This window comes from Hemicordylus capensis, chromosome 2, assembly GCF_027244095.1.
Source record: "Hemicordylus capensis ecotype Gifberg chromosome 2, rHemCap1.1.pri, whole genome shotgun sequence".
NCBI lineage: Eukaryota > Metazoa > Chordata > Lepidosauria > Squamata > Cordylidae > Hemicordylus > Hemicordylus capensis.
The window spans coordinates 295,991,157-296,279,514 of NC_069658.1; the positions used below are offsets into that span (position 1 = coordinate 295,991,157).

A 288,358-nucleotide genomic window follows, 5' to 3' on the forward strand; every position below is an offset into this window, starting at 1 on the left:
TCTACATTCTGTTTCTTTTTAGATTGTGAGCCTTTTATGGACAGGGAACCAAAGTGGTATGTAACTTTTATTAAAGTAGTATATAAATATTTGTAGTGGTAAAGTTTTAATAAAACCCTTTTGAAATTATAATTGCTCTTGTCTTTGAATATGATCCAGTGTGAAAAGGACCCTGCAGAGCACATTAATAAATGTTCCATCAGCATATGAAGTTATTGTATAAAAGCTAAAGCTTATTGCATTCTAACATTTTCGTTAGATCTGGTACACTACATTTAAAAAAATAAGTGTGTGTGTATATATATGAACAAGTTTATTTTCACTCCCTATGGCATGGATGGAGCATAGTACAGGTGTTTGTACACATGCCTCCCTTACTCTGCCCACCACTGTTCCCCCCTCCTCCTTTTTTTGTTTAAAATAAAATAGATGTGCCACATGAAAACTCTTCGCATGAAATAAGAAATATTCTGAATTGTCACAGCCCAGGTATTTCTAGTGCTGAAATCAGATAGGTTTATGTCCAGTGTCTATGATAAACTGTTTTAAAATGTGTAGGTCCTCTGCTACATGCTATCTCTGCATATTTGTGTAAGCTCATGCCCTAAGGGAGGGAAACTGGGTACCCCTGCAAGATTTGTCTCTTCCCCATCATGAGAAAAAGCAAGTAAGCACCTTTAGGAGTAGACAAAGACTGTTCTAAGACACAAAATTCCACTTAAATTTACCAATAATTCTACTGTTGCATGTAGTTTTGAGGCAGCAGTAGGAATCCAACTGTTGTGAGATGTCCAAGAAAAAACAGTCATAATGCATAGAATATGAAAGAACAGCCCATTTCCTTTACTCTTGATGTATTCTGAGGTTTCTTTCTTTTTTTACAGTTAGACCAAGATGATGTCTGCTGCTCTTTTGTAATACCCACTCTTAGTATGATACTTGTCTGTCACAGGCTTTCTGTGGTAGCCCTGTCCATGCTTACAGACAGCACTCTAATCTAAATTGGCCAGCCTGCAGCAATGACAAGTCACCAAATAGAGACATAAACCCAGGTGCCAACTCTGATCCTGTAATCACTCATGCCTCACTATTGCAGGCCTAATAACATCTGCTACATCATCAGAAGTCACCTTAAGTGGCACAGTGGGGAAATGCTTGACTAAGAAGCAGAAGGTTGACAGTTCAAATCCCCGCTGGAACTATATGAGGCAGCAGCGATATAGGAAGATGCCGAAAGGCAACATCTCATACTGCACGGGAGGAGGCAATGGTAGACCCCTCCTGTATTCTACCAAAGACAATCACAGGGCTCTGTGGGTGCCAGGAGTTGACATCAACTCGACAGCACACTTTACCTTTACACCAGGCCTGCTCAACTTAGGCCCCCCAGCTGTTTTTAAACTACAGCTCCAATAATCCCCAGGCACAGTGGCCAATAGCCAAGGATTATGGAAGTTGTAGGGCAACATTTGCAGGAGGGCCGAAGTTGAACAGCCCTGCTTTACACCATCAGAAGCTTATCTTTCTTACTACTTTTTGCTGGCCTTTTCCCAAGGAGCTCAGCAGCAAGCACAGTTCTCATCCCCACCCACCCCTGCCTTTTATCTTTACAACAATCCTGTGACCTTAGGCAAAAAGTAAGTGGCTAACCTAAGATTACCCAGTGTTTTTATGGCAGAGTGGGAATTTGAAATAGGAGCAATCTTCCTGCTCCTAGTCCAGCAGCCTAATCACTACATTATGTTGGCATTTCCAACATAAGTGCCAACACCTGCTAAGAGTGCCCTCTCTTGTTTGCATAGGACACACAGGTCAGTCTCTATAAAGAATAATGCATGTGATGGATACATTCATAATTTCTTTTCTATCCATGTGTGTATGTCATATTATATATATGTGAGTGTGTGTGTACACACACACATTTGACAACTGAAAATGCTGTTAAGTCTGATGAAGGCTGTTCTAGGCTTCATTTACTGCAACAAAACTTTTATCTTTAAGATATCACTAGTTTCTTTTTTGTGTTTTAAATGGTCTAAGACTTTACTGAGAAATAAGTTTCAGGCAAGGCTGTTGACCTCTGTTCATACATGCTCAGTATTTTAGGAACATAGGAAACTGCCATCTACTGAGTCAGACCATTGGTCCATCTAGCTCATTATTGTTTACACAGACTGGCAGAGGCTTCTCCAAAGTTGCAGGCAGGAATCTCTCTCAACCCTATCCTGGAGAAGCCAGGGAGGGAACTTGGAACCTTCTGCTCTTCCCAGAGTGGCTCCATCCCCTAAGGGGAATATCTTACAGTGCTCACACATCAAGTCTCCCATTCAGATGCAACCAGGGCAGACCCTGCTTAGCTATGGAGGCAAGTCATGCTTGCTACCACAAGACCAGCTCTCCTCTCCTGAAAACATGACAGTGTGAGAAATGCTTAAAATCCTATCCATGTTTGGCTTAGCCTGGCCATCAAAAGTTACCACAAATGAAAAGATCTGTAGGCTCGTTCTTTTGCTGCCAGGGGCACACATGTGTGCTGTATTTGATAGGAACATGGGGACCTGCCATATACCGAGCCAGACCATTGGTCCATCTAGTTCAGTATTGACTACACAGACTGGCAGCGGCTTCTCCAAGGTTGCAGGCAGGAGCCTCTCTCAGCCCTATCTTGGAGATGCTGCCAGGGAGGGACCTTGGAACCTTCCACATGCAAGCATGCAGATGCTCTTCCCAGTGCAGCCCCATCCCTTAAGGGGAATATTTTCCAGTGCTCACACATGTAGTCTTCCATGCAAATGCACACCAGGGTGGCACCTGCTTAGCAAAGGGGACAATTAATCCTTGCTACCCCAAGACCAGCTCTCTTCAGAGGAGAGCTGTCATAATAATACTGTAATCAGAGTGGAGTGTCGTGATAATAGAAATAGGCTGCATTTCCACATACAATGATCCGTGTTCTCATCAGGCTGCCTCCACATGATAATCAGGGACGTGACTCTGTCCTTTATGTATGATAGCCTTTGGATTGATAGGGTGGTATAGAAATGTAAATGTAATAAGCACATAAAATTATTGCTGCCAGCAGGCACTTTTAGGCCACTTCCAAAGGATGCTTAAGTTTTTGTGGCAGCTGAATCCACACTCTTGGACAACTACTGAAAATACATCTTGGCATTCACTTCAGAGAGGCGTCTTGCTCCTTCCTAAACTTTTCAAGACTCAGCATGAGCCAAAAATACATTCCCGAGTTCTTCCCCAGACTCCAGAGAAAGGGAGAAGTTGACTTGTGCTAAGCCGTCAAGAAGCTTGAAAAGCTTCTCTCCGCTCCATGCTGCCGCGTCAAAGGCCAGCTCTTCCCGCCAAGGCACCATTTCAGAGCAATCAGTACCAAGAACAGTGGAAAGTCAACTTCTGTTGCCTTAACTTGCACTTCAGCATAACAATGAAGTAACAAAAGTATTAAATTCAAGAAAACAAACACCAGGATACCTGTAATGTGGAAAGGAAGCGCAAGCCAAATCAGTAGCAGTCCATAGCTACGAAGACTGGGGCTGCGATGATGCATTGTGACATGAGAGCTTGCCACAGATCAAGTCTGCAACAACCCCAGATGGCAACCTAGAAAATACGGAACTGCAACAATGTCTGGATACACTGTAGAAGCTGAGCAAATGATTGGCCGGTCCAGAGAAAACATCTGATATGAGAGCAACCTTGCGGTTTGAGGCTGCAGGCTTATGCCCGCTTTCTTGGGAGCAAGCCTCGTTGAACGCAGTGGTACTTCTGAGAAAAATGTTTTAAATGCTAGTATTTAATGCATGGCAAGACTTTCAGCATCATAGAGGTCATCTGTAAGGGGATGTGGTGTTTAAGTACTATTTAATTACAGCCACGTAGAGTACAAGCCACACAAATAGCTGTTGATGGTGCCCCCCCCGCCCCACCTGCAGGTTAGAAGCATAGGATGCTGCCTTATACGGAGTCAGGCAACTGGTCCATCTAGCTCAATATTGGCTGCACGGACTGGCAGCAGCTCTCCAAGGTTGTAGGCAGGAGTTTTTTCCAGCCCTTATGCAGCTGCCAAGGACTGAACCTGGGATGATCTTCTGTATGCAGAGCAGATGCTAGAACGCCTTATTGCATAGATGAGGAAACTGCGGTGATATGGTTAAGCACATGCCCTGAAACCTCCGGTTGACCATTAGATATTGTGCATGAATTGTCCCCTTTGCTAAGCAGGGTACAGCCTGGTTGCATTTGAATGGGAGGAGACAGACATGTGAGCACTATGACTTAGAAAGGTGCCGCTCTGGGAAGAGCACCTGAGATTCCAAGTTCCCTCCTTGGCTTCTCCAAAATAGGGCTGAGAGAGACTCCTGCCTGCAACTTTGGAGAAGCCGCTGCCAGTCTGTGTAGACAATACTGAGCGAGATGGACCAATGGTCTGACTCAATATACGGCAGCTTCCAATGTTCCCAGACTATAAAGGGATGAATAGCAGGCATTCCTTGTGCATTTGCTAGAAAGGATAGCAGCTCCCTCACAAGGTGGGTATATGGAAGAGCACCCTTGGCTGCCGTTGCAACCCTCAATTGCCAATGCAGAGAGAACTTTGTTTATGTACCTACTAATTAGCAAGGCATTGTTCTATCCTCGGGGCTTCATAAGCTTTTGCTACACAAATCTGTTATTCTTACATAAGGGCTGGGCTGAGCTGTATAGCTAGGGTTGGAACAAATAGACAATTTCTGCCACTGCATTAAGAGACTAGTGGACTGGCCTGATTTGTGATGAGGTGTGGAGGTTTCCTGCCTGGTTAGCCTGAGCTTTCTATGCACAATGGAGGGACTGGGGGGAGGGTGACCACCTCCGGAAGGGGATGTTGTGGGGGAAAGAAACACGCACGCACACGCACACACACTTTGCTTAGGAGTTTGGAATTGCAGAGTAACTGTCAGTTAATATGAATAGCATTAATTCATGAAATATTTGGTATAGAAACCAAGAAGAAAAAGTAACAAACTCCTATGGAGCTGGTATTTTCTCTCTCTTTTTATTTTTTCCATGTTTCTTAAAACAAGAATTTAATAATTACTGTGCTTTTTACAACAAAATCTGAGAAGTTTCTTTTTTCGGTAGACTTCATACAATAGCTAAATGCCAGCACCCAAATGTCACAATAGTGTTACTCTGCAGCAGGGCTGTCCTTTGAGAGCCCTGGAGAGGTGCAGGGCCCAGGGCAAATCAGCCAGTGCGGGGCCCCCTTCCAGTTAATTCTAATGGGGGTTAAAAGAGCGGGGCCCGGGGCAGTTGCCCTGCTTGCCATGCCCTAAGCTGCAGTGCATGTTTGATTTAAAAACCTTGCGAAGTTACTTATATTTTTGTATCTGTTTCTGTCAGGGCAGTTGGGGGGGGTTGCTCCTTCCTTTCTGCTCCCCCATAGTATAGTGTAATTTTAGCAAAACCAAACTCATAATCTGAAATGTGAGAACATACTGAAAATTAATTTTTATTATACGAAAATGTGGAAGTGTTTTAATGCTTCATCTTTCCATATTTCATGTGCTTCATGGAATGGAAAACCTGATACTGAACTAAGGAAACACTTCAACCATGCTTTGCTTTTGTTCTGAACTGTATATCTGGAATTCTTTTTGACAGGAAATAACTGAATTTTTCATTTGAATATATGTAAACCTTTATACCAACAGAGGCAACAAAAGTTTAATTAGGAGTTCAGGTCATGGCACACAATCTAAATATTAATATTTTGTTTTCACAAAAAGTGTCTGCCCTGCTATGTAATGGTACGTCAGCCTAATAACGTTGCATGCATGCAAGTGGTGCAAACGTTAGGCCCATTATTTCCAATGGGCTTACCCTCATGTAATGTCATTTGCACAAATGTTGAATGGGCACAACTTGCATACATGCTGATGACGTACTATCACACAGTATATCAGCCAACTGTACATCTGCAAATTTCAAAGATAACTAAAAATAAATGAGAACAATGGTACTGATATTATGTGTTGTAATTGAGGACTGACAAAAGGAAGTACTTTTTCACACAGCGCATAGGTAATCTATGGAATTCTCTGCCACAAGATGCCAGCCTGGATGGCTTTAAAAGGGGCATAGACAAATTCATGGAGGACAGGTCTTTCCATGGCTACTGGTCTGGTGGCTGTGGGCCACCTCTGGCTTCAGAGGCACGATGCCTCTGAATACCAGTTGCAGGGGAGCAACAGCAAGAGAGAAGGCATGCTCTTTCCCATGCACCTCTTGGAGGCATCTGGTGGGCCACTGTGTGAAACAGGATGCTGGACTAGATAGGCGTTGGGCCTGATCCAGCTGGGCTGTTCTTATGTGTCACTGGCCCTGCTGCTAGGCTCCTGGGTTGGTCTTGTTAACATCAACTGCTAATTCATTCTGATGTAAAGAGAGAGAGCGCAGAAGACCAGATATGTAAATGAGCATGAAAGGGATAGTACCCTATCCCAGGCCCAGCTGTTGCTGTTTGTGAACTCCTCTCCCAGAAGAGTACACATACTCACGGGGAACAGGGGGCACGATGGCTGCTGCCAATTTTGAGGCATGCCGTCTGCTAGAAGTCGAGGAAACAACTGTAGTGACAGCCTCAGTGCTCTTGAGTTTCCCTAGCAGGAAGAATGTGGGGGAATTCCACCCATTATTCTTGATCCGGGAGTGGCACAAGTGGAGAGTGAAGTCATGTACATTTGCTCTATGGCTGCTTGGATGAAGCTGTGTCAGCTGCCCCAAAAGGGTGGCCCATTGCGTGGCTGCTGAAGATAAGAGAGCTTCACATACTTCGCATGCAGAAGGTGTGAAATCCTGGACAGCAGCTGCTAATGAGTGTAGACACCAACACTGGGCTCGATAGATCAATGGTCTGAACCTCTAGAAGAGAGCTTTTCATGTTCTCAGAACTAGCTTGCATAGTCTATAGACAGTACAGTTTCGTTTTTCTGCCCTGAAGTTGTGTGCTAGCAAGCTTTTGATAAAGAGTGATATTACAGTAATAAGATTTATAAATTCCGATTCCACTGGCTATTAAAATGCTATAATGACATTAAATCAGTTGCTAGCAAACTATATAAGGATCTACATGAAATTAAATGTGCTTAGGAGTGGAGACATATGTAATGTTCACAAAAATTGGGTTGGCTGTGCATTAACCTCACTTGAAGAAAATTCTTAGCACCATTGTATAAATTAGCGTTGAACTATCATCTTAGCTCCTTGCCGCTGAGATACAGGTTCTTTGTGTCTATGTGCACATTTCCTATGGCAGCAGTTCAAATAAGCGTGGCACAATTTCATCCTGATACTTCTGAACAAACTAGTGGTAGGTCAGTCCAGACAGAGCTCTTCAGACAAGAAGAAAGCAAGCTGTATTTTAAAAAAACTTAGGGCATTGTATTTCATTTCATGGCTGGCACAAAAACAAATTGAAATTTAAAAAGTAAGTAGAATTGAACCAGTTGCTATGAGTAAGCATATCTTTCAGAAATAATGTGTACATTTATTCTACATCTTGAAAAAATTATGCAGCTGTATTAAATGGGAGTGAAGTACAGTGAAGGATGAACTTGCACATATAGAAAAGGGGCCATAAATATTCCTTAGTTTAAAATTTCCATCTGCGAGGAGGTACATTTAAAGAAGGAAGGAAAAACCAAGTTCTGTCCAGTACGTTTAACCAGGTTGGGATATTTCTTCCAGTAGAAGGGTTCTTTTGCAAATATAAATGTGTTCATTCAAAGTCCACTGAGATTATAACTGCTATAATACAGATGCTTCCTCCATGGCTTCAATCCATCTAAAAGAAAAATATAATCGTATAAGTGTTATAGGTCTCCAAGCCTATGTTCAATATAAAGTGCAGATGCTAGGGCATTGCCACTTCAATCCTACTTTAAAATAAATAAATAAATAATCCTACTGATTTTGAGGATCATGGGAGCAGCAGTCAGTTTTTACCATGAGCTCTCCATCAACTGTGCTATAGAGAAAGGAAGCCAGTTATATTCTTCACTTTGTCAACAGGAGAAAAAACCAGGAAAAACTCTGGATGTAGTACAATGTGTACAATGGACAAGTGTGTGGACTACTCTAGATATAAATAAGTATGAACCGTGGTTCGAGCACTGGTTCAGCACTGTGACAGCTTTAAGAAAGAGGACAACAGGTCCATACCTGCTCTCCGCCACGCCTTCCAGCTTCCTGCTGGGGCAACACTCAGCCCCAATACCCCTGCACAGTGCCAGCACACACAGGGCATCTGTAGGTGCTATTTGCATGGTTTGCATGGTCTTGCTGAGCATGCAAATGGTGCATGCGCATTCACAGTGCATTCACAGAGGCCATGTGTGTGTTGGCGCCACGCAGGGTTATTTGGGCTGAGTGCCGCCCCAGCAGGATGCTGCATGGGGTGGCGGAGAACGGGCTCTTCTCTTTCTTAAAGCTCCTGCTCCCCACAGCGCCAAACTGCACACCCCTACTTTCCTCTGCACATTCCAAGGCTTCGATTAGTTTATGTTAAGGAACTTAATATGCCACACAAGCACAATCTGGAAAACACTCAACTAGGAAACAGGAAGGTGGCTCCCATGGTGCATTTTCCACCTCAGGATCACTTGTTCATATGATCCTAGAGCCTTTACCTCTGTAAACATGAGTGAGCATTTATACATACCCACAGCTTGCCTACCAGGCAATGCTGAGCTCCTATGCACACTTAAGTGTGAGTGATCATTACTGAACTCCAATGGGACTCATTTCACACACAAAACTGGGCTGTATGGACTGCATGTCTCAGTGTCCAAGGGTTCATGGACTCCTAGGGAAGCAACCCAAACACTTAACATCTGTATCTTATATTCCCAGCAATTACAGGAGTGGTTCTAATGCAGGGGTGCGCAACTCAAATGCCCCAGTGGGCCGGAACCAACCATGACTCGCTACATGGGGCCAAGGTCAATTTCATGCTCGTTAATTACTAGATGAAAATTTTAAAATATTAATACAAGTGAGAGGGCAGAGGGTTGGTGTCAGTAGGCTTTATTCGGGGGGGTGGGGGACGTCTGGTCTCAAGCGGCCAGCTGCATTGAGCTGCCGCCGCTCAGTTGGAAAGGCCAAGGCCTCCTCCATGGCTCCTGCTCTTGCTGCAGGATGTTCCTTTCTGGGGGCCAGCAAAAAAGTCCCCGTGGGCCGGATCTGGCCCCCAGGCCTTATGTTGTGCAGGCCTGTTCCAATGTAACGTGCATTGACCCTAGGTAACATGGTGAGCTTATCCTGAGCAATGCCCAATCACGACAGCAGAAATTTACAAAGCTTCACGGTCTGCATCCGAACAACCCGTCCACCCAAACAACCCAACCACCCCAAGCGCTCTTCCCGTGGCCAAGCAAGTCTAGCGCTGTGTGTTAACGCCTGTTGGGTTGCTCAGGTTAAAACTGACACGAATTAGGATCTCTGCGAAAGCAGTTATGTCTCCGTTGAGCAGCATTCAAAGAGCTTCCGAAGGAAGTGAGAACGTGTTAGAGGCGTGAGAAGCACTGCAGAGCAGACACCTTGTTCACAGGTTAGTATGTTATCACGGGCAGGTCAGCACCCAGTACCTCTGTGCTGAGTTGTTCTCTTCTGCTCGGAAGCTATAAAACAGAGTTTGCTTGTGGTAAAGGTGGAAAACTGCATCCATATTTCTGTCTTCCTTTTCTGGGACAATTGTGAAACCCAGCAAAGGCAAACTCTCTGTGGCGACTTTATCCTGAAATGAGTGCAGAAGGGGAAATGGGCTTTAGAGAGAGTGCTCACACAAGGATGTAAGCTCTTGGGGGCAGAGACTTGGTTTTCTATTATACGAAATGTATGGTAGAGAGGCCAGTGCCTGATCAGGATTCCTCTGACTGCTAGCAGAATATTAAAAAAATTGTGTTTCAGATGACAGCCTTGGGAAATTTCCCTTCAGAGGAACCTAGAGAACTCAATGCTAGGTTTAAATATTTGTAAAGTGTCTTACAGGTTTAAGAGTCCTAAATATTGATGCAAACTAGTGACGGACCGTACCTCACTTGCTGTGTAGGTGTAAAGCACTTTGCCTTTGATAACAAACCATAGTTTCTTCCAGTGCCTTTTCCCCCTCCTGCATCTGCTGAGATAGCCACTGATAGAAGAGCCTTCTCCCGAAGCTGCCACCTGTAGATGGATGAGAACCAAGCACCTCAGGACAATGAATGCCTTGGAATGGAATCTTTTTAAATCCCCCAGAAATTACCTGTGCCATTAAAATCATACCATTTCCTAAACAAGCATCCATGCTAACTAGTTGCATTAATAATTAAATGATATTGGTAGGCAACTAAATAGAGTCTTTATACAGTATAGAAGTATAACCAAAAGCCTTGCTCATGCAGCCCATACTTTGCAGTATTATATTTACTTAGAGAAGAGGGAGATTTCTTTTTCTGTCGACATGCAAGGATACTAAGCAAGATCACTTAAGGCTCTCACTGAGTGGCTTTGCACAATTGCTGCCAAGTCAGTAAGCCGGCAGCTGGAGGTTCCTAGCAAGCACATGCTCCAGGCTGCCATGTCATGTGAACCAGCCAACCACCTGTCCCTGCACCAGATTACTAAGATCCTACCGAGACTCTCTGCCCAACTTCAAATCCAGGTAACAAATCTCAGGCTGAAATCGGCCCTACAGCATGGGAACCAGCGGCTGGCAGGTTCACATGCCATGCCTGCTGGGAGGGAGCATAAGTTCACAGGGAACCTCTGGTTCCTGGCTTACTGACTTGGTGGTGATCGTGTGAATCCGCCCACTCTATGTGCAGGCTTCACTGGAGAAAGGGGGTCTTCTGAAGAAAGACACACAGGATTGGGCTGTAAGTGTCTAGAATAAATTGTGGCTGAGGATGATGGGAGCTGTAGTTATACCACAGCTGGAGAGCGAAGGTTGCCGACCCCTGTGCTAGAACTTGCCATAAGCCCAGTTGGGCAGTCACTTGGCAGAACAGCATTTCTTAAGGAACTAGCAAGTAATGTTCATCCTTGATTGGTTGTCACAAATGAGCATATTACAGAGCTCAGGCAGCCACAGCAGGGCATGAAATAAGAGTACAAGTTCATCCTTATGGGCTCCAAGGATGATCCTGGGGGTATTCAGGACGATGTATCTTAGATCCTAGTGACTGTGATAACGTACTATGCTCTAGATCCAATAAGAAGCACACAATAATAAATACAATACATGACTTATTGTGTCCTATATATTTAAGCTCAGATATTTTCCCCACGGCTCTTTATAGCTAGGTCTGGATCTAGATTTAGGATAGCTATATAAAAGAAAAGAAGCCTTTAATTCAGTCTATTTGATAAATGATCATTATTTCATTTTAGGAAATTAAAGGTGTAGGCTTGTATTAAATTCAAATTTCATTTTAGACCAGGTTACATTTTACAAAGAGCCTTGTAACTGACAATGCAAGAAATAAAAATCAGTTTTTTTATTTTTTAAAACAAAATATAGATCTATATTTATCTATCTTTCAATTTCTTAAAGCAATACATATATACTGACTGATTAAGCAATTTTTAAAAGGTTGGGACAGCTGAATTTTGAGGGAAATACAGATGCAAACATATATCTGTATAGAACTATGAGTTTAAAATGGTCCTAGTTTGCTTTAATTGCCCCTAAATAAGGTAAATAGATAATTATGAAAGCTACTAAGTCAGACTAGTGTATGCCAGCATATATTCTTTTGACTGTGATATAGTAAAAGGTGCACATTTAAGTGGGAAAGCATGGTGCATCATTTGGATTGGGGAGACTGGAGTCCTCCTGTTTCGGCTCCTAGGATTGTTGAGAAGAAAATGCTATTAACATGCAACACCATTTGACTGGGATGTTTAACACAAGCTTTGCTTTAAAAATGACATGGTAAGTAAGACAAGAACACTATTTACCAAAATATATTGTATCAGGAACACAACATGAGCAAGGTATCTCCTGGCTTCTGGCTGAAATAAATGAGTGTCCGCTAAATGGCAAGAAGTAACCTTAGTTTGATAGGTATATGCTGCCCCCTTGTGGTAGCAAAGGAGCCATTGGGTGCTTCATTTTTATCATCCTTTAGTTTATGTACAAAAGAACATAAGAACAGCCCTGCTGGAACAAGCCCAAGGCCTATCTGGTATCCTGTTTCACACAGTGGCCCACCAGATGCCTCTAGGGAGTCCACAGGCAAGAGATGGGCATGCCCATTCTCCTGCTGTTGCTCCCCTGCCACTGGTGTTCAGAGGCACAATGCCTCTGAGGCTGGGAGTGGCCCACAGCCAGCCACTAGTATGTTGTCACAACACCTAATCGGCTTATGAAACTCTCTGCCACAAAATAGAGGGCTTCAAAAGGCGATTCAGCCAATTAATGGATGGTATCTGTCAAGGGCTATTAGCCATGATGGCTAAATGGAAGCTCCAGGTTCAAGGGCCCCATGCTTCTGAATACCAGTTGCTGGGGGAGGGAAGAGAGCTATTGCCTTGGTGACTTGCTTGTGGACTTCCCAGAGTATCTGGCTGGCCACCGTTGACAACAGGATGCTGGGCTAGATGGACTTTTGGTCGGGTCCAACAGGACCCTTCTTATATTCAAGTCTTGCTCTCTAGGTCTGTCTTGGGTTTCTGCCTCACCATAGCTAAATCCGCAAGATTAATCTTTTGATGGTAAAATAACTTTCATTGATTCAAGTCATAATTATATTTGATTTTATTGGTCCAGCATGATGCAAAGATGATGGAGTTGTATCTACAACCATGATGATGATTTAGGAAATCTGACTCTGACTCTGAATAGGATTTAAAATCAGATAGTGGAACCAGCAATGGGAGTAAGGAAAGTGAAACATAAATGAGCGAAAGGCCTGCTGCAATGTTTAAAGGGAAATATAGATTTCCCCCTCTCATTGACATTTTCAAATGGAAATGTGAGAATTTACATGATAATTCTTCTTCTTCTTTTTTTACACTTCCGTACCAATGTTGGGAAGAATCTTAATACCAAGGTGACCCTCTGATGCAAGAATATACCTTGACAAAAGCTTGTGATGCAAGTGCACACTGCAGGCTAGTTCTGTAATACAGAAAATTATGACTGCTGGGGGAGTCCTATAATATCAACATGCAGTCCTTTAGTTTCCTTGCCTTTTTGCAGGCATCCTTGATCCTACCTCCAAAAGAGCTGAAGGGATTTTCTTTTGTCTTTTGAAAGATGAGTAGTGGATATTGTGGAAGACAGAAGAGAAGGCACTGCCTGAAAACCTGGATGAACTGGTAGGGAAGCTCACACTGATGGGCCGCTCTGCAACAGCAGAAATGGGAAAGGAAAGAGGTGGTTTAGTATATAGGTTACTCAAAGTACATCATCATCATCATCATCATCATCAATCACATTGGTATCCCGCCACCCCACACCCCACACCATTTCCCAAAAAGATTAGGCCAGCAAACATGAGTTTTGTCATTTTACCTCCACAGTGACCCTGTAAGGTAGGCTAAGCTGAGAGATGGTGACTGGCACAAGGTCATCCCAATAGCTTCTTAACTGACTGGGGATTTGAACTCAGATCTCTTTAGTTCAAGCCCCACACTCATCCCATGTCACCATACTGACTCTAAACCCTACACATAAAACCCAACCATTCTGAACAGATTTTAGCACTGATTCTTTGAAACTCAAGCTGCAGAAAAGAAGTCCCTCAGTACTTCTTTTCACATTCAGCCTGCTTGAATAGAGGACTCCTCCGGGGCCAGTTCTGACCTAACCTCACTTCAAAACAGCACACATTTTGCCCTTAAGGAGTGGCAGAACGTGGCCAATGGTTCCAAAAAGATCTGGAGCAGCCACCACCTCTTGCCTGCTACCTTGATCAATATCTTGGTTGGTTGGGTGAATGACTGATGAATATATACGTTAGCTCCAGAATGATCTTCTGTTGGAAAACAAATTAGTCATCAAGGCCTGCTGTTCTGAGAAGCCTATTGTCTCTTGTGTGCTCCTCGTGTGCCATCCACACTGGCTCAATCATGGAGGAGGAGGAGGAGACGTACCTCTCCTCTTCAGTTCTGTGTAACAGCCATCACAGACTTTTGCTAGGCGGTCTTTGAGGTACTTCAGAGGATACTTGTTTCTTGAGCAATTGCGGCATACAATCTATAAGGACACAAGATGGGATAAAGTATTGAAATGACACATAAAGGTCATTCACATGACTGCTTGGGCTAGGGTTAGGGAGGGCTGCGGGAAGGCAGGATCCTACCTAACTTTCCCCCACATGATCCTTTCAGCTCCGGGCTCATTTCCCCGTACGACTGGCGCTGCAGTGAGCAGTGTGCTGATTCAGAGGCTGGAGGATCGGCCCAGACTCCAGGATGCCCAGACTCCAGATATCCCATAATGAACCACATGAGCAGCACAGTACATTGTGGAAATTCCTGAGGCTAGGTCACTCTTCCCCCCAGCCTCTATGATTTTAATGGCTGCCAGCAGCCTAAAAGGAGCTTTGCGCAGTCCGTGCGCCCACACAACTGGGCAGTGGGGTAGGAGGGTGCATGCTCACCCTCCTACCTCACTTTGAGCCCAGGTCCAAATCCCAGGCTACCCAGTGGAGGGGTGCTGGGATTTGAACTGATCCCAGTGATGCTCACAACCAGCCCTACCCTGGTAGGGCAGTGTTAGCCCAGATAGGGCTGGTTGTGAGAATAGCCTTATAAAGTAAGTGCAAAAAAGAATCAAACTTTCAGTATCTGCAATTGAGAGACTCCTTTAATTCTTTATTGGAATACTAGTTATAATAACATGGACCTATAAAGGAAGTGCTTTTTGTAATGTTTCTCATTTAACTGAGAAACATTACAAGGTATAACTGAGACCTGGTTGGGGGAGGCGAGTGGTCCAGTGTGGGCTCAGCTTCTCCCTCCAGGTTACTCTATCGTGGAGCAGGCTAGGGGAAGTGGACAGGGGGCAGGGGAGTGGCTGTGGTCCATAAGAATACCATCTCTCTTACCAGGGCTCCTGTGAGACAGTTGACTTATATTGAGTGCATATTTTTGATGCTAGGAACTAGGGATAGATTGGGGATTCTATTGGTGTACCATCCACCCCGCTGCCCAATTGACTCCCTAACTGAATTGACGGAGCTGGTTGCGGAGTTGGTGTTGGAGTCTCCCAGACTTTTGGTGCTGGGGGACTTCAACATTCACTTTGGGGCTGGCCTGTTTGGTGCGGCTTAGGAGTTCATAGCGGCCATGACAACTATGGGCCTATTCCATTAGTTTCTGAACCAACTCATGTTTCTGGCCACGCACTTGATTTGGTCTTTTGTTCCGATCGGGAGCAGGGGGTGTTCCGTGGGTGCAGGATCCAGTGGTTTCCCCATTGTCATGAACAGACCACTACCTGGTTAAGGTTGGTTTCACAGCTGCAATCCACCCCTGCAGGGGTGATGGACCTATTAGGATGGTCCATCCAAAAAGGCTGCTGGACCCAGCAGGATTTCAAAAGGCCTTGGAGGATTTTGATGTTGGTGTGGCCAGTGATTCTATCGATGCCCTGGTGGGAACCTGGAATAGGGAACTCATCAGGGCAATAGACATGATTGCTCCTAAGCGTCCCTTCCAACCTGCTTAAAAAATGGCCCCTTGGTATACTGAGGAGTTGCAGGGGCTGAAGCAGTTGGGTAGGTTCGAATCTGACAGGATGCGGCATGTGCCCCATTTGAAGACTTATGCGATAGTGGTGCATGCAGCAAAAAAGATATTTTGGTCTGTGCGCATTGAGATTGCAGGTTCGCGCTAAGCAGAGCTATCCCAGGTTGTGAGGAGTTTAGTCTCTGCTCCTTCTGCTTCAAATCAGTCCCCGGGGTCGTTCTGCTGTGACGCTTTTAATGGGTTCTTTGTGGACAAGATCTCCTGTATTCAGGCTGACTTGGACTCCACTATTTCTGCAAGGTCTATGGAGGAGGTGTCCAGCAATCTTTCTTGCAGAATTAGGTTGGATCATTTTCAATCTGTGACTCCTGAGGATGTGGACAAGCTGCTTGGGGCGGTGCAGCCTACCACCTGTACTCTGGATCCTTGCCCGACTTGGCTGCTTCTATCTAGCAGGGAGATTGTTGGAGGTGGCCTAGTTAATATCATAAATGCATCGCTGAGGGAGGGTAGGGTGCCTCCTTGCCTGAAGGAAGCAATGGTTAGACCACTCCTTGAGAAGCCTTCCTTGGACCCCTTAGCGATGGATAGTTACAGGCCAATCTCCAATCTCCCTTGGTTGGGCAAGGTGATTGAAAGGGTGGTGGCCAACCAGCTCCAGGAAGTTTTAGAGGAAACTGATTATCTAGACCCATTTCAAACTGGCTTTAGAGCTGGCTATGGGGTTGAGACAGCCTTGGTTGGCCTGATGGATGACCTTTACTGGGGAACCGACAGAGGGAGTGTGTGACTCTGCTGGTTCTTCTGGATTTCTCAGCGGCATTCAATACTATCGACCATTGTGTCCTTCTGGATTGCCTTGGGGGAGTTGGGGATAGGGGGCACTGCTGCTTTTACTCTCTCAGGTAGATTTCAGATGGTGGAGTTGAGTGACAGTTTCTCCTCAAAACAAGAGCTGTTCTATGGAGTCCCTCAGGGCCCCATTCTGTCACCAATGCTTTTCAATATCTAAATGAAATCTCTGGGTGAGGTCATCAGGAGGTTTGGTGCTGGGTGTTATCAGTATGCTGATGACACCCAAATTACTTCTCCTTTTCATCTTCAGGAAATGGCACTCATTCTCTAAATGCCTTCCTAGAGGCAGTAATGGGCTGGATGAGGGATAACAAATTGAAGCTGAATCCAAGCAAGATGGAGGTGCTCATTGTGGGAGTTCAGAATCTGAGGGGTGAGTTAGATTTTCCTGTGCTGGATGGGCTTACTCTCTCCCAGAAGGAGCAGGTGCGCAGCTTGGGAGTACTCCTGGACCCAGGCCTCAACCTAGTATCTCAGGTGGAGATCATGGCCAGGAGTGCTTTCTATCAGCTCCGGCTGATTCGACAGCTGTGCCCATTCCTTGAAGAGGATGACCTCAAAACAGTGGTGCATCAGCTTGTAACCTCCCAGCTCAACTACTGCAATGCGCTCTACGTGAGGCTGACTTTGTACGTAGTTTGGAAGCTTCAGTTGGTTCAAAATGCGGAAGCCAGATTGGTCTCTGGGGCAACCCGGAGAGACCATATTATGCCTGTCTTGAAATAGTTACACTGGCTGCTGATATGTTTCTGGGCAAAATACAAAGTGCTGGTTATTACCTTTAAAGCCCTGAATGGCTTAGGTCCGAGTTATCTTAGAGAGCGCCTTCTTCTGCATGATCCCCACTGCATGTTAAGGTCACCTGAGGAGGTCTCTCTCCAGTTACCACCAGTTCGTCTGGAGGCAACTCAAAGGTGGACCTTCTCTGTAGCTGCTCCTGGGCTATGAAAAGCACTCCTGGCAGAAATCCTTAATTTGAGTTCATTACTGTCTTTCAGGAGAGCCCTTAAAACCTATCTGTTTGGCCTGACCTTCCAGGGTTTTTAAACTGCTGTAAACTGTTTTGGTTTACAACATGGTTGCCCTGGTTTTCCAGAGCTTTTAGCTGTTTTAATGTTTAATGGGTTTTATTCTGTTTTTATAGTTTTGATTTTAATTGTTAACTGGTTTTAATTGTTTTTATTCTGTTGTAAACCGCCCTGAGCCATTTTGGAAGGGCGATATAAGAACTGGATAAAATAAGATAGATAGATAGATAGATAGATAGATAGATAGATTTATTCAGATATTAAAATAAAACCATAATGTGAAAAAACACAAGATATAGTGGACACATTCTTCTTTAGTCTGAACTAGTAAGACCTGAATCAGAGTTGGGGGCAGGGGCGGATCTAAAGATATTCCAATCCAGCTATGTGCCACAACAATGGACCATCCAATTCTCAGCACACATTAGCCCTAGTCAGACATTACAATTGTATGTGCATATAGGTGTCTGTATATATGTACATGGATCACTGTACATACTCTCATTTAAAACATGATCTTGCGTACTGTTATATGTGTGTTGAACATAATATGAATAATTATGTGTGTACAGATCTGTACATGTGTACACTGTACACATATTGTATGTGTGTTGAACATAACATGTGCATAAGACTGCACACTATGGGTTCAGATGTACAAGATAACCACAAGTTATAGCTGACCAACGTTGTAGCTGCAGTACACCTGAATGTGCGAAACTGCGGTTATGGGCTGAAAACTAACACCATTTTGCCTAACCAAACTGCATTTGGAACCTTTGATTTTCTCTAAGCTTCTCTACTCACAACTGTGGTTTTGCCACCAAAATGGGTTTGTGATGGGTCTGGCTGGACTGCTCTGCCAGGGTCTCCCCTCGCAACATCTTCCCTGGTCATGGTGAGACAAGCCCCCCCAGCATCCTTTGCCCTTCCCCATCTGATTATCCCATTCTAGCGAATGTGGGTTTTCCCTTCCCCTCCCACACTGAAAGCGGGATTCCACCCCCACCCCCCGGGACACTCCTTCCCCCAGGAATTTGAGTCTGCATGGTGCTTTTGGTGTGCATAGCTACTTTGTGGGGGTGTTGGTGCCATGACTGACAGAAGCACTGCTGGCATTGCAGGGCATTTAACGGGCTCAAAAAGCCCTCAAAAAACCTTTTCCCTGCCAAAGGCAGGTGGATGGAGTGCTCTGAAAATGTACAGTCATGCTCAACAAGCCTCTTCAAGATCATAGCCAACTGCAGCTGCCCTGCTGACGCAGTGATGCTTTACCCACAGTCTGGGTGCAGTGCTGGCTGGGGATTGGGCTAGGAGGCCAGGTGGCAGCCAGGGGCTCCCCTCTCCTGCAACTGCAGGTTTGCAGGTTTGCTGAACGTCTGTGGAGCGAACTGGAGTTAGGAATTGTAACCCCAGCCATGATTAACTTCAGTTATTCTGTACGTCTGAACCCAGCCAATGGACACCTCAACCAGAGAGTAGATGCACTGCAAACAAACGTGGTTAGAGAACAGAACAAAGAGCCTGAGATGACTCAAGCAATGAACCAAGTATACTCTCTCTTGAATTGCCATGTGCTGGTTACATGTGACCAGTGTTCTCATTGATGAAGCTACTTCCTGTCCATCATCTTCTAAAATGGATGGCAACACTAGAATTGTAGCAGAAATCACCCCTGCAGGCTGGCTTGCGAGGCCAGTAGATGTGATCACGCTCTATGCTCACTAAAACATCTGGCATCCCTCGCTATGTGGATGAAGCTCATGGCTTTTATGGTTAATGCTCAAAGCTTTTATGAAATACTTTGTCTTGAAAATGGAAACTCCCTTTCTCATCATGAGCTGGTAGAAACATTTATTTGGTGTGACAAAAGGGTTTTGCTCAGAGGACTTTTTGTTGCGAAAGGAACTGAAAACATCCGGTTGTAAAGGGAGAGATTTACCTTCCCACATGCGTGGCAATGATGACGCCTCAACGTGAGCTTAAAGTCACAACCACAGTTCATGCACATCATGACGTGAGACACAGGTACCAAGGTGGGAGGCCTCTCACCCAAAGATATTCCCAGCCTTTGCCTAAGCTGAAGAGAAAATGCAGAAATACACTGTATTGTTCTTAACTATATCACACAATAGAAGCTATGCATCATCGGGAGCACTTTCTGGTGGAACACTAAATCTCACTAGGTGGAATGGGATTCAGTGCTGGCTTGTGACTTTTTGCCATTCAAAATTTATTTTATTTTTTATTTATTTTTACATGAAGGGTCTAACCTACAAACACACCTGTCACCTGGTCAGATGCCTCCTGTTTCCTGCCCTCTGTTTAGGTGACAGTAGAAGTGCCTAAAAGATCATGCGTGTTGCATGTAGACATCCTGGGTTCATCTTCCCAATGCACTGTTCCACTTTTAATAATTGCAAACCTCCCTCACATGATTATGAAAAGTAGAGCAATACACTGGGAAGGGGATGTGCATGCTGAGGTTCCTCATTGCGTGGTGCGTGGGGTCAGTCAGATGCATCATCTAAACTGGATCACCGTTGACATGCACAGCATTGCATGCACAATATCTGGGCAGGAAATAGGCACATGTGAAGCAGGCTTACACTGTCACTAAGTACACTTTTAGGATATTTAGCAGATATTTAAGATTTTAAAAATCTACAGTATATAGAAAACATAAGACTCACTTCACCTGAAACTCCAACCCCTCTAATTGTTGTTGTTTTTAAAATGAATAAGCTGGTTCTTATCTGTACTCATGCAAGCCACCTAATGGCGCAGCGGGCAAATGACATGACTAGCAAACCAGAGGTTGCCGGTTCAAATCCCCACTGGTATGTTTCCCCAGACTATGGGAAACACCTATACAGGTGAAACTCGGAAAATTAGAATATCATGCAAAAGTCCATTAATTTCAGTAATGCAAATTAAAAGGTGAAACTGATATATGAGACAGACGCATTACATGCAAAGCGAGATAAGTCAAGCCTTAATTTGTTATAATTGTGATGATCATGGCGTACAGCTCATGAAAACCCCAAATCCACAATCCCAGAAAATTAGAATATTACATGGAACCAAGAAGACAAGGATTGTAGAATAGAACAATATCGGACCTCTGAAAAGTATAAGCATGCATATGTATTCAGTACTTGGTTTGGGCCCCTTTTGCAGCAATTACTGCCTCAATGCGGCGTGGCATGGATGCTATCAGCCTGTGGCACTGCTGAGGTGTTATGGAAGACCAGGATGCTTCAATAGCGGCCTTCAGCTCTTCTGCATTGTTTGGTCTCATGTCTCTCATCCTTCTCTTGGCAATGCCCCATAGATTCTCTATGGGGTCAGGTCAGGCGGGTTTGCTGGCCAATCAAGCACAGTACACTGTATACTTTTCAGAGGTCTGATATTGTTCTATTCTACAATCCTTGTCTTCTTGGTTCCATGTAATATTCTAATTTTCTGGTATTGTGGATTTGGGGTTTTCATGAGCTGTACGCCATGATCATCACAATTATAACAAATTAAGGCTTGACTTATCTCGCTTTGCATGTAATGCGTCTGTCTCATATATCAGTTTCACCTTTTAATTTGCATTACTGAAATTAATGGACTTTTGCACGATATTCTAATTTTCCGAGTTTCACCTGTATAGGGCAGCTGCAATACAGGAAGGTGCTGAAAGGCATCATCTCATACTGCGCAGGAGGCAGCAATGGCAAACCCCTCCTGTATTCTACCAAAGACAACCACAGGACTCTGTGGGCACCAGGAGTCAACACCAACCCGACGGCACACTTCACTTTATCTTTCCCATAGTCCACATGATTTAAGGGGGTGGGGGTGCGGGAGGGTGGATAACATCATAGTGCACATTCAGGCAGATCACCTGGGGGAAAGGATACTATTTGTGCAACAAGAACTATACAGTTGCTGTGGATGATTTTTTGTTTGACATGCTTGTAAAACACTTTCCAATTAAAATTTTGTTTACAGTCTATAGAGAATTGGGGCCAATCTAGAAGTTTGGGGCAAGAGGGTTGTTGGGTGGGTGATCCTGTTTTGTTGCAGGACTAGGTGGCCTTTGGGTGTTTTGCTAGAACTGCACACTTGTTAAACAGGTGCTTGCCCTGTACAGCTATTCATGAAGGGAAGTCTATTTATTATACCAAAAGGAGTATGCAGGGAGGGGAGGAAAACTCTGCCTTTGCCTTTACTTCACCATGGCCTGCTGCTTGAAAAGCCATTCCCCCCATGTCTGACTCAGTCACTTCCAGGAGCAGAACCAGACTGCAGGGGGAACTACTTTAAAGCGGCAGAGTGAAGCACTGTCAGGCAGAGGAGAGGAGTGGGTTTCACTCCCCTCCCACCTCATTCCCTTTGGAATAAAATGTAGACCCCCCCCACTTTATAGGCTAATGGGACAAACACCTGTTTAACAAATACGCAGTTGCCCCACAGTTCTAGCAAAACACCCAAAGGCCATCGAGTCCTGCAACAAGACAGAATCACCCAACCAACAACCCTACACACAAATCAATCCATGCAATCCAGATGACCATGCGAAGATGTTTGCAAGGCAAGAACAGCAAGGCCAAATCACCCAGAGAGCACGCTGAGCCTCCTCTGCAGCTCCTTGCATGATAACAAAACTGGAGAGCATTTAGCATTCCAGCAGCAATGGCAGCAGGATGAATATTAAACACACACACGCTGGTGACCTTTGTGCTCTAGCCTTGGCAGCGCACGTTCCATGAAGATCATCTAAATGTCTGGCCACAGGGGGACTCCTGTCCTTAAACCTGCTCCAAAGAGCTCTGAGAACCTGCTGGAATCGACTCTTACTTCCACGCTGTTGTGAAAACCTGCTGCACTGTGAGTCCTATAGTCATCTGGGATGCTTCTGCTGATGCAGCTGTACCACTCATCTCTTTCAGAGCAGGAGCTGTGGAGAGAAATGCAGTCACTTGGTCCAAGTTAGGGCTTGCTGAATGAAGGAATGTTCCCCTCGAGATTACACGCCCTGCCCCCCCCCGGCCCGGTATCCTTCTGAAGTATGAGAGATGGCCACAAATGGATCTCTCTCTCTCTCTCTCTCTCTCTCTCTCTCTCTCTCTCTCTCTCTCTCTCTCTCACACACACACACATACACACACACACACACACACACACACACACACACCAATCTGTCAATATGCCCTTTGATAAGGCAGTTCTGAATTCACTTGTTCTGGAAAATGTTAGAGAAATGTAAACCCACACTTCTGTTGACTGGTCATTAGAGGTCACTGCTGCATTGTGGAAAACCAGTAGAGAACACATTTATTGGCCAGTTCTGCTTTTCTACCTGCTTATTAGGACCTTCGTCAGAGTCTGCCCCTGTCCTGCAGCTGCTGTTAATCTTGGTGGTATCCAATAGACACCTGTACTCTGACTTGAAGCTGAGAGGTAGCTATTTGCTTGAAGTGGCAGCCACACCTTGTGGACTGGGCAGTTTTAAATGAATAAGTGGATAAGGGTTAAGGGTGGCAGTTACATCAGGTTGAAGGTGTTATGAAGGAGAGAAATTTTTCCTTACTCATGCCTTGTTGCGTTCCTACTTCTTTCTAGTTTTCCTTCATGAATAAATTCTATGAATTTGTTTCATGCTGTTGGGGTGTTTTGTATTCAAATTGTTGGTAATGTCTTTTGGACTTTATCCCGAGCTATTATCTGATCATTTTGTATGATTTTAATGTTTTACATTATTTCAGATGGTTAAATACGATCAGAATTTATGGGTAAATAAATATATAAAACCAAAGTTGATTTCCCTTTTGCCAAAACACAGCAGTTCCGGGTTAAAACACCCCAAGATTCTGGTTACCTTGGACTTTGTTCCTCAAGGGGGTGTGCAATTTTGAGCTCTCTGGCTCCTTAGCTTTCCTAGAAAATTGCTACTAACATCAGGGCTGCTGTTGCCTTTCTGTTGTGATCCCCGCTTGGCCTGTGCTCCGTATGGCTACCAGACAAAGACATCTGAGACTAGTTTATGTTTTTGTGGGAGAAAAGCAAGGGCTGATCAATGATCCTTGGTCGAGACTGAATCCTCACACTCCCAGGAGTGAGCACTTAACTGTGAAAAACATCAGCTGCTATAAAACTCAATGACCCTGCTGGTGAAAAGAGAGCCCAGAACAGAGGCATAATGAGATACGATACTGTCCCTCACCTTGTGGCCAAGACTTGCAGACTTATTTACTCTCTGCTTTCTTCACCACTCTGCCACCTCTCTGCTTTCTTCACCACTCTGCTTTCTTCACCACTCTGCCACCTCCCTGTTTGCAAGATGGTGGCCATACTGAAGCCCCCCAATTAATATGTGCCTTTTATTTTTCTAGCAAGGCTTCTGAGTCTTTATTACCTGCTTTACAAACAAAAATTAAGCAGGTGAAAGTTCTTGTTTCCCCCTAACACTGCATCTACATGCTTGGAAATCTACATCTACACGATTAGCAACTGAATTACAGCTGGACACACAGCTGATAAGGACACAGGAGTCCTGCCAGAAAAAAGTTGTCAATTTACTTGACATGCCAAATCAGGACTTGCTGGACTTTGTAAATTTTATTGACTGATTGATTGTTGTATTTATATACCGCCTTTCGTTAAAAGACAACCCCAAGGCGGTTTACAAAAGTTAAAAAATACAATAAAAGACAATAAAAATATTAAGCTAAAAATATATATATAAACAGACCAAATTTAAAATCTATAAAATACTAGCATAAAAACAATAAAGCAGGTAAAAACACACAGAAGCAGCAGTAAAAACGATTATGTAAAAGCCTGGATAAAAAGCCAAGTTTTAACAAGCTTTCTAAAAGCCATGATGGAGTCCGAGGAGCGAATGGCCACTGGGAGAGCATTCCAAAGTCTGGGGGCAGCAACAGAGAAGGCCCTGTCCCGGGTACACGACAGCCGGGCCTCCCTCATTGTCGGCACCCGGAGCAGAGCCCCCTCAGATGTCCTCATCAAGCGTGCAGCAACCCTTGGGATCAGGCAGTCCCTCAAATACTCCGGGCACAAACTATTAAGGGCTTTAAAGGTCAAAACCAGCACCTTGAATTGGACCCGGAAACGGACTGGCAGCCAGTGCAACTCTTTCAGAATGGGTGTGATGTGCTCCCATTGGGCAGCTCTGGATAAAACCCTAGCTGCCACGTTTTGCACTAGCTGCAGTTTCCGGATATTCTTCAAGGGCAGCCCCACATAGAGTGCATTACAGTAATCCAGCCGCGACGTGACTAAGGCATGGGTAACCGTAGATCTGCCTTCTCGAGAAAGGGACGCTAGAGCTGGCACACTAGCCGAAGCCGTGCAAAGGCACCCCTGGCCACCGCCTCCACCTGAGCCTCCAAAAGCAGAGCCGGGTCCAGTAGTACCCCCAAGCTGCATACTTGCTCCTTCAAGGGGAGTGCAACCCCATCCAGAACCGGTAAAATCTCCTCATCCCGATTGGCTCTCCTACTGACCAACAGTACCTCCGTCTTATCCGGATTCAATTTCAGTTTATTAGCCCACATCCAACCCATCACGGCCTCTGCCCTCGATTCAGGACATCCACCGCCTCCCTAGGATCAGATGACAAGGAGAGATAGAGCTGAGTGTCATCTGCATATTGCTGACAACTCAGTCCAAGTCCCGGATGACCTCTCCCAGCGGCTTCATGTAGATGTTAAACAGCATGGGGGACAAGACCGATCCCTGCGGGACCCCACAGGCCAACGGCCACGAGGCCGAGCTGTAGTCCCCCAGCACCACCTTCTGGACCCTCCCCCCCCAAAAGGACTGGAATCACTGCAACGCAGTGCCTCTGATTCCCATATTCGAGAGGCGGCCCAGAAGGATACCATGGTTGATGGTATCGAACGCCGCCGAGAGGTCCAGCAGAACCAAAAGGGACGCACTCCCCCTGTCTAGTTCCCGGCATGGGTCATCCACTAGAACGACCAAGGCAGTCTCAGTCCTATACCCGGGGCGGAAGCCAGATTGAAAAGGGTCCAGATAATCTGTATCATTCAAGACCCTCTGCAGCTGGGATGCCACCACACGCTCCATCACCTTGCCCAAAAAGGGAAGGTTAGACACGGGTCTATAGTTATCCAGGCTGGAGGGATCAAGGGAGGGCTTTTTTAATAGTGGTCTTACCACCACCTCCTTCAGGCACGATGGCATCCTGCCCTCCTTTAATGAAACATTAATGATCAGCTCCAACCATCTACCTGTCCCCTCCCTGGTAGCTTTTATAAGCCATGAAGGACAAGGGTCAAGAGTGCACGAAGTCGCCCGCACTCTGCCCAGGATCTTGTCCACATCCTCAGGCCGCACCAACTGAAAAGAATCCAACACAACGGGACCAGATGGTACCAGAGGCACGTCTGCCGGAACTGCCAAAACTCTGGAGTCCAGGTCAGCACGGATGCAAGCGACTTTATCTGCAAAGTGACAGGCAAATTGATCACAAAGAGCTGTAGATGACTCCACCCCCATTGTCTGGGGGGATGTGTGGAGCAAGGTTTTTACCACACGAAACAGCTCTGTTTGTCTGCACTGAGCAGACGCAATGGAGGCAGAGAAAAAGCATTTCTTTGTCGCCCCCACCACCACGGAGTAGTCCCTAAAATGGGCTCTAGCCCATGTTCAGTCGGATTCGTCACGACTCTTCCTCCAGCGTCGTACACAATTTGTACACAAATTTGTACACTAACTTTGATAATAAGCAGAAAATGTGAACACTGCTAACTGTGTCCACTTGAATCAGTGTTGCCATGGTTCTGTGCTATGAAAGGTAGAAAAGGGAAAGGAGAGGGAAAGGGAAAGAAATGCAGGTGAGTGGGACTGGCATTATGGGTTGTCAATGATAAAACACTTGCTGAGGCCCATACCCAAGCAAGGAGCTCACTGCTTGGGATGGAGCAGCGTGGCCCCCACTTGGCTGTGCTGTGTTCCTTGGCTGTGCTGTTGCTTCTCCTCATTGCCGCTCACCTACCCTCTACAAGAATGAGATTAATGGCAAAAGCAGCTGCTTCCTCTGGCCTTGCCCTCTTGCTCTCAGGGAGAGGGCAAGTGAACGGGCACTGGTGAGAGTGGCAAGTGGGGAGGTGTGGGCTCACTAATAGCATGTGGCTCAAGAGCTCCCCTCCAGTCTATAAGCTGGTACTGCAGGTGAAGGCAGAAATCTGGATGGATCCAGCCATCAATCACGACAGATATGGGTGTGGAGTGGCATTAAATGGTCTCTGTGTGTGCAAAAACTGCTCACTACCATTTGCTGAACAGTGAGCAATGACTACCTACCTATAGTATTACCTCTTTCTTCTGATGTATGTGTGAAAGTTCAGAATATGGTGGTAAATACAGCACAAAAGAGTGGCCTCCCCCAAATGTATGTGTAGACAAACCCTTAGTCCTCACAGAATGAACATAAAAGTAAGTGTAAATGTCCACCTGCCACAAAGCTTTCGAAGCATTCCGGATGCAATGGGAGCTGGTAATAATTTTATTAGGGCCATTAAGACAATATATTCGGAACAATATGCTAAAATTATTATTAATGGGGAACTATCAGATAATTGTAAAATACAAAAAGGAACTAGACAAGGTTGTCCACTTTCCCCATTACTTTTTATAGTAGTTCTGGAAGTGCTTTGTAGAAATATTAGAGAAGATGAACAAATACAAGGCCCGAAAGTAGGGAAACAGGAGTATAAACTTAGAGCCTTTGCGGATGATGTGGTGTTTTTTCTAGAAAATCCATTAGAGAAGATCAGAAGGCTCTTGGGAAAAATAGAACAATTTGGCCAATTGGCTGGGTTTTATATAAAAAAGAGTAAAATGAAGGTGTTGACAAAAAAATATGGACCAGAAATCCAATGATAGACTTTATTAAATAAGTGAATTGAAAGTGGAGAAGAAAATTAAATACTTGGGTGTCTGGTTGACAAACAAAAATTCTTTGTTGTTTTCAAATAATTATACCAAAATATGGAATACAGTAAAAATTGATTTGCAAAGATAGACTAGAATGAACTTATCTTTAATGGGAAGAATTTCAGTTGTGAAGATGAATGTTCTACCTAAAATGTTGTTTCTTTTCCAGACTATTCCTATAATTAATATAGGAATTGTAGAAACAATTAACCTGTTTCAAGCAATGGCAAAAGGACATAACCAAATTTGTTTGGCAAGGGAAAAGGCCAAGAATTAAATTTAAAAATTTAACTGATGCTAAAGAAAGAGGTGGTCTTACCCTGCCGGATTTAAGGTTGTATTTTGATGCTGCTTGTTTGACGTGGTTAAAAGAATGGATAACATTAAAAAATCCCAGAATACTTGATCTGGAAGGATTTGATAGAAGGTTTGGATGGCATTCATATCTGTGGTATGATAAAAGTAAAGTGCATAAAGACTTTCTTAATCACTATGTAAGAAGGAGTCTAATGGGAGTGTAGGTAAAATACAAAAAATGGCTGGAATCTAAAACTCCATTATGGGTATCCCCGATTGAAGCTTTGTCACGTAAAGAAATAAATATGCAATCTGAATGGGGTACCTATAGGGACTTGTTATGTTTTCAAGAGAGGGGCTGTAAATTAAAAAACCTAATCAAAGTACATAATTTGGTTAGTAACTGGTTTCAGTATCATCAGCTAAACGAAATTTACAAGAAGGATCTTAGAGTTGGATTTGAGGATCAAATGTCGAGATTCGAGACGGAATTGTGTGAAAATGATGAAAAAATAGTCTCTAAGATGTATAAGTTGTTGCTTTTGGAGGAGACGAGAGATGAAGTGGTTAAAACTACTACGATAAAATGGGCTCGGGAAAAATTATGGAAAACTGATTTAAAGTTCACTGTATGTTATACTTTAAAAGAAAATTATTATAAGATTATGTACAGGTGGTATTTGACACTGAAAAAAATAGCATTAATGTATAAAAATGTTCCAAACAAATGTTGGAAATGTGGACAATGTGAAGGAACCTTTTTTCATATGCGGTGGTCATGTGGGAAGGCAAAGGCCTTTTGGGATATGATATATAACGAGTTGAAGAAAATTTTTAAAATGACATTTCCTACGAGGCCAGAATCCTTCCTGCTGGGAATAACACAAGGAGAGTTCTCCAGAAGAAATTTAACATTTTTATGTATGCAACCACGGCGGCTAGAATAGTATATGCATGGAAATGGAAAGATAATAAAAAGCCCTCAAAAGAAGATTGGTTGATAAAATTTTTGGAATATGCGGAGATGGCAAAACTCACAGCACTCATAAGGGATGAAAACTTGGAATGTTTCAAAGAAGAATGGGAACCATTCTTACTTTACTTAAAGAACTATTTTTGAAATTTAGTAACAACAGCAGGTTGGGCAGGGTAAAATCGAGTTTGCAATGTGGAATATATATGTTTTGAATTATTATAGCAATGATAGATTTGTATAGCTAATATGAACCGTGCAGTAAGCAGGAAGTCAATATTTACCTAATTAAATGTAATTGGATTATTAAGATATTGTAAAACTAATAAAATTTTAAAATGCAAAAAAAGAGAAAAAAGAAGAAGAAAAAAGCTTTCCAAGCATTCCATATACCCTAGATTTGGCTTTGAGCAAAAGGAAAGGACAGGTGAACCAATAGTGTGCTTTAAAGTAAGCTGGGCAAGGCCACTGATCAGAGATGATTTGTCCACAAAAGCCTGATCTTCAACAGACCCTTTCCACCTGCCCTCTATCCCATTGAACAGCTTCTTGAAGAATCACAGATTGTTACGTTGCTTAAGAGTGGAGATAACCCTGGTTGCTGCTTCGTTAATCAGCACTGATCTCCTAGAGGGAAATGGCTCTCTGAGGGGTGAAGGGCCTGAAGCCTAGAAGGCAGATATTTTCAGCCGCTTTAGATACACAGGGCAGAAACTCCAAAAGGGCCACACAAGGAGGCTGTCCTCACATGCAGCGCAGGCAAAACCAGGCCAAGGAAGCCAAGCCCAGTCTTGCCAGTGCATAAGAGCTGCTGGGATTGCACCTGATCCCAGTGGTGTCTTGGCGACAAACCCGCCTAGGCAGCCACCCGCTTAAACAAGGTTGAGGGAGCGAGAGCCCCCTTAGCCCCATTTTGTTAATCATGTGGCAGCGTCAGCTGCTTTCAGCCAATGCTGCGACCCTGATAGGAGGCTGCCTGTCGCAGGGAGAATCCTCATAATGCACTGCACACTTGCGCGGTGCATTATGGGAGTTCCAGGGCAACGTATCCTGGCCCCTGACACTTTGTGCTGCCAGTGACAGCCAGCAATCACCTGGGCGGGCAATCCACTCAGCCAGCAAAGACCAGAGGATCGTCTGTGGGGGAGGTATGCTTCAAAGCTTTCCCCCCTCGCCCCTTCAAGCCCTTCCTCGCCGATCGTGAGAAAGGGCTCAAGATAGAACTCTTACACTGAGCAATGTGGTGTGCTTTTGATCCCTCATTGTGACAGCTTATTTGCATTTACAATGTGTGGAAGCAGAGCCACTGCTATGCTACTATGTGGCAGCAGACACCAGTGCAGAACTGGCCAGGGAGGGAGTGCTGTTTCACTGATCTCCATGCTACAGCAGCCTGATGGTAATCCTACTGATTGGATAACCCCTTGCAAGACTATCTAAAATTCTGTTGGTTGTGACCGTGCCAGATGAATAAAATAAGCACAAAGAATCTCATTCCCCTTTTGCCTAAGAGCCAACTCCACTGCCAGCCAGCTAAGAAACACTGATTAGATGCTGAGAAAACTCAGTACCAGATACACTGCCAGCTCTGCCCACTTGATTGTTTTCCTATGGTCTTGTTCTATGGCATATTCTGGGGCCATCTAATTTCTTAAAGTTTTTCTAATGCACTATCTGGACAATCCATTTCCACTCTCATTTCATTCAGTTAAAGTACTCTTATTAAAAGTGACCCAAGGATTTCCCCTGGCAGCATGAAGGCAATACGTATGTACAACCCTGCAGCAGCAGCAGTTTGGGGGAACAAGTAGAGGGCTGCATAGTACTGGAGGGTAATACTGATCCCCCAGTATCCCCGCCCCGCCCCCGCCCCCCAACACACTATGAACCTCACCAATAGCTGGATTTTACTCCTTCCATCTCTGAATGTTTGGAAAAGAGTTTAAAAACAGGCAGGTGATTCTTTGGAAGAGATTATTCTTCTGATTAGCTGTATTAGCAAGTGCAGTGGCTACTGATTCTGCCAAAATGAACCCTAGACAATCTCTAATGTGCAACTACACACACGCCACAAGACTGTGGGGCATGCAGAACAGTCAAAAGTAGGGGAAGCTCTTTGGATTAACCTGGGATGATAAACTTGAATCACTTTTGCTTCTTGCCTGAATGGTTGCTGCCCCCCAACTGCCCCTGGAGCAGAGGGAGCTAGTGGGGAGGGAATAATGATTATACATGTTGTTGTTTTCCCAGAATCCAAACTTCTCTTCATTGAGCCCAAATTTAGTAACATCAGCAAGACCCCAGTTCTATGTCTTCTTGGAACAGATGTAGAGATTCCTGCTGCCACTGAACCCGCACTCATTCTCAGTGAACTTCTTGGTTGTGATGGCTGCTAATTCATTAGAAAGGTTCCTTGTAAACAGAGACCCCATTACACTGTCAGTAAAGTTTTTAATCTTCACGCTGTCATTTGCTATAAAATGCTTTTAAACTCACCATGCAGAATTGGCTAATTATTACTTTTCATTAGCCCCTCAGTTACCTCAGGGACATGCCTTGACAAGTGAAGTTGTAAGAAATGAAGCAGGCAAAGCGTGACAGCAAAAATGTTAGAAAAGATCAAGAAACAGAGCACGAGTCTATTAGAAATAGATTTTCTAGTTTTCTCTCTGTCTTCCCTCTCTGTCTGAAGTCTGAGTTGAAGCCTCCAGCTCATTATATATGTTGAGACAGGCTCAGAAGATGGAACTCACATTTAAAATGAAAGCCTTCTTTATAGTTGAACACTTGGTCATTATCTGCCACAAAGCTATGGATATTAATGGAGTTTAAAAATAGTGAGACATCAATTAGATCTCAGGGAGCAGATGAATTGGTCTAAAGACTGAGTACAAAAAATAAATAGTGGTATGATTATTGACTACCTTGCTGATAGAGTAAGGCAATTTTCAGCATATTCAATCTTCAGGACATTTTGGGCTTTTTCAGTCAATGGACGGCTAACCTAGAAAAAGAAAAAGGCATTTGTGTGAAAGGAAGAAGTTAGTTAAAACATCTATGACCAGAATGAGAAAAACTCCTCCACCCCCTTTTCATGTGTCTACTAGGGCAACGTGGTGGCCTCTGCACTGCACTTGCCTCCAAACTGCATTCTGGAAGGCCTCAAAATGTCCACCAACACAGTTGGACTTGCTTGTTTGTGTACATAATATACAAGCAATGGAATTCCTAAGGGGGCAAGATGTTGCTTGCGCATTATGTCAACATGCAAGGAAATCCAGCCACATGGGCAGAAGTTTTTATACCAGGAACAACTGCACCGCCATACATACACACAAAGGAGGCCTTCAACACATTTCAGAAGGGTAGTCATAAAAATCTGTGGTACCTTCAAGACCAGCACATCTACTGTGGCACAAGCTTTCACGGATTAGATTTAGTCAAATGTCTGAATAACAATAAATGCCAGGATTATGAAGAAGGGAAAGCAAATGCTCCCAAAATCAGGAACTGTTGTCAATTTAGAAGTTTGAACCTATTCAGTAAAGCTTTGGTAAGCAGCAATCTATGCATTAAATGCTGAGAAAGTGGACTAGATTGAAACTGTAGGTCTTTTCTGCATGGATTTTCTTTACATTGTAAAAAAAATGTAGAATTTTTTACAAACCAGTCATTCAACACTCAGCAACACACTGTCCCAGCTTTACCAATCCCTAAAAGTCCAGTTCAGAAAATACCACTCACCACATGATTAAGAACAAGAGGCACATGTCTCACCCACCTCGCCCCATCATCCGATGTGCTGTTCCACTCCACATAATCACATAAGGGTGGATCATCTGAACTGCCTCTACTCACATGGTTTAATGATTAAAGGTGGTTTTTTGATGTTTTTATTAATTTATTTTTACGTTTATATCCCACTGTTCCTTCGAGGATTCCATGTGAACATGCATGGTTATGTTTATCCTCACAACAACCCTGTGAGGTAGGTTAGGCCAAGAGATAACTGACTGGCCCAGAGTCACTCATTGAGGCCCTACACACGATCAATGTGTGGAGCCGAGGAGGGTGCGGCAGGGAGAGTGGGCTTAGCCCTCTATCCCTGCACACAAGCTGGGAGCCATCCCTGGATGGCCAGATCGGCCACCCACACAACTACGGGCTCCGTCACTGAGCTAGTGGGGATTGGGGGCCACCCAACCCCCTGAAGTCCCAGGGTGCCCCGCATGAGTGAGTGGGGCATTCTGGGGAGACTCGCAAGGCTGGGAGGCTTGTTGTAGCCTCCCAGTCGGGGGTCTATTCATGTGTAACCGTGTTGCGGAGCCGCACTGCAGTGGCACACGATCAGGGTTAGCAGAGCAAGCCTGTTTTAGGGGAGGAGTTCTTAGGCGGGCTAGCCGCCATTGAAACATTGGGTGTGTCCCTGAGCACAGTGGTTCTCACAATGGGGGGAAACTGGGCTGCGCCTCTTAGCCCAGTTAACCCCCATCATGAAAATAGCCTCAATGAGTCTCATGACTGAACAGGGATTTGAACAGGGGTCTCTCCGGTCCTAGTCCAACACTCTAACTACTCTACCACATCCCCAATGTGATTATGTGGAGCAGAATGGTGCACTTGGCATGGCACCTTCATTCTCAGTCATGTTGTGGGCAGAACTGGCAAATGGTATGATCTGAACCAGCCCAACAAGAGAAGTAGGGAGGGCAGGGAATCCAGTGGAAATCCCTAAAAGGGATAATTTTACACAGGTCAAGAAAGTTATTGCAAATTCATTAAAACTGTTCTGAATTGTCTTCTCTGTAGAAGTTTATTCCCCCCCTCCCCCTATATTGCTAAGTCGAATAGGACTGCTTTATTGGCTGGTGGTTGTGAGGCAGGCATGTTTCTAGTGCTGCAAGATCTGTCCCTAAACTACTAAAACAACTCTCAGTATCCACAACAAGGGCCACTGAGAATCTTGATTGGACAGTAAATCTGATTTTTATGTACATTATTCATGAACAGCTTCTTTGCAAACTGCCTCATTAGGACTTCATTAACATGCTTGCTCATTGCTTCTGAACTTGTTCCTGTATGTATGCAATCTTCTTTTTTGCCCATTTTATTTCCAATAACAAAGAAGTCCAATCTGGAGACCAATGCCTCCCTTTGCTCCAAATCGAAGAGAACAGAGAAATAAAGACAATAAAAAGCACTACTAGCTGAACGAAATGCAGTGCTAAACAAAAGAGGGGGTTTGAGATTACCCTCATGCCAGACACAGACAAGGTGCTCCTCAGGCGATACTTGCCATCCTTCTGGGGATATGTGTACAGCAGAACATCATTCATCTGTATGAAGAGAAAGACAAAATCAATTACTTGCACTATGCCTCACAAGCCTCGCTGGTATTCTAGGTCCAGCAATTTGATAAACTACCTGAATTCTTCCTAAAGAAAGATCTGAACTCCAAATTTCAGGTCAGGATTTAAGCTTCCGTAAGGACCGAACTGAAGTGTTAACAATGTAGCCAGAGTTGGGCATGTGGTAGAGTGACCGAATGATTGCTTCATCACCTGCCTAGCTTGCAACCCAGTCCGCATTAAATGCTGTCCTCAGTGGTTTCAGTATTTCCAACTAAGGAGGAATATTATCCAAAATTTATAAAGTGGGAATAGGATTCCTGAATTAACACCTTTTAAAAATGTAATTTGCAACAAGAACAAGTGTCTTTACTGTGTCTGGCTATCTCAATTATATTTGTTACTATTATCATTAGAGGACAGAAAAGATAACAATTTCAAAAATAAATAGGGAACAGCTCTGGAAACTCCAGTTTCTAATTATGCTTGGCAAGTAACACGTATACAGGAACCAGCATCTCACCATGCATTGATAGGAAAGACAATGGGCAGATTCTCATGATCACAGGAATCGTGGTTACCCATGTCAGTATGAGCATGGGAACCCATGCCATACCTCAGCTATGTCCTGGGACGAAGACCAGCATTGGAAATATAGAGAGGGTATTCTCACGATGACTGGAAAGCGGGCCAAGGGAGCTCAGCCTGCTTTCTAGTCATCACGAGAACCAGCAGGCTCACCAGCGAGCCCGCAGCTAGCCCGCCAAAGTAGCCCTCCCCTTAGCCCAGGTTAGCATAGCGAGCGCTCCACTAACCCGAGCTTCCTGATCATGTATTGCTGTGGCATGGCTCCATGGCTCAGCAACACACGAGGAGACCCCAGGCCGGGAGGCTGCAAGCAGTCTCCTGGGCTTGGGGGGTCTCTCCAGGATGCCCCACTTGCTTGTGCAGGGCATCCTGGAACAACCGGGGGCAGCACGGCCCCTGATCCCTGCAGCCCCCGCCAGCTCCGTGACGGAGCTGGCAGTTGTGTGGGCAGCCAATCCGCCCCCAACCCCGGGCTGCTGCCTTGATCGTCTGCGGAGAACCCCCTCCAGGACCCCCTCCAACAAGTCTCACTGATCATGAAACTCGCCTCAGGATCTGAAGAAGGATAGCTGATCTCAGGATGCCCAAACTATGATACACTGATCATGTGAACCCACATCTTTCACGTATCCTTGTTACCTGCACCCAAGATGCCCTCACCTGTACAGCCAGCACAAACATCCCTGCATAGAGCGGATGCCACACACAAGTGCTTTAGCATCCTAATTGTACTCCATGGCTACCAACATCTTCAGTGACACTCTGCCTGGCAACACAAAACGTCACACAAATATTTGTCTCACTGCTCACACTCCCAACCCTTCAAGCTACAGCACAGCATACAATGGCCAGCAGCCCACTAACAGTTGTCTGCAGGGAGACTTGGCCGCCCATGCAACAGCATCCAGGCCCACTGCCTGTGGGACCAGTGGTGAGAGTTGCTGCTAGCCCACTTGGGGGGATGGGGGGATGTGTGTACACTTGTCTAACATGGGAGAAGGGAGCAATGGGGTCGGATGGGAAGGGTTGCACAGGTGGCTTCTGGACACCCCGCCCCCTGGGTGCCCTTGTTCTGAAAGGGTTTCACTTTTCTGTTTCTATTATTCACCACTGAAAGTAATGGGGCCAGAGGCCCCTTCCAAAATTTTTACTCGTCATTGCAGTATTGGGAATGGCACCAATCAGCTGTAGAACAACTAATTTTGCTGGATCAGGGAACATGTGCCAAATTGATGGGAGAGGAAAAACTAATGTGTTAATGTTACTCCTCCCTGCTAACCCAACCAGAGGGCAATGGGTCCCTGAGGGAGGTGCTGTCCCCTCTCCTCCTGCCAGTTGTCAGACTCAGTGGCCAGCCGTGAGAAATAGTCCTTCCCTTCCCTCCAGGGATGCACATCTGTCCATCCTGGGTGCAGGATGTGCCCCCAGTACAGCAATAGGCACTGTAGACAGTGTTATTCAGGATGTTCCGGGGTCCATGGATGTGCCTAATCCAACCCTGGAGTTCCGATGGGACAGTTTGAATGTACAGCCCCTTTCAGTGTGCCTGCCTCCCATATCCCTGTCGGGGTGATCCGGGGATCAGCTGGGTAGCAACTAAGGTAAGCGCCCCATGGCAGGGAAAGGGTGGTTCTGTAGGTGGGCCTTAGCAGTGATGGGGATCACTTGCTTTGCCACAATCTCAATCCCAGCTGGGGCCCTGCAGCCCTTTAAATGACCATGTGAACAGGGCCACTAGCTGACATCCTGAGTAAATTAACACAAGGAAGTCCCACTGAAATTAAAAGAACAAATTAAGCATGCCTGGTCCTTTTAGTTTCAATGGGAGTTCCTTGAGTAAATGTAGTCAGGATGTCAGCCAGTCATTTTAGAAGTGGCACCTTACTATTCATGTAAAATATATGAACATAGAAGCGATGGCTTTTGGAGATGCACCCAAGTAAGAGCCAATTTTATGCATATCCGCTGAGATTGTCATATAATTATTTTGGGAAAAGGTTTTGTATATAGTCACTCTAATAATAATGAATCTTTGGCGATCTTGTTTGCATGTTTAGAAGAGTATATTAAAATGGACAATCAGAGGCTTATATGGAATGTAATGGACACTAAAATCCTTGTCGTTAAGAAAAGGTGTGAGCCTGCTGCTCCCGCATTCAAAGAATGTTAGCAAAGAACTGCAGACTAGCTGAGATGTCAAAAATGACCAAATACTGTACAGCCATCTAAGAGATGGTAGACAGAATATAGAGATCTATGGTTCATTTGGTTCTTTCATTTAATGTATGCAAGCCAGATACAATTAAGATATTAACAGATGTAACTATTTTTCTTTGGCATGATCATATTGTGCAATTAAATATAATGTGTATGTTGATAACCAATTTATCTGTATGTTTTTGTATGTTTATAATTTTAAAAAACCTCTATATATGTGTATGGCTGTGTGCTCCCTTGTGTTCTTAAAAATGCACTCATTTATTTTAATTAAAAACAGGTACAAATTTAATCTTTCATTTAATCCCTGGGCAGTATTGTAAGGGCCACATCTTCCTTAAAACAGATGTTGAGCAATAAGAACAATATATTGCAAGTCTCACTTTTCAAGATCCCTCTGCAGATTTTGAGGCATTTTTAAATTCTCAATTTCAAAATACTGAATGCTTTCAGAGCTTTTGAAAATGACAATCACAGAGATCCAAAACAAGCAGAAAGGTGAACTGTCCCAATATCAGATATATACAGCCCGAGCCTTGCAAGCACTGTGTATGCTCCTGAGGGCCAAACTAAACATTATCTTTAACCCATCATATGGGCAGTTAATGCAGGAAGTGTACCAGAAGCAGTTCTTTTAAGACCCAAAACAGTTATGAGAGCTAATCTGGCACAGGAGCACAGTTAGGAGAAATCAAGCACTTTCTCCATCACCAGTTTTGTGCCAAAAGTTGCCCCCCGCCCACCAAGCAGCTATTTGCCCCAAAGCTGCAACTAGGTAAGTTCGTAGGAGAGTCATGACTGGATCTCTTACATTTTTTTAAAATGACAAACGCAGCCACAAGGAAGGGCTGCTACTAGGATCAGAACTGCAGGGCTGGAGGAGGAGGAGTTCAACCCTTTTCCGCATGAACATTTCCCAGCTGAAATTCTCCACTCTCTATCTGCTACTTCCCCTGTCGGGCAAACGTATTCCACAGATAATTTTACATACTCTCATTTCATGAACCAGATTCATGCTCTTATCCAGGGATTTAGCTAGGGGAGAGGGAGTCTGTGTTCACCCCTCTCCCCGACGGCCCCTCAGAGTGAGTGAGATAATGAAGAAAATAGGGAGGGGTGGAGCTTGGGCCCCCTTCAGAAGCTGGGGGCCCCAGGTTCTTTGAACCCATCCACTCAATTATAGCTACACCCCTGCTCTTACCAAAATACAGAAGAGCCCCTGGTGGCGCAGTGGTAAAACTGCCGCCCTGTAACCAGAAGGTTACAAGTTCAATCCTGACCAGGGCCTCAAGGTTGACTCAGCCTTCCATCCTTCCAGCTATAGAGCGGTATATAAATGTAAGTGCTATTGCTATTGCTATTTCTCTTTCTCCTTTAAAGTGCCCATGCTTGCTCCTCCAACCTCAACAACAATGGATTCACCATATGACAAATAGCTTATCAAGGAGGTTTTTGTATCATCATTTACTTATTGCTTCATAAATTACCACTCTGCCAACATTAATATAATCACCACAGTGACCGCTGCATTTCCACAATCTCATTATAAATCCCAGTTTAACGAAGGTTGAACAAACCCATAAAGGCAAATTCATTAAATCCTCTTGGAAACTAGGGATTGATGAGGTTATGGGAGGAAAAATCTCAGCTGTTTAAAAAAAAAAAAAGATCCACTGAAATGAATTTCACTGGGCTGTATTTTTATTTATTTTTGTAAAGATTAAACATGGGTTTGTAGGAACTGATGCCCCCAGAAGAGTATCAGATTTTGTTACCAAGCTACATAAATACCCTTGGTTCCTATAGGAAATAGTTTAACCAAAATGAGACGCTTTCAGTGCAGAAAATATATAAAAGAACTAGGCTGCAGCATCATTTGAATATTAAAAGTTAACTTAATTACAGGGGAGGTTGTGTCCTTTCTTTGCTTGCTAATGTAGCAACAAAGTTTGAGGTCAGCCCAAGTCTTAGAAAAGACAGCTAAAGAAAGACACCCTACCAGCCAAAATATTAGCTCTTTGGAGGCAATGTCAGGCACTACCCAGCAAGCACTGCTGCACCTCTTTGGCTACAAAATCTGCTTATTTTATTTAGAAGCACTGTTCCACAAAGCCCAAGACATTCTATGGCGAGTGATGATTGAGGAAGCCAGCCTGGCACACACTGTTGCTATGGCACCCACAATTAGTATCCTTCAGTTTTATTAAACATTAATGGTGGTTGTGTCTGTTAATTGCTGTTGTATTCAATCCAGTAATCTTTTATGTTTTGTTGTTTAGAATTTTGTCCCAGTGGGGATCCTGTAGAGAGTGTGGGGGGTGGAGTCAGAAAGGAAAAGGGGAGGGGAAGGCAAGGAGAAGGAGAAAATAGAGTTGTTTCTGGAATAAAGTCTTAGTTAAATGCACACAAGATTGTTTATGTTTACAAGGGAAGCAGCTATAAAGCAATTGCCCATCAGAGTTGTTTCCCATCTGTTTTGTCTTTACGTATAAGGAAATATGACTATAATTTTTTCTAAAGCCTCACTAGCCGTGATTTGCCACTTATGAAATCAAATTAATATTGTGCAGTATATTTGGAAGGGGATTGTAAAGATGCAAGATATGAATGGATACAGAAATTAACTATATCAGCGGGACTGCATTTTGCTATTACAATAGCAAATTTGTAATAGACTCATACCAGCCATCTTGTTTCAGGGAGCATATGTAACCAATATGCCAGTCAGTAACAGACAGGATACTGCTGACTTCCTTTGAAACATGCCCACCAACTTGACCAAGATTTCCATGCTGGTAATCCCATTTTATTTCATGTTTGTACATGTTTTGCTTGGGCTAGATGCTGAAGTACTGATCTTCACCATCCGATCTTCACCACAAAGCTCTTGGCTTCTACTTTACTCAATCAATCAGTTTTAAATCTGCATTTATAGCCTGAATGACATTTAAAATATCAAAGTGACTTGCAAAACAAATAAAATAATATGAAATAACTACTGAAACAAACTATTCAAACATGCAAAACACAAGCTGGCAGGGGTGGTCTTGGAGGTGGCCTTGGGTTCCCCCAAGCTTATTGTTTTGGGGATTTCAATGTCCACACTGAGGCCTCCCTAGTGGGTGCGGGTCAGGATTTCATGGCCTCCATGGCAACCATGGGCCTGTCTCAAATGTTAGCTGTCCAGAGACGTAAGTTTGGGAGGGGTATAAATTTAATAAACAAACAAATAAATAAAATTGGTGTAGGGCCCTACCCACATGGCAGTACATACTCTAGATCTGTTTTTGCCGACTGGGAAATAAATGATCTGGAGGTGGGGGAATTTGAGACCACTCCCTTGTCATGGACAGATCATCATCTGTTGGGGTTTAGTTTGACTGCTCCATCTGCCCTCTGCAGGGGTGGTGGGCCAATTAGGATGGTCCGTCCCTGGAGGCTTATGGATCCTCTTGGATTCCAGACAGCCCTTGGGGAGTTTCCAGTGTCCAGAGCTGGTGACCCTGTCGAGGCCCTGGTCGATCTCTGGAAAGGAGAGATGGCCCGGGCTGTTGACACGGTTGCTCCTAAACGCCCTCTCCGGCTTGGTGGAGCCTGATCTGCTCCTTGGTTTTCCTCGGAGCTTAGGGAGATGAAACAACTCGGGCGACGGCTGGAGCGATGCTGGAGGAAGAGTCGTGATGAATCCAACCGAACACGGGCTAGAGCCCATTTTGGGACTACTCCAGAAGGGGGGGGCGGTGAAGAAACATTTTTTATCCGCCTCCATTGCATCTGCTCAGTGTAGACCAGTGGAGCTGTTTCGTGTAGCAAAGACAATGCTGCACTTATCCCCCTAGACAATGGAGGAGGAATAATCTACAGCCCGCTGTGATCAGTTTGTGTGTTCCTTTGCAGATAAAGTCGCTCGCATCCATGCTGACCTGGACTCCAGAGTTTTGGCAGTTCCGGCAGACGTGCCTCTGGTACCATCTGGTCCCGTTGTGTTGGATTCTTTTCGGTTGGTGCAGCCTGAGGATGGGGACAAGATCCTGGGCAGTGTGCGGGCAACATCGTGTGCTCTTGACCCTTGCCCTTCATGGCTAATAAAAGCTGCCAGGGAGGGGACAGGTAGATGGTTGGAGCTGATTATTAATGCCTCATTAAGGGAGGGCAGGATGCCACCGTGCTTCAATGAGGTGGTGGTAAGACCACTATTAAAAAAGCCCTCCCTTGATCCTTCCAACCTGGACAACTACAGACTGGTCTCTAACCTTCCCTTTTGGGGCAAGGTGAAAGAGCGTGTGGTGGCATCCCAGCTGCAGAGGGTCTTGGATGATACAGATTATCTGGACCCTTTTCAATCTGGTTCCTGCCCCGGGTATGGGACTGAGACTGCCTTGGTCACTCTAGTGGATGACCTATGCCGGGAACTAGACAGGGGGAGTTTGTCCCTGTTGGTTCTGCTGGACCTCTCGGTGGCATTCGGTACCATCAACCATGGTATCCTTCTGGGCCGCCTCTTGAGTATGGGAGTCAGAGGTACTGCGTTGCAGTGGTTCCAGTCCTTTCTTGGGGGCAGGGTCCAGAAGGTGGTGCTGGGGGACTACTGCTCGGCTCCATGGCCTCTGGCCTGTGGGGTCCCGCAGGGTTCGGTCTTGTCCCCCATGCTGTTTAACATCTACATGAAGCCGCTGGGAGAGGTCATCCGGGGACTTGGACTGAGTTGTCAGCAATATGCGGATGACACTCAGCTCTATCTCTCCTTGTCATCTGATCCTAGGGAGGCGGTGGATGTCCTGAATTGGGGGCTGGAGGCCGTGATAGGTTGGATGTGGGCTAATAAACTGAAATTGAATCTGGACAAGACGGAGGTACTGTTGGTCAGTAGGAGAGCCAATCGGGATGAGGAGATTTTACCGGTTCTGCATGGGGTTGCACTCCCCTTGAAGGAGCAAGTACATAGCTTGGGGGTACTACTGGAGGCTTTTGGAGGCTCAGGTGGTGCCTTTGCACGGCTTCGGCTAGTGAGACAGCTCAAACGTCCCTTTCTTGAGAAGGCAGATCTGGCCACAGTTACCCATGCCTTAGTCACGTCACAGCTGGATTACTGTAACACGCTCCACGTGGGGCTGCCATTGAAGAATATCTGAAAACTGCAGCTTGTGCAAAAAGCGGCAGCTAGGGTTTTATCCAGAGCTGCCCAATGGGAGCACATCACACCCATTCTGAAAGAGTTGCGCTGGCTGCCAGTTTGTTTCCGGGTCCAATTCAAGGTGTTGGTTTTGACCTTTAAAGCCCTTTAAAGCCCTTAACGGTTTGGGCCCAGGTTACTTGAGGGACCACCTTCTCCCAAGGGTTGCTGCCCGCTTGACAAGGTCATCTGAGGGGGCTCTGCACCGGGTGCTGACAATGAGAGAGGCCCGGCTTTCGTGCACTCGGGACAGGGCCTTCTCTGTTGCTGCCCCCAGACTCTGGAATGCTCTCCCAGTGGCCATTCACTCCTCAGAATCCATCACAGTTTTTAGAAAGCTTGTTAAATCTTGGCTTTTAATCCAGGCTTTTACATTATTGTTTTCTATTGCTGTTTCTATGTGTTTTTATCCATGTATAGTTTTTATGCTTGTATTTTATAGATTTTAAATTAGATTTGATTTATATTTTAGCTTAATATTTTTACTGTCATTTTATTGTATGTTTTTTAATTTCTGTAAACCGCCTTGAGATTGTTTTTAATGAAAGGTGGTATATAAATTCAATAATGAATAAACAAACAAACAAACAAATAAATATTTAAAACCTCACAGCAGTTGAAGAATGACCTCCTTGCTAAAATATATAACTAATTGCTGAAATCAGGCTCTGTACCAGAGGACTGGAGGGTAGCAAATGTAACACCGATTTTCAAAAAGGGACCCAGGGGCAATCCGGGAAATTACAGGCTGGTTAGCCTAATGTCCATTCCAGGCAAATTGATGGAAAGCATCCTCAAGGATAAAATCCTGAGAGGAGAGCTGGTCTTGTGGTAGCAAGCATGACTTGTCTCCATAGCTAAGCAGGGTCTGCCCTGGTTGCATCTGAATGGGAGACTTGATGTGTGAGCACTGCAAGATATTCCCCACAGGGGATGAAGCCGCTCTGGGAAGAGCAGAAGGTTTCAAGTTCCCTCTCTGGCTTCTCCAAGATAGGGCTGAGAGAGATTCCTGCCTGCAGCCTTGGAGAAGCCGCTGCCAGTCTGTGAAGACAATACTGACCTAGATATACCAATGGTCTGACTCAGTATATGGCAGTTTCCTATGTTTCTATGTTCCTATGTAAAGCACCTAGAAGAACAGGCCCTGCTGAGAGTGAGCCAGCATGGCTTCCGCATAGGTAAATCTTGCCTCACCAACCTTTTGGACTTCTTTGAGAGTGTCAACAAGTGTGTGGATCAAGGTGATCCAGTTGACATAGTCTACCTGGACTTCCAAAAAGCTTTTGACAAAGTTCCTCATCAAAGACTCCTGAGGAAACTTAGAAGTCATGGGATAAGGGGACAAGTACATGTGTGAATTGCTAACTGGTTAAAAGAAAGGAAACAGAGGGTGGGTATAAATGGAGAGTTTTCACAATGGAGGGAAGAAAGAAGTGGGGTCCCCCAGGGATCTGTACTGGGACCGGTGCTTTTTAATTTATTCGTAAATGATCTAGAAGCAGGGGTAAGCAGCGAGGTGGCCAAATTTGCAGATGATACCAAACTCTTCCGGGTAGTGAAATCCCAAACGGATTGTGAGGAGCTCCAAAAGGATCTCTCCAAACTGGATGAGTGGACGACAAAGTGGCAAATGCAGTTCGGTGTTGGCAAGTGTAAAGTGATGCACATTGGGATGAAAAACCCCAACTTCAAGTATACGCTGATGGGATCTGAGCTGTCAGTGACTGAACAGTAGAGGAATATTGGGGTCGTAGTGGACAGCTCGTTGAAAGTGTCGACTCAATGTGCAGCAGCTGTGAAAAAGGCCAATTCCATGCTAGGGATCATTAGGAAGGGGATTGAAAATTAAACGGCTAATATTATAATGCCCTTATACAAAACTATGGTGCGACCACACTTGGAGTACTGCGTACAATTCTGGTCACCACATCTTAAAAAGGACATTGTAGAACTGGAAAAGGTGCAGAAGAGGGCGACCAAGATGATCAGGGGCCTAGAGCACCTTTCTTATGAGGCAAGACTACAACACCTGGGGCTTTTTAGTTTAGAAAAAAGACGACTGCGGGGAGACATGATAGAGGTCTATAAAATCATGCATGGTGTGGAGAAAGTGGAGAGAGAGAAATTCTTTTCCCTCTCACACAACGCTAGAACCATGTAATATTCTAATTTTCTGAGATTGTGGATTTGGGGTTTTCATGAGCTGTACGCCATGATCATCACAATTATAACAAATTAAGGCTTGACTTATCTCGCTTTGCATGTAATGCGTCTGTCTCATATATCAGTTTCACCTTTTAATTTGCATTACTGAAATTAATGGACTTTTGCACGATATTCTAATTTTCCGAGTTTCACCTGTGTTATTTGGAAAGCTTAAAACATGCCTGAGAGTGTGTGCTTCTGCTTCTTTCTTTTGGGAAAGGTATCAAGAGTAGACAACTTTCTGAAATATTGGGACAATCTGTTGTTATTTCCTCTGTGATTTCTTCCCTGCATACATGGAATGTGTTACATAGAAGGCAGGGCTATCATTTGGCAGCCCCATGTCACATTTCCCCCTCATCTTAAGAACATAAGAACAGCCCTGCTGGATCAGGCCCGTGGCCCATCTAGTCCAGCATCCTGTTTCACACAGTGGCCCACCAGATGCCACTGGAAACCTACAGGCAGGAGTTGAGGGCATGCCCTCTCTCCTGCTGTTACTCCCCTGCAACTGGTACTCAGAGGCATCCTGCCTGTCAGGCTGGAGGTGGCCTATAGCCCTCCAACTAGTAGCCGTTGATAGACCTCTCCTCCATGAAGTTATCCAAACCCCTCTTAAAGCCATCCAGGTTTTGGCTGTCACCACATCTTGTGGCAGAGAATTCCACAAGTTGATTATGCATTGTGTGAAAAAGTACTTCCATTTGTTGGTCCTAAATTTTGTGGCAATCAATTTTATGGGAAGACCCCTGGTTCTAGTGTAATGTGAGAGGGAGAAGTTTCTCTCTCTCCACTTTCTCCACACCATGCATGATTTTACAGACCTCTATCATGTCTCTTACTTAATATTGTCTAATTTGATTCATCTTGTGTTTGATATCATTATCACACTGCTAATTTCCCTACCCACATCAGGGTAGTCAACGAGTGAAGATGGAGGAACTCACACAGCAATAACGAAATATCTCTGGAATTGGATGTGATGGTGAGTAGCAGGAAACGCAACACGGGGCTGCCATTTTAGGCTATTTCAGCATGTTTTTTGTTAAGAAATTCTTGAGAACAGGAGTGGTAATGTCTAGCTTGAAGGTCACTTTATACAGAACCATGTGTGAGTACAGAGAGTGAAGTAGATTATATAGTGGGAAGGGGAGTTGCCTGATCCAGCAATTCAGTCTGGCTTCTTTGAAATGAGCCTTAAACAGCCAACAAATAGAAACAGGACTCAGGAAACAGGCACACTGTGAATCACAGGAAACTTCAGATCCAACTACTGGCGTGGCGTGTACAAAGCAGTCAAGGCTGCTATTCGCTCTGTAACATGGTTATACATAAACACACTTATGGTTCCTTCTAATGTTAGATTTCACAGATGCAAGATGACTTTTGCAATTATATGCATTTAATTTCCTTATTTAGATATAAAGTCCACCCTTTCTGAAGACAGATACAGAAAAATGAAATAAGCCCTTTTCCTGTTCTAAAAGGTCACAAACTAAAAAGGACAAATGGGGAAAGGATGACAAGCGGGGGCGGGGAGGGGGGGAGAATAGAAAAAAAATAAAAATGTAAACAAGGCAAGCATAAATATCACTTTCATAGGAAACTCCCTCTCCTCAATCCCAGCTGCCTTGTTTCTTCTTGAGAAAATTCACCATTGATACTTCAGATTGGTTGTGCTGGTATGTTTATACCACTCAAATGTTTCTCCAATGCACAGTTTATTAAAGAGACTGGAGTTCTGTGTTAATTTGTCTACTGTGGCTGGAATGTGTACAATGTTTCTCAAACTTCAAGTTTCTCAAACTTCTGAACTTGAGCTACCTTCTCACACTATCTTCTGCCTCCACCCTGCAATCATCTGTTTCTTTGGGAATGTACCAACATCCTTGCACATGATCATGTGCACACAGCTTGCTGCTGCATGTGTTAATCTATGGATTGGATTGGGTAGTGTTTATACAGGTGAAACTCGGAAAATTAGAATATCGTGCAAAAGTCCATTAATTTCAGTAATGCAAATTAAAAGGTGAAACTGATATATGAGACAGACGCATTACATGCAAAGCGAGATAAGTCAAGCCTTAATTTGTTATAATTGTGATGATCATGGCGTACAGCTCATGAAAACCCCAAATCCACAATCCCAGAAAATTAGAATATTACATGGAACCAAGAAGACAAGGATTGTAGAATAGAACAATATCGGACCTACCAAAAAGTATACAGTGTACTGTGCTTGATTGGCCAGCAAACTCGCCTGACCTGACCCCATAGAGAATCTATGGGGCATTGCCAAGAGAAGGATGAGAGACATGAGACCAAACAATGCAGAAGAGCTGAAGGCCGCTAATGAAGCATCCTGGTCTTCCATAACACCTCATCAGTGCCACAGGCTGATAGCATCCATGCCATGCTGCATTGAGGCAGTAATTGCTGCAAAAGGGGCCCAAACCAAGTACTGAATACATATGCATGCTTATACTTTTCAGAGGTCCGATATTGTTCTATTCTACAATCCTTGTCTTCTTGGTTCCATGTAATATTCTAATTTTCTGGGACTGTGGATTTGGGGTTTTCATGAGCTGTACGCCATGATCATCACAATTATAACAAATTAAGGCTTGACTTATCTCGCTTTGCATGTAATGCGTCTATCTCATATATCAGTTTCACCTTTTAATTTGCATTACTGAAATTAATGGACTTTTGCACGACATTCTAATTTTCCGAGTTTCACCTGTACACTGGCATTAGGAGAAGAATACAGCAAGGTATTTGTGACCTACTCTTAAAGCCACATAGAGGGAAACATAGGAAGAAAGGAACACTCACCCTGCTAAATCCAATGTGAATCTGTGAGTGTCAGCTGCTGGGAGCATTCAGTCTACCCAGGTCTTGGCTGCTGGGGGAGGAAGGCACTATCTACCTCATCATTCTATGTCTCCCTGGATTGGCCTTTTGCTCGAGGTGCCCCCGCCCCACCAATTTGAGTGCCCTTGTATTTGTTAGTAAGGGGGATCATACATGGAAAATCCTGCTTTAGGGCAGGGGGCTAGACATATTTCACAGCCACAGTTATCTGGTGTTGTTGAAACTGATGTATCCTGGCAGGATGTTTGCTCTGTTTCAATAGGTAACTGCCTGTTTCCTGAGTCCAACGACTGTTTACAGTGATGTTGGTTCCTCTTTTCAGAGAACACCAGAATAAACACCTGAAATTGCCATGTTTTCCTAACATAGTGTATTACACAGTGTAATACTACACAGTGTATTACTTATGGAGTATTCTGTGTGCATTGAACTGGAAGTTGGGAGAGGCAACAATTATAAATTGTACGCAACCTCCATATAGATAATCATGTGCAAATTTGAAATTATTTTAAAATGAATGATTAATAACTGCATATTTACTGGTCAGAAATAAAAACAAAATTATCTTTAAAGGCTTTCAGTGTTACTCATAGAGCCCATTCTCACGACTGAGTGAGAGGGCTACTGGGCGAGTAGCAGGGAAGGCTGCTTAAACTTACCTTCCCCGCAGATGACCACTCCTCTCTTGCTGGGCGTACTCAACGCATGCCCAGATGATCCTCCACTGCCTCAGGCAGTGCAGAGAGCCGGGGGGCCAGAACACATTGTCCCAGCCCCTGGAAATCCCATAATACACAGCAGCCGGCACTGCACACAATTTAAAAAACAGGGCTAAGGAGCACTCCCTCCCTTAACCTTGTTTAGGAGTTGAATTTCACAATGGGGTTAGGCAGTGCTGGTCTGCCAGGATCAGGCCCGATCCTGGCGGTTCTCATGCGCAGTCTAATCCGAGCTGGGCATCCCTAGCCCCGTTTAGGCTGTGCATTAGAACAGCCTCATAATCTTTAAAACCATTGCCTTTGTTTAGTTTTTTGCCACCTGGTGATGCAGCAAAATGCCTTTTGGGCTCAACCCCAAGTGAGTAGTCCTTCCTCCCAAGCAATTGTATTTACAGAGACTGTTTCAGTGCCATACTAAGTGATATCACTGGGGAAGTGCATGCACACAGACAGAGTCCGTGCACATTATTTTAATTATCATGTTAACTGGAATTAACAATTCGGATCTTAATATTCCTGCCAGACCTATTTCCAGCTCAACTGGTGGTGCTGAGAAATACCCCGAAGATTTATTTGAATAAGGTTACCTGGAACCCCTACAAAATCCAAATATATAAGACTGTTGGACCCTAATATTTTGCTATTTCTTTGATTTCAGTAGTTATTTTGCCATTGACTCCAGAAGATAACCTTTCACAACACACATGCCTAATCATGTCATTTATTTTTGGAAAGGAAGCAGGAAGAATTGTCACTGAAGTATACCCATGTGAGATTATTCAACCCTGCCAGAGCTAGCTTTTGCAATATCTCCAGCTGCCAAGGGATTATTATTACTTCCCAGCTACAGTAAACATTCAGTATGATTTTCAGCAGCAGACATTTCAGCAGAAGCCCAAACTCATGTCTCATTTGCCATTGCTGCCCCTACCTCTTAGCCTTCAAATAGGAAGGCGGCTCTCATTTCAATGCACATTTTGTTTCAGGTATAACAGTGACTCCATCCCTATAACCTTTATGGCAAGGACGGACTCTGAAAAGCACAACTGAAGCTTAGGCTATGACTGCATCTCCCACTGCTGCTTCACCAATGCAACAGGAAGGAGAAGGAGGGCTTCCAAGAATAGTATTGCATGGGAATTATCTGGTACCTAGAAGAACTCCACATCCTAATTCCACATTAGTAGCAAGCTGGAGCAAATTGCTGATTGGAGAAATGTTCTCTGCACAAGCTTGGAGGCACCCACAGCAATAAACAGGTTCCAGGGCTGAGTCTTGGCTCAAATTACATAGAGTTAGGCATGTGATTCAGCAGGATGTCAGCTTCATTGGCTACTGGTTTGTTCTAGCCTAATTTAAGGTGCTGGTTTCATCTTTAAAGCCCTCATTGACTTGGGGTATCTCAAGAATTGCTTCCTCCTATATGAACCTTCTCAAGAATTCTGCTCTGCTCTTGGAGTACAAGAGATAGGACCTTTTCGATCATGGCACCCTAGTTTTTGGCATGTTTTAAAAACTGTATTTCAGCAGGCATTCTTTAAACAGGGCCTTCTGAAATGATGGTGCTTTTATTGCTGCTCCTGGGTGCTTTGACTGTTAGGATCGTTTACTGTACTTTAGTTTCTTGTTTAAGTTTTAACCTTGTTCATTGCCTTGAGTTTACTTTACTTTTGTAGAAAGTTGGAAATAAATAATGCTGATAAATAAGCCCATCAAGCTATAAAAAGCCCTTCTGTGAGTGCAAATATCATAACGTCTTGAACTGAATCAAGCCTAGCACCAAAGTGATGGCTCCTCTTGACTCATCAATCACAGCCACAGGACAATGAATAGGTCTCATTACCAAGTTCTGCTTCTGTTCATCTGTCTGTAGTTATGGGAGAGATGACAAATCAATGAAGTATCCTTACCAAGAACAAATGTCGAGGGTGCCTGTTTTCCCCAGACACTTTCATTAGCGTTCCTTCTTTAAGAAACACCTGAGGAAGAGAACAGAGGCCTCAGTACATCCTCCCTGTAGAGGCCACTGTTTGTGTTTAGTGGCTCAGTATGTGAACTGGACAATTCTCTTCACACGCCCAGCCCTAACCTCCCCACTCTCATATACTGGTTTAATTGACTTGTAAGTAAAAGGAGGAAAGCTTAATTGTAATAAATTACCATTTATTACAATTAATAATAAATTATGTTTCCCTGTGCAGTGGCAAAGAATCACCCAGCCAGCATGGTAAGCCATTTTAAATGAACAGCATGTTGCACAATGACAACTACCACACAAAGAGATAGAAAATGACCTCTCTGTCTCCATTATAATATGTTAACCAGCTGTGCAATGCATGTTCTCAAGGAAGAAAAGCACGTGGGATCTTGTAGTATGTTGGGGTGACAATCTATCTCAAAGAGTTCTTGAAATGTTTTTTATTGGCATAAAGGGACATAAAGTATAGCACAATTTTCCCCAGATCAGCTTTCTTTCTTTCTTTCATCTATTTATTTATCATATCTATTTATTTATTTATTACATTTATATAACACCCCATCAAAACGGCTCTGGGGCGGTATTGCACAGCAACAAAAAATAAAACCCATGAATCAGTCCTTTAAGAACAATCATTACAAAACAATTTAAATACAATATAAAACCATTAACAATTAAAACAGTTTTAAAACCCTGGAAGGCCAGGCCAAAGAGGCAGGTTTTAAGGGCTCTCCTGAAGGCCAAAAATGAACTCAAGCTACGGATTTCTTTCTTTTTAAAACATATAACATATTTGAGCCCCTGGTGGCGCAGTGGTAAAACTGCCGCCCTGTAACCAGAAGGTTACAAGTTCGATCCTGACCAGGGGCTCAAGGTTGACTCAGCCTTCCATCCTTCCGAGGTCGGTAAAATGAGTACCCAGAATGTTGGGGGCAATATGCTAAATCATTGTAAACCACTTAGAGAGCTCCGGCTATAGAGCAGTATATAAAATGTAAGTGCTATTGCTATTATACATAAGCATGCACATTAGGGTTGTCACTGCCTTTTCCTGGCCAGACTCCTGCACCTTACAGGCATAAGTTCGACAAGCTAAACCTTCCCCCTGCCCCCAGGGACAGATATCCACTGACTGAAGGCAAAAAAGCCTCACTTGGTAAATCTCTTTCCGCCTGTTATGCAGCTGTTAAAGGCATAGAAACCATCCCATTAAAAGTTGGCAACTTTATTATAAGAGTAGCAAAACCTAAATAAAACTCACCCTTCCTGGCTGGAGGAGGTCGCTTTGCCCCTTGACACTATGTTCTATATGTACCAGCTTTTGCAGATTTTCCTGTGTTAGAGAAAGAAGCAGAACATAGCGTTGAGCTTTGATTCTCAAAAGAAATTATTACTGAGAACTATATATTGTTCCGGGCTTGCAAGGACTGAGGCTTCAGGGATTATTCACACACAGAGTGTATAATTTGAAGTGGTTTGGTATCTGACATTCATAGTAATGTTAATGCTTTTCAGCTGCAAAGTTCTCAGAGGGGTTTACAACAGAAAAGAAATCCCTGACTCCAAAAGGCTACAATCTGAAACCAAAACACAAAGGAGACACCAGCAAAAGTGGCCTAATTGCGCAGCGGGGAAATGACTTAACTAGCAAGCCAGATTTCAAATCCCTGCTGGTATGATTCCCAGACTATGGGGGATGCCTATATCAGGCAGCAGCGATATAGGAAGATGCTGAAAGGCATCATCTCATACTGCATGGGAGGAGGCAATGGTAAACTCCTCCTGTATTCTGCCAAAGTAAACCACAGGGCTCTGTGGTTGCCAGGAGTCGACACCAACTTGATGGCACACTTTACCTTTACCTATCCAATGAGCAGGGATATTTTAACTGAATTTTAAGATGATATTTTAAATTGGATTTTAACCTATGGTAACATTTCCTGAGCCTTAGGGCTTGGACGGGCTATTAATTGACATAACCCATTTAAAAGTAAACATCCTTCTTCTTCCGCAGCCAGTTCCTCTCTCCTGCTACTTCATAGTTGCTGATGCTTTGGTGACAAGGGAAAACGTTAATGCTACAGGACCACTGACAGGATTATCGGAGATTTTTACATTCAGCAGTAATAGATTTGTAGCTGTGGCCTTTAAGGTCAAGCAGTAAGTACAGAGTGAAATTGGGCCTCTTTTCTAAACGCTTAGTGGAGAATGAAGAGCTCATTGCTGGAGCCTGACCTTATTAACTGCCTACCTGCCTTGAGGAGTTTGAATAGTATGAATGAGCACTGGCAAACTATGCAATTTCCCACAGTATGGTAAAATTAATCTAATGAGACCTATGTTCACATTAAAGTGACAATGTAGTATGCACCTGGGTAGGAAAAGGATGAGCTTTTAATGAATTACTCTTGTTACCTTCACAGCATTGGTACAAACAGTATTGTCTCCCAATGTCTCTGTGAGGCATGATTTCCCTGCTCTCTTAAAACGTTTGAATTGGACAGACGGCTCCGGCTTCTTGAAGCCGCAAGCTTATGCACTCTTATTTTTGAGAGTAAGTATTTTTGAAAACACAAGGAGAAGTAAACATACATAGCAGGACTGGGTTATGAAAGACATTTGGAAAAGAACAGAAGCGGGAGTTCAGTTTTGCCCAGTGCCAATTGGGGTTGAATGAATAAATAGGTATGATGAACTGGTTGATCACAAAGTAAAGAAATGGACTGAATTTTAATCATATCTTGTCCAGTGAAAAAGTAGTATACACCTCTCTTGATACAAGCAATGTTTTATAAATTTTTTTCCCAAGAATGCATCTTCTTTTGGCTGGTATTGTTGAGAAAAATTACTACCTTAATTAAACAACATTAAAATATTCCTTGAATTGGGGCAATAATTATATATATATATATATATATATATATATATATATATATATATATATATATAAATTTTGCTTTTAGAAGAAACATACCTTGTTCATGTATGTATGTATGTATATATATATGTAGATAGATACATAGATAGATAGACAGATAGATCCCCAAATTCCCTAGAGCTTAAAGAACAGCTTCAGGATTGGGTGGGGTGTTAATGGAAAGAATTATTAATGGAAAACTGCCTTGGTACACTTTGTGCTCTAAGCATTTGGGGAGTTTAAAATGTTGATCAGAGGGCTGGGGGAAGGAGGATTTATAGAGGCAGTTGTTAAAAGGATGGTGCAGAGAGGCTCACAGCGCTTCTGTAGTTATCAAATAGTACGAACGCTGGAAATACTAACTATAAGGGACAGGAAATGTTAGTTCTAGCTCTAATAGGCATGTTTGGTCTGGCACCAGGGAAACTGCTTCAATTTCAAAAGATTCAGTGGTACCATCCCTCTTTCCATACTCAGTCATACCCAGTCAAATGTTCATTTCAAGAGCAAGTGTTTGGTGCTTTCATTTAAAACAACAACAGAAAATAGTTTCACTTAAGTGTGTGTGTGTGTGGGGGGGCAGTTTCTTAAACCTACCCCCCTGCCAAGTCTTGATCCAGACTCTGGGAGGCCTGTGGCACCTATTTGTCAAGGGGGAAAAATTTCCCCTTTCACTGGTGCCAATGGATCCCCCCGCCACCTTGGGATTTAGCTCTGGGCCATCGGAGGGCTAGGAATAAAGCCTCCTCCCACAACAGTCTCATTCTACAGGGGATCTTATCTGATTGCTTATCTGATCTTATCTGATACTGTCTCTGTGTGTGTGTGTCTGTGTCTGTGTGTCTGTGTGTGTGTTTGTGTGTGTCTACCTCCCTCTCTCTCTTCGAGAAATGTATTATCTGTTGGTGTTCTATTCCACAGGGGGAGAGGGAGAGCACAGATAGTGAAACTGCAGATAATGGGTCATGAGGGCAATGAAAATTGGGGGATTAGGTTCCCGAGGCAGTGGGGCAAAAGGGAAAAAATGGTGCAAAGGGGAGGGGGGCAGAAAATGGTGTAAAAAGAGGAACATAGGAAGCTGCCATATACTGAGCCAGACCATTGGTCTATCTAGCTCAGTATTGTCTTCACAGACTGGCAGCGGCTTCTCCAAGGTTGCAGCCAGGAATCTCTCTCAGTCCTATCTTGGAGATGCCAGGGAGGGAACTTGGAACCTTCTGCTCTTCCCAGAGTGGCTCCATCCCCTGAGGGGAATATCTTACAGTGTGCTCACACATGTAGTCTCCCATTCATATGCAACCAGGGCAGACTCAGCTTAGCAAAGGGGACAAGTCATGCTTGCTACCACAAGATCAGCTCTCTTCCCTAAAGGGGCTGCCGAAAATGGGATGAGGTGAAATTGAGGAAAATGGGGAGGGGGGAGTGCTCCACTGTGCTCTGTGTGTCCCCAGCTGTCCAAAAATGGCCCCTATTTTTTTTAAAGGTGAGGTTTTTTTGTGGAAAATCCCAATTCTCTCTCTCTCTCTCTCTCTCTCTCTCTCTCTCTCTCTCTCTCTCTCTCTCTCTCACACACACACACACACACACACACACACACACACACACACACGCCACAAAATGGCTCCTGGCCTCAAAATGGCAGGTGAAAATGATCTAGGAGGTCATTTCCACCTGTTCCCAACCCACAGATATGCAAGTCTTAACCCTTTAAATGCCAAATTTGTTCATGTATACCGAGGCTGGGTGGTAATTACCTGACCGTGGATATGCAAAACAGCAATTAATGAGGGGTGTGTGTGTGTGTGTGTGTGTGTGTGTGTGTATTAAAAGCATGCACTTCCTGTAATGTGTGGCTGGCTTGACCCTGACAAGAAGGGCTACAATAGGACAATGTTAAGTTTGTCAAAGGAACTATATTTCTGGTATGTTGTTTATTGTCAGGAAACACTTACTTGTCCTTAGTTTGAACAATAAAATATTTAAACATTGATTTGGCTTCTGCGGACATAAAAGTAAAGCTCATCATTAGATTATTGAATTGTCATTCATGTACATGACACTTTACAACAAAAGACCCTGCGCAGGTCTCTGCCCTGAGAGGATCACAACCTAAAAATAAACACAAGTGTAGGGAAGTGTAAAGAGGGTAAGGATATCCGATCATTTCATGTACACATGTTTAGATTTAGTTGCAATATAAAATATGAGGACTGGGGTGTATGTGCCAAAGGCTTCACCAAAAAAGGTGGGTTCTGAGGAGCAGGAAAAATTGCCCCTATTTAAACATCACTCTCTTATTACAACAAACTGTGGTTTTCAGTTACGGTTTGTGGGGAGTATACAAGTGAGGGGCTGTTCCTCATGCTTTCCCTCTATTTTCACTCTTGCCAGGTTTTTGCTGGCCTCACTCTTAGGCCTTTTATAGCAACCTGACATGCAGAAACCATGCAATGACGCTTTTCTTGGCACCTTCTCCCTATACTGGGAAACACTTCACCTTCTAAATGTCTCTGTTTGTCAGGTTCCTGTTAAAGTTAGTTGAGCAGTCAGGGCAAAGTGTAGTCAGGGCAAAGTGTAACCTGCTCATAGGTGGAAACATACTGAGCCCTGAGGAATCAGTACTGTCACAGTGAATAAAGTGGGCGTAGTGTCTTCCTTTCTGCAAGTGTCCATAGCTTTTATAGTGGAAGAACCCATCTGTCTTTTGTTTAGAAGGAAAATGTTACTGAAACCTGGGCAGTAAAACAGAGGTTGAAAATGCTTGCTGAGCTTAGTCTTGGCACATGTTCCAGAGTCATGGATTTAAAATCCCACGATCAGAGACTCCCAGCTGTGAAGAAAAGTGGGACATTCTTGGCTCTGTTTTGTTGGAAGTTAAGGACTTTGCACTGTCTCGTCTCAGACAGTGGAGGACAGACTAGTGAGTCAGAGGGCTAGAGGGTCAAGACATTGGTCATCCCTTCTCTACTGCTCTGACACTATCCCTTTGGATATGTAGATTGCTAACCTCAGGGACTAACTTCCTTCCTCTCTCTCTTCCCTACCTGCCCTTCTACCTTGCAACATGGCAAGCCTCTCTCCCTGCACCATGTGTGCAGAGAAGATGCAGAATCGATCTGCATCCAACTAGATAGATAGATTAGAGATCCTAACTCCTCACTTTCCTATCTAGAATGGAGTTCCTTAATAAATGCCTTATATATTGATTTGAAACTATGAATTGGCTCCAAGTTACTTTACTCTCAGCATACATGCATGCCTAACTAAATTCCGCTGTGTTGTGCCTCTGTGCACTCTGCTATAATGAGAAAGGGATTCTCTCACCACAGAGAATTTCCAACATGTTTTAAGCAGCTGTTTAGACTTTCCATCTGGACAGAGCACATGGCTTTCATTTGTAAAGGATTAAAATTTGCTTCCTCTTCACTGAAACAGCAATCCTCAATTAGACTAGAGAAAGGTGAGACGTGTCTGCCCAGACAGAAGTTGCTGAATGCATCTGCCCTGCAAACACTTGGCATGTTGCTCACCTCAGAGACTTTCTTTTTCAAAAGAATAATACAGTTCCTTGCGGAATTCCCCCAACAGCATGTTGAAGCAGGTGAATTAGTGTAACAGTTCCCACCATGTGGTTCCACAGGAGCTTCTGAAATCCATCAATTTTCTATCAAAAAGCCATAGCTGACAAGTGTGCTTATTGCTTTGCTGGTCATCTACAGCAGGGTTTGAAGAACATGGAAGTCGAAGGACCATTTGCATGTGATGTTCAGAGAGTTGCACAGGAAAATGAGCATTGACATGTTTCAACCTGGAGATCAGCATTTCTCTTTAAATTCCCAGATTCAGCAAAAAAAAAAAAACGCAGCAGGGGCAGCTTCTTCTGCATGGCTCCATCATCTGTACCTTGCCTGATGTGCAATATCCAGGGGCTAAGTTGCTGGGAGCCCTGAGGCAAAGCCCTACAGTGGACCCCCATGGCACTCTGCCTCTACCCCACTCCCCTCATGTCACTCTGACAAAGTTAATGCCTTTTTGCAAATTCTCACATATGACTGTTCCTTAAGCTAGGCTTAATTTAATTTCTCTGTCTCAGGCTGACATCATATTTTGTTTTCAAGCTTGCATGCTCAGTTGCTTTAAGGACCCTATGAGATCCATTCATACTTTATTATTTATTTCAGACGTCCAAAGCAAATACCAAAATATATGTTGATTTATTTTGCAAGATTGGTACTAATTACAACAGAGATTTTCAAACTTAGGTCCCCAGATGTTGTTGGGCACTCCCATCATCCCTAGCCATAATGGCCAAAGGCTGGGGTGATGGGAGTTGTAGTCTACCAACATATGGCAACCCAAGGTTAGCACTCACCCCTTGATGCATGCTGTCATTGGCTCGGTCTGCAACTTCAGAGATGATGAGCAAGGCAGCTACAGAGGCAGCAAAACAGAAAGGCATAAGTTAATTCATAGAAGAAAATAGATATATCTAGAAAACTGTCTTTCTCCTCAAACATGCAGGCTCCTTTAGGACAAACATCTTATATTGCCTAGAAGCCGATGCTGTTTGGGGCATTAATGTTGAAACAAAGGCTTGGTCCACACATGTAGTAGAATGAGGTGAGAAGGTGGTGGCAGAGTCTTGAGGAACTGTGACACTTCAAACTGAAAGTGGGGGAAGTTACAATCTGAATACTTCCCAAGCAAAACAACAACAACAACAAAACCCCAAACACCCTACATATACAAGAGTAGCACAGCAGGGTATGGGCTGGACTAGGGGCTCTTCAAGACGGCAATAAAGAGTGCTTTGAAAAAGCTTGTAAATATGTTGAAAGCAACATAGAAGCAAACAGGTTGACTGCAAGAGCTTACTCAGCACAGGTCACACAGCCAGCAGGGACTTTGTGTAACTTTCACAGCGCCATCTGCTGGCCAGCTCTTGCTTTCTGTGATTAACCCACTCTTTTCCATATTTTTCAGAAAGTAGTATGAGAAGTCATGGATCAATTACAGAAAGCAAGAGTTAGCCAGCATGTGGAGCTGTGGAAATGTGCATGAGATTGCGCTGAAAAAGCTAACGCTTCTCTGTGAGAGTATACAGATGCTGAATAAGCTCTCACCTTCAACCCATTCACAAGTTATTTTCAGAGCACTCTTTATTGCCATCTGGAAGAACATTCTTCCTAGGTTTTTACTTGCAAGGAGTTTTTAAAACAAACAAACCAGAGGCCATTGAAAACTAGTATCCTCTTCCCCATGCAGTCATAAGTAGTACAATCCACTCTACTCCCTCCAGATTCTGCCACCTCATTCTATTACATGTGTGGACTAAACTTCAGACTGGTAGCTTTCCTCAGTTCTGCAAAATGGGAACAGCAGCATCCTATCTCATAGGGATGTTGTAGGGAAAGACAGAATGAACTTTCTACATTCATTTTAAGGTGAGTTATTTTTTGCATTGAGAGAGGTATCACTGCTATTGTTATTATTTAAAATATGTTCTGCTTTCAGAACAATTTAAAATTTCATTTGTTCAAACAATCTCACCCTCCCACACACTTATAGTGTCCCGTCCCACCCACCCTTCCTACTAATTCAACATAACAATCTTCCTATTAACTCTATTATTATGTATATTAAGTGCAGACATTTTAAAAATAGACAAGGCATACACTACAGATACAGATCAAAATAAATGGAAAGAAGGGGAACTTGTTAATAGCCTGGACTGATCTAATAACTCCCTTGAGTATTCCATGAACTAGACCCTTAAGCTACACCAGAAGAGACCTGTTTCCCCAAATAATTATAGTGTAGGTGTGTTCCAAGTATAGGCAGCTACAGAGACTGGGTCCATATTTCAAAGCCAAAGGGCTCTGAATTGCATAATTTCAACAGAGAGAGGCAAGCACAACATTCTGTTTTTAGAAATGAAATACAGAGATAAAGTTGTGTTTATTCATAGTCCTTTTACTAGACGAGCCTCTAGCTATTTATCATGCAATATGTTATTACTGGTTTTACCATTATTTATTTATTTATTATTATTATTTTAAATTACCTTGTGTATCTTCATACTCAGCAGAATCAGGGCAAAGGTTATTCAAGTAATCTGTAGATACAATTAGATATAACAAATGTAATAAGTTCCAGATAATCAAAGATTCCTTTTTTGATCCACTCAAAGACTAAATCCATATTTCCATAATGCCTTTATCTTTTCTATGATTATCTACATAGCAGAGTAATCAAGGTCTGGATAGGACTGCCATTCAGACCAAAGACTGGTAAAGCCAGTTCTGTCTCAGGGAAATCTGTGGGACTAAACCACTTTAAATCTAAGAATTCTACTTAACTGGTATATTGATTGTACTTTTAATACCCCTTCAGATCTACATTTTTCTTTTCTTTTCAGATTGGTCTCTGCTTTGGATTTTTCAGTAGTGAAAAATAAAATATGCAGATAAAAGTTCACACCAAGAAAATATTTGCCTACCTCTCAGTTACTCAAAGTTGCTGGGTTTAATGTAAACCAATAATTTTTTCTCAGTAAAAAGACTATGATTATTTCTGAAATGTGTAGCCATGTGTGCAGAAATAAAGAAAACAGTAGTTTCATGAGGAAAAACTAGTATCAATTGATATTTTTCAATAAACTCAAGAATATTATGGATTGAATGGACTGATTTAAGTTTGGGGATCGTATCTTGATTTGGATTATTTAAAAACTCAAATTATCCACAGAGCACAAATATGACACTCAGTGGTTGCTTGTTGTTGAACTGCTCCCATTTTTACATGTGGAAATGTTATTGGCTATAGCTACTGATTTCCTCTAGCTATAAAACAATTATGATATGATAAAGTATATACGAGCATAGCCCTTGTGCATCAAGAATCCAGGAATATGATCATGATTCAAAATGTGAAGTACGGCCTTCACCAACTGAAATCCTGAGAATTCTGGCTCTCATCAAGAAATGGCTTGTTTGCATCCCTCATGGTTGCAACAAAAAAATAAAAACACTGGCTTACGTGATGTGCAGCATTACAGAGATGTAACACCCCATCCTTGGACTGCAGCAGATTCTTAAGGCAGCTGTGGGGTTGTTCAGAAGTACTGTAGCAGTTGCTCAAGCAGCACTACTGCAGTTTTCCCCCCATTGCAGCAAACGGGGGAAATGGTGGTAGCATAGCTTGTGCAGCCACTGCTTCTGAACAGAGTTGGGGTTGCCTTAAGAGCCTGCAGCAGCCACAGGGCACAGCCTCACGGAGCCATAACACTGGGCACACCATGCCAGGGATTTCCTGTTAAGCCCAACTGGATCTGGCAAGGGTCCTCTGAAAGGGAATGACCAACTGGGCCTGCTTCATTCAGTACAAATTCTAGCCCCACTGTAGACCTCCCATCTGTTGCTTCTCCATTCTGCAGGTCCCCGTTCTTTTTTTACCAGTCTGTAACAAAATAATTGGAATGGACTAGAAATGGAACCAAAATAAAACATGACAACTAGTAGCTACTTTGAATAATTTGCTATGCAAGAACAGGGTTTGCAAGTTGTTTCTTTTTTCTTTGCAACACCACTGGACCCTCATATTTCCCCCATTTGGGAGATGTGAATGAGAGAGATGCAAAAGCACTATTTTGCATGTGATATTGTTGTGGAAGAACAGGAACCATGGAATTCGTGTACATCTTGTTTTTGTACGGAAAGTAATATCTGAAGTTAATTCATTCCACAAGATTTTAGCTCTGTGGCAAAAAAATCAAATGTTTAAACATGGGATTTTAAATTTTTTTTAATTTCAGAATTTCAAACTGCCTGATATAACTGAATATTTTTTTCCAACTTACTCCTTTCTTCTGGGTTAATTCTAATTTAGTTAAATTCAGAATAGCAACAACTGTGATGAATTCCAAATAGAAAAACATAAAAATCCTAGCAATGTGTTGCTTAACTAAGAAAAACAATACTTCATGAGGCTTAATGTTGGTTGCAACTACTTTGAATTATGAGTTGTATTATCCATATAAGCATACACCAGACAGTGAAGGAATCTGTTATCCCTAGACCTCTTTGGACTAAGGAGGAAATGTTGCAACAACCAATTTGGACTGTCTGTGAAGGCCATACCAAAAATAAAAATAAAAAAATGTCTCCAGTGATTTGAGGTATTGCTTATCCTTGCCTGTTGAATCATTATGGTCTGCAGTAATTTCTCCCAAAGGTGTATGGAAAGTCAGAAGTGTTGCAGCTGTGGTGCTTTGGCTGGTCATCCCAAATTTATCCCACAATGCATTTTATTACATTTGTTTAGTAATACAGATGAAAGTAACAATGCTGTGAATGATGAGGCCCTGACACGAAATGAAGTTGTCCTAATAGGGGAAAGGAGGGTCAGAACTCTTCTCAGGAAACAGTGGCCTCTGGGAATAAGAAATAAGAACTGAGGAAAGAGGCTGGGACTGCAGTCCACTGTCCAGTTGCATATGCTTGAAGTAAATGAGAGTTTCGGCTTGTGCAGATTAAAACAAGTGAGTGTTCAGTTCATGGTAAAGCTCAAGAAGCTTCTTTGAATTGAACAAGAGCAGTAACATTCTAGACCAGGGGTGGCTAATCTTTATTCACAGGGGTCGCCCTGTTCTCCAGAGAGTGCTTCAGAGGTCAGAAATGTATCTGGAACACAACCTGACCTTCCCATGTATGGTGAGGTTCATATTAAAAGCTGATGTCATCTAGTAATGAAGGGCTTCCCAGTTATGATTAGTACTAAAGACTGCCTCTGTTTCTTGCAACCCAACATTTGTTTTCCCCATTTCCTAAATAAGTCTAACTGTGGGCAAACTAAAATACCATAAAGGAGTCAGCAGGCTTCCAAGTTCTCCAGAACTTTTCTCTAGGCAGTATGTTAAGCAAAACAAAAAGTAGAGCACAGAGACAAACCTAGGCACAACGGAAGAGCCCCAAGGTCTGCAGCTTGTAACAATCTTAAGATGGACGGCAGGAGTTTTTATGTGGACTTAATCTGTTTCAACTTCTGGTAGGCGCAAGAAGAGGGCTGCTGAGAAACAAAGAAAACAAAAAGCAGACCCCTACTGCACACCTAGAGAAGTGATTCAGATTAAGGCTGCATAAAGTCTTGACTGCAACATTTGACATCATATGTTAGTTGGTATTTTAGCATCTGACAGTATGTGACAGCTGACGAAGGTCTGAATCCTGACATTCATAACATTTGGGGGTAAACTGCCCACCTGCTTACAGGCATACTGTTGTATGTAAATATACCAGACTCATTATGCTGTTTCAGTGTACGAAAGAGCTGTGCATGCCTTCAAGACAGTCATATGTCCCATTTAGCATGTCCCCTTACTTAGCAAGAGGAAATCAAATCTTTCACCACAGTCTTGTATTAGCATCTGGTAGTCACTTGTTCTGCTGTTCTTTAAAAATCAGAAGCAGCTGCAAAGAATAAGTTACTTTTGACTTACAATCAATGTTGTTGGGCCAGAATGAAACTACTTTTAACTAGTACTGTGATGTTTACTTCAGTCAGTTCCATGTGCTCTGTTCCATTGATTTGAGTTCTCCCTAATATGTTCTGAAGCTTTCAACCAGCAGCTGAATGTGGGTGATGTTTATTGCTTCCTCTTCAGTGTCCCAGAATTCTTCATCTCACATCCCTTCCCACCAAAAGACAAATGCATCCTCCGTCTTGTGGCTAATGCTCTTGGTTTGGATTCCTGTGGATCCATCTAATCTGCTTGATGTTTTGCTATGATGCAAAGTTTCCTTTCTACCCAAACCACCAGGCTTATCTTCTCTTCTCTCCAGATGGCCCCCAGGCTTTCTAAACAACAACACTGTTGCTGAAGGTGATTTTTGAAAGCCAGGAACATAAGAAGGAGTCAATACATGTAGGGATACAAACACAGGAATTTGCCTTATACTAGGCCTTTTCAGATGACAAATCTAGGGAAAGTGAACATGTAGTGAATGATTTTGTGAGAGCAGGCCCTACCCCAACCTACATGTGCGCATTAGACTGCAGAAACAGACTGTTCACATATCATTATCCCCACAGTCTATTGGATATAGAGATGTGTCCTGCCGCCATGCTCTCCTCCACCATGCATGTTCAATACCTCTAGATGTGTCATCTGAAAAGGTAACTGAGTCAGATTGTTGGTCCATCTAGCATCTATCCCAGTATTGTCTTCTTTTAAATGACAGCAGCAGTCCAAAATCCCAGGTTCAAGTCTTTCTCAGCACTACTGTCTGAGATTTTACGAAATGAAGACAGAGATTAAATGTGGAACTTTACCTTATGTAAGTGAAGTAGCCTTATTCTGAGTCTGACCATTAGTTCATGTAGCTCAGTATTGTCTACAATGACAAGCAATGGCTGTCCATGAGCCATGGGCCCTTTTTCTCAGTAAGATTATACTCACTGAGAAAAATCCATGATAATCTGGGAAATGGGAAATGAAAGGTTAAACTATTTAAGCATCCCACCTGCCAAGTGTGCTATGAATAATCAGACCTACTGCAAATTAGAATTCACTTGAATCCTTCTGCAGTGTGGGGCTCAAATTTGTTCAGCCTTTGTCCTTTCACATTTGTAAGTGTAGCTGTGGAAATACTTTGTAGCCTGATGTAGGAACCCTATCCCTGCGCATATCTGACAAGGGTCACAAGACATGCAACAGGAATTCAGCTGACTCAGCATATGGTAGCTCAGTCAGGGGAATGACTTAATTTCTTTGAAAGGTCAAATATGGTCAGAGCAAAAGAGAGTAATGGTTGTTACCTACACCACGATGCATAAGTAGAACTGAAAACAGAGTTTATTTACTTATTAAAAGATGTAATATCGACCCAATCCACAGACTCAGGGCGGTGTACATGGCAAGAACAGCATCCAATATCTTTATAATTAATTCTCTTAGCCAGCCATGTGTGGGGATGTGGCAAGGCTATGCGTGCTGGCGAAAGAGGCACCTGATTGGCTGAGCTCCGGTTGGCCCAGCCGCTGTGAGGAGGCGGCAGCAGCAGCAGCAGGCCTAGCCTGGTTGCGGTTGCTACCGTCGCGGCTGCGGCCTGGGCTGGGAGAAGGTGGGAGGTAGGAGGCAGCGGGACGGACTGGTCCTGGCCCGGGCAGTGCCAGCAGGAGTGAATGGGGAATGGGGAGTGGGGGTGAAGCCCTTGCCCCTGTTGCAGCCTGGGGCGGGTGGGAAACAAGTGGCAGGGTGCAGCCACAGCACCCATTGGAGGCCAGGGCGGGAGGGAAACGGGCAGCAGGGCTTCCCTGTTCGCCACCCGGGAGGAGGAACGGCAGTGGCAGGGCACTTTTTGGCCGCCCGGTGAGCCTCTGTACAGGTGGTGGTGGGGAGGAATGGAAGGATGGCCTTTGGAGGTTGCTGGCGGGAGGGAAACAGGCAGCGGAGATTCCCTGTCCGCTGCCCGGGAGGAGGAATGGCGGCGGCAGGGCCCTTTTTGGCCACCTGCTGCCCAGTGAGGCTCTGTGCAGGTGATGGGGGGGAGGAACGGAATGGGGGAGGGCAAGAGAGTGTGGGGCTGGAGGGAGGGGAGAGAGAGGAGAGACCGGGGCAGGAGGGAGAGGGAGGGCAGAACAGCCGGCCACAAAGAGCACACAGATGCTCTGTGCAGGGTCGGCTATTTTATTCTATTTTTTTAAAAAAAACACTTAAAGGGCAAATGCCCGGCGGAAAAAGGAATGTCTTCAATAAAGATTTAAAGGCTGAAAGGGAGGAGGCAGACTGAATCTGGGGGGGAAGAGAGTAGGGGGACAGCAACAGAGAAAGCCCTTCCACGGGCCCTAGTACTGAGGACCTCTCTAAGACCAGAGACTGAAAGAAGGGCAACCTGAGAAGATCTCACAGGATGGGACAGGTTTGGCTGGGAGAGGCGATCCTGAAGGGAAACAAAGGCTAAGCCCTGAAGGGTTTTAAAGGTGAGAAGCAGCACTTTGAATTGGACTTGGAAACAAATAGGTAACCAGTGCAGTGACCGCAAGAGAGGTGTCACACTATCATATCTTCTAGCGCCCAAAAGCTGGTGAGCCACCACATTCTGGACTAACTGAAGCTTCTGGGTCATCATCAAAGGCAACCCCGGGTAGAGCGCATTACAGTAATCCAAACGAGAGATGATGAGGGCATGAGTTACCGTTGCCAGGGCCTGCCGGTCAATATAGGGCCGCAGTTGGCAGACCAGCTGAAGCTGGGCAAAGGCACCTCTGGCCACGGCCTCCACCTGCTGCTCAAGCAGGAGACGTAAGTCCAAGTGGACCCCAAAGTCATGGACCACCTCCTTCAGGGGCAGCGTAACCACATCCAGAGAAAGACTCAAATTCGGCAATTGGCCAGGTCGAGAAGTAAGCAAAAGCAACTCGGTCTTGGTGGGATTAAGTCTGAGCTTGTCTTTGCCCATCCAGACCCTAACAGCTTCCAGACACAGGGCAAGCACAGAAACAGCATCCCTGGAGTGACCTGGGGTGGCAATATAACTGGGGTATGATGATACCTGGGTTATCTTCAGCATATTGATGGACTCTCACCCCAAACCAATGGATGACCTGTTACAGCGGTTTCATGTAGATATTAAAAAGAATGGGTGCAAGAACTGAGCCCTGAGGGACCCCATAAAGGAGTGTCCATAGGGCAGAGCACTCGCCACCAATGCACATTGACTGAAAGCATCCTCTAAGGAAAGAATGGAACCACTGCAAAACAGTGCCCCCAATACCCAACCCACTCAGTTGCTCCAGAAGGATGCCCTGGTCAATGGTATCGAAAGCCTCTGAGAGCTCTAAAAAGACCAAGGGGGCACTACCCTTGTCAAGGTCACAATACAAGTCATCAACCAGAGCAACCAGTGTTGTTTCTATGCCGTGCTGTAGCCTGAAGCCCTACTAGCAAGGATCTAGAAAATTGGCTTCATCCAGAACTCTCTCAGAGTTCATTAATATTCGTGGGCACAATGAGGAAAATTACTCAAAGTAGTCATATTGACATTAAAAGGACAAGTTAGACAATAATTTTCATCATGTCAGTCATTGAAAAGTATATTTCAATCACTGAGAAGTAGTCATTTAATTGCCAGAGTCTGTGAAATATTTATTGATTGATTGATTTGATTTTTGATTTGTATAGTCTTTGATTTCAAATAGTCTTGAACTTTATCTGAATGTTCCTAGAATCCCACAGGTATTTAAATAAAGTGTTCCAGTTCTTGTGAATTTTCAGTATTAAAATCTTCAGTTCCACCCACCTTTAGGTGTGGCACATAATACCCAATGATTCTAATATTCTCAGTTTTAAAAATGGTCACAAATGTGTGGCATCCATCTCTTTATCTCCCTCCTTTACATTTTATCACTCCAATCTGCCACCAGGTATTAGCCTCATACTTCTCCCAAAGCGGCAATTAGCATGAAGACCAATAGTCTTGAATTTTTTCAGACCTAGGATCCGGACCTAGAGTTCTGCAGCACAGAACTTGCTTTAATTTCTTGTTCACCATATGCGTCCATCTTTGGACATATATTTGGTGAGGGGCCATAGTTCAGTGGTTGAGAACATGCTTTGCATGTCAAAGGACTTAGGCTCATCTGGCATCACCAAGTAAGGGTGGGACAGACCCTTGCCTGAAACCCTGGAGAGCCACTGCCAGGCAGCAGATGGTCCTGAGCTAGATGGACCAGTGAGTGATCTGCCTTGGTAGGAGGCAGCTTCATGTTTACATATTTTTCTTCCTCTGGCCCTGTTTAGACTATGCTGTACATGTATTGTACACACACATGTGTGTTTGTGTGAATGACTGCACATGCATTCATATTAACTTATCAAATACAGTATACAGGAGTGCACAACTCTATATTTAACATAATGAGTGAATAATTGTACATGCCTACAGATCTTAAGTACATAAAGTGTACACAGATTATACATGTTTTGAACATAATGTGTGAATAGGGTTCTCTCTCCATCTCTTTTTCCTTCTCTCTTTCTCCTTGTTCACCCTTTCCCACCCTGCTCTGTTTCTCTCTCCCTCTTTCACCACCTCTCCTTCTCCTGCTTGAAAAATACTTTGCAAAGAGAAAACAGCCGCAGTGTCATTGATATGACCAATCTGAGGTTAGTGAGGGTCTCCAGTTGCAGTTCCCAAATGCACATATTAAGACGAGTGGTACAGACTTGCACAAAACCCAGCCAATGAGGGCTCCTTGATCTTGAGTGTTTTACATCTTGCTGACCTGTGAGTAGCACGTGGTACTGGAATATGCGCTGAACCACTTTCAAAAGCTGATGTTTCACATTCAAGGGACTGCCACCACGAAACCGCTGTCCTCAAGAGAAGGGGGATGGGGAGATGGAAGAGAGGAAAGGTCAGAGCTGCAGACACCCATAATCAGAAAATTATCAGGAACCTGTCTAGTTTCACTTGCCTGACAGTAGACAGTTTTGGAAGAGCTGCCATAATGGTGGAACACCCAGGTACTGGCCAGGCCCTGGCTATTGGCCCAGTAGTTTCAACATGCAGGAATGGAACTAAATCATGATGCTAAATTTTCATGATGGTTTATGTTTGACTTGCAGACTTTAAGTTCCACGAAACTATGAAGCTCTTTTCATACATTAGCTTAGCTGCTGCTCCTCTGCGTGTTCAAAGAAGGCATTTTGGGGTGGCATCTTGATATCAGTCTCTGCCCCCGTTCCACGTGTATTCCTTGAATGCCTGTGCACACCCTGTTCAGACATTCAATGAATACGTGACTGGGGAGGGGTGGAGCCTGCTTCCTCCTCCACTCACATTCATTGACCATTCATGGAGAAACTGTACTATAGTGTATGAAACATGCTCATGTTTCAAGTTGGAATATTGAACCTTGCAAACTTTCCTGGCATTCTTGAACTACTGCCATGACCGGTGCCAGCTGGAGGGAGCTTGCCATGGCAGGATGATATGCAGAGTGCTAATATGAAAGTCAAGAACTTTCCCTGGAGAATGTGACAGGAGTGCTGTACTCATTCTGCCAGACAAGTATCCCTAAACCCAAAAGCTTTAAGTAAACAGTGGAGGCCTGACACATGCTCAGTAGCTTATCATAGTACTACTGAGGAGAAAACATCAACACATACAGTCAGACATTGATCTCATAGCTGTTCCATCCTATCATGATTTGTTGACACAGAGTATCAGAAAGTGGAAGGATCACTCCTCTTTGGAAATACAGGCAAGGATTACAGAGGAACATGTTGAGCAGGCTGCTTGTTTCCCTTTTAATGCATGTTTTGGCAGCAGTTTAAGACCTATTAGCAAAGACAATTGTTTCACTTCCCCCAAACAACAGTTCTGAATATAACCAGCAGCATGGAAAAATACACACACATTTGGCTAAGAAATAACTAGGCATGCCTAGTTATTTTGGTTCAGGCAATTCAAAACATTTTTTGTCATGGAACTGGGTCAGGGGGTGAGGGAGCTGAGTCAGACTTAATTTACACCAAGCATCAGCTTTAAATGGTACTTATTACTGTATGGGGGAAGAGTGGCAGAGACAGACGCTCAACAGATGAAAGTGCTTTCATCTCTACCGTGGACCTTTGAGCTTCTCTCATCTTAGCTATGTCATATCTGAACCACCTGAGTTAAGCCTTGTGTATGAAGGTAATGCCTTTAGCCAGAATTCTCACCAGCCATTTGAATATAAGGGAAGTTGGCCTCCTCAGAGCAGCTTTGTCAGGGATTTCAGGGCTTGAAACAGGAACCTTATGCTGGGAACTAGCTAGTTAGCTACCTACCTGGCACTGTGTGCACACACACTTCAGAGCTCTTTTCAGGTACAAAAGAAATATAGGGATGTGCATTATCAGCCTCTGAAATCTGCAAGCTGGACTGTCAACCTAACAGTACCTTCCATCAACCCTTTAGGCTCTAGATCACACTGAGGCGGTTCCCACAATCAGTGGGAACCACCTCGGCAGGGTTAGTGGGGAGAAGGGACTTAGCCCGCTCTCCCTGCAGACGACCCAGCAGTCTGTTCCAGGTGGCCGAACCGGCTGCCCACACAACTGCCGGCTTCATTACAGAGCTGGCGGGGGCTGGGGGGATTGGGGGCTGCATGGCCCCTAGAAGCTCCAGCTTGCCCTGTGCGAGGGTGCAGGCCATTCTGGAGAGACCCCCGAACCAGGAGGCTGCTTTTAGGCCTCCTGGTCGGGGGTCTACTCATGAGTTGCCACACCGTGGCAACTCACAAGCATAGAGCCCGGGTTAGCGGCGCACTCGCTCCACTAACCTGGGCTTAGGGGAGGGTTATTTAAGCGGGTGGAACCACTGGGCTCACAGCCGAGCCCAGTGGTTCTCACGATGGGAGAAAATTGGGCTATCCTCTGCTACCCCGATTTTCTCCCATCGTGTGAATAACTGTCTTCCTCTAACCCCAGTTCCAGCTTCTAGTCTGCAGCCCCAGCAACTGACCTTACGGACCAGTTGGAGAACAGGCATTCTGGGCCTGAATTTAGACACAGATGCCCATGGTCCCAGCATCCCGGTTATTACAGAGCAAACAATGTAGAAAACTACTACTACTATTACTACGACTACTACTATTTACATACCGCTCTTCAACCAAAGTTATCAAAGCAGTTTACAAAGAAAACAAAATAATACATAAATAAGATGGATTCCTGTCCCCAAAGGGCTCACAATCTAAAAAGAAACATAAGATAAACACCAGCCACAGCCGCTGGAAGGATGCTGTGCTGGGGCTGGACAGAGCCAGTTGTTCTCTCCCTGCTAAATATAAGAGAATCACCATTTAAAAAGGTGTCTCTTTGCTCAGTTAGCAGGGATAACAACTGCAGGGTACACAATTTGTGGGTGTGATGGAACATACACATACACAATATTATGTGGCTGACCACATGTCATGGGAGGATTTGCTTGCATTTAACCTGTATATCTTTCCTTTTCACATGTGCCTTAAAATCAGGAATATTCCGCTATCTGGAAGGCAATGCCTTTTTATTCAGGATATGATGGAGAATTTTTGGACAATCTCCAGAATAGCAACCACAGACATTATGCATGCAATCTGCAGAAATAATTTGTGGCTATTTACTCCTATTTGGATACTGTTCTGAGTAAGGAGGAGAAGACCAAGGACAGCAGAAAGCAGAGGAAGTTTCTGAGTTCAGATTTATGGCTCAAATAAAAATCCCATTAACTCCAGTTGTACCTGAATTGAGGGGCAACATACAGGGCTGAAACAAAAGCATTAACGCTGCAACTTTTATCCCTTACTTAATATTAGGGGCCATGATGTTCCTGTGAAATACATTCTGACCCTGCTTCCTGGGGCATTGCAAAGGAGATGGAAAAGGGCAGAGGAAGAACCATTGATCTGAAACATACCAAAGGGATCTTCAGAAGAGCTGGGTACTGATTTATGTGTTAGGCAACATGAGTGGGATAAAGGCAAAGGTCTGAATTACTCCCAAGGGAGCTGAGCACATTCGACTGCCAACCATAAACGAAAAGGGAGCTGAGACCTTTCTGGAGCTAGGGTCAGGCATTAACCTCTGGATTGGTAACTGAGAAGCTAGTGAAAGTGTAAGTATATCCACAGTATCAGAACTGGGAAAGGAAGAATCTGAGAGCAAAGGCTATACTACAATTGTGTATCCATTTAATGCCCGTTTAACTGTCATCGCTTCATCCAAAGAATCCTGAGAATTATAGTTTGTTAAAGGGTCTGAAAATTAGGGTAAAGGTAGAATACGTTCTAAAGCAGAGGTAGGCAACCCAGGCTCTCCAGATGTAATTGTGGCTGGGGATAATGGGAGTTGTAGTTCAATAACAGCTGCAGAGCCAAGTTTGCCGACCCCTTTCCTAAGGCCTTGTTCAAGCACTCTTGTAACCATGATCAGTGTGCACTGCACATGAGCACAATGCTAACTGCAGTGCTGCCTCTGCTCCAACATACAATGCAGCAATACCACCCCCAATGTGAAGCATTGATCCACAGAGGCAGGGCTTCAACTGGCATTGTCACAGAACACCTGAACAGGGCTTCTGTGGGATGTGAGTGCTTTGGACGCACACATCTGCCGCCCTGAACATGAATGCCTCAGGATGCAGCAAACGTAGATTCAAATCCATTCCACTACATTGAGCATGCATGTCTACCTTTAAATGTTTTGTAAACCACGTTGAGTCACGCTGAGTGACAATTATGATGAATACGACAAATATGTATATACCACTTTTCAACACAAGTTCCCAAAGCAGTTTACATAGATATAAATAAAATAGACAGAATCACCACTTTTAAAAGGTGCCTCTTTGCACTGTTAGCAGGGCAGTGTTAGCAGGGCACTCTGTTAGCAGTGAGTAGTATAAAAATGTAATGAACAAAATGCATACAAAAATTAATATTTTCTGCTAGGCAGAAAATTCTTAGTCCCATCCACTTTATCCTCTTTCCTTAAGAAGAATGGGCATGGCCATAGCCTTGTGCTGGGGGATGGGCTCTTTGTCCCACCCCCAAGCACAGGCTCAAGGAGAGCCCTGATGGGTTGGGGCTAGGAAGGGGGTGGGGACCACGCGCTCTTCATGCGGTTCCTTTGTGTTCCCTTCCTCTTCAGGCTCTGGCTGGCTTCCCTCCCTTTCCCCACCACAAGTGCCGAATGGGCTTTGGCTGGTCATCCTTTCAGGGGCTGAGTAGGGATTTTTTGGCCTCGTTGGCATATTGGCTTGTGCTGAGGGGTCTTTTTCACCTACTCTGTTCTGCGCCTTCCCTAGATTTGGTGGCAGCCCTAGCTGGGCAAGGCAGGAACAGTGTGGGCTGGGTGGATATACACATGGCATCAGAACGGTGAGCACCCTTGGGCAGTTTGAAAAAAGGTGAAGTGGGCAATCGATCCCATGAGGCTTGGCAGCTCAGGGACCTGGATTTGCCAGAAAGCGTGCTTCAGGGGTTCTCATGCCTCAAAGGCTGCATGGCTTGGGGTGTTGGAAACCTTAGGAGTTTCCCTGACCTGGACGGGTTGGCAAGGATGGGGATGAAGTGGGCTTAGTCCCGCTTCTATCCTGAGCCAGGGTGTGTCGCCCATTGGGGCCTGAGAGAGGACAGCAAGGTCCCAAACTGGCCTGGTTAAGCCCACACTGTTTAAGGGGTGAAGTTGCTGCTCATAGTTCGCTGATTGTACTATAGCAATAAAACCTGGCCCCCTTTACCCAAGCTTATTGTGTCTGAGTGCTCCTTGGGACTGGGGTAGGGGGACAAGTACTAAACCAGCTGCAGGTGAAATCAGTGGTGTAGGTAGGCCCTGAATCTCTCCTCCCTCCCTCCTTCTCTCTCTCACACACACTTCATAACAACATTTTGAATTGTTCCTTTTTCATAGGCCCGCTTTCATTGCCATTGATATAAGGAGTTTTGGTCCAGGTATACAGCACACCTGGACAACAGGATGTATTGTCCACAGGGTGGTATAACTTAAAATAATCCCAAACTCAATTGTAATTTAAAAGTTTGCATTTCCCAGCAAGGTCTTTATAGCAGCATTCCTAGACTTCAGTTCTTTGTGTAGTTCAGACAGTGAAATATCCATCGGCAAAGGTTGATGAATGGCTGTTTTAATGAATTATCATTATTAATATTTCAGATATGCTGCTGTGGGAAACATAATCCATATCTCAAAGAGCTGACAGCCCAAGCAACATTAAAAATACAGTAGCCAATTTATCCTCATAACCTTTTCTGTCAGATAAGTAAATATTACTACTTCTCCTCCCCTACCCTTTACAAATGGAGAAACTGACATACATTAAGGCTGACATTAAGCGTTCATCTGCACCACCAGGAGTCCTGCAGGACCTGATGCAGCAAGAAGCAGAAAGTAGGGCTGACATTTCCTAAAGCAGATGTGGTGTGGCAGGGGATGACTGTGAACTGACACATCTGACACCATTTCTATCTATCTACCTATCTATCTATCTGTAAACTGCTTTAGGAATTTTTGTTGAAAAGTGGTATATTCATTGTATTTGTATTCACAGATACTGATGCAGTAAATGCACTGGACAGCTCATTCATACATGCATTTGGAACTGACTTTACATGAAGGAGCTGTACAAGGTTCCTCTGTGCAAGTAACTAGGAAGGTGCAAGTCACAGGACTTACACTTCTTACTGTTTCTCACAAAATGCAGTGTAACTCAATGTTAGCAGTATAAGAGCTGTAAATAATTAAGGCTCCATAATGTATTCGTTAAACTGAAAATACTGGCTGACATCCTCACTAATGGTGTGTAGGTGCTGCATGCAAAATGCCTCCACAGTGTTTAGTAATCAAGAGTCACGCTGCATGGGGATAGGTGATTTTTGCCAGTCTCTCCTTTCCCTGAAAGTGCTCTTTAATCCCCATAAATATGTCCCTGAGAGCTGCAAAAACCCCAGGAACATATTTTTGGGGATTAAAGAGCACTTCTGGGGGAAGGAGAGACTGGTAAAAATTGCTCCTCTTCCTCCACCCATGCAGCAAGACTCTGGATTACTAAACACTATGAAGGTGCTCTGTACCCTTGGTAAGGATGTTGGCCAGTGTCTACGTGAACTTATCCCTAATGAGGTCTAGTGGCTAGGCCTGCTTTGGGCTTGGAAACTTGGGTTCAGATCCCTGCTCAGATATGAACTGAGTATCAATAGGACTGCTTTTCACTGAAGATGTAGTAGGATGAACAAGGTAAGACTGCAGTATAAAGCCATTTGCGCAACATAGTGTTATAGCCCCACATTGCTATTATCAAAAGCAAAACTCAGCATCAGATTTATAAAAGACTTCATTCAGCAAAGTCAAATTCCTATCAAGCTTCTTCTGTTCAGAAAGGAAAAAAGGGAAGCAGATGAATTTTAAAAAGCACAATGGATGGAAGGGAGCTGGAAATATGAGAAAGAGCAGACATTCTCAAAAGGGGGAAATCTGGCCAAATAAGAAAAACAAGGGACAAAATCCAAGGCACAGAATCATGGGGAATAAAAGGGTCATGGAATGTATAGATATCCACACATTTAGTATCAGAGTTGGAGTACCCAGTAAAAAGGAAATCTTTCACCTAGAATTCTTGCTGCTTTCTTCTCAGAACTACACACTCCATGTGAGAATGGAAGATTACACATTGTTGTTGTTGTTGATGAACATAATGTTGTATACCTTACTAGGACTGGTGCTGCAAATTTTTCTTAAATATATGTGCTTATTTGAACATATAATCCCAATATTTTACTCATCCAGACTTATCTCTCACTCAAAACCATCCCTGAATTGTTTTTTATTAATTCTTTCCTCCATATCCTGTCTGAGCTCTGATGGAATGGAAGACAGGTCTACCTTGGAAAGAGAGAGGGAGAGGGAGAGAGCATGCACTTCAATACATGGAGAAAGAACAGAGAAGGGCCTTACCTCAAATTCCTGAATGACAGTATCCAGCTGGGAAGATTTAAGACGGGCTTCATCCAGCAAAGCCAAATTTCTATCAAACTGTATAATGTAAGCTGTGTGGTGGCTGAACCTTGATTCTCTGGAGAGGAAAACATCAGCCACTTTCTGATGTCCTTCCCTAAAGCCACATAAGAATAGGCAAATAAGGAATAAGAAAACTCCCTCGGCCCTGTTTGCAAGCATTCTGTTCATCAACCCTCTACATTTTAATGAGATTAGGATCACTTTTTCAGGGTTTCACTGGAAAGAAGAGAGCAACACCATACTAGAGGAACTGGCTTGTGAAGAACTACCTCTGCTTCTGAGGCAAGCCTGGCACATTTTGTGATGCATCAGGCTAAACACAGTTCACCAAAATAAGTACAGTCTTGTTGGTTTTGGTACCTACCTGAGACTACAAAAACAAGGGGATTGGCAAACACGGCCAGTGGACTGCATGGTCTTGGTTCTGTGTCATAGCCTACCTTATCCTCCCTGGATTAATGTGGCTTCTGCATTTCCTCCTATATTTCAACAGATGTTGCAGAAGATATTGGGGAAGGACTGTTGCTCAATGGTAGTGTGTATGCTGACTCAGCATACATTCCTCAGCATCTCCAGGCTGGGCTGGGAAAGTTCCCTGCCTGAAAATCTGGAGAGTACTGCTAGATGAATCAAAGGTCTGGCTCAGTATAAGACCAGCTTCATATGCTCATATTTATGACATAATCTTCCCACTAGGTAGCTGTAACTAGAAACATGCAGGAAACATATCTAGAACCTACTGAAAACGAGACCATTGAACTATGTTTCAGCAGCCAGATGCATAATGCTTGAATGCATAATATCTAGAGTGATAACATATGATGCTATCATATTTCTGTGGCAGGTATAATGTGAAACCTCACACTACATGGTGAAGGACAGTTTCTTAATATTGCTGAGATCATCATAGAGGCAGACTACTTGATACATGCAACTTCTGATGCTTCCAGTTCTCTTTGAAGAAATGCTTTACAGAGAATAACAAGAAGAAATATGGGGAAAGTGCAATGGCCTTAGGAGGCCTACAAGCTGCTCACCCAGTCACTTACCAGTTGAGAACTTTATTTTCCAGCTCCTCCAATATTTCTTGGTGCAATTTGTAGATTTCTGGGATCTCACTCAGTCCTTCCTTGAGCTTTGCTTCTTCATGGTCATTGTCATCCTCATCTCCTAACACTTTTAAGACAGCTGCATGGAAATCCTGCAAACACACAATTCATAATACCATCAGTAAACCGTTGCTCAATTCTGTCCACATCTTCCTTTCCATCATCTTTGAAATGTGTCATTTGATTGCCCATGCTTTGGTCTTTTTTCCTCTTGATTAATCGCATATCCACTTGCTATCTTCCCTTCCTGTTGCCTTGCTTTTCTTCAACCAAATTTAGGCTGGTTCAAACAGTTTTCTGATATGGCTCGTTCCTTTTATGTGTCTGTGCATTATTGGATTTCAGGCAGGGGGCAGCGATTGTACAGAGTGCTCCTGTGTCAGCAGCTTGCAAACCAAAAAGGGAATGGACTGAGCCTCTGTAACTGGGGTTGCTTCCACATTAACCATTTTATCCATATGTGATATCATTACAGTTATTACACTCTTTATTACAGAGAATCCAGATGATAAGAACATAAGGAAAGCTCTGCTGGATCAGGACAAGGCCCATCCAGTCCAGCATCTTGCCTCAAGCAGTGGCCAACCAGGTGCATCTGGAAAGCCCAGAAGCGGAGGAAAGAGGGCAACTGCCCCCTTGCACTGGTGTTCCCAAGCACCTAGTGTTCAGGGGCATGCCACTTCTGATCCTGATGGTGTTGCTGCCAAGACACTGCATTCCAATGTTTTCCATGTCATCCTCTTGCCTTTTAAAAAGTCCTAGTTTCTGGAAACTTTTCTGACTACAAACACGATTGCAGTGCCAGTCTGTTCAGTGTGGACTGGCGAAGTGCTATTGAGTTATCCAGTTAGAGGGGTGGATTGTGAGGCAGTTGGTGACATAGATAGGGATGTCCAGCCTTTCTGCATTACTTGCCTTCCATTTCTTGGCCTCACTGCCCTAAGTATGAACTTTTATGCAGTCTTTTGACTTATACCTATTGCCCTTTTCCTTTTAAAATCTCATTTTGTTTTGGGTTAAAGCTTAAGGGTACAATGGAAACTATTGCTTCACATTACACTGATTTTATTTTTTACCAAAGTGCAATTGTGCTATTGATAACAGCACTCCTACACAACTTTCTGGAACTGAATGAGACTGAAGCCCTGTTCACATGTTATGTTCAATACTCATACAATCTGTGTACAGTTTGTGTACAGAGGTACATTTATTCTCATGTTATGTTGAACACAGGTACAGCAATACACTTCCTCATCTGTACCATGCATTTGAAAGGGCTGTACCCAGGTTCACTTTTAAAATGAATGCAAGTACAGTCATTCAGAAAAAAACATGTATGCATGTAGAGACATTTGAATACAGACACAACATAATGTCTGAATAGGGTTTTTAAGTAAACAGATTTATGATCTTGCTCTTGGAGATGAGCATTACTTTTAATTTGGCCTGCAGCTATTGTGGAAGAGCAATGCAAAAGGGCTTTAGTGCGCAAAGGACTTGCAGCTCAGACAAGACCAAGCAAAGAAGAATAGGCCTTCAGAGCTTACTTTTGTTCTAGGTAAGACCAAAACAATCAAACAAATCAATGGTACAGAAAGGGAACAGTGTCACACAGGCTTCTGATGACTTTCAAGGTCCCTAATAGAGGGAATCTCTTGGAAGCAAAAGAGCAAAGAATCGTTTGGTTTTCTGACAGAACCACTAACCAACACAACGGAAAAAGCATAGGCAGAATATATGCAGTTTGAAAGGAGTAGCAGTTTGCTTCTTAGACTTTGAGATCCTAAGGATTTGAATCACCTTCTCACAGAAAGTCACTCGGTTTATAGAATGACCTACAGAAGAGCATTTATTGTGGGGACCAAAACACTCCTACAACATTCCTATGAATTTGAATCCATACAGAACTGTTCATCTTCTAGTATTTTTGTAATTGATGTCTTCCCTTCTTGTTATGCTGTCACATCAGAAAATCTACATATGTCTCAAAAATACAAAAACAAGGTAAGGGGAGGAGAGATGAATTTGTCATAAAGTCAGACCACAATGTAGCCCCTGTCAGCAATAAACCACCCAAAGGTGTAGAATGGAAAATTCCTCTATTGTTTTTTTCTATTGTTTTCTACTGCTGAAGCTGGTGATGAGTCACTTATCTACCAAGGGCAGACAGGGTGGGGGAAGTGGGTATGAACGGACTAACTTCATTAACATAGGCGCCAGATGATAGGGTTACTTTAAACTGTAAACTGTCCTGCTTCTTAGAATGTGAAAGAATCTTCTCTTAATTTGCTTATCTCTTTTCTGTAAAACCGGAATTCAGAGCAAAGTCCAGCCCAGAGGCAAACACATGTGTTAATGAAGTAAACTAATTGGTTCTAGGGCCAAATGTTAACGCCCAGATGTGTAACAATGCCAAGGTTTAAAATCCCAAAAATCGGGGGACTCGGGGCTTCTTTCTGGAAGGCCGTGAGGCACCAGGAAGGGGTCACAGCGCTGTAATCAATAAACGGTGATATTGCTTCCTTCAACCATCCTTGTCCGTCTGGTTTGTGGTAACTGGGTTCCCACAGGTAACAAAGGGGTGAATAAGAGATAAATCTATTTTTTTTTTAAAGAGGGTTGGATCCTAAGGAGCATGAAGTAGGGATGTGCAGAAACCGGTTCGGCATCTTCTGAGGGATGTGCCGAAACGGCTCAGGTGCCCACAGCCGAACTGATTTGGCAGTGTGGGGAGCAGTTCCCTTAAACAGCAGGTAATCAGGCCCTTACCTGCTCCTGTGCCACACCACCACTTTTCCAGGCATGGCACTCACTCTACAAAAGGCCACACGTGGCTGCGGCGCTGCTCCCTATAGTGTGTGTGTGGTGTTGGCATGCACATGGTCACCTCATGCAGGCTGCAGGGAGTAGCGTCACACAGCTGCACGCGGCCTTTTGTAGAGTGAGCACTGCACCCGGAATAGCAGTGGGGCAGTGCCCGAGCAGGTAAGGACCTGCTTACCTGCTTTTTAAGGGAACCACACCCCACCCTGCCTGCAGCTACCCGAGTTCCTTCATGCCATGAAGGAAGTTCACATAAAACCTCCCCTTCCCTGCCCTCACTACAAAAGGCCCCTGTCCTCAATGCCCCCCCACAAACCATTCTTGAGGGCTGGTCTGCAGGAGCGCAGCAAAAGTCAGTCCCCCTTGCGCCAAGAGAAGTGCCTTCCTTTAATAAAAGAGCCACTTAGAGAATCCAACCCAATGTTGCTGGCTGATACTCTAGCACTGGTTATGTTTACCCTAAGGTTGTGGTAGCAATCACCAGAGTGACCTCCCACTGCGTAACATAGTTTAGTCTGAACCAGGCCTTAACCTCAGAAACTGTTTTCAGTGGCAGGGTTTAGCAACACTGAAACAAATAATCAAATAAGAAAGGAGTGATTCTTCGTTTGTGCAGAATGCCCTTTCTTCACCACACTCAGCCCACATTTATCTGGGATTGAGGCCAGAAAGCCTGGCTATCATCATTCTTAGGAAAACAGGAAGCTGCCATATTCTGAGTCAGACCATAGGTCCATCTAACTCAGAGGTGGGTCTCACGATTTGTGAGACCCGCTTTTTTCCAAAGCTGCGGGGAGAGTGGGTGATGATCAGGCAGGGAGCCCTGGGCAGCCGGATCGGCCGCCCACACGATTGCTGGCTCCGTGACAGAGCCGGCGGGGGCTGGGGAGAGCAGGGGCCAATTGGCCCCTGCAAGCTACATCATGCCCTGCGCGAGCACGCAGGGCATGCTGGCAAGACCCCCGGAGCCGGGAGGTGGCTTTTCGCCTCCCTTCCAGGGGTCTCCTCATGAGTAGCCACGGCATGGAGCCACGCTGCGGCTACTCACAATCCAATAGCCCAGGTTTCTGACCACACAAATCCAATAACCTGGGCTAAGGGGCGTGCTACTTGAGCGGGTTTGCCACTCAAGAACCACCGGGCTCGCAGCCGAGCCTGGTGATTCTTACGATCTGCAAAAATCGGGCTAGGCTCTCCTAGCCCGATTTTTGCTAATCGTGTGAATAGGCCCAGTATTGTCTACACAGACTGGCAGTGGCTTATCCAAGGTTGCAGGCAGGAATTTCTCTCAGCCCTATCTTGGAGATGCCAGGGAGGGAATATGGAACCTAGATGCTCTTCCCAGAACAGATCCATCCCCTAAGGGGAATAGCTTACAGTGCTCACACATTTAGTCTCCCATTCATATGCAATCAGGGTGGACCCTGCTTAGCTAAGGGGACGAGTCATGCTTGCTACCACAAGACCAGCTCTCCTCCTCTTTGTTACAGGTTCTCTGCTAAATGACACACAATATGATTTATTTAGTCTTAGAACACAGATGGTGGGGAGATAGATAGATAGATAGATAGATAGATAGATAGATAGATAGATAGATAGATAGATAGATAGATAGATAGATAGACAGATAGACAGATAGACAGATAGATAGATAGATAGATATTTCATTCATTCATTCATTCATTCATTCATGATTCAGTCATTCAACATATTTTATACTGCCCCAAACTTATGTTTCTGGGCGGTTTATGACAAAACATAATTATATGTTACATAGTTATCATAGTAGGTAGCAGCCAGCATGCTGTGCCACGTTACAGACACTTAGCACTGTGCTGCAGGACTGCTGCATACTTCAATTGTGCATGGAGCACTTCTGCCAGTTTCTCTATTGACCTGAATGGGATAACCTGCAGAAATGCTGCTTGTACAACCACTCAATCTGAGCAGACCTGGCGCTGCCTTTGATGTTCACAGCAGCCCTGCAGAATAGCATTAAGTGTCTGTAGTGGCACATCGTGCCATTCACTAGCTGTAGCGGCAAAAGTTGTCATACTTTCTCCCAACAGACACACACATCCCTCCCATTTGCACTTCTTTCTCCTTTTATCCCCAGACAACACATCCAGAAATGTAATACATACTGTAAGTTTAGCAGATCACTTTCCATTTAAAGGACACCTATGATGGTATCAGTAGAATACCACAGGACACTTTGCTGCTACTTCATCATGATGTAAATAAAACCTGAGGCATTGCTATTTTGGCCCAGTTTAGAATCAGAGGGTTTCCAGTTCAAGTTTCAAGGCAAATTGTGGTCTGCAGTAACCACAGTTAGTCCAATTTGGGTGCTGTTACAAACTATAAGTTACCGCAAAACAAGAAATGAAAGTGAGAATAAGCACATGAAAAGACCTTAGGGAGAGAGAAGAGGGAATGTGTGAGCCCAAAACATGGTCCCAGTGGCTTGGCTGAACTGAACCATGGTTCATGTATTGGTCCTCTGGTATCTTCCACAATTCCATAAGGCTTTGCCTTTTTTTTACAGTAACAAAGCATTATAGGACATGTGTTGAGTAGATACTAGCTTAGTATTTCTGCTCTGCCTGGCAAGAATCCTGCAGAACTATTTATGGGTATAAATTCTTTATCCCCCTAGAGCGGATATGATTTAGAGAGGAATCTGAGCCAGGCAGCTGGGTGTTCCTCATTCTGGCCCACGTTAAGGCTCTTGCAGGTGAATTTCTTGTTTTCTGCCAATCTAATCTTTATGGGAAAAATAACTGGATCTTCCATTGTTTCTGAAAATAAGTGCACACTAGGGGAAGAGAAAGCACATTTTAAGCTTCTGCTTGCACTGGAATACCATATGGAATCACTTAAAAATATTCGTACTTTCCCAATTATCCTTTGCATCCCAATAAAACCTGGAAGTGTTTGGAAATTTTATTGCACAAGAAAGAAGAAGAAAGAACTAGAGTAACTGAGGGAGGAAGAGTGGGAGCTGTGAATGGAAAAGCCAGCTCAAAAGAAATGCTCTGCAAAAGAATGAGGTTTGGAAGCTCCTCGTTCCTCACTGAAGACAGCTGAAGCAAAGCTTCCTGGTTTCATAAAAAAAGATTATCTGTCCTGATCCGACCTTCCTTTGCTGTTTGTGTTGGTGGGAGACACATCATTAACTCTTGCTATATTTATTATTATTTCTTGTTTACACAGTCAGACAGGTGTTATTGACTGGTTTTTTAAATCCAGACATCGAGTCCTTCCCAAGGACCTAGGATGGCTGAATTTTATTGTCAGTGTTGTTGCTGTTGTTATAGATATCGTCGCAGAATATAGGCTGTTCCCAGTAAAGCTGCTTTTTGTAATTGGCTGATGGTGATTTCTGTGGCCCCTATGGTGTTGAGGTGCTCTTCAAGGACTTTTGGAACTGCACCCAGGGCGCCAATTACCACTGGAATTATTTTGGTCTTTTTCTGCCACAGCTTTTCAATTTCAATTTGTAGATCTTTGTATTTGGTGATTTTTTCTATTTCTTTTTCTTCTATTCTGATATCCCCTGGTATTGCTATGTCGATTATTTTGACTTGTTTTTCTTTCTTCTTGACCACAGTTATATCTGGTGTATTGTGTGGCAGATGTTTGTCTGTTTGTAGTAGGAAGTCCCATAATATTTTTACATCTTCATTTTCTTCAACTTTTTCAATTTTATGGTCCCACCCATTTTTGGCTACAGGTAGCTTGTATTTTTTGCAGATGTTCCAGTGTATCATCATTATTATTATTTTTATTATTTTACATTTATATCCCGCTCTTCCTCCCAAGGAGCCCAGAGCGGTGTACTACATACTTGAGTTTCTCTTTCACAACAACCCTGTGAAGTAGGTTAGGCTGCGAGAGAAGTGACTGGCCCAGAGTCACCCAGCTAGTTTTATGGCTGAATGGGGATTTGAACTCAGGTCTTCCCGGTCCTAGTCCAGCACTCTAACCACTATACCACGCTGCTATAGACAAAGCTACCTGGAATATCATATGGCCAGAAATATGCCTGCTAAGAGACATCAGCAGACTGGGGAGTATGAATAATTCCAGCTGACTGGAGGAAATCCTGTTTCTTTCACTCCCATTCCCACAACAGCCCTCCCCCTCTTGTTCTCTTGGCACTGCTTTCATGATGATTTTCTCACAGTGTGTGGTCTGTGAGAGAAAGTACGGGTCCTGATACACCCTGATGCAAGAGTGCTATGTAGGGAAAGCACAGGCAGGCAGCTGCACCACTCACTCACACATACCGAGGCTGTTCACATGAGCAGCCCTACCCAGGCTTGAGCAGCCCTACTTGGGTATGAAGCATCGGGACTGAGGCCAGTTCCAGGGCTGCCTCCCTGTGTAGCCCAGGCATTTATCCGGGCTCACATGTTTAGTCTCCCATCCATATGCAGCCAGCAGGGGTGGAGCCACCATTGGGTGAAAGGGTTCAAAGAACCCAGGCTGCCGATGGGAAAAGGCTGCCGAGCCCCACCCCGTGGCTCAGGCTCCATAGCAGCCCAGAGCAAACTCTCCCCTCCCACACCCAGGCGAACTCTTCGCCAATTATTTCAGGCAGCTCCAACTGCCCAATAGAACGCTTTCCCCTTCCTCTCCCTCTCTGGAGGGAGAGAAAGGGGAAAACGTTCTATCAGGCAGCCCTGTTCTTGCTGTCCCTCCCAGAGCAGCTCGATATGAAGAAATTAAGATGACGGAAGTTCCCCCATCATTTTACTTCCAAAGTTCCACCTGCTTAATTCCTATGTACGTGGATGTGGTGAAAGGCACAGCAGCAGGGTTGGGAGAATACAGGCGGTACACTGGTCCTGTGCCTTGAAAAATACTACTTGCTTGCATTGTTGCACATATTTGGGGCCTTCCAACCTTGCTGAATTTTTGGACCTTGCTGAATGCGCCTTTAGACCTTGCTGAACTTTCCCTCTCCATTGAATTCTGAAATGGCTCCTTTGCTAATGCAGCTTGTTGGACTTCTTGACCTTCTCTGACACCCGCACAGGGCTCTCGGGGTTAATTCTCACAAAAGGATTCATATGTTCAAACTCATCCTATTTACTAGGTATAGCTCCTGTTTTCTGGTAATTTTTCTGTAAAACATAGAAAAACACATTTTGCCTTGGGTGAAAGCATTGGAGAATGTCTTTTATAAATGTTACTGTGCACACACATGCATGAAATCTCTATGCCCTTCTCAGGTCTCTAGGAATTGTAATTTCTCATAGGGGGCACATGCCTCTTGATTCTAGTGGGCATGCAAGTGAACAGACACAAAATTTCTGCAGTTTCCCTTCTGTTCCCCCTATGAATACTTACCAGATATTGGTTGAGATATGTATATCCTGCCTTGCCTTACATATGTCTAACCATCCACTGAACCTAAGGAGGTAGGAAACACAGAGCAAATCCTAATGTGTGGGTAGGTTCATATGTCTATAGGTTAAGGTCAAAGCAGGAAGAGAGGAAGGCACCCGGCACAAGAACAAAAGGGGAGGAGACCTCAAGGCACATTAATTGCCCATCATGTTTTAGTATTCTAATTTAAAGGAGAGACCAGAACTGTCTTCACACCGTTTCAATTAATAATAATTAAAACAACAACAACTAGCTAGGCTGGGCACAGAGCATCTGCACCTCTGATGGCCCGTCCGGCCTGCTTCTCCCCAGCCACCTGGCCGCAGTTGCTGGCTGGCTTTCAAGCTGGCCTGTCCCCGCCTCCTGCCCATTGCCTGCTCCTGGCGGCCGGGCTGGTCTGCTGCTGCCTGCTCATTCCAGCGGCCGGGCCGGGCCAGCCACAGCCACCTTCTCATCCCGGCAGGCCACTGCCTCCTCATCCTGGCGGCTGGGCCAGGCCTGCCGCCGCCACCTCCTCATCCCAGCAGCCAAGCCTGACCGGGTCACCACTGCCTCCTCATCCTGGCAGCCAGGCCAGGCTGGGCTCACTGCCTCCTCATCCCAGTGGCTGTTTTCTCCCTGACCCCATCATTAGTCCGGCAGCTGCTCGCAAATTAGTCATTAGTCATTAGTCATGAGCAGCTGCTCATGAGAGCTGCCACGCATGGGATTAGCGATGGGTATGCCTAGGAGAAATAAATATATAGATGATGATGGTGATGATGATAATTGTATTGATGCCCAAGGTGTCAAGATGGTGTTCAAGTTCTTTTGGTACTGCACCAAGGGCACCAACAACTATTGGCACCACTATTACAACACATCAATTATAGAAGGCCATACTACTCAGGACAGCACAAATTCTACGACACTATCTTTAATTTTTCTTTAGCTATCCTAGATTCTTGGAAAGGGTCCGCTAAGTAAGGTACCGAATAACATCTGGTAGACAGTGTAAATAGCATCATCATCATCAAGTAATAATAATAATTATTATTATTACTTGTAGTAGTAGTAGTAGTAGTAGTAGTAGTAACCACCATTGTGGAAAACTAGGGGCAAGAACCATACCCAGAGAGGGCCCTAGAAATATCTGCCTTCCCAGAGACTCCACAGGAGGATAGGCCCAGGAGCCAGAACTGCTGGCATTTGTTTTTCCCAAGGAGGCAGCCCTGCCCCTTTCCCAACTCCAAGAATTCTTTCTCCAAAGAACCTTCCACAACTACCACCCTAAAGCCAAGAGCATCAGGAGGCTTCACAGCCCACCAGAGCAAAAGAGGAATGGGGAAGGGGAAGGGCCCCTTTAAAATCAAACCACTATCCTCAGAGAGGGAGAAGAGCTAGGGACAACATATTGATTTCAGACGTATTAAAGCTCACAGTTGGCTCCAAACCGTTGTTGGACCAGGAGCTAAAATGTTGCCTTGCATCCAGCCTCTGAGACTTGCTCCAACAGGAGCTAACCAGGGTACTGATCTCCTGCACCTAGTCTGCCCTCTTGCCAACTCTTGCAGTACCTTTGTGAAGTCTCTGCTGGGAACAAGGCTTGGTATCCCCTTGAGAAAACTGAAATAGAATGCAGTTCTTAAGTGTGTTGGGCAAGACATGATCTTCCCTTTACTTCAAAGGTCAAAACCAGCACTTTTAACTGGGTTGGGAAACAAACAGGGAACCTGTGAAGCTAGCTTAAGACCAACAATGTAGGTTTCTTGCAACTTGTCCTGACTAGCACTCTGGTGGCCATTCCCAGGTCCTTCCTATCCAGGAAATTGCACAAAAAATAAACTACCCATTATTCTGGCTGACATGGTGTGCAACACTGGTGGTTCTGAACTACCAACCCTGCAGCAGGCATCTAAAACAATGCCTGTTGTGCTGCAGAACAGGGCTCATCCACTACTACTTAAAAGTGCACAACCACACTTCCATGACACAAGGAGGTCATTCACACAACCAAATGGAAGGAAGCCTGGAAGAAGACAGGAGTCTGCCTGCCTTCCCCCCCACGACCAGAGCTCGAATAGAGCCCACTGCCCGTGCACCCAGATGAGTATTGCAGCTGCGAGTGGCACAGTGATTGGGAGTCAGAGGAAAGGAAGCCAGGCCACCAGGACTCCCACAAGGACCTGTGTGAGCAGCACGGTGCACCGGGAAATCTCCCTGCTGCTGGGCTGCTCCTTCCCTCAGCCTCTAGGCTTATAAAGGATGCTGGTAGCCCAGGATCAGCTGTTGGCATCCCAAACAGCCCGTACAACCAGGCAGTGAGGCAAGAGGCACGCACTTGCCCTCCTACTTAACTTTTAGCCTAGGTCCAAAAGTAGGGCTACCTGGGGGAGTAGCGGTTGGATTCTTTCTTTCTTTCTTTCTTTCTTTCTTTCTTTCTTTCTTTCTTTCTTTCTTTCTTTCTTTCTTCCTGTTTTTCTTTGGTTTGCTTTGATTTCTATACCACCCTTCCAGAAATGGCTCAGGTTGGTTTACATTAAAAGAGTGATTTGGAGTGATCCCAGTGCTGCACATGACCAGCCCTACCTGGGGTAGCCCTATTGTACTGCCATAGGGCTGGTTGCATGAATGACCTTTATATATAGAGGAAATAATGTATGCAACACTATGGAAGGGTGATTGCACAATTTTAAGTAGTAGTGGGCAGCATGGGAAGTTTAGAATTGCCTACATTCCTCCCTTGTGCAACATGTCAGCCAGCTTCTTAAAAAAAAATTAAAAATATTTCATAGGACATTTAATTTCACATTAGATCTAGTTGTGAAGAATACCTGGAGGGAGGATGAACTGCATAAGAACATTCTTTGATGTTTCTCCTTGGGAGGAATCCTGACACGGAGGCGATTCACACGACACACGCTGCCTGGGCTACCCCAGGTAGCTCGTGCCTCCTGGAGCACGGGGAGCCCTCCGGTTCTGGCTGCTCCAGACCTTCAGAGCCCGACTTTGCTACCCAGCTCTTTATCAAGGTAGAATGAACTGACAGTTCATTCTACCCCAGTAGGCAACTGTGTGAATGATCATCCTGAGTAGCAGTGATGTGTTTTAGAAAACCAAAGTAACTCCATTTTACTTAGAATACCTCACTCTAACTTAAAGTAACCCCAGCCCAGCTCAGGCCAGCTCAAGGACAAGGCCTCTCATGATCAACGTAATTATCTCTCTCCACTAAAATGTATCTAAAGAAACTTGGTTCTCACCGTTCTTTGCTGACAGTTAAAGAAAACAGGATGTAACCAAATAAGGGGTGATCACCAGATGAACAATGAATCTTTCGCATGCGTACTAGATACTTAGTCCACCATTTTGTTGCCAAGTATACTATGTCTAGGGTGTCAACATCATTCAGATTGTCTGTATAAATGTAAGATGCACCTATAACCAACTTGTATTTCAATGCAGAGCAATAGCCCATTGATTTACCTTGCTGGCTGCAGCAGCAAATAAAATTGCCTCTAATTGATCCCCACTGAGTCTGTTTGATTGGCTAAAAGGCGGACCCAGGGACGAACTGGTATTCACATCAGCAGGACTCCCGACTGGCCCGCCACCATTTCAGGCAGCGAGCCAGACAGAAGGAGCAATTGTGTGGAACTGAGTGGTTGCTATACTGAGAGCAGCCGCTCTGCTGCTCGCACGCTGCCTTCAGGGTCCATGAAGGACCCAGAGTGGCCGTTTTTACCTCTGCTGCCAGTGCTGTGCCGCTCACCACCCCATGCACATGTGGGTGCTCGAGCAGAGGTTTGAGGAACCTGCCTCCCCACCCACCTTCCCCACCACTCAGTAAGTTGTCACTGGAACATAGGAAGCTGCCTTATAAGAAGTCAGACTATTGGTCCAGCTAGCTCAGTATTGTCTACACAGACTGGCAGTGGCTTCTCCAAGGTGACAGGCAGGAGTCTCTCTCAGCCCTCTCTTGGAGATGCCAGGGAGGGAGCTTGGAACCTTCTGCATGCAAGCATGAAGATGCTCTTGCCAGAGCGGCCCCATCGCCTAAGGGGATGGGGCTGCTCTGGGAAGAGCATTAGTTTTGAAGCATCTGTGAGTTACCAGGGACATCAATGTGAGAGAAAGGCAGGATATATATATTTAAAAGCAATTAAGCAAATGATTCTGGACTTGGAAGTGACGGAGAATACATATGTGCTTGCACGGAAACCACAGTGGATTCTCACACAGGAAATGAGAGCAACTGGCCCCGGGCTTCAGTGCAACAGGTACTGGATGACACACATTCCTGGAAACTGGCTTGCTGCCTTTGACTACTGCCCCAGCTGTGCAATTGTTGTGCTGCTGCCCTGCATGTGACCCTCAGGCAATTTACTCTCTGGACCAAACTCTGGTAAGATTCACCACTTCAAACAGGTTGAAACAGTTCTCTCTTGTCATCAAGCTTTTTCGCTTGAGACAGTATATTCCATGTCCAGACACTTCGACGAAGCCCCAGTGGGAATTGGTGTTTTAACAGACTACTGTACAGAGCAAGCTAACATTTAGATTGTTACTGGATATGGTAGTGGGAGGCATAGGGGAATGCAGCTGTTTTAGCAATCCACTGAAAGCTGAGATTCAGCTGGGTTAATAGAAACAGCAGCAACCTCTCCCCCTGAAAAAACTTTGTGAGTGACCATTTCCCAGTCACTGTATGGGGTATGGCAAACGTGCTGCAAAAGGAAGAGAGTGCTCTAAAAAGGAACTGCTGTGGACTGTGACCATATATCTCATCCAAGGATGCTGTTCTTCATACTTTAGGCAGCCCTATACATTGAGTCTGACATGCTGCCAAATCAACACTCCTGGTTTCAATGAGCAAATTCCAAATGTTTTCAGTGCTTTCAGAAACCATGTTTCCTTAACCTGCAAGATGCTTATACAGGATAACTATTCTACTGTTCTATTGCCTCACAACTGAGGAGAGCTGGTCATGTGGTAGCAAGCATGGATTGTCTTCTCTGCTAAGCAGGGTCCACCCTGATTTGCATTTGAATGAGATACTACATGCATAAGCACTGTAAGGTCTTCCCCTTAGGGGATGGGGCCACTCTGGAAAGAGCATCTTCATGCTTGCATGCAGAAGGTTCCAAGTGCCCTCCCTGGCATCTCCAAGAAGAGGGCTGAGAGAGACTTCTGCCTGCAGCCTTGGAGCAGCCACTGCCTGAGGGTCACACACAGGGCAGCAGCACAACAACTGCACAGCTGTGGCAGTAGTCAAAGGTAGCAAGCCAGCTTCCAGGAATGTGTGTCATCCAGTACCTGTTGCACTGAAGCCCTGGGCCAGTTAAGAGCATAACAACATAAGAACAGCCCTGCTGGATCAGGCCCATCTAGTCCGGCATCCTGTTTCACACAGTGGCCCACCAGATGCCACTGGAAGCCTACAGGCAGGAGTTGAGGGCATACCCTTCCTCCTGCTGTTACTCCCCTGCAACTGGTACTCAGAGGCATCCTGCCTTTGAGATTCCTCTCATTTCCTGTTTGGGAATCCATTGTGGTTTCCTTGCAACCACATATGTATTCTCCATCACTTCTAAGCCCAGCATTATTAGTTTAATTTTTTTTAAAACATATTTCCTGCCTTTCTCTCACATTGATGTCCCTGGTAACCCCCCTAATTGGTTCACCAACACTATATAAGGCTGTTCTCATGACCACAGGTACTTGGAATAGAGGTGGGTAACTCAGGTAGCTCTGGTCATCTGCTGCAACAAGAGCCCTCCCAACACAGCAGCTCAGGCCCTGGGTACAGTCCAGAATGGCTACCCATGTTAAAAGGGAGGGAGAAAACAAGCAGAACCTATCCTACCTTTTATTTTGGTCATCTGGACTCCCATGCTGTTTTTTACTGTTCTCAGGAGCTGGCGGCCAGTTCTGCAGGAGGGCAGTTCCAAGGGCTGCCCATTTGCTGCTTATGCAGTGCACTATGGGATACTGGAGGACCCAGTACTGGTTTGTGCCACTTTACCACTTGGCCTACTTCCAGTCTTTCAAGCAATCAGGGAGAATTAATAGGTCTTCCAAAAATGTGCAGCCTCTTCTGGTCTTTTTATCTCAGATTGGTTTGGCCTATCTAAGTCCCAGGAGAAAGGCCAGACCAATCTGAGATAAGACCTGAAAATCCAGGAACGTTTTGGGTGACAAATGATGGTGGGATTGGAGAGCAAATTTTCAGAAATTACATAGCTGCAATTCCTCTAACCTGAATATCTTTTAGAAATGTACCACTTTCTGTTTGGAATGACTTTTGATAGTTGGGGTTAAGCTGAAGGGTTAACCTCAAGTCTCTGTCAGAGAAAGTCTCTATCAGAGCTACACTGAACATTTAATAATTTTGATGTTCACTTTTATAGTAGCATGTTATGTTGATTAAATTAGTGGTGGTGGCGGGGACCTCATTGTTTCAATGCTATGCAATACCTCCTCATTCTAGTGGCTGCTGCTGCTGCTTCTCTACACAATTTTCCTTCTTTGTCCTCATTGCCATCAGTCTCTCATTTACCCACACTGCCATTTTTAACCCCATTGGCTGCAGTGGCCCAGTGGTTTTGTTGATGGGCATTCATGATATTATCATGTTAGATGTAGCATTCTGATGCCATTGACAAATTAAATGCTTTTACAGCCAATTAGACTAAATGGCATTGTGGGCATCTGAAGCCAAGGGCTGGGAGGGCAATGAAGAAGGAAAATGTGGCAAAGAAAAACACCAAACATGAATGTGATCACAAGTACTGAAGAATGCCCCATATTGAAGGTGCTTTTAAATAGTCCCCCCACCACCAAAAGCACAAGACATGATAAGTAATTTTGAAATGAAGTAAGCCATTCTGGATGAGTTTTTTGCCTTGGTTTTAAAGATATTTTATTGGATTGTAACTAATGGGAGGTGTCCTTTGTCCCTGGTACTATCTCCACCACTTTAGGTCTCTCAAGTAAGCGCTGAAACAAAGAGCAGAAGCGCTATATACCTGCTCCTACCTGACCATTTCAGATTGAAAGTGGGGGATTAAATCTTTGAGGCACTTCACACAAACAAAGTGAAGCGCCTCGAGGTGGTGTGCAGAGAGGGATCCATCCCTGGGCGGCTGGATCAGCTGCTCATATGATTACCAGCTCCGTCATAGAGCTGGTAGGTGCAGCGGGGATCGGGGGTCCCAGGATGCCCCAAACACAAGTGTGTGGGGCATTCTGGGGAAACCCCCAAGGCCGGGAGGATTGTTGGAGCCTCCCTCTCTGGGGTCTCCTTGTGAGTCGCCACGGCGCTGAGTCGCTGTGGTGCATGGCGACTCACAATTGCCAAAATAGGGTTAGTGGAGCACTCGCTCTGCTAACCTAGTTTATGGGGAGGGGTGCTTTGGGAGGGTTGCTGCCGGGAGCTGTGCAGCTCCCGTTGCAGCACACAACCTCCCAAATGCTTTTGGGAGGTCGTGCAAATAGCCTCTTTGAATCTTACTCTACTTTTAAAAAATGGTTAAAAACATTCTTATACATATGACACATGCATGTTGCAGCAGCAGGGAGGAACTAATCTAGAACCTTTTACTGGTTCCCAGCAGGTTATCCATTCAGCACTGACCAGACCTAGACTTGCTTAGCTTCTGCACAGGGAATATTTTATGTGGGGGGAGCATTCATACATTCAGTTCCCCACCTACAGTCTGACACATCACACCGGGCTAACTTACAGTACAGCTGAAGGAATGTCCCAAGCCTTTCTCAGATGCTCTGCTGTGCACTCTGACTCTCAGATGGTTCATGCTATTGAAGTACACAAACTGAACTGCTAGCAAACTGTAAGCTGAAGAAACCACAGCACAGTCAGCCCAGGCCTCTCCTAGCCACTGGTCCCCTGCCCCCCCCCCCCCCGCCACCCTGTTCTGCAGGTGGATGCTGAGTGCACTGCTCTTCTCCCCAGCCTCTTCCCCTTTTCTGCCTCCCCAGTGGTGCTGGTCAGTGCCTGGATGGGTGACCACCTGGGAAGCCCATGTTGGCTACCCTGAGCTGCACGATGGAAGAAAAGCCGGATATACACTAAATGTAACAAATAGATAAATTTTAAATGCTAGCATATCCAGTAGAAGGTTCTGGGTTGGTATTTCTCCTCACATGCATTTTCTCCTTTATGTACAAGATATTGTAAATGTTTGGATATTCAAATATTTGATTCCCCCATCCTCCCCTCAACCCAAGTTATGCCTCCTTTCCTCCCTGCACCCAACCCTGGCTGTGCCTATCCCCCTCATTTTAAATGCCGATGCCAAAACTAGTGGAGAGTGGCAGTGACTGGTATGTAAGGTGTGTGTGTGTGTGTGTGTGTGTGTGTGTGTGTGTGTGTGTGTGAAGGCCATCAATCCTCTGCCTCCACCAATCCATTGCCTGAGACAGCCATCTCTTTCAGCTTCACTGGGAGACTAGCCATGAGTGCAGTTCCCTTCTGATCTGCACACCTTATTTGTTTGACCCTCCTACTAAAGGCACTCGTACTTTGGTTTGAAACATAGTCTGGGGCTTCACTGTAATGTCTGTGTAGAAAGGTAATGGCTTCCATCTAAGTTCTAAATCTATCAACTTATCCCGATTCCACCCCTGCCCCCCCCCCCGAGCTAACTACACATTAGCCTATAAACAGGGAACATCCTGTTTAGGCCCCAGGTCTTGAAAGGAAATCATTTCAACCACAGAACTACCTATGACCACTGAGGAACAAGAGATGCCAATTGTACTTTCTCACATAACTCCAGCAAATTTACTTGATAATTGCCTGGATTGGTGTGATTATAATTAATTCTCAGATGAATGATTTAATTCCAGTAGCCTTTGTAGCCAGCCTTGCAATGATTAATTCCCAAAAAACTGAAGCATAATAGCAATCGCTATAAGCATCCGTTTCAAAAAAAAAATTATGCTGTTGCCCAAAGTGCCGAGGGCCCGGGAAACCATTAATCAAAGGTAAAGTACTTTTGCAGTCTCAATAAATCCAATCAATCACAATACCTGAAAGGCCTCTGAATCCATCATCTGAAAAACACAGCCAAACAAAAACAACAAAAAGCAGTTTGCAGCCCATACAATTTGCAGCTATATTTAAAACAAATCCAGAGCCACATTACATCCTAAACCGCTTACGGGATTCAAGCTGGAGTGCAAATTCCTGGCACCATTTCTGCTTTGAAGAATTATAACTGTTCTTTCATATTCATAGAGTACCATCCATAAGTGAATTACAGCCACATGCATGAAATGAATATATGGAATTCAGTGCCACATGATGTGGTGATGGTTTCTAGCTTTCATGTTGTAAAAGGACAAGTTCATGGAGGAGAGGTCTATCACTAGAATGTGCTGGGGAGCAACAGCAGGAGGGGGCTGTAGCATTCAAAGCCTGTTTGTGGGTTATCTGGAGTTACCTGCTTGTGGGTTACCTAACTGGTTGGCTATTGTGGGAAAGAGGATGTTCAGCTTGGCAGACTCTTGGTCCAATCTAGTAGGGCTTTTCTTCTGTTCAGTACTGAGCATAAATATAACATGGTTCCTACTTAGGGGGCTTGCAGTCTGTTACATGAAGGAGATACTCACATTAGCATCTTGCAGGGGCATAGCTATAAACTGAGCGAAAGGGTTCAAAGAACATGGGCCCCCAGCTCCTGAGGGCCCTCCAGCTCCATCCCTCCCCATTTTCTTCATTATCTCCCTCACTTTGGAGGGCCACCAGAGAGAGGGATGAACATGGGCCCCCTCTCCCCTAGCTACGCCCCTGGCATCTTGACATGTTTCTTCTAGTCCTTATTGGGTTTGAACACTTTATCTTGAGCAGCTTCCACTTTTGTTACCTGTGCAGTGTTAAACTACATGTTTCATGGGAAATGTGCACATTCTAAAATGAATTTGGAACTGGGAAGCGGATTACAAAATGCTGAGAATATGTATCAGGGAATGGCTGTCTTGTTCTGCTTGTGAGCTTTCCATGGGTATCTGGATGGTCATTGCTGGAACCTGAATGCTTGACTAGATGGACTCTTGAGGGACCCAGAATAAGGTCCTCTCTGACATTACCATGAGCCTCAGAAAAGCCACTCTACACATTCAGTTTGACAACATGGCAAGTCCAGGATCACATGGAAGCAGTCCATGCTGCAGCCTCCCCCATTGCACTGTTGCTCCTGTTCCTCAGATGAGTGATACTGGCATGGGCAGGAACTACAATGTGGGCCACGTCACATGGAATACCAAGTGGCTATGAAGAAGACTGGCTACAGTGGCTCTCACACTGCTAATAAAGGGGGAAACAGACAGCCCTTATATTCTAGAGCTTCATCTAAAACCAGTCCATATATTATGGCCCCATACAGAAGCATGTGAACAATCTAATTATGACAGGAAAGATTGTACAGGTTAGGTACTAGAAACTGCCTAAGGCTCCATTAGTTTCAGAATGGCTGAAAAATGTATTTAATCTTGCTGAAAACGACAGCTACAAAGATGTGTGATGAGCTATTAATGAGTAACCATTTTGTTTAAAAAAATGCAATATATTCATACATTATTGGATTCTTTGTTATAATGATAGTTCTCTCTAGAATGACATGCATTTTCAATTTTATAGCATTTTTAAGCAACACTAAAACCAATAAAACTTAACAGCTGCTAAATAAAAATTCTCTAGGTCAATTAAAATTACTCATACCAATTTAACCATATCCATTAAAAAAAACTAGCCACAAGAAAATCTGACCTTAGTGATGGGAAGTGCTACAAGTATGAACTGCCCCTGAGAGACCTTCCTGGCTTGTTCTCATAATCAGATGAGCTCAGTGTCCCAATTCAACAATTGATTAGGTGTTTTTAGCAAATCCAAGAGCTAATGATGGGATGCAGGACTGAAGAAAAGCAACCAGCTCACTCCACATCATGTGGAGCCAAGATAAAACCTTGACTTTGCCTGCTGTCTCTGCCTTGGCAGCATGTGCTCTCCCCAACCCTGCTCACATTGGAAGAATGGAAGAATCTGACCATGGCATCCAAACTGACTGATTTTGGCTTATTTAAACTGAAGCTCTTGAATAAATCCATGATCTAAACACAACTTCAAATCTTGGGTTTAGATTGTGGTTTATTTCAACAACTTTAGGATCAGTTGGTTTGGATATCATGACCAATCTTGGCTTGTTTCTAACCACAGTTAGATGGATAATTCTTCCGACTCTCACGGCTCCATGTGACAACTGAACCAGCCCAGTCTCTACACTATTCAAGCCTCAATCTGTAAGAATCCATAGGGCGGTTCACACAATGTTAGTTAGTTGTTTATTTATGGTCTTAGATCAAACAGACACACCATGTTTACTAGGGTAGGAGATGACTATCCTATCTCAGGACTTGTGCATGCTCCTGATATTTGATTATCTCTGAGGGGAAAACAAAGTTGGAGGCTCCTTCCATGATCATGTACTAAGCAGCAGCTTTATTTATTATTTCTCTATCCAAACCACTTTGGAAACATTCGTTGAAAAGCAGTATGTTGTTGTTGTTGTATTGTCACCCACAGGGTTTTTGTGGAGGACTCCAGTCCTCCTAGGTTTTGTAGTTGGTTCAGTTCAAGCGTCCAAACTGGCTGGGTTTGAGTGCGAACCAGCTTGCATTCAAATCGGTTTGCAAACCCCTGATCTTGCCTCCAAGACTGGAGGTGGCCTATAGCTACCAAACTAGTAGCCATTGATAGACCTGTTCTCCATGAATTTGTCCAAGCCCCTTTTAAAGTCATTCAAACTAGTGGCCATCACCACATCCCATGGCAGAGAATTCCATAGTTTAATTATGCGCTGTCTGAAAAAGTACTTTCTTTTGTCAGGCCTACACTTCCTGGCCTTCAGGTTCATGGGATGACCTCTGGTTCTAGTGTAGTGAGAGAGGGAGAAAAATTTCTCTATGTCCACTCTCTCTACTCCAGGCATAATTTTATACACCTCTATCATGTCTCCCCATAGTCACCTCCTTTCCAGACAAAAAGTCCCAGATGCTGTAGCCTAGCCTCATTAGGAAGGTGCTCCAGGCCCCTGATCATCTTGGCTGGCCTCTTCTACACTTTGTCCAGTTCTATGATGTCCTTCTTAAGAAATAGTGACCAGAACTGTACACACTACCCAAATGTGGCTACATCATAGTTTTGTATAAGGGCATTATAATATTGGAATTTTTATTTACAATCACTTTCCTAAAGAATCTGTCTTTTTCACAGCTGCCATGCACTGGGTCAACACTTTCAACAAGCTGTTCACCATGAACCCAAGATCTTTCTCCTGGTCAGTCACTGGCAGCTAAGACCCCATTAGAGATGTCTGAATCAATTCGGCAGTGAATATATTTGACCTGAATCTGGCTAATTCGAGCATTTCTCCCTCAAAACAAATCACCCCCCAAATGGGTGATTGGATTTGAGGTCGAATCAAATCAGTCAGATTCAGATCGAATCTAGTCAAATCAATTCAGCCTTCAGTGTATCGGGGGAGCGGGGAGGGGAGCCTCACATCCCCTCACATTAAAAACAAAACAGTGCCAGAGCCCTTTATTACTTGCCGAACCTGCAGCAGTAACCCCGGCCACTTCTGTGAGGAAGAAGAGGCATACAGAGGCACCTTTTAACCGCCCCCCTGGCAGGAATGCAGACATCAGTAATTCAGAGCTGGCAGTGGTGGGGAGGTGGCGATTGGACCTCCATTCCTCCCTGCAGCCAGCCTGGTTGGATGCTCGCACTTACTAAATTTAGTGCTGGGCTTAGCCTCCTTTAAATGGCCTTTGCACAGATGTGGAGAGGCTATTTAATGGGATTGTGTGTTGTTCTTTTAGTAGAACAACCAAGCTGGTTGGCGAGGAGGGATGGTGGTCTGATCACCCCCTCCCCACCACTGCCAGCTCTGAATTACCGATGTCTCTCCTCCCGCCAGAGGAGCAGTTAAAAGGCGACTCCATGCACCTCTTCTTCCTCACAGGAGCAGCCAGCAGCCACAAGGAGATGGTGGCAGACTGGGTCACTGCTGCGGGTTCAGCAATGAATAAAGGGGATTAATTTCAAGGGTCCACTGGTACCGTTTTGTTTTTAAAGGCTCCCTCCTGCACAGCACAGGTCAAATCAATTCAGATTTGATTGGATGAATCAAGTCCTAATTGAATCGACCTGATTTTGAGCAGGCTAGATTCATGGTTGAATCAAAACTCTGGTTTTTATTCGATCACAAAAGAAATCACAATTTTCAATTCATGCACATCCCTAGACCCCATCAGTGTATATGTGAAGTTTGCCCCAACATGCATCAATTTACACTTACTCCCAGTGCTCCAGACAACACGAGCTACCTGGGGTAACCCAGGCAGCTCATGTTGTGAGAGTGCCCTCAGTATCTCTTCTGTTCTTTAAGAAGGACGTGACACATCTGAGGCTGCAGAATGAGTCACCATGCACTGCACAGAACACTCATCTTCCCAAATCTCTCACCTAGCCTTGTTTTTCCAGTGCGGTATTAACTGCAGTAAATTCTGAGTCTAATACAGTGGACACAGTTTGTTTGCTATTGTATCTTCCCACTGCTGGTAAGAATCTAGGTCATGGATCCTGACCTCAGTGTAACACACACACACACACACACACACACACACACACACACACAACTAAGCAATGGCAAACAAGACTTGGCCACATGCCAAGTGAGGCTGGCATAATTTTGTGTATGCTTGTTTTCTAAAAGGAGGAAGACAAAGTGGTTCAACAGCCATTTTGGCTTCCTGTTCCTTTTGCAAAGACCCATAAAAAGTTTTTCCCCACCTGTTGGTTAGGAAAAAATGAACAAATAGAAGAATACATGAATCAGCCAGTTGCAAGTGAAAACAGGCTATTGTGCTCAGACATTATATGCCTCCAAGCTTTTGTCAAGTGCTTTGGGCACTGTTAATAATCAAAGTAGTTCTTTCATTTAGCTAGACTTCTCCCATTCACTGAAGGATTTCATTAGCAAAACAAGCACTTGACTGGTCCAGCAGAATTTTCAGTGCTGTTCCAAGAAATCCAAGGCAGAAGAAAGTATACAGTACTTTGACTCATCACTCATATCTCGCTCAATCATTTCCAGCTAATTATTACTGGTACAAATCTTATTATGTTGCCAACACATACTACACTATATGACTATATTAGTTTTGCTTTTCATGTTTAACATGTACCTCCTGTTTTATTTCATGTAAATTACTGCTGTACCAGCAAAATGCCCATCATTATGACTGGTGTGTGTGTGTGTGTGTGTGTGTGTGTGTGTGTGTGTGTGTGTATACAGGTCTTCTATACTGCAAGGACTCCAGTGGAATCTGGGCCATCTAGTGTCAGAGCTGAAGGGAGGGTATTGTGCCACTGATGATCCCGTATTATCAATAATCAACCCTGCTTCAGTTTGAATAGTTCCATCCTGGGTTTTGTTTCTTCATCATGACCAGCACACTAGAGTGCAACGGAATGTTGGGAGAGTTGGATGGATTATTTGGAACTTACTTTTACATCTACATGCATTCAGTGTAAGAACAATCAGGGGTGTATCTAGGGTAGAGCAGGCAGGGCACATGCCCCGGGCACCACTTGAAGGGGGTGCCATTCTTAAAAAATATTTTTTTTAAAAAATGAACAATGGCCACCAAAAACAAAATGGCCACCCAAAAAATGGCCACTGTGCATGCTCAAATGGCCTCTGTGAGGCCCTAGGCCATGCCAGGCCTCGCAGAGGCCATTTGAGCATGCACGGCAGCCATTTTGTTTTCAGCTGCCATTTTGGAATATGTATATGTGTGTGTGTATGTATATATATATATATATATATATATATATATATATATATATAGCCACAGCACATGCTCAAATGGTCCCTGCAAAGCCCTAGAAGCCATTGAGGGGAGGGGGAACCTTTGCAGACCCACCCCACAGCCTTTAGGAAGCCCCCGGAGGGGCTACAGGTATTTTTTTTTTTTTAAATTAATATAATATGTCACTGTACACATATTCAGTTTGGCACTATGTACAGAGAATCAGGGCTTGTTAATAATGAGCTGAAGCTTATGAGCTAGGATTGTATTCATTTGCTCTTACTTTGCTTCTTGTGATAAGTGAGTTAAATGTGTCTTTCTGAAATACTACAATATATTCTAAGCAGTGACATAGTTTACTCTGCATATCCTTTAATTATTTTCAGAGTATCTGGGAAAAGGCAAATTCTCCATTTATTTTTAAAACTTATGTAATAGTGATGCTACAATGCATAGTAGAGAATTAGACATTAGTTTTCCAAGTACACCTCCACATAGTATTTGGGTATTTCATGAGCCCCAGCATACTGAAATTTGTAGTTTTCCAGCATTTTTTGGTCTGGCTATGTCAACTGCTAAATAGTTTTTGAAATATTAAAAGATTAACGAGCTTGACTTGTATTTTTCAGCTGATATGATGGTAAAGTTATCTGAAAGATGGGTGTCAGATGTTTGGACAGGGGGCACAATTTCAGTGCTTGCCCTAGGCACTATTTTCCCTAGATATGCCTCTGAGAACAATATCTAATTTTCTAAAGTGAAACACTCAGAATTTTAGACCAACAGCCCAATCTTGCACAATGCTGCACTCAAACTGAGGCTCACAGGATCAGATTGAAAATGGTAGTGTAAGCTATGCACTTGGAAAATTCAGTAACCCTGCAAAAGAAGCATAACCTTGAGGAAAGTCATCTTGACTCCCTGCAATAACTGGATAACAACTGCACATGCATTATACAAATTCTAGACGACACAAATAATTATAATGTTCTCCATACAATGGAGAATGTTATTGAAATTATTAATAATAATCACAAACCCAGCTACAGCAGGGAGAACACTGTCAGTAATTTAAAAGATTGTATACAAGAGTGAAGAAATTTAGATTCCGAGCTCTGTTGGTTTCAACAACTTAATCAGATACAGTTTATTTTCTTGTGCATCATATCCAGCTGGTTTCACAAGTAATTCTTGTTATTACATTCTGCCAGCAAAAGTATCCTTAAAAATTTAAGATTTTTTAATTTTAATTTTAAAATGGAACTAGTTTAATACACACATATGAGTACTAGACTCAAGTTTTCAAATTTCAGATTAACTCAGTATAATGGTTGAGCCACTATCATTTACGAATACATTCCAAATAATTCCACCCACTAGTAGAATCACAAAAATCCTGGAATCACTGGTCCAGCTTCCTGGCACCACATCATTGTCCAACTTATATAAAATACAAGTTGTTCTAGTAAGAACTAATCAGCTTACTTTCCTTTTACTGTCTCTACAACTGGACTAAATTGGTTTAAATCAAGGTTCACAAGTTATATCTCTTGCACCTCAAATGTTCATGCATCCACCATCTTGGATCAGGGTGGGTGACATTATTACAAACTATACCATGAAGATGTCCCTGTGTGTCACTCACTACAACTGTATCAAATTTGGTTCAAATGGGTTAGACAGTCCTCAAATTAGTGCACTTGCACCTCAAACGTTCACACGTGATCCATCTTGGATCAAGGTGGATGACATCATCACAAACTACACCATTGGGACATCTCTATGTGTCCATACAGCTGTAGCAAATTTGGTTCATATCAGTTAGACTGTCCACAAGTTAGTGCACTTGTGCCTCAAAGGTTTATGTGTCTTGAATTGGGTTGGATGACATTGTCACAATCTATGCCATTGAGGTGTTCCTATGTGTCCTTACAGCTGTAGCAAATTTGGTTCAAATCGGTTAAGTGGTTCACAAGTTAGCCCACTTGCACTTCAAAGGTTTACGTGTCTGCCATCTTGGATTGGGGTAGATGACATCATCACAAACTATGCTGTTGAGGGGTCCCTATGTGTCCCAAAAGCTGTAGCAAATTTGGTTTAGATCGATTAAGAGATTCATAAGTTAGCCCACTTGCACCTCCAAAGTGTATACGTCCGCCATCAGAGTGGATGGCATCATCACAAAGTATGCCATTGAGTTGTCCCTGTGTGTCACTCAGTGCAACTGTATGCAATTTAATTTAAATCGGTTAGACAGTCCACAAATTAGCCTGCTTGTGCCTCGGATGTTCACGTGGCCACCATCTTGAATTGGACATCATCACACACCATGCCATTTGGGCATCCCTATGTGTCCATATAGCTGTAGCAAATTTGGTTCAAATCGATTAAGCGGTTCACAAGTTAGCTCACTTGTGCCTCCAAAGTTTACACATCCGCCATCTTTTATTGGGGTGGATGACATAATCACAAACTACCCCATTGAGGTGTCCATGTGAATCACTCACTGCAACAGTACCTAATTTGGTTTAAATTGGTTAGATAGTCCACAAATTAGCTCACTTGTGCCTTAGATGTCCATGCGGCTGCCATCTTGAATTGAAGTTGATGACATCACCACAACACCAAACCATTTGGGCATCCCTATGTGTCCCTACAGCTGTAGCAAATTTGGTTCAAATCGGTTAAGCGGTTCATAAGTTAGCCCACTTGCGCTTCAAAAGTTTACACATTCACCATCTTAGATCGGGGTGGATGACATTATCACAAACTACGCCATTGAGGTGCCCCTATGTGTCCCTACAACTGTACCTGATTTGGTTCATATTGGTCCAGGCGTTGCAAAGTTGATGAAGGGGACACACAGACACACACACAGTATACCGGGTGATCTCATAAGCCTACTGGAAAGTAGGCTAATAATGAAGAAGTACATATTTAGAACTTCAGTAGGCAACTTGCTCCATTGTCATCATACTTAGAACTAGGAAGTGTATTTCAGCAGCCAACCTAAATCTGCTGTGCTACAGTTTAAGAGTGTGCACAGAACCGTCCGGCCTGGTTTGGTTTGAGGCTGGACCAGCCTCCAACGGGACCGGGCCAGTTTGGTCTGGCCCCCCACGAACTGCCCCCCTGGTCTGGTCTGGTCCTGGACCAGTCCGCGAACTGCTTTTTAATTTTAATTGCCCAGGCTCGCAGAGGGCATATGCGCATGTGCGGCGGCGGCCAAAATGGCGGCCGCTCGCCTTTACGGAGGCCCGAAAGGGCCAAAAAGGCTACATTGACCCGGCCGCGGTAGTGATGAGGGAGGCCGGCGGGGGAAGAGGGAACCCTCGCGGACACTCACACATACCCCTGTGGCTACAACAAGCCCCCTGAAGGGGCTACAGGTACTTAGTTTTACTTTTAATTTAAAAAAAAAAGTTCACGGACCTCCTGGACTGGACCGGTGATTCGGTTCTGGTCCAGACAGAACTGGAGGGGGCGGGTTTCGGTTCGATCATGAACCCACGAACCCATAAACCCCCGGACCGAACTGTTGGACCGCGAACCACTGGACCAGTTCTGCACATCCCTACTACAGTTTCAACCCATTGATTTCTTTGTTTTGCCCTTCCTTCAGGATTACGGATATTTGGGAACTGCTATCATGTCCTCATTGAAGACACCTTCACACAAGGCTTAAATAATCTTGTAATGCAATGGAAAACCATCATTGACGAGGATGATATTCAGTTTCTTGCCTCAGTTCTGTCTCAAATTAACATTTACATTGCATTACATTTACATTAACAACTCTTTTGCCCTATTTGTGTCCATTAACAACGGGCACAAATAGGGCACAAGATGTTCTAATGCATTATTTATTGACCCGTGTGATGTCCCAGTCCAGGACTGCTTCATATATGTCCTTACATCATTTGATTGCTCAATACTTGATGATGACTAGTAGTGAAATGTGTGACTTGGATATGGAGTTCCAGTGCATCGACTTTTTGCACCAACTATCCTAATGACCACTAGGGACACTGGGAACAGAGGTAGCTAGTGAGGGTCTCCTTATCTGTCCCTGCTTTCCTCTACTCCATGAGCCCTGCCTTGACTCCTCAGGTGCTTCCTATAGTGAGTCAGTCCTCTTCCTTTCCTCCTAGAGAGAAGGTGGAAACATCTCTCTCTCCCTACCTATTCATTATGTAGCTGATAGATAGGATGGGTCTTTCCTATCCCAAATGTATTTCACTAATAAACCTATTTCGTTTAGACTCTACAGTGATTTCCAAGTGTGTTACTTAAATAGCTGCAACAACTAAACTCTGCATTCTGTAACTGGAGTGGTAACTTCGTTGGTGCTTTGCTTAAATAATCACAAACCCCAACAGGGTTAAGGGCCCAGCAGCCCAAAAGCAGAGTTTTTTCTTTCTTTTAAAGTGCAGCTGAGTGAGTTAGAAAGACTGCATGGATCCAGAGGTGAGCAACACTGCCTTCTCCAAGCTAAATGGGAGGAATTATGCACAATGGATTATGAAAATGGAAGCTCTCCTGATGGCAAAAGGAATTAATGGAATATTCACAGAACCATGACCAACAGATGGGGCAGCTGCCCAAAAGGAATGGGATTCACAGAACGACAGAGCATATGGCTTGATTCTTCTAAATGTGAGTGATGATTTACTAATGCATTTCAAAGAGACTAAAATTGCCTCAGAGGTGTTGAAAAAGCTGTATGGCAGAGTCTCCCCCAGTGCTGCTGTCCTTTTAATTCAAAGGGTTTGCAAAATGCAGCTGGAAGAAGGAAGGGATTTTTTAAAAACACATATAGGTGGAATGCAGGAGACTCACAGATTACTTAAACAAAATGGATTTACTTTGGATGATCAAGTGTTAATTGGCTTGATTCTGAGATCTTTGCCATCCTTACCCATAAAAGCCTTGGGCGTGCGTCCGTGCCGCCCGTGTCTTTTTCGCCCGTTCTGGGCATGCGCGGAGATGGGCGGCCATGTTGGACCCGGCCGCCGGTGGGCGACTGGTCCCGATGGCGGCGGCCGCCGCCACGGGAAACCAGAAGGAGCAGAAGCGGCGGGCGGAGAGTGCAGCCGAGGCGGCGGCGGAGCCGTGGCCTCGGCCAAAGGAGTGCGGGCCAAGGAGGTGGTGGCCGTGGCGGGGCGACTGGCTCCGATGGCGGCGGCCACCGCCACAAGAAACGACGGGTGGAGAGAGCGCCCGAGGCGGCAGCGGAGGTGTCGGCCCAAGGAGTGCGCCCGAGGTGGGTGAGGCGGCAGCGGGAACCCCCCCCCACTAGAGCCCGTTATTACAACGGGCTTACACATACTAGTGATTACATATTTTACATGATTACATATAATCATGTAAAAATGGCACTGGAGGTTTCAAATAGTAAGCTTGAATTGGAAACTCTAATTGCATGCTTGCAAGATTTCAACCTTAAACAAGAAGAAACATTTTGAAAAGCATGAGGACATTACTACAGCCTTTTTCAGGAAACAAAGACTTTGCTTAAACTGCAACGAAGCTGGGCATTCACATGCTAATTGCCCAGAACCTAAATGTGGCAAATGCAGAAAGAATTCTGATGTCTCTGGTCCACTTGAAAATAGTAAGGGTGGCAATTGCTACATACTCACATTTATTGATGATTTTTTCAAGATGTACTTATGTATATCCTCTGAGAGAGAAATGTCAAGTGTTTGAAAGATTTAAGGAATATATTGCATTGGTCAATAACAAATTTGGAAGAAAGCCTCAGAGACTAAAGTCAGACAATGGAGGCGAATACATGTCAAATGACATGAAAATATCTCTAAAGGAACTTGGGATTTCACATGAACCTACTCCTGCATACACACCAGAACTTAATGGTGTGGCAGAGAGGAAGAATCGCTCTCTACTATGCATGTTACATAATGCTGGCTTGGCAAATAGATTCTGGGGAGAAGCAGTGATGACTGCAAATTATTTGCAAAACAGATTGCCAAACAAAGCAATAGACAAGACACCATTTGAACTATGGCATGGGTGCAAACCCTCTCTAAACCATATTAGAATGTTTGGATCAAAGGCTTATGCATATTACCAAAGGCCAAGAGAACCAAACTCAATTGCAGATGTGAACTGGGAGGTGAGTTTCACGATCAGTGAGACTCGCCAGGAAGGGGTTTGCTGGGGAGGAGTTGGAGGCTTAGCCTGCTCTCCCCGCAGACGAGCAGGAAAGCAGCCCTGGGCAGCTGGATCAGCCGCCCACATGACTGCCAGCTCCGTCATGGAGCCGGCGGGGGCTTTAGGGACCGGGGAGCACATGGCCCCTAGAAGTTCCAGGATGCCCCACGTGAGCTCATGGACATCCTGGAGAGACCCCCACAAGGAGGCTGAAACAAGCCTCCTGGAGCTGCGCCGCAGCAACACAAGATTGAAAAGACGGTATTAGCGGAGTGCCCGCTCCTCTAACCTCGTCTAAGGGGAGAGGGAATTAGGAGGGTTTCCTGCCGGGAGCCGCGTGGCTCCTGTGGCAGCAGATGATTGGGCAAAAGTGGGCTAGGCTCCATTAGCCCGCTTTTGCCCAATCGTGAGAATCCCCTCTGGGAGTGTTGGTTGGATATGCACCTGGCCAAAAGGGATACAGAATCCTTGATCCTTCAAGTGGAGAGGTCAGAATTTGCAATTTAGTGTATTTTGATGAGAGACAAGGGCCAACTAGAGATGATGTACCAGAACTTGTGCCAGAGTTCCAGGTGAAAGAGAAACCACATGAGTGGACCCCCATGAAGCTAGAGCCAGATAGTGAACCCAAAGAATCTGTTCAAGAACCAGAAGCAGGTTCAGTAGGGGCTACAGATTCAGAAGGGGTTGCACAGCCTGAGTGTCATGGGCATGATGGAAGACTCTGAGGAGGAGTTGGAGGCAGAGACAGAGCTGACAGCAGAGGAGGGTGGGCAAGGACCAGAAGTTGCAAAGGAGAGTGAGTCTGACGCACAGGGAGTTGAAGATGAGTTAGAGCTGGGTGAGGAAGCTCTTGTGGAGGAGGCACGGCCGGTCTCAGCTGTGGAGAGGCGCCGCTCCAAGAGACAGCAAGAGTTAAGGAGCAACATGCATAGAACAACAGGCAAAGCTGCTGACTCCGCAACTCTTAATTAACAGCACCAGGGGTCAGCCTATTTAAGATACCTGTAACATAGCTACCCTGCTGATAGCAACAACAATTTCCTGTGAGTTAATTGACTGTGTTCGTGTATTACCTTGACTGTATTTGGACCCTGGACTGTGTTGACCTTGCCTGTGGATTTCGCTTTGGACTCTGTTGGATTTATTGGATTGACTCGGACTGGACCTGGTTTGGAGAATTTATTCCTGTTAGACTTTGTTGTTCTGCTTCTGCCTCTGTTATGCTTCGTCTGGCTAGCCTGACAGATTTACAACACTGAGCTGGAACTAAGGTGCTCACAGTGAGGCCCAACAAAGTGGTTCCACCCCAAAGCCTCTAACTCATGACCAAAGGAGGAGAATTGGAAGAACCCACCACATGGCAAGATATGGAAAGGATGCCCGCAGCTGTATCCACACTGTGCAAGGAAGCGGTGTAGATACACCAGCTACTATCAGACTTTGGGATTGAGGAAACAAAGCCCACAGCAATGTTTGAGGATAACCAAAGTTGTTTCCAGACCTCCCAGATGGAGAAGATGAAGTCTTAAACTAAGCACATTGCCATAAAGTATCACTATGTTCGAAACATGCAAGAAAAAGGGGTAGTCCAGTTGGAGTACTGCCCAACAGAAGAGATGGAGGCAGATGGGTTGACTAAGCCACTGCCCAGAGACAGATTCCAGATGTTTTGCAAGAAGATGGGAGTTGTGAGCTTGTGCATCAGGTGATGAGAAGGGGTGTTGAAGATGGAGTTCCAGTGCATCGAACTTTTGCACCAACTATCCTAATGACCACTAGGGGCATTGGGAATAGAGGTAACTAGTGAGGGTCTCCTTACCTGTCCTTGATTTCTTCTGCTCTATGACCCTTGCCTTGACTCCTCAGGTGCTTCCTGTAGTGAGTCAGTCCTCTTCCTTTCCTCCTAGAGAGAAGGTGGAAACATCTCTCTCTCCCCCTATCTATTCATTGAGGCTATTCCCATGACAAAGGGGAATAAGACTAAGGGAGCCCAGCCTGGTTTTGGCTGGTCATGAGACCCAACGGGAGCCACATGGGTCCCAGCAGTGGAGAGCCCTCTTAAGTGGCCCACTGCTTAACCTGGATTTCGGGTGCAGGAGCAGCCAAATAGTGGGTTAAACAATTGTGTATCACTTCGGCACAGCTCTGCACCACACTGACTCATGAGTAGCCTCCCAACTGGGAAGCTACAGCAAGGCTCCCGGCATTAGATGTCTCCCCAAAAGGCACCATGCACTTGTGTGGTGCCTTATGGGACTTCTGGGGGCCAGGAGGCCCCCAAACACCACTGCCCCAACTGGCTCCATGATGGAGCCGGTAATTGTCTGGGTGGCCAATCCGGCTGCTCAGGCTCCCCGATCATCTGCAGGGAGAGTGGGTCAAACCCACTCTCCTCATAAACCCCCTTTCGGCTCTACACACGAGCATGTAGCTGATAGACAGGATAGGTCTTTCCTATCCCAAATGTATTTCACTAATAAACCTATTTAGTTTAGACTCTACAGTGATCTCCATGTGTGTTACTTAAATAGTAGGGATGTGTGAACATGGTTGGTCTGAAGTCTCAGAGTCAAGCCGAACCACCCCCAGCTGCTTGACCCCAGACTGAACCCCCCTGGCCCATTTGGGGGGGTTCATTTTTTAAAAAAACTTACCCCCTCAGCAGGATTCTCTGAGTCGGTGGGGGGGCCATGGAGGTTCCCCTCCCCCCACCATCCTTCCATCCTTCCAAACCTGGCCTGTTCGGCCGTTCCCCGCCCGCCGCCGGCGCGGTGGCCATTTTGGAGGCCGCCACACCTGTGCAATGGACCTCTGTGTGGCCTGGGTCATGCCAGCCGATGCAGAGGCCCATTGCACAGGCGTGGCAGCCTCTAAAATGGCCACCGTGCTTGGGCGGGGGGAAGACCCGAATGGGCCAAAGAATGGCTGCACAGACCGGTTTTGGAAGGATGGCAGGTTGGTGGGGGGTAACCTCCGTGGACTCCTCCGCCGCCTTAGAGGTTAAATTTTTTTTAAAACCCCGTGGTTAATTTTTAAAAATGTTTGTGAACACCCCCAGACCGGACTGAACCAGGGGGGGCTTCGAGGGGGTGCTGGACCAAACTTGCCTGGTTCAGGTCTGGTTTGGACTCAAACTGAAACAGACTAGATAGTTCTGTGCACACTCCTGTTAAATAGCTGCAACAACTAAACTCTGTACTCTGTAACTGGAGTGGTAATTTCCTTGGTGCTTTGCTAAATAATCACAAACCCCAACATGACTGACTTCACTGAAAAGTATTGCATTTCTGATATTCAGGACATGGAACTTCTCTCTGTGGCATTAGGTCTGTGGTGGCTCACATTTAAGTTATCACTTGATGCTGCAGTCATTAAGTGATGAACGTGGATGTATAAACTGGCCTTCAGGGTTTTGAACTCTAAGTTAATGTTGTTTAGTTCCTTCACCCATCTCTTCTCCGAATCCTTCACAGTTAGTTGGTGTCCTTATCATAGCTCTGCGATCAAAGTTGGATAAGCAGGAGCTAAACTTCTAGATTAGAATCACACTCTTTATTTTTGAGTCACACCAGCTGATATACAGTTTGAGTTCACAAAATGTTTCCACTCTTTTAGTTGAATAGCTGAGTGGGTGTATGAAAATGTCATCATTTTGGCAATCAATCAATCCATTAAGGTTTCTGCAGAAAGGCCAAACTGATTCTGTTATGTGAAATGGGATGGTGATCTGATACAGGGAGTGGGGAGGGGGTGGGGAAAAAATGGTGTTCTTGAGGTTTTATGGAAATAAAAGGGGTTTCCTTCTAAATCCAGGGTGTGGTGTGCTTTTGTTCCTTTTGCAGAGATATAACAGAAGACACAAAGTATTTTAAAGTAGCACTTTTTAAGAATGCTGTCTTGGCAAGGGTAGTAATAAAGACACAGATTAGTTTATTTTCTTCTCCTGTAAGAAACATTAGTTCTGCTGTTGCAAAGCCACAGATGCAGACTATTGGGCCTAAACCTGACAAAACCACCTTTGCCACAATAGTGGATAGGGAAGATGAAAAAAAGTGTAAAGACGCCAACTGGCATCTTAAATATCAGCCTTGAAAATTTCAACCTAAAGAAATTTAGCAAATGATGCATTTCCATTCACTTAATCTCCATACCAGGACAAGCTATACTTGCTAATTTTTTTGCATTTCAAAGCTGCTGTTAAGGCACAGGAGCAGGAACAGTTTAAAAACATGATAGCAATACCTGCAGAGTAGGGTTGAAAAACATGGTAGCAATACTTGCAGAGTAGGGCTTAAAGGAGTACATTAATGTTCATATCATTAGAGTTGCCACCTTGCAGTCTGGATGTCAGGGCTGATGGTCGGGAGGGAAGCCTGGAGATGGGTCAGCAGTTCAGTAGGCCTATACAGGGCTTCTAGGCAGTCTGTCGCAGCTCAGCTGCACTGAATGGTAAACAGCTCAAACCATGGAGGAAGGCTAGAGACAGTGGCTGGCTGACATGGCCTGCTGCCCTCCAACAATGGAACGAGGGCTGCAAGTCCACAAGAAGCCTTCAGTGTCCCTGCACTGAAGGTTTCTTTCCACAGTGGACCAGGTGCAGTGGGGGAGGGGAGGTTAGATCTCTCCCCGACCTCTAAAAGCCCTTTACAGTAGTATAAAACTGTTCCTCATGGCTGTGTGATCTTTGGGAACAGATTTATACAACGGCAAAGGGCTTTTGGAGGGAGGGGGAAGATATCACACCTCCCTCCCAGGGGCATAGCTAGGGGACAGGGGGCCCGTGTTCATCCTTCTCCCCAACGGCCCCTTGGAGTGAGGGAGAGTTCCATGCCCAGTTCGCTGAGGAAAGAAGCCTTCAGCATGGAGACATTGAAGGCTTCTTGCAGACCTGCTTCCATGGTCAGAGGACTGTGCACCATGTCAGCCAGGGACAATGTAAGGCCAGATTGGACCTCAGTAGCTCCCCAAACCACCTGCTCCTCTTGAACTTGGAAGCTGCAGTACACCGCCCAGCCATCTGCACTGGTGAGGCTGCAGAGCAGCAGAGATGAGGCCTGCGCAGGGGCATAGCCACCACTGTGCAAACAGGTTCAAAGAACCCGGGCCACCAGCATTTGCTGCCTGAAAGTATCTATTCTCCTTTCTCTCCCTCCAGAAAGAACTTCCTCCCTCTAACATTTTAAATATGTGTACATACAAATAGAACAACTACAGCATGATGACAGGAATATTTTTAGGGAGGGCTCATATTTCAGTAGTGGAGAATATGCTTTGCATGCAGAAGGCCCCAGTTTCACTCTTTGACATTTCCAGCAGGGCTGCTGCCAGCAGTGTAGCAGTACTGGCCCAGATGTATCAAAGGCCTGGCTCAGTAAAAGGCAGCTTCCTATGTTCATTTTGTGTGCATGATATAGGTACGCTGACCATCCATGCTTCCATGCAATACATATTGAGGTGATTCTCACGATCACCTAAAAGTGGGCTAAGGGAGCCTAGCCCTCTTTGGGGCGATCGTGTGCTCCAACGGGAGCCGCACAGCTCCCGGCAGCTAACCCTCATAAATACCCCTCCCCTAAGATGAGGTTAATGGAGTGAGCGTTCTACATGTCTACACATGAGTAGACCCCCGACCGGGAGGCTGCAAGCAGCCTCCCGGGCTCGGGGGTATCTCCAGGATGCCCTGTGCACTTGCGTGGGGCATCCTGGAACTTCCAGGGGCCGCATGGCCCCTGATCCCCACAGCACCCACCAGTTCCGTGACGGAGCCGGCAGTTGTGCAGGTGGCCTATTCGGCCACTCATGGCTGCCTTCCGATCATCTGCAGGGAGAGCAGGCTAAGCCCACTCTCCCTGCAAACTCCCTTACTGATCGTGAGAATCACCTCATTATCTAATCATACTCAGTTGGGAGGGAGGAAGTAAGCAGAAGTGTACCAGTGAATTCACACTTGAAGCTGCTGATTATAATGAAAACAGCAGCTAATGATAAGACCATTCTGAGATTGATCCAGAGCCTTTAATTGAAAGCAACCTCCCAACTGCTCAATGTGTAATGAACTGCTTACAAGAACCAAGCAAGCTACTCAACGGCTCTGTTGACTGTTCGGCAGTCAGTGATATTCTTTCCAAACTGCCATGATACTAATTGGCCATTCTGTGTGTTTAAATAATCATGAACACAAGATCAATTTCCCTTTTGTCTTTTCATAAAACACTGGTGTTGGCAAACAAAAAACGAAGCCAATGCTGCTGAGTTTCTGAAGTATGCATTAGCTATATGGAAAGTAAGCAACACTTCTTTGCCTATGGGATAGCAGAGAGATGTTAGCATTCTGGAGACTAGACAAAGATGTACACACTTCATTTCCATCAACTTGCACTTCCAGCCAACTCTGAAGCAACACAGCAGTTGAAATTAGTGTGCCGGCTGAGTTCTCCCATAATGAGACAGTGAGCTGCAGTTTTCTACAAGACTGTGTAATTAACAAACCCTTTTCAGTGGCCATATACTAGAGGTTTAGGTTTTCTTTCAATTGGAAAGGAATCCACACTTTCACACAGGAGAATCACTACAACATTTGCAAATGTGTTTTCTAAGCATAGGCATAAAACAGGAGTGCTAGATAAAGCTGTCGGCTTGACGTTAGGTGAAACAAAAACAAAAATCCCTTTCTGTTCATATCCGATGGGTTTCACAGGCAAAAAATGGGGCTATGGAATGAGAAAAGCACAATTGTCCCTCTTCACCATGTAAATCTGCAGAAGCAGTGTGCATATGAAGATACCATTATAGCCTTAAGATTTAAGCTTTTAGCTCCTTGCCAGGAACCTTTCCCATTTAGAGTGCAAATTGACCACTGCCTTTTGTCTGACATCTGTACTCAGCATGGGGATCAATGCAACACTTGTCTTATGTCCTACAATTTGATGTTGTCTAGCACCATTTCCCCATTCTCTGAGAACTTCTTTTACCCTTTGTTGACATTAGTGCCTTTCATGCCAAGGAAGGATGGGTCTCAATGGAAGACTAGTCAGTAGGAGTGGAACAAGAGGCTATCCCATGAAGTAGGTTTGTCAAATTCAGAGCTGCCTGGTCATTTACAGCATTACAGTTGTGTGTCACATCCTTTGAAGTGAATGGACATCACTCTTATCTTTTGGCTCTCCTGGCTGGCTGGAATACTGTATATGATTTGGGACCTGTGAGTTTGGCACTGCCCCAGTCACATTAGAGAGATTTGCATGAGTGGTAAGAAGAATGAAACAAACAACTATTCCCAACTTCCCGGATACCAGGCAAGGAGTAATATGCTTGAACTTCCACCCACCATTATTTCCTCTGTTCTGAGTTATGTGACATCTGGCAGCCCTGTAACACATATGGATCCTTGGAAACCTCACAAATTTGCAAAGCAGCAGTGAAGGAGGGAAGCAAGAATCCCCGGTGAACAAAGTCTACTCAGACTCAAACTTTCCACCAGAGGCACTCACACCAGAACAAGTGGGGGCTGTTTGCACAGAATGGTTGATAAGATAATATGGTGAGGGAATCCAGAGCGGCAGTGATGAGTGTCAGCCCACCAACTAGCTAATAGGTGCTTGCTCCAGAGAATGGCACTTCAAGGAGATCTGATCTGCATGGTTTGGAGGGAGCTACGATGAGGGAGAAGCTTTTCTCCTTCTCCCACAAGGATGACTAGGGTTATCCCATGAAACTGATTGCCAGGAAATTTAGGGCCGACAAGAGGAAGTACTTTTTTTACATAGTACATAATTGATCAATGGAATTCTCTGCTGTGGGATGTGATGATGGCCACCTGCATGGATGGCTTTAAGTATGACTTAAATTCATGGGGGGCAGGTCTACTAGTCCTGATGGCTATAGGCTCCCTTCATGTTCAGAGGCAGGATGCCTCCAAATATCAGTTGCAGGGGAGCAACAGCAGGAGAGTGGGTATGCCTTCATTTCCTGATGGTGTGGCTTTCCAAGGATTCTGGTGGACCACAGTGGGAAACAGGGTGCTGGTCTAAACAGGCCTTAGTCCTGATCCATTAAGGCTCTTCTTATGTTCTTATGGCCAGTGTTAGAGACACCCCTTTCCCACAGATGTAGCAGAGTTTCATCCTCATCTGATTCCTTCAGACGATGGTTCAAATTATTTTCTTAACGATACATGATTTGCTTATATTTAGCCAAGAGTAACTGTTATCTTCACCATCTTCAATAAAGCATCTCCAGTGAGTACACTGTGCTGTTTGCTTAATGAGTTACAATTAATTGATTCATCAGTTACCAGGTAGACAACTATTTGACTTGGAAATTTGTTTTGTTTTTCACAAGCTACAAATATGAGGAAATCTCTTCTGTGAAGGAACACCACATCTCCTTTGGCCCTACAACAAACCTGTGAACTGCAAAGCCACAAGATCCAAGTGGGAGTTTATAGTGTGTCAGAAGACAGCTGAGTGTATGACTCAACCATTCAAAAGATTTCTGTTTGCATCGAGACACAGGAATGATTTCTGGGAGCCATTCCTTGACTCAAAAAAGAGCTCTAAATAAATATCAGCCATATTGTTCCCGACCAAAAATTAATTAACATCAGCTTTCCATACAGTAGACTGTCCAATTACATAGCTGTTTCCAACTTTATCTCTCTGAATCAGTTATAATCTCTCTCTGAATTTCTGTAACCATGCAATGGCTTTCATGAAAATGATTCTCTTTGGATAAATTTCCCTGGCAAGCTGTGTGGCCAATAATCCCTTCTTACTGATGAGGCGAGCTTCAGACTTTTGGCACATACAGAGGAGGATAGTTTTTATCACAAGACAGATTTCTTTGCAATGCCTCAGTGAGCATTTCTGCATGAAAAGCCACTTCTGATAGAGTTCACCTCAGCCTCCTCAGTGCCTTTTCTGTCTCCTAAATTATAGCTAAGTAAGAGGGCAATTAGGTTTCGACAATTAAAATGATTTACTTACCATGTGTAACAGCTGGAGCATCTCCACATATCTGTGAAAAAGACACACAGTTTTATTAATTGTCAACCAGCGAGAGCTGAATGAACCAATGTAGAATGTACAAGTCAGCTTACAGGATAGCTGCAAACCAAATTTTAACTCACACTTTCTCTGAAGACACAAGCTCCTGGGCAATAAACTGGGCTCTAGATTGTCCTTCTTTCTGTTCAAAACAAAACACACAAGAGTCAAAAATGCTCCAACTCCTCCATGGCAGAAAACGAACGTAGCTATGAATACTTTCAATCTGCACACTATTTGGATCAGGTGAGCTAGAGATGTCACAGTTTTCTAGAGGTTAACCATAACCATTCAGCACATCCTTGAAAACCAATAGAATGGCATGGTTATGGTGTATCATCACAACTGATATACCCATTTCAGTACTTGTCAGCCTGAAGGGTCTAAAAGCACTTTCAACTTTTTAACAGGAAATGTGGATTAGTGGGTTATCTTTTCCCATATGTGGGGAAGATGCTGAAGAGGTATCAGAAACTAAGAGAAGAGCAGTTTCTAAATTATTCCAGGGGCCAGGACCAAGATGTTTAGGCCTCCATTGCAGGGGTTTCCAATCTTGGGTCTTCAGATGTTGTTGGACTACAACTCCCATAAACCCCAGCTGCATGGCCTTTGGCCATTGTGGCTGGGAATAATGGGAATTGTAGTCAAACAGCACCAGGGAATTGCAGGTTGGGAAAACCTGCTCTATAGTACAAAATTATGCATTAAACTGGGCATTTCTTTCTTGTGGCCCTCAAAGAAGCCAGCTGGGGATGTAAGGAGAGTGGAATCCCTATGTAGAAGGTCAAAGCAGAATCACACAGTGATGTCATTCATACAATCAAAAACTGTATTCTACCTGGGTTAGGGAGCAGTGTGTGCTCCCACCTTTCGACTGTGTGGAAGCAAGGTAGGAGGAAAACCTGGGAAGCTTTTCCTCCTACCTTGCTTCCACACAATCACTTCTACCCAGGTTTTCCTCCTACCCTGCTTCCACACAACCAAAAATTGGGAGCACACACAGTTCCCAAACCTGGATAGAACACAGTTTCTGATTGTGTGAATGACCTCAGTATGTGAGAAAAACAACAAAGCTCAGGTTTGGACAACACTCCATCTGCCTGACCCACCATACATTATGAGGATATGTGTGCTCTGCACACATCCTTCCCCCTTCTGGTACGCAGGGACACCTCTCCCTAATCACATTGGAGGTGGCTCATTATTTAAACTAGTTTTTCTATAGCATCTAGAGGGATAGTCCCCACCCCGCCACTAATCACACAATTAGGGAAAGGCTCCCAAGTACACTGGGAGGGAGGGGAAAGAGGTGCACGTGTGGTGGGCTGGGTGAATAGAGTGTCATCCAAACCAGTCCACAGAGTTCTGTGACACCTTGAAGGCCAACAATTTCACTGTGGCATAAGTTTGTATGATCTAAAGCCCATTTCATATATTTAAAGCATTACAGCACATGGGGGTGGGGGTGGCTACAGCCAAAAATTCATAAACAGTGGTGCCAAAAGGCCATGAAATGCAAGAGGTAACAACACTGGCCACATCACACATCCTCTATTGATGGAGTCTGTTCAGAGCTGCCAAGAAATAGAGCATATTTCACCCCTGGCCAAGACCCATTCTCCCTTTTTGTACACAATTTGTCACAGACAGTAATTCTATTAGTGATTACTTTGTCTTGAACCAAAAGTCAAAACACGAGACCCCCCGTGTCACATGGTCTGTCTAGAGCAAGTTCTGAGACAGTATCTCTAGGCGTTGCCCCGTCTTGTGTTGTTTAATTACTGTTTGTTTAACCAGGAAATGAACTCTAAGATTGACGACAGTGTCCAGAGACAGACTTCTGGGAACAGGGAGATGTAGGGAGCACAGTTCCTTCAACTTGCAGGTTTCTAACACCAAAAAAGTTCTAGTTAAAACGTGAAGCTCTGCCACTTCAGTTACTGATCTTTGCTCGTTGCTCTTTAGCCTAGTAGCGAGTGTTTTGTATGCTTCCTCCTCAGACTGCCGTTTCCTGATAGCTGCAGAGGCTCCAGTCCCTGCTGTTAAGGCTGAATTCTGGTGAGGGAAGCAATGGATCTGACAGAAGGTTCTGGCTTTTTGCCTAGTCAAGCCCCATTGCTTTTAATAGGCTTATTTTCCTCAGAATTTAAGGGCCTTTCCAAATGAATTTTTTTAAAAAACTCCTTTTTCTTTAGCACTGTCCTTACAGTAGTCCATTAGTACAATACCCCATTCCCACATAATAGAAATGGAGATAGCAACCCCATTGAAAGGGATATACCCTAATGTCTCTAAAGCGGAAATTCTTCTTTGCCCTCTTACTGCTGGAAAACCCATTGTGTGTGTGTTCATGTGTATATTAATTGACCATTTAACTGCTCCTACCCTAGAAAATGAAGGGGAAACTTCCTGAGATCTTCTCAAGGCAATTGATCCTGGAGTAATACTATTGAAAAACAAAAGTGACCTAAGGCCTATTCACACATTATGTTCAATTGATTTATATATATATATATATATATATATATATATATATATATATATATATATGTACAAGTAGTTATCCATCCATTACATTCAATGCATGTACAGCAGTATAAGCAATCTATGGTCTGCATTTTCAGTCCCTGTGTTGACTTTAAAATGAATACATGTATGAAAATGTGAGTCATTCATACAAAAACATGTACATGCATACAGATACCTGTACATGCATTCGATGTAATGTGTTAATAACAAACTAAGGTCATACATTTTCAAATACTGCCTTGTTGAGATACATTTAAAAATGGGGAAGTGTTCTCACCCTGTCTCATGGATTTGGAACTGCTGTTCATATGTCTCAGCATTCTTCACTCCCTATTCTTGAATAGCAAGTTAGACTGCCACATAATAAGGGCCTTTTGCAAGTGGATGACCATTCTAAAAAACAAACAAACTGGGCATCTTAGGAAGATCTCAGGAAGTTAAAAATGTTCTTAAATTCTGCTTCACTAATTCAATAAAGCCCTGTTCAGACATTGCATTGTACATGTGTACAGGTTCTGCATAGATGTACATATTTTTGTGTGAATGACTGTGCATGCATTAATTTAAAAAGTGAATTTGGGTACAACTCCCTCAAATGCTATCAAACATAGGAAATGTAATACTGTATGTGTGATTAACATTTTAAGTTGCCCCTGCTAACTTGGGAAAGAGGCACCTTTTAATGTGGTGATTCTCTTTATTTAGTAGGGGGAGAGTAACTGGCCCTATCCACCTCTAGTGACTGTTGCTGGTGTCTATCTTGTGTTTCATTTTAGATTGTGAGCCCTTTGGGGACAGGGTTCCATCTTATATTTATTTATTATTTCTCTGTGTAAACCGCCCTGAGCCATTTTTTGAAAGGGCAGTATAGAAATTGAATAAATAAATAAATGAATAAATAAATAAATAAAATAACATGTATATAGCTTCATGTGTACACTGATTTGTACATGTGCACATCGTACTTAGATTGTACATGCATTGAACATAATATGTGAATAAGGCTCAAGTTATCACTGAAACTCATCAGAGCTAGTGCAAGCTGAAACATATAGAATGTGATGATCAAGCTGTTACGCTTTAAAAAAAATATTTTTTGACAGCACACCGTTCCCTCTAACAGGGTTTCCCAAATATTGTTCACTACAACTCCCAGAATCCCTACCTGCAATGGCCTATGGCTAGGGATTATGGGAGTTGTAGTGAACAACTTCTGGTAATCCCTATTAGAGGGAACAATGAGCACACCTGTATTTAAGCTTCGGTTCTAATATAGTTGTCCTATATTAGTTAGTTGCCAATTAATTAAGTTGCCATTTTAATCAATTAAGGTGTTTTTCTTCAACATGACTAGACAAGATGGAGGGAGACCCATGATCAAAACACTGTTTTTGTTTAAAAGTTAAGTGCAAGGCCTGTGCATGCTGAAAAAATGTTGGATCTTATCCAACCTGACCCAAAAAGGAAATTGTCAGGAAGAGCCAACATGGCCCCACAAACTATTGGGTCAGTTCAGATAGGGTTGGAAGTCCAATTTTTCCTGACATTTTGTAGGGCCCCCCCCACCCCCGCCCGGCCCTCCCTCACCTTTCTCCCCTCCCTTACCCAAGACCACATAGCAGGCAGGAGAAGGCAGGTGTGATGTCTTCTTCTTCTTCTTCACTCCTGGAACACAAGAGCGAGCTAGCCAGCCACTTGCCTTTCGGTGCACCTTGGGATTTAAAGGGGAAACTGGTCTTCCCTTTTAATCCCAAGCCCACCTAGCTAGAAGGGAGGGCAGCTTGCCAGAGCCCCTGACACCCAAAGCAGGCACTGGGACTAATAACACTTTCTACATCTCACATTGTTTGGGCCTTGTTTCTGCATAGGTTTGTGCTGCAAGTGTGTCTAAATCCTTTTGTACAAACAAATGCCGCATGAGAAAAACAGCCTCCCTGTCCTTGGTATGGCAGAAATCACACCATCTCGCCAAAATGATGGAAACTACACAGCAGCACCAACTAGTGCTGAGGAAATCAACTATGTCCCTGCATGACATTTTCCCCCATGGCTGGCTTTCTTTTCCTTTGTCTTCATCTTTGTATGCTCAGGTGGCACGAAACAGATAAGACAGGAAAAGGCACAGACAGCATGGCTAAAAAAGCAATTTGCCACGATATATGAAATATACATATCTTATTGATATTTTCCCTCTGTCTGCCAAAAGACAGGAGTAACAGGATGAATAATGGGGAATTGCAGTCTGGTGTCTGATATGTGTGTTTTCAAGCCCAAACGTCTTTGAGAAGGCTGTTGATGCTTTGCAAGTAGCTTGTCTTTTGTGAGGTCCTAACAAGTTTATGGTGCTTGGTACGTGCACTTTTATTGGTTACATCACCATCCCATCATTCTTGTGGGGGAGGGGCCTTAGCTCACTAATCACTGAGTTTCCTGTTTTCCTTCAGGACAGCCTATTTCCAGGTAGCATTGTCTGAATAAATGGTTATTTTTAGCTGCTTGCTGACTTGGTACACAATACATACTAGTGAGGTTGCTAGCCCTGCTGAAATGCCACTTTATATCAGGCTGCTTCAGTTCCCCTTTTGGTATAAAAAACCTGGGAAATTTATAGAGAAGCGTAAAAAAAATTAAATGAGGGAACCATTCGCATTCTTTAGATATCTAAAAAGCAATTCCTAAGAAGAGAACAAAAATGAAAATTAAACTAGCAGACCCGGCGCACAGCATCTGTGCCGCTAGTTTGTCGCCGCACTTTCTTTCCCCGCTGTCTGGGCATGGTGTGGCTCTGGAGGCTGCCCGGCCAGGCTCTTCTTGGCAGTGCAGCTCCGCCACCCGTCTCCTCTCACCTTTCCCTACCCGCCCGCCAGCAGTGCTTTCCTTCCCCACCAGGTGCAGTGCGGCTCCACCGCCCACCTAGCTGGGCTCCTCTTAGTGATGCAGCTCCGCCGCCTGCCTCCTCCCACTGGGCCAGTATCTCTCACCTCCTCCCAATGGGCCAGTATCTCTTGCCTCCTCCCACTGGGCCAGTATCTCTCGCCTCCTTCCACCACCTCATTCCGGATGCCCCTCGTTCTCGGCCCTCTCCCCCTCGGGTCTTCCCCCCATTCTCGGCCCATTTTGGGCCACCTGCCTGCCCACCATTCTCTCCCCATCACTGCCCCCCCACCGCCGCTTTCCCCACCACCCGCTCACCGCTGCCACCTCCTCCAATCGGCCGGCGTGGCTCTGCCCACCGCCCTGCCATCTCCTCACGTGTGTGTGGAATTCTTGCGAGAGTTCTGCCACGCATGTGATTTCCTCCACGCAGCCCAACACATCTGGCTTAGATAATTAAGTATATAGAGGAGATGCCCTGTTCACTTTCTTTAGACATCTAAAAAGCAATTCCTAAGACGAGAACAAACAAGAAAATTGTTCACCATCTAAATCCAAAATAGCCCTGGTTTTCAGCCAAAGTTTAGGGGAAACTTCCAGACTGTTCAGTTATATGGGCAGTGGAACAAATTGTATTGGTAATCCATGAAATCCTTATTACTGGAGCATTTAAAAGCAAAGATTGGGCAAATGTCTGCAAGAAGTTCTTAAAGGTGTTGGTTTTCTTGCCTCAGAATCCATATGAGGAAGACACAAGACATTAAGCTTGGAATCAAAGTATTACCAAGACTTCAAAGCAGCACAGTCACTTTATCTAAACCATGACCCCCAGTGCCTCTTCTGCCCTTACAGAGCACAGCACTATGTGCTTTAGAGATTGCTGCTGGGCAATATAAATGATTAGTGGCTTGTCCACTGTAAAGGGTGGACATCCTACTCTACATATACAAGAATTGCTTTAGGTAGTTTGAGAAGGAAAATGAGGACTAAGTTCATACAAGGACATTTCCTGAAGTGTCTTGTTTTGTTTTTATAAGTGAATATAATATTGCTAATATTATTGGAATCTAATACCAATATCTTCTATTCCACACATACAAAACATCCATTCTAGAAATAACTGCATATCAGTTACCTTGCCCCTGAATCATTTCTGGGATAAATATTACTATTAAAGAGCCCTCAGTACAAGGGGCTGCAAGCATTACCGACAACTTTCCTTCATCACAATCCTGCTCTCTCCGGTTTGACCTCTGTGTCTGCCCTACCTCTCTAGGTGCCAGAGTGAAGCTTTTCAGGCAAGGGTTTTGCCACTCCTTGACTGCCATTTGCTTAAATGCTCTGATTTCACAGAAGGGATGGGCTGTGTAGGGCAAAGAATCAAAGTGCTTGGGGGAAGGCATTAGAATGTGAAATCCAATCCCGCCCACACCCACCCCACTAAGCAATTTTTGGTAAACTGAACCTCTTCCACTATGGTAGTCACCTCAGATTTTTGAATGACACCTTAGCACCGTGTACATATGTGCACATCCGTACAAACATACAGTTATTCACACACTCTGTTTAATGCACATACCATAGTACGCTTTCTATCTGTACCCTGCATTTGAGGGGGGCTGTACTCACATTCACTTTTAGAGTACTGTAAATGCATATACAACCATTCACACAAAAACAAGTACATGTATACAATCACCTGTATGCACATACACCATAATGTCTGAATACAGCTTTGGTTGGTGTATATTGGCTGACCAGTTCCAAGGTCTTTAGCCAGAACTGGACAGATAAAATTTGCTGCTTATGTATTTAATAGTAACTAATATCAGAGATCACATGCTAGCAAAATAATGCTCAGGATCATCCAACGCAGATTAGAGCCCTATGTGGAAAGGGAATGCTGGATGTTCAAGCTAGTTTCAGAAAAGGCCAAGGAACAAGAGACATCATTGCTGATGCACACTGGATAATTGAGAAAGCCAAAGAATATAAGAAAGAAGTCAGTATGTGCTTTATTTGTTGGAACTTAAAGGACTTTGCGCTGTCTCTTTGCCTCAGACAGTGGAGGACAGACTAGTAAGTCAGAGGGCTAGAGAGTCAAGACATTGGTCATCCCTTCTCCACTGCTCTGATGCTATCCCTTTGAAATGTAGATTGCTACTCTTAGGGATTCAACTTCCTTCTTCCTCTCTCTCTTTCCTACCTGCCTGTCTACCTTGCAACATGGCAAGCTTCTCTCCCTGCACTATATGTGCAGAGAGGATGCAGAATCCATCTGCATCCAGCTAGATAGATAGATTAGAGATCCTAAATCCTCACTTTCCTATCTAGAATGGAGTTCCTTAATAAATGCCTTTTATATTGATTTGAAACTATGAATTGGCTCCAAGTTACTTTACTCTCAGCACACACGCATGCCTAACTAAATTTCCACTGTGTTGTGCCTCTGTGCACTCTGCTATAATGAGAGAGGAATTCTTTCACCATAGAGAATTTCCAACATTATTGACTACAGAAAAGCCTTCGATTGCATCAACCATGTCAAGTTGTGAAATATCCTTAGGAAAATGGGCGTCCCAGAACATCTCCTTGTTCTCATGAGAAACCTATACACGGGACAGGAAGCCACAGTCCAGACAGGCAGAACATGGTGAAACAGACTGGTTCCAGATCGGCAAAGGAGTAAGACAAGGATGTATACTTTCTCTTTATTTATTCAACTTATATGCTGAACATATACTGAGAGAAGCTGGATTGGAAGAAGATGAGCATGGTTTTAAAGTTGGAGGAAGAAACATCAATAACCTGTGCTACGCTGATGACACCACTCTGATAGCTGAGAATGCGAATGATCTGCAAGCTCTAGTAATGAAAGTCAAGGAGCACAGTGAAAAAATGGGACACAACTAAATTTAAAGAAGACTAAATTAATGACAATAGGTACAGCAACCAGCCTCAGAACTGACAATGAAGATATTGAAGTGGTGGATAGCTTCTGCCTTTTAGGATCGACCATCAACAGTAAAGGATCCAGCAGTCAAGAAATATGTCGTAGACTAGCACTTGGTAGGGTTGCAATGAAGGCATTGGAAAGGATATTTAGATGTCATGACATGTCTACACCTACAAAGATTAGAATTGTTCAGACAATGGTTTTTCCTGTGACACTCTATGGAGGCGAAAGCTGGACTTTGAAGAAGCAAGATAGAAAAAGCATTGACGCTTTTGAACTTTGGTGCTGGAGAAGACTTCTGAGGATACCATGGACAGCCAGGAAAACAAACAAATGGATCATAGAACAAATCAATCCAGAATTTTCACTCGAGGCACAAGTGACCAGGCTCAAACTATCATACTTTGGACACATTATGCGAAGACCCAGCTCCCTTGAGAAGTCTATAATACTGGGGGAAATTGAAGGAAAGAGAAGAAGAGGATGACCAGCAGCAAGGTGGATGGGAACAGCAATGAATGCACCACTGAGAGACCTTAAAGGCCTAGCTGATGAAGACAGATCATCCTGGAAATAATCTATCTATGTGGTTGCTAAGACTTGACACCGACTTGACGGCACTTACAATCAATCAATCAATCAGTATAAGAGAAATAGTGATGAGTCACAGAGGAAACAGTAGTATCTAAAACATATGAACAGTCTACCTTATTGTTAAAAATGTTTGTCCCCTGATCCCTGTTTTGGAGGGGAACCTCATACCATCTCTTGGAGACCACTTAATTATATACATCCTATTGAAAAAGCTGTCTAAATCTGTCACTTCCTTAAGGGACGCAAAACAGACACTCCCCAAAATATAGCTTATGTTTGAGAAAGGTTTTTTTGTTTTGTTTTTTAAGTGTGTGTGCATGCTTCATTATACGAAGGTTAAAGGTTTGCAAAACAGAATGATTAATGGAGCCTGGAAACCAATCCCACCCAGTAGAAAGATAAGGAAAAGCAAAGACGATTTGACATACTGCGACAGTGAGGCTGTTGCTGCTTGGTTCTTTGCAAAACTTTGTGGCCTAGCCTGCTATTTCCTTTATTTGCAGACAGGTCTGTTCTGCATGCTGCAATTGTTCACCACCCTGTCCCTGCTCTGTTGTTGCCATACATTTCTGGCACATCACTGGGGTGGAGGAGGGGAATGGCTGTGTCTCATTCCCAGTAATGATCTACAAAACCAAGTAATGAAATTCTAAAGTATAAACCACCATCACATCTAGGTATTCCAGTTTGGCAAGTGTGGAGCTTTTTCTTCCTAAAGAGAGATGTGACTTGTACCAAGGAGAAAAGTAGGTCTCTGAAATCCTTGTCTCAGGTTTTCAGCTGACTGCATTTTTAGTTGAAAGGCTGAAAACAGTTTTAAATAGTAGCAATGGAATTGCCACTGGAAATGTTTTAAATTAGCTTCACTGGGTCTGCTTTACTTCTTGTGTTTCTAAGTCCATTAAAATGTAAGCCTCATTGTTGGGATGTTAAATATCAATGAAGCCATTCACACAACCTCGCGGTTCTCTGGCGGCTAGCTTGCCTAGATACCCCTACCCCTAAATGAGGTTAATGGAGCAAGTGCTCTGTTAACCTCACACTTTTGATCGTGTGTCAGCTGCAGATGCCTGCAGCTGTGGCTGACACACTTGGGGTGGGGCTAAGGGGGCCGGGGGGGGCCCTTCCCACTCCCCCGGAGATGCTGCTTGTCTGGGCAGCCGCTTGTCTGGGCTGGCCACCAAACCCCATCTGGCGCTTCACATGGGACGTGTGAAGCACCTCATTATGTATTTGAATTCATTAGTATAGGTAAATGAGTACACTCATGCGGTGCCTTCCTGGGATTCGGAGGGCTGGCGGCGCTCCCCTTCCCCCTTCCCCTGGAGTTGCAGCCGGTTGCAGGAGTGCCCAACCAGAGCAGCCGCTCATCTGGGCGGCCGATCCAGACACCCAGCAACAAGCAACTGCTCATGTTCAAGGAGAGCGGGCAAAGCCCGCTCTCCCTGCCAAACCCCTTCTGGCACTTCGCACAGGTCATGTGAAGTGCCTCATTATGTATTTAAATTTATTAGTATAGGTAAATGAGTACATACCCTCCAACATTTCACTGATGAAAATAGGGACCTGCCTGTGAATGTGTAGGGGGTGAGGCCAAGCAACCTGGAGGCATGAGGTACAGTCCTGACTATGAGCACGCCATGAACAGAAAGCAGGTCATAGTCAACTGGAAGCAGAATATATTGTTCCAGATTACCAAAGTAGAGTTGCCAAGGCCACACCCTCCAACATTTTACAGATGAAAATAGGGATACACTATAACAACCAGTAGTCACACCAAGGATTAGTGCGCAAGTCACCACCCACCCTTATACATAGCTGAAGATTGGATCCCACCTGCTATATGCTGTGTACTGCCTTAAGAGCCCTGCATCTGTTTGCATGCAGGCACACGAGAGACACAATACATCCATCCATCCATCCATCCATCCATCCACCCACTTGGAGATTTAATTTCTAGAGACTCCAGGGAAGAAGCTGAATCACAAAGAATGAGAATTCTAGCAAGCCGTGTGAAAAAAACTGAAGAAGACATCCCTAAGAGGCAAAAACACAGACAGATGTTGGCGCAGACCTCTTTTTGAGCCTATTTTACCATAAAAGAGTCTCCCAGTCAGAACCAGGATTACAAATCCAGATTATATAAAGCCAGAGACCAGAGAGAAAAAGGCAATTTTTAAAAGGAGGTTTGGAGTGAAGGCCAGATGCCCAACTCATTTCTCAACCGTCTGGTTATCTATGGGCTCCAGTGTCTCTGAGGAAATCAATGACCTGAGAAGACCTTGGGCAAACCAATTCGGCAGCACCTGGCTCAGTATTATTTATTATTATTTATTATTATTTATTTAAAATATTTATACCCCACCCCCTCCAGTGCACTACTGCTCAGGGCGGCTCACAACAATAAGATAGATACAGATACAATACAAGTAATAAAATTAACTATTCTTTTAAAAGTCAGATTAAAAACCACAATCAATAGGTTCAAATTAAAACTGAAAATTATAAAAAGCTAAAGAACCTACCAGATATAACAAAACAATAATGGAGTATTAAAAAGCCTCCTTAAAAAGGTGCATTTTGAGATGTTTTTTAAAAACACTGAGGGAGGGAACATGGCGAAGCTCTTCAGGGAGGGCGTTCCAAAGCCGAGGGGCCACAACCGAAAAGGCCCTGTCTCTAGTCCCCACCAACCAGATCTCTGTTAGTGGCAGGGTCATGAGCAGGGCCTGAGATGACGAGCAGAGGGCCCTGGCAGATTCATATGGGCAAATGTGGTCCGACAGTATGCAGAATGCCAAATGCCGTACTCTGAAATGAATTCTAATGCTAAATTAAGAAGCAGTATTCCCCAGCCGAGGTGATTCCTCTCATTGACTACAATATCCACCAGCCAGGAATGATGCCCCCTCTTCTTGATTGAATTAGTGAATAAACACAGAACCTCTCATTAGCCAGAAGCTAAATTGTGCTGATAGAAAGAAAGAGGTGTGACACAAAACTGGATTTGAAATTGGAACAGGAGAATGCACCTGGCCACAACTTTACTAATCTAAACATCAAATAAAACAAACTACTGTATATACATGGCAAGAGAGATTTCGCCAAAGTAGCTGGATGGCAAATCCCTAAAGCTGAACTTCCCAAATCTGGAGCTGTCCAACCGCTGGGCCCCCTTATTGGCGGATGGAACAGCTCAAGTTGCCAGGCAGGTGGGAGGAAGCCAAGGCAAAGTCCCACCTCCTCATGCCTTCTTCCATGAGTTATATCTCTCACAACATTCCATTCATTAACCAATCAAAACAGAGTCCAGAGACCCCCCTTTTTGTCCAAACAGTTCTTGGATCACAGTATTTATGTGGCCCAAGGTGGAGGAGACACAAAGCCACAACAAACTTTAAGCACACTTTAAGCACACGTAAACTTGAAGCACACTGGTGAAACAAATCATAGCCATAGGGAAAAGTAATCAATTCTATCACACTGAAAATGCATATTAATGAACAGATGTCTTAAGCTATGCTAAGCCATTAATTAAAGTGGTTGTGCTCTCTGAAATCCTCTCTTCCTCCTCCTCTCTCCAACCTCCCGTAGAATAGTGAGCATACTCATCTGAGCCTCTCCTGAGTTCACCTGCCTCTGCTTGTTTAACTAGGGATGTGCAAAAAGGTTTGGCTCGAAACGGGCCATTCTGAGTGTCTTGAACTCTAAACAAAACTCGCTTTAAATAAAGGGCCTGTTTCGTGCTCAGAACAAAATAACCCCATTTCAGTTCCAAACATTTCAACATTTTGAGCAGCATTTTGGAGGCCTATTTCCCCCTTGCTGATTAGTTTCTGGCACTGGCTTCCGATTGGCTAGCAATCTCCTTGATTCTTGGTTTGCTTGTTGTCAAATATGGGGAACAATGGAGTGTTTCGAGTTTCCCCATTGTTCCCTAGAGCCGAAACACTCAAAATGTTTTGAGTGTTTGTTTTGTCGAAACAACCGATTTGACCGCTGTTTCGACGAAATGTTTTGGCCATCTGGATTTATTTTTGAGCTCAAAACAAAATGCAAAATCCATTTCATACACATCCCTTCACTTAACCCTCCCTAATCCTTCCAAGTGTTGGTTCCTGTGTTGCCGCTTATATACACCTGTCTCAGTAGAGACATAGCTGCAGTGCGTCCCCATGTTTTGCCTGTTCCCTCCTGCTTATCTGTCTTTCCTTTTTTCAGTTTGCTGTTTCTTCCATCAGTCTAATTCCCCACTGTGCTCCTTCCCAACTACATAAACCCTCTGTTTATCTTTATTCGTTCTCTTTATCATGACCTCTTCTGGGACTATTACTCTTGTAGACTCTCTACGACAGACGTCCCCAAACTGTGGCCCTCCAGATGTTGCTGAACTACAACTCCCAGCATCCCTAGACACATTTTTTGTGGCTGGGTATGCTGCAGCAACATCTGGAGGGCTGCAGTTTGGGGAAGCCTGCTCTATGACCATCAGCCACTCTCATACGAACATTCACTGCTACACAGACTATCTAGGAGTTCCATTTTCCAGAACTCAGCGGTGTTCTCATTTATAGGAACATAGGAAGCTGCCATATACTGAGTCAGACCATTGGTCTATCTAGCTCAGTATTGTCTACACAGACTGGCAGTGGCTTCTCCAAGATTGCAGGCAGGAATCTCTCTCATCCCTATCTCGGCGATGCCAGGGAGAGAACTTGGAACCAAGATGCTCTTCCCAGAGTGACTCCGGCCCTAAGGGGAATATCTTAGTGCTCATACATGTAGTCTCCCATTCATAAGCAACCAGGGCGTGCCCTGCTTAGCTAAGGGGACAAGTCATGCTTGCTACCACAAGACCAGCTCTCCTCCCTTAATAGGAAGCTGCCATATACTGAGTCAGACCACAGGTCCATCTAGCTCAGTATTGTCTACACAGACTGGCAACAGCTTCTCCATGGTAGCAGGCAGGAATCTCTCTCAGCCCTATCTTCTGTTCTTCCCAGAGCATCTCCATCCCCTAAGGGGAATGGTGTTGCTGGAATGTACATTTTTATTAATTTCCCCATGTGACTGAGTTATTTTTGCTAATTCTCTAATCATAGTGTGTATTTTGATTCTCTTTTAATAAATTTGAGCATTTGTTTAATGAAAGCTTGTCTTGTGCTCCTCTGTGTCAACACTGCATCCAAGCACAGGATAGCCCTTTGGTTAAAAGATTCTCTGACAGACGCAAGTGTCTTACACACATGCCATAACACAGATTCCAGAAAACAAGAACTGCCCCTGGTCAATAAGGACAGGTGGAGCCTGAGTACGCAGGTGCTAATGACCAGTGGCTGTTCTTTTCCACCTCAGAGAAGTAGAAAGCAAAAGCAGTACTGTATATTATTTGAGAATCACAGGTATCTCATATGGATTAATACATACAAGGCTGGAAAATGCTGTATAGTGATAGCCTTGTTCAGACAGTTTACCACCTACATTGGTTGTATTCCCATTTTTTTGTGTTTTCATGTTCTGAAGATTAGATCAACAGCACTTCTCCGCAGCCTGCTGGATGATGAGCCTTGTTACATTTCTAAACCTTACAAATGAGTTCCGTATGGTGATATGCTTACTGAAGCTCCCTTAGCCTGCTTTCCAGTGATTGTGGGTACCACCGGGCTTGTGGGCGGGCCTGGTGCTCCCAAAGTGGCTAGCCCGCCTAAAACACCCTCCCTTTAAACAAGGTTAATGAAGCAGGAGCTCCGTTAATCTTGTCTTCCTGCTCGTGTGCCGCCGCAGTGTGACACACGAGTAGTCCCATGACTGGGAGGCTGCAAGCAGTCTCCTGGTATCGGGGGTCCCCTAGAATGCCCCGTGTGCTTGCATGGAGCATCCTGAGACTTCTGGGGCCACGCGGCTCCTGATCCCCACAGCCCCCACTGGCTCCGTGACGGAGCCAGCAGTCGTGTGGGCGGCCAATCCGGCTGCCTAGGGCTACACGTTCGATCGTCTGCAGGGAGAGTGGGCTAAGCCCGCTCTCCCTGCACACCCACCAGAAGCTCTTCTCACTGATCGTGAGAAGAGCTTCACTGACTTGAAGGTGAAGACCCTGAGGGCCTGGCCTTGGAATTAACACCATCTTTTGTTCAAACAAAACAGTGTTTGCTTGAAGGCTTAGGCTTCAAGTTACCAAAGCTCATTCTTATAAGGGTATATCCACAGGGCTTGTAAGTTATGTTAGTAATGGGAAATGAAATATGCAAGTTGGATGCAGCTCTCCAGTGCGTAAGGTGATTTCCTTGGATCCCTCAGTGTGAGAAGAAATTGGTTGCCCCTGCAGGGATTCTTACATCTCCCTGCAAATCAGTATAAGCTACCAGGCATACAGTGAGTTACAGGCAACTGTCTTACTTCCCAGCTTTTTTACTCTTAACATTAACGGGGCTTCCCCTTGGAGAAGAATCAAGCTGAGTAGACATATGAGAGAGAAAATGTGCTTTTCCCAGTTTCACGTGTCACATTAACTTTTCTACTGAAACCCTAGGCAGCACTTAAGTATAATGAATGTTACTTTTTTTTATTTCTTCTGTATCTGGAGTAAATGGCAGACAGGCCTACACCACAGCTGCAAACGACTTTCTATAAATCCAAAATCACGTTTAATTGCTTTTATTATGACCTTTAAACATCTGTACCTTGAGTAATCCCTTTATAAACATTAGCATTATTGCTGATGCCACATTAGTCCAATTTAATCTTATACTATGAAATCTTTCTACTTTCCATATAGAACTTTCAGCTGCCTAGATGTACTTAGCCATTTCCCTCTAAAGCAGTGGTTTTCTTATAACCAACCCTGATGTAATGGGGGGAGCCATGTTGGTTTATTCATTGTCTTCCGGTTCATTTGTAACCCCCACCATTACTACCAGTACTATCAGTAGGCTCCCTGAACTGGCCACTAAAGGGTGTATAATCTCCCCTCCCATTTCTTGATAGATTGTGGAGCATGCTCAGAAGGTCCTGAGAATCTTAGAGTTTTCAAACCCAGCAGCAGAAAGCTTCTGAGCAGAGAAGGAAAAAGAGATTTGGAGATCTTCTATTCTTTTATGAACTTGCTCATATACTGCAGTTCTTCTTTGGGCAAGATTTGCACACCAGTTTGAGATTCTGAACGGGCCTGCCTGATCTCATTGCACCAGGTCTTTGTAATTTCAGCTGCTCACCGATGGGACTTACAGTACGGACTGTGCAGGAGTACTGCTGGGATAGTTTCCTTAGAAAAAAGAGACTGGGGTCTGGTTTGGGTTTTATTTAGTGGCCCTATGATGATATTGTATGTATGCTTTATTACTTTCTCCTAATTTGTAACTGGGTATTTTAAGTTTATCTCTATGCATGCTTGGCAGACTAGGTTCTACAAAGAAAAAATGTAAATATTTATAAGTCCTTGAGTTTGGCATAATAATTTGTTGTTGTTGTTCTCTTTATCTTTCTTGCAGCCACTGGGAAATACACTGTCTCAAAATATACAGATATATATATAGAGAGAGACGAACAAAAAACCCCATTTCCTGAATAAGAAGGATTACACATTCACAAAGTAGAGTGGTGAGGCTGGGAGTCTAATTTTTACAATCAAGCATGTATGTAGATGTGGGGAGCAAACCTACATACACCATTTGTTGTAAAAATTAAACTTCTTCACTTCCTGTATATGAACAGGGCAGACTTGTGAAGAACAAACATGGCTGCCCCATTTCATTTGGCCCTTATGGTCTGCAGTAAAGGAACTGGTCCAGCTTCTCAGGGATCATAACCTATTTTTTTCCTTCAGAGTCATGTGATGTTAGCAGGGAGCTGAAGCTGCCTCCCAGTCATCCACCTAGTACGAATAGGTTAACAGTTGGGGCACTATTATGTTTGCCACTCAGATGCTGCCTAACCTTGGAAACTCCCCCCCCCCCCCGCCCCATTCCTAGCAAGTCTTTTTTAATTGCTACATCAGAGGCATCTGTTACTGATATTCCACCGGCTGTTAGGGCTGGAGTTATCAGGTTGCAACCTGGAGATTCCCTCTTTACCTTTACCTTTGAATCTGATGCTGAATTAGCAGATGGAGCAGCTGTGGCTACTCCTGTCAATTTCTCCTCTTGTCCTTTTCTCTGTCCCCTCCCCACCTGTTCAATGCACCTGGAGTCCTGCTTGTTGCTGTAGGTAAGGGAGAAGCGGACAAAAATACTTGGGAGATGGAGACGGGAGTTTGAAGCTGCAACTGCCTCAGCTTCCAGTTCAGCAACACATTTAAAGTATGGAGGGTGGTCTCTTTGGGTTGCAAAGTGTGGTATAGTGGACAGTGCTTGTTTTGGACCAAAGTAACTCAGGTTCAAACTCATGCACAGCCATGATATGAAGATTACTAGGTGTTAGGCCATTCACTATCTCTCAGCCTAACCTACTTCACAGGGTTTTTGTAAAGCTAAAACAGGTGTGGGAGAAGAACCATGTATGCTGCCCTACATACATACAGGGCAGGATACAGGAAGTCCCCAACAGGTTGGGTTCCAAAAGTTCATTTGTAAGTCGGATATTTGAAACTCAGAACTTATTTTCCCATAGAAACAATGTTAGAAATGGTGGTTAGGTTCCCACGCTAGTCCACTGTGGCATATGTGTTATGTACTTTTAAGAAGACTAGAATGCAGTTACCCAGGTTCCCTCTGGTGTGGTTAGAAGTAGTATCTGGTGTGTTTTATATACTTGCCAGCATGTCCCTATTTTCCCATTCACCTGAATGGGAAAATAGGGACATGTTGGCAAGTATGTGCAAGTAGTAATATGTTGTACCTTCCTGTTTGTGTTTCATTTCAATAAAGAGATACTATTTTATTTATTTATTTAATTTTATTTATTTTTACATTTCTATACAGCCTTTCGTTAAAAGAAAACCCTAAAACATACAATAAAAGCAGTAAAAACATCAAGCTATAAAAACATCAAGCTAAAAACATATAAACAAGCATAAAAACATGACAACAGATAACAGATTTTAAGAACCCCTCTCTCTGGCTGATGTTGACCAAAGATAACAGAACATACAGGGGCTCTACAGACTGAGTGAGTACTCCCTTGGGACCCATTATACAAAATAATACAACACTCAAGGTTGTTCGGGGGCGGGGAGTGATGAAGATGAAGTTCGTCACTCACGTGGGATGGCTCGGACCCGCAGGGATGCCTGAGAGATGTAGTTCCTCCCGAAGCTCAGGAGGAATGACCTCCCCCAGGCATCCCTGTGGTTCGCAGCTGCCCCACGCAAGTGATGAGCTTCCTCTTTGTCACTCCCAAGTCCCCACCCATCCCCCGGACAATCCCAAGGATTGCTGCAACTGCACAGCTTTCCCCACATCAGTGCTATCTGGGGCTTTAGCACCATGAGTGGCTGCCTCCTTGTGGTGGGGGCTGGGAATTCCAAAATGGAATTCCAACTTCTACTGCAGAGCACAGTCCTACTATCTAGTCCAGGATCCTGTTTCTCACAGTTGCCTACCAGATGCCTCTAGGAAGCCAACAAGCAGGAGATAATGGCACACACACCTTCTCCCATCATGGCTCCCCTGCAATTGGTTTTCAGAGGCATCCTACTTCTAAGCCTAGAGTTAGCCTATAGCCATCAAGACTAGTAGCCATAGACAGACTTGTCCTCCATGAATTTGCCTATTTTTTTTAGAGCCACCCAAGCTGGTGGCCAACACTACATCCCATGGCAGAGAACTCCACAGATTGATTATGCGCTGGGTGAAAAAGTACTTCCTTTGGTTAGTCCTAAATTTCCTGACCATCAGCTTCATGGGATAACATCTCTCTCTCTCTCTCTACTACCTCCACATCATGCATAATTTTATGAACCTCTATCATGGCTCCCCTTAACTGCCTCTTTTTCCTAAACTAAAAAGCCCCAATTGTAACCTTGCCTCATAAGGAAGGTGCTCTACCCCCCTGATTATTTTGACTGACTCTTCTGCACTTTCCCCAGTTCTATAATATCCACACACATCTAAAGGACCTGATGTTGTGAATCGCCACCACCATCACTAACTATATGAACTGGGTTTTTAAAAATGTTTTGTTAATGATTTCAAACCATTTTAAAAATTGTTTTTTGTATTGATTGTTTTTAAAATGACCAACGGGGTTTTTGTTTTTGCTGCTGTGAACTGCCCAGAGCTGTTTGGATGGGGTGGTATATAAATGTAATCAAACAAGCCAGCCAGTGATGGATGGTGATTTCTGGGGCAAGTGGCGCATTGAGATACAGAACAGAGGACTTTGAAATTAGGGAGCTCACTGCTGCCACCAGAAGGGCAGGCTTGGCACCTGGCCCAGCATCTTGCATTCTCGGCTAGGCCTGCCCCCACTGCTCAACTGGCCAATGGGCATGCACAGTGGCTATTTTCAGGGTCAGAATGGCCAATGGCCCTGATTGACATGTTGGATGAATTATAGCAGAGAAGGAGATAAGACATCAGAGCCAGACCAGGGAGGGACAGAGACCTCACACATAGCAGCACAAAAAGACTGACTAGAAAGTGGGACTACACAAAACAGGGACATAGTCCTGGCCAAACTAAGCTCAGGAATTTGCTACTGAGCTGGAAGTGTTTTATGCTGTTGAGAGCATACATGAAGGAAGAGGCAGCTGGTCCCTGGTACTATATCTATGTAGATTCTTTGGTTCCTAAAATAAACATGTTGAAGGAGAACTCTAAAGCACCCTCCTTATCCTCGGCTGCAAAGGCCATTTAATGTAGATGCTGAGGAAAGAGAAAGGGCAAGGAAGTGTCTCTGATTTGATATTTTCCCCCAGTAAGCTCTTTGTTGAACAGGCTAGAAAAGTGTCAAGGGCATCTTTGCAATATGCAACCCAACAAATGTATACAAGAGGCACAAGAGGCACACATAATATGCCTCTCAAGTAGTTTTACCAGCAGTGAAATAGAGAGAAAAATTCCAGCTACCCCCTTCTCTCAGGAGTATCACAGAGGTTAAAAACATGACAGCATCCTCAGCTGGGAACTCGCCAACCTGATACCATCTGCCAGAGACTTTTTTAAAAACATAGATTCAAGTACTCAATTAACTTAAATGGGCAGGCCTTCAGGATCTCATTTTAAACAAAAAATAATCAGTGTATAATGTGACTTATGGTGTGGGGGCGGATCTGAAGGTCAAACTGCATAATATGTGAGAGATCCATAACAGGCTCTTCCTGGTTTCTTTTCTTTTCTTTTATGGAGCTGCATGCTTGTGTGTATGTGGCCAGCACAGGGGTGGCGGCACACCACTTTGGATGGTGCAGCAGTACTGAAAAGGCTAACTCCCCCCCCCCCCAATACTATTTTGTGACACAAAATTGCACAAGCTATTATTTGCCTGTTGGCAAGAAGGGTGGGGAGTGGGGCACAGATACAAAGAAAACCTATACCTTCCAGCTAGAATAAAGTGGGGGTACAGGGAAGGGTTGCATTCCACATTACAGTGTTGTATGCCTCCTTCATTTCAAAGAGCAGTGGTGTTGGCTCAGCAGAATAGAGAAGCCCTTACAGAACGGAAACCTTTCGAGATCATCTCAATACATAATTTTGATGAAGATTTTTAAAAAAAAGTTTGATAAGATATTAGTAAGAGCTAAAGGTTAGTAAGAATCAAATATCCCCATATTTGCAGAAAGGTCATGCCTGAGATGGCATGATTAGAAATGGCTGTGCTCAAAAGAATGGAATGGCTCTATAAAAATCTGGGGGACAATCTAGTGAAAGTTAAGGACTTCCAAGTGTCATGGGCTTCAGTGGGAGAGATAAGCATATGCGTAACTGTCTCCTGTTGAAATCCAAAGCACCTTCAAATATTTAAGAATGATTGGATTGTGTCCTTGTTATATATCACTCTGTTTTTAAAACTGAGCTTTATTCAAACCTCCATAAAAATACATAGACACAAAGAGAAAATTGAAACACAATAAAGCTTCAAGCAGATCCTTCCCACATCTCCCCCCCCCCCCCATCGCCCGCATAATCCCAGTAGAAGCAGCCTTAATAAAAAGCACACTTTCAGGATAAAACCATAGATCTTATCTGCTGGGTGATCTCATGCCTTTATTCAGCCTGATTTTCCCCTGGGAGATGAAAACCATAGACCAACCAGCAAAACATTAAAAAAGAAAATCAAAAGCTTGCTCTTGCTACTAGACCAGCCCAAATACTGTTTTCACAAGATTAGCTCATTTCCAAATCCCTGGTACTATTTTTGGCATCCAAACCTACCTATGTATGCCAATTCTTCTTAAGTGTCAGGACACTGACACATGTTTTACAACTACTTCATCTTGCACTAAGGATTTCCCTACAAGAGGGACACAGCATTTTGCTGGGTTCTTTGACAACTCACTTGCACTTCATCATTCAGTTGTTGCTTTTTGACAGAGTAGTGAAAGTTTCCTTGGAACACAGAAGGGGTCTGTGTATGAAAGCCTCTGAAAGAGTCCCTATAGACATGACCAGCTTTGGCAATGGTATAATACCTGTAGTATGACACCAGCTATATTCAGTCCTGTTAGGAGCGATATATATGCCAGAAACTCAAAGAAGGTTGACTTTCACTAATAATTCTTAAGAGTTTAAGAGGTCAGGAGGAGGAAATGTCAAAAAATTCTCATGTTTTCCAGTAAATCTTAAAGTCTGATAAATGACCAAAGTCCATCCTGATTTTCCCATCATTTATCAATAACGGGCAACATTTGTCAGGATAAGCTGGGAAGTGCTGAGAGCGATAAAGAAATTGATTGCTTTTTAGACCAGTTTCTGCACATATTCAGTTGACTTTAAGGACCTGTATTTCAAATATGAAAAAATTGTTTGCTTAAAGATTTTCTTTGACTTTGGCCTCTACTGATGGCCTTGAAGTTCCTGACTTTGAACCTATATATACTGCCTTTAACATGCATTGTATGGTTGTGGATATTTAATTTCCTCCTTGCAGATCACAATATCAAAGGCACTGCTGAAACTGAAAAAAGAAAGGTGGAGCCTGGTAGATGCACTGAGGAAAGGCAGTAGGTAGTAAACCTTATGAGGGAAAAAGCTATTTGAAAAATGGAAGAGTTGTATATAGGTGTTTTATCTGGGGTGTAACAAGGCTCGCGTGGCACTGGGACAAAAGTGAAGACTGACTCCTGTACTCCCACATTTTTCTTGGGAGAAGCAGGAAAGCAAAAAGCAAGCTGTTGCTCAGCTGCCAGGCCCCTCTCCCTTAGGGGCCCAGGAATATTTGCCACTCACCCTTGTGCAATTATAGCTAGGCCCCTATGCTCCAAAGTGCCTCTTTCAAACACTAGGCACCTAAGTGCCAGGCAGCTTCTAAAAGTGAATGGTATGGTTCTTCTGAATTCTAGTGGTTGCGACAATCTGACTTTCAGCATTCAGGCTTACCCATCTCCCTCACTTCGAGGATTCAGCCAATACTTGCAACTACTGGCTGACACAATGAGGAAAATTACTCAAAATAGTCCCACTGAAATTAAAAGGACAAGTTAGACATGGCTTAACTTGCCCTTTTAATTTCAGTGGGCCTACTTTGAGTAATTGTCCTCATGTCAGCCACTAAAATGTAGGCCAAATAAGGGCAGGGTTGTATTAGATGTCAGTGATTAAATGTTTCCTCCTCTGCTGGAAAGATACAGTGCTCAGAATGCTGACTGCCATTTTGTTATCTGGTTCTAAAAGAGACACCACACAATAGGAGAATCCTTTTGACCATTGCAGCTTTTCAGAAGAAGAGGAAATATTTTATCTGTTCCTTTCTGTCTAGGAAGACTGACAGATCAAACTGCAGGTTATGGAGGAGATCCATGACTGAGATCTTCTCCATAACATGCATTTTGTTTTTACTTTAATGTAACTGCAGTGGGAACTGAATTTGATTGAAGCAGTAACTCTGTGGGAAGGGATGTTTAACCATTTCCCTGCACTGTTTTTTCAATCTAGACTCCCCAAAAGACGCTGTTAGCTTCATGAGGGAACATAATGGGTAGCTATTCCATGGATATAGCAGTTTTGGGGGGATAGTTTTAAATGACATAGGAAAAAACATTAAAATGTGCTTCCTCAACACTATAGCTTCAGCCAAATTTGGAACTTCCCATGGCTGCATTAAAGAAAAAACCAAAATGCTAGAAGATCCAATCACAGATTTGCCACATAATGTACAGCTTGGCCCTAAAGATGGCCTTTAAGGTTAGAGGTCAGTTCCTCTGCTTCCCTGCCTAAGAAAAGAACATTTCAAACCAACACTTGAGTTAGGGATCTCCTTCTGATCCTTAATTCAGCCCTCCTTGCCTTAATATTGCTCAAGTGCAGAACAACATTCCCTGGACTGCCTGAACTACAAGGTAGAATGGCACATGCACGCACACACACAACCACACACAACCTGGTAACATATGTTCTTTGTTTCTCCAGTATTTTTCTATCAATATCCATTACTGGGCAGATGCCAAGGGCAAAATGGCAGGGAGGCCCCATCACATGACATCTGCATTGACATGAGTCCCTTTAGTCCTTCCTCTTCCTGCCAGTGTGATGGATCTGCCATTTTAATTCCTCACAGTGACTAGAGCAAAGCTATATAGGGGGAATTGTGAGGGAGTCTAAATGGCAACTGCACCTATGCCACCTCTGAGAAGTGTGGTGGTGGTGCTGCCTGGCAAACCCACCTGGGCTCACCCACATAAGGGACCTACTAGTGGGCACTTTGCCCAGAGCCCCCTCAAACCTGGAGCTGGGCCTGCATTTCCACCATCTGAAACATATGGTTTTTCCCTGATAAAACAGAAAAGGGAGCTCTTGGGTATCTGTGGTGGTGTGGGGGCAGCTGGAAGCTCACAGGAGCCAAGCTCTGCCTCAGGAGGTGCCAGCTGCTATCAGCACTGCCAACACTCCTGCTTTGGCGGGATTGAGAGCCCAACAGGATGTTCTTGTTTAAACAGCAGCAATGTTGCCAACATAGTTTCTGGCTGCCCATCATATAGTAGGCACACCATAACCGATCATGACTGCAGCTTAGACACATGTGGCAGATACATGGCACACCGCAGGTCCTCCAGACAGCATATGGATCCAGTTTGTGAGCAAACTCTGTTAGAGAATAGCAGAAGACACTTCCAGGTGGATTTGATTTGTTGCAAGATCTGTTCCCCACAAAACCCCAACGACACCCCTTATTCTTTTACCTTGTGGACAAGATTGGTATCTCCTTGGTTACTCTCTTCATCTCCAGAACTTTTCTGTTCCTCATCTGATGTGACATCTTCAACAGGAATCACAGAGATAGGGCACACCTTGTAAGGTTCTGTGTAGGCACTGTAAACAGAGAGAATAAGTTATCTTGTGGGCTTTCTCACTGGGCATTAATACCAAGAGGGGCGTTATGCAGCAGCCTTATGCCAATCACAGCTTCTCTGCCAGGACAAATAGCAGCTGAGGGGGGAGGCAATCCAGATCAGGGCCATGGCAAGTGCAAAGGGTTTTATTCCTTCCTTCCATGCCACCTTCCAATCTAGTTTGGGGGGCTCTGCAGCTGCTATTTATGTGTGTGTGTGTGTGTGTGTACACACACACACACACACACACACACACACCCCTGCTAGGACCAATCACAACCCTGCTAGAACCAATCACAACCCTGCTAGGACCAAACAATGGCTGGTATCCAGACTATTTATTTATTTATTTATTTATTTATTTATTTATTTATTTATTTTTTACATTTATATCCTGCTCTTCCTCCAAGGAGCCCAGAGCGGTGTACTACATACTTCTGTTTCTCCTCACAACAACCCTGTGAAGTAGGTTAGGCTGAGAGAGAAGTGACTGGCCCAGAGTCACCCAGCTAGTATCATGGCTGAATGGAGATTTGAACCCGGGTCTCCCCGGACCTAGTCCAGCACTCTAACCACTACAACACACTGGCTCTCTAATGCTGATTAATGCTGCACTAGTTTAAATATGTTGCAAGTTTCAAATATGTTGCAAAAAAGCTAGTTTTGCTAAGTCGGGGGCTGGCATTGCAGACTGGTGTTACACCACAGTGCTACAGGGTGCGCTTGAGGAACCTGTGGTGCACCTGCTGATGTGAAACCTCTTTCTCCAGCCATATAGGTTGAAGGGGATGGTGCAAAGCTATCTGGTATCCTCGTGCAAGCACCCCACTTGCACAAGTAGAGTGTGCAAGCAACTGAGGAACTCTGAGCATCCACTCAGCTACATGACCTTGTGTGGGTGCTACTGCAGCTCTAGTCTGGACGTCAGCCAGTGGGTTGAAAGTCACTTCTAGTTTGGCTCTTATTGAATCTGAATTCTGTTCTTTACTCCACCTCCTCCTCCTCCTCCTCCTCCTCCTCCTCCTCCTACTTATATACTACTCTTCAACCAAAGTTCTCAAAGTGGTTTACATAGAAAAATAAATAAATAAATAAGATGATCCCCTGTCCCCAAAGGGCTCTCATTCTAACAAGAAACATAAGGCAAATATCAGGAACAGCCACTGGAAGGATTCCTTCCTTCCTTCCTTCCTTCCTTCCTTCCTTCCTTCCTTCCTTCCTTCATTTATTTGAAACATTTAATATACTGGCCTCTCTGAAGACTCCGGGTGGTGCACAAAAACATGCAAACAAGGCAACATTAAAAATTACATTCTAAATTAAAAACTAAAGTAACTAACAAAAAAACAAATAAAGTAAACTACAGGGCAAAAGTCTGACAAAAAAGAAAAGTCTTCAATAGATATTTGAAGATCAGTAAGGAAGGGGCTAAACAAATCTGGAGGGGAAGAGAGTTCCAAAGAAGTGGGGCAGCAACTGAAAAGGCCCTTTCGCGGGTCCGAGAGCCCCGAACCTCTCGGAAATCAGGGACCGATAAAAGATGCTGTACTGGGGCTGGATAGGGCCAATTGCTCTCCCCCTGCTAAATAGAAGAGAATCACCACTTTAAAAGGTGTCTCTTTGCTCACTTAGCAGTTATTATAACAATGCCAGGTCTAAACCTCATTTAGCCAATGGAGCCACTGGATGCTGTGCTCCTGGAGAGCCTACTCATTCCTTTATACAACTTTTTAAAGCTGTGAAGTAATCAAACACTTTACAGATATCGTCAAAAATGTCGCTGAGAGGGGAGAATGGCAGCAGTAAATGACTGAGGAAAAGCAGCACATTCCACTCCATTCTTAATGCAGTGAGTCATCCATGAAGCCCTCTGTAAACTGGCACCCCCCCCCCCTTCTGGCATTTTCATCTCATAATCTCATACTTAAATAGTGTTGTGGCAGGGAGAAACACTTGAGATACAGGGAGAGGATACATTTTGTCAAATTTCTTTCTGCCATTTAGCTGCTGAAGGTACAAATACAGTATACCCTTCAGAGATCATTGCTGGCAACAAGGCCTCTCTTTTTCAGAGGACACTGGGCGGGAAACTCCATGGGAAAGGGGTGGGAAAATAGCACTATGCCATTGATGTGTTTAGAAAACCAAATAAACTCCATTTTTGCCTAGAAAATCTGCAGAAAACCTCATTCTAACTGCAAGTAACCTAGCCCAGCTCAGGGACATGACTGCCTCTCATGATTAACGTCATTATCTCTCTCCAGCTAAATTGTATCTATGAAACATGCTAACACAGCTAAGGTTTCCACTGCTAGAAAACAGGATCTAACCAAATAAGGAGTAATCACCCAATGAACAATGAATCAGGCGTTCGCATGCGTACTAGATACTTGGACCACCATACTGTGTCTAGGGTATCAGCACCATTTAGATTGTTTGTATAAATGTAAGGTGCACCTGTAACCAAACTGTAATCTGTTTGAGAGCATGAGCCTACTGATTACCTGTTGCTATCTGCAGAAGCAATAAAGCCTCAATTAATAATTCCCAATCCTTGTGTCTGAAAATAGCACTATGCCATGATGCTGCAGGTGCTGGATTCCACAAGCCTAAAAGACCGCTCAAAGGAAAATCAGTGTGCACACAGATGTACACGACAACATGAACCAACATGATTTGGGGGTCTTGTGGCTTGAGCTTGACTTCTCTCTGCCTCCCCTCTTCAGATGATAATAAATATTCTCCTCTGTAAAGCAAAGTAAAGTGTGCCGTCGAGTAGGTGTCAACTCCTGGCGACCACAGAGACCTGTGGTTTTTCTTTGGTAGAATGCAGAAAGGATTTATCATTGCCATGTCCCATGCAGTATGAGACGATGCCTTTCAACATCTTCGTCTGTAGTGAATGCTAAATTCCCACCAATCTGGGGTCTCCTCTCATGCTTCCAGTTAGCTATCATTTTTATATTTTTAAAGCTTTTAACTAACTTTAAAAACAAACAAACCACACACTAATTGGTTTTTAAGGTGAACAACTACTTCAGGAAGAGGCCGGGCATGGGCAGATACTTTTTGATGTCACAGGCATCTAGCTAATCAACACTTTGCACCACACCTGCTACAACCTGGCAGAACTTGAGTTTTGTCCTCAAGAAAAGACATGTGACAACATGGAAAGTGCACTTTCCCTAAAAAAGAGGATCCTGTTTTAATGTACGTCTAGCCTCCCCCTCAGTCTTCCATTACGGATAAAACAGCCAAGCTGTTTGTGCTGCTGTTCCAAAGCACTGTCTTCCCTTGTTTGTTTATTAGTGACATTTTTTTTCTGGTATGGGCAGCTCTCTGTTATACTTCCTACAAGCTGCCTAGCTATAGCAACAAAGGAGCTTCTATAGATCAGCATGAGCTTTTGACTTCAAGATTACATTGACAATAATGGCATTATTGCCAAAGCCTCCAAACTTCATAACTGTTCCCAGTTATGAAATTCAAAAATATGCTCATTCATTCTCATTAGGGTTTCCAACTCTAACTGAATATATAATATTTCCAAATATTTTTCACAATAACAAGGCATTACAATATCCAGGATTGCCTTAAGAGTCACCTGGAGAATCATGCCAATTCCCAGGGACTCCTGGAGGGCTGGCAATCCTACTCTTTGGCCATTGTTTTTAAACAAAATTTCTCTGAGCAGGGGAAGGGTGAGGGAAGGGAGTCAATCACTCTAGAACACAAAAATAAAAAGGTTTAGGAATTGTAAGGCTTCAAGGGGGAGGGGTTGTGTCCCTGGCCTTTCTTGAACCCAGAATTATAGGCTGGGAACAGACAAGGTCAGCTTCAGAGTAGACCAGGAAAGGAAGTTATTTCATCACCTCAGCCCTCCCACTGGCTTGCTGCATCCAGCCAGTTTCCTCTCCAGGAGGTTTTTCACACATGGCGTTTAGCCCGCATCCCCTCCTGAATGGAGGCTACAAGTCCACATATCAGCTAGATTAACCCTGAAGTCCCCGTGAGCTATCAGGGACCAGTACACAACCAACTCGGCTTTCCCCTGAATTACTGTTAAGAATTACTGTGCATTCTAGCTTAGCCTGAATTATATCTGGGGTAAAAAAAAAAATCCTCTATATGCAGCAGCTTTTCTTTGAAAACTCGAGCTTTCTTGAACGCCACGGGACTTTTCCTTTGAGGTGTAGATTGGCCATTGGCAGTAATTTGTGTTCTGGTCTGCTCTGAGTGATTTAAAATTGCAAGCACTGCAATTGGTGATTGGTGAAACTCTGTTCTTCCATAACCAGCTCTCAAGCTCTCTCACCTCCTCCTCTGTCTCTGATGTGATTGGAGTATCTGCTGATATTCCTCACAGCCTCCCCCTGTCTTGGAGGGTCAGCATGTTGCCTGCCCGCATCTCTGGTCTGCTGTGGGGAGCAGAGCCAGCCCCGCCACCACCGTGTGACCCATTTCCATGCTCGCCCTTGTGAGGGGGCGATGCCTTTGGAGCAAAGTGCCTCTGGGCTGTGAGACCTGCCTGCCTGCCCACCTGCCTTCCCTTCCTCGCTCTCACCTGTAGCGTGTGCCTGTTTTGTTTTTCTGGCTGCTTGCTGTGTTGGATCATGGACTGAGGAGTGGCGGCAGCAATGAAAATCACCGCGGGGGCACACTAGCCAGGAGGATGCTGGGGATCGACTCCTCGCACCAAGCAAGAAGTGCAGGGATGCAGCTGCAGTAGCAGCGGGGGTGTGTGCCAAGTTGAAGCAGAGAAGCTTCTGCAGCCATCCTCCCTCGCTGCTGGGGGTCCCAGGCATGCCTTCCCTGCCAGGCAACCCCCTCCCCATCCACACCATCAACCCCCCCACCAACACCCCCGCCTTGCCTGCCTGGCCAGATAGACTCTAGGAGTGCCACTGGCTTCTCCAAACATCACCCACCCCCAGCCCAGTCATGTGAGAAATGGAGAAAAAACCCAGAGCAATCAGTGGGAACGCACAAAGGAGAAAGATCGCAGGGAGTGAAGGGGGGAGCCAATGGCTATGTGAACTGTTCATCTAATTCCCCAAATTAAACTACCTTGAAGCAGCTGTGAAGTAGATTCGCTCCTCAGATACTTCGAGGCATAAAGCCATGTGTGAAAAACCTCCAGGGGTTTTCCAGATTACACACTGCCACAGATTTGCATTGTAATAAATGACCCTCTGTATTGCCAGTGTTTTGACAGCAGGGTGCCGTTCATTTTTCCCATGCTGTTTGGATTTTATTGCTGCGTTGCACCCCTACAACACTGTAAATGCGGTGCAGGAAAGTAGCTGTATTTTTCTGTTTTTAGGAGGCTTGCCCCATTGCACGGCTCCATGGTGTGGATGGTTCAAATTACAGTGCGATGATTTTTACAGCCCCATTCCACCCGTTCCTGAAATAATGTTGCTGCTCATGTATAATTAACTTTTTTAAATTTTCTCTCTCTTCTTGCACTTGGGGCAGGCAGAGGCTGAAAGCGCTAGTGGAGTGCTGGGCTGGGCGAGGCAGGACAGCAGACCCCCCCCTCCCTCTTAGTTGACCCTAAGCGAGGTCATGGCAGAGTGAGCGCTCTATTCCCAGCTGCGGATCGGGGTGCTCAGAGTGGCAGGAAGCTCCAGGTTACTGAGCCAGCCCTGGAGTCCACCCAGCAGCAAGCGGGGGAAGGGGCCAAGGAGGATGGCTGAGAGCAGACACAGCCACTGGTTGTGCCCTCCTTCCCTCCCTCCCTCCCACTCCCCATCATATGCTGCTCTGCTGCCACCGTATGGAGATGGAGCGCCACCCAGCCTGGCCAGTGGGAGTAAGATGGGCTAGCGAGAGCCGGGAAGGCAGGCGGTATGGGGGGGGGGAGCCCAGCCGAGCCGCCTCTCCCCCTGCAGGCCTGGAGGGCTGGCTGAAGTCCCCACTGGGAACTTTGAGGCTACCGGGCTTGGCCAAATTCAAAAGTGCTGTTGCTCCCCCATCTGTTTCTTCAGATTGCTCGCCCTCACTTGTCACCTCCCTTCTGCTTCCACCTCTCCCTTCTATTGTTATGGTCTCTGCCATTGATTTTTTTTTTTTAAATCACCAGAATCGCTTGCGCAGGGCTGCAATGATGAAATACATTGTTATGGAACAGCGCTTTCCCCTGCTGGCAAATTAGCACAAGGCAGCCAAGAAATTTAAAGAGAGAGAGAGAGAGAGAGAGAGAGAGAGAGATCACCCCCCCTACTGCGAGAGAGGTCGAGACGTCACTCTCCATTGGCCCAAATGCAGTAGGAGGAGGGGCAGATAAATGTGTCTGAAGGAGAATATGGACACTTCCTGCATGTAAAACACATTGCAGTGGATGGAAAATATGAATGGCCACCCACCTACAACGAAGCATTAAACAATCCTTTACTCTTGGTTTTAAACCATTGCACTATTCCATCACACTTTGTAACGCTTTAACTGTTACAAATCTCATAGTCTGGAAAATGCCCAGGGGAACTTCCAACTTCCATGCTTAAGAGCAGCCCTCAACATTGGCTGCCTTGGCTTTAAATGCCCCAGTACAGAGTTGACAGGGCTTAAAGCCTACTCTAATCCCTGCCCCCCGCGGTTCCTGCCACAGCCAACATGGCTCACTTTCTGCTTCCTATCACAACTAACATGGCTGCCCCACAGAAGTTGTTCCCTGCAGCTCTCCCTGCCTTGCCTGATCAACCTCACCGGCACCCAACCAGCCTGGAACTATTTCACCCCTGTTCCCTTTGGGGGAAAACAGAAGCCCCAAAGGAGGGATGCCAAGCTCTCTGCTGGACTCCACAGGGCCATGCAGGCAACCAGGTAAGGCGGCATCCCAACAGGACTGTTAGCTGACATGATGACACAGCATTCTGGTGCTGGAACACTCCATGCCTGGGCTACACAGATACATATGCAGCCCCAAGACTGCTAAGGAATGAGCGCTTCCTGTTCACCCTCATGGTCATTCCTGATTTCAACACATTCTGGAGCATTCAGAATACCCTTTCGCCATGCCAAATTTGCACACAAATCCACTTGTGTTGAGTTTGCCCCCCGCAAAAAAAGTGATTGTGGAAATGATCTCTAAGTTCTTTGTCTCTTGTACATCAGGCTCATGGGCTGCGAAAGCATCTGAGTAAGTTTTTGATTTATTCCATTCATTCCAGGCAGGTCCTAGACTAATAATATAATAGCTCACAGCAATTGTTAATAATGTCTACTGTACATGATGAGACCATAATGACTTTCAATTGTAAAGTTTAAAATGAACAGCAACTGCTTAGGGAAGAAACCTGTGGCACATTTTCACTGAAAACATAAAAGGCGCTATGTAAATGCAAGTCATTATGATTCCCCTAAGCACTGCAGTAGGCAACTTATCACCTTTATGTTTCTTTATTCTGCTGTTAGATAATGCCAGCCCTTAATTCAGCAAACAGCTTCAGGATGAAAAACTGCCAAATTCACTTTCAGACCATTGTATGCCTGAACCAGGAACCACTGCTAAATTATTAAAATATTATAACAAATACATTGTTAGTTATCAAACTCTTATTTGATAACTATCTACCCAAAATCCAATTACAGAAAAATCAGGTTCAGTACTAGAAGAGTAGAGTAATCCTTTGAAGAGGTATTAGCTGAGCTGTCCGCTCCTGTCCCGTCTCTGGGTAGGATGTTTCCTTATGTGACTGACTACTGAAAACTACTTCTACTGTATATTTTCTACTTCCATTTTTCCTCTGTCTTCTCCCAAAAGTGGAATTGTATATAACCTCATAAAAGTAGCCTCACTGGTCAGAATTCAAGAAGGACAAGTTAGTCACAAAACTATAGACCAGCCAGTCTGACTTTAATGCTAGGCAAGATACTAGAACAGATTATAGAGCATTCCTTCTGTAAGCATCATGATAACAATGCAGTGATTAGTAGAAAGATTTGTCAAGGATAAATGTTGCCACATTAATCTTATCTCTTCTTTTATCATGTTACTAACTTAATGGATTGCAGGATGCTATATAAATGTATAATTTATCTTGATTTCAGCAAAACATTTGACAAATCCCCCCAAGGTATTTTGTTTAGCAAACTGGTAAAATGTGGACTAGGTTAGAATACTGTCAAGGTTTCACAGTTAGTTGGAAAACCATACTCATTGGTTCCTCCTCAAACTGTTCAAGTGGGGTGCCACAGGCTCTGTCTTGTGTCTGATAATCTTAAACGTTTGTATTGGTGACTTAGATGAAGGAGAGAAGGGAATTTTCATCAAAGCTGCAGATGACACAAAACTAGGGAGAATAGCTAACACCTTAGAAGACGGGAATATAATTCAAAATAACCTAAAAGGGAATCTGCTGAAACTTATCAAAATAAAATTCATTCGAGAAAAATGTAAACTGCTGCACTTATGCCAAACACACACAGAGATGTGACTGGAGGGGTTGGCATGATAGCAGTCTTCAAATATCTTAAGGGCTGTCTCATAGGAAAGGGTAAAGACTTATTCTCTACCAGAGGCGTATCTAGGGAAAATAGCACCTAGGGCAAACACTGAAATTGCGCCCCCTTTCCAAGCATCTGACACCCATCTTTGAGATAACTTTACCATAATATCAGCTGAAAAATATAAGTCAAGCTCGTTAATCTTTTAATATTTCAAAAACTATTTAGCAGTGTACGTAGCCAGACCAAAAAATGCTGGAAAACTACAAATTTCAGTATGCTGAGGCTCATGAAATACCCAGATACTACATGGAGGTGTACTTGGAAAACGAAACAGAAGTGCCTGTCTAATTCTCTGCTGTGCATTGTAGCATCACAATTACATAAGTTTTAAAAATGAATGGAGAATTTTGCTTTTCCCAGATACTCTGAAAATAATTAAAGGATATGCAGAGTAAACTGTGTCACTGCTTGGAATATATTCTAGTATTTCAGAAAGACAGTTAAAATGAGAGAAAGAGAGCAAGAAACTCCCAGTGGCCTTAATACTAAGGATTTCAAACTGATTCAAAGACAAACTCATCATTAATAGCCATATTATTATTATTAATCACATTTAACTCACTTATCACAAGAAGCAAAGTAAGAGCAAATGAATAAAATCCTAGCTCATAAGTTTCAGCTCAGTATTCACAAGCCCTGATTCTCTGTACATAGTGCCAAACTAAATATGTGTACAGTGACTTATATTAATTTAAAAAAAAAATTCCTGTAGCCCTTTCGGGGAGCTTCCTAAAGGCTGTGGAGGGGTCTGCAAAGGTTATCCCTCCCCCCGCTGGCCTCTAGGGCCTTGTAGGGACCATTTGAGCATGCACGGTGGCCATTTTGTTTTTAGTAGCCATTGAATTTTTTTAAATGGCGCCCCCTTCAAGTGGCGCCTGGGGCACGTGCGCTGCCTGACCCACCCTAGATACGCCCCTGTTCTCTACTGCCCCAGAAGGCAGGACTAAATCTAACTGACATGAGGGTAGATTTCAGTTGAACATTAAGAGAAACTTCTTAATGGTAAAAGCAATTCAACAACTGAACCAATTACCTAGAGGAGTGATGGGCTTACTTTGGTTGGAGGTCTTCATGCAGAGGCTGAACAATCATCTTTTGGGGATGATTGCATTTCCTGCATCAAGCAGGAGGCTGGACTAGATGGCTCTAGAAGACCCCTCCAGCTCTATGATTCTATGATGTCTGCCATTTACTCTCCTTTTATATACATATGTATTTATGCCTAGACAGAGGAGGATTGAGCAGCATCTAGGCCATCTTGTGTTAAACAGTGTATAAATGTGTCAGGAGAATGAGCAAAATGGCGTACCCACCCCACCCACAAGTCACCCCATTTTTAAAGTAATTGTAACACAAAAGATTAAAATTTCTCAAACGGTATAGAAATGTGGATAAAATGTGGATAGAAGCTCAGAATTGTTCCTAGGGGAAAAAGAAACCCAACACTACTGTTTCCTAAAGGATTATAATGAAAGCCACATATATCAATGGAATTCTGTCAATATATTTTTAAAATGACAAGTGAGTCAATAAGACAATCTCTCTGAATGGGCCTGGAATGAGATATGATGGCTCGTCACATAAGTAGTCAGGGCACACAAAGTATATGATTACAAATACATCCCCTTTGCAAGCATTCATCTTCAACCCTGATTATTTACGATAGGCAACATCTTCTCTGGCTTGGAAAGCTATTATTCTTTACAGTACAAGAATCTTAAGCAAAAAATGTCCACCAGAAAAAGCAGTTGGACTTGTCAATAGTGCTGTGCACGGAACCACGGCGGCACGGTCCGGCACTGAGGGGGGTCGAACTTTAAGGGCGGGGGGTAGTACTTACCCCTCCCGCCGCTCTTCCCCCTCCGGCGCTGTATTTAGAATTGAATTTGCGTGTGACGTATGTGGTGCGAGCGCGCATGGTGGCAACAGGTGCGTGCGCGCCGCAACGGACGCATGCGTGCTGGTATTTACACGACTACCTGGCAACGACGGGGGCAGGTGCGGCAGGGAGGAACGCTGCCACCCCCAAAACTTCAATTCTAAATACAGCGCTGGAGGGGGAAGAGCGGCGGGAGGGGTAAGTACTACCCCCCGCCCTTAAAGTTCGACCCCCCCTCAGTGCCGGACCGCCGGACTGGCCCAGTTCCGAACCGGTTCGGAGGCCTCCAACATGGCCTCCGAACCGGTTCATGCACATCCCTACTTGTCAACACCCTAAGGATCCCTTTTGGCTGAAGGCATACACTTACTGGAGTAATCAGACACTAATTCACAGAGGGATGCTTGAAGTACAGTAAATGTATTGATGCTATAATGAAACAATAGACTTCAGGAGCTGGGTACTTCTTCTAGTTTGACTCCTAACAAGAGTGGGCCATACATCTCCTGCTGCTGCTGCTACTACTATTGCATTACATGCAAGCATTCTCTATAGAGTATACACCCTCCATCTAGTCCAGCATCCTGTTTCACACAGTTGGCCCACCAGATACCTTTGGGAAGCCCACAGCAAAAGTTGAGGGCATGCTCTCTCTCCTGCTGTTGCTCCCCTGCAACTGGTATTCAGAGGCATCCTACCTCTGAGGCTGGAGGTGGCCCATAGCCCTCCGACTAGTAGCCATTGATAGACCTGTCTCCGTTAATTTGTCTAAACCCTTCTTAAAGCCATCCAGGCTGTTGGCTGTTATCACATCTTGTGGCAGAGAATGCCATAGGTTATGTGTTGTGTGGAAAAAGTACTTCCTTTTGTCGGTCCTAAATTTCTTGGCAATCAGTTTCATGGAATGATCCCTGGTTCTAGTTTTATGAGTTTTATGAGAGAGGGAGAAATTTTTCTCTATTAACTCCATGCATCACACCATGTACAGTGGGTATTGAAAAGAATCAACCCTTCGATAGACCTTAAATTCTGGTTCCCTTACATCCTGAAATGAAAACACAAAGAAAATTCCCTTCACCAGCTGTACTTATCCAATGCAACCTATAACACCCAACTGAAAAACATCACAATTACAGTCCAGAAAAAGTGTCAGAAATAAAAAACAAGAATTACTGAGATTGAAAAAGGATCCCCCCCCCCAATGTCAATATTCTGTTGAACCACCTTTTGCTTTAATAACAGCCTTGAGTCTGTTGGGATACTTCTCTATCAACCTTGCACATCTAGATGGAGCAATATTTGCCCACTCCTCCATACAGAACTGTTCAAGTTTGGTCACATTGGATGGTAGGTGTTGGTGGACTGCTATCTTCAAATCTCCCCACAGATTTTCTATGGGATTTAGGTCTGGGCTCTGACTGGGCCACATAAGGACGTTCACTTTTTTCTCCTTCAGCCACTGTGTGGTCAATTTTGCTGTGTGCTTCGGATCGTTGTCATGTTGAAAGGTGAATCTTCTGCCCATCCTCAACTGTCTGGCAGAGGGTAGCAGGTTTTCTTCCAGAATCTGACAGTATTTTGCCCCATCCATTTTTCCTTCTACCTTAACGAGAGCCCCAGTCCCTGAGGCAGAGAAACACCCCCACAACAGGATGCTGCCACCTCCATGCTTCACTGTAGGTATGGTGTGTTGTGGAAAAAATGTGGCTTGTTCGGGAGGGTCGCAAGGAGAAAGCCACTTCTCAAGAAAGGCCACATTAAAGCTCATTTGAGCTTTGCCAGAAGGCACCTTGAAGATTCTGATGCCAAATGGAAAAAGGTCTTATGGTCAGATGAGACCAAGATTGACCTATTTGGCCTCAACACCAAACAGTACACCTGGCGTAAATCCAACGCAGCTCACCATCCACAACACACCATACCTACAGTGAAGCATGGAGGTGGCAGCATCCTGTTGTGGGGGTGTTTCTCTGCCTCAGGGACTGGGACTCTCGTTAAGGTAGAAGGAAAAATGGATGGGGCAAAATACCGTCAGATTCTGGAAGAAAACCTGCTACCCTCTGCCAGACAGTTGAGGATGGGCAGAAGATTCACCTTTCAACATGACAACGATCCGAAGCACACAGCAAAATTGACCACACAGTGGCTGAAGGAGAAAAAAGTGAACGTCCTTATGTGGCCCAGTCAGAGCCCAGACCTAAATCCCATAGAAAATCTGTGGGGAGATTTGAAGATAGCAGTCCACCAACACCTACCATCCAATGTGACCAAACTTGAACAGTTCTGTATGGAGGAGTGGGCAAATATTGCTCCATCTAGATGTGCAAGGTTGATAGAGAAGTATCCCAACAGACTCAAGGCTGTTATTAAAGCAAAAGGTGGTTCAACAGAATATTGACATTGGGGGGGGGATCCTTTTTCAATCTCAGTAATTCTTGTTTTTTATTTCTGACACTTTTTCTGGACTGTAATTGTGATGTTTTTCAGTTGGGTGTTATAGGTTGCATTGGATAAGTACAGCTGGTGAAGGGAATTTTCTTTGTGTTTTCATTTCAGGATGTAAGGGAACCAGAATTTAAGGTCTATCGAAGGGGGTGATTCTTTTCAATACCCACTGTATGATTTTATAGACCTCTATCATGTCTCCCCTCAGTCATAAACTAAAAAGCCCCAGGTGTTGTAGCCTTGCCTCATAAGGAAGGTGTTCCAGGCCCCTGATCATCTTGGTTGCCCTCTTCTGCACCTTCTCCAGTTCTGTAATGTCCTTTTTGAGGTATGGTGATCAGAACTGTACACAGTACACCAAATTTCACTGTACCGTAGTTTTGTATGAGGGCATTATAATATCAGCAGTTTTATTTTCAATCCCCTTCCTAATGAATCCAAGCATGGAATTTGCCTTCTTCACAGCTGCCACATATTGTTGAGTCAACACTTTCGAGCTATCCAACATGACCCCAAGGTCCCTCTCCTGGTCAGTCACCAACAGCTCAGTCTCCATAAGCATAGATATGAAGTCTGTAAAAGTGGTGTATTTATGAAGGTACGAGTCACTGAGGAAGATATACGCTGAAATACATCTGACCCATTGGAAATAACCCACTGAAAAGGTCTTTTACACTTTGAAAAGACTTCTTATTGTTTGGTGAAAAGGCATTTGGTCTTCATAAGGACTTTGGCTCACTGTGAGCCTGCTTTGACAATTTGGGGACATTTTTATATATTCCCTTATGTGATTTTGTATTATATTGTTGTCTGCACAGGAATGTTTTTATGGTATGATTTTAAATATGTGTAGTTGTTCTATGTAGAACTTGTAAATTATATTAATAGACCCATTTTCAGGTACATTCTGAATTTTTGGCAGCCTATTAGTTTCTTATTCTGGTCTCTCTTTTTGGCATCTACATTCTTTTTTTGGATCAGCAATACACCCTATTTTGTGTTGTGTTTACTTCTTCTTCACAGCTACTACCACATATTGAGTCAATACTTTCAAAGAGCTGTCCACCACGACCCCAAGATCCCTCTCCTGGTCAGTCAACAACAGCTCAGGCCCCATCAGCATATATGTGAAGCTGGGATTTTTTGCCCCAATATGCATCACTTTACACTTGCTTACACTGAACCGCATTTGCCATTTTGTTGCTCACTCACCCAGTTTGGAAAGATCTTTTTGAAGCTCTTTGCAATCTGTTTTGGATTTCACTACCTTAAATAGTTTTGTGTCATCTGCAAATTTGGCCACCTTACTGTTTATCCAACTTCTAGATCATTTATAAATAAATTAAGAGAATGTCATCTCTTGTCACCTCTGTCTGACTCAATTTGTTAGCCTCTGTCCCTGAGAAACTCGATTCAGGCACAGGTATATGCTCAGTATCCTCTGCTGTGAAGATAGATGCAAAAAACCCTCATTTAGCTTCTTTGCAGTCTCCATTTCATTCTTAAAAATCCCTTTCAATCCCCTAACAGTTCATTCGCCTCCCTGTCAGGCTCCTGCTTCTGATGTATTTAAATAAGTTTTTGTTATTCCCCTTGATGCTTTTAGCTATATGTTCCTCAAACTCTCTTTTCACATCCCTTATTGTCACCTTGCATTTATTTTGCCAGAGTTTGCGTTCCTTTCTGTTCATTTGGGCAGGCCTTCCAAATTCTGAAGCAAGTCTTCTTTCCATTTATAACTTCCTTGACTTTACTTGTTAGCCATGCTGGCATCCTCCTGTTATTGGTGGTACCTTTCCTCCTTTTTGGTATACATTCTAACTGGACTTTTATTATTGTGGTTTTAAATAAACTCCATGCATTCTGGAGCGAAGTGACTCTCCTGATTTCCCCTTTCTGTTTTCTTTTCACCCAGACTCCTATTTTAGAGAAGTGTCTGTGTAAGACTTCCTTGGTGATTCTCTCCCTGCATGTATGCTTAATTTGGTCACTGTTCCTTAAAGGTTCCACAACAGTGACATCTTGCACCAGGTCCTGGGCAGCACCCAGGATTAAGTCCAAGGTCATCTTCTCTTTGGTTGGTTCCATGACCAACTGTTCTAGGGCACAGTCATTCAGTATATCTAGAAATCACCCATTATTACAGCTCTGTCTCTCTTTGATGCCTCCCTGATTTTCTTCTGCTACTCCAAATCACTGTCAGCATTTTGATCAGGAGGGTGATAGAACACTCCTAGTAGCACATTTCCTTTCGAATATGAATATGACAAATATTTATATACCACTTTTCAACAGAAGTTCCCAAAGAGGCTTACGAAGATATAAATAAATAAATAAATAAAATGGCTCCCTGTCCCCAAAGGGCTCACAATCTTAAAAAGAAACAAAAGATAGACACCATCAACACCACTGGAGGGATGCTGTGCTGGGGATGGATAGGGCTAGTTGCTCTCCCCTCCTATATAAAGAGAATCACCAAAAGAGGTGCCTCTTTTGCTCAGTTAGCAGGGGACCTTTCAGGCCTTGTATTGTCACCCACAGAGTTTCTGTGTGGAGGACTCCAGTCTTTCTAGCTTGTTGGATCCTATCCCTTCTTTAACTTACAGAGCCACTCCACCTCCAATTTGCTCCTTCCTGTCCTTTCTATAGAGTTTATATCCAAGAATAACTGTGTCCCACTGGTTCTCACTGTTCCAACATGTTTCCATTATGCCCACTATATCTATGTTTTCATTAGCAACCAAGCACTCCAGCTTGCCCATCTTGGCTCGGAGGCTTCTGGCACTGGCATAAAAGCACCTTTACGCTGAATCTCTTACCTGGTGTGTGCTATCTTTCTTTTGGCCATTTGATCTTTTTGATCAGCTAGCACATCCTTCTATCTGCTCTTTATCTGATTCTACTCATGAGTGACTGAGGTCAGGTCTGACTTCTCCAAGTAGGGTCGTAGCTGGCATGCCAGCTGCAGCTGGTAAAAAGCACCTCTACCACAACTTATGCCTCCAAGGACAGCAACAAGTCCAGAAGCACCTCAAGTTGTGAACTTTGTCTTTCAGAGGGAGTGTGACCCTGCCCATGACCAGATTTATCTAGCAGTAGCAATATGCTATTTAGCAGCCAAAATTTTGCTTCCAGGACCTCCCAACTGCAGTTTCCAACATTGTTGGGTCTGATGTGCAGCACAACAGCTGTATCCTCCCCAGCACTGCCTAACAGCTAATCTTGACATCATGTGACATCCAAAACCTTCACACCAGGCAGGCAAGTCACTGTTTGGTGTGGTCTACACGTGGGTCACGGACCCATCTCTCTATACCCCTAATGATTGAATCACCCACTACTAGGAGACCCCCACCCCACCCCTGGAGGAATAACCCCTGTGCAAGAGGATATGGGCTCATCATTCACCGAAGGGGTCCCTTCTAAGGGGTCATTTCCCTTTTCCTGAGAATGATGTCCTCCTCCATTCTCCTTGACAGCAGAGGAACCATCAACCTGGGAGTGGGATGCCTCTACCATGTCTCTAAAGGTCTCATCCATGCACCTCTCTAGCTTCTCCAGATCAGCCACCTTGGCATCGAGGGAATGAACTTGCTCATTTCACATCACTGCTCATTTCAGGCAGTGAACCAGGCAGAAGGAGCAGTCACGCAGAGTGGAGCAGCTGCTATACTAAGAAAAGCTGCTCTAAGGCTTGCACATTGCATTGCCTTCTGGGTCCATGGAGGACCCAGTGCAGTTTTTCACTCTGCCGCTGGTGCTCTGACTTGCTGCCCCACGCGTGTGTGGGTGCGCGATTGGCAGAGGTTTGGGAAACCTCCAATTGTCTGCAGGGAGATAGGGAGGAGCCCGCCTCCTCGCCCACCCTCCCCTCAACCTGGGTAAGAGGTCTAGGAGAATGACAATGTCTGAATAAAGCTCATGATTGTGCTGAATGTGCACCTTAAGACAGTATTGCCCTTCATTTAGAAGTACCTTTTGTTCTTAATAGAGCCTGATGGTTACCTAGTGCTCCCATTAAAAAAAAAAAGACAACTTCCAAACTATATTGTGATGATACACTGCAGCAGTTTTCATGGCAAAACAGAGCGAAATGACTTTATAATATTGCTTTGGAGTGTTCATAAAGGAATCCAAAGTACTCTCTATTTTTACTGTTTCACAATCCCTACTGCTAACTTAATGAGCTCCAGTGGGACAGCAACTAGCTGTTCCCTCGTTTAGATTTAACGATGATAAATTATATTTCAGCTACATAAGATGTCAGTCGAAGCAGTATCAGTATTGGTACTGTGTTCTTAAGCAAAGCTCCATTTTGGAACTCCATATTAATTTTATCAGTGATTTTATGCTATGGAGTCATGTCTATCAAACATGGCAAGAATACTGTGTATTTCAAGAGTTGTATTTCATTACCGAGATAGTGGAGAATTCACGAAGATGAGAGTGCAAGAACTCAGATATTAGAAACAGATTTTCAGCTGCCCGATAATAGTACTATATGGAAAACAAAAGGCATACGAAGTTACAAATTCATAGGTTACCTGAGCCTCATTTACTTTTTTATTGTAAATCCTTAAAGGACTAATTTGCATGCCCTAATACAAACAGGACCAAGGAGTGTATTTATTGTACTACAAATATATATTGGTTTTATACCAGTTTAACTGTCTTGGCATCCCCCAAATAATTTCCTGTTAGAGATCCCAGCACCCCTACAGAACTAGAGTTCCCAATATTTCCCGGAGAAAAGGAAATATTATTTTATTAGTTTAAGAGTCAAACTAGGCATGATGTCAAACACTGAGCCTTTTCTCACGATCGGAGAAAGGGCTCAAAAGGGGCAAGGGAAGTTGTTAAGAGAGCACTTGCTTTCTTAACAACATTTAAGAGGCTGGCCTCTTTGGGGGGTTTGCCGCCGTGCTGCTGCCGGGAGCCACTTATGAACATTAAAGACCAGACTTGGCTTTCCCAGTTCGGTTTAGGTTGATCATAAGAACATCCTCACTGAGTAGCCCCAGAGAGCTCTGACTCAAACTGAGACTGTGCCTTAGGTCGAGAGTGGTTTAACCCTCTCCTACACTGCCATGCCCCTGCGCTGACTAATCAGGTTGCAAACAGCTTCTGGTGTAGTCAGTTTTACCACTCTATTAATTTATATGGTAGCTCCAATTAGAAAAATGGAGTGAACAGGTTGTTTTGTCCACGGAGAGATTTCCCCTTCCTCTGCTACATCTGTACAGTTGTTAAGCTGCAGATACTGTATCAGGATTGTGTCATGAAGCAATAAAAAAGAAGGCACTCTCATAGTTCTAGAGAAATAATCATCTGCACACAGCCTATGTGAACAAGGCTAGGAAGAATGAGATAACCTTTGAATCCCTGAATCAAATAAGAAAACTTGAATCCGAATTATTCCTGTTTTTATAGCACTTTTGAAAAATCCAAATTACCGCAGTAATTGTATGCCAGTGAAAAGACAACCAGTTTCTTTTCAATGGCCCACATTCTCCACAGCTTCACAAGGGTGGAGCAAGAGCTCTGGCCTCGCAGGGAGCCAGAACACGAGCTGCACTGAAGGCTTGCTGCACTTGAAGACACCAAATTATCTCGTCTCAACCACTTGACTGGGGTGTGATTTGTTACCTTTCCCCAATTAAAAGTAAAGACAGCAGGTGAGCAAGGAGGGGTAGGACTAACATAGCAGCATTCAGTTCATTGACTGAATGAACCGCAATCCATTCACTAGAAGGGGAAAAGAGGGTGGAGACACCACCAAGGAAACAAACAATAGAACCTTTCAGATGCCTCAGATGTTATCTTTATTAGGCCCAATGAGTTTTAGATGAAATCATTTGTCAAGGGTACTTTCAAGACTTAATAAAACATTTCAAGAAGAGACTAAAGCCTAAACCTCACCACAGCAGCAGTGTGGTTTGGTTTTGGCTTCATAATCCACCTGCCGTTTTTGTTACATCTGTCCTCACTATGATAGACGTTGGGCCAGTTCAGGCAATGCTTTTCTGACCATGCAATTAAAAAGAGATCTACAAACTTGTATCTGGACCACATGTAGAATGGTGGCATGGACAACCCACCCACCCCCATGTGATAAAGGAGCATGCTGGGAGGATATCAAGACAAGTGCACTCTTGGCACATCCCCTTTTAATTGCATGAGCCAGAAAAGTATTGTCTAAAGAGAAGCACACCAGGATTGCACCAGGAGAACATCAGGATGTCCACAAAAGATGTCCTGGACATGTGCTCTCTCTCGCTCTCTAACAGCAGCACTAGAAAAATAAATAAATAAAAATTCACAGCTTTTTAATTAAGGCTGTAATTCTGTACATACTTATTTGAGAGAAGATCTGATTGAAACTAATGGTGCTTATTTCTACGCAGAAATGCATTGAATGTAAAGCCAAGAAAGTCCTTAAACATTACAATACACAGCCTGGTAGGCAGGCAGTGATTTATATCAAAAGCAAAATATCCTCTCAACTCCCTGATAGAGATCCCCTGCTGATAACAAACAAAGGCAACATTCCACAGAGGATTACTGCACTTGTGAAAGTGAAACCTTCCCAGCAGGCTTACTGTCCTGTGTTCTTTCTCTCTTAATCCAAGTCCAGCGGTTGAGCAGAATAGTGACTGCACGTTTTGCTCCATAACTCAGCTTCTACAAGGGCTAGAGCTTAGTTTTAAAAAAATATATGTGAAGGCTGCAATCCAGGCAAATCCATGAGGGCTTAGCAATCCGGGTGAGATCCTTACAATCCAGGTGATACCCAGAATTCTGGGGGGCATGGCAACTCTATGCATGTACTGCTATGGAGATTTGGACCAGGGCAATGGTGACAGGAGGGTTTTTTCCCCTTAAAATCCTTTCCCCTTGCACCACTTCCTTGACTCAAATGTTCCTCTCCAAGTTGCTATTATGTAATTGCCATGAGCCACTACATAACCAGTTATGGAAACTACCATGAGACTTACGTTTTTGGCAGTAAAGAAACATGATTAATAAATATAAATAAGTAAATATTAGCCCTGAGGTGGGTGGGCAGCCGGGGGGCGGGGGGAAATACCAGTACAACCTGGGGAAGGGTTTAAGTTGGGGAGATGGCAAAGGGGAAAGGGTTAACCCCCCCCTCCCAGTGCCACAGCCTTGATCCAAATTGGAGGAGCCATGCTTGATTATAGATCTACCACACCACACCAAGTTTGGCTTTAGCAGCAGCATGGACACCAGTACAAACCCTTCATTCACTCTCTCTTTTCACAGCAGATACTCTTCCAATCACAAGAGACTGACTCAATAAAGTGGTGTCATCCACACTGCAGTCTGCGACCTGCTGCTGTGTTCTATTTTCTCACAAGACAGTCATCAATGAACTACAACCCTTCCTACAATTGGTCTGGGCAGAATTTCCAGATTCTGGGAATCTTTGCTGTGGGTCCTTGCCATGGTCCCATTCATTTTTGATATTTTGCAAATTTTGTCTGCCCCTTTGTTCTGGTGGAAGTCAAGCCTGGCTCCCTCATGGCCCTGGGACCTGTCAACATCACCATGAGCTGCTCAGGATTGTCTTTTTGACAGAGGGCTGCATCAATTCTATCCGGATGTGTTATGCAAATTCAGCATTTATAATGGTAAAAAGAAAAAGAAGAGATTTTTTTTCCCCCACAAAAAAATCAAAGTTCAAAACAGATGGGACAGTACAGTCATCTGTACTGTAAAAGAAACATGAAGATTAGTGTTGGAAGTGAAGGACTATGCGCTGTCTCTTGTCTCAATGACAGTGGAGGACAGACTAGTGAGTCAGAGGGCTAGAGGGTCAGGACACTGGTCATCTCTTCTCTACTGCTCTGACACTATCCCTTTGATATGTAGATTGATAATCTTAGGGACTTCCTGCCTTCCAGCCACTTTCTTCCTCTCTCTCTCTTCTCTTCCTGTTCTTTCTACCTTGCAACATGCAAGCTCCTCTCTCCCCTGCACCATGTGTGCAAAGATGCAGAATCCATGTGCATCCAGCTAGATAGATAGATTAGAGATCCTAACTCCTCACTTTCCTATCTAGAATGGAATTCTCTAATAAATACCATTTATATTGATTTGAAACTATGAACTGGCTCCAAGTTACTTTACTCTCAGCATACACGCATGCCTAACTAAATTCCGCTGTGTTGTGCCTCTGTGCACTCTGCTATAATGAAAAAGGGTTTCTCTTACCAGAGAGAATTCCCAACAATTAGTACTAAAGTGGTGATGGTAAACTGAAGCAAAAAGAGAAGTTGACCTGGACGTACCGGGAGGATATTTACTTGGAATTTATTTATTTTCTTAAAATATTTATATCCTGCCTCTCCAGCACAGTGTTCTCAGGGCGGCTCACAGCAGTGTCACTGTAAAATAGCATCACAAGTTATTGTATTTTAAACTCTCTTACACTTCAGCAGATGGGACGGTGGCCATTCCAACCTTTCTCAAGGACTCTGATGGTCATAGCGCTAAGCACTTCATCCAGAGAATAACTCCAGCATGATTGCTTTTATAGCCTTTCTGGGATGTGAGCAGGATTGTGCGTTCAGAGCTGTTTCCCTTGTTGTTTTGTTGGCTTTGCTCACTTCCTAACCTCCCTTTCCCCCCACCGCGTCACACCTGCGTACACTCTAGGCCAAGCAAGCAGAATCAATATTGCAGCACAGGGAGAATGGGTACCCAGAGGAAAGATTGGTACAGCCCAGCAGAAGTCTGATTGGTACAGCCCAGCCAGATTTCAATGAAGGAGAACAGCCCTCAAAAAGCAAAGCCATTTCAAAATATCTGGAGGGCAAGCACAGATCAGTGCTTTTCAGGACAGTACGAATGCCAGCTCTGTCCTCCCCAGGCGTAGCATTTTCTTTCCATCCAACAGCCCCCTCCCGAATTGTAGAAGAGTGTGCACACAGCTGTACACCTTAAAACAGGGCTGAATAACCTCAGCCCTCCTGGCAGATGTTGGACTACAATTCCCATCATCCCTGGTTATTGGCCGCTGTGGCTAGGGATGATGGTAGTTTTAGTCCAAAAGCAGCTGGAGGGCCCAAGTTGTGCAGCCCTGCCTTGAGCAGTCAATAAGTAGCCTATGAGACTCAAAAGACCTTTGCATTATGTAATCTTAGATAATCTGAAGTGCAGATCAATAGGCTGAATTCCAAATAATTCAGTATTTAGGTTAACTAGCACCTGTATAATGAAAGCAGCAATGCTTTTAAAATAATATCATCCGTTATTTAATGTAATCCTATGTGGATCCATGTTCTAACCCAGCAAAAGACTAGAGCAGAGATAGCCAACCTGAGGCTTGCCAGATATCGTTGGACTGCAACTCCCATCAGCCCTGGCTATCAACCACTATGGCTGGAGATGATGGGAACTGCAGTCCAACAACAACTGGCAAGCCTCAGGTTGGCCACCCCTGGACTGGAGGAACTGTTTTTGTCCCAGGAAAGCATCCATAAAGGAATTCTATTTAAAGGATTACATGTCCAGATATGTGGTATTCACTAGATTACTCATGGACGGACTACAGTGGATACATCAGAGCCAAGTGGTCGATATGTCAAATGAAGCCATTCCATTGAAGACCCAGCAATTCAAAACTATTATCAATAAGGCAATACTGGCAATAGCCCTGCTGATTCAGGTCAAAAGGCCATCAAATCCAGCATCCTGTTTCATACATTGCCCAGTCAGATGCCAAAGAAGCTTACTAGCAGGGCAGGAAGGCACTAGATCTCTTCCACTGTTGCTCCCAAGCAGTGACTGTGACTTGGGCTGTGACTTGCATTACAAGAAAATGAGAAGAGGAATAATACATTCTCATGGTGCTTCCATGTTTTGCATATTCATTTATTTCAAAATCTTATCTCTGTCTTAACATTTCTAAAGCAGTGGGCAGTTACCACTACAAACTGGGCAAAAGGCACCTTTCAAAGTGGTGTCTCTCAGAGTGATGTTGGGGAAAAGCAATTGTCCCTGTTTACCCAACCCAAGACATGTTGTAAACCACCCAGAGACATGAGTTTGGGTGGTACAGAAATATTTTAAATAATATATAATAATAATAATAATTAATAATACCCCTCCCCATGGCTTTTGCTGGGGTCTCCTTTGTGCTTCTTTTTAGATTCTGAGCCATTTTGAGACAGGGAGCCATCTTCTCAGTCCTTTTGCTTTGGAAATGTTTGTGTTGAAAAGCAGTAAGTAAAATAAAGTGTGTCGTCGAGTTGATGTCGACTCCTGGCAACCACAGAGCCCTGTGGTTATCTTTGGTAGAATACAGGAGGGGTTTACCATTGCCATCTCCCGTGCAGTATGACATGATGCCTTTCAGCATCTTCCTATATTGCTGCTGCCCGATATAGGTGTTTCCCATATTCGGGGGAGGGGAAGCAGTATATATTCTTAATTAATAACAACAACAACAACAACAACAGAAGCACCTTTACAATATAAGCAACAAATAAAAAAGATATATCAAATAGCAGGAGACAGAAAAACAAAAGCAGCATTAAGCGGTAAAATCTGTTCTCAGCAGATAAAACCAAAATCACTGTTCATTAAAAGCTCAGGCAAATACAAAGGTCTTAGCCTGGTGCCTAAAATTTAACAAGGAAGGTACCAGGTAGGCCTCTCTGGGGAGGAGATGGTAATCCACAAATAGGGCCCCACCACCGAAAAGACCCTCTCCGCACTTGCTCTCTCCTTCTGCCTCTTGCTCCCTCCCCACAGCAGGGGCACCCAGAAATGTATCCCAATGTGTAAAGGGCTTTAAAAGTTAAAAGCAGCCTTTTGAATTGTGCCTGAAAAGAGGAAGCCAGTGGAGCTGTATCAACACTGAAGAGATGTTCCCTGTAGCTCAGTGATCCTGACTGTTTAGGTGGCAAGGGCCATCAGCACACACCCCTATTGGCACATGCCCCTCCTGCTTCTGGCACACAGCTCTCACCCTGCCGCACCCTCTGCACCTTCTGCCATGGGCCTGTGCTTGGCCCAGTGGCACCCCAACAATGTGCACCCCTATGGTGAGGGGGAAAGGTACATGCTGAAGGTGCTGGCCAACACCTTCCTGGCTTTCCCGCCTCCTACTGCTGCTCATTCCTGCAGACTAGCACATGGTAGGGTTGCAATGAAGGCCTTGGAAAGGATAGTTAGCTGCCATTATGTGTCTACACCAACAAAGATTAGAATCATTCGGACCATGGTTTTTCCCATGACACTCTATGGATGTGCAAGCTGGACTTTGAAGAAGCAAGACAAAAAAAGCATTGACCCTTTTGAACTTTGGTGCTGGAGAAGACTTTTGAGGAAACCATGGGCAGCCAGGAAAATGAACAAATGGATCATAGAACAAATCAATCCAGAATTTTCACTCAAGGCACAAATGACCACACTCAAACTATCATACTTCGGACACATTATGTGAAGATCCAGCTCCCTTGAGAAGTCCATAATGCTGGGGAAAGTTGAAGGAAAGAGAAGAAGAGGATGGCCAGCAGCAAAGTGGATGGACTCAATTATGACAGCAATGAATGTACCCCTGAGAAACCTTAAAGCCCAAGTTGAAGATAGATCAGCCTGGAGAGAATCTATCTATGAGGCCGCTAAGAGTCAACACTGACTTGACAGCACTTAATCAATCATTGCTGCTCAGAAGATGCATGGAAGTGTGTGTGCTCCGTCGGAGGGAGCAAGGACAAGTTGAGAAGGCTAGCCAGGAATTGCCCGTGAGGTCAGAGCAGGCCACCAACAACCCATGGCTGCTGTTGCTACATCAGCTGAAGTTTTCAAGTAGCCCTCGAAGGCAGCCCCATATACAATACATCACAATAGTCTAATCTGGATGTTACAAGGCTAGTAACATCCATATTAGTAACATCCAGTATAAGATGGTCCAAACAAGCATGGTGACATTAGCCCAGTCGCTGTTGCTCATGCGCTAGTTCTAGCACATGAGCAACAGTGACCGGGCAAATGTCACCATGCTTGTTTGGACTCTCTTATACATACATCTTAGACTAGTGTGCACTTAATTGCCTGTCTGTGGTGGAGATACCAACATTGATTCTGGGGGAATGATTTTTAAAGCAGGGGAACCACTTGCATGCATGGGGAACCCTTCCTTTTGCAGCCAACTATGACCTGCTGCGGGGAAGCTGGCAGCTCTCCATCCAGGGACCAGCAGCAAGCATGAATAACTATGGATCAGGTCTAGCTAGTGAGCGCCATTCCCAGAGGAGTAAACAGAGTAATGAGCCAGCCCTTTTCAAAAGAAAAAAAAAAGTGTGATTCAAAGAGAGCCAGGCATTGGCTGCAATAGTAGAGTTGCAGGCTGTTCTGTGAGGAGGAGGGAAGTGGAGGATGGCTCAGTCTAGCTGTTTGTGGGGGATATAAATGTGAAAAGGAAGAGGGGAGGAGGGAGAAAAGAGCAGTTTATACCACTCCTGGCCTGTCGAGAGGAGTGGATCTCAAATGGGAGATCCTGTGTTCATGAGGCAGCAAAGCCTTCATTATGACTGGAGCTGGTATTAGCCACTGGGCTGGCACCTTAATCCAAAGGGTTGCAATAGTGGCTGGGTGCCAGACTGACACCGGGTCCCAAGTGGAGATCGTGCACATTGTGTGCTACAAGCCAAGTTCAAGGGGCAAAGGGGAAGCAAAAAGGCTTGGGCAGGGTAGGGCAGTTTTGGGGAAAGTGTCTGCTGGCAGGTCTACAGCTAGGAATCCAAGCTCAGAGTGCACAGCACGTTCCACAAACCAGATTTAGGAAGTGGAGGGAAGAGAACACAGAGGCAGGCACTCAACTGGGAGTTTCCAGAACAATTCTGAGCAGAGTGTCCACCAGCAATCCCATTTCTAGACACTTACTGAACTTGCATCAGTTATAGGGTTAAAGACAAAACAAAAGTGTTCAGTTCAGTTCAAGGCCATCTGAGTGGGGAGTTTCCAAGTTCTGAAAAGGCAGGGAGCAGATATGTTAATGGTCACCTTAAGTGGCACAGCGGAGAAATGCTTGACTAACAAGCAGAAAGTTGCTGGTTCGAATCTCCGCTGATATGTTTCCCAGACTTTGGGAAACACCTACAGTATATCGGGCAGCAGTGATACAGGAAGATGCTGAAAGGCATCATCTCATACTGTGTGAGAGGCGGCGATGGTAAATCCCTCCTGTATTCTACCAAAGACAACCACAGGGCTCTGTGGGTGCCAGGAGTCGAAATTGACTTGATGGCACACTTTACCTTTAGATATGTTAATATTTGAATGCTGAGGACTAGGGGAGTTGAGTGAGAAGTCAGCACTACCAGGTATGGACTCAGAGCAAACAGGTCTGGATGTGCAGATTTAGACAGTGTCCAGGAATTGCTCTGATTGCATTCAGTGGGACTAGCTGGCCCACTGAAACCCCAGGACCTTTAATTGATAGGCTAGCAACTTAACCGCATCAAAAATGCAAGAGGGCTGGGTGCAATTCCCACCCTTTCCAGCCTCAAAGCACAAGCCTCTGCCTACTTTACTGCCTTGCTTGATTGAAATGGAGATTGACTCTCAAAGCACAAGCTCTGCTCCATGTGACAATTCTCCTAGGCTGACATGGAGGCTACATTCCAAAGTAAGGGGAGGGGATTCTCCGGCAATGTTACCTCTGCCCAGGAATGGCTGCAGCTGGCACACCAGCCTAAACTAGTGAATGCTGCTTTGTGCCACAAATGCCACTCGGGCAGCCAAAGTAAATGGCTAGATCTGACAGCACCCCTATGTAGACTTGATCCTTATGAGGAGGTACAACTCAATCCACAACAGGTTGACCATCACCTCCTACAAACACTTCCTCCATCTTATCAGGATTGAGCTTAAGTGTATTTGCCCTCATCCAGTCCATTACTGATCCCAGGTACCAGTTTGAAATTTCCACAGCCTCATCTGAATGATCTTGTGAAAAAGAGAAGCAGATTGGGGTATCATCGATCCAAATCCCCGATAAGCTCCTCCAGCAGTTTCATGTGAATGTTCAACAGCATGGAGGACAAAACAGAGCCCTGCAGAATGTTGTAGCATAAATGACATCACGCAGTGCAAAAATGCCCCAGCTCTGCCTTCTGGAGCTGCATGTGTCATCTTGGAGAGACAATTCCATGCATTGATATGTTCAGATTTGGCTTTTTTTAGGTCTCATTTTTCTTATCTTTCTCTCTCTTTGTGCTCAGCATACAGAAGCCCATCTATTATATTCACAAGCTGTTTCACAGTGTATGTGTAGCTGAATCAGTGGAAATTCTGACCAGCTGATAATATCCCTGCATTATATGTAATAATGATGACTAATGATAATAAAATGATGTTCATGCTGCTACGTTATCTTTCCCCATTAGAAGCTCATCAAAAGGAGATATGTTAGGAAAGTGCCCAAGAGGCTGCAAAGTGGCATGGCAGAAGTAGAAGCCGCTGGCTCAGCACAAGCAAAAGCAGCAGCCGCCGCCGCCAAACAGATCTAGGAACAGATTGAGAGGCTTTCTAACAGCTTTGATGGTCTCTCTAGGAAACTGCCTTTTTTGCAATTTGTAATGGTTTGTCCTAGCAAATGCAGAATTAGCTCTCTCTCTCTCTCTCTCTCTCTCTCTCTGACAAATGGCATTACACTTATGTAAAAGCACATTATAATTTGGTAAGAATGCCTTAGTATATTACAGCACTAATTGTTATGAATGGTGCTATTAATGACTGGTACAGTAGCAATCCTTGCAGAATTCATAAGAACAGCCCTGCTGGATCAGGCCAAGGCCTATCTAGTCCAGCATCCTGTTTCACACAATGGCCCACCAGATGTCTCTGAGGGCATGCTCTCTCTCTTGCTGTTGCTCCCCTGTGACTGGTATTTAGAGGAATCTTGCCTCTGAGGCAGGAGGTGGACTATAGTAGCCATTGATAGTCCTATGCTCCATTAATTTGTCTAAACCCCTTTTAAAGCCATCCAAAGTTAGTGGCCATCACCACATCCCGTGGCAGAGAATTCCATAGGTTAATTATGCACTGTGTGAAAAAGTACTCCTTTTGTGAGTCTTAAATTTCCCAACCTTCAGTTTCCTGGAATGACCCCTGGTTCTAGTGTTGTGTGAGAGGGAGAAACATTTCTCTCTGTCCACTCAAAGCCCCAGACACTGTAGCCTTGCCTCATAAGTAAGGTGCTTCAGGCCCCTCTTCTGCATCTTTTCCAGTTCAGCAATGTCCTTCTTACGATACGGTGACCAGAACTGTATGCAGTACTCCAAATGTGGCCACACCATAGATTTTTATAAGGGCATTATAATATTAGCATTTTTATTTTCAATCCCCTTTCTAAAGATCCCTAGTATGGATTTTGCCTTTTCCACAGCTGCCGCACACTGACTTAACACTTTCAACAGGCTGTCCCAGGAGAGAACCTCTCTCCTGGTCAGTCACCGACAGCTCAGACCCAATAAGTGTATTTTGCCCCAATATTCATCACTTTACACTGGCTTACACTGAACTGCATTTGCCATTTTGTCACCCACTCATCCCATTTGGAGAGATCATTTTGGAGCTACTCATAATCTGTTTGGATTTCAGTGCCCTAAATAGGTTGGTATCATCCGCTGGTATCATCTGCTTGGTATACATTGCAACTGACCTTCTATTGTTGTGGTTTTAAATAAGTTCCATGCTTGCTGGAGTGATTTGACCCCCCTGACTTTCTCTTTCAGCTTCCTTGTTACCAGTCCCTTCATTTCTGAAAAGTATTCTCTTCTGAAGTCCAATGCAATTCCCTTGGCAATGCTCCACTCACATACATTACCACATAGAGCACATTTAAAGATCTATGCTCTGGCTATACGTTCAGCAAAGAAGTGTTTCTTTTCTGCCCGTATTGCTTCCGCAGGCTCTCGTCCAGCTGAGCTATTCAGGGTTGTGAGGGGGCTAGTAGGGCCCCCTACTCCCCTGAATCCGAATTTGGAACCATCAGTTGCCCACTGTGATGCTTTTAATGATTTTTTTGTGGACAAGGTCTCTCGTATTCGGGTCGATCTAGATCTAGATTTAGACTCCACAGTTATCGCATTGTCAGATGCAGAGGTATCCAGCAACTCCTCTTATGTGGTTAGACTGGATCAATTTCAGTTTGTGACTCCTGAGGATGTGGACAAGCTGCTCGGAACGGTGCAGCCTACCACCTGTCTGCTTGATCCTTACCCAACGTGGCTTATACTATCTGGCAAGGGGGTTGTTGTGGATAGCCTGGTGGCAATTATAAATACCTCTCTGAGGGAGGGCAGGATGCCTCCTTGTTTAAAGGAGGCAATTATTAGAAGCCTGCCTTGGACCCCTCAGAGTTTAATAGCTACAGGCCTGTCTCCAACCTCCCATGGTTGGGCAAGGTGATTGAGAAGGTGGTGGACTCCCAGCTCCAGACAGTCTTGGAGGAAACTGATTATCTAGACCCATTTCAAACTGGTTTTCGGGCAGGCTATGGGGTGGAGACTGGCTTGGTCGGCCTGATGGATGATCTCCAATTGGGAATGGACAGAGGAAGTGTGACTCTGTTGGTCCTTTTGGATCTCTCGGCGGCTTTCGATGCTATCAACCATAGTATCCTTCTGGAACGTCTGAGAGTGTTGGGGGTGGGAGGCACTGTTTTGCTGTGGTTCCGCTCCTACCTTTCTGGCAGATCCCAGATGGTGTCGCTTGGAGACTGCTGCTCTTCAAAATCGGAGCTTTTATATGGGGTCCCTCAGGGCTCCATACTGTCTCCAATGCTTTTTAGTATCTACATGAAACCGTTGGGAGAGATCATCCGTAGATTTGGTGCTGGGTGTTATCAGTATGCTGATGACACCCAAATCTATTTCTCCATGTCAACATCATCAGGAGAAGGCATATCCTCCCTGAATGCCTGCTTGGAAGCAGTAATGGGATGGATGAGGGATAACAAACTGAGACTGAATCCAGACAAGACGGAGGTACTTATTGTGCGCGGTCGTCAGTCAGGAAGTGATATTGATCTACCTGTTCTAGATGGGGTCACACTTCCTCAGAAGGAACAGGTACGCAGTCTGGGAGTGTTTCTGGATCCACACCTCTCCCTGGTTTCCCAGGTTGAAGCAGTGGCCAGAAGCGCTTTCTATCAGCTTCGGTTGATACGCCAGCTGTGTCCTTTTCTTGAAGTTTATGATCTCAAAACAGTAGTACACTTGCTGGTAACCTCCAGACTTGATTACTGCAATGCGCTCTATATGGGGCTGCCTTTGTACGTAGTCCGGAAACTACAATTAGTACAAAATGCGGCAGCCAGGTTGGTCTCCGGGTCATCTCGAAGAGACCATATTACTCCTATATTACAGGAGTTGCACTGGCTGCCGATAAGTTTCCGGGCAAAATACAAAGTGCTGGTTATAACCTATAAAGCCCTAAACAGCTTAGGCCCACGGTACTTAAGAGAGCATCTTCTTCTGCATGATCCCCATCGTCCACTACGTTAATCAGGGGAGGCTTGTCTGTGGCTACCTTCATGTTGTTTGGTGGCCACCCAGGGACGGGCCTTCTCTGTTGTCGCCCTGAGACTTTGGAACGTGCTTCCCATGGGAATAAGAGTCTCCCCATCTCTAGTGGCTTTTAAAAGGGGTCTAAAGACTTATCTTTTTACCCAAGCTTTTTAGCTTTTTAACTTTTAGCTTTTTAACTTTTTAAACTTTTGATTGTTTATTATTTGTTTTAAATTGTTTTTAGTATTTGTTTGTTGTGAACCGCCCTGAGACCTTGGGTTAGGGCGGTATAAAAATGTGCTAAATAAATAAATAATAATAAATAAATATATGCTAAATTGAATCACACTATGTTCACTGTTCCCCAATGGTTCTACAACTCAGACATCTTGTACCAGGTCCTGGGCACCACTCAGGATTAAGTCCAAGACCACCTTTTCTCTGGTTGGTTCCATGACCAACAGTTATAAGGCACAGGCATTTAGCTTGTCTAGAAATTTGGCCTCTGTCAAGACCTGAGCGTGAATTTGCCCAGTCTATATGAGGGTAATTGAAGTCACCCATTTTTATAGCTCTGCCTCTCTTTGACACCTCTCTGATTTGCTTCTCCAACTCCAGGTCACTCTCAGTGTTTTGATCTGGAGGGCAATAGCACATCCCTAGTGACACATTTCCTTTCAGTCCTCGTATTGTCACCCACAGAGTTTCTGTGGAGGACTCCAGTCTTCCTAGGTTTTCTAGCTTGTGAAATTCTATCCCTTCTTTTACATACAGTGTTACTCCACCCCCAGTCCACCCCTCCCTGTCCTTTCTATAGAGCTTATATCCAGGAATAAGTGTGTCCCACTGGTTCTCACCGTTCCACCATGTTTCCATTATGACCACTATATCTATACTATACATTATAGTTATGCCCACTATATCACTATATCTATGTACCTTGCTGTGGGTACAGGATCTCATTTATGGACATAGCTCCATCGGACAATGATGGGTTGTCTTCATTGTCAAAGAACTGACAAATGGAGAGTACACTATTCCTGGATCTTTCCATCTACTCTCACACCAATTGGCCGTTCTTTTAAACATATTCAAAGACCTTTTCTTTCTTCCAGTAGAGTATGTCTGAGAAAGTGTGGTTACATGTCTCTCTTTAGGAGCTTAACATCATTCAAATTACATTTTCCCTTTTTATTTGTGGATTTCTTTTTGACTCAAAAAACTGATGGATTCTTCTTTGACAATCCTGGGTAGTAGAAATCAAGTGTCTATTTAGAAAACAGACTCCTTTCTTTGCTGGGCTTTAGTATTGGCACAGCTTGGTCCTGAGCAATGGTAGAGCCACCACTGTGCGAAAGGGTTCAAAGAACCTGGGCTGCTCCTCTTGAGGGGCCATGCCTTGTGCCCCACCCCCTGCATCTGACATCAGATACAGGGGGGCTCAGAAATGAAGCAACCCCCCCCCATTTCCGAGCAAATTCCCAGCCAGTGCTGTGTTCTAAGCATGGCCGGGAACGGCTTTAAAAGGCAAGGAGATGTGTTCCCGGCCAGGCTGGGAAGCCAGCACTGGGCTAAGCAGCTAAAAAATGGAGCCGTGCGGCTCTGTTTTGAGCTTCTTAGCTGAGCGCCGGCTTCCCAGCCTGGCCGGGAACACATCCCCTTGCCTTTTAAAGCAGGGAGAGCCACTCCCGGCTGTGCTTGGAACACGGCGATGGCCAGGAATTTGCTTGGAAATGGGGGTGGGGTGCCCCCTGTTTCAGAGCAAAAGCCCACCCCCTGCAGCTGATGTCAGACACAGGTGGTGGGGCAGGGTGGCCGCGGCAGTGGGTGAACACGGGCTGCTGCTGGCCTCCCTACAGGCCTGGTCCTGAGGCCTAGTTCTCACAAACAGCAGCTGAGGTAGTCATCTGATATCTGGACTGCACCACTTCATACTGAAGGAAGGATGACGTCATCAAATATGTCACAATATTAAAGTTGAATCTTTAAATATCATCTTTGATAATGAGTGCCTGTAACAGTACAGCTGTTTAGTCACAGCTGGAACATGTGTAACAATATATTTTGTAGGGCCAAATTCAAATTTTAGCACTTAATCATGCTGTATTTTAAATTACATTTTAACCCAATTGCTGTAGATTCACTTATTAGAAAATATGTCGCTCATCATCCCCAACATGGAGAACTCTGAGGAGTGACTTGTGTTGCACAAAAGCTCTAATCATGTGATAAAAAAAGAACAGAGGTAGAGCCCGGCTGGGAGCCACTTAAACTGGCATCTCATTTCAAACAGTGAAGAGTGAGGTGCTTCTGGGAGGCATACGCATGGCATAAATTCAACATGTCTCCCCTGTTATTGGGTTCCAGCATTTAGAACAGTATTCAGAGATACACTGCCTGTGAATGGGGAGATTCCATTTAGCTTTCAGGCCCGTCCTCCATGAATTTGTCTGATTGTTTTAAAAAGCCATCTCAGCTAGCAACCAGTGAATTCCCTGTGTTAATTATGTGTTGTGTGAAGAAATGCTTTATTTTTTTCTATCCTAAACCAATTGCCAATCAATTTCCCTGAGTGACCCATGTTTTTTCTTCAAAGGAACCTATGTAAGATGGAGAGAGCATAGTGTTCTAGTCTCTACCTTGCATACTGCTAAACAGAGGTACAGCTAGGTACCCTGGATCTAATTTGCTTACAGGGGGCTGTGGGGGGGGGGGAGAGGCTACAAAATAAGCACCTTTCTGTATATATACATTTCACCACAAACACACAGGAAAAGGTCTACATAACCCCCAATGGATTCATACATCTTCTTGATCATTCACCACAAACCCACAGATCTGGGCCAAAGTGCATTTACAATAAATAAACAAACAAATCCCTACGCAAGCCCCTATTCACATATCTTCTTCAGCATTCACAAACTAACTGGGACACAACACATATCCTTTGCTACACAGTTCAAACACAAAAGCAACTTGGACATACAGTGCATTTATAAGGGTTGGGGAATTAAATCCACAACACATGCCCCTTGCTTCACAGTTATCATGCAGACCTTTTGGATCACAAACCAACTTGAGCACAGTACATTTGTTGTTGTTGTTTTTAATGGTTGTTTATTCAAATCTAACAGTCAGTTCCACTTTCACTAGGGTGTGACGTACTCTGTGAGCCCTTTCTCATGATCTATAGGGGGGATGACTCTACAGATGATTGCACAGGGAGGACAACTCCACAGATGATTACCTCCCCCACAGGTGATTGCCCCATCCATGTTGGGTGCGCAGGTTGTACACCCACATGGACTCCAGTTTCCCCCAGTAGTGGCACCCCCCAATCCCATAATGCACCACGTGAATGTGCAGCGCATTATGGGGATCCCCCCAATGCCAGCCAGGAGCCCGACAGTCTCCCAGCCCCAGCTGTAAGCAGCTGGGGCTGGCAGAAGATCAACGAAATGGGGCTGAGAGAGCGCGTGCTCCCTTAAACTCAGGCAGGTTCCAAAGGTGCGTGTGCCACCACACCACTGCTAGGAGCCACACAGTTCCCAATGGTTTACATGCGCAGCAAAGCTCAGGCTAAGGCAGCCAAGCCCAATCTTTGCTGCACATGTGAATAGCCTCTGTGGATAGCTCTTTCTGGCAGCTTTACTTTAAAAAATGATTTACTTTAAAAATCACAGGATTGACCAATTTCCTTGAAATAAAAATACACAGAGTCCTGCCATTTTGGACTACATGTGTACCCAATTTCAGGACTCTAAGCCCAGCTATTCTGCAAATGTAAAGGGTTTGGCAAAAGGTGGGGCATGTTGCACTTTTTTTATGAAGGCAAAGTGCAGATTCCTTCACATGGAGGTGCAATGTTGGTCCAATCATTCCATGTTCCTATGTAACTCTCTCCTCTCTCCAGGGGCAGAGCCACCATTGGGCCAACGGGTTCAAAGAACCCAGGCCACCGACCAATCAGGGGCCATGAGAGCGGCCCCAACACGCCCCCCACATCTGATGTCAGACACAGAGAGGCTAGTTTAGCTCCCAAGTGGGGGCCTTGAAGCTCTGTTCGGCCCAGAGAGAGTTGCCCTTTAACTGCCGAAGGGAAGAGCCGCTCCTGGGTTGCACTACAAAAGCACTGCCAGCCTTTGTTTAACTGCCGAAGGGGCCACGCAGTCCCTTCGGCAGTTAAAGGGCAACTCTCTCTGGGCCGAACAGAGCTTCAAGGCTCCGTTCAGCCAGACCACGCCCCCGCATCTGCCAGATGCGGGGGCGTGGCTAGCCCCACCATCTGATGTCAGATGCAGGGGTGGGGTCAGCGGGGCTGTGGCGATGGCCACACACAGGCCCCCAGTGATCCCGCTCCACCACTGCCTCTCCCCCCTTATTTTAAAGAGACTCCACAGTCAGTTTTATAGTCAATTTGGCTTCTGTTCTTTGAGCCCAAATCACAGTGGCCTACCTCCAGCCTAGCACTGCATGGATTCAGCAGTGGTAAGAATGATCCAGATTATCACAGCAAGCAGGGGAAGGGGCAATTTTTGCCTATCTCCTCTTCTCTCTGAAGTCCACTATGCTTTACAAAAATGCATTCTCAAGGGTTGTGTAACCCTCGGGGACACATATTCATGATGTACAGTAGGCTTCAAAGAAAAAAGGAGATTGGCAAAAACCCTCTCTTCTCCTGCTTGCACAGTGATAGTCTAGACCTCAGTACTGTTGCACTCATGCAGGGTTGATCTGGTGTCAGCCAGTATGTATTGGTAAACATTCAGAGTCCAGTATTATCTACTACTATGACTGGCAGCAGCTTTCCAGATTATTGGACAGGGTTCTTTCCCAACATTACTGTCTAAGATTCTTTTTTTAAAAAACTGAATAATGTATGCCGAAAATTGAACCTGGGACGTTCTGAACATATTCTGCATCATTGAGCTACGACCCCTCTCTATGTGCCTGAGTACATCTTCCAGTCATGCATTTTCTACAGAGGCAGAATGTGGCAGTGCCCTGATATTTCCAAACTACACATTATTTCAAAGATAAGGGTATATAGAAACTCAGCTGACATGTGGTGAGAGTACAAAAAAGAGAAGAGAAAAACTGCAATCTCTTATGGTAATATCTTCCTAGCCAAAATCTTCTTCAAAGGTCAACATCTGTGATGCAAAGTCAGGTTAAAGCTGAGAATTCAAAGGATGCCCTCAGGAGTTCCAATCCAGCAACATTTTAAGTAGGTCTGGGGAAATCTGGCCTTTGCAAGAGATTTTGCAGCAATTTTGTTTAAAAAGCGCATGGGATTTCAAAATGAAAGCTGTTTAGAAACTATTGTAATGTCCTGCGAAACTCCTTTCAAATTCCAAGCTTAGGTTATACAACCATCAGTGAGAGAATGCCACTTGTGCTCCCTCCTGATTTGCCTAGAGAACCCCCTCCTTCCTCTCTCTCTCTCTCTCTCTCTCTTATCAATCCAAGGTCTTCCTGAGTGGGACACTAAAAAGGTAGAGAGTCTCAGAGGAATATCCATACATGGCTGACAAGATAAACTACATTAGTATTCATTTCACTTCAGTGCCTTAGTGATTTGATGGCAGAAACTCTCCATAATAATGTTGGCCACAATATCTATTTCAGCATATTTTCTCCAGCACCTCTCTGTTACCCTTCTATATGAGCCCCTGGTGGCACAGTGGTAAAAACTGCCGCCCTGTAACCAGAAGGTTACAAGTTCGATCCTGACCAGGGGCTCAAGGTTGACTCAGCCTTCCATCCTTCCGAGGTCGGTAAAATGAGTACCCAGAATGTTGGGGGCAATATGCTAAATCATTGTAAACCGCTTAGAGAGCTCCGGCTATAGAGCGGTATATAAATGTAAGTGCTATTGCTATTGCTATTGCTATTATGTGCTTTTGTGTGATGGTGGCACTTTTGGGGCCGCCCCAGATGGGTGGGAATGTAGGATATTTGGTTGAGAGCCCCCTAAAAAACCTGACACTGTTCCTGAGCTTAATTCCATCTACAGAGAAGCCTATTTAATACCAGCCATTGTGGTGCTTCTCAAAAGTTCAACTAACTCAGCTCCACTGCTGGGTTAGCAGTGTGCGCAAATTTCAACACTCCTCCCTTCCTCAGGATGGAAGTGCTCTGTGCCACCCTAAAATACATCCCTGCAGGTTGCACAGCTTTGTTAGGGTATCAGCCAGTGTCTATGTGTGTATGATCTGTATGATTGTGTATAGAAAACTTGGCATGTCCTCAGGCTAGTTAAACAACTTCCTGTAGTAAACCTGGCATACAGTCCACAACATGATGAACCAAGGTTAGTACAGAAGCCCTGTGAAGACATTAAGGGCTGCTATAGACTAGGCATGTGCCCAAAACGTTTCGGAGACCATTATAAAGGCCTCCAAAATGTTTCGGCGCTGGGGCGGTATTCGGCATTTCGGCACGGCGGGGGTAGTACTTTAAGGGTGGGGGAGGGTGTACTCACACACACACCACCACATTTCCCCCACCGGTGCTCTGTAAACTTTAAGCCCCTCGGGGCGGCAGCATTCCTCCCTGCTGCCCCGTTCCCCCCATCGGTCGGAAGTGGCCGGAAGTTGCAAGCGCACGTGCGCCCATCATGCATGTGCCTGTCCGCCATGCGCACACATGCACGATGGGCACACGCACGCTCGCAACTTCTGGCCACTTCCAGCCGACGGTGGGAATGGGGCAGCAGGGAGGAATGCTGCCGCCCCGAGGGGCTTAAAGTTTACAGAGCGCCAGTGGGGGAAATGTGGTGGGGTGTGTGTGAGTACACCCTCCCCCACCCTTAAAGTACTACCCCTGCCGAAGACCATTCGTGCACATCCCTACTATAGACAAAGAGAGAGTGATTTCAGAGTGACAGGCCCCTCCCCTGACCTACGTGAATTCATTAAAATGCACAAAGAGAGGTCTGTGCATTCCTCAATCTACTCTGGAGTTCTGATGAAGCAAAATGCAACCATTCTCTCTTCAGGAAAACTTTTTAGTGCAGAACCAAGCAGTTCCCCTCATCCCTAGTTTAACTGCAAATCACTTAAAATATACCATAAAAGTGAAGAACTTCCCACTATCTATCAGGAAAGATATGTGGGGAACATGACACAGGCAAAATACTTTAGACGCCTCTGAGGAGTTACAGCAAACACAATTAAATAAGCAAAGCTCACAATCATGCACCGTCAATGTGCTGTATGGGCACTCATGTTTCCCAGCCCTTCCAGCAACTTATGCAGCATATTCTTTAAATGCATATAAAATGTGGCCACTTCAAAGTCATTATCTTAAACTACCACTGCAACAAGGCTAAGATTTTCTATAAAATTAACCATTATAGGCTCGTAAAATGTTGGACGCCTATGCAAAAGGGGGAGTTGTGTTTCTTAATTCAGCTAAATGATATTCTTCCTTAGATCATTAAAATCACTGCTAAGTAAAACTTACTGCAGGCAATAAACTTTAATGCTACAGCAGAAAAGAAAAGGAGGAGTGTGCTGGTAAAAAGTGCTTGAGAGGACTGGAAAGAGAAAGACACACAGCTGACAACATCTCAATACTCTCTAATCCCCAACTAATTTGCTTGCTTGTAGCAATGATATGGCTGAATGAGAGCAGATTGCAGGCATATTATCTCCTGCTCTTCCAAGGATTGCTGGCAATCATTCCAAGAGTTAGCCAGCACACTAGAAGAAGCAATGGGCCTTCTGGGACAAGCTAACCTCAAATTGACTGAATCCGTACAAGAGGAGGCATTGCAACAAAAATGATTCTCTTTAGCATCATTTCCCCATAATTCACGGTTTGACAACACAGGGAAAGAGAAACTTCTGTTCATTTATTCATGCCGTTAGGATAATTCACATCTAATGTCAAACTGTGGTTTGGCAACCATGAACTGGCACACCAGTTTGGACATAACTGCAAATTATGGTTTGTCCAACACTGTAAGTGAGGGAGGGAATGGTACCACAGAAGGGAAGAAGGAAGAGAGAGGGGACAGGAAGGAGCATGTGAACTTGAGGCTTGGATCCAATCGCCACATTTGGGGTTAGCTGTTATGTCAGAATCAGTTTACATTCTCTCGGTTAGTGGAAAATCCTACTGGAAATTATTATTCTTTAATTTATTACAGATTTCTTTCCCACCCTTCTACTTAAAACAAAGCTCTCAAGGTGGCTAACAACAATATTATTAAAAAGAACCCATGCAATACGTAAAATATAGTGAAAAAACCAACAGGATAGCAGCACATGAAAAACAGAACAGAGAAAACAAAACCCAAAAGCAATAAGGAGAGAGCAAAATTCATACATATGAACCTATGAGGCGACCTAGTACTGTGTCAATGCATTGGTCCATCTAGGTCAGTTCTACAAGCAGTAGATCTCCAAGATTTCAGACAGGAGTTTTTCCCAGTCGTTCCTGGAGATGTCAAGGATTGAATGTAGGACCTTTTCCATGGTCCTAGAGCATTGAACTATGTCCCACTGAACTATGTCCCCTCCTTGCACATATTGTGTTCAGACAAAAGGCCTGTTGAAATGATGGAAGACCAATAAAGAGATGGACAGAGGTTAGCAGCAGTAGTAGGTGACCCTTCCAGGGAAGGGTATTCCACATCATGGACATTACAATAGAGAAAGTCCTTTCACATATTCCAAACAACAGTTCATCAGATGGTGGTGGGATCTGATTAATAACTAAGTAAGTAATTAGGCACTAAAAAGTCTAATTACCTGAAAAAAAATCCTAGATCATAAACTGAGTAGTACCCCACTGCCTTGCGGGTAGGAGGGGGGTGTAGTTGGCACATGGCCCAAAGACAGTCAAAATGAATAGAAGAAATGAAGGTGTGTAATGAATCCTCATAGGGATTCATTGAGAAAAAGTTATTATACACCAAAGAATTCAAACACTTGAAAAATAGTGACCACTCATTTTGCTCTATAACTCCACTTCTACAAGGGCTAGAGCTTAGTTTTAATTTTTTTTTTTTTTTTAATGAAAGCTGGGGATCTGGGGGAATTAATGGGAGGAATCCGAATCTTGAATCAATTTGAATCTAATCTGACATATACTATTTGGACCTGAATCTAGCCAATGGACCTCAGGGGCAATTTGTTCTGTCTCCAAATCTCCCAAATCAACTAGATTTGGGTACAAATCGATTTGTGCCCAAATCGTTTTGTACATCCCTATTGTTTTTGCTGTTTTGTGATACTTTTCTCTACTGATGGATGAGATTTGTGATTCTGCCTTGTTGGACTCTGTCTTACTATTTTTGTTGTTAAAACAATATGTACATTATCTCAGTAATCCTTAGGGAAAACCCTGTATAAATGGGTGTTTATTGTAGTTTGTTTTCAGTGCTGTACACAACCTTGGGCCCAGTCAGCAAAATATGGTCTTTAAAATATAAGAATGAATAAATGAATAGTCAGATAGATAGATAGATAGATAGATAGATAGATAGATAGATAGATAGATAGATAGATAGATAATAGGCAGGTAGATAGATGTGCAGCTGTTCAGTCAACTCTTAGAATACAGAAATCTTCAAAGCCCAAATGGGTTGCCAGAAGCTTTAAGAAAAACAAAAAACTAAAGCACAATCTTGACTGGTTTCAGTTGCCTGGGATAATATGTGATTTGCCTGGCCTTTATAGTTATGACACATCTTATCAGCTAGCAAAGGACGTTCATCTTGTTTGTCTTCTGCTTCACAGCTCTTGCTACTAGGACTCATGGGCTGATGCTTCTCCCTGATAAGGTCTCTGTATTAATATACCCCTCATGACCTCAGTTATGTTTTATGATACATCTGAAGCATATAGCCATTCCATCAAATAAAAATCCTTAAGAAGCTGGAAAGGAGCTTACTGTCAAGATGGAAGAGACATATTAGCTCCGTTATCTAAATGTCAGCTGTTCAGAGGGTTTTCGGAACAAAGGGCTCCGCTGTTCAGAGGTTGCTCAGCTGGCTCGGCAGCCGTGGGCAGGGCAGGGGTCAGTGCCTTTAAAAATGAGGAATGCAGGTGCTTACCTGTTCCTCCGCCGCCCCACCGCTGATTTGGGACCAGTGCTGGCAGGCAAAAGAGCGTGCATGGCTGCTTCCTTGTTTCCAGCAGCCTGCGTGCGGCATTGGCACACACATGGTCGCATGCATTCCTCCTTTTTCAAGAAATCAACCCCCAACCCAACCACAGCTACCGAGCTGGCGCGTACACATCCCTATTTCAGTCTTGTGGCTAAACAGGCAAATTTAAGGTAACTGTAACAGGAACTGTAACTGTCCAGGCCAGGAGCAAGGACTGAATTGGCATGTTCCAAAGGTTAACAGATTTAACAGCTGCAGATGTCTGATCCAGGGGCAGAGCCACCATTGGGCAACAGAGTTCAAAGAACCCGGGCCGACACCTCTCAAGGGCCATGCCTTGCAGCCATCACACACACACACACACACACACACACACACACACACACACACACACACACCCTGCATCTGACATCAGATGTGGGGAGCGTAGTTTAGCTCCCGAACTGGGCCGCAGGGGGAGGGGCAAGGGGGGTCATGGTGGCCAAACACGGGTCACCACTGGCCTCCCTCCACCACTGGTCTGATCATTTATTAGGAGTGTGCCTGGACTGACTGGAGCAGGTAAGTCTGAATCTGGACCAAATTTGGACCGAACCACAGAAATGCGAACCAGTTCGGTCAAACTGATCGGCCGGGCCAGTCAGTTCAACAAACCATCTCAACATGGTTTGTGACCGAACCACTAGAACCAGCCCAGTTCATGGCAGTCTGGTTCTGCACATCCCTATCATTTATGTGCTCCATAAAGGAGAGATTCCTTCAGTGATCTCTGCCAACTGAACTGTGGCTTTCTGGAGCATGATATGACACACAGGAACTTCTTTCACCATCTCTTTTATGCTTAGTGGCTCATTAGGGATGGTTGGGGAAAACATTGGCCTCATGGCTAGGTCACCTGAAGAGTGAGAAACTGAGGCTAATGACAACATTGAGTAGTTCTGACTCTAGTGGCTGTGATCCAGACGACTGCTGTATTAGTGCAAACATATTGCACTAGTTAGTTCCACTATGTTGTGAGCTTGCATTCCAGACTATAGTTGTGCTGCTGCCAGGGGCGAAGCTAGTTGTGCTGATGCCAGGGTTCAAAGAACTGTCGTGCTCTGCGTCAGGGAGCCATGGAGCATCCAGAAGAGCTTCCAAGCTCCCCATGTGGGGCTCCCACCACTGTCACCACCCTCAACAGCTGGCCCAGCTCTGTGCCTCCTTCCATGGGTTGGGAGCCCAGCCGATGGAAGGCAGGCACGCAGATGGCCCATTGCTGCCACCAGCTGACTCCTTCAGTGGCAAGCCCAGCTATGCACCTCTTCTTTCCATCAGCCAGGCTCCTGGTTGATGGAAGGAGGGTGTGTGTGCAGCCCATCGCCACTGCCAGCCACCTCCACACCTCCTCCTTCCATTGGCCAATAGCCTAGCCAATGAAGAGATGTGTGGAGCTGTGTGAGTGTGGTGTGTGCACGCACACATGCTCACATGTATGCCACCAGTGGGGGGCACCACTGGGACAGGGGACGCCACCTGTGTAATAAACATGGGCCCACTGTCCCCTCGCTGCACCCCTGGCTGGTGCAACAAGATGTGTATGTGCAACTTGTGGAGCACATCTTGCTGTAAAACCTCTTTGTCAGGCAATATATGTTGCAGGGAATGGCACAACACTATCTCTGTTGCACAAGAGCAATGCTTGCACAAGTGGAACAAAAGCACAAGAGACTAAGCAACTTTGAGCATCCACTCAGCTACCTGACTTACTTGCATGGGTGCACTTTTGTTCGTTGCACCAGTGCAGCACTGGGCTGGATGTCAGCCTGTTATTTTTCTTCTTCTTAGGGTGTTGAGACAGGACACAACTACCATTCCCCAGAAAAGAGAGGCAGGCTGTTTATAAAGCTTAAGAAGAGCAGCTGGGAGGTAGATTGCAGAGGCCAGGCCAGAGCCAAAGGAAGCTTGCTCTGGCTCATTCAAAGGCACATTGGGCCTGAAGTGGCCCTGAGGTACAAGATAGGTCAACACATGCATTAAGGACCATGCTGAAGATCACAGTCAAGCATTTAGAGGTCAAACATTACATGCAGCTGTGTGAAACAGAGCTTCAGTGCCATTCATTTCCTAAAAGAAAAGCAGCTTCAGGAGAGGGAGCTTTGGCATGAAGGAGCACTGCGGGAGAATGATGCTTAAAGCCCCCCGCCCCGCCCCCCCTGCTGCCATCTCTACCCTGCTCCAAATCCCTCCCCCAAGCTGCTTTTCTCTGTGGGATTTCACATGCATGTTTGTCCTCTGGATGGGAATAGAAATGAGTTGCTTTGGAGATCACGCCAAGCACTATAATTACCAAAAAGTAACATAAACAAGACATTGGTTTCTGAAAGATCAACAAAGGGAGGGGGAAGGGGCTAAGCATTGAAAACAACCTTCTCAAAACACTCTGTCCTTGGGACTCCTTGGATCTGCTCACACCCACAGTTCAACCAAAAACTTAAACAAGATTTCCAGTCATCTCACCCAACAGCGCAGCTTGCTCCTCTTGGCCCTTCTCCTGCATTTCCTGTAAACAGGGAACACTTCCTCCCTAGAGATGGCCTGGCAATGAACTAACAGTGTCTAATGTTAGGATGCACCACACCCAGAACCCTGCTGATCTAGAAGGTACAATTGGCAGACAATAATTCAGAATGAGGTTGTTCACACGACCTCACGCCACTGCTAGGGAGGTCTGTGGTGAATGCAGGAGCTCGCCTGCCTTCCCTGGCAGATGAGTGTCCTTGTCTTTACCTTCATCGAGCGGTGGTGTGGAGAAGGCAAGGGCTGGGAGTGGGAGGACCTCCTCCTCCTGCATCCCAGAGTGCCCCTGTGCCATGAGCGTGGTGGCTCCTTCTCCCTGGCTTGCTGCTGGAAATGGTGGCAGGCAGTGGGGAAGCCTATTTACTCGGGGACGTTCATGCCCACCATTGCCTACCAAGCTAAAATGAACCACAGGCAAAACCTTGGCAGCTTCTGTCGTGTGAATAGCCTTAGCAGGAGCCCTTACAGACAAGGCTGTTACCCCAAATCTCCTCTGGAAGAGAGTGTGTGCATTCACACACCGGCCAGACATACCCTGAAGTCCATTTGCGATCTTTGGAAGGACCCCACACACAAGAAGAGAAGGGCTGTCTCTTCCAGTCTCTAGCTTGTCCCGATGTATTTCCAGATTTTTAAAATGCTGGTTTTAAGCGGGTTTTTCTGAAAATGCCAGAGCAAATTGGGAGAAGCACTGACGTAGAATCATTAGCATGATACGAGGGAAGCACTCTCTCTCTCTCCCCTCCCGCCATTGGCTAGAAGGAAAACATGGAGGCATGCAATGTGAACCTGCAACAAAAGAAAACCTGAAAGCAGAGTGGAAGGACTGCTTCCCTCATGCCGCGAGTGTACTTCAAAGTGGCTTCACTCAACATTTTCCCCAAGAGCTGGAAGCTATGTGTGGGAAAGCTCCAGGCTGTTAAAAGACTACGGTGCCCTTTATAAGCTGCTTAGCATCTAGTATCTACATTACAAGATAGAACCACTGATGAAAATGCTAGGTTGGACCACAAATAGAGACTTGTTCTCATGAAACAACATGACAAAAATCAAAAAGGATTTTTTGCTGTATCAGCATTACTGTTATCTCAAGTATCAAACATAGAACTCAAGTATCTAACATAGATAGCTAGGTTGATGTCTGCATTAGTTGTGCATTTGTGACCACATTCACACTGCAGGTGGTTTAACAGGCATTTCATCTTCCAAGGGAACCTTGGGTACCTTGGAAACCTTGTAGTTTCGTGAAGGAAGGTTAGGGAATTCTAACAGAATTCTCAGAACCTCACCAAATTACAGTTTCTAAGATTCCTTGGGGAAGCCATGGCCAACAAATTAATACAATAACAAGTTGTTCTGGTAAGAACTAATCAGCCTACTTTCCTTTCACTTTAATATTAATTGATAATTACTATCCTCAGAAGTTAATATAATTCAGTCTTAAACGTTCACACATCCACCATCTTGAATTGGGGTGGATGACTGATTGATTGATTAAGTGCCATCAAGTCAGTGTCAACTCTTAGCGAACACGGCACATAGACAGGTTCTCTCCAGGATGATATGACTTCAACTTGGCCTTTAAGGTCTCTCAGTGGTGCATTCATTGCTGTCATAATCGAGTCCACCCCCTTTGCTGCTGGCCGTCCTCTTCTTCTCTTTTTTCAACTTTTCCCAGCATTATGGACTTCTCAGGGGATCTGGGTCTTCACATAATGTGTCTGAAGTATGATAGTTTGAGCCTGGTCATTCGTGCCTCAAGTGGAAATTCTGGATTGCTTTGTTCTATGATCCATTTGTTTGTTTTCCTGGTTGTTCATGGTATCCTCAAAAGTCTTCTCCAGCACCAAAGTTCAAAAGGTTCAAAATGCTTTTTCTGTCTTGCTTCTTCAATGTCCAGCTTTCGCATCCATAGAGTGTCACGTGAAAAACCATTGTCCGAACAATTCTAATCTTTGTAGGTATAGACATGTCACAGCATCTAACTATCCTTTCCAAGGCCTTCATTGCAACTCTACCAAGTGCTAGTCTGCGACCTATTTCTTGACTGCTGGATCCTTTATAGTTGATGGTTGATCCTAAAAGGCAGAAGCTATCCACCACTTCAGTGACTTCAATTCTGAGGCTAGTTGCTATACCTGTTGTCATTAGTTTAGTCTTCTTTACCTTTAGTCATAGTCCCATTTTTTCACTGTGCTCCTTGACTTTCATTACTAGAGCTTGCAGATCTTCCGCACTCTCAGCTATTAGAGTGGTGTCGTTATGCTGGTCCTTGATCGTAATAAAGGAATTGAACTGAATTGAGTGGTGCCATCAGTGTAGCTCAGGTTATTGATGTTTCTTCCTTCAACTTTAAAACTACGCTCATCTTCTCCCAATCCAGCTTCTCTCATTATATGTTCAGCATATAAATTGAATAAATAAGGAGAAAGTATACAGTATTAACCCCTGCTAACTTCGCAAAGAGGCACCTTTTAACGTGGTGATTCTCTTTATTTAGCAGGAGGAGAGTAACTGGCCCTATCCACCCACAGAGGCGTAACTAGGGAAAATAGCGCCTAGGGCAAGCACTGAAATTGCGCCCCTGTCCAAAAGAGGAATGATGGGACTTGTAGTCAACAATATCTGGAAATCCTTGTTAAAAGGAACACTATACCATCTAGACATGGTTGTTGATCAAAACCTGAAAACATGAGCCATCTCACAAGAGCCCCTGGTGGCGCAGTGGTAAAACTGCCGCCCTGTAACCAGAAGGTTACAAGTTCGATCCTGACTAGGGGCTCAAGCTTGACTCAGCCTTCCATCCTTCCGAGGTCGGTAAAATGAGTACCCAGAATGTTGGGGGCAATATGCTAAATCACTGTAAACCGCTTAGAGAGCTCCGGCTATAGAGCGGTATATAAATGTAAGTGCTATTGCTATTGCTATCTCTATAAAAGACTTAGAACAACAGTCAGGAGTTATGCGAGGATTCCAAGTGTCATTTTCTCTGTCTCATCTCATTCTTTTTAAAAAACATGACTTTGCCCTAGAGGATCACCTGCCCAAATAGCCACTAGCAAAATAGGGGAAGAAGAAGGTGTGTGTGTGGGGGGGGGGTGTCTATAAACCAGTGAATGATTCCTGCCAGCCTTTGTCTTATGATGACTGTTGGCTCATGATGGGGTATATGTGCATTCACCACACCAGTGCTTACTTTGACATGGGACATGGAAGGGGGCCCCTGTAGATAATCTCATATGGGAGAAGGTAGTTCCTTATGGTATCCTGGGCTCAAGCCGTATAGGGCTTTAAAGGTCAAAGGCAGCACTTTGAATTGGGCCTGGAAACAGATTGGAAGCCAGTAAGAATTGCTGTTGCCTTCATGACCTGTCTATGGGCTTCCTCTAGATGTTTGGCTGAAAAGAGATTGCTGGACTAGATAGAGCTTCAGACCAGGTGCTCGCTGGGGCAAGCACAAGTCTGGTTCAGAGAAGCATCCCCCAGCGAGCACCCTTTCCAGCCCGAGTGAGCCTGCCTCCAGTTCATGCCATTAATACAGCTCCAGATGGTCTAACTTTGTGGCCTTGTGACATTTTCTCAAGATGATATGCTGTTCTAGTATTCACTAAGATACCTCTCCGCATTTGTCTTTCTTTCTTTCTTTCTTTCTTTCTTTCTTTCTTTCTTTCTTTCTTTCTTTCTTTCTTTCAGTAGTAATTCTGTGGGAAGTGGAGCTAAATAAATCTTCCAAGGTTGCTGCCCTTGTCTGGGGTGTATATTTGCCCAGAAACGATCTGTCCAATTGGCTGCTTGGAAGGACTTTTGAGTGAAATGATGGGGGAAGAGGGACTCAGGAACTGGAAGGCTAACACATTTTGTGTAATACTTCCAGACATGTTTTTGTATGCCTGACAGACTATTGGGAAGTTACTGTTCACCTATCCAATATTTTCAAAGAGCAAATGGCCTTAGACTGTGCGTTCTTCAGCTTAAGCTTAATGACAATTTTTTTTTGCCCTTGGATTGTCTACAGTGATGAAAGTGGGTGACCCATTTTGTGTGGAAGCAAGGTAAGAGGAAAACCTGGGTAGAAGTGGTTGTGTGGAAGCAAGGTAGGAGGAAAACCTGGGTAGGAGACAGTTTCTGATTGTGTGAATGACCTTACAAATTTATTGGGGAAATGTAGGGGAAATGTTTTGCTAACACTCCATAACATTTCGCTGCTGCTCTTTTGCCCTGGACCTATCTGTTACTTTAATCTGTCACTACTGGATTTCTATCTCTCCCTACCTCCACCCCTCACCCCACTCTCATCAGCTTCCGTAGAATGTGCTTGGGTCCAAGTGGAACTGATTAACATATGAATTGTTCTTCCAATTGGCTAGAAAATACCCAGATATCCAAACATTATCTATTCTTGTAGTTGGACTTGATTAGCCTCATGATGCCCCATTCAGTTAGAGTTGCCTTAGTCCAAAGGAATACATCACTAGATGCTATGCCAAAAAATTTTTTTTTTTAAATGGCTATAATATCTACAGTCAGTATTGTGTGGGCCCAAGTTATAGAGTTTTCAATAAAACCTCTGTTTTTCCTGTAAGTTTATTAATAAATTTGAGGAAAGATACATTTACAAGAGACTTAACACACTGAATGAAAGCTTGATGTTATCATCTGATGTAGAAACATGCCAGAAATAAAGAAAAAACAAGTCTCTTGCCTTTGGGAAGGAAAGGCTCCAGTATGACAGTAAAAGAGGCTGGGAATTCTTGACAATAAGTCCTCAAAATGATGGAGCATTTGCTGAACTGATGCATTTTGTTTTGTGGAGAGGTGATATTTTGCTCCTTTCCAGTCTGTAATCTCTTCTAGGAAATTACAAGCGCATGTAGTCCATGAGTGTGGAGATGTTGATCGGGGCTGCAAGCAGGAACACTGCAGCCCAGCACACCTGGATTTTTGGAGGGTGCCAGTGGGGGGAAGGCGGCGGGGTGGGGGCTGACAGGAAGCAACACCTTCCCTGACCCTTAAAGCTACCCACCCCAGGAGTGCACAAACTGGTTCCATGCACATCCCTAAGTGAGATACAGGATGCCAGCCTAGAAACCAACCAATTCACATCAGTTTGAAACAGAACTTTCAATGACCTCCTCATTAATAGTCTTTCCTGCAATTCTGCCAACTAATCCCAGAGGCTTCAGGCAGTGGCTTAGTTGTTTGAAGACAGTTTCACAGTGAAGGATGAGATTTTGACATTCTACAGCTTCTGGGGAAAATGCCAGTAAAGAACTCCAAAAACAAGGCTCCAAACACCTTTATAATATTGCAGACTCTGGTTAATTTCAGTATCTCAGCTGGCTGCAAGATTTCTGTAACCTATCCAGGGACCTTTACACACAGCAGGCTTTACCATGAGTTTACAGGGAGGCTTTACTGCAAACTTGAAGTTGTCCCCAAAAACCTCTGCAAATAGTGATTTTTTAAACCCTGGATATCAATCAGGCTACACTCTAATGCACAATGAAAAACCCCAACTGTGTGTGAACTGCTCCCCAATAACCTGCAGGGACTTCGGGACATAGGCGTAACTGGGGGGGCAGGGGGGGCACGTGCCCTAGGTGCCACTGAGGTGGGGGCACCACACCAGTTCCTGCCACCCCCACCCCACTGCCCACCTGCCCACCTGCCCAGCCCCAGGGCCTCTCAGCCACTTGCCTCCAGCTCCAGCCTAGGATCGGTGAGGCCTAGGATCGGAGCAGCCTGCAAACTGAAGAACTCTTCTCTCCCCGCCTCTCAGCTGATTGGCGGGTGGGCGGGGCTTCCAGAGAGGCCTCCCTGTAGGCCTCCCTGAAGCCTGAACTCGAGTAGGCCCCAAGCAAGGAAGGCAGGCAGGCAGGCAGGAGGAAGCAGGCAGCAGACTCTCTGCCCAGACCAGACCATCCAGAACAGCTATTGCTAGGTAGGCTGTGAATTCCTTTTTGTGCTTACCCCGATATATAGGGATCTGCTTGCCATAGGGCTTTGATATGGGGGGGTGGGGCGAGACTGAGAAGTCTCTGAATATTTAATTTAAAACAGACTGGAAAATGTGCTGGCTTTAAAAACAAAAACTATCTAAAAATGCCTATAGGTGGCTTGTTTCATGTCAGAAAATTACAAACACTTCTGGAACAAGTATATTTTATTTATTTTCATTCATTCATTCATAAATGCACTTATGTTCAAGTTGTTTTGCAATCCAGAAGGTCTGAGTGAGAACTGTGAAGCATGTGTTGTGCTTTTATTTTATTTTATTTTTCTTGTGTGTGAACTGCTCCCCAATAACTTGCAGGGACTTCAGGGTAAATCTGGCCAACATGTGAATGCAGCACCTCCATTCCAGAGGAGAGGTGTGTTAAAGGGCTTTAAAAGCCCTTTGTGAAAAACCTCCTGGAATCAAACTTTACTGAATTTGTTCAGAATTCTGAGAAAACAAACATAGGCTCACCCTGCATGGTTGAAAGTATCATTTGCTAATCTGCAACAAGGGGTCCATTTTAATAATTAGCATTGCTAGTGTGTTCTAGACATTAAAAGTAGCACAAATCTATAGTACTCAATGTATATCACTATATACTGTGAAGTGTGCATGCGTGTATTCAGTGAAATGTATTTCCAGGTAGCATACTTATTTTGAAATATCAGACTTAAATCCTTGGGGGCCTGGGGTGTGTGGATGCCCTGGACTTTGAGGGGCTGGTGGCCCATTTTGAAATCCTGTCTCTGGACCCATTCCAACCTTGCTATGCCCCTGGCGGAATAGTTACATACCGTATTTTACGGACTATAAGACGCTACAGACTATAAGACGCACCTTAATTTTAATCCAGTTTTTCAGAGTTTTAACATATTAAACTGTTAAAACATATAAGACGCTCCTGAATTTTGGCGGATATTTTTCGAGGAAAAAATTGAGTCTTATAGTCCATAAAATACGGTATGTATTGATCACTACACATGGGTTTCTGCACAGCACCTGCACAGAAGACACTTCCATGTAGAAAATGTGTCTCTTTTAAATTGACCCTGAATTTTCCATCCATGACTGGGATATCTGAGAGTTAGAGTCAATAATAAAAGAACAGCACACTGCTTGTGACAGGAAGGGGCAAATTACAATGATTTCTTAGTTTGGCAGGGGCTGGTTTTGGCCCTGGCAGAACTTGGCTATCTGCTCCTGTTGCAAATTCCTCTGTCTAGTGTGGCAAACTAATGTATCCTCCTCCCTCTTGGTGTCAAAGTAAGCACTAGTGTGGTGAATGCACATATACCCCATCATGAGCCAACAGTCATCATAAAACAAAGGCTGGCAGGAATCGTTCACTGGTTTATAGACACCCCCACCCCCCACCACCTTCTTCTTCCCCTGTTTTGCTAGTGGCTATTTGGGCAGGTAATCCTCTAGGACAAAGTCATGTTTTTTAAAGAATGAGAGGAGAAAATGACACTTGGAATCCTCGCATAACTCCTGACTGTTGTTCTAAGTCTTTTACAGAGATGGCTCGTGTTTTCAGGTTTTGATCAACAACCATGTCTAGATGGTACAGTGTTCCTTTTAACCGGGATTTCCAGATATTGCGGACTACAAGTCCCATCATTCCTGCTTGGACAGTGGCGCAATTTCAGTGCTTTCCCTAGGCACCATTTTCCCTAGTTACGCCTCTGAATACCTGTCTTGTCTTTTCCATTTTGGGACACAAAACCTATTACTATGTTTAAAAGCATTTATTTTCTGGCCATGAGGACTGCAAACTTAGGCTGTTGGTGTGCAAGACATTTCTTTAAAATATATATTTCTAAAGAGCCTTGTAGCCTCATGTTTCCTTTTCCCTGTCCCAGTATACTTGCACGGATGCAGCCCACAACCCACATTTGACTATGGCTGTGACACATTTCCATATTTCCGGGGGTGGCAGGGGGCGCGCGGCGGGGGGGGGGGGGCGCAATTTCAGTGCTTGCCCCGGGTGCCGTTTTCCCTAGTTACGCCTCTGCTTCGGGGTAAATCTAGCCAGTATGTTAATGCACCCACTTGGTTCCAGATGAGATGCGAATTAAAGGGCTTCAAAAGCCCCATGTGAAAAGCTTCCTGGGTATGTTTAATGTCATGTGAGTGAATGGAGGGAGATAATTACTTGAAGGCAAGCCACAGTAGAGAAGGGTTCTGTCGGTGGCTACAGATAAATACAGTATATAGATTCCTTGCATTCCTGCTTTTCTGTCATAATGTAAAGTTGTTACATTCCTTCCATGGGTGTAATTTGTAGTTCAGTGTAGTTACTCCATATATACACAGTCATGTGATGAACATGCATTAGTCTATTTCAATTCATGTGAAGACACCATGAAACCTCTTATCAGGGGTGCTTGGCACACATACATGTCGCACAGCTTACATAGCAAAAGGAATGAAAAGATGGTTCCCTCCCCTATCCCCAAAGAGGTTCACAATCATTGGGTAAAATAAGCTGGGTTGAATAGGGGCAATTGCTCTCCCGCCGCTAAATGTAAGCAAACCACTTGTTAAAATGTCCTTCTTTGCACATTTCTGCATTGTAACACGTGTGCGGTAGTTAGTTACACATTCACTTTCAAAGACAATCATGGCTTCTTGCAGTACATATGGCACACCCATCTTGTACTCAATGGCTCTGAGCCTTCTAAAATGACAAATAATCCAGAATTAAATTGGTGAATGACTCAGTCTGGAAATTGCAACTCATATGTGTGAAGAGTAAATTATAATCAAATAACTAATACTGAACATGATTGCAGAACTATTGATTTCATTTTCTTTCAGTCATGTGTAAAAGAGGCCAGAAACAGATAAAATGTGGAAGAAAAAATAGGGAGAATGGGAATGGAATCTGGAACTATGTGAGAAGAACTGTTAAAGGAAATGAGATAGCCTTAATTTACTGTTTGCAGTTCAGTAATAGGTCAATAGAGCCACCTAATGGCACAGCGGGGAAATGACTTGATTAGCAAGCCAGAGGAAGCCAGTTTGAGTCCCTGCTAGTATGTTTCCCAGACTATGGGAAACATCCATATCAGGCAGCAGCGATATAGGAAGATGCCGAAAGGCATCATCTCATACTATGCGAGAGATGGCAATGGTAAACCCCTCCCAGGAGCGTAGGGAAGCTGGTGCTGGTCCATGTGCGGCCGCCACCCCCTGCGTCTGACATCAGACACAGGGGCCCGGCTAGCCACACCCCTGCATCTGACATCAGACATGGGGGCATGGTCTCTCTCCCAAACAGGGCCTCACAGCCCTGTTTGGAAAGGGCTAGTTCCAGCTGTGTTGCCAATACAGCGCGAGCAAACTCCCTCCTAAACGGGGCCACACAGCTCCGTTTGGGAGGGAGATCGATTACCCCCCTGTGTTGGCAATGAGACCAGGAGTGGCTCTCCCTGCCTTTAAGGCAGGGAGAGTCACTCTGGCTGCGCTGCCAATGCAGTGCGGGCCAATTTCAGTTCCAAACGGGGCCACACTTCGGTTCCATTCGGACAGAAATAACGCCCCCCACATATGACGTCAGATGCGGGGGGCATGTCTGGGGCCGTGCTTGCAGCCCCTGATTGGTGGCGGCCTGAGTTCTTTGAACCCATTTGCCCAATGGTAACTCTGCACCTGACCCCTCCTGTATTCTACCAAAGACAACCACAGGGCTCTGTGGTCGCCAGGAGTCAACACCCTGGATATAAATCGAGTTACACTCTAATGCAGTGAAAAACCCAAATTGTATGTGAATTGCTCCCTGATAACTCACAGGGATTTCGGGCTAAATCTAGCTGATATGTGAATGCACCCCCTCCATTCTGGAGGACATTATTATTATTAACGGATATTTATATACTGCTCTTCAACCAAAGTTCCCAAAGTGGTCTACACAGAAAAATAGACAAGATATAAATAAGATGGTTCCCCTGTCCCCAAAGGGCTCACAATCTTAAAAGAAACATAAGGCAGATACCAGCAACAGCCACTGGAGGGAAGCTGTGCTGGGGTTGGATAGGGCCAGTTGTTCTCCCCCTGCTAAAAGGTGTCTTGAAAAGGTGTTTCTTTGCTCAGTTAGCAGGGGTAATGCTCAGTTAGCAGGAAATGTGAGTTAAAGGGCTTCAAAAGCCCTGTGTGAAAAGCTTCCAAGTCACCTGAGGTCGCCCCAAAAACAATTTCACAGAAACAGTCCACTCATTCAGCTGTCAGTCACCAAGTGCTGAGCAAACAAGTGATGTACTTCATGTGTGAACCAGCCTATAAAGACTTGACCAAAGGTCATTCAGGGAATTCATAGCTAAACTGTATGTTAAACTTGCAGCTCAATCCTATACTTGTTCTTGGGCCTCTCAAGCAAGTGTGTCTATGATTGTAGTCTCTATTCTTTAACGGTTTTTAAAGGTTGGCTGCTATGATAAAAGGTACTGCAGCTCAGTTCCGCTCATAGTTTGTGCTATGTAGCATAGAAGCTATATAACCTCACTAATCCCAGACCTACTTGAAGTAAACTGTGGTAGTCCAAAGAGTGGAGCTCTGTACATCCACAAAAACCACTCTGATCTGTATTACTGCTCTTTTCCCAGGATGATCCCTGACAATGTTCCTCTTTTTCTTTTCTGTTCTTTTTCAGAAAAGAAAAGGGGGTAAAAAGCTTTGAGTGTAGATTAATTTAGGTTTTCCACTGCATTCATACTTTCCCTTCTCTTCTCACTGTGCACTTTGTATTCATTCAAAGACTCCAAATGGCTTCATCATAGAAGGTTCCAAACATAGAATAATATAGTTCAGATACTGAGTGGAACAAAACATGGAATTTTCCTTGGCAGGGGGTGAACAATTTGTTGATACAAATCCACAGTCAAATTGGATGAAGTGTACAAGAAGTACAATTGTTTAGACAATATTATTTCCAGATTTTCCAGGCTATTATGGGCCAACACAACAATCAAGAGTTCACTATTTGTAACAGGGGGGAAAAGTATGAAAGGGGGCAATTCACAGATCACTTACAGAGGTGTAATCCCACTGAAGCCAATAGGATTAGAGCCTGGTGTGACGTAGCATATGAATCACTCCTAGATGTGCCTTAGGCATCCACTCCCTCTTTGCAGCATTTCATATATAATGATGTGGAAAGTTTCAAATTCATGACAAATGCTTTAACTTTTAAACCAAACAATACAATAGTGAAATTCTATGTAATCCCACAAAACACCACCAATGAGGCTGCAAGAAATAGCATGATTTATGGGAACTGATTTTCAAGTGGTATAAAGTGGCACAATTCTGCTGAACAATATTGATTTCAACCTTCAAAGCTTGAATCCTGCCTTATAACTAATCTATCTATATATTTATAAGCCTTAGGATGTATGTTGCAAATCCCATGGTAGGTGGCACATCTTGCGAGAGTTGTCCAGAGGACAGAGAAGGCACAGAGTAGAGCTGAGCAGCGGACAGAAGGCAGCTACTGAGGAGGAGGAGGAGGAGGAAGAGGAGGGAGGGCTGAGGAGGTGGTGGTGCTGCGGCAACAAGGAAAAAAGGAGACATTGAGCAGCGGCCTTCATCACCTTGCCAAGTCTCCTCATGAGGAGGATGGCCAGGACAGAAGAGCGTACCAAGGGCCATCTGTGCAGGCTGGAAAGGAAGCCCCAGCTCAACTGTTCTCCTCATGAGGAGACTCGGCAAGGTGACAGAGGCTGGCCCTCGGTGCACTCTCCTGCCCAAATTGGCCATCCTCCTCATGAGGAGACTCGGCAAGGTGACCTGACGGAGGCCAGTGGTAGGAACTGACCTAGGCCACTGCAATGCTGCTCTCTCTAGGGAGGGGAGGGGAGGGGAGGGGTGGCTGAGGGATGGGGGAGAGCAAGAGACAGAGAGTGTGTGGGGGTGGAGAGTGTTGTGGGAGGGAGAGTGAGAGAGAGTTGTGGGGGAGTGAGAGTGAGAGAGTTGTGGGGGAGAGAGAGAGAGTTGTGGTGGTGGAGAGCAAGAGAGAGAAAGAGTTTGGGGGGAAGCGTGAGAGAGAGAGCTGTGGGGGAGAAAGAGAGTTGGGGAGAGCAAGAGAGTTGTGGGGGAGAGAGTTGTGGGGGAGAGCAGGAGGGTTGTGGGGAGAGCGAGCAAGAGAGAGTTGTGGCAGGAGAGAGAGAGAGTTGTGAGAGGGAGAATGGGAAAGGTTTTGCCACCTACACTGCCATCCTGAATGGCAGGGAGCGGCTTAAGGAGGGGGAGGGGAGAGGGCGGGGTATTTGGGGAGGGGTGAGAGATGGAGAACTAGGGTGCAGATTTCTGCGCAGGGCCAGCTAGTATAGATTATTTTGGCATTCACTTTTCAGACTCCAGTAAAGAAGTTTTCTTGGAGCCCATAGCCCTGGAGTCAACCAGTGGAAGCAAAACACCTCTCATATGAACTGATAACACTGTACCTAATGTAGACCTGGGGCTGCAAATATGGTCTTGATTATTCCTCCCTTTTCTTTTGTGTCAAAGCCAAATGATTACTCTTCCTTAATGTTTTGCAGCAGAGCCCAGTTGCGAAACTGGAATCAAGCATATTTACAGTTTATTTTGAATTTGTTGCCAGTTTCTAAGTCCATACTTTCTATGGAAAGTATTCACAGAAAGCGCAGATTAATTCGTTCCATACAGTCCTACAGAAGAGAACAATGGCCTTTCTTGTGTTTAATGAGGGAGGGACTATTGTCCAGTGGTAGAGCTCATGCTCTGAATGCATCAGGTCCCAACTTTAACTGGTATTGCTGGTTAAAAGGCTCTCAGGGCTAGTAAAAACCTCTGCCTGTGATGTTGGAAAGCCACTGCAAGTCAGAGTAGACAGTACTGGAATATATGGGTAAATGGTCTGCATTAGAATAAGCCGTTTTGTACAGCCATAATTAGCAAATGCTTCAGAAAAACCAATGTCAGAAGTTTCAAAACAGAAGAAAATAAAAAAGGCTGCTGCTGCTCCACCAACATGTGGAACACAGATCAAATTGACCTACCATGCCTTAATGCGATATATACCAATGCACAAGGAGATGTTAAACAGCATGGAGGACAAAACCAAACCCTGAGGGTCCCTACAGGCCAATGGCCATGGAGCCGAGTGATAGTCCCTCATTACCAACTTCTGGACCCTCCTCCCAAGAAAGGACCAAAGCCACTCCAAAGCAGCACCTCCAATTCCTATACTTAAGAGGTGGTCCAGAATGAAACCATGGTCGATGGTATTGCATGCTGCTGAGAGGTCCAGCAGAACCAACAGGGACTCTCTCCCCCTCCTGGCATAGGCTGTTCACTAGAATGACCAAGGCAGTTTCCGACCCATATCCAGTACGGAAGCCAGATTGACAAGGGTCCAGATAATCCACATCATTCAAGACCCTCTACAGCTGGGACGCCACCACATGCTCTATCACCTTGCCCCCAAAGGTCTCTAAACTTCCCTTTTTGGGCAAGGTGACTGCCTCATGAGTATAGGAATTGGAGGTGCTGCTTTGGAGTGGCTTCAGTCCTTTCTTGGGGTGGGGGAGGATCCAGAAGGTGGTGCTGGGGGACTACTGCTTGGCTCCATGACCATTGGACTGTGTGGTCCCACAGGGTTCAGTTTTGTCCCCCAGTGTATTTAACTTCTACAAGAAACTGCTGGGAGGGATCGTCTGGGGACTTGGACTGAGTTGCCAGCAATATGTAGATGACACTTAGTTCCGTCTCTCCTTGTCACCTGATCCTAGGGAGTCAGTGGATGTCCTGAATTGGGGGTTGGAGGCTGTGATGGGTTGGGTGTGGGCTAATAAACTGAGATTGATCCTGGACAAGATGGAAGTAATATTGGTCAGTAGGATAGCCAATTGGATTGAGGAGATTCTTCCGGTTCTGGATGGGGTTGCACTCCCCTTGAAAGAGCACACAGCTTGGGGGTATTGCTGGACCCAGCTCTGCTTTTGGAAGCTCAGGTGGAGGAGGTGGCCAAGGGTGCCTTTGCACAGCTTTGGCTAGTGCACCAGCTGCATCCCTTTCCCAAGAAGGCAGATCTGGCCACAATTACCTACGCCTTAAGTCACATCATGGCTGGATTACTGTAATGCGCTCTTCGTGGGGCTGCCATCGAAGAATATTTAGAAACTGCAGCTAGTGCAAAATGTGGCAGCTAGGATTTATCTGGAGCTGCCTGTTGGGGTCACATTACACCCATTTTGAAAGAGCTGCATTGGCTGCCAATTTGTTTCCAAGCCCAATTCAAGGTGCTGGTTTTGACCTTTAAAGCCCTTAACGTTTTGGGCCCTGGATACCCGAGGATCTGCCTGGATCCACCTGCTCCCAACCATTTCTGCCCACTTGATGAAATCATTTGGGGCGGCTCTTCTCCAGGTGCCAACAATGAAGGAGGCTCGGCTGTCATGCACGCAGGACAGGGCCTTCTCAGTTGTTGCCCCCAGACTCTGGAATGCTCTCCTGTTAGCCATCTGCTCCTCAGTCTCCATCACAGTTTTTAGAAAGTGTGTGAAATCTTGGCTTTTTACCCAGGCTTTTATATGATTGTTCTTATTGCTGCTGCTTTGTATCTTTTATGGTTATATTGTGCTTGTTTTTTTAAATCTTTTAATCAAATCTGTATTTTTATATTCTAGCTGATATTTTAATTGTGTAATTTTTGTAGTCCTGTTTTAACTTTTGTGTGAACCACCTTGAGGTTGCTTTAATGAAAGACGGTATAGAAATTTAACAAACAAACAAACAAATGAGATACCGCTCACATAGAGATTCCCTAAGCCCTTTACTCTGTTTATTCCACTCTGTGGCAGTGATCCAATATGTTTGACAAAGTATGCTAAAGTAATGGTCTATAGCAGGGTTGGAAATAAGACAGTCGTTGCAAGAGAAGCTGAGGCAACACTGAGGTGGAATGAAAACTGAACTGGCAACTCAAGAAAGCTAGCAAAGTCTAGTCATGAAAATGCAACACTTTCTGCGTTGCTGCACAGAAGAGAATAAAAGAAATAAGTATGTAAGGGTTATCGCCACAGTATGCTGTCACTTTGGTTATGTTTCATTTGTGGTGAAGGACAGAAGACACCCCCAGTGACAGCCCCCGTCAAAGCTGATAGAGGTTTAGCATGCAGCCAGTAAATCACTGAAAGGTGTTTGGTGGTGATAGGTCTAATTGTGCTTACTTTAGGTCTTTGAAGAGATACCATCTAATTAATCCAACCAATTACCCAAGTAAAAGGGTCCTTTTATTAGCTCTTTAAGAGGGGTCCTGGCAAAACACACCCTGCCTCTTAAATAAATTCTCCCATCCATTAACTCTAATTGGTGCATTAAGATAAAATTAATTGTTGCGTGCCAGTGAAAAGCCAATATTAAGGGGCTTTACATTAAACCCCCATGGGTCCCATGAAAGCACACTTCTTACAGGATAATTAAAAATGTACTGTATTCTATAAATAACTGTGTTGGATTGAACAACAGAACATAAACTATTGAATTAGATTTGTAACAATTGCAACTACAACAACCCCAAACAATTGCATTTTTAATGCTATGGGATATAGGCACTGTGTATCATTAAGTAGCAAAGAAAAGAAGATTCACGGGCTGTCTCACAGTGGTAATGCGCTATGCCTCATCCAATAAATCTTTGCAATAAGAATCGGCAACAGCATATATAGAAGATAATGCATTCCTATGGAATAGAATGGGACCTGGCTGTTTGGAATGTGAACATATATTGGCCATCTTGCTATTCTTCTTCTCATTATGGGCAATGCAAGGCTAATTCTGCAAGTTGATGAACTCTTCCTTCTGTCTCCTAGATGTGACAATTTGGAAGGGCTCATCAGATGGGAGCTGTAACATAAGATAGATACTGTAACATAAGATAGATACCAAGCACTCCAGCAGTTACTGTCACTGTTGTGCACGAAAGAGCAGATCAGTGATAAAGGTGTTCATGTGTTCATGAGATGTGTTGTACAGCCTGTTGCACAGGATGGATAAAAGTTTGCACAAGCTCTTGTGAAACCTGCTGTGCAACCTCTAGCAGAACCTCTTGAACCAGTCTGGGTGCATCTGGGTGATTCCGCTTCCATTTGCAGTAGCGCAACTTTGTGGTGCGCTACTTAATTTAAAAAGCCCTTTTGCAAGCACCACTGTGAATACTACCAATAACAAAGAAAAATGCCACTGATGCCCTGTCCTTTGGGCTTAACGGGCACTTAAGTGGTTATGGGTCAATGGCCCACATGATGTGCAAGGCAATGATGTGCTGGTGATCCTGATTGTCCGGCACTGCTGCTCATGTGGAAGCCAGCCTCAGCAGTGTTGCACAAAAACACAGTTGTGTGACTACTTAAAGCAGTGTGCCTGCACTTGTGCAGTGCTATATACACTGGAAACAATGTATGTTCCATTGGGCAAGTGTAAGCACACTGGTTCAAGCAGCTGCACAGCGGCTCACTTGCACACCATTGCTGGGGCTGGCTGCCCAGAATGCCAGCACTGCCTTGCATATCAAGTTGGCCAGTGCATTGGCCAAATATACGCAGAGGTGGTTTACTACTTTTGGTAGTATGTATGTATGTATGTATGTATGTATGTATGTATTTATTTATTTATTTATTACATTTATATCCCGCTCTTCCTCCAAGGAGCCCAGAGTGGTGTACTACATACTTAGGCTTCTCTTCACAACAACCCTGTGAAGTAGGTTAGGCAGAGAGAGAAGTGACTGGCCCAGAGTCAGCTAGCAAGTATCATGGCTGAATGGGGATTTGAACTTGGGTCTCCCTGGTCCTAGTGGGCAGTTCGTTGAAAGTGTTGACTCAATGTGCGGCAGCTGTGAAAAAGGCTAATTCCATGCTAGGGATCATTAGGAAGGGGATTGAAAATAAAACAGCTAATATTATAATGCCCTTATGCAAAACTATGGTACAGCCACATTTGGAGTACTGGGTACAGTTCTGGTCACGATAACTCAAAAAGGACATTACAGAACTGGAGAAGGTGCAGAAGAGGGCAGCCAAGATAACTGGGGTCTTGGAGCACTTTCCTTATGAGGCAAGGCTACAACACCTGGGGCTTTTTAGTTTAGAAAAAAGATGACTGAGGGGAGACATGATCATGGTCCATAAAATAATGCATGGTGTGGAGAAAGTGGATAGAAGAAAAAAAATTTCCCTCTCTCATAACACTAGGATGAGGGCTCATCCCATGAAATTGATTGCCAAGAAATTTAGGACCAACAAAAGGAAGTACTTATTTCACACAATGCAAAATCAACTTCTGGAATTCAATCTCTGCCACAAGATTTGGTGACAGCCAACAACCTAGATGGGTTGAACAGGGGTTTGGATAACTTCATGGAGGAGAGGTCTATCAACGGCTACTAGTCAGAGGGCTGTGGGCACCTCCAGCCTCAGAGGCAGGGTGCCTCTGAATACCACTTGCAGAGGAGTAACAGCAGGAGAGAGGGCATGCCCTCACCACCTGCCTGTAGGCTTCCAGCAGCATCTGGTGGGCCACTGTGTGAAATAGGATGCTGGACTAGATGGGCTTTGGGCCTGATCCAGCAGGGCTGTTCTTCTGTACATTATGATACATTGAGCCAGTTATTTAAAAACACCATTAGTATTCATGTGCCATTTCAATTTTTTTTAAAAATGCCGATGCTGCCTTCATAATTCAAATTCACAATAAGTCTATGTTTGTATTCCTCCCTTGAAAGCTTCTGGCCCATATACTAGCATCTCAATCAGCTGAAAGTAAAACCATGAAGTAGAATAATGCTTACTTACAAGTAAATGACCACTGGTAAGATGCAGTTTTGGTGTGTGATCTTCCTTTTTTTGCACCTAAATGCCTGAGATCCTGTTCACATCAATCTTAAGGAGTATATTTATTTATTTAACATATTTGTATACCACCCAAAACTCACATCTCTGGGCGGTTTATAATAAAAGCAGTACAGATTAAAATATAATTAAAACATTAACACATTAAAACAATTTACAATTGAACACAATGTTAAAACTGTTAAAAACTATTAAAAATGTAACTAATTAAAAACCTGGGTGAACAGAATATGTCTTTTAGCTGCCTTTTAAAATGTTGTCAGTGATGGAGAGGCTCTTATTTCAGCAGGGGGTGCATTCCAAAGCCTTGGGGCAGCAACAGAGAAGGCCCATTGCTGAGTAGCCTGGCCACCAGATGAGCCGGTGGCAATTAAGGGGGCTGAAGTGCCCAACATGGCTTATACTATCTGGCAGCGGGGTTGTTGTAGAAGGCCTGGAAGAGATTATAAATGCTTCTCTGTGGGAAGGTAGGATGCCTCGTAGTCTTAAGGAGGAAATTATTAGAACGTTTCTGAAGAAGCCTACCTTGGATCTCTCAGAGCTGAGTAACTACAGGCCTGTCTCCAACCTCCCATGGCTGGGCAAGCTAATTGTGAGGGTGGTGGCCTCCTAGCTCCAGACAGTCTTGGAGGAAACTGATTATCTAGATCCATTTCAAACTGGCTTCCAGGCTGGCTATGGGGTGGAGACTGCCTTGGTCAGCCTAAAGGATGATCTCCAACTGGGAATTGACAGAGGAAGTGTGACTCTGTTGGTCCTTTTGGACCTCTTGGCAGCTTTCGATACTATCAACCATGGTATCCTTCTGGAGTGTCTGAGGGGGTTGGGAGTGGGAAGCACTGCTCTGTGGTGGTTCCGCTCCTACCTCTCTGGCAGGTTCAAGATGGTGTCCATTGGAGACTGTTGTTCTTCAAAATCTGAACTTTTGTATGGTGTCCCTCAGGGCTTCATATTGTCTCCAATGTTGTTTAACATCTACATGAAACCGCTAGGAGAGATCATCAGGAGATTTTGTGCAGCATGTTATCAGTATGCTGATGACACTCAAATCTATTTCTCCATGTCAGCATCATCGGGAGAGGGCATAACCTCCTTAAATGCCTGCCTGGAGTCGGTAATGGGCTGGATGAGGGATAACAAACTGAGACTGAATCCAACCAGCTTTGGCTGATACGCCAGCTGCATCCGTTTCTTGAGATAGATGACCTCAAAACAGTGGTACATCTGCTGGTAACTTCCAGACTGGAGTACTGTAATGCAGTCTATGTGGGGCTGCCCTTGTATGTAGTCCAGAAACTACAGTTGGTTCAGAGTGCGGCAGCCAGGCTGGTCTCTGGGGCATCTAGGAGAGACCATATTACTCCTGTATTGAAGGAGTTACACTGGCTGCCAATATGTTTCCAGGCAAAATACATGGTGTTAGTTATAACCTATAAAGCCCTAAACAGCTTGGGCCCTGGGTATTTAAGAGAATGTCTTTTTCATTATGAACCCCACCACCCATTGAAATCATCAGCAGAGGTCCGTCTGCATTTGCCAACGGCTTGTCTGGTAGCTACTCAGGGATGGGCCTTCTCCATTGCTGTCCTGAGGCTTTGGAATGCACTCCCTAGTGAAATAAGAGCTTCTTCATCTCTGACAATTTTAAAAAAGTCTTTAAAGATGCACCTGTTCACCCAGGCTTTTAACTGATACTGTTTTGATTGGTTTTATTGTTGTTTTAGAATATTGTTTTAAATTTTTTAAATTGTCATATTTTAAATTTCTTGTTTTTGTTTTTAACTAATGTTTTAATGTTGTTTTTATTTTGTTGTAAACCGCCCAGAGACTTAAGTTTTGGGCGGTATAAAAATATGTTTAAAAAACAAACAAACAAACTGTAGACAAACCTCTCCAGATGATCTCAAAGGGCAGTGGGGATCATGGCAAAGAAGATGTTCTCTTAAATACCCAAGTCCTATGCCATATAGGGCTTTATAGGTAATAACCAGCACCTTGTATTTTCCCCAGAAACTTAATAGCTCTTTGAACACAGGAGAGATAAGGTCTCTCCAGGATGACCCAGAGACCAACTTGGCTGCCGCATTCTGTTTCAACTGCAAAACAAAGGCAGCCCACACAGTAATCAAGTCTAGAGGTTAACAGCAGATGTACCACTGTTCTGAGGTCATTTATCTTGAGAAACAGATGCAGCTGGCACATCAGCCAAAGCTGATAGAAAGCATCTCTGGCCACTGCCTTAATCTGGGACACCAAGTAGAGGCTAGGATCCAGAAGCAACCACAGACTTGTACTTGTTCTTTCTGGGGAAGTTTGACCCCATCCAGAAATGGCAGATCAAATTCATCTCCCGAGTTCCAACCCCACACAATAAGTACCTTACCTGGGTACTTACCTGGTTTAAGTCTCAGTTTGTTATCCCTAATCCATCTCATCACCACCTCCAGGCAGGCATTTAGGGAGGTTATACCTTCTCCCGACGAGGTGTACAGAAATAGATGTGGGTGTCATTGTGCTCTTCCTCATAGAAGCATTTATAATCTCTACCCAAACTTCTACAACAACCCCCTCTGCCAGATAGTATAAGCCAAGTCGGACAAGGGTCAAGAGAACAGGTGGTAGGCTGCACTAAAAAGCTTGTCCACATCCTCAGGAGTCACAAACTGAAACTGGACACCTCCGCATCAGATACTGCAATAGTTGTGAGATCTGAATCTAAGTCAGCCACAAAGAACTCATTAAAAATATCATTGCGGAAAATTGATGGTCTCAAGTTCTGATTCAAGGGAGGAGGGGCACGCACTAGCCCTCTCACAACCCTGAACACGTCCGCTGGGCATGAGCTTTTGGGTGCAAAACAGGCAGATAAGGTTTATTTGCTACACATATCACCTGAGCATAGATCTTCAAATACACTCTATGTTGTAATCTGCCAGATTTGAGTCAAGTCTTCCTCCACTTGTGCTCCAGTTGTCTACTTTGCCGCTTCAGCCCCTACAGATCTTCCATATCCAAGGGGCCAGTTTTGAAGTGGGTCAGAGAGGACATTTAGGAATGATCATGTCTATTGCCCTGCTGAGTTTGCTGTTCCAATTCTCCCCAGGTCATTCTGAAACTCAATATCCCAAATTCTTTGTTTAATAAGTTATTTGGCCCTGACCAATCCCACAGAAAGGATTGCCTCAGGCAAAATACCATCGGTACAGAGTTTCCTAGCACAGTTCTCCCACCATCTTGAGCAGTGCCTATCCAATAATAACAAGGGAAGGACACCAGAGGGCATTAAGTTGATTCTTGCCCAGTTTGTTAGTATTAAATACCAAGCTCTGGCCTCTATCAAGATAACACCCACTTCCAGTCTCAGAGTGGCATTAGAAATACATTTGAGGGTCAGAAATAATGTTGTTAAGAACCTGATTTGTCCCCACTCCAGGGGGGAATAGTTAACATAGGGCCCCAGCTGTGCCCCATATAACATTTGAGCCATTGACTTCACCTTGAATAAGTTGATGGCAGCTGGAATGAACATCTCTCCTTGCAGCCTGTGAAAGTTGAGAGTTGCTGACACACTTCTCTGTGCCTGAGCAGCAGCATATCTAATTTGGGCGGTCTTCCTCCCAGAATCCTGAAATACGACCCCCAAATAAAACATTTTACCTGCTCTATATCATGATTGTCAGTCCTCCATTTATATTTTTTCTCCTATTAGAGAAGGCCAAGATTTTAGTTTTCTGATAATTGATGTCCAATTGCTCTTCCTTGCAAGAGAGGGCTAAGGCCTTAAGAGCTCTTTTTCTCATCCCCACTTGTGACTGGGACAAAATGACCACATCATCTGCATATAAAAGAACAGGAAGCTGTCTGTCTGCCAGCTTCAGGGTGTGTTAATCAAGCGCTGCAGACACTTCATTAAAGAGTTAATAAAGATATTAAACAACGAAGGAGCCAGAATGCACCCCTGTTTGACCCCCACTAGATGTCCTAATAGACCTAGATAACTGGCCCTGCTGGTTGCATCTCACTTGACAAATTGTGTTGTCATACAGTTTGATCAGCAGCAGCAAGAACCGCTTATCAATCGAGGTGCTACAGAGCCTGGACCAAAGGCGTATTCTAGAAATTGAACTGAACACAGCTTTGAAATCTACTAATGCCGCAAATAAGGTAGATTTGGAAGATCTTGTGTATTTCTCAGTTAAATGGTGGGTACTGAACCTTATACATACAAGGCATGCCCTCTCCCTCCCCATGTGGCCCTCAGGATGTTTTACAATACATCAATAATAAAACAAATAAAATGGCAATTTTAAAAAGTGTTGCCAGAGTAAGAGAAAGAGAGGTTTGCAGACAGATCCGAATTATACTGAGCTCTGGAATGTGACAGGAAAAGATTGTGGCTAGCACACTGTGCAGCGTCCATGGGCATTGTCAGCACCATGAGAGCTGCTGGATGCTTGTAACAGCAACATTCACACAGTTGTGCAAGAACGCCCAAATTGCGCACATGCAATTGTGTGATGATACAGCCATTCTTTCCAGTGACCATACCATCATGCAACTGTATTTATGCAATTCTGGCATTTGCTCAAAAGTGCTCCTGTTCAGCTGCATCAACGGTGCTGTTATGAGTATGCAGCAGGTTCCGCGGTGCTGACAACAGCCAGGGGATGCTGTTCAGTAGTAGGTCAAGCAGAGAAAGGTGAGAGTGAGACGCATCAGAATCCACATACAGGGAAAGTTTGGAAAGCACATCACTAAACACTTGTGTGCCATTAGAAGAAGGAAATAAAGTGTGTGCCATGAGATCCTGCAATTCATTGAATAAATGATGTGGTCTGCACCTCTCATAACCTGACAGTGTAATAAATACTTCCTGGCAAAGGGGGAAAGCACGTATGGGATGCTGGAGGGTGATTTTTTTGTAATGGATTCCACACATTTATTGTACAATATGTGAATTTCAGAACATTTCATAAGCAAGCACTAGAGGATGCCAGCCTGCTACTTCTTTATCTTAGTAACTTGGGTTAGCTTTCATCACAACAATTGCCATTGTCATGTTTTAGTCTGAACATTGTACTTTGTGGGATATTCTAACATAAAATTAGCAGTCCTGGCTTTCTTTGTCGGTTCTCTTTTCTCAGGGACCAATTAGCTTCTGTTGACAGGTAACTTTAATCGCCAGTTGTGCTGACAACTATACAATAGGAGCCATAAACACTGTCGGCTATTTGAGAACTCTAAGCTGTGCAATTTTCATCTTGTTAAAACAACCCAGTGCTTTCCTCTGCCCTTGACAGTAGTAACAACACCAGTATACTGATGCTCAGTAGTCTAATGCCTAGTAGAATGCCACCATATCTTATTCTTTGCAGATGGAGAAGTCCCACCCTCTGCCCCAAACTGTTGGAAATCCAGTGTTAATGAATATAATGCTATAACTCCCACGAAGTCTTAAATCTATGAGCTCAACTTCCAGGCAGTAATAGTTCTCTATCTTTTTCTAGGCGTGAGAATATGGGCTATATTTTTGTACTACTAGGAGTTTTCCTACAAGGAGTACAAGGAGTACAAAGAGTACTCTTTGTATTTTCGTACTCCTAAGAGTAGCCACCTAATGGCACAGCGGGGAAGTAGCTTGCCTAGGGAGCAAGAGGTTGCTGGTTCAAATCCCCACTGGTATGTTTCCCAGACTATGGGAAACACCTATATCGGGGAGAGCGATATAGGAAGATGCTGAAAGGCATCAACTCATACTGTGAGGGAGATGGCATTCTACCAAATTTGTATTCTACCAAAGAAAACTGCATGGCTCTGTGGTCGCCAGGAGACGGTGGCACTGACTCGACGGCACAATTTTACTTTACTCCTAGTAGTGTCTACTAACAAATTACACATATGCCTGCCAAGCTTATCATCATAATACCTATTAGATGTGGCATTGGTTTCTATAGAATCACTGAACTGGAAGCAGTCTTGTAGGCCATCAAGTCCAACCCCTTGCAAAAATGTTCACAATTCGGCTCCCTCTCTGGCCCTCATTCAGAGTGAGGGCAATCATCCACCACTCAGCAATTCACATTGAGGAGGCTTGTGGCAGTGGTATAGCAAGGGCATAGGTGGCCCATGTTCTGACGGATGGCCGCCCCCTGCCTGCACTCCCATCCCCACATGGCCCTGGCAGCGAGGGCCAGAAATGCCACTCCACAGGCCCAGAGCCTGACCGCCAGCAGCCCGTGTCTGGCCTCGCTCACCCAGCCTCGCTTACCCCACAGCGGCCTTGCTCACCCCGCCCCCGGCATTTGATGTCAGATGTGGGGGGCGTGGTCTGTCTCCTGAACAGAGCTGCGTGGCTCCCTTCGGGAATTGGAATACGGCTGGCACTGCGTTCGCAGCGCAGGCCATTTAACTCCAGAAGGGGCCATGCAGCCCCTCTGGGAGCTAGACTGGGGCTGGCGCTGCATTTGCAGCACAGCCAGGAGTGGTTCTTCCTTGCCTTTAAAGAAGAGCCGCTCCTGGCCGCGTCAGGAACGCAGTGGCCATTTAACTCCCGAACGGGAGCTGCGCGGCCCACGCTCATGAGCTAAACCAGCACCCCCGTGTCTGATGTCAGACAAAAGAAGTGTGTCAGGGCCACGAGGCACGGCCACTGATTGGCAGCGGCCCAGGTTCTTTGAACCCGTTTGCCCAATAGTGGCTTCGCCCCTGCCACTCCAGCAGCAGCGGGATGATGAAAGTGGGGAATTTCACCGACAGCAAACCTAGCTGCCGCCAGTATCTTGAATACAGCACAGGATGATGCTCCCAGCCGGGCATCCAGCGAGGAGTCTGCACCGCCCCTCACTGCTCAGTTGATCTCTGTGCTGTGGAGGGAAGTTAGGAGCCTTCTCCTGCACTGTGTTCAAGATACCGGCTGCAGCAGAGTTTCCTGACAGTTAAGTGAATTTCCTCACTCTCGCCCCCGGGCAAAGGAGGGGGAGGGGAGTGGAGATGAGAGGAGGGGAGCCGGCAGCCCTGGAGGTGGGAGGTGCATGGGTTCTTGGAACCCATGTGCTCAATTACAGCTCCGCCTCTGGCTTGTGGTATGAAGAATCTCCACTTCTGCTCAGGGCAAATGAATCAGAAGAAGTGGTTGCTGGGGCCGATCATCAGTGGGTACTGAGAAAAATGGTAACTCTCATGAGCAGGCGTGTCATCTGTGTACCATCTATTACAGTGCCTCACAGCCTTTTTCATCCGGAGGCATACTTACTTTAAAAAATAAATACATTGGAGCACACTCCCCCCCACTGTGCACTACATAGAAATACCCTTTTTTATTTGCGGCAGCAAAGCTAATGTGTGATTTTAAAAAATGCTTGTTTGTTTTAGCTGTCTTCCTCCTCCAGACATCCGTTTTGTCCCTCATGGTGCATAAGGGAGCCAATCAGCACCACTTGCATAAGAGAGAGAGTTAGCTTCAAAAGCAGGAAGTTCAAACTCCTCATTTTTGGAGTTGACCCACTCTTTTATGCAAAAGGAGGGACACATCCTTCCCAATGCATTTTGGGGCAAGTCAACGCAGCACACCAGTCAGCACAGTGTCAGTGCCACAGACCAGCCAGCACACTGGTTGGGAAATGCTGGTGAAGCAGATGATCAAGTCCTTCATTCTTTCATAACATGAGTGGAGATATTAGACTACCAGAAGTGATTGACAGTAAGTCTTGCATAGAAGCACCCTGTGCAGTTATCTGCCTCTTCAGCATTGCCACTGTTTGAGGTACTAAACAATGTAGCTCATTATGCTGACCTAGTTTGGTACTACATTCAGAGCCAGTTCAGATACTAGTGCCATCCAGATACAGTAGGCTTGGGATCACTCTCATCCCTTCAATAGCGCAGCATGTGAATTGGGGGGGGGGGGGGGACAAGACTCCTTTGTGGTCAGTTTGGTGGACTAAAACTGGATAGGGAGTATGTAGACCTGACTCTTAAGTGATGCACATTGTTTTTGTTGGTTTTTGTTTGTCCATTGACTTCTTTGCTATCAGAAGCATGAGTGGCTTACATTCTGAGGGAAGTAGCTATATATATAAAATGCTACGGGTGTATGTAGCAAATCCCATGGTACGTGGCACATCTCACGAGAGTTCTGATGAGAGAGCGAACACTCATGGGGTGAGGCTGAGTAGTAAATTAAGGGGCAGCTGCTGCCAATGAGGAGCAGGAGGGCTGCAAAGGAGGGAGGGATGAGGTGGAGGCAGTGATACAGCAATAGAAACATTGAGGTGCAGTACTGTGGTGATGGCCTAGGTTGGCTCCAACCAATGGCCTCCATCCGCCCCCCGCCCGAGTCTTCTTGCAAGGAGAACTGATGAGCTGGGGTGGGAGAGTGCACTGAGAGCCCGGCACAGCCACCCTCCTCATGAGGAGACTCGATGGGGTGATGAAGGCTGCCGGTGTTTGGGAATGAGTGAGACCTGTATGAGTGAGCCAATGAAGGGAGAGGGGAGTGAGTGAGGGAGCCAGCAGAGGAAGGGGGAGGGAACCAGTGGAGGGAGTGGGAGCAAGTAAGTGAAAGGAAGGTGGATGGCAGAGAGTGAGTGAGCGAGTGAGTGAAGGGGAGGGGGTGGCAATGAGTGAGCTAGTGAGTGGTGAAGTGGAGGGGGTTGGTAGAGAACGAGCGAGTGAGTGTTAAACCTATTAAAACAGTATTTAATTAAAAGCCTGGGTGAACAAATGCATCTTTAAAAACTTTTTAAAAGTTGTCAAGGATGGGGAGACTATTATTTCAGCAGGGAGCGCATTCCAAAGCTTTGGGTCAGCAGTGGAGAAGGCCCATCCCTGAGTAGCCACCAGACAAGCCGGTGACGACTGCAGACAGACCTTTCCTGATAATTTCAATGGGCAGTGGAGTTCATGATGAAGACGTTCTCTTAAATACCCAGGGCCCAAGCTGTTTAGGATTTATAGGTTATAACCAACACTTAGTATTTAGCCCAGAAACTTATCGGCAGCCAGTGTAGCTCTTTCAATACGGGAGAAATATAGTCTCTCTGAGATGACCCAGAGACCAACCTGGCTGCCACATTCTGGATCAACTGTAGTTTCCAGACTACATACATAAGCAGCCCACATAGAGCACATCTCAGTAGTCCAGTTTGGAGGTTACCAGCATATGTACTACTGTTCAGAGGTCATTTATCTCAAGAATCAGATGCAGATGGCACAGAAGGTACTTCTGGCCACCGCCTCAACCTGGAACACCAAGGAGATGCTTGGATCCAGAAGCACCCCCAGACTGTGTACCTGTTCGTTCAGGGGAAGTGTAACCCCCATCCAGATCTGGCAGTTCAAACTCATCTCCCGAGTTCCGACCCCACACAATGAGTACCTCCATCTTATCTGGATTAAGTCTAAATTTGTTATTCCTCATCCAGCCCATCAGTGCCTCCAGACAGGCATTTAGGGAGGTTATTCCTTCTCCTAATGATGTTGCCATGGGGAAATAGATTTGGGTGTCATCAGCATACTGATAACACCCTGCACCAAATCTCCTGATGATATCTCCCAGTGGTTTCATGTGTTAAACAACATCAAAGACAATACGGAGCCCTGGGACACCATACAAAAGTTCAGATTTTGAAGAACAGTCTCCAAAGGACACCTGGCTGCTGCACTCTGAACCAACTGTAGTTTCCGGACTACATACAAGGGCAGCCCCACATAGACCGCATTACAGTAATCCAGTCTGGAAGTTACCAGCAGATTTACCACTGTTCTGAGGTCATCTATCTCAAGAAATGGATGCAGCTGGCGTATCAGCCGAAGCTGACAGAAGGCACCTCTGGCCACTGCCTCAGCCTGGGACACCAGGGAGAGACTTGGATCCGGAAGTACCCCCAGACTGCATACCTGTTCCTTCCGGGGAAGTGTGACCCCATCCAGAAAAGGCAGATCAAAATCGTTTCCTGAGTTCCGACCCTGGACAATGAGTACCTCCGTCTTATCTGGATTCAGTCTCAGTTTGTTATCCCTCATCCAGCCCATTACCCACTCCAGGCAGGCATTTAGGGAGGTTATGCCCTCTCCCGATGATGCTGACATGGAGAAATAGATTTGGGTGTCATCAGCATACTAATAACACGCTGCACAAAATCTCTTGATGATCTCTCCTAGCGGTTTCATGTAGATGTTAAACATCAGAAACAATATGGAGCCCTGAGGGACACCATACAAAAGTTCAGATTTTGAAGAACAACAGTCTCCAAGGGACACCATCTGGAACTTGCCCGAGAGGTAGGAGCGGAACCACTGCAAATTGGTGCCTCCCACTCCCAACCCTCTCAGACACTCCAGAAGGATACTATGGTCGATAGTATTGAAGGCCGCCGAAAGGTCCAAAAGGACCAACAGAGTCACACTTCCTCTGTCAATTCCCAGTTGGAGATCATCCATCAGGCCGACCAAGGCAGTCTCCACCCGAAAGCCAGTCGGAAATGAGTCTAGATAATCAGTTTCCTCTACGACTATCTGAAACTGGGAAGCCACCACCCTCTCAATTAGCTTGCCCAGCCATGGGAGGTTGGAGACAGGCCTGTAGTTGCTCACTTCTGAGGGATCCAATGCAGGCTTCTTTAGAAGAGGTCTAATGATTGCCTCCTTAAGACTACGAGGCATTTTGCCCTCCCTCAGAGAAGCATTTATCATCTCTACCAGGCCTTCTACAACAAACCCCCTACCAGATAGTATAAGCCATGCTGGGCAAGGGTCAAGAGAACAGATGGTAGGCCACACTGTTCCAATCAGCTTGTCCGCATCCTCAGGAGTCACAAACTGGAACTGATCCAACCTAAGCACACAAGAGGAGTCGCTAGACACCTCCGCATCAGACAAGGCAGTAATTGTGGAGACCGAATCTAAGTTGCCCCAAATATGAGAGATTTCATACCATAAAGAATTCATTAAACACGTCACAGCATGTAATCAGTGGTTCCAGATTCTGATTCAAGGGAGGAGGGGCACATACTAGCCCTTTCACAACCCTCTCCAGACGTGATGCAGATGCAATACTGGCAAAAAAGAATAGCCTCTTTGCCACATTATTGCCCGAGCATAGATCTTCAAATGTGCTCCTCCATGTTGCAATCTGTCGGATTTGAGCCGTGTCTTTCTCCACTTGCACTCCAGGCATTTACTTTGCTGCTTCAGTCCCCATAGCACTTTCGTATACCAAGGGGCCAGTTTTGAAACGGGTCAGAGATCAGTATGCTTGGGAGTTATCATGCTTTGTGCTTATCTTGTGGACTTGGTGTATGTTCTGGATTGTCTTTGCTGCATTCTTATTTGTTTTTTTTGTTGTTTGTTTTTTTACTTTTTAGTCATTTAATTTGATTATTGTTGTTTCTATTGCTGTTGTGAACTGCCCTGAGCTATCTTCCAATATGAAAGGCAAGATATAAATTTACTAAAATATGTTTTAAAAAATGATGCTGGGCAAATCAAGAAATTCCTTTAGTTTGTTTCTCTCCTTCCTTATGTGAAATGGTAGCACTGGGCTGAAATGGTCTAGTTCAGGGCTGGCCAACCTGAAGCCTACCAGCTGTTATGGGACTATACCTCCCATAATCCCTGGCTACTGGCCATGGGTCTGGGGCTGATGGGAGCTGTAGTCCAACAACCGCTATAGAACCTCAGGTTGGCAGTCTGTGGTCTAGTGAATTGTGTACCACATGAGCCAGTACCTATCATTCTGTCCCACTCTAGGGTATCTTAGAAAGAGAATCTAGCATTCTTCATGCAGAGGCGTAACTAGGGAAAACGGCGCCCAGGGCAAACACTGAAATTGCGCCCCCCGCCGCCTTTTTTAAGCACTGACATCTTGTCTCACCCTAAGAGATGTGGACTGCCTTGCCCATTTCAGCTCATGAATTGGAACAATGGTCCGCACAGTGAACAGAGATCAAAAGTGTTAACTCCCATGTACCTGGCAGCTCTTTAAAAGACAATCTCTCTATGTTTTGTTTCATTATCTTATTTTTGTTCCCATCAACTATATTATTCATACCAGTTTCCACTTGTTTAACAACAACAAACACCAGAGAAGTCCACGTCTTGGATGCATCTCGCCCCCGCCGCCGGGAGTTCTGCACGCACCCCCTCTCGCCAGCTCTCTCTCTCTCTCGCGCGCGCGCGCTTACACACACCCTCCCGCAGTCGTGCAAGCACCAGGGGCGCAACTGCTCCGCACCCGGCCAGTGCCTGAAGGCTGCTTACCTAGCCCTGGCACAAAGGTGTTGAGGAACAAGCAGATGACGGCCATGGGGAACGGCATGTAGGGGATGGCGGCACGCAGAGGTCCCTTCTTCTCCCTCACTTGCATCACCACCCTGCCGGAGGAGGCGGCGGCACCGTGGCAGCCCCTCGAACAGCGTCCCCAGCGGCTGCCCTGGCAGCAGAGTCCCCCTCTTTGGGACCGTGGTCCATGACACCTGTTGAAGTGTGCACGGGGCAGGGGGAAGGGAGCGAGAGGTGAAGCCGCCGCTCCCCAGAGGAGTCTCTGCTGGAGTGAGCCGCCGGAGCGGGAATCAGCTGCCGCCTCAGAAGGCACCTCTGGAGTGGAGTGGAGGGAGCGCGAGGCAAGGGACTGAACACGTGCCCAGACTCCGGAGCGCTCGGTTTAAAGAGACAGTGCAGCAGCGCACGCTCTCTCACTCGTCACACGCGCTCCCTCCCTGCCTCGCGCCCTCCCAGTTGTTTGGCCTGCACCAGCACGCACGCACTCTCGGCTTCACCTTCCCCGTGAAAGGCGCGCAAACATCTACCGTATATCTCATTCTCCCATTCCTGCCTTCCAAGACAAGTCCTCGTAACCTCAGAAACTCGCCATCTCCAAGCACACATACTTAGGAGGCCAGCAAAGTAATGGGGGGGGGGGGGCGGGGGCGGAAGGGACCGCACGTGGGGGAGGGGGCGCCAACGACGTGCTCCCTTGACTGCTGCTGCTGAGCCAGATAAATTTTTATTTTTAAAAAATATTTAAAAAAAAAAAATTTGGGATCGGTGGGGGTCATGGCGGCGCCCCCACGTGACCCGCAAAGATGGCACCCGGGGCACGTGCCCCCCCTGCCCCCCTATAGTTACGCCTCTGTCTTCATGTATATGAAGGAGACAAGGCTACACAGACATGAATAGGCACTTGATTATCAATGTCTGGGATTGCCAAGGGCGGGGACTAAGTGCAACTCTCACACACACAAGTGAACTCTTTATTTATTTCTACCTAAGTAAATGGTTGCCAGTCTCCCCTATGGTGCTGGAGCGGGAAGTACGGAGAGCCAAGTAAGCCTGAGTACTTAAGGACTCTGGTACTGTGAGAGCAAAACTCACTGACAGGAATTTCAGGGAGGAATGAAGACTTCTCACACTCACATGCACACAGACTACTTATTACAATGATGGGCAGTTTACTAGGACAATGTAAAAGCTAAAAATGTTATAAAAAACAAAAAATGAATGCTAAATATCTTCCTTAAAGTCCTAGGCCATTGCAGACCATAGAGAACTCATTGTTTATAGGCTTTGTGGGACCCAAAGGTCTTCTCCACATGACATGACTACTTTTCACAGAGTGAACAAAGCTAATGGCTTATCTAATGTTGCATTACCAAATTATATTTTAATTATTCATACTACTTGGCTAAATTTGGGGAACAGTTGTAACTCTCCTTGGGGGGCAATATTATTCTGGCTACTAACCCCCACATCAGTAATTGTAAGAAAAGATTATATCTAGCATGCTTTCATTATTGGGTTCTTTCTCTATAAATTTGATTGAATCTAATTAAAAATTATTAGCCATGAGGTACCAAGGTACCACACACACAACTTTTTTTTCTGAAGCAAGAAAATTAAAAAATGAATCTTTTCTTTGGCCAATTGCAATAAGCCCCTGCAAACACAGAATTCCAGGGTTTCGAACAGTTCTAAAAAGGGCATTACAATTTGACAGCATTTTTCAGATTGTGTTCATTGAAATGTAATACAGGGAAACCATGATAATAAAGACTACTGTATCAAATATACCATATGCCTGCATTCATTCATTATTTTATCCCAAATCTTGTTGTCTGGATTATTTCTGAAAGCCTACTATGATAAAATAGGGTAGGCGGGTTCACAGTGTAGCCCTGAACCTCAGGTTCAGCAGAGTGGCTGGAGCCCCAGAAACATGTGTGCACCCTACCTCCAGTCTCAGGAAGGATATGCTGCAATTGGGCATGTCATACAAACCCACCAATCTTGGCATATTCTGCCCTAGTTGTGGTACAGAACTTGACATCTGTCCCTCACTTCAAATCTTAGTTAGGTCCAGTTCCATACCACAAGTAGGGCAGAAAATGCCAAGATTAGTGGGTTCCTATGACACACCCAATCTCTGCATATCTTTCCCAAAACCAGAAGTAGGGAACATGTATATGTGTTCTGGCATGAACCTGCCCTGTTTCTCAGAATCATTTTTTTGACAAAAGGGTAAACCTTCAACACAGGTAAGATAAAATTGCATTTGGTACACACCAGTGTTTTTCATCTGTGAAATGACCTCTGCTAACTTGGCAAAGAGGCACCTTTTAATGTGGCGATTCTCTTTATTTAGCAGAAGGAGAATAACTGGCCCTATCCACCCCCAGCACAGTACCTCCAGTGACTGTTGCTGGTATCTATCTTAAGTTTCTTTTTAGATTGTGAGCCCTTGGGGGACAGGGTTCCATCTTATTTGTTTGTTATTTCTCTGTGTAAACCACCCTGAGCCATTTTTGGAAGGGCGGTATAGAAATCAAATTTATTATTATTATTAAATAATAATAATAATAATAATAATAAATATTGGCGCGTATAAGACTGGGATCATTGTATCTTTGAGTGAAGTAAAAAACATGCACTTTATTTATCATGTATATAAGCAGTGAGTAAATAATTGTAAATAATTGTCTCATACCTTTTTTCTTATTGTTACAAAGTTGATCCCATTTTTTTTATTTCAGGTGTAAAACTATTGAGAATTGGGTGGCTTTCAGTTTTCCCCATAGCACCAGGGTTGGCATATGTAGCAGCAGCAACCTTGAATATGATCTTGACATTTCCTGAACCAGTTTTGACTGGCTTTTCTCTAGCAACACCATGCTTCCACGGGATGTTCATAAATGTGCTTAAGTCACAGTAATTTGCATTGTTCAGTATTTTTAACTTTTATATATAAAGAATATTCTGAAATGGGGTTGTATTTCGTTTGATAGAAACATTCTTTAAAAATCAGTTTTCTCTGTACAATCTTAAAAACGGAAAGGGAAGTCTCCCACACATAAACACTTGTGAAGTATATTAAAGTATATTGTTTCAGCTAGTGAAGCATGACTGTGCCTATATACTGCTACACCCTAGACATTTTAAGCTGCAATAAAAAAATAAAATGGAACATAGATTGACAAGAGCATCTAAGGAGTTTGATAACATTGTTGTTGTTTAACAATCCCCAGCTCAGACATATTAGACCTAGGCTGGAACTCAAGGTCTAGGTTTAGCTGTTGAGAGCAGTTTGAACCAAAATCCAAGTATTACCCCAACATAGGTTATGGGTAAATGACAAAGCTGTGGTATCTTCCATTACTTTCTTATTAGGTCCGAGAGTACTAAAGTAATCCAACTCATTTGCATTCAAGTTCTATTTTCTGAAGCTGCAAACCAAGAATGAAAAATGCACCCCCCAAATGATGAAGGTAATGAAAAATCTGTTCATGTTTCTATTCATTCATTCATACACCCATACATACATACATACATACTTTTGATCCAATGGAATGACACCATTGTAATTAACCAATTGAACCAGATGGGATTTCCCCCCTTCCAATGAACAGGGCGCGGGTGGGGGGGAATGCCTTATTTTTACGAGTATTCTAATATACTCAGAGCTTCAAACATTTTTTGCAATTCATTTGCAATGTCTTCCTAACATAGATTATGTGGGATTTAACACAAACAATGTAGTTTACACCATTCATAATGGTTGAGTTTGGGGGAAAGTCTACAGAATGATCTTTTTACTTTCAGAAAACAATACTGACAATTACCCCAAAACAGGCAAGAACTACTACGTGAAAACAGGAACTGTAGAATGTACTATGGCAGCTAAGATGCAGACACTGCTCTGGAGCCTCCATTCATTTCAATTTGGCACATATGAGAGAGTCATACAACCCACCGAAATGATAGTGTTCAAGAATGCAGAAACATTGCCCAGGATAAAAATAAGCAAGCAAGATTCAGTCTGATCTCTGTGGAAGTGAAGCACTTCCTTAATTTTAACTTTGATTCTCTAAAGTTTCCCAGATATTAAAATATCTTTCCAGTGTTCTGTTGAAAAGAATTTAAATAAGAGTACACTGGAATGTTTTAGAGTCTTTAAAAAGGGTATACCTTTTGAAAATATCATATTATTCCAAACAAATTAGAGAAAGCATTTCCTGAAAAGGGTAGTTAAGCCAAGCAAAGTTGAGAATATGCCTACAAATCCCAATACTGTACACAGGAAGTCTAGCTTCTCCGGTCAAGGCTAGCGGGCCTTACATAAATATGTGTTACAATACCTTTCTGTTTCCTGGCTGGTAGGTTGCTGTTTGTTGTTCTCAAAGGCTGTAAAACTGCTCATATCCACATAGCCATCATTCTCATTAGCAGCAGATAATGCCCTGCTAGGATCTTCAAAAAATTCAGTAAAGGTTCCTGCCCTGGTGGGTCTTCGTGGGGGAATCTGTATATTTTCATAATCAGAGCTCATAGCTGGGATATTCTCATAGTCAGAAGTATCAGCATTAGGAAAGGAAATAGACCTAGGCTTAGTTAAAGGAAGGGGCATGAAAGGAGGTCTTGAGCGATCTTCAAAAGATTCCACCCTTGACACACTCCTGCTAAAGGTTTTGGGTGTCCCTTTTCTCTTGCCATCTTTGTAGAAGAGAACAGTTGGAGACTCAGAAGCCCTCAGCTTGCCAGTCCGTGATATTAGCTGAGGTGAACTACTCAAACTCCTCCTGTCCAGTTCCATTACCCGAGAAGGCCCATGATAACTAGATTCTGAGGAGGACCTTGAAGAAGAAACATGAACGTCCACATGGACTTTATTTTCAGTCTTCTTCTTGAACTTTAAGGTGAGGAACTTTTTAAAAGAGGACTTCTTCTTCTTGCAGTACTTATCAGGAGATTCAGTGTCTATTAAAAGTGAAGGTGAACTTTTTGTGATGGGCTTTTTGGTGATACAGGCTAGTTCAAAAGGGGGTGGAATATCAACAACTGATGATGGGGTAGAGACCCCACTGGATGGAAGGTGATTTCTCTGGGAAAAACTACCTGAGGAACCAATGACACAAGGCAAAGCAAGGTCTTCTGTCCTATTTATTCTATTGTAATCCAATACAGAGGTATCAGTTTCTCTATATACAGAGACTGGGACATCTCTGCCTTCTACTGAAAAAGATCGAGGATATAAAACAAAATTTCTTGGTTTTGCAGGTAATGCCCTATTCAGTTCCATGGGCTTTCCTTCCAACAGAGGGAAATTATGGCTTACATCATCAACAGTGGAGGTTGTGCTTGAGGGCTGCAATTCAGTGTCTGGGCCTGTTTCTTCTGGAACTGTTTCTGGCACATAGCCCGGTACTTTCCCAGAAAGGGACCTTGTTCTAGTAACAATGCTTTTTCGATCAATGCAGAGCAAGTGGTTTTCAGTGTCTGTACTCCCTCCTTCTTTAAAATCACTTGAACTATCCTGGACATCAGCCTCCCAAACTCCATGTCCAACACAAAGTCTTTCATTTGCTGAAGGCAAACTATCTCCCAATACATATGGATCATCTAGGGAGTCATTGACTGTTTCTACATTATTTTTATCAGAAACAGCCACCATATCGGGGACTACTGAAGTTTCATCAATTATATATTCACTGCTTGGCTTCACTTCATTCTGGCTATGATGACATTCACCCAATTCTCCTATAGAGCAGCATCCATCTTCAACTGATGTTTCACTGGGTGTATTTGGGACAATTTCCTCACCACTGCTGTGATCCACCTCAAGAAGGTTGTTATCTGATTGTGTGTCTTCCAAAGCATGTTTGCTTTCAGGGCAATCTCCAGATGAAACATCTGGTTTAGATTCTTCTACCAACTGTGACTCAGATTCCAGCTCATTAACTTCTTGAAGAATGAAATGCTGGTTCTCATTGAGTACTTCTGATGGCAAACCTTCACCTGTGTCTTCTTCAGGAGAGTCAGAGGCATCTTCACTGCATTCCTTTTCAAAGGGGATGATCTGACAACTATCATCTGGCTCCGGCTCTGCCACTTCATAATTTTTTTCTTCAGTGTCTCCCCTTATATCACATACTGTATCTGGTGTTTCTTCCTCATGCTTCATCTCAGTGGTTTGGCAGCCATCATCTATAATTTCTTCTTGTTTAATATTTGTATCACATTCAGCATTTGGACTTATTTCCTCCTCATTTTCCACATCAACTTCATTAGTGGTCCCTCCCAAAGTCCCTTCTATATTGGGCTCAGGTCCATTGAGTTCTAATTGAACATCTGCTTCTTCAGAATCACCAATAAGAGTATCAGAACTTAAGCAAGCATCCTCCACCAGCAATGTCTCTATCTTCAAGTCTGATTCATCTCCATGGTTAGGGATTGTACCCATTTCTCTATCAGCATAGAGTTGCTCCTTTTCTAAAGTCTGAGGTGGATCCTCCTCTTCTGGATCCTCACAAATTTGTGGCAGGTCCTCTGAAGTTGGTATTGGTTCCTCTAAATGTCTCAGAATAATATCATCACACATAGTGTCCTTCAACACCTCATCTCCATTCAAAATTCTATTGTCCATATTATACTCATTGTTTTCTTTTACAAGATCCAGCTCTTGGACTGTTTCATCAGTCTCATCTGCATAGTTCATTTTGGTTTCACTGGGATCAGTTTCATAGTCCTCTTTTTCATACCCATCCTTCGGAGGATCCTCTTTTTCCTTTCCAGATGCTTCAAGGCTGCCAACAGCTCCAGTTTCAGTTGGTTCCTCTTCCACTGGTTCAGCATCATTATTCTCTGACACATTTATTTCAAGATCACCGATCTCATTGTTGTCAGTGCAGTTATCCTCTTTCTCATCTGCTGCTTCTGGAGTGTGTAATATCTCATTCTCTGGTTCCTGCTCATGTTCAAAGTTATTATAGCCTTTGTCAGTCAGTTCAGCTTCAGGAATTACAATATATTCATCATCAATCTCTGATTCTGAGCACTGAATATTGCACTGGTTTTCTTCAAAAAGCTCTCCTTCTGTACATATCAGTTTTCCATTGATGCATTTATTAAAGGTATTGTTGGCATAAACACTGGATCTCTGTATAATCACCGGGTCGTTGTCAGCAGAGATTTTTGGCTTCGGAGCAATAGGCGGCTTGGGACCCCTAGACATAGAGTTTGAATGGTGAAATGTGCCAGACTTTGACAGTGATGGAGGGAATTTGGAAGCAGCTACAGAAGCAAGATGACTGTGAATCTTTGGTTTTGGTGCTAGTGGTGGTTTTGTAAGATCTGGAAGGAAGGAAAGAAAAGACCATGTTAGCAAGCTGCTACATTGCTTCTAGAATCATTGTTCATTAATGCTGCTTAAAATGGGGAGATACAGAGTAGGTCAAATTTAATTGAACCAACTTAGACTGCAATAGGACAAGCCTTGCACAATCTATGACCTAATAAGCAAACCAAATTCAGTCCCCATCCATGTGTTGTGTCCTGCCAGGTGCTTGACAAACTCCTCCCAAAGGCACTCTTACCCCTGGACTGGACTTCCAGGCCAAAGTCCAGGGCCTCCATAACCCCAGGGAGCCCCCAAATCCTCTTTAGTCAGTCTCAGATGGTGTGGTCACCCAGTGGAGCATGAGGATGCTTAATTTGCAGGGAAGGGGTGGTGGTGGTCTCCAAAGGCCTCTAGGTCCAGACTCCAAAATTACCTAGGTGTACCTCCTCCTCCTCCTCCTCTTTTTGCAGCTCAGGGAGGCTGAAAAAACGAGGTTGAAGAAGTCCTTGGTGGACTGCCACATGTGGTTGGTGGACAGCATTTGGACTGGTGAGTTACAAACTGGACAGAACTGTGAGTTTCATGGTGACAAGCAAGTAAATAGCTAGTGTGCACAGAATGAAGACACTGGCTCACACACCATGCAGATAGATAGGGACGGTAGCAGATCCACCTGCACAGCTGCAAGCATTTTTAAAAGCACACCTGTGCTGCTTAGAGGCAGGTCTGTTCTGCTCCTACTAGCTCCTGCACAATTGCACGCTGAAACTATACTTCCATTGCTCCCAAAGCAAGTATCATTGCACTGTGTGACTGTGCAGGAGTAAGTTGGAGTGGAACAGACTCGCCTCTGCAGCAGGATGGATGTACTTTTTAAATCCTCACAGAAATGCAGGCAGATGTTTCTTTGTGCTGTATGTGAGCCAGTCAGTTTAGTGGCTCCTTGTGAGGATGAAACTCTTGTCCTGCCCATTGTTCATGTGGTGTTTTGGGTTAATCCATTCCTTAATCCAGGCTAGCTTTTGAATGGGGCTTTAGGTACTTGTATTCTGGTCTTGGAGTAGAGGCGCGGTTTAATAAACAGCCAGCAGCAAGAGCAATTGAAAAAGCAGTCTGCACTTGCCTGTCTGTACATAATATCCATTGCGTTAAACTATTAATATTCCTGATTCCACTCCACTGCCTTGTTCATGTATACCACAACTCTTGCCCTTGGATTGTACAGTTCACAGAATGTGAGCCATGGTATATCCATTGGTGAACCAAACCCCTCCAGCTCAACTATATTCATGGTGGCAGCAAACAAGTACTGGCCAGTCAATCCATAAGTATGTACACAATCAAATGTGAACATGATCTAGGCTGATTTTAAGCTTTACTGATGTCAGTGGGGAGAGCTCAGCATATGCTCTCCCACTGAAATCCATGGAAATGTGCTTGACTTCAGCTGAATCAAGCCCTTTACATTTGTTATGAAGCTGCATGCTTGCATTCAAGTAATTGGGCTCTCTGACTGTGGTGTCAACCCAAGTTCACTTTCCCTAAATAATTCCTTCAACTGTTTGCTTGTTCTAAAGAGCAACACTATACAGGGCAAGTCTCCTTGGCAAGCTGCTTTCTTTTGTTTTAAAGTCACTGTTAGTGCTCACAAAAGCTTTATGATGGATGGTCTTGGCAGCTATTGGCCCTGTTTCAGTCGCAGAAGAAGAGGGAGCAGTTACTTTCTCCACCACACCCCAGCTCTGGATATCACACCAAGACTTGTTTGGTGTCTGCTGGTGTGAGAAATACATAAGAATATCAAAATTTTGTTTATTCCCAATATCAGAACCTGAAAGTGGCTGAAGCTTAGAGGTAGAGCACCTGATCTGCATGCAGAAGGTCCCAGGCTCAATCCCTGGCATCTACAGGTAAAGCTGGCAGGGAGGGGGACCCTGTCGGAAACCCTGGAGAGCCTCTACCAGCCAGTGCAGACAATCAATGAGAAAGGGCTACAGGATAATAACATAAGAACAGCCCTGCTGGATCAGGCCCAAGGCCCATCTAGTCCAGCATCCTGTTTCTCACAGTGGCCCACCAGATGCTGCTGGAAGTCACAGGCAGGAGTTGAGGGCGTGCCCTCTTTCCTGCCATTACTCCCCTGCAACTGGTTCTCAGAGCCATCCTGCCTTTTGAGACTGGAGGTGGCCCACAGCCCTCCGACTAGTAGCCATTGATGGACCTCTCCTCCATGAAGTTATCCAAACCCCTCTTGGAATCAGGAGGGAGGAAGCCTTAAAAAGCTTAACTTCCCTCAGACCATCTGTTCCTGTTTGTGGGCGTGTGGATCGCCCACCTAGACAATTGCCAGCTGCTGCTGGTAGCTGTGAGGGTCGGGGTGCCAGGATGTATCACCCCATTGCCACCTCCCCTGAACTCCCACAATGCACCCTGAAAGAACTCCAATAATGATCCCCCCTCCCATCCCCAAAGCTGTCTGGGAGCCCCGCAATCTGCTGACAGACAATCAGAAAAATTGGATTAAGAGAGTGCTCTCTCTCTCTTAACCCTGTTTTAGAGGGTGATTCCAGAGGTGAGTTTGCTGCCAAGGCGCTGCCAGGATCGGGCACAATCCTGGCGGTTCTCATGTGCAGGCAAAACCAGCTTGGCTTCGTTAGCCCAGTTTTGCCTGTGTGTAAGAACAGCCTCAATGGGTGAATTAGGTAGACCAACAGTCTGATTCAGTCTAAGGAAGCTTTATGTGTACATCTCAGTTTGGTGTGTGTTTCCCCTGCATTGCTGAAATACTGGATAAAAATACACAACAGTCCCAGCATGTGATTATTCAAACATACTGAGAGTCCGTGCCATTAACTGCTCTCATCCCAGGCACTTAGTTAAATGCAAGCACACAATTGTTAAAACAGCAACATAGAAGTTTTTCAGATCTGAAAAAAACCAAAACTGAGCAAGTAGATTATCAAAAGGCCTATCCCAAATCGACCAAGATACTGTGCTTGCTTCTAGAGGCTAATAGATTTCCATTAATATCATTCCAAGAACTTTTCTTTAAATAGCATAGATTCCTAGAGGAAACATTGTTAGAAATGTTCTCCCCAAACCATCCATAAGAACATAACAGTTGCTCTGTTGGATCAAACATTATTCATACAATCCAGCATTTCCCCCCACCAGTAGCCAATAGGATGCCTCCAGGAAACTCAAAAGAGTTTGTCCCCAGTTTGCAGTACTCAGATGTATAAGGCCTCTGAACGTGGAGTTTTCATTTAGATAACAAAGCTAGCTGCCACTGGTAGACTTAACCCTCATAAATCTGTCTAGAAGGTTTGTGTTTTTAGGAGCTGGAATACAACATCTTTGACCATTATTTTATTTATTTGATTTTGATTCGATTCAAAATTATTGCCCACCTGTACTCCCCAATCCACCCACCCACCCCACTGCCTGAATATACTGATATAAGATTTAGGTTCTTATAGACTTGAGCAAAATGTTGCCAATATGAGGCCTCTTATTTTAAATCTCAGACTAGGATTACAGCGTATGACTTCTCTTTATAGCACTGATGGGAAATGTGCTGCTTCATATGAACCAGATGGCATGAAACAAGGAAGTCTTTGGGGAGCTATGTGCAACCAGGTTCACAGCTTCTTGCGGGCATTATCTGATGTTCTAACATTTCTAAACCTGCTACCCTCACTCTGTTATAAGATGTTTTAATGCTGTGTCTTGCTACTGGCTAAGCTCCTCTTAATTACTTCCTCATTTGTTCTCAATACAAATTTTGGGAGCTTAAAAAAAAAAGCAATCAAAATACCTTTAAAACACACACAACCCAAATCTTCCCCAGAACGCAGAATCTCAGTGATGCCCTGATTGGGGGCAAAGCCACTTGAGTTGCCGTACATTTCTCCTTCCATTGCAGTTGGCTAGGAAAGAGGTTTTCCACTGTGACTTTGCAAAGGACAAAAGCTACATTACACCATGAGGAGTGTGCAGGTTTCTAAAACTGTAAACAGGTCTGTTTGTTTCGAGATGTGTGTCACCAAACTGGCAGGAGGGGGAAGGAGAAGAGAGAAAGACACCCTGTACCTTAGAAAAACTGTTTGGGATCAGATAGTTTCTTATGTTTCTCCTCCCCTTATTGTTTGAGATTTCCTTGTCAGACGCTGCTTCTTCCTCTGCTTGTTCACTTTCCTCTGGCTGAGACTGTGCTGCAGCAGGGCTACATCCCTTTTGATAGAAGGAAACCAGTTGCCATTGCAGAGACTCAAAGGAATTCTCATGGGAAACCACAGACTTGTAGTTTCCAAAGGGAAAAAGGGTTCCATGCTCCTTTCTTGGTTCTACCACCATCTCTGGTCAAACAAGTTTTACGGGTTTAGAGGAACATAGGAAGCTGCCTTCTACCGAGTCAGACCACTGGTCCATATGAGTCAGTATTGTCTACACGGGCTGGCAGCAGCTTTGCCAAGGTTACAGGCAGAAATCTCTCTCAGCCCTATCTGAGAGATATTGGGAGGAGAGCTGGTCATGTGGTAGCAAGCATCAATTGTCCCCTTTGCTAAGTAAGGTCTGCCCTGGTTTGCATTTGAATGGGAGATTATATGTATGAGGACTGTAAGATATTCCTCTTAGGGGATGCATCTGTATGCTTGCATGCAGAAGGTTCCAAGTTCCCTCCCTGGAATCTCAAAGATAGGGCTGAGAGAGACTCTTGCCTGCAACCTTGGAGAAGCCACTGCCAGTCTGTGTAGACGATACTGAGCTAGATGGACCAATGGTCTGACTCAGTAGAAGGCAGCTTCCTATATTCCTATGTTCCTAGATACCAGGGAACTTGGAACCTTCTGCATGCTACCATGCAGATGCTCTTCCTAGAGCAGCCCCATTCTCATGGGGAATATCTTACACTGTTCACATGTAGTCTCTCATTCAAAAGCAAACCAGGGTGGACCCTGCTTAGCAAAGGAGACAATTGATGCTTGCTACCATGAGATCAGCCCTCCTCCTCTCCTGCAAGTCCTGTGTCACTATAGCTGAGTGTGCACACCAGAAGCAACAATAAGCTCTTTAGCTCTCTGACAAAACAACAACCATCTGCCCTTCGCCTAACTATTATCTTCACAGGAATCTGCCTTATACTGTATATTGAGTGATCCCTCTAGCCTAGTATTGTCTGATCAGCAGTAGCTCTCCAAGGATTCTCCAATTCTGCTACCTAAGATCCTTTTAAGTGAATGTGCGTGGAACTGAGCTAGGACTTTCTGCAGGCAATACCTGTATTCTACACTGAGCTAGAATGGCTACTATAGGATACGACTGGTATGCCAAAGGGTATTTTCAATGCACTTGAGCTGTACTTAAACATATTTAAGTTCTATTTGCCAGTGAAACCAGATTTCAGCCAAAATCCAAATGCTGCAGGTGATCATCCACATATACCAGGGATGGGCCACAGCAGTAGACCTCGTGTTGTCCGTGTAGAAGGCTTTTCAGATTAAATCCGTTATGCATTGCAGAGGTCTTTACCAGCCCTTCTAATTGGAAATAGCTGGAGATGCCATGTGCTTTGCCACCAAGAGTCTTGGAGACTGCTGCCTGTCTATTTTGACAGTACTGTATTAGATGGACCAATGGTCTGACTCAGTATAAAGACAGCTCCATCTGTTCTGGTCCCTTCTTTCCGTTTCAGCCCCCTATGCACAGCAAGCTGTCTTTCAAGTAACCCTGAGATACAGGGAGAAAACCACCCCTCTAAAAGAAGAACAGTCTCATACATCTGATAGCCCTAAGGTTTTACCATAGAATAGAATATACTGTAAACCTATAGTGATTAATGCAGTCTTGCATGTACAGTACACCCTAAAGATTGCGGCCACAGTGCAGCACAAAACAATACACACCACTGACTTATCTCTGTGTCCTACAATCCTAGCCTAAAGATATGGACTTATCTACAGTATCAAGGGATGTGCACATGGCTTTTAAGTCAATGGGGAAGACTTTGCTCCTGTGGGTGGTCCATATAGACATCACAGCTCTTACGCACCCAAGAACCCTGAATGGTTCTTTGGACACAATCCAGATAATGTTAACTGTGCCTAATTCCCATTCAACCCAATGGGCCTTCAGTGTTTAATTGTGCATTTCCCATTGACTTATGTACAGAAAACTGTTGAAGTTCTTATAGTTAGTTTCTGTAAAACTGAGACCAAATGCTTGGGGATCCATGATTACTGACTATAATAAAAGAAAAGAACCTTTATCCTCATTTATTTTAACTCATTTCAAAGTGCAGCACTGGGATGAAGTCTACAAATGCTAATTTCTACTCCTCGGGCTATCTTAACCAGCCAATAAACCACTGTTTAATAGGACTATGCAGATAAGCCATATTAACATTTTTCAGAATTCAGATAAAGCTGGAGCATATGCTTTGTGACCCGATTCCCATATGTTACAGAAATTGTTAAACTGATGGACTGGCGTGATTTACAAAGACATAATTTCAGCAAACCAAGCATTGCTGATTGTTATAAAGCATTTGAGCTGTCATCAACAGTATCCCAAGATGAAACAGTAAATAATGTCAATATGTCATTGATTTCACACTCCTAGTGCTTCACACTTTTTTTTAAAAAAAATGGGATGCGTGTTTATACGAAGGCCAAACTACACATTCCAAGGGATGTGTGACGGCTGCAGAACATCCTCACACCTCCTCAGTATACCCAGCATCTTCACCTCCTTAGTAATGTCATATTACATGTGGCATGATGGCATTGCAGTCTGAGCTTCCCTGCCATACTGCACTTCAGTTGCTGCTTCTCTTCGGGGCTAGAGAAACTCTGAGCATGACCTGTCACGCTTGTACTAAACATTACTAGGACTACTACTACTACAACAAATATTTATATACCACTTTTCAACACAAGTTTCCAAAGTGGTTTACATAGAGAAATTTTTTTAAAAAACAAACAAAAAAAACAAAGATGGCTCCCTGTCCCCAAAGGGCTCACAATCTAAAAAGAAAAAGAGAGACACCAGCAACAGCCACTGGAGGGATGCTGTGCTGCGGTTGGATAGGGCCAGTTGCTCTCCCCCCTGCTCAATTAAAAAACCCCACCACTTTAAAAAGGTGCCTCATTGCTCAATTAGCAGGGGAACCTGAGCACCTTTGCTCAGGTAGGCCCCGAAGATGGCTACATGGGACTGTTGTTCTTAATGGCAGCCAGGCATCATTATGTCTAGGTAGACGCTGAGAGCTGTCACCAAAGTTTCTTTAAAGCAAACACATAAAAATTAAAATGAAGCATACTTGAGGAACCCTAAAAGACTTTCAATATGCCTCCGCCCTCTGGAGGGTGTGAGGGAGTCTGCAAGCAAACTTCTAGATTATTACTATTGATTATTGCTGTTGTTTACACAGTCAGACAGGTGTTATTGACTGATTTGTTTGATCCAGACATCGAGTCCTTCCCAAGGAACTGGGATGGCTGAATTTTATTATCAATGTTGCTGCTGTTATTATTATAGATATCGTCGCAGAATATAGGCTGTTCCCAGTAAAGTTGCTTTTTGTAATTGGCTGCTGGTGATTTCTGTGGCCCCTATGGTGTTGAGGTGCTCTTCAAGGTCTTTTGGAATTGTACCTAGGGCGCCAATTACCACTGGGATTATTTGGGTCTTTTTCTGCCAAAGCCTTTCAATTTCAGTTTGTAAATCTTTGTATATTGTTATTTTTTCTATTTCTTTTTCTTCTATTCTGCTATCACCTGGTATTGCTATGTCGGTTATTTTAACTTGTTTTTTTTCCTTCTCAACTACAGTTACATCTGGTGTATTGTGTGGCAGATGTTTGTCTGTTTGTAGTCGGAAGTCCCATAATATTTTTGCATCCTCATTTTCTACAACTTTTTCAATTTTATGGTCCCACCAATCTTTGCTACAGGTAACTTGTATTTTTTGCAGATGTTCCAGTGTATCATCCCTGCTACCTTGTCATGCCTTTGTTTGTAGTCAGTCTGTGTGATTTTTTTTACAACAGCTGATTAGGTGGTCCACTGTTTCATCTGCTTCTTTACAAAGGTGGCACTTGCTGTTCGTTGTGGATTTTCCGACTTTTGCTCTTATTGCATTTGTTCTTAGTGCCTGTTCTTGTGCAGCCAGTATTAAACCCTCTGTTTCTTTCTTCAAGTTGCCTTTCTTAAGCCATTGCCAGGTCTTGGTGATGTTTGATTTTCCTATTATTATTATTATTATTATTATTATTATTATTAATTTGATTTCTATACCGCCCTTCCAAAAATGGCTCAGGGTCGTTTACACAAAGAAACAACAAACAAATAAGATGGATCCGTGTCCCCAAAGGGCTCACAATCTAAAAAGAAACATAAAATAGACATCAGCAACAGTCACTGGAGGTACTGTGCTGTGGGTGGATAGGGCCAGTTACTCTCCCCCTGCTAAATAAAGAGAATCACCACATTATGAATGCTTGCCACCAAGTCTGTTCTAAAGAGGAGAGGAGCAGCCATATCTGTGATGTCACACCTTACAGGTGCCTTGAGTGCCTCTTGAAACCCAATGCAACTGAAGGCTAGATGGGAGGGGGAGTACGTTCCTTCCCACAGAGCTCTACAGACACTCAGAAGGCATCAGGATAAGTTGGGTTCAAGAGGAGGTGAGTGTTCTTCACAGGCTTTAAAAATGCTTTCAAGGGTGGCAAGTTGTCAAGCACAACTGTGGACTCATGCTTGACTCCCCTGCATGGATACAGTTGGGTTATAAAGGGACTAGATAACTAAAACCAATAATGTTACAAGGTATAAGAAGTCAATAGTTACATGAGAAATGATAAAAACAACAGTGCATATGAGAGGAAAACAATCCCCCCCACACACAAAAGTGAGATATGGTCATTGCTAATCCCTATTTCATTTATTTGTTAACAGGAGATTCCCATTCATGTCACAGGCCCTTTGGGTCAAATCTGAGTGTATTTAATCTCCTGTTTTGCCCTGAATGCTAATTAAAGAGATTTTCTAGGGTACTTTAAAAAAATCGCATGTAATTGTATTACACTAAGGTTTTACTGGAAATTTAGGTAGGAATATCAGAGCAGAAAGCCACTTTGGCAAGATGAAATGCACCATAATGTAGTTATTTAAATCTATTTTTTCCCTAAAATGAAATCAATAGCCTAGGGTTTGGGGATACCAAATCAATATGCCTGCATGTTTAATGTGCAGTTTCTTTTTACCATTCATAAATGTAGTTCAGTAGCCTAATAGCTGATAGATGGCTCCTAGCTGGGGAAGATAATAAAACCTGGCCTGTTTTCTTAAGGAAGTTATAGCGGTTAAACATAACCACCTTGGTTCCAAAACCTGACTTGCCCTGATCTATCTAGGAACATATAGCTAGCAGCAGGTTTCCACACAAATTCCTAGCTGGATGAGGAATCACACATATGACCAACACTACATAGATGTGATTCCCTAGCCTGACCCAGAAACTGAGGAGGCATGTGCGTAGCCCCAGGCAGGTCACAGAACAATAGAATTGTAGAGGTGGGAAGGACCTTGGAGGTCTTTTCATCCAGCCCACTGCTCACTGCAGGAAACGGCTACAGCAGCAACACCCACAGAGGGGCATCCAACCTCTGTTTGAAAGCCTCTCGCAAAGGAGAGCCCACTACTGCACAAGCAGGCTGTTCCACTGCCAAATAGCTCTTACAATTAGGAATTTTCTCCTAATGTCTAGCCTGAATCTGCTTCTTTAAAATTTCAAATCAGATGGCAAAAGTTTAGAAACAGCACTGCAGCTGTTCAGGAAGAGGAGCAGGAGTCTGGAATTAGTGGGGGCCCCCCCCACGCTCTCTAATCTAATCTACTTGTCAAGAGTAATACTCTTGTCAAGAGTATTACTCTTGTCAAGAGTAATACTCTTGACAAGTACCTGACAGGAGCTATGCACGACTGCAGTGTGATCAGGGCTAATAAGCATGATAAATCATGCTCACATACTAGCCCAAATGGAACATTTCCAATTCCCCTTTATTTCAATGTGGGAGTTTTAAGAATGTATCAATTCCTCCACTGAAATCAAGTGCTTAATTCCCCCAGGTGATTCTGTCTCAGTTGCCTCTCTTCCTGATCAGATGGTGACATGACTAGATTGATTGATTGATTGATTGATTGATTATATGCCGTCAAGCTGGTGTCTCTTAGAGCCCACACAGATAGATTCTCTCCAGGATGAATGACTAGATTAGATAATGAAAATTACAAGCAGAAGCAACATCTTGGGGATCCAGGAAGGGGTGTTAGTGAAGAGATTTCAGTGGGGTGAAAAGGCAAGCTTCCAAATAAAACCCAAAGGCCTGCTCCTGGATATATCTAAGGAGAAACCATGCATAGCTTGTACATAAACTCATACAACAGTCTCTGAGGACAAAATTAGAGGTGGCATTGGAATTACAGCGAGCAGCGGGATGAATGCCACCTCTAATTAGTGAGCGGTGGGGAGGGCGCAAGTGAGAGAACGAGCAGAGAGTGAGAGAACAAGTGGTAGGGAGGGGGCAAGAGAACAAGCGACCAGGGAGTGAGTAAGCACGCAGCAGAAAGGGAGCGGGTGAGCAGCAGGAAGGGGGCCGCTCACTCTCCTGCTTCCCGCTGCTCACTCACCCACTCCCCAACGCATGCTCACTCACCCGCTATGTGCTGCTTACTTGCTCACTCGTCCGCTCCCCGACACATGCTCACGCACTCACCCACTTAATGCTACTTACTTGCTCACTCACCCACTCCCAGATTCTTGCTCTCTCACTCCCTGCTTGCTCACTCACTCGCCCCCTCCCCGCCACTCGCTCACTCGCCCCCTCCCAGATGCTCACCCCCTCCCTGCCACTCGCTCACTCGCTCTCCACGCTGCTCTCCCCCTCCCTGCTTACTTGCTTGCCCCTTCCCTGCCTGCTCACTCACTTGCCCCCTTCCCACCGCTTGCTCACTCACTCACTCACTCGCCCCCTACCTGCTCCTCTTCCCTATCTGCATATGGAATCCCCACAGCCCAATCATCATGGTGCTTCTGCTCTTTTACCTCCGATTGGTAAAGCACTGTGTGGGTGGGGCTTGCCACATTCAACCTTAGTGTATTATATAGTAGAATAATAATAATAATAATATTTATTTAAAAAGCAATGAGCATGTGGAGTACACAGTTAACAATCAATGGTGAGACACTTGGACAGGTTAGCATTAGAAGAGGCATTTTCCAAGGGGACTCACTATCCCCTCTGTTGTTTGTAATCACCATGACCCCACTTTCACAAATACTAAACAAAACAGGCCAGTCAGAAATCGAATCACTGCTAAACACTGTCCGTATATTCAGTAGCGATATAGCAATGGAGTCTGGACTAGACAAGTGTGCTGCATTAATAATGAACAGAGGGAAAATAAGAAAAACAGAAGGAATAGAACTGCCCAATGGAAGCAAGATCAAGAAGCTGGAAGAGAAAGAACATTACAAATACTTGAGCATTCTCCAGGCTGATAACATTGCACACACTGAAGTTACAAGAAAAATTGGAAGTGAATACATCAGGAGAGTTAGAAAAATCCTCAAGTCCAAACTCAATGGCGGGAACACCATACAAGCCATAAACACCTGGGCTATACCTGTTATCAGATACACTGCAGGAATAATAGACTGGACCCAGGCTGAGCCAGAGACGCTGGATCGTAAGACCAGGAAAATCATGACCATCAATCATGCTCTGCACCCCCGGAGTAATGTCGATAGGCTATACCCCCCTTGCAGCTCAGGTGGAAGAGGAATACTGCAAGTCCATCAAACAGTAGAGGAGGAGAAAAGAGGCCTTGAAGAATATATAAGGGACAGTGAAGAAGATGCACTTAAAATGGTCAAGAACGCGAAACTATTCAACACCAATGAAACAAAGCAGGCCTACAAGAAAGAACAAGTCAAGAACCGAGCAGAAAAATGGAGAAATAAGCCCCTGCATGGTCAATATTTGCACAATTTAAGTGGAAAATCAGACATCACCAAGAGCTGGCAATGGCTTAAGAATGGCAACTTGAAGAAAGAAACAGAGGGTTTAATACTGGCTGCACAAGAACAGGCACTAAGAACCAATGCAATAAGAGCAAAAGTTGAAAAATCCACAACAAACAGCAAGTGCCGCCTTTGTAAAGAAGCAGATGAAACCGTGGACCACCTAATCAGCTGTTGTAAAAAGATCGCACAGACTGACTACAAACAAAGGCATGACAAGGTAGCAGGGATGATACACTGGAACATCTGCAAAAAATACAAGCTACCTAGCCAAAGATTGGTAGGACCAAATGAAGATGCAAAAGTATTATGGGACTTCCGACTACAAACAGACAAACACCTGCCACACAATACACCAGATATAACTGTAGTCAAGAAGAAAGAAAAACAAGTCAAAATAATTGACATAGCAATACCAGGGGATAGCAGAATAGAAGAAAAAGAAAAAAGAAAAAAAATCACCAAATACAAAGATCTACAAATTGAAATTGAAAGGCTGTGGCAGAAAAAGACCCAAATAATCCCAGTGGTAATTGGCGCCCTAGGTGCAATTCCAAAATACCTTGAAGAGTACCTCAACACCATAGGGGCCACAGAAATCACCACCAGCCAATTACAAAAAGCAACTTTACTGGGAACAGCCTATATTCTGCGACAATATATCTATAATAACAGCAACAACATTGATAATAAAATTCAGCCATCCAAGTTCCTTGGGAAGGACTTGATGTCTGGATAAAACAAACCAGTCAATAACACCTGTCTGACCGTGCAAATAAATAAATAATTCATTAATGATAAAATTAATAATAATAATAATAATTTTATTTAACACATTTTTATACCAAACCATACGCAAGGCCCTGGGTGGTTCACAATTGAAAAACACAACAATTAAAACAGTAACACAATTAAAGCTGTCTAAAATACAGAGAAAAACTTACAACCGTAAAACTATAAACTAAAAGTTTGACTGAACAGGTATATTTTCTGATCCTTCTTAAAAACATCCAGAAAAGGGGAGGCTCTAATTTTGTTAGGAAGCACATTCCAAAGTCGCGGGGCAACACTGGAAAGGCCCGATTTCAAGTTGCCACCAACCAAGCCAGTGGCAACTGGAACCAGACTTCCTCAGTTGATCCTAACAGGCAGTGCGGTTCATGAAGAAGAAGGCATTATCTTAAATACCGTAGACCCAAGCCATTCAGGGCTTTATAGGTAATAACCAGCACTTCGTATTTTGCCCAGAAACTTATTGGCAGCAAGTGGAGTGCTTTTTAAATGGGTGTAATATGATATCTTTGGGTAACCTCTGAGACCAACCTGGCTGCTGCATTCTGTATCAACTGCAGTTTCCAGATGACATACAAAGGCAGCCCAACACAGAGCGCATTGCAGTAGTCAGTTCTGGATGTTACCAGCATACACACCACTGTTTTTTAAGTAGTTTATCTCCAGAAATAGATGTAGCTGACGTATAAGCCGAAGCTTATAGAAAACCCTCCTGGCCACTGCCTCAGCCTGAGAGACCAGGGAGAAGTTTGGTTCAGAGGTACTCCCAGACTACATACCTACTTTTTCTGGGGGAGTGGAACCCAATCCAGATGAGGCAGATCTAAGCCACAATGAGTACTTCCATCTTACTTGGATTCAGCCTCAGTTTGTTCTCCCTCATTCAGCCCATTACTGCCTCCAGGCAGGCATATAAGGAAGTTAGGCCATTTCTTGATGAAATTGACATGGAGTAATAGATTGGGGGTCTTCAGCATAACCCTGCACTAAATCCCCTGATGATCTCTCCCAGTGGTTTCATGTAGATGTTTAAAATCATTGGAGATGGAATGGAGTCCTGTGGGATCCCATACAATAGCTCTTGTATTGAAGAGCAACAATCTCCAAGTGACACCATCTAGAACCTACCCGAGAGGCAGGAGTGGAACCACTGCAAAGCATGATGGTATCTAAAGCTGCCAAGAGACCCAAAAAGATAGTCACACTCCCACTGTTGATTCCTAACAGGTGTTCATTCAACAGGCTGACCAATGCTGTCTCAACCCCATAGACTGCCCCAAAACCAGTTTGAAATGGGTCCAGATAAACTGCTTCTTGCAAGAGTACCTGGAGCTGAGTCACCACCATCCTCTCAAATTACCTTGCCCAAGAAGATGCCTATGGAAGATTGGTGACAGGTCTATAATTGCCTAATTCTAATTCTGAGGGATCCAATGCAGGTTTTTTCAATGCAGGTCTAATAATTGCCTCCTTGAGACAAGCAGGCATCCTGCCCTCCCTCAATGAAGCATGTATGATCTTAACAAGACCCTCTCCAATAACCTCCCTGCTCGGTCATATAAGCCATGTTGGGCAAGTATCAAGAGGACAGTTAGTAAGGCAAAGTGTCCCAAGCACCTTGTCCACATCCTGTGGAGTAACAAACTGAAATTAACCATACAAGAGGAGCTGCTGGACACCTCCACCACAGTAGGTTCTACAGTAACTGTAGAGTAGAGGTGTGAATGGAATGGGTTTTGTGTTCCTCTCTGAGCTCGGAATGGAATGCAAAATGGTCCAAACATTCTGACAGAAACACTGGGGTGACCTGGTATTTCCACGGAACAGACCTGTTCCGTTCAGAACATTCTGAGTGTTTCAGCTTAAAAAAAATGAAGATAGTGAGGGCGGCTCTGGAGGGCGGCGAGAGGTACCTTGAACATTAAATTAATCAAAGCGGTACTGCCAGAACTTAAAGCTGCCACTGCAGCACTCTGGCTGCCATCCCACATGGTGGTGGCAGCAGCACATCTCTGGAGCTCACCTGGTCTCTGTGCATGCACTGCTATTTGTGTGGTCAACATGTGTTGCTGACCACATGCCGCTGCCACTGCGTGGGATGGCAGAGATATTCCCCCGTAAGATATTCCACTCAGGGGATGGAGCTGTTCTGGGAAGAGTAGAAGGTTCCAAGTTCCCTCCCGGGCTTCTCCAAGATAGCGCTGAGAGAGATTCCTGCCTGCAGCCTTGGAGAAGCTGCTGCCAGTTTGTGAAGACAATGCTGAGCTAGATAGACCAATGGTCTGACTCTGTATATGGCAGCTTCCTATGTTCCTATGGTAGCTGGAGCACTGTGGCAGCAGCTTGAACTGCCAGCAGTACCATTGGTAAGAGCTTTGATTAAAATCAAAGGTACCTCACGCCGCCCTCACGATCTTAATTTTTTTAAAAAAATGCCAGAACACTTGGAACGTTCCAAACAGAATGGGCTTGTTCTGCTCCACACTAAGAACAGGACCCCAATTTTAGGGGTGTTCTATTCAGAGCTAGAACATTCAAAGTGGCCCATTCGGAGTCAGAATGTTCCAAGCTCAGAACAATATGTGTACAGCAGTCCTCATGTTGACTTTTAAAGCAACTCATATACAATTGTTCCACCTGAAAAAAACATGCATAGGCAAACACTTCCCTTAGAATATTAGTCGATGGGAGAGAACACCACATTTACACCTGAGCACGTCCCACTCCCAGTCTGAGAGAAACCAGTATTTTATTGGGCAAACCAGAGCAACTTACTTCAAAGGCCAGTAGCCAGCTGGTGGCATGGTGTGTACCTGCCACACCAAAAATTTCTCTTTCCTCTCCAGCCTCACTGACTGTTTTCACTGAACATTTTATAACTTGCCTCTCCTGACTTCTGCAATCCCCCCCAAAAAATTTTTCAGGCCAGGTACAGTCCTGACTGGATGCACTGGATAAGCACATCTAATCCCCAAAGAATGTCAAACACAGGTACACTCTATGAGCCTGAACACTATTCTCTCATATGTGAAGAGGGCTCTTTTAAACACTGGGATTCAAGCGGAGCCATTTAGAGAACCATAGAATCATAGACTGTTCCACTGTCAAATCAGCTCGTAGTTTACATTATTCAGTTGTGCTACAGCGTGTTTAATAATAATAATGCTTAGCATCTGCATGGCACTTTTGAGTGTTCAAAGCACTTCATATTCAAAGTGCATGTGTTGTTGTCCCTAAGTGAGGATTATTACCTGCACATCTTCTGGGTATATCTTAACACCATGTTGCAGGGGTGGGGGGAGGAGTTGAAGTAGAGAGGCTGTGACTTGCCTAAGGCCACTTAGTGAGTTCATAGCAGAGGCAAGATGCAATGCAGGGGCTTCCTGACCTGCTGTTCAGTTTCTCTAGTCCAGCTCTCCATCTGAAGGATACTAGTTTGTTTCTATTTGTCTGCATGCTGCACTATTTTTGATGCAATCCTTTCTTACCTGCTTGGACTCTCCTTTCCTGAACATTGGAAACATTCTCTCACATGGTGGCAGGCAGAGATTTGGAGTTTCTGGAGAATACAGCCTTTGAGAAAGACTCTCTAGCCAGTTTTTACTGTCCTGGAGGAGGGAGGCGATGGAACTCCTTAGCACTGCAGCGTACTGGATACTAAGAGTGGGGCGGGGTGGGTGGGTGGCGAGGAGTGGCTGCAAGGAAGGAGTGTGGCTGACAGGGAGTTGGCTAGGCAGCCCACACCCTTTCAAGTTCCCACTCCCACATTTTCTCTTTGTAAAAAACTATTGAACCTGCAGGTGTCTGGTGCAAAAATACGGTACATGCAATTTCCCCCCCAGTACCTGAGAAGATCTCTTTAATTAGCATTCAGGGCATAACAGGAGATTAAATAAACTCAGATTTGACCCAAAGGGCCTGTGACACGAATGGGAATCTCCCTGTTAACAAAGAAATGGAATAGGGATGAGCAATGAACATATCTCACTTGTGTATGAGAAGGGCCAAATTTTACTCAGAATTGTAGGATTCTGCTTCCTAGCATTGTGGTTCTGCTCTCATTGAGCTGATCGAAGCAGCTACAATAACTTCACAACTGGCTGTTACCAGCACTGCTGCCACTGGGCAGCCTGAATCCTGTAGAAGCAGAGTCCCATGCCCCACCCAGTCCATGGCAGTTCTAGCAGTAAACCGGTGAGACAGGCACAGCATTCTCTCGGCTCTGGGAAGGAAGGCATGTGTTCTCCACCTGTTTTCTGGATACCCAACAGAACAGCATTTTGCAAGAAGCCCTGTGGCCACATGTTGTTACCCCCTGCTGGAAAGGGGACTTGGTTTGGCTTTGGGAAGGAATTCAAGTGACAAGCTAGAATGGGCTCAAGTGGCCAGAAATAGAGAGGCAGTTGCAAGAAGGATGGATCTCTTGATAATGGCTGTTGACATAACTCGTGTGCGGCAGAAGTTGCTCGATCTGGTTCGAGCAACTGAGGAACAGCGGCTGCCTCAGACTGAGTCAGGCAGTTGAGCCATCCAGCTGGTGCTGGCTTCTACACTGACCGGCAGCAGCTCTCCAGGGGTTTCAGGCGTGGCTTTTCCCGGCTCTGCTTGGAAATGCTGCTTGGCCGTATCCCTGCAAAGCATGTGCTGCACCACACTGAGCTATGGCTCCATCCCTTGCCTTGCTATGCCTGGCAGGACAACAATTGTGCCTTGCATCGAGCCAGGAGGCAAGTGGTACAGAGACCCGTCCTTGCCCCCCCCCCGGTTTTCTATCCGCCTCTTTTCCTTTCCCCGTGAGCCAGCCCTTCGCTGCCCAGGGCGAGCAGGAAGCAAAGCCCCCCCACTCCCGCCTCTGATTAACCTCAACCGCGAATGTGTTCCCAGAGCAAATCGCAAAATAAACTGCAGTAAGACAGACTCGGCATAACAAATAGCGTAGTGTCAGAGATCAGCAAATACTGGCTCCTCTCCGGGCGGGCAGTGCCAGCCGGGGAGAGACCAGTTCAACACGGCGGGGTGAGAGGAAGAGAGCGGGCAAAGTGGAGCCGCTCCGGCATGACAAGCCGTCGCCAGACCGACCGTTTTAGCAGCTCGGGCCAACTTTGGAGGGTGGCCGCCCCGAGTCCCCAACAGTCAGACGCGCTCCTTGTCTCCGTTCAATCGCAGCATCTGCTTAGGGAAGAAGAAGTGACGGGAGCGGAACCCTCGTGGGGACCACCAACTCTCGCTCGCTCGCTCCATAAAAGTAGCGAATCGCTTCGAGGAGGCTTTCAGCGGCGGCGGGAGGATTCGTGAGGGCTGGCGGGATGCCTCCCGCGGGTGTGACATGGGACGGAAGGGGCACACACTAATGGGCGTAAAGGTCTCCTTTCTCTCCCTCCCCCCAAGAAAGAAAGAAAGAAAGAAAGACGAGAGCAAAAGCACACAAATAAAGAACGAGCAGGAAATCGCCGCCCCCCTCGCCCCGTGCAATCGAGCCGACCGAGGAAGGCAAGCCTATTGCTTTGAAGGGCGCTCGCTTCCAGGGAGCACCTGGATTATACAGGACTGGAGGAAACAAGAGTTCCGAGGAGAATCTGGGGACGTGCCTGAAAGTGCCAGGAAGTGGTGCCTTTGCCATTGTCCTGCGCTGGGCAACCAGATGCGCATTTCGCTCGGCCCTTTCCCAAGCAAGATGCTCAGAGAAAGCTTAGCCGCCCCTTCTCGCCCGCGCCCCGCTTTGCCCGCTCGCCCCCCTCCTCAGAGGCGCCCCCGCTTACCTGCGTGGCTCATCTTTCGGAGTCTTCCCCCCTCTCGCCTCCCCGGTTCAAATCATCATGATCCTCGCCAGGCGCTCTCCGGGTGGCACCTTCCGCCCTCCCTCCGCCTGAGCCCCCGGGCTTCTAACGTTCAGGTCGGGGCATGGATGGTTCGCAAGCGGGCGGGAATCTGCTCAGCCAAGTTACAGCGAGCGAGAGAGGCAGCGGCGATCTCTCGCAAAGTGCCCGCCGGAGTCTCTTTGGCCGGGCAGGCAGGGGAGGCGGCGGTCAGTGCCGCGGAGAGCCGTAGTCGCCCTGCCCCATCGCTGCCATCAGCTTGTTGCGACTGGAAGGTCCCTAGTTGCCGATCTCCGCGCTCTGCCCAGGGCTGCTGCTGCTGCTGCTCTCCTCCTCCTCCTCCGGCCGCCAGGCATTTCCCTTCCTTCCCTGCAGAGGAAGCCCTTTTGCTCGTGCAGGAATAGAAAAGCGGCAAGGAACAGGGGGGTGGGGGCGGGAGGCGGCGAGAGGGAAGAGCACGAATGCCAAAACAAGCGGAGATTTAAAGAGACCGCGGCTGCCACCTTCCTTAGGTTTAGAAAATCGCGGGAGGGTGAAGGAAGGGGGGGGTGATGGAAATGACCCCCGCCAAAAAAACCGCTCAAAACTGGAGGAAGGGGAGGGTCGATAGCCGTTTTAATGTGTCTCTCTCAGATTGTCCCGTAGAACTCACCGCAATCGGGTTATTACTCAATGCCAGCGATGTAGTTGCAAATTCAGAAGTGCTGTGCAGGCGCTCCTCGCTCCATGGCAGCTCCCACAGCCATGGCCAACCCAACAGCCAGCGAGAGAAGCCGAGAAGTACCGGCGGGCGCTCCATCCCTACGCCTCCCCCGGCCCCTCCTCTATACCCCATTAATGACTTTGACAAGGGATTCGAGAAATAGTTGGGAGAGTTGTGGTAAGAGGGCGTCTGGAAGTGCCCATTGACTACTGACAACCCGAAGTGCAAACTCCACGTTCAGACGAGAGAGTGCACCCACGTCTATCGGATTTTGTCTGACAAAGATTCTTCCTATTGCAGTGCCACAGGCTGGTCGGTGTCGGGACACACAAGGCTGAGCTGGATTGACCGTATGGATCTGACCCAGCATAACCTTTCTAGTTCCGGACTGCGTGTCATACGTTCTCACGCTCTTCCCCCTGTTTGAACCCAGTAGTGATCGGTGACGGCAGACCCACTCATTTTTTGCATCGCCGAACACATACAACATCCACACACATTACGCACACATAAATACACACACACGCACATTTAAGGGTTGGTCACGAGGCGGTGGGGAGAGCGATGAAGCCCGCTTGTTCCTCCTCCTATTTTTCAAAATCCGAGGGGGTGAGGATCATGCTGCGTGAAATCCCCACGCCCACTAAACTCAAGGGAACCGATTTACCAGTCGGCACCCGCGGGTTGAAGATCGCAGCAGTGTGTACCTCTGAGAAATGAATGATTCTAGGGGCAGCTAAATGGCAAACGCCTGGCATCTTACTCCAGAGGAGTCTCACTCGCCCCCACTGCGATCCTGACGCAAGTTAAGCTGCTTACTTCTGAAAGGGTCCCGGAGGATTCAGTGGGGCGCAGTGGTGTGGAAACAGGGGCAGCTGCTTTCTCCCGCGAACTCCTCTAGAACAAGTCATCTGCCGCCCGATCCTGCGCACCATTACTCAGAGGGAAGTTCCGCGCGGACTTCAAAGGGCTTTTCTCCTAAGGTGTCTCGGCGGGAGGACGCCCTAATACGTGCTGCTGGGAGCACCAGAGCCTCCGTGGAGGCTCGAAAGTAGGAATACGCGACATCCAGTCGTGCCAACCCCGCCCCCCCCCTCAACACACACACACACACCCGGGTGTGCGTGTATTATCACTATGAGCGGAGGCGGATGCTTGTCTGCTGCGGCCGTGGGAAGGCAGTTCTACCCCCTTGTGTCCAACACTGACAGCCGCAGCGGGGGAAAGAGCTTCCAAGGGAACGAGAGGATTCACTGCGGCGGGATGAACCTCTGTGCCCCGCTAGCCCGTGGGGATTTACCTGGAAGTCGATCCCTAGTGGAAGAGGTCCGTGGATGACGCCCTAGGGCAGCAACGCGGCTCCTTTGGAGAGGAGCTGGTCCTTCCCTCTGATCAAAGCTGGGAAGGATGGGCGAAGCGTTTTAAAGGACAGGTTTGGGCTGTCCTCTTCTCCCCTCCCTTTCGGGCAACCCAGTTCTTTCCGAACTCAGGGAGAATGACATAATTTCCTCCCCCCGCCACCATCCAGCCTCATAGATGTTCTTCCTGATGATTAATCCCAGTTTACCGAATCGTGTGCCGAGGCTGAGGAGGAGATGCCCTGGGATTTCGTGGATGAAGTGGGTTTCACAGGTGAAAACCCCTCCAAAGCCCTCATTTCTTCACGTGCAAACTGAATGTGCCAAAACCGCCTGTGTTTAATAAAGTGAGAACATGTGATGCTGCCTTCTATTGCCCAGTCTTGTCTACACTGACTGGCAGTAGCTCTCCAGAATGCCACCCAGGAGATGCCAAAGCCTGAACCTGGGCCCTTCTATACACACCTGCACAACAGGCAGCTCCTAACTTGTGAGAGATGATGCCAGAAGGTGCTTCCCTTTAGAGTAGCAGTATGACAAAGGACAGATGGAACAGGGGTCTTTTTTTCTAAACGGGAGAGGGGAAGCCCAGGGTAGCTTCAATTCAACAGTGGGGGCATGGCAAATGTCCTTGGGCCCCTGAAGGGAGGGGCACTGGCTGGGTGACAGCTGTCTCTCGGAAGAAGGGGGCAGGGGGCTTTTGTCCCTCCCCCAGGGCCCACTCCAACCTTCCCATGCCCCTGGTTCCTGCAATTGCTCCTTCCCTGGTGGGGGGCTGGGACAGGCTGGTCTCCCCCTTGCCATGACACTCTTCAGTGCTCAAATTATTGCAGGGGTGGGGGAGCAGAAGAAGCCTGGACCCCTTACTAGTTGCTGGCCCCCCATTAACTACTGTTTTTAGAGGCTAGGGCCAGGATGAGACTGCTAAAACTTGGGGCAATTGAGGGGGTGGTTTGTGGATTTCAGTAAAGGCCCTTCTATCTTTTGTCCTTAAAATTTAATTACTGCCTGTGAAGTTGCTCTGAGTTGGAACAGATTTCCAGGTTCAACACTTATTCACCAGACAGATGTAAATGTGTGTGTAGAGACAACACTAGAGGAAAAACACTAGAGTGTGCTACAACAGTGACCAGTTGCATCTGCATCTTAGGCTAGGATTGTGTACAAATCATGATCTGAAGGGTGATAGGTAGCATCCCCTGCACCTTTAAAATGGAGGAGAGAGCAGCTGCATACTTGGTGTATGGCTGCTGACCACGCAAATGGCCACCATGCATGCGTGGAAGCCACATGCATGCTGGCATTGTGCAGGGGTAGCTGGGCGAGAGAACTGCCAGCATGCCAAGATAGCTGGGAGGAGCACCACCAATTCAGGAAGTGGTGGCGACCTGCACGGGAGGAGGTTTACACCAGCTCTCCTCCTATAGTTGCAGGGGATGGGCTATGAATCACCCTTCAGATCATGATTTGTGCACATCCCTATCTCAGACCTGGGTGGGTTCAAATCCTGATAAACCATTTACTGGTGGTGTAGCTTGGGGCACATCACAAACTTTTAATCTCAATTCTCCATGTACAAACAGAAATCCTAAGATAAAGGCAGTGATCCTAAAGAGCTGTATGAATGGCCAACAGTAATACCCTTCAAGGGAATGAATGTTATTCAAGAAATGGTGACTACTGGAGAAGTAAAATTTGGAATAGAGGGAAGGCTAACTCCAAGTGGTACACCTTCTAGTGATGCTGTGTTAAATTTCATGGCTGTGGGTGGATTTGGGAGGAAAAGGGTGGCCAGAGGCATGTTGAGGCAGCAGGCTTGCTACCCATTAGTACCATTTGGCACCATCTCTGAGCTATAGAAGTCTTTTTGTGCATTTTCTAGCTCTAATTAATTCTCCATTCATTCCCTTCTGTTCTTCAATTCAAACATTGTGCATAGTTGGTCCTCATTTAGTAACAAAATCTCTAGAAAACTGTATGCAGATCTCTACATGTGAAAAAGGGCTTTTCGATGCTAACAGTTTATTGCGCAATGGGTGCATGTTTCTATTTCATTTGTTGGGCAGAGTCCACATGTTTTCCTAAAGGATGTGCTTCTGTTAGCACATTCATTGTTATTTTGATCAGTGGATGGAATGTGGCTGTTGGAATTTAACAGGAACCTACTGAATACTGTTTCCAGTGCAATTAGTGGTGAACTAGGCTACTCCCCCTCCCCATCATGCCTGCACTATTTTGGTAAAAGTCTCTTTTGTTTTTTAAAAAGTCTTTTAAAAAACAAAAGAACAAAAACATTTTTTATATTCTTTGGAGGCTGAGCCAGCACAGCATAGTGGATAGAGTGTTAGACTAGGACTGGGAAGACCCGAGTTTGAATCCCCATCCAATCATGAAACTCACTGGGTGACTCTGGGCCAGTTGTGTATCTCTCAGCCTAACCTACTTCACAGGGTTGTTATGAGGATAAAAATAACCATGTACCATCTCTGAGCTCCTTGGAGGAAGAGCGGGATATAAATGTAATAAATTAATAATAATAAATAAGTGGTAGATTTCCTGCCTGCCTTTTCAGATTTGGGTCAATTCCATTGGCATTGCCATTCTTCAAGGGTGCCAGTCACTTACTGACTTATTAGTCAGTTTGTTCATTTTTTCTATTTGCTTTTTGTGACACTGCATCATGGATTCTGTAGTTTGAAGTCTGTATAAACAGCTAGTTGCATATGCATTGTTTATTGGTGAAAATGAAGAAATATTACTACAAAAAGGTTGAAATACTGTGACAGTGATGATTAGCAGAAATACATAATGCACATGTAGGAAGCTCATTTGAAATGGCTGCCAGGTTGTATGAAACAAGACCCAAGAATGATGAAACTACAAGATCTGGCCCAAATTGCATTGAAAAAAAGATGACTGCAAGAATTGTTCATTGCTTTTGTGAACTGCATACATAATTTTGAGTGCCTTTAGTCAGTGAGTGTGATAAATATGTACATATATGATCCACAGAATGGCAGGGCACCTGTTTATGGAAAGGTGTCTGTATATCCTTGCTGAAAGTTACTGCTCTTTTACAAATGTAGGACTGCAATATTTAATTTATCAATTTGTTAGATCAATTGCTTTACAAAAATTTAGTCAGTTAAAATCAACTAAATAAAATTAATTGGCCAGACTTTTTAAGAACAATTATTTTAATACAAATACTCATAAAAACCTCAAACGCACAGCCATCTTAAACAAGGTATATCCACCCCGGCTCCATTCTCTCACACACAGGAAGAATGCCTCTTTTAAGAGGATGCTTCCTATGTGCAGAGGTGCACCTAGGTAATTTGGGAGCCTGGACCTAAATGCCTTTGGAGGGCCCCCACCTCGCTGCAAATTAAGTATCCTCCTCCTCCACACACACAAACACACACCACACACACACACGTGACACACAGCAAAGTTATTCCCACAATCACTGGAAAATGGGATAAGCTCCCTTAGCCTGCTTTCCAGTGATCGCTAGAACCACCAGGCTCACAGGCGAGCCCAGTGCTTCCAAGGCAGCTTAGCCACCTAAAATCCCCACCCCTTAAACGAGGTGAATGGAGCGAGTGCTCCGTTAACCTTGGTTTTTTGCTCATGTGCCGCCGCACACCGTGGCAGCACATGGCAACATACGAGTAGACCCCTGACTGGGAGGCTAAGCAGCCTCCCGGTCTCAGGAGCCCCCCCCCAGAATGGCCTGTGCACTTGCGCGGTGCATCCTGGGACTTCCAGGGGCTGAGCAGCCCCCACCGGCTCCATGACGGAGCCAGTGGTCGTGTGGGCGGCCTATCTGGCTGCCCAGCACTTCAGTAGTGATTGTATTTTTAACATGTGGGTTCTTGAGGGCAGCAACTGAACTCACAAGAATGTAAGAATGTAAAACAGGTATATTTATGCAAATATGCATTAGCAGAAACATTTCACCACACAACTTAACGTATTCCCGTCCCACATATTATTTCCCCCCTCCCCCCCTCGGGCTCTAAAGCAGAGGTCACGCTCCAGGTCACAGTCACGCCCAGCTGCCTGGCACAGCGCAGCAACCACACCTCCTGGGGCAGACTCAAGAGGATTGGGGGGCCCCCAGGAGGTGTGGAGGCCCTGAAGTCCAGGGGTAAGCGTGCCTCTGCCTATGTGCATCATCTAAAATAAAAGTATGCTTCTTGGGTATAAGAACAATTCTACACTTGAGCAGTACAGCAGGAATATACCCAGATCTAAATAACCCCTACTAACTGAGCAAAGAGGGACCATATACAGTCATAGCTCTCTCATATTTTGCAGAGGGGAGCAACTGCCCCTGTTTCAGCTCCGGATTATGTCTTTCCCGTGGCTGTTGCTGGTCTCTTGCTAGTGTCTCTTTTCAGATTGTGAGCTTTCTGAGGGCAGGGAACCCTCTTCTCATTCCTTTTTCTATGCAAACTTCCTTATGAGCTTTTGTTGTTGTTGAAAAGTAGTGTAGAATGGCTGACATCTTGAGCAGAGGTTCTGAGCAGTAGAAGTACATAGCAGGATCTGTGTCTGTAGAAGACTCTGCAATGGAGCTAGCCCAGCATATTGCCGAGTAGGCAAAGAGCAGCAGCGATTTTTGCAGCTGTCTTCTCCCTCCAAAAGTACTTTTTGACCTCAGATATACCTTCCTGAGAATTGTGCAGCAGTCTTCTCCGTCTCTAGATTCACAGACTTCAGCAGCAGCAGGAGTGAATCTAGAGAAAGAAGACTATTAAGTGGCCCAATGCTAGTTTGGGAGGGAGCACCTGATCCTGCAACATTGCTTAAGTCAAGCAAGTGTGAGTTTTGTCAAGCTCCTGGATGAGAGAGCATTGGAAACCCATGTGTTGTAACTACAAATTTATCTATATATACAGTAGTAAAAGGGCTTGCAGTTTGCAAGCATTCCTCCTGAACCACAAAATGATACACTCATCTTTCACTCCTTGCTAGCTGATGACCGGAAGAGCTGCTTTGTTTTGAGGATGAATAGTGTTGCTAAATACAAATTCTAGGACATTAAATGAGATAGACAAACAGAGATATCAATTTTTTCACGTTCTTCTGAAGTAAGTTTGATACTATGGAAATCCAACAGCAGTGAACTGGAACAATATAGCTTGTTTGTTTCTTCACCATTCTGTGCAAGTCCAGACTTTCTGCCTCTGAAAGTACCCAGGAAAATTGTCAAAGTTTGTTGGAAGGCATCATTCCTCCTGCTTCTCCAGTGTGAGAGTTTCCCCACATTTTCTGGCAAATTAATCAATTTTTCCAGGATATTCTATTTTTCTTGTAGTTTGGGCAAGGGCTAGAGCCTACCTGTGAAAACAGCATAATTCTATCTTTTGTGGTTTGGTCTGGGAGTTTCATGTCAGTCAGTCAGTCAGTCAGTGAGGTCTATCATAGACAGACAAAACTGATCATTATTCACTTAGTCTTAATTCTTATGGGAATGGCATGGTTGCTGTTTCCTGTAGCGTCAATCCACACTTCTACAAGAAATTACATGGGAGTGGTGAGATCAAATTATGTGAGAGGAGTGCGATCAGAGCCAGTGTGGTGTAGTGGTTAGAGTGCGGGACTAGGACCGGGGAGACCCGAGTTCAAATCCCCATTCAGCCACGATACTAGCTGGGTGACTCTGGGCCAGTCACTTCTCTCTCAGCCTAACCTATTTCACAGGGTTGTTGTGAGGAGAAACTCAAGTATGTAGTACACTGCTCTGGGCTCCTTGGAGGAAGAGCGGGATATAAATGTAAAAATAAAATAAAATAATAAATAAATAAATGTGGGAAGAGCTATATAAATGCCACCTCTCCTCTGGCCACTAGCATGGTTCTTCCCATGCAATCCTGTCCTTTGCCATGTGTTTTCTACATGCTTAAAAAACTAAAGGAAGATGGGATCAGCCACTTTAGGAAGCAGGTTATTCCTCTAACCAGACTTTAGAGGCAGAAAGTCAGCTTCAGATGAGAGATGGTTTGTCTGTCTTTTTTATAAAGGCAGGATCCGCTGAGGGCCCAGTTCCAGGCACCTACATTGTATTTGTGGGTGCCTGGAACTTGTGGACTTGGATACAAGTCCATCCTCAGCAAAGCATCCCTCCAGTGGCTGTTGCTGCTGTGTATCTTATGTTTCTCTCTTAGATTGTGAGCCCTTTGGGGACAGAGAACCTTATTTATTTATTTATTTACTTACTTACTTATTTACTTACTTACTTACTTATTTCTATGTAAACTGCTTTGGGAACTTTTGTTGAACAGTGGTATATAAATGTTAGTCATATTTGTATTTCTATTCTGTAGTAACCTACAATGAACTGAGTATATATCTAATGGCTCACTGTGGTCATGAATAGCATGGCAGGATGTTTGATCCAAGAGACAGTTAGGTCTTAACTTGTTTTACTGAGCTGATGAATATTCATGAGTAGGATTTGGAGCAAAAAAAACAAATGTTCTTGATCACAAAATCCGACAACAACAAAGCTTACTCAGAACTGATAGCAGTTCAAAGAAGTCCTGTAAATATTTTATGTGGCCGAAGATTATTTGTGTTTGGTGGATTATGTACTAGGTGATAAGAATCCCTAATAAGGAAGATTTCTTCAGCAAGGTGAAAATGCACAAAGCCTTGTTTTCTACAGCAGTATTTCGTGTTTATTCTGTTATAAAGTGTGTAACAGCAAGTATCATTGTTTCTAGCCCATTTACAACACACAAACAAGTGAAGCCATACATAAACCTATTCATGATTCTAGCTTCATTATAGCCCTGATTAACAGGGTGTTGTTGTTTTTTGCGGGGGGAACACTAGAGTGCAAGCAATAGCACAGAAAACCAATGAAGATAAAAAGTATTTAAGCTGAAACAAAGACAACTAAACTCACCAGTCTGGATACTGACACCACTAAAAACTATCCGTTTAAGAACTAAGGTTCTGATTCTGTGGTCCTTTGTGGGCCAGTGCCCAAAGGCATACAGAATGTTGCTTGTTTTCTTCTAACTCTGCTTCTGGCTGGCGCCAGCACATGTCACAAGATCTGAACTCCCTATATAGATAGGGAAATACTGTTCATAATTGTTAAGTCACAATCCTAATCCCAATCAGCCTCAAGAGTGAACTCCAAATTAGTCTCACTTTCCCCGAAAAGAAATTGACTTGCAGCATGGACTGGGCTCTAGTAAAGTGTATCCATTTTATCCCCCATGCTTGGCCATGCAGTTTGTGGCCACTGTGGGCTTCTGTTATGTTTCTGCAGGTCTTTCTTAGCAACATGTCTGACATGAATGCCACAATATGAGTTTGCACAGGCCCATAGCCAGCCTAAAAGTCTCCGGCAGGGGAGAGGGGATCACAAAAGTGGGGCCTGCGGCACTTATACTGAAGTAGTGCAAAAGTGAAAGAAATGGCAGTATTCTAAATCAGTGTATTTAATCAATTCAATATGTATGACTATGCCCCATGGGCAGAAGTCATGGGTGTGTGCTCGGTGCAAGGAGCTCCTGGCTCTCAGGGAACAAATCCGTTCCCTTGAAACCAAGGTGCCGGATCTGGAGAAGCTCAGAGACACAGAGGGGCATGTGGACGAGACCTTCAGGGATGTGATAGAGACATCCCACTCCAGGGCTGATAGCTCCTCTGCTGTCAGGGAGAATGAAGGTCTAAGGCAAGGAGGACATCGGTCTGAGGAAGAGGAAAATGCTCCTTTAGAAGGGACCCCTTCCATGGATGATGAGCCCATATCCTCTCACACATGGGATACTCCTCCGGGGGGTGGGGTCCTCCTTGTAGTGGGCGATTCGATCATTAGAGGTATAGAGATGTGCGTGTTGACCGCACGGTGACTTGCCTGCCTGGTGCAAAGGTTGCGGACATCACGCAGCGTCTAGATAGGCTCTTAGGCAGTGCTGGGGAGCAGACAGTGGTCATGGTGCACGTCGGCACCAACGATGTGGGGAAATGTAGTCAGGAGGTCCTGGAAGCCAAATTTAGGCTGATAGGTAGCGTTTTGAAGTCCAGGACCCCCAAGCATTCTCAGAAATGCTACCTGTTCCATGTGCAGGTACAGTGGGACTGACAGAGCTCAGGGGTTTCAATGCATGGATGAGACATCGGTGCTGGGAGAAGGGGTTTAGATTTGTTAGGCAGTGGGACACAGTTTGGGGAAAGCAAGGCCTGTACAAAAGGGACAGGTTGCACTTGAACCAAGATGGAACCAGACTGCTGGCACTTACAATCAAAAAGGTTGCAGAGCAGCTTTTAAAATGACGCCTGGGAATTGCCAGCAGGAGCTGGGCAGTATCCGGTTCGGCAAAAGCAATCCTTTAAAGTGCGAGGGTGCAAAGGATTCAGATAAAAAAGAAGGGGTCAGAGCAGAACCACATAAAGAGCAGACAGGAGCCTGTGCCAGCTGGTCAAAGAGTCAAAAGAAAGATAGCATAGATCAGGTGAGAGATTCAAAATATAGGTGCTTATGTGCCAATGCCAGAAGCCTCCAAGCCAAGATGGGTGAGCTTGAGTGCTTGGTTGCTAACAGAGAAATATATATAGTGGGCATAACAGAAACATGGTGGAACATGTTGAGAACCAGTGGGACACTGTTACCCTGGATATAATCTCTATAGAAAGGACAGGGAGGGGAGCCTTGGAATTGGAGTAGCACTATATGTTAAAGAAGGGATAGAATCTAACAAGCTAGAAAGCCTAGGTGGACCAGAGTCCTCCACAGAAAACCTGTTGGTGACAATACAAGGTTTGAAAGGGAACATGTTACTGAGAACGTGCTGTCGCTCTCCTGATCAAAACGCTGACAGAAACTGGGAGCTGCAGCAGGAAATCAGGGAGGCATCAATGAGAGGCAGGGCTGTTATAATAGGTGACTTCAATTACCCACACATAGACTGGGTAAATTCACAGTCAAGTAATGACAAAGAGGTCAAATTTCTAGATATGCTGGATGACTGTGCCCTAGAACAGTTGGTCTTGGAACCAACCAGAGAGAAGGCGACCTTGGACTTAATTCTGAGTGGCACCCAGGACCTGGTGCGTGACGTCAGTGCCATCGACCCTTTAGGGAACAGTGACCAATAGTGCAATCAAATTCAGCATATAAGCAGGGAGAGAATCACCAAGGAAGTCTAAAACAGACACTGAATTTCAGAAAAGGAAACTGAATTTCAGAAGAGGAAACTTCTCCAGAATGAGGAGGATGGTGAACAGAAATCTGAAAGGGAAAATCAGGAGAGTCACTTCGCTCCAGAGTGCATGGAGTTTACTCAAAACCACAATACCAGAAGCCCGGTTAGATTGTATACCCCAAAGGAGGAAAGGTACTACTAAGTCCAGGAGGATGCCAGCATGGCTAACAGGTACCGTCAAGGAAGCTATAAAAGGGAAGAAGACTTCCTTTCGAAATTGGAAGGCCTGTCCAAATGAAGAGAACAGAAAGGAACACAAACTCTGGCAAAAGAAATGCAGAGTGACAATAAGGGAGGCAAAAAGAGAGCTTGAGCAACCTTTAGCCAAAAGTATCAAGGGGAAGGACAAAAACTTCTTTCAATACATCAGAAGCAGGAAACCTGCCAGGAGGCAGTTGGACCATTAGACAATGAGGGAGTGAAAGGGATTATTAAGGAGGATATGGAGATTGCAGAGAAGCTAAATGAGTTCTTTGCATCTGTCTTCACGGTAGAGGATACTGAGCATATACCTGTTCCTGAACCAGGCTGTTTGGGGATGGAGGCTAAAGAACTGAGTCAGACAGAAATGACAAGAAATGATGTTCTAAACTGTCTGGAAAAACTGAAAACTAACAAATCACCAGGGCCGGAAGGCATCCATCCAAGAGTCCTCAAAGAACTCAAATGTGAAATTGCTGACCTCCTTGCTAAAATATATAACTTATCCCTGCAATCAGGCTCTGTACCAGAGAACTGGAAAGTAGCTAATGTAACACCAATTTTCAAAAAGGGATCCAGGCGCAATCCGGGAAATTATAGGCCGGTTAGCTTAACATCTGTTCCAGGCAAATTGATGGAGAGCATCCTCAAGGATAAAATTGTAAAGCTCATAGAAGAACCAACCCTGCTGGGAGTGAGCCAGCATGGCTTCTACAAAGGTAAATCTTGCCTCACAAACCTTTTCGAGTTCTTTGAGAGTGTCAACAAGTGTGTGGATCAAGGTGATCCAGTTGACACAGTACACCTGGACTTCCAAAAAGCTTTTGACAATTGACAAAGTTCCTCATCAAAGACTCCTGAGGAAAAGTAGCGGTCATGGGATAAGGGGATACAGGGGCGTAACTACCATTAGGAAAGGGGAGGCGGCTGCCTGGGGGCCCCCATGCCTCAAGAGGCCCCCCAGGGGCAAGTCACATTTGAAGTGAGTGTTCGTGTATCAGGGAGGGGCCCATTTTACAATTTTGTCTCTGGGCCCACTCCAGCCTCGTTACGCCCCTGAGGGGATAAGTACATGTGTAGATTGCTAACTGGTTGAAAGAAAGGAAACAGAGGGTAGGGATAAATGGAGAGTTTTCACAATGGAGGCAAGTAAGAAGTGGAGTCCCCCAGGGATTTCTATTGGGACTGGTGCTTTTTGATTTATTCATAAATGATCTAGAAGTGGGGGTAAGCAGCAAGGTGGCCAGATTTGCAGATGATACCAAACTCTTTTGGGTAGTGAAATCCAAAACGGATTGTGAGGAGCTCCAAAAGGATCTCTCCGAACTGGGTGAGTGGGCGACAAAATGGCAAATACGCTTCAATGTGGGCAAGTGTAAAGTGATGCACATTGGGACGAAAAACCCCAACTTCAAGTATAGGCTGATGGGATGTGAGCTGTCAGTGACTGAGCAGGCGAGGGATCATGGTGGACAGCTTGTTGAAAGTGTCGACTCAATGTGTGGCAGCTGTGAAAAAAGGCCAGTTCCATGCTAGGGATCATTAGGAAGGGGATTGACAATAAAACTGCTAATATTATAATGCCCTTATACAAAACTATGGTGCGGCCGCACCTGGGGTATTGTGTACAATTCTGGTCACCACATCTAAAAAAGGACATTGTAGAACTGGAAACGGTGCAGAAGAGGGCAACTAAGGTGATCAGGGGCCTAGAGCACTTTTCTTATGAGGCAAGGCTATAACACTTGGGGCTTTTTAGTTTAGAAAAAAGATAACTGTGGGAAGACATGATAGAGGTCTATAAAATCATGCATGGTGTGGAGAAAGTAGATAGAGAGAAATTTTTCTCCCTCTTACATAACACTAGAACCAGGGGTCATCCCAAGAAACTAATTGCCAGGAAATCTAGGACCAACCAACGGAAGTACTTTTTCACACAATGCATAATCAACTTGTGGAATTCCCTGCCACGAAATGTGGTTACAGCCAACAACCTGGATGGCTTTAAGAGGGGTTTGGATAACTTCATGGAGGAGAGGTCTATCATCGGCTACTAGTTGGAGGACTAAAGGCCACCTCCAGCCTCAAAGGCAGGATGCCTCTGAGTACCAGTTTCAGGGAAGTAATAGCAGGAGAGAGGAGATGCCCTCAACTCTTGCCTGTGGCTTCCAGCAGCATCTGGTGGGCCACTGTGCGAAACAGGATGTTGGACTAGATGGGCCTTTGGACTGATCCAGCAGGGCTGTTCTTATGTTCTTAATAAAAACCCACATGGTGTTTCCTTAAGCAATTACAGTATATGCTTATCATTTGTAACAAATAAAAATCCACATAGTTTAAAATTGTGAACTGTTTTCATTAACCAATTACAAAAGAGTATTGTTATTGAAAACAAATAAAAATTCACATAAACTGAAAACTGTCTTCATTAAGCGACCACAACAGGAATATTTCCAATTTATAACAAAAGTTTTCTTGTCTACTTAACCCAAACTAAAAGCATGGCTGCTTGCTGTGATCAGGGCAGGCCAAGGTCTTATCCAGCACACTGCTCTCTGTACCACAGTGAGCATCCAGGTAGCAGCTGGGACACCCACAAGCAGAAGAGGATTGTGGACTTCCCTCTCCTGCTGCCTTGCTCCCCTGCAGCTTGTATGCAGTGAATGGGATATTGCCTCTGAATTAAGCATGACATCATTCTTGAAAAAAATGTGCCCATTTCACATATCAGAAATACATTGGCCAAGGTAAAGGATAGTCAGAGCAAAAGTAAACCATGGATCTGAATCTCACATATAGTAAGGCAGTCAGAAGAAATTCATGGCAGAGAGAACAGTAACTAATAATTTCTTATTTATATCATGCTTTTCAGCAACACATTTGCAAAGTGGTTAAACAGCAGAGACATTAAAATCAAATGTACAAAAACACAGGTGAAACTCGGAAAATTAGAATATCGTGCAAAAGTCCATTAATTTCAGTAATGCAAATTAAAAGGTGAAACTGATATATAAGACAGACGCATTACATGCAAAGCGAGATAAGTCAAGCCTTAGTTTGTTATAATTGTGATGATCATGGCGTACAGCTCATGAAAACCCCAAATCCACAATCTCAGAAAATTAGAATATTACATGGAACCAAGAAGACAAGGATTGAAGAATAGAACAATATCGGACCTCTGAAAAGTATAAGCATGCATATGTATTCAGTACTTGGTTTGGGCCCCTTTTGCAGCAATTACTGCCTCAATGCGGTGTGGCATGGATGCTATCAGCCTGTGGCACTGATGAGGTATTATGGAAGACCAGGATGCTTCATTAGCGGCCTTCAGCAATTCTGCATTGTTTGGTCTCATGTCTCTCATCCTTCTCTTGGCAATGCCCCATAGATTCTCTATGGGGTCAAGTCAGGCGGGTTTGCTGGCCAGTCAAGCACAGTATACTGTATACTTTTCAGAGGTCCGATATTGTTCTATTCTTCAATCCTTGTCTTCTTGGTTCCATGTAATATTCTAATTTTCTGAGATTGTGGATTTGGGGTTTTCATGAGCTGTACGCCATGATCATCACAATTATAACAAATTAAGGCTTGACTTATCTCGCTTTGCATGTAATGCGTCTGTCTCATATATCAGTTTCACCTTTTAATTTGCATTACTGAAATTAATGGACTTTTGCACGATATTCTAATTTTCCGAGTTTCACCTGTACATTACTTCCACATGCCAATGCAGAGCAGAACAAATCAAAAACCTTAGTTGCAGAAAAGAGGTTTCAAAAGTTGTAGAAGCTTTTAACCCAGTCTAAAAGCTGGTTCGATTCCCAGCTGGTATATTTCTCAGGAACACCTATATCGGGCAGTAGCGATATAGGAAGATGCTGAAAGGCATCATCTCATACTGCACAGGAGATGGCAATGGGAAACCCCTCCTGTATTCTCCCAAAGACAACCACAGGGCTTTGGGGTTGCCAATTCGACAGGCACAACTTTACCTTTAAAAGCACGGCTGCTTGCTGAGACGAGGGCAGGCTGAGGCTCTCTGTCCCACTACAAGTGACCAGCCAGATAACCCTGGAAGTCAGCTGTATGCCCTCCAGCAAACTGAATTGGAAGGAAGGAAGGGAAGCTCCCAGATGCTTAAGTCTGCCAACCTCTGCTCTAGGGTAAACCAACATTTTTATGCAGTATTTGGGTAGGTTTAAAAATCCTGTGTGAATGTACTCAGTGTGGCATTTATTAGGGAAAGGGCACCATTTGACATTTCTATCAGCGAAACATATATTAAGTGGATATTGAATCCAACAGCCAGGATCCAAAGAGATAGTTAAAATGTGCCCAGCAGCTTGGCTTTACCCAATGGCATTCTTGACACTCCTTGAACAGCAGATCCTCATGTCATATCACAATTTGCGATTCAATTAAAAATTGCCTTTGAAAGCCCGTTTTAAAAGAATGTGGCATTGCTGTGCAGGGGGGTGAGGGGAGCTATTTGAATAACACAAACCCTGCCTCCTCAGGTGCTCTCCACAAAAACTTACTTCCCATGAAATTCTGCTCTTCCTCACATTGTCCTTTAATAGTCACATTCATGATAAACTAGTCAAGACCCATGAGACCCATGATCACATCACTTGAGATTTCTTTCTTTAAAATAAATAGTAGTTGCTGGGTCCCCCAAATTGCAATGGGCAGTGGAGGTTAATGTTTGCCCTCTCAATTTTTCTGATCAAAATTGCCCTCCAGAAACTGCTGCTAGCCACACTGGGGAAGGCAGCAGAGCTCACAAAGCTTCTTGGGCATAAATTTCTGAGTAGTTACCCTGGTGAGGTGTCTAAACCTTAACACAAAGAGAGAAAATCTGCAAAGAGTGTGAAAGCCAGACTCATTCCACAAACTGTATTTACTGGGTAAATTCACACATATCTCAGTCCTGAGCAATGCTATCAAATGGAGACAGTTTGCTGATGTTTAAGCACTTCATTAGGCTGGTTATGAGATTTCATTTGTTCATGCTTTTTAATTAATTTAGGAGCCATATTCTCTTTTATTGCCGCCACCACCACCCCCAAGTATTCATGGAAAGGGAATTTCTTCATACTCTGAGCAGAGGGGTTTTATAGGTTGTGACATACTAATGTGGCTCTTCATATCCCCAGGTTTGCTTTTATAGCAGGCATCCAATAAAAGAAACTTGGCTGCCATTAGACTAGGGATACATAATCCCACATACCAAAGATGATCATAACCAGAGCTAGAGGCTGCAAAAATATCATAGCAGGTTTTATTTTAAAAACACTGCAAAATTCATTGCATAAAATACTCCACTGGTATAATTTTATTACCTTTGTCCACAGTAGCAGACACTTTCATAGTGTTTACAGAATAGCTAGCAATGTTCTACATGGCAAACAAAGCTGTGGCACTTCGTGGATCTTTTCAAGCTGGAGTTGAAGGACTTTTGAACGTGTGGAATGGTCACCATTATATATTCCTACTCTTGTGATTATGCAGAATTTCACACATTGCATGTATCTTCCCAACAACCCTGTCCAGGAAATCACAGTTGTCATTTGGCAGCCTGAGAACAACGTGCCCAAGGTCACACAATGAGTCTCTGAGAGAGGCAAGACGTGAGCAAGACCCCCCACTCCTCCTCCTCCTATTTGCCAAGAAAGAAAAGCTTTCATTGGCATTAGTGGGAGCATTTAATCCTTGGCAAATAGCAGCCATGTGCAGCCCAATCTGGATTGAGAAACCTAAGTATAATGTAGTGTGTATCATCATTGCATCATAATTCTGTTGTTTGAGATACAGGCCAACTCCACAGGGTTGTTGCTTGTGAGGAAAAACCTAAGTATAATGTAGTATGTTGGGGGGCGGGCGGGGGGGGCACCATTTCAGTGCTTGCCCCGGGCACCGTTTTCCCTAGTTACGCCTCTGCTTTATGCCCCAAATCTGCCCCAAAGACACTTGACTAAACCTTCAACAATTCACCAAAAATCAGCCCTTTGCCCAATTCCTCTGCAATTTGGGTGGTAGCCTCTACCTATTAGGCACTTAACTTAAACTGAGTAGTACCCCACTGCCTTGCAGGTGGGAGTGGGGTGTAGTTGGCACATGGCAGTTGACAATTGGCACTGTCGAAAAGACAGTCAAAATGAATAGAAGAAAAGGTGTGTAATGAATCTTCATAAGGATTCATTGAGTGAAAGTTATTATACACCAAAGAATCCAAACACTTGAAAAATAGTGACCACACATTTTGCTCCATAACTCCACTCCTATAAGGGCTAGAGCAGGCATCCCCAAACTGCGGCCCTCCAGATGTTGCTGAACTACAATTCCCATCACCCCAAGCTACAATGTATTATGGCTGGGATGATGGGAATTGTAGTTCAGCAACATCTGGAGGGCCGCAGTTTGGGGATGCCTGGACTAGAGCTTAGTTTTGTTTTTTTTTAAAATGAAAGCTGTAAATCTGGGGAAATTAATAGGACAGATCGGAAACCCGAATCAATTCAAATCAGCTGTGATTCGATTTGTACTCGAATCTAGCCAATGGACCACGGGGGTGGTTTGTTTTGTCTCCGAATCACCCGAATCAGCTATATTCGGGTACAAATCGATTTGTATCCGAATCAATTTGCACATCCCTATTAGCTTCATTGTTCCCACTTTGTGTGTGTCTCAAGAAACACAGCTTTGATTAATTCATGCTCTTTTACTGAACTAGGAATAGGACTGATTTCAATTATGCAAGGGTATCATGGTAAGACCTTACAGTGTGATTCTCATAATTCTACTTTTGGGTTCACATACTTCACTTTCTCAGCACTGTAGTATCTCGCCCACATGCCTTCCACTCAACCAGGTATATTTTATTACTGATAGCCAATAAAAAAGATTATCAGACCCAGATCTATGAGTGAAATGATAGCAGAATAACTGACAGAAATAGACTGTTTCCTGTGTTTCTCAAGTGTTAAAGGGGCCTTTTAAAAATCTAGCTCAATACAGGCCACAACACAGGAACTGTAGAAGGATGGAAGATTTAGTACTCCTTTACTGTTCCCTTTGTGGTCCTACTTGGCTTCCAGACTCAGAGAAACCTGAGTGAGTCAGGGAAGACAGATATTGACCCAACAGGGTTCGAAGCTCAACTAAGCAGGGTCTGATTATTGCTAGTGCCTCACCCCATCATATAACATTGCTGGGAATGTGAAGTTGTTACACTCATTTTGCAATGGGGCCCTTGGAGAATGAAAGCCTGGTGTGCTGAGTAAGCTAGATCAGACTCTTCACCTGAAAAGGCTGGGATGATTATCTGGAGTCTAGTAATTTATCTTCTGTCTTTGAGAGGTGTGAATAATTCCCTTTGGATTCTAGGTCTGGCAGATTCTGAAGCCATATGACATCTTCAAATGTTGTTCTTGAGCTCAAGGTCATTATTGGAAGAATTAACCACAAGAAATTAAACACATGCTTTAACTGAAATATAGGTAATTTAAATGTGTGTAATGTTGTTTAAGTTGTGCCCATAATATATTATTACTATTGCTTTCTTAAAGTGGCCACTTGCTGAAGTCTCAATCATATATTTGGGATACTTATGGATAAAGTGGTTGAAGGAAGATGAAATGGAAAGTTAAAAATGATGCAAGTAGTTAAAATGACAGAAATTTAGTGAGAACATGCTAAGGGTGAAATTCAGAGGAAGTTACTCATGCTTAAATCTCATTGAAGTCAAGAGTTTTAACAGCATACTGAACAACTAAATCTTCAAGTCATATTCAAATATTGCTCCTGAATTAGATGCATACAATTCTTTGTAGTTTAATAATAAATGTTATTAATGACAGTGGTGCAAATATAAATTTGACTGGATTTAAAGTAGGGCTGTACACTTTAATTAGCTGAATTAATCACAGATTAAAATGTTCACTATACTTTCCTCAGTAAACCATTGAGGTTGAAATGGAAGGGTTGCCACATATGTGATGAAAAAGAAATTTAAAGATGGCTTTTCCTTCCCATTTCTTTTTTAAATGAGCATATCTTTTTGTCAGCTTGTATAAAAGCTAAACTGCTAAAGTTGGTCATCACTCTTTGAATTAAGAATGGAACTTGAATTATTCAAATCTTATTTGTTCCATTGGTTTAAATGGGACATGCTGTGCAATTCTATGCATGTTTATACAGAAGTAACTCTCATTGCATTCAACTGGAATCCAATTGGAACTCCCTAGTAAGTGTATATAGCATTCAGCTTTAGTTATAACCAACTGGATTGGGACCTCCCAACTGCGGGGAGACATGATAGAGGTCTATAAAATCAGCGGCCTGAGGATGTGGACAAGATCCTGGGCAGTGTGCGGGCGACTTCGTGCGCTCTTGACCCTTGCCCTTCATGGCTAATAAAAGCTGCCAGGGAGGGGACAGGCAGATGGCTGGAGGTGATGGTTAATGCTTCATTAAGGGAGCGCAGGATGCCATCGTGCCTTAAGGAGGCGGTGGTAAGACCTCTATTAAAAAAGCCCTCTCTTGATCCCTCCAACCTGGACAACTATAGACCTGTGTCTAACCTTCCCTTTTTGGGCAAGGTGATAGAGCGTGTGGTGGCGTCCCAGCTGCAGAGGGTCTTGGATGATACGGATTAGCTGGACCCTTTTCAATCTGGCTTCCGCCCTGGGTATGGGACTGAGACTGCCTTGGTCACTCTAGTGGATGACCTACGCCGGGAACTAGACAGGGGGAGTGCGTCCCTGTTGGCTCTGCTGGACCTCTCGGCGGCGTTCGATATCATCGACCATGGTATCCTCCTGGGCCGCCTCTCGAGTATGGGAATCGGAGGCACTGCGTTGCAGTGGTGCTGGGGGACTACTGGAGAAGGTGGAGAAGGTGGTGCTGGGGGACTACTGCTCGGCCCCGTGGCCGTTGGCCTGTGGGGTCCCGCAGGGATCGGTCTTGTCCCCCATGCTGTTTAACATCTACATGAAGCCGCTGGGAGAGGTCATCCGGGGATTTGGACTGAGTTGTCAGCAATATTCGGATGACACTCAGCTCTATCTCTCCTTGTCATCTGATCCTAGGGAGGCGGTGGATGTCCTGAACCGGGGGCTGGAGGCCGTGATGGGTTGAATGTGGGCTAACAAACTGAAATGGAATCCGGATAAGACGGAGGTACTGTTGGTCAGTAGGAGAGCCAATCAGGATGAGGAGATTTTACCGGTTCTGGATGGGGTTGCACTCCCCTTGAAGGAGCAAGTACGCAGCTTGGGGGTACTACTGGACCCGGCTCTGCTTTTGGAAGCTCAGGTGGAGGCGGTGGCCAGGGGTGCCTTTGCACGGCTTCAGCTGGTGCGCCAGCTGCGTCCCTTTCTCGAGAAGGCAGATCTGGCCACGGTTACCCACGCCTTAGTCACGTCGCGGCTGGATTACTGTAACGCGCTCTACGTGGGGCTGCCCTTGAAGAATATCCGGAAACTGCAGCTAGTGCAAAACGCGGCAGCGAGGGTTTTATCCGGAGCTGCCCGTTGGGAAGATATCACCCCCATTTTGAAAGAGCTGCACTGGCTACCGGTTTGTTTCCGGGTCCAATTCAAGGTGCTGGTTTTGACCTTTAAAGCCCTAAACGGTTTGGGCCCGGGGTATTTGAGGGACCGCCTGCTCCCAAGGGTTGCTGCCCGCTTGACAAGGACATCTGAAGGGGCCCTGCTCCGGGTGCCGACAATGAGAGAGGCCCGGCTGTCATGCACTCGGGACAGGGCCTTCTCTGTTGCTGCCCCCAGACTCTGGAATGCTCTCCCAGTGGCCATTCATTCCTTGGACTCCATCACGGCTTTTAGAAAGCTTGTAAAGACTTGGCTTTTTACCCAGGCTTTTACATAATCGTTTTTACTGCTGCTTCTGGGTGTTTTTATTTGTTGTATTGTTTTATGCATGTTTTTATGTCTTTATACTTTTAGCATGATATTTTTATTTTGTTTTTATTGTATGTTTTTAACTTTTGTAAACCGCCTTGGGGCTATCTTTTAACAAAAGGCGGTATAAAAATGCAAAAATAAATAAAAAATAAAAAAAAAAAATAAAATCATGCATGGTGTGGAGAAAGTGGAGAGAGAGAAATTCTTTTCCCTCTCACACAACACTAGAACCATGGGTCACTCCATGAAATTGATTGCCAGGAGGTCTAGGACCAACAAACGGAACTACTTTTTCACACAACGCGTGATCCGCTTGTGGAACTCTCTGCCACAGGATGTGGTGACAGCCAACAACCTGGATGGCTTTAAGAGGGGTTTGGATGACTTCATGGAGGAGAGGTCTATCAATGGCTACTAGTCGGAGGGCTGTGGGCCACCTCCAGCCTCAAAGGCAGGTTGCCTCTGAGTACCAGTTGCAGGGGAGTAATGGCAGGTGAGAGGGCATGCCCTCAACTCCTGTCTGTGGCTTCCAGCGGCATCTGGTGGGCCACTGTGTGAAACAGGATGCTGGACTAGGTGGGCCTAGGGCCTGATCCAGCAGGGCTGTTCTTATGTTCTTGTGTTCTTATGCTTGTTAAATCAGTTGTGATTACATGGTTTCAAAATTTCAGCTTCTCCAATACAGATGGAATATGAACTTCATTATTTTTAAAAACTATATTTGGCTCTTATAGGGAATATAAAAGCTATTCTCAGTATAATAAGAAATATTGTAGATTCTAAGTTCTTAGATTGTCAAAAGACAACATTATAATTTCCTTTCCTTCATAAAATGTGTTTATAATATTATGTTTTCTCACACTTAAGATAAATGGCACCCTTCCTTAATATCCTCAAAATATCATCTATAACAGAGGTTTGGATAACATGCAAATTGATTTCTATTGTATTAAATACAGTATGTGTATTGGCTGTAAGAACTTAGACAAATGATTCATGCAGATATTTAACAATGATTCTATCAGGCTTTAAGCTGAGCACATTTTTGTAAGACTTTTTAAAAACTCTCAGCCACTTATCATAACTTGTGCTTTACTTTAAGAAATCATTGTTACCCTGAATGTTTAAAACGTCCTTACCCTGTTTGCCATTTCAATACATTAATCTTGTATTACATGAAATTTATGTTTGTTATTTCTATTTCTGCTGGCCAATGACTGTAATAAAATTGATGATGATGATATTACATGAAATTACATATTAAAATAAACTTTTTATTGAGTGTGTGTGTGTATAGATAGATAGACAGAAAGACAGGTGAGCGAGAGACTACAAATATAATTCATTTATAAGTGAACATAAGAACATCCCTGCTGGATCAGGCCCAAGGCCCACCTAGTCCAGTATCCTGTTTCACACAGTGGCCCACCAGATACCCCTGGAAGCCTACAGGCAGGAGTTGAGGGCATGCCCTCTCTCCTGCTGTTACTCCCCTGCAACTGGTACTCAGAAGCAGCCTGCCTTTGAGGCTGGAGGTGTCCTATAGCCCTCCGACTAGTAGCCGTTGATAGACCTCTCCTCCATGAAGTTATCCAAAGCCCTCTTAAAGCCATCCAGGTTGTTGGCTGTCACCAGATCTTGTGGCAGAGAATTCCACAAGTTGATTATGTGTTGTGTGAAAAAGTACTTCCGTTGGTTGGTCCTAGATTTCCTGGCAATCAATCTGGGGGATGACCCTTGGTTCTAGTGCTATGGGAGAGGGAGAATAATTTCTCTCTCTCCACTTTCTCCACACCATGCATGATTTTATAGACCTCTATCATGTATCTCCGCAGTCGTACTTTTTCTAAACTAAATAGCCCCAGGTGTTGTAGCCTTGCCTCATAAGAAAGGTGCTCTAGGCCCCTGATCATCTTGGTTGCCCTCTTCTGCATCTTTTCCAGTTCTACAATGTCCTTTTTAAGATGTGGTGACCAGAATTGTACACAGTACTCCAGGTGTGGCCGCACCATAGTTTTGTATAAGGGCATTATAATATTAGTTGTTTTATTGTCAATCCCCTTCCTAAGGATCCCTAGCATGGAATTGGCCTTTTTCACAAGTGCTGCACATTGAATGGACACTTTCAACGAGCTGTTCACCACAACTCCAAGATCCCTCTCCTGGTCAGTTACCGACAGCTCAGATCCCATCAGCATATACTTGAAGCTGGGGTTTTTTGTCCCAATGTGCATCACTTTACACTTGCCAACTTTGAACCACATTTGCCATTTTGTCTTCCACTCACCCAGTTTGGAAAGATACTTTTTGAGCTCCTCACAATCTGTTTTGGATTTCACTACCCAAAAGAGTTTGCTATCTGCAAATTCAGCCACCTCACTGCTTACTCCCACTTCTAGATCATTTATGAATAAATTAAAAAGCACCGTTCCCAGTACAGATCCCTGAGGAACCCCACTTCTTACTTCCCTCCATTGTGAAAACTCTCCATTTATCCCTACCCTCTGTTTCCTGTCTTTCAACCAGTTAGCAATCCACACATGTACTTGTCCCCTTATCCCATGACTTCTAAGTTTCCTCAGGAGTCTTTGAGGAGGAACTTTGTCAAAGAAACATTTTAGATAATCACAAATTCAGGGATGGCTCAAGGTATTGTGGACCTGAGGCAACGCAAGGCATCAAATGCTGCCTTGCCCCACAAGGCCAGTTCCTTTTCAAAACGGACACTTGAAAGCTTTGAAAGTAGTGTGTGGGACAGGGAGAAGCAAAGGTTGCCAGCAGCCTCCTCTGGACCTTTTTCTCCATGTAAGCTTTGCAAAAAGTGTGATGAGAAGCTTGTGTGAGGCTTGTCCTGTAGTAGTTTCTGAGGGTCAGATTGGTCCTGAAGAGCTGCTCCAGTGGACATGGCAGGGGTCATCTTGCTGTCCTGCTGATGCCCCAATAATCTGCCATGTTAGGCAACTGCCTCAGGCAACTGCCTAACTTTGCCTCATGAGTGGATTGCCCCTGCACAAGTAGGATAATTATCAGACAGAGAAAATATTCATTTCTGTGAAAGCATATTTATAATGAGCATTTCAGTTCTGAACACTGGGTTCCCACCTGGTTACCAGCCAATCATAATCAATCTCTCATTACTGCATATGCACCAAACCAGACAGCCTTGTCTGTTCCATCTATGCTCAAAGTCTTCTGATTCTTCAAAAGACCCTTTAGCTTTCTAAATTGTGTTTGGCAGTAATAGCTTTGCTGTCAGTGACACATTTCCAGTTAATGCCTTACCAGAACAGGAGCATTTAAACAATTTAATAATATCATAATTGGATCAAATTTCAGTTTTACCTGATCATTATTATCCAGAACTTTCTTCCAAAATCCATTTATAGGACAACCTTCCCACCACATGTGCATTCGAGCATAGATTCCTGACACTTCCAATAGTTAACATAATTCATGCCACAAATACCATTACTCTTAGGCAATGCTAGTGTTAGGCTGCTGGGAGACCTGGTTCAAAGTCCTGCACTGCCCCCCATAGCACATTGTGCCCCCCCCTGCTTTCCCTCAATCGTGTGTTGGGTTTCTGGCAAAGTTACTGCCAGCAGCAGCTTAACACCATGAGCAAATGGGTGGGGAATCTGTGGTAATGACAGCTCCTTCCCTTCCACACGAGGGCTCTCTTAGAAGGCAGATGGAATATTGCAGAAAAGATTTAGATGGGATAGGCCTGCCCTAGGGCGCCCCCCTGCCCCTGCTCTGGGTCAGAGTTGCTAAAGGCTTCAACAGCTCTCCCCCATCAGCAAAAATGAAAACACCTCATCTCAGAATGTTTCTTCCCAGCTCCACCACACCAAAACACACACAAATACCCCTCAACCAGTGCCTCTTCCTGAGGCACCTTCTTTTCCCTCAACAATTCCTCCTTCCCTGCATACACACTCCCTCCTGAGGAGGGGGGAGTGAGAGCACTTTGCTCAGCAGAGACTCACTCTTTTAACTCCCATCTCCAGCAGTTCCCATACAGCAGTTTAGCACTTCTGAGCACCAGCCCCTCTGAGCAGCAGCCAGACTGCGGTCATGTGGAGGTCCTCTTGACATTCAGGGGCCCTGTACCATCACACAGCTGGGTTTGGTGTAGATCTGCTGCTGAATAAGGCCCTATCCCTCAGCTTACACTCAAATGAAGACAAGGGGAATGGAGGTGGTGGAGAGGGAAACATTATTTTTAAAATTGTGAAATACTGGCCAGAAGCAGGAGGATGATTAAAGTAAAGTAAAGTAAAGTGTGCGGTCAAGTTGATTTCAACTCCTGGCGCCCACAGAGCTCTGTAGTTTTATTTGGTAAAATATAGGAGGGATTTACCATTGCCTCCTCCCATGCAGTATGAGATGATTCCTCTTTCAGCATCTTCCTATATCATTGCTACCCAATATATAGTACCAGCAGGGATTTGAACCGCCAACCTTCTGCTTGTTAGTCAAGCATTTCCCCACTGTGCCACTTAAGGTAGCTAGGAGGATGATTAGGCAGTAATAATGAAAAAGAAGGTGCAGCAGGAAAAGCAGAACCTAGGAGAAAAGAGAAATAGGGTAGAAAAAAAAGTTGCCACCACAATGCTATTTTGAGTGTTAGCTAAAGCATCTAAATTCTACATATGGACTTCTATCCTTTTTACAGGATAAAGAGTGTTTAAGTTACATCTATGGAAGATGTAAAACACCTTCCTTTTTGCAGTCACTTGTGGTTTGGTCACTTCTCAGTTTTCTTCTGTAGACAGTGTTCTCCACTAAACATCCTTCCCTTAAGCCTGTAACCCGTTTATCATATGACTCCCTATTTACATGTTGTAAAATCTGTTTTTATTTATTACAACAGGTTTTTTTAAAGCATACACATACACACACACACACACACACCCTTTAATATGCCCTTGGCAGCTGCGTTCTCCATTTCCGGTTTATGAATCTGCTTTCTGATTGGAGAAAAATAGTCCTTAAGCCTTCTTGAAAACAGGATACTGCTCTCCCTGCTTCCTGAAGTACAGGAACAGTATCCCTGGCAACCTTTGGACAAAGAGAGCTCAAGTTAACTGCTGCAGTGCCATAACAGATACAACAGGAGACCATAAATTAAATGGCATTCCTATCCAGAAGGACTAGATGACTGCCATACTCCAAGGGGGAGGAGGTGTGTTACTGGCCCTTTTTTACTCCAGAATCGCAGAGTGAGAACAGCCAAGGTCAGCCTCAGAGTAAGCCAGGGAAGGAGGTTACTTCATCACCTTGGTCATCCTGGCACGCTACATCCAGCCAGTTCCCTCTCCAGAGGAACTCCAGCTCCCACGAACAAGAGCAGCCCTCAACATTGGCTGCCTTGGATTTAAATGCCCCAGTACAGAGCTGACGGCACTTAAAGCCTACTCCAAGCCCCACCCCTTGTCAGGTTTCATCAGAGGTGCACCAGGTAATTTTAGAGCCTGGATCTAAAGGCCTTTGGAGCCAGCACCACCCCACCCTCGCCCCCCACCACAAGCTAAGCATCATTTTTTAACATGTAGGTTCTTGAGGGCACAAACCACACCACTCAGGACAGACTAAAGAGGATTTGGGGGCCCCCAGTGTGTGTGGAGGCCCTGGACTTTGGCCCTGAAGTCCAGGGGTAAGAGCATCTCTGGGTCTCATTTCCTGCTTCTAGCTACTCCCAATATGGTGGCCCCACTGGAGCTGTTCCCTGCAGCTCTCTATGCCTCACCTGTTCAACCCCACTGGGACCCAACTGGCCCGGAACCATCTCACCCCCCGCTCCCTTTGGGGGAAGACAGAAGCCCAAAAGGAGGGAGTTTGTGTGCTTTGCTGACTCCACAGGGCCACGCTGGCAACCAGGTAATGCGGCATCCTGATAATGACTCTTTCTGTATACCTTCTCATTTGTTACAGATATTCCAGGTTCAATTTGTGTGTGTGTGTGTGTGGCTGTTAATTAGAGGGCAAGTATCAGGTGCCAAAATGTACTTCTATTCTAGTGTACTGAAACCTCCATCCTCCAATCTAAAATATTGTCTGTGTGCATGGACATTTACAGACAGGTCCCTGCCCCAAACAGCTTACAGTCTAAATGCTGACAGTGTGTGGGAAGACATAAGGATGAGAGGAAGGGAGTGGCAAAGGTAACGAGGACTGCATTCTCATGACCAGAATGATCTACAATTGATGAGGCCCACGTGATCCCACAGAGCATGTCGTGGGAACACTGAATTCCTGGTTAGCAATCCCAGTTGAGTGCTGGTTGACTGCAGCGATTTAGCTGGGATTGCCCAGAAATTTTTATGACATGCTCAGGAAGAGCACGCAGAGTTCTCTAATCACAGTTACCTATTTAACCATGTTCGTTCTAGTCATGAAAATGCAGCCAAGGCAATAACATGCAGCTGTGGAATCAGGGGCCCTGGAAGAGTACTCAAGGTCGTGGGGGGGGGGGGCACAGTTCAAGGCAGTTGGGGATGGAGAAAAGATTGTGGCAATCCTCTAGCTGCTGCTTTGATGCCATTCTTTTCTTCCGGTGACTATTTCTTTCTCTTTCCTAGATTACATAGTTTTCTGGATCGTCTGCCAACACCAGCCGCTTGCAACCAGAGCTTGGAGACAGCAGGGCTCCCGCCGGTTGTCAGTGGGGGATAACCACAATGCACCATGCACTCACGTGGTGCATTATGGGATTTCCAGGGACCAGGGTGACACATCCCACCCCCACTGACCCTCTGTACTGCCAGAAGAGGCAGTTGAATGTTTGGATGCACAATCTCTGGGCCCAGACCCAGAAAACCAATCGCCTGTGGGTGAGGTAAGCTTTTCAAGCTCTCTTCCCCATGTGCCTTCAAGCCCTTCTCACCGATCATGAGAAAGGGCTCATCATATTTCAGTGCTCACTGACATAGGGAACACATCAAGCAAGAGGTGGTTGAGAGACTGCAGAATGCTTGGCGTCAAGGCTGGGGACTGGCCCTTTAAGGATCAACGTTCTGCAACAGAGGGAAGGAGCTTGAGGGAAGTGGCCAGGGCCAAGAGATATGAAAGGGCTTAGTTAGAGCCAGGCAGGGGCATAGCTATAATTGAGTGAAAGGGTTCAAAGAACATGGGCCCCCAGCTCCTGAGGGCCCTCCAGCTCCATCCCTTCTTATTTTCTTCATTATCTCCCTCACTGGGGGGCTGCCAGAGAGAGGGATGAACATGGGCCCCCTCTCCCCTAGCTATACCCAGGGGTGACCCTTTCATGAGCCAAGATGAGGCAGCCAGTTGCCTCAGGCTGCATATTATTAGGATTCCAGAAGGGCAGCAAAATGCCTCTCACTGTTGCTATTGGAGCAGCTGTTTGGGACCCATCTGACCCTTGCAGACTTTGCAACAGAAGCCCTGATTATACTGATTACAAGTAGTAACGAGGGAAGAAAAGGGCAGCTGGAATACTTTTCCTCCCATCCAACATCTGCCCCAAATCGACAGTGCTGAAAATTTTTTAAGGGTGCAAGCAGGGTGCAAAATAAAGGTGCACACATAGAAGAGTTGATGGGAGTCCATGCATACCCCACTCCCACTCCTCTGCACATACAAATCAGATCCAGGAAGTGACTTGGGTGTGACACTTGTATCTGCACCCCCCAGATTGGAATGGGATTGCAATCTCATTGAACTGAAGGGGAGGATCAGCACCTCTGTTTATTGTTTGCAGGAGCACTGGAGATTCCCAGCATTATATGTAGGCAGCTATAGTTCCAGATCATACCTTTGCATGACAGAGAGAAATGCAATGCATCTACTTCACTGAAACAAAATCCATATGGGTTTGTTTATTTATTTATTTATTTGTTTGTTTGTTTGTTATACCCCACCTTTCATTTAAAAAATCCCAAATGCGGCTCACAATAAAATTTAAAAACAAGATTATTAAAAAGACACATTAAAATATTGAGCTAAAAAGTATAAAAACAAATCTGATTTTAAAAAATTAAATTAAAACACAAGCATAAAAACAGTACAAAATACAAGAAGCAGCAGTGGAGACAATAATATAAAAGCCTGGGTAAAAAGCCACGATTTGACATGCTTTCTAAAAACTGTGATGGAGACTGAGGAGCAGATACCCACCAGGAGAGCATTCCAGAGTCACAAATGATATTAAGCTGCAACCAAATTAAAAAAAAAAAATCCAAAGGAAATCCATCTTTAAAAGGTGCATAAACTATGCTAACATGCCAACAACGTCCCATGTCTTCCTTTTGTTGTATTTACATGTTGTTTTCTTTCTTAAACCTAAAAAAGGAGGACCATTCTCAGAAAGAAAATAAAATTTGTTCTTTGTCCTTCCAGCGACCTGTCTGACACTTCTTAAAAAATGATTATTCTGTCCTTACTGATGATGTCATTGGTAACAGCACCCATCCCTTTCTTTCCTGTGTTCTGACCAACCAATGGTTTGTCCAACAACTCATACTACTTCCCAGCTGGTACTGATGATGTCATTTGTTCCAGTACACACCTCCTTCCTTCTGGTTAGCCAATACACTCCACAACACTTTATACTTGTTCTGAACAATTGATCTTGCATTGGCATGGATTATGTCATTGGTGTTGGGAATTCTCTCTGGTAGAAGAAAACCCTTTTTCATTATAGCAGAGTGCACAGAGGCACAACACAGCGGAATTTATTTAGGCATGTGTGTATGCTGAGAGTAAAATAACTTGGAGGCAGTTCATAGTTTCAAATCAATATATATGGCATTTATTAAAGAACTCCATTCTAGATAGGAAAGTGAGGAGTTAGGATCTCTAATCTATCTATCTAGCTGGATGCAGCTGGATTCTGCATCTCTGCACACATGGTGCAGGGGAGAGGAGCTTGTATATTGCAAGGTAGAAGGAACAGGAAGAGAAAGGGAAGAGGAAGTGCAAAGCAGGAAGGAAGGAAGTTAGTCCCTAAGAGTAGCAATCTACATTCCAAAGGGATAGTGTCAGAGCAGTAGAGAAGGGATGACCAATGTCTTGACCCTCTAGCCCTCTGACTCACTAGTCTGTCCTCCACTGTCTTTGAGACAAGAGACAGCACAAAGTCCTCCATTTCCAACAATTGGCACCTTCCCTATACCCTTCCTTCCAGGAGGCCAATCTGTCCACCCAATCTGTCCCCTTCCAGGGCCATGTTTAAGGGTGAAATCCTATGCATGCTTGTTTGGGAACAAGACCCATTGAATTTAAAGCTGCTTACTTCTGAATGAACATGTATAGGATTGGGCTGTCAGCTTTGCAATCACCTGTGTGGCTCCAGAAACGATCATTTGCTAAAATCTAGCCATTCATACAAATGGTTTACTATGTGGCGCACTCCACTCACACAGTTATAATGAGCAGCTGTGGCTGAGTATATGAAGTAGGCCCTGACATCAATATTCAGATCGCAACACTAGTTTGTTGTTGAAGTTTTCCGCAAGTTTCAGACTCCAGTGATTGAAACGTTCAGGCTGCTTTTGCTCTGCTGGGTGCTGGCCCAGCCTCCTTCTCTCAGCATTTGTTAATGGGCCCAGATCTTCTTCCTGACAGGATGCTGCTCACCCATTCCTCAATTCCTTCTGGGCCAATTGGATTTCTTGCCAATTTTCCCCACTGCCAGTGGAATCACTCATCTGGCTCTTGTGCAACAGCTCTTTATGTCAGACCTTCTTGTTCTTCAAGCAGGTGCACCATGCTTTCCCTCCATCTGTTGCTTTCCTTGGACAATGCTATTTGAAATAGCCAACTAGGGTAATCTCACAGCAATATCACATGAAGAGGCAAAGAGGAAGCCTTGGGAACCAAACTAACCAGGTGTGTTGCTGTTTATGCTTTTTATTTTGTTCTCTATGACCCCCAAACCAAGACATCAAACCCAAAGAATTAACACAATTTTTTTTAAAAAGCTGTCCTCAAAATATTACTTTGCTTTTAAAACTTGAATATTAAAGGCAGCTTCGGCTTAAATCTTTGCTCAAGAATGGGTTTCCTACCATAGCATTCAGCCTCATATTCTGGAGAGCGGCCCATGTTCAGAACATGGGCAGCCCTCAGGGCACACACTCAGGCGGGTGAGCAGCTCTGCTCATATTACTGGTTAGTCATCACCAAGAGTTTGAACACCATTGGTATTCATTGTGATGATAATGGGCTGAATCACACTACAGCTCAATGAATGTCAAATGAGAAAGCTGCTGAGGAAGGGTGTGAGGCCTTCTAAGAATGTTGACTCGCCCCTCATTAGACTTGATGGTAGTGGATTTCTCCCCCTCCAGATTGCCCTAGGGCAGGGAATCTCAATGTTGGGTCCCCAGATGTTATTGGACTTCAACTCCCATAATCCCCAGTCCCAGTGGCCTTTGGTTAGGGATTATGGGAGCTGAAGTCCAATTACATCTGAGGACCCAGCGTTGAGAATCCCTGCCCTAGGGCACTGATACTCAATTAAATAATACGGTCATTGATGAGGGACTGCAGGATAAATGGATAGAAACGATTATATAGGACCAGTGCTATTGCCAGCTCTGTCTGATGCCACATTCAGGACAGAGAAAAGAAAGTACTTCTTCACATGATACATTATTAACTTGTGGAATTTGCTGCTGCAAGAAATGGTGATGGCCACTTGCTTTGGTAGCTTTAAAAAAAGACTTCCCAAATTAAGGGGGGATCAGTCTACTAATGGTTGTGATCCATAATGGCTAAATGGAGCCTCCATCTTCAAAGGCAGTACGCTTCTGAATTGCTGGGTGGACAAATGTGGAGGGTTGTTGCTTTCAGGCCCTGCTTCCTGGCTGACCCCTTTTGGGTGCTGGACTAGATGGGTCCTTGGTCTGATCCTGAAGGAGGGCTTCTTTGTTTTTAATCTTACAAAATGTCTTGTGCCAGGGTCATATTAATGTACATTAGTATTTATTGCCTTCTGTCTGCCTAATTATTTTGATGTTCTTATCTAAAACTAGAAGTTCTATGGGCACCAGCTGAAAGAAATTTAATAACCAAGCAATATTGTTTTAATTTAATTTAATTAATTAATTAATTAATTAAAATATTTCTATACCGCCCCAAACTTGCATCTCTGGGCAGTTTACAATTACAATGGTTGTTAAAGGCCATTTAATTTTTTTGAGTGTTCACATTTACCAGAACGCGAGATGATGGACTTAACCTCAAATTATTGATGGCTTCAAGGGGCTAGAGACTGAGCTCTCTTTTCATATTTCATAATATAATTAATTGTCTCTAATAAATTGAGGGCTCTTAGATTTTGTGAGGGCAACATGCATCTCAGACAGTACACAGCAGTACTACCCTCTCTTTTCTCCTCTCCTCAGTTTATGGGGGTGGGAATCCTAGTAAGATTACTCTGATTAGGAAAGGTGGAGTAGGGGCAGAGGGAGAGACAGGGACTCCAGTAGCATGGCTGGCATAGGAGGTGCCTCCTCAAGCGTATCCCAGATTGCAGCCTGTTTATTTCATCCTCTTCTCAGTTAAATGCATTCAGCACAATCAATAAAAAAGTAATTAAAACAATAAAATAGCATTTAAAAAGGGGGGGGGAATAATTGTTGCCATCACTAACGATGAGCGATAAGCTGACCTCCACTTTGCATGTCCACCCTTGAAAATGCCAAGCTGGCTCACATTTTTGCTGGCTCACAGAATGAAGCCCATTTGGATTAGTCAGGATGGAGGGCTGGTTTAGACCATTTAAACCACAGTTTCAACTGCGCAACTAGGAGTCAGCTTAGACATCCCAGCCCAAAGTGATTATGCAGAGCAGAGGACCGTATTCCAGGGGGCAGGGCCACAGCAGTATGTCCTCACTTCACCACATGCAATAGGTTGCCACTCAGATTGGTTGTCTGAACCAGCCCATTGTGTCATTCCAAAGGGGATTCTGAGAAATTAATGGCAGTTGCCAGTGGCCTTAGAAATTCATCGGAATTTCTCACAAACACTTCCCCCAAAATTTGAGAAGTTGATATCTTGTTTACAGCGGGGGGTTCACCTTTAAGGAACAGGGAGCGTGCTTATCCCCCCAGCACATTTCCCCTGCTTCTGCTGTCTCAGAAACCGCTGGCACAGGGTGGCAGCATACCTCCTTGCTGTCCTTGTCAGTATCGGACTGGAAGTGGCCGGTGCACAAGCACACATAACGCATATGCACACACACTGGCCACTTGTGGTCTGACGCTGACTGGGGCATCAAGGAGGTACATTGCTGCCCCATGCCAGTGGTTTTTGAGACAGCAGGGGAAACACTGGGGGGGGGAGAGAGAAATGAGCACCCTCCGTGCTCCTTAAAGGTACCCCCCCCCCGCCGAACTGGCCCAAATTCTGGACCTCCAAACTGGTCCAGTGGTCCGGAAAGAACTGCCAAACCGGTTCATGCACATCCCTAGTATATACGCAGAAGATTGGGGCAGTTTGGATCAGCTCTAGATAAGTCTATTTTTCACTTCGTTTACTCAACACACATATAGAGTTCAGTCTCACAGATGGAGAGTAATGAAGACAACTTCCAAGTCATAGAGATTTGATGTCATCATATTTGCTGTCCTATATTATCATTCAGTATCTGGGAACACATGAGGCTCCAGAAGACTGAAGAAGGGGAAATACTATTATTATTATTATTATTTATTTGATTTATATACTGCCCTTCAAAAAATGGCTCAAGCGGTTATTGGGTCATTTTGCAGTTTGGACAATATTACTCTGTCAGCTGGCTGAATTTTTTTTTTAAAGTTTTGCACCAACTTAGAAAGCTTTTTAATATATCTGGGGAAATACAAAACATCTAGTTCTTTTTCATAATATTGCAGAAACAACATAAAGGCTACAGTTTTGCAAAATTTAGATGTGCAAGCAATGCAATGTGATATATCTCCTGTCAAATGGGGTACAGACTAGGGGTGTGCATTTTGGGTTTGTTTGTTTTTGTTTCCGGGCGAATCCAAAGGAGCCCCCCCCATTTGGATAGGGTCCGAAATGAAGGGCCCCCCCCAGATTTTTGGTTTCGGAGCTGACTTGCTCCGAAACTGAAGCCGAATTACAGGCTGCCAATATCCCCACTGCTTATCCCCCTCCCTTCCACCCCAGTCTGTTCTCTGTTCCCCATTGTTCTGTTCCCCTTCCCCAGTCTGTTCCCCACCTTCTGTTCTCCACCCCCAGTCCATTCTCCTGTCCGTTCTCTCCCTTGCGCTGGACTCTCTCCTTTCCTCCCCACCATTTTCGCCCACCCGCCTCCTCTGCCAGGGCCCCGGCACTGCCACCTCCTCACCCCGCCATCCTCCAAACACCCATGACGGCTGCGTGTCACCCTTGGGTCAATTGTGCCCGATGGCACTGCCCACACTAAGGAGCTCTCAGGCCAGCAAGCCAAGCTCCCTGTCCCTGCCACTGCTGCTCCCTGCTGCATCCGGCCCTGCTTTCACCGGCCAATCTGCAGGCCTGAAGGGCGGGAAATTCAAACCAACGTCAGAAGAAGAACTAAAGGGAGACTCTTGAGAGACTGCTAGCGATCGCAAAACAGGCCCAATCCCCCCCCCCCGAAAACCCCTCACAAAGCTTCATCTCTGAAATAGGATCATTTCGATTCAGCTACAAAAATCTTCATTGTGGCATTTTTCATTTTTGGTAGGTGTACAAAACATCCAAAAGTGCCATTTTCGGACAGAAAACATTTTGTAGGCAAATCGGAATGCACATCCCTAGTACAGACTGATGGATATGTTATTATTCATAGCACTCAGTCCTAGCAGAGGAGAAGGGTCTGGAATGGGCATAACTTAGCTCGGGGAGAGAAGGTACCTCTCTAAATAGCTCTAGCCAGCCGATAGAGTGATTCCTTTTTATCTGTTTTACCACTTAGCTCAATTCCTTTTTGCTAAAGCCATTAAGATGCTAGGCATGGCAGCCCCGACTGGGAGATTTAAGTCTTCCTATCCTGGCTCTTCATGTTGTCAAAGAGTGAAGCACTTCCAAAGTCTTGAGGATAGCTGTAATTTCAGCATAATGGACTGTACTTAGGAAGCAAATGAAGTGAGGAAAAAAGCTCACAGCTTAGGTCTCTTTGCTTCTTGAACTTCTCCATGGAATAGTATGGAAGGAACAAACATTTGTGTCTACTTTTACAAGTGCTGTTTAGGAAATACACACCATGCTCACCATCTTTTATGGCATTCTTTTGCTCCAATCCAATGCTAGTCACACAGTCAAAAGGTATTTACATGTATGGAACTAGTTGTGCCAGATCACAGATGGGAATGCAAATGGACATCCCATTAAGAACAATGCAATGCTATTGTTAGCATAACAATAAGTGATGCTGACACACCAATGGATGGATTTGAATGCCCGTTTTATTTTGACCCACAGTTCCTTATCTAGGAAGTGTGATATGTACATGGAATGCTGCTCATACTTATTGATCTTTTTCATTTGTACAGCAGCAATGATACATAAAGCATAATTGACAGGGGCGGCCCTTTCATGAGGAAAGGTGAGGCGGTCACCTTAGGTGGCGGATTACTGCTGCACCAGCAGGGTGGCAAGAAGCCTCCCACTGCTGCCATTGGAGCTCCAATGGCAGCAGTGGGAGGCTTCTTGCCACCCTGCTCACCTCTCTTACCATCCCTCACACTCTCTACAGGATCCCCACTGGGACAAACTTCCAAACAACAAAACACAAAAGATCATTATATAGAATACAACAGGGAGTTGCCCCCGCCGCCAGGTTTATTGGCAAGACAGCATTGGGTACCTCTCTGCAAGTGCTACAATATCTTGGATCACCCCTGATAATAGAAAAATCGTGAAGAGCCAGATCAACTAAGCAACTGAATTATACTTATACAGTTTCATCAAACATAAGGCAAATAATTTATCGTAATAATCAAACCTTAAGTATGTCTAAATTGCACTGAAGTTTTTTCTGCCACTGCTTTTGATTTATGCATTGCTGCTGTCTGCTTGTTTGTTAATTTTTTGTTTTAATATTGTTTCATCATTTTGAGCCTACTTCCTTAAGGAAAGTAAGCTTATGAGATTGCTTGGCACTGTGTGTGTGTGTGTGTGTGTGTGTGTGTGTGTGTGTGTGACCCCCTATCAACTTTGCAATGCCTGGACCAATATGAACCAAATTGGATATAGGGATGGGCCCGGACCGGTCCGGAGGCCATTGAAAAAGCCTCTGGACCGGTCCGGACCTGGGCGGTCCAGTTCAGATGGTGCAGCAGGATACAAAGATGCGCGCGCAAAGGACTGCTGGGAGTTTTCCCAGCAACGTCGGGGAAGGGGCAGCAGGGAGGTATCCTGCTGCCCCAATTACTCTTAGGATTATGGCGACAGAGCGGGAAAGCGGTGGGAGGGGTAAGTAAACCCTTCCGCTGCTCTCAAAGGTACCCCCCCACCCCAGTGCTGGACTGCAGTTGGCGGTTCCGTGCACACCCCTAATTGGATACAGTTGTAGGGACACATAGGGATGCCTCAATGGTGTAATTTGTAATGATGTCATCCATCCCAATTCAGGATGGCAGATGCGTGAACATGTGAGGGGAAAATGGGTAATTTGTGGACGATCTAACTGATTTGAACCAAATTTAGTACAGTTGTAGTAAGTGACGCATAGGGACACCTAAACAGCTTAGTTTGTGATTATGTCATCCACCCCATTTCAAGATGGCTGATGCGTAAATGTTTGAGGTGCAAGAGGGCTAACTTGTGAATTGCCTAACTGATTTGAATCAAATTTGCTACAGCTGTAGGGATACATAGGGACACCTCAGTGGTGTAGTTTGTAATGATGTCATCTACCCTGATTCAAGATGATGTGTGAATGTTTGAGGTGCACGTGGGGTAACAGGAGATGAGAGCTGGTCTTGTGGTAGCAAGCATTCCCTTAGCTAAGCAGGGTCTGCCCTGGTTGCATATGAATGGGAGACTACATGTGTGAGCACTGTAAGATATTCCCCTCAGGGGATGGAGCCACTCTGGGAAGAGCAGAAGGTTCTATGTTCCCTCCCTGGCATCTCCAAGATAAGACTGAGAGAGATTCCTGCCTGCAGCCTTGGAGAAGCTGCTGCCAGTCTGTGTAGATAATATTGAGCTAGATGGACCAATGGTCTAACTCAGTATGTGGCAGCTTCCTATGTTCCTATGTAACTTGTGGACTGTCTAACCTATTTGAACCAAATTTGGTACAGTTGTAGTGAGTGACACATAGGGGCACCTCAGCGGAGTAGTTTGTGATGATGTCATCCACCCCATTTCAAGATGGCAGGCACATGAACATTTAAGGCTGAAGTGGACTAACTTGTGTGGATTGTAATTATCAATTAATATTATAGTGAAAGGAAAGTAGGCAGATTAGTTCTTACCAGAACAACTTGTTATATTATCTTTGTAAATTGTTCTGAAGATTCATATGGGTGGAATATGTGAGGTATAAGTACTTTATAGATGCTTGTGCTAAATTCAGAATTAATGGGATGTGGTGATAGTCCTTGTATATTTGAGTTCAAAATGAAATGTATATACAGATATGGGCAGCATCAGACTGTACATATATGTCAGACTAAGTCCCACTGAAATTAATAGGTTTGTAGTTAATCATTACTAATTTGTCTCATTGATTGCCGTGGAGCTTAGTTATGTCTAGCTAGTCTGGACGCTGCCCAGTGGCTTTTATTTACTGTGGATATCCCTGCATATCAGACGGTGAGAGAAATCTTCCAGGGTAGAATGCTCTTTCATTTAAAAAATAAATTTCCTATAACACCAATCCACTCGTAGTCACGCATGTGATGCTTAATAACTGGTAACCTAGGATGTAGATGATCCCCCCCCCGCCGCACTTCCCCCCCTTTTTTGTGTTAAAAGATGCACTGGTCAGTTCAGTAGGGCTTAGATGAACATTATGTGCATCCAGATGAACATCTGCATTCTTATTGACAATGCACAAAGAAGCCTGCTTAAGCACATGGATCCCTCTTGCTTGGTTGGTGCAATATTTATAAATTGTTTTTCTGCCTGGAAAGCACCCAAAGTGGTGCATTTCTGTGTTTGTATTGTATATACTACCTATATAATATGTAGAACTGGTAGTAGGGTATAGAATAGTGCACTCAATAGTGTCATTCTTCTTACCTGATAAGGCTTATCTTATGAACATCTGAAGAATCTGGATACTGTATTAAAATGATTTCTTTTTTGAAGTAATACTATAAAAAGGCTGCAACATTGCTCAATGTCTAGTATTTGCTTACTATTGTCTAACTTTTATTTAGATAGTACAAGTTGTAGGTGTAGTGCTTTGATACATGACTAAAGCAATTATAGTAAGCTTGAATAATGGATTTCTACTCCAGAGATGTGTGAACTACCCCATTTAGCATGAAGTAATTATTTGGTCATCATGAATGTACATCATTGCCACCTACTGGACAGTGTTTGGAACAGATGTACTTCATCGTGGTTGCTCCACTACCATTGACTAAAGGAGACTTTCCACAAATACAAAAGATGGAAAAGGTGATGGCATCTACTTTCTTTTGGAGAAGCAGAAAGCTCTGACTTGTTGTGTGCCTTTGTCAACAGAAAGCAATGCCTGAACTAAAGACAGACATGAGATCCGAGGTAGATGTTTGTTTGATAAAATAATACTTATTCACGGATTTAACCAACTCTAAAATGCAGGAAATATTAAACTGTAACACTGAAAAGAGTGATTTAGAATAATCATCTTGTCATTCAGACAACTGTCCCTTTTATGGCATCCTGATTGTTAATACTAGGTTTATGGGAAATGTACTGCACCACTGTTCCCTGTTAGTGGTTGTTCACTACAACTCCCAGCATCCCCAGCTGCAGCAGGGAAATGACTTGCCTAGTGAGCAAGAGGTTGCTGGTTCAAATCCCGGCTGGTATGTTTCCCAGAATATGGGAAATACCTATATTGGCAGCAGCGATATGGGAATGTGCTGAAAGGCATCATCTCACACTGAGCAATGGTAAACCCCTCCTGTATTCTACCAAAGAAAACCACATGGCTCTGTGGTTGCCAGGAGTCAACACCAACTCAATGGCACAACTTTACTTTACTTTAGTCAACAACATCTGGGAATCCCTGTTAGAGGGAACACTGTACTGTATACTTTACCTGTGTGAATCATTACAAGAGGAACAGATTATTCAATGAGTATTGTCCAGATTCTGCCCTTGAAAGCAACAGTTAGGAATTAATGCCAAGGAATATAATCTGTCTGTGACTGAATATAGATGTGCTTGCGTTTCCCTAATTCTAGAGTTCATTTCACCTGAAGGGACATTTTATCAAAATCTGCTTTCCATCATCATAAAACAGATATCATTCGCTTAGCTTTGAGGGCAACAGCAGAGTAGTTGTTGCTATAGTGTAATTAGTTTCTAGCTAGTTTCTCTCTTTCTGACTCACCCGGGTGATTAAAAAGCTTACTTCATGTTCCAATAGAATATTTAAATTCAGTTCATTTAATTTTATTCAAAAACAGAAAACTTGAAACATCTGTTAGTTGTTAATTCAGAATATAAAGTTATGTTTGAAGTTCAAAGCTTTTGCTCTATTATTGTTGTATCCAGAGCTCATCCCTAACCTCGACAGCTTGAATTTTGCAAATGATCACATTGGGTACCTTATTTCATTCTGTTCTACCTCCAAATGTATCTGAGATCTCACATTTCAGTTCTGGTGTTGGTTTTTTTTTAGCCCTTTGCTATTTCAAATGGAGGAGAGACTGATGTCTCTCCAAAACTGGTAGTTCAGTGAAGCTCACCCCAGCTTTACCTGAGCACCATAATTCTGCAATATTTTCCGGAACCCAACAAGGAAAGACAAATACTTCACACACATGGGGCCCCTCAGCTTTGTGGGGCCAATGGGCAGTTTGCCCCCTGTACCACAACCTTGTAGTTGGTAGGGTAGTATTATTTAGTCCTGATAAAAACCTTACCAGTTAGGTAAATATTATTATCCCCACATTACAGATGGTGTGGTTGTGGGTGCTGAGGCTGAGAGATAATGGCTTTGTGGTGGATTGGCTCTGGTAGATGACCTCTCACAGCCCAATGTACAGATTAGCTGTTAGCTATATCAGGAAACTATTGTGTGCAAGGCTTCAGTCCAGATATTACACTATATCGTTCATGCTAATGAGGGTATTGTACCGACAATAATTAAAGATAGGTACTCAAGATAAATATTTCTATTAAAATATTAGTTAACTCATATAGCTTCTAGTTCAACAAGATGTGGCACAGCAGGGAAATGCTTGACTAACAAGCAGAAAGTTGCCGGTTCGAATCCCCGCTGGTACTGTATTGGGCAGCAGCAATATAGGAAGATGCCGAAAGGCATCATCTCATACTGTGTGGGAGGAGGCAATGGTAAACCCCTCCTGTATTCTACCAAAAAAACCCACAGGGCTCTGTGGGCGCCAGGAGCTGAAATCGACTTGATGGCACACTTTACAATAATAGGCCCAAACCCATACAAAGCAGAAGACATCAAAACATAGCATTGATTACATAGGACATTTCATGAAAAATAGATTCAAGGAGCATAGTTGAAGGAACATTGTACTTATCTACAATCTATAAAGTAAGAAACAGTCAAGTAAGGAAGCCTGAAGGCAACCTGAATTTGGATTAGGATATTGGATTTCAATCTCTTCCTTTTTATCCTAAAGTTTCTCATGACTATGACAAACCATAACTTAGTAAAACATGTCAGCATTTCCATTCCCTCTTAATACAAAACTTGTCACATGCATATTTTTTGTTGCTTCTTCTTTGATTTATTTTTCCTCTAACACAAATTTATAATTAATCTCTTCTCTAATCCTTATGTTTGAGGAGCAGAAGCAAACTTAAAAACACATCCTGATACACAACTGAGTTTCAGGAACAAAGGTTGTAGGCAAAAAGGTCATAATCTCTAAGCCTAAAGAAATATGAATATTTATTAAATAAGAAATGAAATAAGAAAAGAAAGGGTGATTTGATTTCAGTATCCATGACAGCTTGCTTATGGCCACCTACTGTTCATGGCAAAGGCAAAATCGGAACCCAGGACTTTTGAGCTCATCGTTCAGTTGCTTAGGGGGAAATGAGATGGGGCCATGGCAGTCACATTTTTAAAAATCATATATCTGTTCTGTTCACATATAAAGCAAAGGATGAGGGGGTCTGATTTTAACATCAAAAGGGGTACACTAGGAACGTGAGCTGCATCTCTCTCTCTTTCCCTCACTGCACCTCCCTGCAATCAGTCACCTGAACTCTCCCCCCCCCCACCCGCCGCCCCCAAGCCTGGCTCCAGTACCAATCCTGGAAGAGGATACTTAGCCACTTAAGGAGGCTTCTGCCTGTTACAAGTTTCCATGTGAAGTTCTAGACTGTACTCTAAGTTTTCTTAGGACTACAAGAGAGATAGCATTTTGACTGGCTCTCTGCTTTAAGATCAGAAATAAGTAGAATGCTTACACAGTCTTCCATGTTGTATGTTGATAGAAATGTGGAAGAGACACCTATATGTTCTCAGAGGTGGAACTACAATAGGTTGTCCTAAGAAAGTTAACCATTGAGTTTTTCACACAGGGCTTTTAATGGAGGGTGTGCATTCACATATCGGGCAGATTTGCGCCAAAGCTCCTGTGAGCTATCGGGGAGCACTTCACACACAATTCGGGTTTTTCGCTGTACATTAGAGTGCAGCCCAAATAATATCGATTTTGCATTGGGTTTTTGGGACAACTTCACGTTTGCACTAAAGCCTTGCAGAAAACCCATGGTAAAGCCTGCTGTGTGGAGCTGGTCTTGTGCTTGCAGTGTTCCTATGTTCCTATGTGTGAAGCACTCCCATGACTAAGCACTCTTGAAGTTAATGATGCAAATTAGTTGTGACTTAACTTTAGTCCTATTCATTTCAGTAGGACTTAGAATTAACCTTTTAAGGGTACAACGCATTATAAAATGGTGTTATCCTGTACAGATGCCATATTTAATGGTTGTTGCTGGCATCTTGGAGATATTCAGAAGTATCTGAAGAAGGTGCAGTGGAAGTTGCCAAAATAGATACTTTAGATATATTAGCCAGTATGGTGTAGTGGTTAGAGTGTTGGACAAGGACTGGGGAGACCTGAGTTCAAATCCCCATTCAGCCATGCAACTCACTGGGTGACTCTGGGCCAGTCTCATATCTCTCAGCCCAACATACTTCACAGAGTTGTTGTGAGGATGAACATATCCATGAACATACCCTTCCTCTGGGCTCCTTGGAGGAAGGGCAGGATATAAATGTAAATGTAAAGAAAGAAAGAAAGAAAAATACAGAAAAGGCCATTTTGTGACTGGGATGATGAGAGTTGTAGTCCAACAATGTCTGGGGACCCAGGCTTGGGATCCTGTGGCCCCAATAGGTAATCGTTTCTATCACACAACACACATACTTTCTCTGGGAGCCCGACATATATAGTACAGACTAGCCTCTTTGCATTCATCCACACTGTGGCCATCACTCTGCTTGCTGCTTGATTAACTTGCCCCAAATAAGAAAGTGTGGGGCTACTGCGATGGAAGCCAGTTGTGCAATGGAGGCTTCCTCTCTGGATAGTGGCTGTATTACATGTGAAGATTTTATCTATACTGTAGAATTAATAATATCTCTCTTACTGATAACAGAATTGGGAAGCAGAAAAATAGCTTCCATAACCTTTAACAAGAGGAAAATAGAGGGAAAACGATCAAATTAAAAACATGTTTTCACTGTAGAAATGGCAAATATCCGGTGTTTTTGGAGAAATGGGCACATTTGTTTCCCCTTTCTTTATGTTTTTGGTGTTTTTGTAACAACTTATAAATATTCCTACAGCTAGATTTTCAAATCAAAACATGTTTTGCAGCCCACACTACTCTTTCACTTCCTTATTTTATTTTATTTTACATAGGAAAGCGTAGGGGTATGGTGCCTTGTCCCTTAATTATGTTTTTCCCTAGTCCAGTTTGCTTACCGATTATAAGACAAGGCAAAACATGTTTTCCTATTCCATGGAAGGAAACTAGAACAGTTGTTTTCAGATTTCTTAAAAAACGAAAATATTCTTCTACCCTGGAAATTATTTTGATGACCTCCTTCTCATTTGTAAATATTGTTTAAAGAATTTGTTTTGCAAAGGCAACTTCAGATTACATCAAGGGACATATTATTATATTCAGAGGGTGGAATTCTTCTTTTTAATGCCATTGTAAACCCATAGATTTTCACAAGAATCCAGATTTATACTGAATTCATCTGCAATTGACTAGACATTAAATGTTGAATATTTAAAAGATTTGAAAATTGCAGACACATATTCCATCTACATTTGGAATGATCCATCACTTTGATGATTACTGTGATTCAGCACTAGGAGGAGCTACACTTAATGCATCCCATGGAGAGGGGGACATCTCCGTAGCACCAAAAAGGCAACACTGGGGAGGGAGGAGCAGGGATTACGGTCACCAGTTCTAGCGCATACTGGGAACCACTATTTAACTGCCCCCACTTTGAGACTCTTTGGGTAGCAATTCCTGTGCATACCTCAGAGTAGCAGATATTTATCAGGCATGCTTACAAGCCAGTTTGGCACCACCTCTGGGAAGTGCCCAACCCACTCAGGTGCTGGCATTCAAGTCGGCTCAATGGGGTGGGGAGAGGTTCTCTTATGAGCTGGTAAGGAGCTCCTTACCTGCTCTTCCCCATCCCACTGCTTTTCCAGGCACAGTGCCTTGTCCCCAACCAGCCACTCGGGGCTACGGTGCTGTTCCCTGCAGCCTCCATGTGGTGTGGACACACACAGGGCCGGTTCTGTGCCTGGAAAAGTGGCGGGGTGGTGCCAAGCAGGTACAGCTACTAGTCGGAGGGCTGTAGGCCACCTCCAGTCTTGGGGGCGGGGTGCCTCTGGGTACTAGTTGCGGGGGAGTAACAGCAGGAGAGAGGGCGTGCCCTCAACTCCTACCTGTGGGTTCCAGCGGCATCTGGTGGGCCACTGTGCGAAAAGGGATGCTGGACTAGATGGGCCTTGGGCCTGATCCAGCAGGGCTGTTCGTATGTTCTTATGTACCAGTTCCATAAGGGTACCACTCTCCGCCCCATCAGCCCATGCACAAACTATTTGTGCACATCTCTTTTATTTATGCAGAAACAGATAATTAAATAAACATATACATGGGAATATGTATATTAATATTAATGCTTGACATGAGAGGAAAATTACTCAAAAAAGTCCCACAGAATTAAAAGGGTAAGTGGGGCAATGGGACTACTTTGAGTAATTTTCTTCATCATGTCAGCCAATAAATGTCAATAGACAGCATCCAGTTTAATTATATCCTGATAGTAACCAAACCTATACAAATTCAGCTTTTCACAATAGTGAAAGGTATTGAACTTGTTTATTTTTAAAGCATTTTGGCTCTCAAATTTGTTGAATAATAAAATATTAAATACACTATTTCTTTGCTCATTAAATCAGATAATCAAAGTATAAAGTTAAGATAATTTCCCTTTCAGGATAATTTTCTCTGAGGTTAAGAACTCTTCCAGTAATGCTATACATGTATACTTGTAAGAGTCTAAGAGTCTTTGTGTGTATAGTCTCATATTTTGACAATTCAAGAAATATTCTGATCATTTTGGATAAATCAGGAGTTGATACAAATTATATTTATTTAGGATTATACCAACAATTATCAATAACAAAGACAAAACAAAATAGTGGTCCTGACAACAAGGAATCAGAATCTGGAAAAGATGTGAAGTATTGTTCTTATTTAGTATGTTCTAATATTCTGAATGCTAACCTTTTCAGTTAATGCAGCAGATGCCGTGAGAAAAGATATTTCCCTGGGCCCATAATTCACAGTGTATACATGTGTCTTCCCTTCGCCACTTGACCTATTGTCTTCCACTTCCACCAGCATTAATAGACAGTATGAGGATATGTCACTTGTAGTTAACTCTTTGGACTGCAGGAGCAACTGCTTTCAGAAGTTTTTGTGGGCTTGAAATTGGAATACATTGCATTCATGACATCCACACTTTTCTCTCTCTGCAAAAATGCTTGGTTGCTGTTAGTGTGTGAACACTAACAAGTCCTATAACGAAAGTGGTATATAAGAACGTCATTGCTCTCAGTGGTGGCATCAGGGGGGAAATTGATGGGAGGGGCACAGAAAGGGCAAAGTGAATTTATGGGTGGATGAGCTGTGACCTACATATTAGATTTCTGAAACAGAAATGGGGAGCGGGTGGAGGGGCAAGCCACTTGTCTGGTGGGTGCTTGCCCCCTTTGCTCCTCCTCTGGAGCTGCCCTTGATTCTTCTCTGCCTGTTATGTCCTCTTCACAGAGCATTTTGTTAACTGCTCACCTGCTTTCTGATTTTCAAGCACTGAGTTGATTGTTTTGAGGTTTGCTTCTAAAAGTAATATGTTCCAGATGCTGAATGACCCTTCCAGTAATCCTTGTAACTGGGTGTGCAAATGGTTGGAAAGAAGGCCACATGTATCTAACTCACTTTCCATTTAGTTCATTAGTTGCAAATTGGCTCCATAGTGTTTCACAGGATCATCACAAAGTTAACCACTCGTTGGAGAAATTTATAACAGTCGTGGGATAAGGTGACAGGGGCAGGATTGGTAACTGGTTGAAGGACAGGCGAGAGAAGCAGAGAGAGCCCTTAGTGTGCCTTTGCAGAGGATACATCAGGAAATGTGGGAGGAAGGAATCAAAGAAGGTTTGATCTTGTGGTTTTCTTTTCTCAACACTGAGTATAATAGACTGTGCTATTGTTGCTATATTATTAATTATCTGGTTTTGCTGGATCTTAGATTGACAAAGGTAGAACTTGAGTTCCTTCCTTCCTTCCTTCCTTCCTTCCTTCCTTCCTTCCTTCCTTCCTTCCTTCCTTCCTTCCTTGAGTTACAGTTTAGTTTGTGAGATGGTGTTGTGGCAGGAAATGGACAATGTGGCAGGTGTGTGTGTGTGTGTGTGATATTTTCTTAGTGATTGCTGTGAGATGAGCCCCAGGTCTAGCCTTGAGAATAACCTCTGCTTCACTCACTGCTCTGGTCTGCTCTGTCATCTGCATTTTGCACTGCAATGTGTACCTAGTCAAAATGTGGCTGAAGTTGCTCTAGTTGAGCTTATGGCTATGCTTGCTGCTAAAGGTGCTGCTGTCGCAGCTGTTGCAATGCTGAAGTAAGAATTATAATTGTGTGTGAGAGAGAGCAACTTGTGCCAATGATGTTACTGCAGTGCAGGCACTGAGTCTGGCAATGGATTCTGGGCCCATGATTCTTTTTTGGCTATTTTTTGAATGTTTTTGAAAAAATGTGTGTTCTATGTCAGGAGGGACAGATTCCTTTAATTGTGTGCTTCTAATCTGCAGCATTTTGCAAGGCAGGGGCACCAAATGCATTACAAGTTACAATGCAAAATGTGAGTGCAATTTGTTTTGGTCATAGGGAACAATGGGAAACTTGAAACACCCCATTGTTCCCCATTTTTAACCTTTTCCCCTTTCCTCACCCACCCCCCATGGAGAGGCGAGCTGGTCTTGTGGGAGCAAGCATGACTTGTCTCCTTAGCTATGCAGGGTCCACCCTGATTACATTTGAATGGGAGACCACATGTGAGCACTATAAGATATTCTCCTCAGGGGATGGAGCTGCTCTGGGAAGAACAGAAGGTTTCAAGTTCCCTCCCTGGTTTCTCCAAGATAGGGCTGAGAGAGATTCCTGCCTGCAATCTTGGAGAAGCCGCTGCCAGTCTGTGTAGACGATACTGAGCTATAGGGATGTGCACAAAACCAGTTCACCCGGTTCAGTTTGGATCTGAACCGGGTCCGAACCAGGAGGGGGTGGTTAGGTTTTGGTTTTGTTCGAACCACCCCCTGGTTCGGTTCGGATCCAGACTGGTTCTGACACCCGAAAATTGGTAGGATGGTAGCTGGCATCGAGGGGTACCTGTCACCCAAACCCCAAAGCAATCGGACACTTGTATGATTTTTTTAATGAATTTTTGAAAATTATTTTTATTTTTTTCTCATAGGATATAATGGAACTCAAACCAGGCCATTATTCCTTATTGTGGAGCACCCATGGATGCCAACAACCATGCAAACCCTGAAGCAATCAGACACCCCTATGATTTTTTATGAATATTTGAAATATTTTTAATTATTTTTCTCATAGAGTATAATGGGACCAGAACCAGTTCATATCCCCTATTGTGGAGCACCTAGGGGCACAAAAGCGGGGTGGGTGGTAGACAGACAGGGGTGCCTACCACCCAAAAAATCCCAAGGCAATTGGACACTCCTTTGATTATTGGTGAATTGTTAAAGTATTTTTGAATTCCTCATAGAGAATAATTAGGATTGCAGCAAATGTATAGCTTCACGTCGGGGGGAAAGGGGTGTCGTAGAGTGCAGTGTAGTGGCTGGTAGTTCCTAGGGTGGGCAAAGAAGCTACCTGAATTATTTGAAAGGAATTGGGCAAAGGGGTGATTTTTAAGTGATTTTTGAAGTTTACGCGTCTTTAAGGTTTTTCTCCATAAAGAAGCATGGAGGTGTCAGCAAATGTATAGCTTCATGTCGGGGGCAAAGGGGTGGCCTAGAGTAGTGTGGGGTTGGTGGTAGTGCCAGGTAGGGGCAAGGAAGCTACCTGAATTTTTTCAAAGGATTTGGGCAGAGGGCTGATTTTTGGTTAATTGTTGAAGTTTATGCGTCTTTAAGGTTTTTCCTCATCATAAGTTATAATGGAGCTTTCAGCAGCCCCATAAGTGCACTTGGGGGGTGCTGGGGTGGCCCAGAGCGAGTGGTGGTGTAGTGCACATAGGGTGCCAACCACCCCCATGGGTTTCTAACCCATGGGGTACAGGGTTCTCTTGTTTCTGAGGTATTGAGTGTGGATTCTATGATAGCAAATGAGATTTTCAATGAGACACCATGAATCCACTCTAATATGCTATCATAGAATCCACACTCAATACCTCAGAAACAAGAGAACCATCCTACCAATTTTCGGGTGTCCGAACCGGTCCGAATTGAACCACCCCCGGTTCGGTTCGGATCCGAACCGAACCGGGGGTGGTTTGGTTCGGATCTGAACCGGTTCGCACATCCCTACTGAGCTAGATAGACCAATGGTCTGACTCAGTATATGGCAGCTTCCTATGTTCCTGTGTTTCCCATAGGATCCAGGGAAGGAGGATTTTTAAATCCCCCACTTGCCCATTTCTTTTGTGGGTTGGGTGGTAGATAGCACCCATCATGCCCTACCACCCCACTTTGGAGTCCCTAGGAACTATCCATGGGGAACAATGGGGTGATTCAAGTTCCCCATTGTTCCCCATGGCCAAATCACTTGAATTGATCCAAGTTGATTCATCAAAACAGCCGGCATTAGCTGCCGTTTTGATGAATCAATGAGAGAATTTTGCTATTCGATTTGAGTTTGGATCAAATAGCAAAATCCAATTCGTTCACATCTTTAGTATTTACTACCCAGCTGCATCCCCTGGATCTTTCTATGTTTTATTTCCTAGTTTAAGTTAACAGCATTCCTTCCATTAATGTAAAAGCCACTTTCTTTTTTCATACTCCAGCATTTTCTTCTCTGCCTTCATTCTTCGCATGAGTGCCGACTCATGATCCAGAGTTAATTGGAGCAACTTCTTGATTATTGCAGTAGCTAAACAGCACGTGGGTGAGCACTGTAGAGAAGTACAACTCTCATAAACCTGCTTATTGATTTTGCTGTTGGCCAGAACAAACGTAATGAGCCCCTAAGCTTTCTCGTATGTGGGGAACATTATCTGAGGCAGTATTGCAAAGTATGTAAATGAACTTGAATTCTTCCTTTGTCTCTTGTCTTCTCTGACTTGCTGATGGAAAGGGATTTAGGTCACTATATATTTGTCACAATATGAATAATACTACTTTGAGAAATCAGAGTATACATTGTGTAAGCCCAAATCCATATCAACATACATTATTAACAATATTTACAGCATAACAAGAATTCTGAAGTGATGTTCAAATGGTTCCTTGTAATGCTTAACTCCTAATAAAAATGATCCTTGCAGTAAGGATTCTGAAAAGGATCAAATATGTGCTCAGTGCATGTGGAAGAGAAACCTAAAATTCTGAAACCTAAGCAGGCTTCTCCACACATACTTGTTATGGAAGGGGAAATAGCTCAGTGGAAGTGCACATGCTTTCCATGTGTGGGTCAGGCTCATCTCTTAGCATCTTTACCAAGAGTAGGAGAAGATCCTTGCCTGAAACTGTTTAGAGCCAGTGTAGATACTGAGCTAGACTGACAGAGTATAAGGCAGATATCTATATGCTCCACAAAACAATGGCCCACATGATGTGCTGGCATTTCTGATAAGATGGCACTGTCGCGCACATGAAAGCCAGCTCCAGCAGTATTGTGCAAGAGCCCACTTGCACAATTACTTAAAATTAGTAGTACTTGTGCAGCACTACTTATGTTGGAAACAATGTAAGTTCCACTGTGCAAGTGCAGGTGCACTGGTTTAAGTGGTTGCACAACTGTGCTTTTGCACAATGCTGCTGGGCTGGCTTGTATATGTGCAGCAGCTCTTGCCGATCTGGAATGTTGGTGTTGCCCTGCAGATCATGTGAGCCAATGAAGATAACAGGAGCCAACATTACTATTCACTTGCTTTATACACAATTCTGTGTCAATTACCTGCCTCAACCTCAATGGAAGAGGTCAATGTAGACCCATCCTTACATATTTCCTTCAGTGAATTGCATCAGTTTCAGTGCACACCAAGGATTTTAATTTTTATTTTTTTGCCTTTGCCATTGTGATAAACAGCCACAGGAAAACAGCCAGGACATAACACAGGCAATATGTTGAGCAGTGGTACACATTTATTTTATTTTATTTTATTTAACATATTTCTATACCGCCCAAAACCTGCATCTCTGGGCAGTTTACAATTAAAATCATTTAAACATTAAATCAATTAAACAATTAAAATCAATTAAACAATTAAAATCATTTAAAATCCAACATTAACATATTAAAACTATAAATCTAATTAAAAGCCTGGGTGAATACATATTTCTTCAGTGCCTTTTTAAAGGTTGCCAGATATGGGGAGGTTTTTATTTCAACAGGGAGTGTATTCCAAAGTCCAGAAGTAGCAACGGAGAAGGCCCGTTCCCGAGTAGCTGCCAAATGAGTTGGCAGCAACCGCAGACAAACCTTTCCAGATGATCTTACAGGTGATGGGACTCATGGTGAAGAAGATGATCTCTTAAATACCTGGGCCTAAGCTGTTTAGGGCTTTATAGGTACTAACCTCCATGCTG

At 44.5% G+C, this 288,358-nt stretch overlaps 1 protein-coding gene and 2 long non-coding RNA genes across 8 annotated transcripts; 2 read left to right on the forward strand and 1 right to left on the reverse strand.

Moving 5' to 3' along the window:
* Nucleotides 1-7,506: 7,506 nt before the first annotated feature.
* Nucleotides 7,507-239,607, reverse strand: FGD5 (FYVE, RhoGEF and PH domain containing 5). Of its 5 annotated transcripts, none has more exons than XM_053293641.1 (21): nucleotides 239,469-239,607; nucleotides 215,796-218,787; nucleotides 138,090-138,219; nucleotides 113,949-114,007; nucleotides 113,806-113,836; nucleotides 75,488-75,639; nucleotides 74,376-74,532; nucleotides 67,163-67,250; nucleotides 58,944-58,994; nucleotides 57,252-57,310; nucleotides 51,224-51,295; nucleotides 49,895-49,963; nucleotides 34,113-34,196; nucleotides 31,785-31,864; nucleotides 22,464-22,563; nucleotides 19,558-19,695; nucleotides 14,134-14,236; nucleotides 13,228-13,384; nucleotides 10,090-10,218; nucleotides 9,642-9,790; nucleotides 7,507-7,840 (listed from the first exon to the last, which is right to left on the reverse strand). In XM_053293641.1, exons 2-21 carry the CDS (start codon nucleotides 218,666-218,668, stop codon nucleotides 7,779-7,781), a joined length of 4,743 nt encoding a protein of 1,580 aa, XP_053149616.1. In that variant the 5' UTR covers nucleotides 218,669-218,787; nucleotides 239,469-239,607; the 3' UTR covers nucleotides 7,507-7,778. The 5 variants fall into 5 exon arrangements, with proteins under 5 accessions (XP_053149616.1, XP_053149615.1, XP_053149614.1 ...); XM_053293640.1 differs by lacking the exon at nucleotides 239,469-239,607 and adding an exon at nucleotides 237,409-237,854 and having other exon boundaries at nucleotides 13,254-13,384; XM_053293639.1 differs by lacking the exon at nucleotides 239,469-239,607 and adding an exon at nucleotides 237,409-237,854.
* LOC128344120 (uncharacterized) lies at nucleotides 187,136-216,434 on the forward strand. Its single transcript, XR_008315681.1, has 3 exons — nucleotides 187,136-187,240; nucleotides 214,828-214,925; nucleotides 216,159-216,434. It is a non-coding gene; the product is annotated as an uncharacterized LOC128344120 (long non-coding RNA).
* Nucleotides 239,608-263,931: 24,324 nt separating the features above from the next.
* On the forward strand, nucleotides 263,932-286,989 carry LOC128344121 (uncharacterized). 2 transcript variants are annotated; one of them, XR_008315683.1, is made up of 3 exons: nucleotides 263,932-264,123; nucleotides 265,468-265,724; nucleotides 286,615-286,989. It is a non-coding gene; the product is annotated as an uncharacterized LOC128344121 (long non-coding RNA). The 2 variants fall into 2 exon arrangements; XR_008315682.1 differs by having other exon boundaries at nucleotides 263,932-264,071.
* Nucleotides 286,990-288,358: the final 1,369 nt, after the last annotated feature.

Bases quoted from the DNA above. Each gene is read 5' to 3' on its own strand.
- FGD5 (XM_053293639.1), bottom strand. The intron at 114,008-138,089 runs GTAAAAGAATAA...TGTTTTGAACAG, and splicing joins ATACCAATCTTGTCCACAAG to AAAGAAGGACAATCTAGAGC. The intron at 10,219-13,227 runs GCAAGGAAACTA...ATCCATCTACAG, and splicing joins TCAAGGATGCCTGCAAAAAG to GTGGCAGCTTCGGGAGAAGG.